The sequence below is a fragment of the Ambystoma mexicanum genome, chromosome 4q (assembly GCF_040938575.1).
Source record: "Ambystoma mexicanum isolate Mex_15411 chromosome 4q, UKY_AmexF1_1, whole genome shotgun sequence".
Taxonomy (NCBI): Eukaryota; Metazoa; Chordata; class Amphibia; order Caudata; family Ambystomatidae; genus Ambystoma; species Ambystoma mexicanum.
In genome coordinates this window covers 1233603714-1233852732 of record NC_090928.1, presented here as the reverse complement: position 1 = coordinate 1233852732, position 249019 = coordinate 1233603714, and the positions used below count along the sequence as shown (strand labels likewise).

Genomic DNA, 249019 nt, shown 5'->3' with positions numbered 1-249019 from the left:
TCAGCAAGTTCATGGCAGCAGTTGCGGCTTACCTCAGGAGATCCGGCGTCCAGGTGTTCCCATACCTGGATGACTGGCTGATCCAAGGGAAGTTGACGGTTTTCGTCCCATCTCCAGGACACCTGCTCTCTACTCCACAGGCTGGGCTAATCCCATACGACACCGGCACAAAGGCTCTAGTTCATCGGAGCAGTCCTAGACATTCGGCTGGGGAAGGCTTTTCCTCTCGAGCATAGAGTCCCCAGTGTCAGACAGATGGTCCAGCTCTTTCAGAACCACACCGCCCTGCCAGCAGCTTCCTTCATCCACCTCTTGGGTCTCATGGCCTCCTGCATTTGTCTGCTGCCAGAGGCCAGACTGCGGATGCGGTCTCTGCAATGGGTCCTGTAGGGTCAGTGGTCCCAGTACTTTGGCACTTTAAGGGATGTTCCCTAAGTGTCCAGGTCGGTGGCCAACAATCTCTCTTGGCAGGCCAGCAGCAACAGCATGTTGGTGGGGGAACCTTTCTGGCTCCAGTGGTCCCAGGCCAGGGTGGTCACAGATCACTATGAGGATTTGCAGGTGAGCGGCCTTTGGTCTGGAGGCCCAGTGGCAAATCAATAGGCTGAGATCCAGCCATCAGGTTGGCCCTGAAGGCGTTTGCACCCTCTCTGAAAAGGAAGCATGTCCTGATCATGACGGACAATATGATGGCCAGGCATTACCTGAGCAAGCAGGGTGGCGTGCGCTCCTTTGCCCTTTGCAGAGAGACGATGCAGCTGTTGTTCGGGCTTTTGGAGAATCAGATCTTGGTCTTGTTACATCTGGCAGGGACTGAGAACTTATCGGCCGGATCTCCTATCCAAGTCGGAAGGTCGGGTGCTCCACCCGAACCCGGAATTCCTCAACCTACATGCGTGGCTCCTGAGAGGATGAGATATGATGACTGGGACCTCTCTGAGGTGTTTTTTGAGTTGCTGCACGCAGGTCATCAACAAGATTGCTGTTCGTGTGCAGGTGAAGATTTGAGGCATGCTTCAAGGAACGTGAGATTGACCCCATCTCCTGTCCCACCACTACAGTGATGGAGTTCCTTCTGTTACTTGCCTCGTCAGGCCTTCAAGTCACCACAGTCAAAGGATACTTGGTGGCTTTGTCTGTGTTCAAGAGGTCCCCAGATCAAGGCTCTTTACTTACGATCCCAGTGATGGCCCAATTCTTAGAGGGCCTTGTGAATAAGTTCTTGACTGACCCTCTGTTCATCTAGAATTGGACCTTCATTTGATTGTCACCTTCCTTATGGCAGCCTCCTTTGAGCCTTTACACTCATGTTCTTTTCCTTTGCTCACCTTGAAGACCACATTCTTAGTGGCAATCACATCGGCCAAACGGGTCAGCGAACTGCAGGCTTTGTCTTGCAAGCTGCCTTTCCTTCGCTTTTTTCAGGAGAAAGTTTGCCTGAAGGTGTGACCCGGATTTCTGTCTACGGTGGTATCAGAATTTAACCTATCCCAGGCCATTGACCTTCCTGTCTTTAACCCGCCTCTTCACCCCTCCAGGAGGAATGGTTCCACAGGCTTTACGTTGCCAGAACGGCAGAATTCAGGAAGGTGGATCAGCTGTTTGTTGCCTTCTCCGTGGCTAAGAAAGGTTTCGATGTTTCAAAGCATGCCATCTTGCAGTGGATCACGCTTTGCATTTCTGAATGTTACCACAATGCGGGGAAAGAACTGCCCCGGGTCTCAGGGCCCACTCCACTAGAGGGGTGTCTACTTACAGTGCTGAAAAGAAGTGTGCTGGTGAGGGACATTTGCCAGGCAGCAACCTTGTCCTCGCTGACACTTTTACCAAACTCAACAGCCCGGATGTGGCCCGTGGATGTGCAGTTATTTAGGCTTGGGATGAGAGAGAGCTTGGATCTGGATGTGTAGCTATTTAGGCCCAGGATACGACAGAGCTTGGATCTGGATGTGTGGCTATCTGGGCCCAGGATATGAGAGAGCTTGGATCTGGATGTGTGGCTATTTAGGTCCGGGATGAGAGAGCGCTTGATCTGGATGTGTAGCTATTTGTCCCAGGATATAAGAGAGCGTGGTTCTGGATGTGTGGCTATTTAGGCCCAGGATACAACAGAGCTTGCATCTGGATGTGTGGCTTTCTGGGCCCAGGATATGAGAGAGCTTGGATCTGGATGTGTGGCTATTTAGGTCCGGGATGAGAGAGCGCTTGATCTGGATGTGTAGCTATTTGTCCCAGGATATAAGAGAGCGTGGTTCTGGATGTGTGGCTATTTAGGCCCAGGATATGAGAGAGCTTGGATCTGGATGTGTGGCTATCTAGGCCCAGGATATGAGAGAGCTTGGATCTGGATGTGTCGCTATCTGGGCCCAAGATATGAGAGAGCTTGGATCTGGATGTGTGGCTATTTAGGTCCGGGATGAGAGAGCGCTTGATCTGGATGTGTAGCTATTTGTCCCAGGATATAAGAGAGTGTGGTTCTGGATGTGTGGCTATTTAGGCCCAGGATATGAGAGAGCTTGGATCTGGATGTGTGGCTATCTAGGCCCAGGATATGAGAGAGCTTGGATCTAGATGTGTGGCTATCTGGGCCCAGGATATGAGAGAGCTTGGATCTGGATGTGTGGCTATTTAGGACCAGGATATGAAAGAGCTTGGATCTGGATGTGTGGCTATGTAGGCCCAGGATATGGGAGAGCTTGGATCTGGATGTGTGGCTATTTAGGCCCAGGATATGAGAGAGGTTGGATCTGGATGTGTGGCTATTTAGGCCCAGGATATGAGAGAGGTTGGATCTGGATGTGTGGCTATTTAGGCCCAGGATATGAGAGCTCTTGGATCTGGATGTGTGGCTATGTAGGCCCAGGATATGAGAGCTTGGATCTGGATGCATGGCTATTTAGGCCCAGGATATGAGAGAGCTTGGATCTGGATGTGTGGCTATGTAGGCCCAGGATATGAGAGAGCTTGGATCTGGATGCGTGGCTATTTAGGCCCAGGATATGAGAGAGCTTGGATCTGGATGTGTGGCTATTTAGGCCCAGGATATAAAAGAGCTTGGATCTGTATGTGTAGCTATTTAGGCCCATAATGGGAGAGAGCTTGGATCTGATCTGAGAATGCAGTTAGTGTAGCCCAGCATTGGGCGATATAAGCAGAACGTGAGAATGGTATTGAGGTCCAGGATGTAGAGTTATAAGAATGACCTGCGGTGCAGTTGCCCTTTATAGGTTGAACCAATATGGCTATGTCTCCAGTCTGGGGGAGACTTCGCTGTAATGAGAGGTTATTGAGTCCCCAAATTGAGCCACATAAATACGACTTGCGAGTGCAATTAGTATCACTCCTCTCCTGTGTGGTCAGAATAGCTGGCTCAAATCCAGCGCTATGGTTGTCATTGACTAATGCTCTATTTGGGGTCAAAGTGAAACGAGGGCACGTTTCTGGGCACACTTCCCACCGGGCATTCCTTGGGGGTAGTGTGGGCAGAGGTGGCTCTTTGTGAATATGTTGCATATATATCAGCAATAACAAAATACTGCCAGCAATAATTCCAATTTTAAACAATATTTGTGTACATGGCTGTACCTCTTGAGCCTCATTTGCTACTCTGCAATCCTCTACATTACACCAATGTATGGGGCGGGGGAGGTACGTGGGGGGGTGCCTGGAAAGTCTGCTTAACATAAAATTACTGACATAAGCACTTGAAACGACCGAGGTAGTCATTAAGAAAGCCACCGGAAATGCACTGAACAGTCTTTAGCAAAGGTGTAACTAATGCCTCATTGAAAGCACAGAACTCATGTCTCTGAAAATGCAAACCGCAAACATTCAAAAATAAAAGCTTTAGTTTAGGTGACGTTCGAGTTAGGACCCTAAGCCTCAAAACAAATGCAATTGTACAGTTAGTAGTTTGTTGCCATTTTTCTTTGCCACATTAACTCTCTCCTAATGCGCCTAGACACCTTTTGAACTATAATGTGCCATAGTGTTTCTGCTCATCAGTCAAGCAGCCACGCGTTGCTATGCTTAGTAATTTTCCTACAGTGTAGACACTGCACCTTGCTGCTGGGGGCTCATTGGGAGTGCATGCAGTGATTCACCAGTGTGGGATAGTGTCAAAGTGTGATGCAGATCAAAGGAAGGGGGCTCTGCTCTCCAGCTAGCCCTACAGAAGGCCCCCACCTGCAGCTAATGGATTACATCCAGTAGCAGCATGTAAGAAAGAGGTGCATACACTGTGACATGCGGGTTGCGGGTTGGGGCTCCCTTCGCGTAAAGAGTGCTAGCAGGGTCTTTTAAGGCAATTTTCCAACTACACAAATGCCATCAGACATCACACAAGGAATAAAAACACACCAAGCATGCCTTGTTTCATATTAACACTTTATATTTGCAAGAAGGTGGCCGTTTCGACCCCAAACACGTTTTCATTTTTACTATAAAATACACTATAGACACATATGCAGGAAAAGCTATTTTAATTGTTTTTTAATGTGCAAAAGTTTGAATATAAACTATATGCATACATAAAAAATAAAAATAGGCACATATGGATTAAAATATATTGTGGTATGTTTTCCATGTTCCCATTCTTCTTTTATTCATGTTCCTCTTGTTCTCATCCCTATTCTCCTCCATGTGCTCTACTCCTTGTGCTCAGCCCGCCTTCCTCCATGTGCTCTACTCCGTGTTCTCATCCCTCCTTTCCTCCATGTGCTGTACTCCTTGTGCTCAGCCCACCTTCCACCATGTGCTCTACTCCTTGTTCTCATCCCACCTTCCTCCATGTGCTCTACTCCGTGTTCTCATCCCTCCTTTCCTCCATGTGCTGTACTCCTTGTGCTCAGCCCACCTTCCTCCATGTGCTCTACTCCTTGTTCTCATCCCACCTTCCTCCATGTGCTCTACTCCGTGTTCTCATCCCTCCTTTCCTCCATGTGCTGTACTCCTTGTGCTCAGCCCACCTTCCACCATGTGCTCTACTCCTTGTTCTCAGCCCACCTTCCTCCATGTGCTCTACTCCGTGTTCTCATCCCTCCTTTCCTCTATGTGCTGTACTCCTTGTGCTCAGCCCGCCTTCCTCCATGTGCTCTACTCCTTTGTTCTCAGCCTCCCCCTTCCTCCATGTTCCTCCTCTTGTTCTCAGCCCGCCTTCCTCATGTGCACTACTCCTTGTTCTCATCCCTCCTTTTCTCTATTTGCTCTACTCCTTTTTTTCTCAGCCTCCCCCTTCCTCCATGTTCCTCCCCTTTTTCTCAGCCTGCCTTCCTTCATGGGTTCTACTCCTTGTTATCAGTCCCCCTTGCTCTATGTTCTTCCTATTGTTCTCAGCCTGCCTTACTCCATGCGCTCTACTCCTTGTCATGATCCCTCCTTTCCTCCATGTGGTCTACTCATTGTTCTCAGCCCACATTCCTCCATGTGCTCTACTCCTTGTTCTCAGCCCCCTTCCTCCGTGTTCTTCCTCTTGTTCTCATCCCACCCTTCCTCCATGTGCTACACTCCTTGTTCTCAGCCCTCTTCCTCCATTTTCTTCCTCTTGTTCTCATCCCGCCCTACCTCCATGTGCTCTACTCCTTGTTCTCAGCCCACCTTCATCCGTGTGCTCTATTCCTTGTTCTCAGCCTGCCTTCCTCCATGTGCTCTACTCTGTTCTCAGCCTCCCTTCCACCATGTGCTCTACTCCTTGTTCTTATCACTCCTTTCCTCCATGTGCTCTACTCTGTTCTCAGCCCGCCTTCCTCCATGTGCTCTACTCCTTATTCTCATCCCTCCTTTCTCCGTGTGCTTTGCTCCTTGTTCTCATCCCTCCTTTCCTCCATATGCTCTACTCCTTGTTATCTCCATGTGCTCTACTCCTTCTCAGCCCACCTTCCTCCATGTTCTCTACTCCTTGTTCTCAGCCAGCCTTCCTCCATGTTCTTCCTCTTGTTCTCAGCCCACCCCCTCTCCATGTGCTCTACTCCTTGTTCTCAGCCCGCCTTCCTCCATGTTCTTCCTCTTGTTCTTGAGCCGCCCAACCTCCATGTGCTCTACTCCTTGTTCTCAGCCCACCTTCATCCATGTGCTCTACCCCTTGTTCTCAGCCTGCCTTCCTCCATGTGCTCTACTCTGTTCTCAGCCTCCCTTACTCCATGTGCTCTACTCCTTGTTCTTATCACTCCTTTCCTCCATGTGCTCTACTCTGTGTTCTCAGCCCGCCTTCCTCCATGTGCTCTACTCCTTGTTCTGATTCCTCCTTTCTCCATGTGCTCTACTCCTTGTTCTTATCTCCATGTGCTCTACTCCTTCTCAGCCCACCTTTCTCCATGTGCTCTACTCCTTGTTCTCAGCCCACCTTCCTCCATGTTCTTCCTCTTGTTCTCAGCCCGCCCTCCCTCCAGGTGCTCTATTCCTTGTTCTCAGCCCGCCTTCCTCCATGTTCTTCCTCTTGTTCTCAGCCGCCCTTCCTCCATGTGCTCTACTCCTTGTTCTTATATCCATGTGCTTTCCTCCTTCTCAGCCCACCTTCCTCCATGTTCTTCCTCTTGTTCTCAGCCCACCTTCTGCCATGTGGTCTACTCTTTGTACTCTGCCCCCCTTCCTTCATGTTCTTCCTCTTGTTCTCAGCCCGCCTTCTTATATGTGCTCTATTCCTTGTTCTCAGCCTGCCTTCCTCCATGTTCTTCCTCTTGTTCTCAGCCCGTCCTTCCTCCATGTGCTCTACTCCTTGTTCTCAGCCCGCCATCCTCCATGTGCTCTACTCCTTGTTCTCAGCCCGCCTTCGTCCATGTGCTCTATTCCTTGTTCTCTGCCACCCTTCCTTCATGTTCTTCCTCTTGTTCTCAGCCCGCCTTCCTCCATGTGCTGTACTCCTTGTTCTCAGCCCGCCTTCCTCCATGTGCTCTACTCCTTGTTCTCAGCCCACCTTCCTCCATGTGCTCTATTCCTTGTTCTCAGCCCGCCATCCTCCATGTGCTCTACTCCTTGTTCTCAGCCCGCCTTCCTCCATGTGCTCTATTCCTTGTTCTCAGCCCGCCATCCTCCATGTGCTCTACTCCTTGTTCTCAGCCCGCCTTCCTCCATGTGCTCTATTCCTTGTTCTCTGTCACCCTTCCTTCATGTTCTTCCTCTTGTTCTCAGCCTGCCTTCCTCCATGTGCTCTACTCCTTGTTCTCAGCCCTCCTTCCTCCATGTGCTCTACTCCTTGTTCTCAGCCTGCCCTCCCTCCATGTGCTCTACTCCCTGTTCTCAGCCCACCTTCCTCCAGGTGCTCTATTCCTTGTTCTCAGCCCGCCTTCCTCCGTGTTCTTCCTCTTGTTCTCAGCCGCCCTTCCTCCATGTGCTCTACTCCTTGTTCTTATATCCATGTGCTTTCCTCCTTCTCAGCCCACCTTCCTCCATGTGCTCTACTCCTTGTTCTCAGCCCGCCTTCCTCCATGTTCTTCCTCTTGTTCTCAGCCCACCTTCCGCCATGTGGTCTACTCTTTGTTCTCTGCCCCCCTTCCTTCATGTTCTTCCTCTTGTTCTCAGCCCGCTTTCCTGCATGTGCTCTATTCTTTGTTCTCAGCCTGCCTTCCTCCATGTTCTTCCTCTTGTTCTCAGCCCGTCTTTCCTCCATGTGCTCTACTCCTTGTTCTCAGCCCGCCTTCCTCCATGTGCTCTACTCCTTGTTCTCAGCCAGCCTTCGTCCATGTGCTCTATTCCTTGTTCTCTGCCACCCTTCCTTCATGTTCTTCCTCTTGTTCTCAGCCCGCCTTCCTCCATGTGCTCTACTCCTTGTTCTCAGCCCGCCTTCCTCCATGTGCTCTATTCCTTGTTCTCAGCCCGCCATCCTCAATGTGCTCTACTCCTTGTTCTCAGCCCGCCTTCCTCCATGTGCTCTATTCCTTGTTCTCTCCCACCTTTCCTTCATGTTCTTCCTCTTGTTCTCAGCCCGTCCTTCCTCCATGTGCTCTACTCCTTGTTCTCAGCCCGCCTTCCTCCATGTGCTCTATTCCTTGTTCTCAGCCCGCCTTCCTCCATGTGCTCTATTCCTTGTTCTCTGCCACCCTTCCTTCATGTTCTTCCTCTTGTTCTCAGCCCGCCTTCCTCCATGTGCTCTACTCCTTGTTCTCAGCCCACCTTCCTCCATGTGCTCTATTCCTTGTTCTCAGCCCGCCATCCTCCATGTGCTCTACTCCTTGTTCTCAGCCCGCCTTCCTCCATGTGCTCTATTCCTTGTTCTCTCCCACCCTTCCTTCATGTTCTTCCTCTTGTTCTCAGCCCGCCTTCCTCCATGTGCTCTACTCCTTGTTCTCAGCCCGCCTTCCTCCATGTGCTCTACTCCGTGTTCTCAGCCCGCCTTCCTCCATGTGCTCTACTCCTTGTTGTCAGCCCGCCTTCCTCCATGTGCTCTACTCCTTGTTCTCAGCCCGCCTTCCTCCATGTGCTCTACTCCTTGTTCTCAGCCCGCCTTCCTCCATGTGCTCTATTCCATGTTCTCAGCCCGCCTTCCTCCTTGTGCTCTACTCCTTGTTCTCAGCCCACCTTCCTCCATGTGCTCTATTCCTTGTTCTTTGCCACCCTTCCTTCATGTTCTTCCTCTTGTTCTCAGCCCGCCTTCCTCCATGTGCTCTACTCCTTGTTCTCAGCCCGCCTTCCTCCATGTGCTGTACTCCTTGTGCTCAGCCCACCTTCCACCATGTGCTCTACTCCTTGTTCTTAGCCCGCCTTCCTACATGTGCTCTACTCCTTGTTCTCAGCCCGCCTTCCTCCATGTGCTCTATTCCTTGTTCTCTGCCACCCTTCCTTCATGTTCTTCCTCTTGTTCTCAGCCCGCCTTCCTCCATGTGCTCTACTCCTTGTTCTCAGCCCGCCTTCCTCCATGTGCTCTACTCCTTGTTTGCAGCCCGCCTTCCTCCATGTGCTCTACTCCTTGTTCTCAGCCTGCCTTCCTCCATGTGCTCTACTCCTTGTTCTCAGCCCGCCTTCCTCTATGTGCTCCATTCCTTGTTCTCTGCCACCCTTCCTTCGTGTTCTTCCTCTTGTTCTCAGCCCGCCTTCCTCCATGTGCTCTACTCCTTGTTTAAGGCCTGTCTTCTTCATTGTACTCCACTGTTTCCAACCTCTCCCAAATCCATGTGTTCTTACCAATGTGTTGCCCACCTTCCTCCATGTGCTCTACTCCTTGTTCTCAGCCCGTCTTTCCTCCATGTGCTCTACTCCTTGTTCTCAGCCCGCCTTCCTCCATGTGCTCTACTCCTTGTTCTCAGCCAGCCTTCGTCCATGTGCTCTATTCCTTGTTCTCTGCCACCCTTCCTTCATGTTCTTCCTCTTGTTCTCAGCCCGCCTTCCTCCATGTGCTCTACTCCTTGTTCTCAGCCCGCCTTCCTCCATGTGCTCTACTCCTTGTTCTCAGCCCGCCTTCCTCCATGTGCTCTATTCCTTGTTCTCTGCCACCCTTCCTTCATGTTCTTCCTCTTGTTCTCAGCCCGCCTTCCTCCATGTGCTCTACTCCTTGTTCTCAGCCCACCTTCCTCCATGTGCTCTATTCCTTGTTCTCAGCCCGCCATCCTCCATGTGCTCTACTCCTTGTTCTCAGCCCGCCTTCCTCCATGTGCTCTATTCCTTGTTCTCTCCCACCCTTCCTTCATGTTCTTCCTCTTGTTCTCAGCCCGCCTTCCTCCATGTGCTCTACTCCTTGTTCTCAGCCCGCCTTCCTCCATGTGCTCTACTCCTTGTTCTCAGCCCGCCTTCCTCCATGTGCTCTACTCCTTGTTCTCAGCCCGCCTTCCTCCATGTGCTCTACTCCTTGTTCTCAGCCCGCCTTCCTCCATGTGCTCTACTCCTTGTTCTCAGCCCGCCTTCCTCCATGTGCTCTATTCCTTGTTCTCAGCCCGCCTTCCTCCTTGTGCTCTACTCCTTGTTCTCAGCCCACCTTCCTCCATGTGCTCTATTCCTTGTTCTTTGCCACCCTTCCTTCATGTTCTTCCTCTTGTTCTCATCCCGCCTTCCTCCATGTGCTCTACTCCTTGTTCTCAGCCCGCCTTCCTCCATGTGCTGTACTCCTTGTGCTCAGCCCACCTTCCACCATGTTCTCTACTCCTTGTTCTTAGCCCGCCTTCCTCCATGTGCTCTATTCCTTGTTCTCTGCCACCCTTCCTTCATGTTCTTCCTCTTGTTCTCAGCCCGCCTTCCTCCATGTGCTCTACTCCTTGTTCTCAGCCCGCCTTCCTCCATGTGCTCTACTCCTTGTTCTCAGCCCGCCTTCCTCCATGTGCTCTACTCCTTGTTCTCAGCCTGCCTTCCTCCATGTGCTCTACTCCTTGTTCTCAGTCCGCCTTCCTCCATGTGCTCTACTCCTTGTTCTCAGCCCGCCTTCCTCTATGTGCTCCATTCCTTGTTCTCTGCCACCCTTCCTTCGTGTTCTTCCTCTTGTTCTCAGCCCGCCTTCCTCCATGTGCTCTACTCCTTGTTTAAGGCCTGTCTTCTTCATTGTACTCCACTGTTTCCAACCTCTCCCAAATCCATGTGTTCTTAACAATGTGTTGCCCACCTTCCTCCATGTGCTCTACTCCTTGTTCTCAGCCCGCCTTCCTCCATGTTCTTACTCTTGTTCTCAGCCCACCTTCCACCATGTGGTCTACTCTTTGTTCTCTGCCCCCCTTCCTTCATGTTCTTCCTCTTGTTCTCAGCCCACCTTCCGCCATGTGGTCTACTCTTTGTTCTCTGCCCCCCTTCCCTCATGTTCTTCCTCTTGTTCTCAGCCCACCTTCCTGTATGTGCTCTATTCCTTGTTCTCAGCCCGCCTTCCTCCATGTGCTCTACTCCTTGTTCTCAGCCTGCCCTCCCGCCATGTGCTCTACTCCCTGTTCTCAGCCCACCTTCCTCCAGGTGCTCTATTCCTTGTTCTCAGCCCGCCTTCCTCCATGTTCTTCCTCTTGTTCTCAGCCGCCCTTCCTCCCTGTGCTCTACTCCTTGTTCTTATATCCATGTGCTTTCCTCCTTCTCAGCCCACCTTCCTCCATGTGCTCTACTCCTTGTTCTCAGCCCGCCTTCCTCCATGTTCTTCCTCTTGTTCTCAGCCCACCTTCCGCCATGTGGTCTACTCTTTGTTCTCTGCCCCCCTTCTTCATGTTCTTCCTCTTGTTCTCAGCCCGCCTTCCTGTATGTGCTCTATTCCTTGGTCTCAGCCTGCCTTCCTCCATGTTCTTCCTCTTGTTCTCAGCCGTCCTTCCTCCATGTGCTCTACTCCTTGTTCTCAGCCCGTCCTTCCTCCATGTGCTCTACTCCTTGTTCTCAGCCCGCCTTCGTCCATGTGCTCTATTCCTTGTTCTCTGACACCCTTCCTTCATGTTCTTCCTCTTGTTCTCAGCCCGACTTCCTCCATGTGCTCTACTCCTTGTTCTCAGCCCGCCTTCCTCCATGTGCTCTACTCCTTGTTCTCAGCCCCCCTTTCTCCATGTGCTCTACTCCTTGTTCTCAGCCCGCCTTCCTCCATGTGCTCTACTCCTTGTTCTTAGCCCGCCTTCCTCCATGTGCTCTACTCCTTGTTCTCAGCCCGCCTTCCTCCATGTGCTCTATTCCTTGTTCTCTGCCACCCTTCCTTCATGTTCTTCCTCTTGTTCTCAGCCCGCCTTCCTCCATGTGCTCTACTCCTTGTTCTCAGCCCGCCTTCCTCCATGTGCTCTACTCCTTGTTCTCAGCCCGCCTTCCTCCATGTGCTCTACTCCTTGTTCTTAGCCCGCCTTCCTCCATGTGCTCTACTCCTTGTTCTCAGCCCGCCTTCCTCCATGTGCTCTATTCCTTGTTCTCTGCCACCCTTCCTTCATGTTCTTCCTCTTGTTCTCAGCCCGCCTTCCTCCATGTGCTCTACTCCTTGTTCTCAGTCCGCCTTCCTCCATGTGCTCTACTCCTTGTTCTCAGCCCGCCTTCCTCTATGTGCTCCATTCCTTGTTCTCTGCCACCCTTCCTTCATGTGCTCTATTCCTTGTTCTCTGCCACCCTTCCTTCGTGTTCTTCCTCTTGTTCTCAGCCCGCCTTCCTCCATGTGCTCTACTCCTTGTTTAAGGCCTGTCTTCTTCATTGTACTCCACTGTTTCCAACCTCTCCCAAATCCATGTGTTCTTACCAATGTGTTGCCCACCTTCCTCCATGTGCTCTACTCCTTGTTCTCAGCCCGCCTTCCTCCATGTGCCCTACTCCTTGTTCTCAGCCCGCCTTCCTCCATGTGCTCTACTCCTTGTTCTCAGCCCGTCCTTCCTCCATGTGCTCTACTCCTTGTTCTCAGTCCGCCTTCCTCCATGTGCTCTACTCCTTGTTCTCAGTCCGCCTTCCTCCATGTGCTCTACTCCTTGTTCTCAGCCCACCTTCCTCCATGTGCTCTATTCCTTGTTCTCAGCCCGCCATCCTCCATGTGCTCTACTCCTTGTTCTCAGCCCGCCTTCCTCCATGTGCTCTACTCCTTGTTTAAGGCCTGTCTTCTCCATTGTACTCCACTGTTTCCAACCTCTCCCAACTCCATGTGTTCTTACCAATGTGTTGCCCGCACTTACTCCATGTATACTCCTGTTTACCACTTGTGCTTAGCCCACCATCCATTGCTCGCTCTCTCTCGTCTGTCTAGGGCGGCCGATCTACCATTCCGGACTTGTCGCCTAACCCTTTGAAACAGAACATATGCTTCCCCTGCATTTTGGAAATTGTACAACATGGCGACAAGCTTTTCTTGCAAGATGTTCTATAAGTGTACAGGAATATGCCTATTAGACTTAGTTTGTATAGCAGCATTATGCTCAAAGCAACTCGCATCTACCCACAATGTTTCTGCCCCACTTAGTACATTTCTGAGGTCTGCAACTGCACACAATGCATGGGTTTTCCTATTCACTGAGGGCCCGATTCCGAGGTTGTAATTAAACTAGTGAAGAAAACCCTACATTCTTCCCTCCAGTTTCCAGCACCCCCATTCTGAGGTGGGTGGAAGGACTAGAGGTGAGATGTCGTGCTTTCCAGCAGCACAAGATGCTCAAATCTCTTTGTGGGAAAAACATGTGCACTACTGGCAGAGTGAGCATTGCTTTAAAGACTGTCGCTTTGCTAATTTGCAAAAGTGTCATTAAGCTTTCAGCAAATTAGAAAAGTGTTTCTGCAGTCTGGGAAATGCTATTTTTCATAAATGGTAAACGTGTGCAGTAGACTTGAATGGCACCTGACATGCAAGAGCAGGGCTTTGCCCCTTTGCAGTGCCTGCATTGCCTTCCTGATGGTTACCAGGGCCGATGTCAGGTTGTAAATCAGGCACATGAAAAAGCATAGGCTTTCATGTCTGTAGACCACATTCTTTCTTTGAATACCGCACATTTAAGAAAAGTGTTCCATCTTCATTGAAGAACGCTTTTCTATTTTTGCATGCACCTCAGTATCTGGCCCTGAATGTTGTAATTGTTAATATTTTATTTTTATTTATTGGTTATTTATAATGCGTCTATACACAAGTGTTTCTTGTAGTGGTTCGGGGGAAAAAAGGCAGCGATCTTACCAGGCTTTGTGACATTCAGATCGTGCAAGTGCAGTAACGAGAAGTGCAAGGGGGAGGGGATGTGGTGGGAAGGGCAGAAACAGGGCAGAACGACCAGTGAGAAGGATAGTGTCAAGGGAGGCCAGGTGGACAGGGCCAGATGGGAGCAGAGGATGCAGGAGAAGGTGGGGGGGGGCAACAAGCGCTAAGTGCGAGGTAGGGAGCTGCAATGGCTCCAAAGGTGCAGGCCAGCTAGACATGTGCAGGCGGGGGGCCCGTAAGGGCAAGTGCAGAATGATGGGTGGTGGGGGGTCAGAAGAGGCCAAGTGCAGGAGTAGACTGGACGGGGGGGGGCAGCTGGTGCCGTGTATGACTCTGAAGGAACCAGGCTGCCAGTCTAGGGCAGAAGAGGACATTAGCAGGGCATGGGGAGAGGGAAGGCAGAAGAGAAAAGGAAGGTCTTGAGGAGATTCCGGAAATTAAGGAGATCCGGCTCAAGTCTGAGAGGTGCAGGGCAGCCATTCCAGAGGGAGGCACCCGTGGAGGAGAGAGACCTACCCCACACTCTCTGCTTGTAAATCGTCTGATCTGCAGAGAGTTGGAGCTAGATGACCGAAGGGCTCTAGCAGGGAGGTATTTGGAGAGAAAGAGTTGAATGTAGTGGAGTCCCAGGCCCCAGAAAGCCTTGTGGATGATGCAGAGGGTCTTCAACTTAATCCTTGCAGCAACCGGGAGCTAAGGGCTGGAGAGATGCAGTCCCTGGGCTTGAGGCCAAGGATACGTCTCGCAGTCCTATTCTGGATTAATTGAAGGGGGCGAAGGGAGGAGTTAGGCAGGTTGAGGAAGAGGTTGTTGCAGTAGTCCGGCTGGGAAAGAACCAAAGCTCTGGAGAGATTGAGTTTCTGGGGGAAGGTGAGGAAAGGGAGAATACCTCTGAGGAGGTGCAGCTGAAAGTGGGCCTTCTTGGCCAGGTCCGAGAGAGGAGTCAAAGATGACACCAAGGTTTTTTGCTTCACAGGAGGGTGAGGTAAGGGGACCCATGGAGGGTGGCCAGAGTGAGCAGAGGTCCAGATGAGAATGATATCTCTCTTAACGGCATTAAGGCAGAGATCATGAGTAGTGCACCATGCCTGAATAACAGAAAGGCAGTCAGGAATGAGCGAAGAAGAGGGGGAGGCAGAGGACGGTAGCTTGAAGGAGAGCTGCGTGTCATCTGCATAACACTGGAAGTTAGGAGAGAAGGTGGAGATCAAATGGGCTAGAGAGGCTAGGTAGATATTGCAAAGCCAGGGCAGGATGATAGAGCCCTGAGGGATGCCACAGGTGGAGAGTGAGATGGTGGAGCAAAAAAGGCCCAGTTGAACCAAGGGAGGTCGGTCCTAGAGGAAGGAGGTCAACCAATCCAGATCCAGGTCTGTGATGCTAAGGGTGTCACAGAGTCGCTTTATCAGGGTGGCATGATTGACTGTATCGAAGGCATGGACGAGAACGGAAGGAGAGATAGAATCGAGATTAGTGAGCAAGTCTTCACAGGTGTTCAGGAGAGCAGTTTCCGTGCCTCTGGCAGCTCTGAAGCTAGACTGGTGGTCGGTGGATAACCTGGCGATGGCCAGCTTCTCCAAGAGTTTGCCCAGGAAGGGGCTAGTGGAGATAGGGCAGTAGCTAGCCAGACAGGAAGTGTCAGTGGAGTGCTTGAGGTGTGTGGAGAAGGATCCAGTGGCAAAGGAGTGATCGCAGAAATCGGCCAAGACTGGAGCAAGGGAGACAATGTCGTCCTTGATCATTCTGGAGGAGCAGGGGAGCCCCTATTTGGATGAGGCTTTCATAGAGCAGATTTGTCTAGAAACCTCATCAGATGTTATGGGAGAAAAAGAGGGGAGTAGGCGGGGAGTGAAAGGGGCCAAGGGAGGCCTGAGAGAAGGTGAGGGAGAAGGGTGTGGAGTAAAGGAGAGTGAGGAGAGTGTAAGGGAGAGGTGGTTTTCCCCACCTCCTTGACATTCTTGCACCAAATTGAATCTACTAAAGGTGAGAGACGTCCCCCCAGTTTGTTTACTTACTTGATTCGAACCTAGAAACTTAAATTATAATTGAAAGCAAGAAACAAAACCTTTGCACTCAGACTCCATTTTGTGCCGCCCTGAACACCATGTTCTGTTAGGCCCAGAAATTATCTCTAAAAAGCCTGTCTCTCCCTCTTCCCAGCACCACGCACGGCACGCCCTGGCCCCCCCTTGCACCTCCTGTCAACTCCGCACAAACCCTGTTCTCACAGAAGTCTGGCCATGTAGTGTTGGAAATGTGTAGTATCCATCCCAGTGTCCGCTGAGATAATTGCCCTGTGTGTGACCGGAGCCGGTCTTGGCCTGCTTGCCCATTTGTCTCCACAAACCTGCCATTGCTTCCCCTCTCCCACGCCCGGCCAAGCCGCAGCTTACTAAGTCTATGCCCCCATGCTATTTGATGCAGATACACATCTGACCCCCTCACAGTGACCAAGTCTGAACACCCACCAAAGCCTTAATCCTATGTTTGCATTCCCCAATTAAACGACAGTATGTGTCTACCTGAATCATGGGACATCCAGTAGATCAAAAAAACCCTATCGTGGTTTTTTTGATCTACTGGATCTACAGGGGTCTAGAGGTGTGGTGTTTTATAGACCCTTTTGTGTAAAATGTATCGTACCCATATAACGGTCAGTGAACTACTCTAAAGCACCTCTCATTCCATTCTATTGTTTATTAGTGTAAGGGTCTTATGTTTTCATCTGTTGTGATTAGAGGTAGTTGAAACCCATCAAAGTGCAAGAGCAAACATATGGACTGTGCTTTTACAGTGAGGGCCGAACAGCAGTGGGATCAAATACACACTGCAATAGAATAATAATTCTTCCGGATCTCATAAAAGGAACAGCTGCTCATATGGACTACTACTGGGTATGTGGAAAATAGGCACACATGCACCATCCGTCCTCATGGAGAGGCTACTGTGCGCTTGTGACCCTGCATTCCGTGCTGCTGGTGATACCAGAAGAACACTTGAAAGGGGGGGGGGGCCCTGCAGCCTGATGATCCACTCTCAACTCATCAAACGCAGTTGGCAAGGCGTGCAATGGCCTTCACTGAAGATCCCCCTTTTTTCCCGCATCCTGCCTGAGCAAAAGCGAAATGACCATCTGTTCCGGAAAAGACGCTCCAACTACATCTCCCAAGACTCCTCCGACCTCCTTGCACAGATACCAGACCAGTACAAACTATTTAACTCTGCTGAGACATTTTTTGCAGCACTGGTTCCAAGCATTCAAGCAAGAGCAAATGCCAAATGGCTCCAAATAGTGAGATGGGAGCTCATCCAATTGGCCAACGACACTGAAGAAGGTTTTAATGTTATCAAGCTGGAACTCAGAGTACTGCGGTTGATGACGATGCAAAACGGGTATGTCCTCGACCTCTTCATGGCAATGGAGGGCGGGGTCTGCCAAAAATTCGGGAGTGCATGTTGCACTTTCACACCTTCTTCTGATGCTGATAACGGGACACGCTCACACGTGATCGCTGCAGTACATGACCTGGGCGAACGCATGAAGAAGGAAGGCGGAGTCCAACCATCAGACTAGTTTACCATAGCTTTCAACTGGGAGCCCTCATGACTTGCAACTGCAATGAAAATGCTGGTCTCAATCATTGTTTTCTTTTTGCTGATTTCTTGTGTGTGCCAATTAGGGCTGCGATGCTGCACAGACGCGGTGCCCCAAAGTACAAGAATGATGGTAACGGTTACCACGAAAAATGAGATTGATAGACAAGTTAAGGATGCACAAGTACAAACAGGGGAGAGTGATAAACCTAAATACCGTATGATAGCATTGTACCATATGGGGGATGTAGTAGACTATTATGAGGAGGTGTGGGTCGATCTGGCGGGGGATGGAGGATGCATTTACATGACCTACACTCCTAATGAATATGCACGACAGGGGGAAAGCCTAAGGAGTGTGCGTCGTGCATGGATGCCAATAAAAGGTACACCGTCATGGGATGAAGCAGTGAAAAGGGAATGTTGAAGGCGGATATTCGTTACTGTAGAAGTAACGAAAGTGGGAATGTAAGGGAGAGGTGGTTTTCCCAACCCGCCTTGACATTCTCGCACCAAATGAAATCTACTAAAGGTGGGAGACATCCCCCCCTTAGTTTGTTTACTTGCTTGATTCGAACCTTAAAACTTAAATTATAATTGAAAGCAAGAAACAAAACCTTTGCACTCAGACTCCATTTTGTGCCGCCATGTTTTGTTTGGCCCAGAAATGATCTCTAAAAAGCCTGTCTCGCCCTCTCCCCAGTACCGCAAGCCCTGGCTCCCCCTTCCACCAACTGTCAACTCCACACAAACCCTGTTCTCACGGAAGTTTTGCCATGTATTGTTGCGAATGTGTAGTATCCATCCCAGTGTCCGCTGAGATCATTGCCCTGTTGTGACCAGAGCCGGTCCTGGCCTGCTTCCCCTCTCCCCCCCGCCTGGCCATGCAGCAGCTTACTAAATCAATGCCCCCATGCTCTTTGATGCAGATACACATCTGACCCCCTCACAGTGACCAAGTCAGAACACCCACCAAAGCCTTAATCCTATGCTTGCATTCCCCAATTTAACGACATTATGTGTCTACCTAAATCATGGGACATCCAGTAGATCAAACACCCCCTATCGCGGACATCTCAGCCCAGGGGTCTATGGGTGTGGTGGTTTATAGACTCTTGGGTGTAGTGTATTGTACCCATATAACTGTCAGTGAACTCTAAAGCACCCCTCATTCCAGTCTATTGTTTATTAGTGGTAGGGTCTTATGTTTTCATCTGTTGTGATTAGAGGTAGTTAGATAGAATAACTGCACTGTCATCTGCAAGCCTGACCTTCATGCTGCAGAGATGAGCCCAGCTGACCACGTGCATCACAGGTGGAGGAGACAACGCCAGCCAATGGGACCCAGGCATCCCGTATGCAGCTTGGTCCAATATATGTATGCAGGCAATCCACCTGTCTTCAAAGGTTACCTATATGTGACATCATCTATGACGCTATGTGTCTTCATAATGTGCTGCCAGTGTATTGTTGGGCAGAGCGCTCTTGGGCAGCAGAGTTCTCTGCGTGCATAGTTTACCTGATATAAACTTTGTTCAACTTGCAATCTATCTCCTGGTCCATTCCCTATTGGGGCGTGTCCATTATTCAGAGTTTTGTATGCTGTGTTTGTGGATGGGTCCTTTCAAGAGGATACCCTGAGTTTTGTAAATGAAGTGAGAGGCCAGAGAAGTACAGAGGGATAGGGAGGGCAGGGGATAAGTGGAGACTGCAATAGGATTGGTCAGTTCCTTGCAGATTTGGAAAGGTTCTGCGTGTTTTTAGTGGCCGCAGAGATGCAAGCTTGGATGTGTAGGCTCTCTTCTTAGAACAGATGGACTTGTCTCAAAACTGAAAGTCAAAATTTATGCCAACTTTTTTTTTAATGCCATTTTTGCCAATGATTATCTTTTCATGTGCCTAGTTCGTTTCCATCTTGCAAGTTCACCTTTATTTTTTTCCAACAGCACATTTTAGGTCCCACAGCACACTAAAAAAACCTTCTAGGGGCTTTTGCATCATATTCTTGTTGGGCTTGAGGGCAGTAAACTGCAGGAAGGTCACATTTCAAAAGCATTTTGAAGAACATTTGAGTCCATTTCATCTCACATCATGGGATGGAAGGTAGAAGATGACAGTTCAGGGAGAAGCCACAGGTTCTTACAATGAAATGGCTTTTATTCTGCATTACAAGTTCTTTATTCAAAAACAGTTATAAGAAGTTGGCAAAACAAGGGAGGAGCCTTGAACTTAGATTGAGATCCTGAGTGGTGGTGCACCCTGACATCTAGCAACCAGGACACGTCCATCCACTCAGGCAAGATCCTCAGTGGTGGTGCACCCTGACATCCAGCAACCAGGACACGTCCATCCACTCAGGCAAGATCCTGAGTGGTGGTGCACCCGGACATCCAGCAACCAGGACACGTCCATCCACTCAGGCAAGATCCTGAGTGGTGGTGCACCCGGACATCCAGCAACCAGGACACGTCCATCCACTCAGGCAAGATCCTGAGTGGTGGTGCACCCGGACATCCAGCAACCAGGACACGTCCATCCACTCAGGCAAGATCCTGAGTGGTGGTGCACCCGGACATCCAGCAACCAGGAGGACACGTCCATCCAATCAGGCACTCCCGTACCTGGGCTGCCTGCTGTTTTCTTTCACCTCCACGCCATGCTCGGGGTGCCAAAGCACCTGCAGTTTCCAAAGAATGATTTCCTGTAGAGGAGCAGAATGAGAAGATCAGGGGTCAATAAGTAAAGCTAATGTGAACAAATGTCTGGTGGGGTGCTGAAGAACCCAATGGTGGCTAGTCATGTCCCACCCATGCAGGGGCAAGAGAGGCACGGCTGAGTGACCCTGATGTTACTCCCATCGATGCTGGGGCAAGACAGGAAAGGCAAGTGACCAAGATTCTAGGCCCATCCATGCAGTGACATGACAGGAGGGGTACTCTGAATCTAGGCCCATTTGTGCAGGGGCAAGACGAAGGGTGAGGGACCCTGAGTCGATGCAAGACAGGAAGGATGAGCAACCATGAGTCTATGCACATCCGTGCAGGGGCAAGACAGGAAAGGTGAGGGGCCTGTGTTTAGGACTTCTGTCAGCCACTACTGCACACTCTGCTGATACTGCTATACAGGCGTGGGAATAATAGATGGATAAATATAACAACCTGAGAACAGATAAAAAAGCAGCCGCGTGCCAATTAGCACCACTGTGCATCCTACCACCTACCTACCTGCCTGCACCTCTATAAATATGCTTCCTTAGCTGCACACAGCCTTACCATGCTCTTTTATACACCAATCAAAATAAGGTCCTCCATTGAGTTCTATGCCCCTTGGCGAACAATAGCATGGTTGGGTCCTGGGAGACAAGGCAACACAATGCCACTCTAAGCAGAGCCTGCTTCTGCCATCCCATGCAGGGCTCATAATGCGGGGATGTCTTTCTTTGACTATATTACCCCGATAATGTGTCAAATTCAAGGTGGTAGAAAGAGAATTTCATCCTTTGCAAGGTGTTAGGCCTCTGTTTTTGCAGAGCACACATTTGGGTCAGTTAATACAGCTTGATAGCTTGGAAGGCCCCTGGCCAGATCACTGGTATTCTCTCCAACGTTTCCAGACATTGCTGATCTCAGATGCCCTCCCAGTCCCAGGTAAACAGAAGCATGCCCTTTTATTTCTTGCCTCGCCCTCTTGGCTGTTCCCATTCCATCTCAACCTCTGCTTATTACGCTGTAAAGAATGTTGATTCTTCAACAAGCAGAAAGGGACCGATCACTGTAGTGATAAACTGTTGATGAACACTTGCATATTGTCACAAGTGCAACCCACACTCTCTACCTAACCACGGATGATATGGGACACCCCAGTGCATCAGGGTACCACCATTGTGTTCAGTGACCTTCATTCCTAGATATTGTTGGGGGGGGGGGGGGTCTGCAAACTTTTGGCTCTTGATGTTTTGGACTACAAATTCCATCAAGTCTACTGAACCTGGCCGATAGTGAGGAATCTTAGATGTAGTAATCCAAAACACCTGGAGAGACCCAGGTTGCAGACCCTTGCGTGTGCTTCGAGGTATGGGGTCAATGGCACACTTACCTGCGATACCATGTCGTGAAAGAAAACAAAGTAGTTGAATTCAAGAGACTCGTCATCTCGTTTCTAGGGCAAAGAAAAAGAAAATATTCAGAACATTTTACTATTGGTTTCCGAAACTACTGCGTTCTCTTCTCTTTCTCTCCGTATACCTCTCTCCGACCACACCTAACATAAGGGTCTATTTCCTGTCTCCATTCTCCTTTCCTGCTGTCCGCTCTCCTAGCCATACCCAACATTAGGACCTACTTCCCTTGTCCCTTATCTCTTGACCACCCCCAACATCTGGCTCGATTTCCTTTCTCCCTTCTCCTTTCCTCCCTGATCACGCCCAACATCTATTTCCCTTCTCCTCTCTGTATGCCTCTCTCCGACCACACCCAACATCAGCGTCTATTTCTCTTTTCCTCTCTGTATATCTCTCTCTCAACACAAACAACATCAGCGTCTATTTCCCTTTTCCTCTCCGTATGCCTCTCTCCGACCACACCCAACATCAGCATCTATTTCTCTTTTCCTCTCTGTATATCTCTCTCTCAACACAAACAACATAAGCATCTATTTCCCTTCTCCTCTCCGTATGCCTCTTGACACAATCTGACCGACACAGGTAAGAGTAATTAACTAGCTTTATTGGCGAGACCCCACAGCCACAAGCTACGGCTCCCCTCGCTCAACGGCCACTGTGGAATGTTGACTGCTGAACGTGCATCAACATTCCACCAGTGTGCCTATGCACGAGCCCGTGCATATTACAACATATCCTCTTCCCTTGGATAAAAATGTTGGCACCACAAACAATTTTTTTTTTTTTTCCCCGAACAATGGAAAACGAAACAAACATCACATGACATGTCATATTTCAACTTACTTTAACAGCTGTATCCATGCAGGTAGCATGGGTAATATTAAATGTACTTCACTCTTAACAAACATAATCCCTGAATCTTATGGGCCGTCCACAGCTCCTACCCACACGACCCCTTTGTTGAACTGCATCAGGTTGCTGATCCATAGCAGACTGAAATTCCACATTGACCTGTGGATCAACAGGACCTGGAAGTGGTACCCCCTCTTGCTGTTCACCCCCGATGGGTTGCGACACCACAGGATTATAATCCAGTGCATTTTCCTGTGATTCCTCCTCATATTCCACACCATCCCTGACCACACGTCTGCATCCATCCACCACCACTCGCCTCTTACTCCACACAGAGCCATCCTCCAAGTGCACATGCCCTTTTCCAACTTTAACAACCTTCCTTAAGGGCAGAAAAGTGCTGTATCCTTTATGAACTAACCTAGGATTCTTTATGTACACCTGATCCCCAGGCTTTACGTTCAACTCCTTCCTACTCATTTGTGAGGACCCCATGGTCTGCTGGCGCTCTAAAATGCTGCGATGAATTGCTCGCAAATCCATATCGCATGGACCACCACCCCCCATATCCAGGGTTCTCAACATTGTGCCTGCCTTCCTGCCCCTCATTAATTCAAATGGAGATCTTCCCGTAAGCATGGCAGGTGTTCTCCGATATGCAGCCAGGTATTGTGACACAACTTCTTGCCAGTTCAAACCATTGGCCAAAGCCAATTGTATGGCTGACTTAATAGTGCCATTGGCCCTTTCAACCAGACCATTTGCCGAAGGATTATACAGAGCTGTCCTATAGTGAGAAATGGCATGCTTTTCCAAGAATTCTCTCATGGCTCTAGAAGTGAACTGCACACCATTATCCGTAACTAAACTTGCTGGTAAACCCTCACGGTCAAATACTTTCCTCAGAAAATCAATTACGGTATTGGTCGTAACATCTGAACACGCCGCCACCTCAATCCACCTGGACGTGTAATCCACCAACACCAACATATATCTGGACTCAGGCTCTAAACAGTCAAACGGACCCATAATATCCAAAGCCAATTTCGACCATACCTCCTCTGGAACCTCAACAGGATGCACCGGTTGTGGATGCAGTACCTTGCTCTTATCACTAACAGAACACGCTTGACACTCTTTCACCACTTGTTCCACATCCTTGTCCATTGACGGCCACCAATACTCCTCTCTCAATCTCTTTTTGGTCAAAGATCGGCCCAAATGACCTTCATGTGCCAATTCCACCATTCTTCCCCTCAACCTTATCGGGGGTATCAATCTGCTGCCCCTAGACACACCCCAGGGACCTTCTGCTAATTCCTGGAGAACCTGGGCATATCCTTTCCCTTCCGGCCTTTCCTTCACGGTGTGCCACCCCTTCACCAGACCTTCCCTAATCCACTTTAACTCAATATCATCCTCAGACTCCTGATCCCACACCGACTTCTCCACAGCAGACGTGACCAATGCAACCTGACACTCCTGCAAATCATCCTCCTTAACTACTCCCCCCTCACTGTCCTCCTCTACCCCTGGCAAGCGGGACAAACAATCCGCAACAACATTAAACTTCCCCGGAAAATACTGCAAGGAAAAATTGTAATCTTGTAACTGTACTGACCACCTCGCAATCCTCGGGGATACTGCCATGACTCCCTTGGAAGAAAATACCTGTACCAACGGTTTATGGTCCATTCTCACTACATGGGGTATGCCCCACACAAATGTCCTAAAATGTTTTGAAGCCCACAGCACTGCCAAAGTCTCTTTCTCAATTACAGAGTACCTGGTTTCCACATCTCTCAATGTCCTTGAAGCAAAAGCCACCGGGACCCATTCACCATTAATGTATTGCTCTAGGACTGCCCCTAGGCCCACCTCACTTGCATCCACCGTTAACGCAGTTCTATTTTTTGGGTCAAATGATTTGCGACAGGGAGCCTTCTCCACCTCCCTCTTAACCAACTCAAATTCTGCCGCACACTCCGCAGACCATACAAATCTTACACACTTCCTCATGAGAGCTCTCATGGCCACTGTCTTTTCAGCGTAATTTGAAACAAATTTAACATAATACTCTCGCAAGACCCAGAAAAGCCCTTAGCTGATCCTTATTAACCGGAGCTGGCGTATCCCTCAACACTTGTACCAACTCCCTTTTTGGACTTACACCTTGTGAACTCAACGTGTGTCCCAAATATGTGACCTCCTCCACCCCCACTTGACACTTTGTTAATTTTACAGTCAAACCTCTCTCTTTAAGAATCTGCATGACCTTCCTCACCCTTGCATCATGTTGCTCCTTGCTGCTGCCCCAAACCAAAATGTCATCTTGAAAGTAGCTGACACCCACCACCCCTTCAAACAACTGATGCATCAGCCTCTGAAATACTGCCGAAGCCGAAGCCAAACCAAAAGGCATGCGACAAAATCTGAACGCCCCAAACGGAGTCACAAATGACGTAAGAGGTCTAGATTCAACATGCAGGTCAATTTGGTGATACGCCGTTGACAAATCAAAAGTTGAAAAATATTTAGCTTCACCCAACGTCAATAGCAACTCATTAATATTAGGCAAAGGATGCCGATCCACCCATATGCTGGCATTTAATTCCCGGAGATCCACACACATTCTGATGCTGCCATCACTCTTCTTCACTAAAACCACAGGAAACAACCATTCCGAAGCCTCAATGGGTTCTATTATTCCTGCCGACTGCAACTTAGACAATTCCGCCTTAAATGCCTCCCTCACTGAAACTGGCACCCCCCTCACCTTGTGAACTTTAGGCACTGCACCCTTCTTCAACACAATGCGATGCATAAAGCCCCTAAGCTTACCCAGGATGTCAGAAAATACTTCAGGAAACTCACGCATAAGCACTGTAGGGGTAACTCTTACATCCTTCTCTTTCATTCCCTCCCTGACACTGAGAACCGGTTCTTTTTCACCTGGATGAATTTGTATCTTTAGTGCAGCCTGCTCATCCCAACCCAACACACTTGTCCCTTTTTTTTTGAGCCACCTACAATTTACCCAAGGTCTGCCTTCCTTTGAATGAAAAATTTGACCAATCATAACCAAGTAGATCAATGGAACTTTGCCCGTATGCATACGGTCTGATGTCTGGTGCCAACAGCGTAGAGATCGGCTTACCCAAAACCTCTTGATACACTTCCGGAGACACCAGGGTATAAGGTGACCCAGAATCCACCAGCATATCCACAGGGTGCTGGTCCACCAACACCGACACCCATGGAGCCTTTCGCCCACCACCCTCCACATGTAATAGGACACTCTGTTTGGGACCCCACCTGATGCTCCCTCCAGCCCCGTGGTAAACTCTTCTGCAGTTACATTTGCGACCACCTGCCCTTTACACATTCGTGCAAAATGGCCCACCCGTTTACATTTCCTGCACTCTACATTGCTAGCAGGACATGATTTCGAATCCACTGTGTGACTTGACCACCCACAATTTTTGCACACCTCTTTACCTTTAGGTGCTCTGTTCCCTTGTACAACCCCTTTGTCCAAACCCTTCTTGCTCCTTGACACCACCGCATGCACCGTTTCCCTATTTCCATCCCTTTCAGTAACAATTTGTACACTCGCCTTGGAGGCTTCAATTGCTCTAGCAATCTCCAAAACCTTATCAAGAGAAGGATCGCTCTCAATCCACAATCTCTCTCTAATTTTTTGATTAGACGTTTTCATCATAATCTGATCCCTTATATGTTCCTCTCCGTTACCCGGGAACCCACATGTAGCCATGAGCCCACGTAAGGCAGTAACGTATGAATCTATACTTTCCGCGGAACCTTGTGCCCTAGAGAAAAACTTATACCGCTCTAAAACCACATTAACTCTTTTTCCAAAACGTACTTGCAGTTTCTTCAAAGCCGTCTCATAGGCACTTACAACCATTTCCCCTTCGCCTCCCCCTTGAACCATTACATTCTCTGCAGGCAGGTGACTAAAAACTCTCAAGCCTTCAGTACCAATACAATTAAGCAAAGCAGCCTCCTTTTCATCATCGTTGAACTTTGCCCCACCCGCAGCCCGCAAATATACCTTAAAGGCATCTACCCACTGCTCCCAAGGCGCAACCGGCTCTCCTGGGTTAGGCAAAAATGCTGGTGGAGGCCTAGCAGCTGTATGCAACATGGCCGAAATTTACTGCCCAAGACCTTGTGCCCACCAAAGTAACCAAAACAAAACTGTTCTTTTGCGTGCCCCCTTATAATCCAAGAATTTTCCTCTCTGTCACTTAAAGTCAGTGGTCACCACACCAACCAAGGTGACCGCACATGAATATCTTCCCTTGTAGCCTTGTGAGCATGCACCCTCACGCATATGCAGTACAACAGGTACTGGAACAGGGTGAGTCACAACCAATGATGTATTTTTTCCAGCACAGGGTAATCACAACACCAACCAGAATGACCGCACACGCATATCTTCCCCTGTAGCCTTGTGAGCGTGCACCCCCACGCATATGCAGTACCGCCAGGACCTGGCACAGGGTGAGTCACAACCAATGATGTACCCAACGATGTGTACAATCCCAGCCCCAGACAAGCTGCAACCTTAACTTGTCTGGGCCTAATGGAATAGGGTGTTCCAACCTTACCAGCAACACCCCTTCATATCCACCTTAAATCTGCACTGTGGCTCCGCACTTGCCACGTATTTAACGGTGTTCTCCTCCTGTCTTCACTCATCCGGCAGCCTCCGCAGTGAGATGCTGTGAAAGCACACTGCGCACTGCCACCTCAGCCCCTCCTGCTTCCCTGGAGCGACCACAGGCAGCGCAGAGCGGCGCAGGCGTCACCACGGCCCCTCCTCGTTGGACTCAGCCCACGCTAAGCCGGATAGCGTAAACACGCTGTCGGGGGAGGAGCCAACCGCCGCGCACAGGCCTCCGATCCACCTGGAGCAGGACCCCGACTGGGGCACACGCAGACTCCGCCGCGACCAGGGGAACCGAAAGCTGCCCACGGCAACAGCACAGCACCTCGTCCTCCGCTCCTCCACGGGACAATCGCCCGCTAGGCCCACGTTGGATCAGGCCTGCAGCGACAGCCCCACCGAATCCAGGCAAACTAACGGCCTCCGCTCCTCCACAGAACAGCCGCCCGCCCGGCGCCCCAACAAATCCAGGCACCGGCGGCGAGCCGGCAGCAGCCAACAGCTCCTCGCCCTCCGCTCCTGCACAGGGCAGCCACCCGCCCGGCCCTGCACCGGTTCAGGCCCGCAGGAGCCACTGCAACAGATCCAGCGCCGGTCGGCCCCCGTCCACGCCGACTGCGCCCGAGACGATGGGGAGCCCCGCAGCCGATCCGCACACACGTGGGACAGGGTCTCGTCAAGATCCCGATCCTCGTCGCCAATGACACAATCTGACCGACACAGATAAGAGTAATTAACTATCTTTATTGGCGAGACCCCACAGCCACAAGCTACGGCTCCCCTCGCTCAACGGCCACTGTGGAATGTTGATTGCTGAACGTGCATCAACATTCCACCAGTGTGCCTATGCACGAGCCCGTGCATATTACAACACCTCTCTCTGACCACACCCAACATCAGCGTCTATTCCCCTTTTCCTCTCTGTATGTCTCTCTCTGACCACAAACAACATCAGCGTCTATTTCCCTTCTCCTCTCCGTATGCCTCTCTCACCACACCCAACATCAGCATCTATTTCCTTTCTCCTCTTGGTATGCCTCTCTCTGACCACACCCAACATCAGCATCTATTTCCCTTCTCCTCTTCGTATGCCTCTCTCTGACCACACCCAACATCAGGGTCTATTTCCTGTCCCTTCACTTCTCTCTAGACCACACCCAGCATTAGGGTCTACTTCTACTCTCCCTTCCCTTCTCTCTTGATTCGATCAAACATTAGGGTCTACTTTCCTCATCTTTTCGCTTCTCTCTTGACCACACCAAACATTAGAGTCTACTTCCCATCTCCCTTCACTTCTCTCTTGACCACACCCAACATTAGAGTCTACTTTCCATCACACTTCCCTTCTCTCTTGATCACATCAAACATTAGGGTCTACTTTCATCCTCTTTTCGCTTCTCTCTTGACCACACTTAACTTTATGGTGTAATTCCCTTTTCCATTCACTTCTCTTGACCACACCTAACATCAGGCTCTATTTCCTTTCTCCCTTGTCCTTGCCTCCCTTTGCCTCTCTCCCAACCACACCCAATATCAGGGTCTATTTTCCTTCTCCTTCCCGCCCTTTGCCTCTATCCCAACCAACCCGAACCTCAGGTTCTACTGTCTTCTCCCTACCTCCCTCCCTTTGCTTTTCTCCTGATCACTGCCAACATCAGAGTCGCCCTCTCTTCTCTTTCTCTCCCTTTGGTTCTCTCCCAACCATACCCAACATCAAAATATGTTTTCCTCCCCTCCCTTTGCCTCTTTCCCAACCACGCCCAACATCAGGGTCTTTCGTCTCTTCCATTCTCCTTCTCTCCCTTTGCTTTTCTCTTGATCACACCCAACACTGGGGTCTATTTACCTTCTCACTCCTTCTCCCCTCCATTTGCCTCTTTATCATCCAAACCCAACACCAGGGTCTACTTTCTTTTCCTTTCCTACCTTTGCCTCTTTCCCAACCACAACCAAAATCAGGGTCTGCTTCCCTGCTCCCTTCCCCTTTCTCTTTCCCTCTCGTTCTCTTCACTCCTGATCTCATCCATTTTCTTTCTCCCTCCCCCTTCAGATATCCATTTTCCCTTAGCCTACAGGTCTCAAACACATATCTGAAGTGTAAAATGGCTTAAGTGAACTAAAAAGGTACCACAGGATTCTCTCGCCCCAATTAATATTGAACTAAAGTTTTGTTTGAATCCAGTCTTTATTCTTAAACTATCCAAAAGAAAAGGATGGGACACACAGCCTCCTCTACCGTACACTTATTATCGTGCCTGGAAAACATTTTGCCTTCATTCCTAATGTTTCTCGCCACGTTCTCACCAAATGTAACTTTTATTGTCATTGTATTGGTTATCTTTGTGTCCAAAACCTCTAAACCCACTCCCCAGTTCTAAGAGAGGGAGTTAGGCTAGGGAAGAAAAATAAGGAAGCGAGACCAACCTGTATAGCACTTAACCGCCATGCTCATATTACCAAAACGTCTAGATATACGGTTTTAGACATTTAGTTGTGAGGTTGCAATCTTTTGTCTGTTGACTGCTGGTCAGTACCTTAGGAGGGTCAGAATTTCTGTTTGCTCTGGAAAAACCTGGTTTCCCCTACCTTTAAGCACTAGGTCCAACTGGAAGGACATCATCCACATGTATTTGAGATGGAGACTGCATTGAGGTCCTAGAACAGATGGTGGTCCTTTCACCACCTCTGCTAGAATCGGGCAGTGCCCAGTAGGCAAGGCTGTCGCATGCAAATAACAGAGGGAATGTAAACCCACTTTCACAGTGAAAGTGGGTACCGGCACTTAACCGGACCGCCCCATTACAGGATTGCCGTGGGGAACCAGCTAAATGCTGTAGGTAAACCAGGCGCCCTACCGGCCAAAAAAGCCTGTGTTACCATAATGATGGAAAATCCCCTCATGGAGTCCTACTGGAATGGGGATTTACACCGTACTGCCAGCACTCGTTATCTGGCGGGTGCTGGTAAAGGTAAGTACCAGATTCCGGTATCCTGGCGGGTCTACCGCCAGGATACCGGCATATTCGGAATGAGGTCCAGTGTACCCTAAAATGAGGGTCCGCTGCTGCTCTCTTCACACTCCCAAAATAGGGTCTGAATAATCCTTTGCTATCAATAAACAGATAGAAGTACCTCCCAAAACGGAACCAAATATATCCGTCCATAGGGTGCCATATATCATGAGTACTATGTTGTGCCTGATCTGATGGGGGAATTGCACAGTTCCTGTTATCTGCCCCAATGGACACGTGCTGGCATTGTCAGCTATAATACATTAACAAACCCTGTGGTTGATGATATGTGCGGTAGAGGGAAATTAAAAGATCATAGGGTGGGTTTCGATCAGGGCCTCTCATATTCCTTCTAATAAGTGGCACCACACAAGTAGCCTACTCTACCATCATCCTCTCTCTCCATCTCCCACATTAGTCACACTAATGCTGACATGCTACCTCCACTGATGAAGGCAAACCCGTCTTGTGCCCCATCAGACCCTCTTGCAACTCGGCACCGGTTGGTAGGGTTCGAATGGGGGCAGGAACCTAGTAGCTATGGTGTTGAATAAAGGTAGGTGAGTAGCCATAGTTAATGTTACTTTATGTAGGGGTGCCATATGTGTCAGAGGACGGGTAGCACAAGGCTATGGTCATGTTGGGAGATCTGCTAGTAGGTGGGCAGAGTAGTGGGCTCAGTGCTTTCTAGGTAATGTGCCGCTAAGGCTCTGGGAGTTGTAGTATATACACTGCACTAGCAGACCCGCTAGGCTGATCTCAGGTAGTAATCACAGTGTGGTGCAAAACAGGCTAGGCAAGGAGCACTGACTCTAGCAGCGCTACAATAGTTAGGTGCAACTTAAAGGGGCGAAAGGGACAGCTAAATATAGCAACTGAATATACAAACAATAAGCAGGGCGCACGACACCGTAGCACAATGGTAGTATAACAATTATCTGGTGACATGTGTAGGGAGAAAACCTAGATTAACATGCCGTACTGCAGAGGCGGGTTATTAACAGTTCATGGTATGCATACAAGATAGGAGCCGTGAGTATGTGGCTCTAAGAGGTAAGTTAAATAAACATTCCTCTAGCAGACCCAATAGGCTAATCTCAAGTAGTAGTCCCAGAGTAGGGCAATTCAAGCTAAGCAAGGAACAGCGACTAATGCAGCACTGCAATGGAGAGGTGCAGCAGAAAAGGGCGACGGGACAGCTAAATCTACCAGCTGCGTATGCAATCTAAAGTTACGGTGAGCACCAGCTGAGTATGCAAGCAATAAAAGCGGCGAACAGCAAAGAAACACAACAGTATTATAGCAGTTGTCAGGTGACAGGGTGAGGGGAAACCTCCAGCCAAGCGGCAGAGACGCATTATTAACAGTGGATAAAGTACATACAGCGTGGCCGGCAAGGCCCGTTTATAGGTGGCACAACAATCACAATGGAGACGACATAATCATCTAGTGGCAGTAATCGCAGGATTATGCTTTTCTAATGCACAGGCAACCCTGGTGCAGTAAGAGGACTGGATGTATGCTTACCCCTGCAGTGTAATCTGGTACAGTTGAATTAATAGACAGCAGTGGTAATAGACCAAGACGAGGGGAGAAAGTTCAGGCGATCTGAGAATAGTCAGGATGGATGATGTTGTTGAGGCTGAAAGGGAGCGGGCAGCGTTTTGGGGCCTTGTCCTGCGGCACGGACAGGCACAGACCGGGGGCCTTGTGCAAGGGGCCTTAGGTGAGGAGACCGGCTTCCGGAGCCCTGTGAGCCTAGAGGCGTTGTGAGGACTGGTTGCTAGGCAACCTTGCATAAACAAAAGGAGCACTTCGGTGCAGTAGCCATTTTTTGAACTATATTTGGAATGGGACCACAACGTTACCGATCCACGTGTTCTTGGGAGATTGGGCACAGGGCGCAGTGGCAGTCTCATGCTGGGTAGTGGCTTCAAATGAGGAACTATTGTGAGCATAAGTTTGCTGAAATCAATGCAGCGGCGGCGGCTTCTGGCTGGTCGAACGCAGCAGAGCTGAAGTATAGCTGCTCCTGCAGCTCCAGCTCCCGCAGTGTCAGAGCAGATGACGAGTAGCTGCTCCTGCAGCTACTGTGAAGTTGGGGTTCCAGCCCTTAGAGCAAATGAAATCTACTCTAACAATTGGGAAAAGGGCGCAATAATGTCCTATTACATGGACTCACCCCTTGATCATATGTGAAAAGAATTGCCCCAATATCGCAATAAGATATTAAAATATAGGTAGAGGGTACTGGCCTTTAAAGGAAGACTCTGGGGTTGAGAAGACTCGAGAATCACAGAAGAAGGATATGTGAGTGTACCCATGCATGAACGTGCAGGGGGTGCAGGATTAGTTTGATGGTGTATAGGACACACCCTCAAGAGGTAGAGGGCGATTGGCCATATAGTCGTAGATTTTAGGTCCACGTACCCGATAGAGAGTGAGTGGGCAGTGGCACATCTGCGTTAGAGCAGAGGGTTGCGTAATAAGTGGCAGACCTTGTTAGATGAGAGTTGCGCATAGTGCAGGCAATTGGTATAGTTGCATCATCTTTTATTTACGAGTTAAGGAGTATTGAAGTTGTGGAGAGAAGGAGAAGAATCATGTGCATCAGTGTTTTGGTGAAACAGTAGTAGTTTGTTGTGATAAAGTGAAGTTATTGGAGGTCATTACGAGGTAGGGGGTAACCATGCCGCTATTAGCCGCATGGCTACCCCCTTACCGGGTACCGTGTCTGGGTTCCTTGAATGAGGATTTACCTGGCCATTCCGACCTTGGAGAGCCTGGTAATTCCTCATTGAAGGAACCCGGACCTGGTACATCCCCATTCCAATTCGAGCCCCCATAGGGCTCAATGGGAATGGGGAGCATGCTAACAACGGACCCATTAATAACGGGCCCGTTGTTAGCATGCTGGGCTGCTCGCTGGACCCGCTAAGGCCGCCTGGTAAAACCAGGCGTCTTTAGCGGGTCCCGCAAGCAGAACTCGTAATGAGGCGGTAAGAGGTTGACGGCTCCGGCACCTTTACTGGCACCATTAACCCCTTACTGCCAGGGTCGGAATGACCCCCATTGTGTTTTATTTTTTATTGTGGCTGTGGAAATTGTGTAAGGGCCAGAGCCAAACAAATATGTTAATATCAGAGGAGCTGTGTAGCATGTGCAGGGGGCACAGTTGAACAGAGGGAGGATCATCCAAACCCTCAGCACATTAACACATAGTTGATGGTGGTGTGCCTGTGGAGAGGGACATTTGTGTATTAACTCAAATGAACTGGACAGGCCTGTTGAGAGGGCCATTGTGTGCAAGTGGTGTGAAAGGGCAGGCCTGAGGAGAAGGCCAGTGAGAATGAAATAGGGTGAACGAGTTAGATGGTAAGTAGAAGAGTGAGTGAGTGTGAGCGAGGAAGGGGGTAAAGGTGTTTTGTGATATAAGTGAGAGGGGTCAAGAATAAAAAGGGGGAAGTGCACTCTAATAATTAGGAAAAGGGCGCAATAATGTCCTATTCTATGGACTCACCCCTTGATCATATGTGCAAAGACTTGCCCCAATATCGCGATAAGATATTAAAATATAGCTTCCAGTGGATGAATGATACAGTGCAAAAGTGTTATCAGGAATGTGCCAGAGAGGGAACATTTCAAAAGGATATAATAGACAGTATGTATTCATATCTGTTAGCAATATATAAAGGTGCAAGACAGGACATTTTAGGTCTCTGGAAACTTTAAGAAGAAATTAAAGTAGAGAAAAAAGAAGGGAGAAGGGGAAAAGGAGAAAGCAAGTGCTCCACCCGCTCCCTAGGGATCAATTCCATTATTAAAGCCTGCTGCAGGATTTATAAATCCTAGGCGGGCATCTCCAGACGGGGAGAAGGTGGAGCATAATAAGGCAGAGCAATAACTTCATTCTAAGGATAAGACAGCAAAAGGGAATGAGAAATATTTAGCGGACATTAAGGAAAGCACACAACAGCAACTGGACTCAATGTTTAGAGAAGTAGAAAAGGTAATGGAGAGGGAGATAGAGAAAATAGGGAAGGAACAGGTAAAGGGAGAGGACCAGCAGGGATGGACAGCAGGACCTATACAATTTAAAATTGATGACTGGGGACAGGACTTGGAAGAGGACGAGTTAGACACGACAGAAGGTAATAATACTGCATCAGACTGGGAGGACAGCAGTGACAATAACAATCGGGACGACAAATTTGACGCTTGCGATTTAACAAGTGTAGGTAGAAAAGAAGGGTAAGAAGAGGAAAGAGAGGAACAAACAGGGAACTGGGGAACTAGATATCGAAGCAGGAAAGCAAGGATGGCACTAGCAAAATGAACGCAACTGGGGGTTAAGCACAGAGCACGAACTCTGTTGCCCCTTCTACAGAAGGCAAAAGGAGAAGTATATTACGTACCCTGGCATACAATGGACAGGGATAATTTGGTCTACAGTTTACCTTCACTAATGTCAGGGGCCAGCAAGTGGATATATGTATTCGAGAAGGAGACATCACGGATTCCACTGGCCATAGGGGACATTAGTAGCTTATTGGCAGTTTTGGTAGGGGAACAAAGTGACAGGATTTAGCACCAAGCAGGGCATACAGGGGTAAAATGAAGCAGCAACATACATGACGGGACACCTTTTAACATTTACTGAGCACACGTGTGGAAAGCTCTGAGAGAGCTGTATCCAAACATGTCAGATATGGGATCTACATTAGCGTGTAAAATGAAGCCACATGAGGACCCTGCAGAATACATACGATCAATACACGAGATGTTCAAGCAAGAGAATAAACAATCATGGGATGATAAAGTACCTTTGTTCTATCACATTCTTGTGAGCCTCTCCCCACAGATGTACAGGCTTCCCTAGACAAAGTAGTAGGGATAGAAGCAAAAGGTTGGCCCGAGATACAGGCGACTATCGTACACTGTTGTAAAAGAAAACAGGAGAAAGACAAGGAGGCAGTAGACAACGTGGTAAAAGTGGAAAATAAACTTGTACAGAAGAAACTGGCCAAAATAAGCATGGAAGGGGCAGTGCTCATGGGACCAGGTAGCATTCCACCTGCCCCACAGAGGGGGCTTCCGGTAACAGCAGTAGCACAGCAAGGGGGATATACACAAACACCATATAAGCCACAATGGGGAGTAAATCAGATGCAACAGCAGCATGGATTTAGAAATGCACAACAGCCTGGATTTGCATATGCAGGAGGAGTAAACCAGACCATGAGATAATATCAGACAGGAAGGGGATATTATTCAAGGGGAAGGAGATTTGGATATAGGGGTATGGGGCCCGGTTTGGAGGACAGTGTTTTGTTTGCTGACATTTTTGTGACCATGTCCACATATGCCCACTCATTCAACAAACAGGACAGCAAGTAGGAGTGCAGCCACAGCAGCAATACATACAGACATCCACACACAAACGCAAATGATACCACAGCAACAGATGCAACTGCAGCCTATACAGACACAGGCCGTACCAACACAGGGACAAGTATCAGCTCAATGGGGAATGATAGCTGGATCACAGGGTGCCATAAGCATATTGCAGGCACCAGCGCAGACACACGCACAATAGAAGGTGACAATACTGAGACAGAATTAGGTGCCTCATTACACCGGGGGCGCATTGGTGGGTGGAAAACCATTCACATCTTCAATCAATACATTTTCCCAATAGGGCTGCCCACGGGAAGTACGAGTGTATCCTGTCCTAGCAGTAACTGTAGACCCTGAAAAGGAGCCAGAGGTAGCAGTTCAAATAGGATGGAGGGACATTTCCTTTCTAATAGATACTGGGGCAACCATATAAAAGAACGGGGATTCCCATTATGAAACAAGTATTGGGCATGCAAGTCTTTTTGGGGACCATCCACTGACAATAGGGACACAACACATTGTAGCACTATTATTGTATTCAAAAGACACACCTATCAACGTATTAGGAAAAGATTTGTTAAGCAAATTGAAGGCCACAATTTCATTTTCAGAGAAAGGGATGTTGTGCACCACACCTGGGATGTACCCAGCCTGGGTAGCAGTGTTGATACAAGCATACTATGCACACAGCACATTGAGTGGGATGCCCACGCACACAGAGATGTTCTCATGCGTAAAGGAGAAAATACCACTTAAAGCATTGATGAAAACAACTAAAGAACAAAATGCACTGCCAGAACACTTTAATGACACACCAATAGTGCAGATAATAGAATTACAGTGAGAAGCACTGAATGAGGAAAAAGAGTTTTGGAAGGAAAGGGTGTGCTCTCTGACTCAGATTTGATTTGGCGGCAAGACAGCACCGGCAAGGTGGTAATGCCAAGGAAGTTGTTGAATGTGGCCCTGGAACAGTTTCACTGCTGTCATGATGCCTACCCCCGGGGACCCAGACCATGTCCAGCAACCCCAGAAGCAGGCATCAAGTTATCCTAAGCAAGCCCAACAACCCCTGCTAGGGGCTATTTGGGTCCAGTCCTTGCGCCTATGGCGCCAGGCTCATATGGAGAGTCAGTCTCATAGATTAAAACTTACCTGATGCAGACCTTGCTGCAAAACCTACCTGAGGCAGACCATGCTGCAAGAGCTCCAAGCCAAAAGAGGCTTGGAAGGGACTACTTTACCTAGGGACTATTTTTTTACTCAGGTGGGGCTGGGGAGGAATACTTACCTGGGACTACTTTGGAGGCTATTTAAACCACGCCCGAAGAGCAGCACACGCTTCGCGTTATTCTGCATCCAGCAGCGTAACACTCACCGTGCCTGCAAATCTGCATCCAGTCTTTTGCCACGCCCGCCTCGAGCCTGGAGCTCCTAGAAAAAGGGAGAAAGAAGAAGAAAAGGTTAGAACAAGCAATACCTTTGATCCTTACCTGAATTCCCGATCCATCGCGCCTTCGAGCTGGAAGAAAGAAGTAATTTTATGCGCGTCGCCTCCCCTGCTGCAGCGCCGCGCTGAACTCACCGGCCTTCGCAGCATCTTCACATTCCACCGCATCCTTCTGCATGTTCCCGCAGCACTCCGGCACCTAAGGGGAAGACGAGAACAGCAAGGTGAGCCAAGGGAATACACAGAGGCAATATAGTTACCCCCCATAGACTTACCTGATTTTACCACCGGGGGTACTATTCCTCTTCACGGGTCGGCGCAGCTTCCACTGCATCCTCGCCGAACCCTAAGGGGTAACAAAAGGACAGCAAGGTGAAACAAAGTGAAACCTCCTCACCACAATAGACTTACCTGATTTTACCGCCGGAGGCATTATTCCCCTAGACTTCATACTTTCTCTCAGCGCCTGAATAAGGGAGAAAGCAACAGGTTACATATTGACATTATTTTATCGAACTGTGTTGGGTAATACAAATCCTTACCTGAATATTACCGGTTGCCACGAGGAACTCTTTGCTAGGGTCAAGTTGCAACCTACAAGGAATCGGACAAGAGTGAAAGTCAGATATTTGAACTCTTACGAACTACATACTTACTGCGTCTTTCTGGGAATCTCCAGAGTCAATATTGTTCTGGAACTCACCAATTCCTTCGAGCCAGTGAAGCAACTGGTTATCTACGCACTACTGCGCTCAATGCAGGATGGAGAGCTCATCTTTCCAAACCATCAGAAGAATATTCCTACGGGCCACGCAAACGAAGCTCGGTGGGCCAGTCCAGTCTGTCATCTCGGCCCTACGCGTCACATTGGTGGAGACCGCAGCTGTCCAGTTCAGACCGACGCCCCTGTGGGAGCCAGGTGAGTGTAACAACTACCCTACCCATGTATCGAAAGAGCATGTGGCTGCAGGGATAAGTGAGGATTGATTTATTGATTACATGAATGTGTGTCTGAATTTGTGAACAATTGTATAGTTTGTCAAAGGTTTTTATCTGGCCACACTTTGAGAGTCACACAAGGAACATTTCTGTGACTGGAAGGGCCCTTGCAGCACTTGCATATAGACTATGTTGATTTGCAAGACAAATGTACCTCTTATATATACATGCTTACTGTTGTATGTCCGTTTTCACGTTGGCTTGAGGCTGGTCCCTGTACCCCTAATGACGCCCCCTGGGCGGAAACATTTTTGGTGAGGGAGGTGTTTTCGAGGTGGGGATACCGATGATATTTGCTTTGACAATGGTCAGCATTTTGCAAATGATTTGATTGGGGAAATAACTGCCCTTCTGGGAATACGGCACAAGCTATGTACCATTTACTGCCAACAGTGTGGCTGAGAGAATGAATGCATTACCGAAACAGCACTTGACTAAGCTAACACTGACGCTTGGTAAGACATGGTTGCACTGCTTACCTCTTGCTCTCTTTGCTTTGCACAATTGGCCTGGAGGAGACCATCACCTCACTTCTCATGAAAGAGAATGCATGCGCCTATCTCTCCGGCACGTATAATTTCAGATGCTAACTCTTCTTCTAACATCTTGGGGGAGGAGTTTCACATGTACCTCACAGAATTTACAGGATCGCTTGCCCATATAGCCCAAGAGACAAATCAAAAAATACGTACTGAACAAACAGTGGCAAGCAGGCAAAATAATTTCTGCAAGCAGCACTTCTCTGCCCAGGAGACAACATTTTCATAAAAAAACATTAGAAAGTGGAAAGAAGAATGTTTTACCGGTCTACACAAAGTGAAATACTCAACACCGACAGCAGTGAAGGTTGAAGGTTGCCAAGGATGGGTTCACATCACTGACGTGTGCAGGCACAAGAGCACTAGCTCCCCCAGAGAAGAGGGGCAGAGCGCAACAGGATGGGGAGTATACATCAACTTTCAATTACTTTATTTTCAGCAATAAGGTTTTTTAGAAGACCAACCAGGCAAGAAGAAGGTGTTTTGCAGGACAATGTCATTATAAACAGACAACAAGAAAATGTCTGTTCTATGGAGTGTAATAATATTAATATGCATTGGTATAGGATTAATATTGTTATTGTTTTCTTTTTAAAGAAAAAAGTGTTACATGTTCAAATATTAGTATGAATAGAGGAAAAATAAATGTGTTAAATGAAGAGGAGTTCCAAACACTTGTCTATAGGTGCATTATAAATGCCATATCAGATCATACCATATCATATCATGACACTGAAAAGGGGCAGGTTATATCATCTGGAAACATCTGGTAACATCTGGTATGATAAAAATGTTATGTGTTGGAAGAGAAAGGGTGAACGGCACATGTTACGTCTGCTCACTCATCCCACACGTAATAGGCACCCAAGCATTTCCTACCTCAGGCGGTATCATATGAAGAAGCAGGATGCCTAAGGCACCTATCCCTCTACGAAACAAGGGGTCTATTCATAGGAACAAGTGTTTCGGTCCAGTGAGTGGATGCAGGGGAAGAGGTGTACACAGATTATTACGTGCAACTTGACTGGATGGCCTAAAAAAGTGAAACCAAAAAGATGATAGTAGAATATATACCAGAAGGCTCTAAAAGGGGGAGCAGATGATTAGTGAACACAAACGACTGCGGTGTGTAGATAAAGAGGGACGTAGCATTCCCAGGTGTGACACAAGACCATTATATGAGAATAAAATGAGCAGTGTGTTATGGTGGCTAATGGGAGTGGGGAATAATGCAATAAAAAATAAAAGTTTGTAATAATATATGTTACAATAAAGAAAAATGCAATTTCATGCTGAAGGTTTAGTGGGATTTGAACAAAATGTGGTTTCCAAAGTAAACAATAGCTGCAAGGCAGTTTGGGGGAAATATGTACATGTATTAACTTGGATAGGTGAAACTCATCAACCAGTGTACATAAAGAGCTTTACACAATTCCCTCTGTGCTTCAGGTCCAGTGGGTACATCCATTTGGGAACTAACAACGGCTGTGCCAAGGTGATGAGGAGTGCAGCGTTGACGCATGGGCTAGCTGCACTGGTGGTGCCCCGAAGCAACAACAACAACATGTGGCTTTCGTTAAAGGAGCAGTCAATTGTGCTGAAGGAAAATTTTATGCAGCAAAGCAAGGAGCAAACAATGCGAGGAGTACTAAACAAAAAGAAGAGAGCAAACAACTATTGGTCTGAGAAGAGTGTAGAAAATCTGGCAGCAATTCCAGCTGAGTTTCAACTGTTTCCGAGGCAACCACTTTTTTCGTATCTTTACTGCTTCCAGGAGTGCAAACTGCAGCTAATGCTAAGTGGCTGCAGCTCACCAGATACGAGTTACTGCGACTGGCCAACTTAACAGCAAAGGGCCTAAATGCAGTAAAGGAATAGCTGAGGGCACTATGCTTCTTGCTACTCTAGAGTAGGTACGTGTTGGACCTTCTCACTGCCATAAAGGGAGGAGTTTGTGCCAAGATAGGGAGCAGCTGTTGTACTGTAGTGCCTGAGAAGCATCGAATGGAACATTGAGAGCAGCTATTAATGAAATACAGATACTCCATGAGAAGATGACAAATGAAGCTAATGGAGTGTAATCGAACAATTGGTTGGGCACCCTGTTCGCCTGGGGCCCGCTTGGCTCTCGGAGTATTTAAAGTGACTGTCCCTGCGCTGATCCTCATGCTCATCACCTTCTGCATTGGCAAAACTATTTTGAGTATCTATACGAACAAAATGAGAGAAAAGTTTATGTTGCACCTGAATGTTGACGGGTAAATGATAAAAATAAGCCCATTAAAAAACTAACCAAGAGTAAAAAAGTTGATGATGATGTTGACTGAGTTACAGTATTGCCAGAAGATATAGAAAACTATGATGCCTATTGGATTTAATGCGATAAGGATGGACAGGGGTGTGTGATGATAGAGGGACCATTGGAAGACTGGGAAGACGATGGAGGTGACATGAGTAGTATAAAAAGTGTATGGATCACTAAAAAGAGAGCAGCAGAGTGGGGACTGGGGGAAGGAAAAGAGTTTGTTATTGATAACTTAATAAAAGGGGGGAATAATGTGGTAAAAATGCAAGCTCAGCGTGGTAAAAAGGTGCAAACTTATCAGCTGTGTGGTTAGCCCACTAAAAGGGGAGGGGGCTTCATTGATAGCCACACAGTTCTATGCATTAGGCTGGAGGATGCCCTAAATAATTGTGTTTAAAGCAAATAACATATAGGCGATAAAGTGGTTACACATAAGTATACAGGGTTTAACATTAGACAGAGGCGCTGTAAACAGGCTCAAAGCCTGCTTTTTCACTAGAAACAAATTCACATTTTATTAACTTGCTCAGTGCCCGCAGAGGCTGGCAGCACATTGCAAACTACACGTCCCCAGGATCATACGGTAAGAAAGGAACACCCTTTGATACTTTCGAGGTCAGGAAGCAAAGCTCATGGGTGCCGGGGAAAGGCAGTGAATGCACAATAATTTTATAATTCGGCATATTAGTTTATGAAACTGGTCGACTGACGGTTTCAAAATGTCACATGGTGGTTTCAAATTGCCCCTTTTCACATCTTAGCCTGGGAAGAGTTTCAACGAGTTCCTAAGATGAAACATCAAAACAGTAACTTGTCAATGGTTCACGGCTCTTGTAGTGTCATGATTAGTTATATTCCCATGAGAAACGGATGTAGATGACCGGCGGCAGATGAATAAAGATCTGCTGGTCATCTCAAATGTCTCAATGTTTTGGCACTATGATGTGGAAATTGTGGGTTGGACTGTGACGTCACAGAGGTGGCCGAGGGTGGTGTGTCAAGGTTTGTAGGAGTCAATCATTTCAGTATAACGTATGTATGTCTCACTATAGGGCAATGACGTTGCTCTACCTTTCAGCTTCACATGGAGGACTATCCTAATATTGCAATGTGTTTTAATGCTAATTAGTTCTCTTCTGCATTCTGTATGAATCTTGTTTTCCCAGCTTCTACTGGATCCAGAATAAATTGTGTTATGTCTTGCTTGGTGTACACTCCTTTTTGGATTACATTTGTAATTTATTTATTTGTGCGTTCCAAGACAACCCGCAGTTCACTAACAAGAGGGCACAAATGGCCTCTCACTCACAGTCCAATGAAACATTACATTGTCAGTCAGCTTTAAAATCCAATCAATTGCTTGTTCTATGCTCTCCCTTCTCCTGCCAGCAGTTCCTCATGCAAGTCCACTTTTAGCTTTAGATCATCCGTTGCCTGTATGGCTTGCCAATGGTCCTCTTCCAGTTTTGCACAATCGCCCTTATAGCTACAATCAGGGCTACAGATCACCATTTCCTCTGTTTCCTTTTCAGCCAATTGCCTCCTGGAGAAACTCTCATGTGGTTCAGCTGCACTGTCTCCCACAGACGACTTCTCAACATAGCCTGTTATCCGGCTGTAAGATCACAGTGTGCACACCAATGTTCCTAGCCAACCTTGGGCAGCCACATCTGCACCACCATAGAACCCAGCATGAAGCATACGTTCTGGAAAATCCCTAAGCAGACCAAGAGCTAGAGTAACTATGATTAGAACACCAACTGCTTGGGGACAGCTAGACTCGTCCACTGTGTTTACAGCCAATCAAAGGTCTCAAAGGCTCACTAATGGAGATAAACTGGAGGACTCAACATAGGTGAAGCAAAAGTGGATAAACTGTATTTGTTAAGCCTGTGGGTAGTAAGCCAGAATGGCGAAGACGCGGCAGAGTTCCAACCAGGAACAACTTTCAAAACTTAACAAATATGTGGAATTTGTAATATGGAAAAAGCAATGGCGAGGTTATTTGAAAATTGACCAGTACTAAGGAATCGGCAGAAGGCTATTCAAGGCGATAGATATTTGGAATGGCTCGCTCCAGCATGCTATCTGCAACTCAAGCCTCACACGCTTCAACTATTCAAATGACAAGCAAATTGTTTACAAACTGACCAACAATGGACACGACGCCTGATTTCAATAAATGTCTTCCACACATGTATTCTTTGATGACCACCAACAGACGTAACTCCAACCCATCCAAGACAGAACTAATGAGCTGCACTGTGATACCAGCAAACATGTAGCAATTTCCTGACCAAATGCGATGGGCGCTTACCCACAGACCACTTCTACTTTTAGGCCTCTTGAAATCGAAATGGACAGAAACCTTAAACTAGAAACACATGTTAAAGGCATCGAAACAGCTGCTTCTTCCAACTCTGCACCTTCCGTTGCATCATGCCCCTAACTTACCTTCATAACCATGGCAGTTATCTCATCCATACTATGAAGACTCGGCTACACCAATAGCCTTTACCCTGCCCTCCCAAAATATCTACTTAATAGACACAAAGAATCCAAAATGCAGCACCCAAGTCACTGTTAAGATTGAAAACATACTGTTAGGCAGAAACCTGTGCAGTTCCCTTAAGGACCACTGCAAAAGATTTAGGACTACAGGTAGTTGGCAGTAAACCCAATTGGTAGCAGTCTGTACCACCCAGATTTACCTGGTAGCTGTGGCTGAGCAGTCAGACTTCTCTCAAGATGAGTTAAGCAGTATATAGAGTATACATAATAGGTACAGAGATACAGTAGCACAAGCAAACACTGACCAGAGCTTTGGTGTAAAGTATATAATTATTTATTTAAAGACACACTTGTAAATTACACTAGCACAAAGAGGTAAGTAAATTCAACACACAGTCACTATTATATATATACAACCCTAATTACTTATTAGACAAGTCTTAATGAGAAACACCACTTATTTTCAGACAGAGGTGAGCACTTAACATAAGATGGCACTCTAATAAGTTATTAAAAAGGGAGGGAAAAAAGCAGAGTTATGAAAGCACACAAATTTCAATACTTTTCAAAGAACCACAGTGAGGCAGGTTAGGCAAAGTCTACTGCAGAGCAAGGAATTTCAAGTGCCAGGCCCACTCTTAGAGAGAGCAAGCAAAATGTGTCCAGGATCACACAGTGGGGTTATGCCCAAAGAGTGTTTGTAGAAAGTTCACAAAAAATTGAGATCAAGTCAGGAAAAGTTAGTTAACAGGTCCCAGGCTAACCCAGGTTAGAAAGTCGAGGATTTACTGTCACCCCGAACGATCTGTCGCAAGGGAAGCCAGGTGGGACACAGTACCTGAAAGTGGGAAGAACGCTGGCAGCGGGTGCAAGTCGGTGTTCCGTCCAGAGGAAGAGGAGGTCTCGACGTGGAGGAAAGCTGAAGGTCGTTGCACTGCCAGGGAACAAAACAGCCGCGGAGGTTCCCAGTTACAAGGTACCACCCTTTTCTTCGCGGCAGTGGTAAACCGTGGTATTCTGGTTGCCGGGGTGGTTGGCACGGGCAAGGCGGCCACGAGATGGTCCAGGAAGGCGAAAAGACGGGCAAACTGGTTATCCCCACCAGTCAAAGGAAGAAGACTCTCCGGACTGGAGATCTCCTTTGTTGTCAGGAAAAGTGGTGAGACGGTTCAGCAGGGCTCCACCGGTGGTGTCGTTGTTGCAGGTTGGCTCGGCTTCTCCCTCCTCGGATTCTTTAGGTTCTGTGGCGACTTCTGAAGTTCCAGTCCCCAAAGCCCTGCTTTTATGCAGAAAACCCCCATTCATTGAGCCTAGCTGTCAATCAAACATGCTAAGTGGTGAGCCGGGCGGCTCACCACTTGGGCCAATCACACAAGAGTGCGACTTGAGTTGCCGAGGCAACTCAGTCCAGGGTGCCTAAACCCCCTCGGACACCCCCTGTGGTACCCAGACAGAGTGGACCCACTTCTGGAGGCTTCTGTGGAGAAACCCGCCAAAAAGTGGAACAAAGGGCTCGACTTGGGTTGGAGTCACAGTAGCGAACACAAACGCCATCTTGGAACCATGTTTCGGCAAAAATTACCAACCGGTGAATACATATTAATTTAATAAACCAGCGGTGTGTTCGAGGCTATATTAAAAAGTGGTAGCCTCGAACAATGGGAAAATCCCATAGGAATATATTTGCGGTCGAATATAAAAAGTAGTATCCACCGCCACCAGCCAAAACTCAGTCGGGGGGGACTGGACAGTGCCCCCACAAACAGACCCCGAGGCAATCGAATTGCCTCGACCAGTACGTCCACAATATGATGGTTTGTACTAGTTCTGTTCACAATTTAAGACTAGTAAAGCCAATGGTGACTTTACATGCCCTGGGAGACAGTAGTCAGTGCCAGTATGGAGTCTATGTTTGGGGGTCGCTACGACACCCCTGGGTTACAGCACGGAGGGTGCTGTGTAACCCACATACCAAAAACACATGAAGCCCTATGGGGTAAAGGACCCCATAGCCCATAAAACACATACAAAGTCAAAGGAACACCTCAAATCATGTCTAAGAGTGGGAGGAAAAGAGTCTCACTCTTAGCAGGAGAAAAAAATAAACCCCAAAAATCCAGCAAAGCTGCTGGGGGGCTCACTAGGTTTGGGAAATTAGCCTTTACAGAGAATTCTCCCTAACACATACAAATAAATTATGCCAGCACTTTACCCACTTAACTGGCTCCAAATAAAAAAAAGGATCCACTTCAAGATTCCATTCATCACTCACCACTTATGCGACGGTCTGGGGATCATCACACGGACGTTCTCACTAGTCCATACCATCAAGAATACTGCAGTCCAGCAAGAACAAACTAGTAACCGTAAAATGCTGCAAACTTAATGGCGGCTCCACAAACTCGCTCTTTGCAACCAAACTCTGTAATTCCAAACCCAAACATGCCCGTACAGAAGAAGATGGAAAACCACCTAACCTTCAGAAAACAGCTGACACCGGGATTTTGAACTATCTTCTTCATGAACCCCATCTAATTATACAATGACTTAACTCAACTCCACCCTAAGGGCGCCTTCCAAACAGTCGAAATGGACAGGAACCCATATGCATCCTGCCAATTAACCCATCAGAAACGGGTTTGCTTGGTCAAATTCCACATGACTGAAACGGAGTCGATCAATTCTATGACAAGACCGGAGGCGAGCATTATGCTTATTCTTCTTTAATTACTGCTAACCACAGCTTTTAAAATCTTCTTTTGTTTTCATGTATAACATTTTTTTTTTTTTTTTTTAACTTGAATAACAAAGAAAAAGGAAAATATGAAAACATCATCTTTCCAAAACATCACAAAACTACTCTTCCCATGAGGCTTCTCTGTCTAGTAGTCCCCAGCCTCTTTTTCAATGTCCAATCAGTCCATCTTCCTCACTATAAACCCCTGAAACTGCGGGTCCCTTCCTCTTCTTTTTTGCTGCGGAGCCACAGATAAGTACACGCAGGAATAGTCAATAATGCTATTGTTTCTGTGTTGACATAGACGGTTTTAATGTGTTAGGAGAGCGCGCGCATTAATGGCATAGCGTCGTAGCGTTCGTGCGCTTTAAATCTTAATTGACGAGACGCGAATTCGCGTTCGTTTCGCCCCAGGGTGTTTCTTTGTTCGAGCGGCCGCCTGCCGAGCCCGCGAGTGATCTAGCACTCGCTGCAGGGCGCAGGCAGCGGCCGCACGGCATCGCGTTTCGGGTGGTTGGGCTCGCGTAGTATGCGAAGCAAGCCCAACCAACCCTAAAAACAAACACGGAGCGCGCATGCGCAGGAGCGCGAGTTCGCGTTCAAAATTCCGTTCCGAACAGGAGGACTGCAGACCCTTTTCCCCCACTCTATTCTAACCCAGATATACGCGAATTTCGCTATTTAACTAGCGTTTCGCCTGGGATCAGCAGAGGCATTTCTCATCCGGAGAAGTTATAAAAAAAAAAAAAAAGGGAAAGAAGGAGAAAGCATTTATTTGACTTTCTACATACCCTTGGTGTCTTTACTTGGGAAGGCTGAGTGTCTCACCCACGAGCCTTCATTGCGGCACAGACAATTCCATGGCTTATAACATGGAGAAGGAGGCTTGGAGTGAGGGGAGTGAAGGAGGTCTGGAGGAAGGTATGGAAGAGGACATTGACCTTTCCCAGAGTTTCAAAAGAGTGCTGGGCGACTCATTGGTGCAAGCCATAGCACTGGGAGTTAAGCCTCTGCAAGACAGGCTATTAGTCCTGGAAGAGATGCTGGGCAAGAAGGCTGACACGCTCGATGATCACGGAGAAGGGACCTCCACACAAGATCCTCTGCGAAAAGGTGAGAAGGGGAAGAAAGTGGCCCGGAAGAGAAAACTCTCTTCTACTCCCCCGGGCGAAAGTACAGGGAAGAACAAATCCCTAGAGATGGCTGATGCTTTCCACAGGCTTAAAAGTGCCTTCCTTACGAAGACAGCCCTGCCCAACCTCGTACCCCCTACCCCAGGGGCGAAAAACATAGGGGACGCCTATTCGTCATCCTCGGAGTTCTCAGATCAAGAACAGCCAGAGGAGGATGTGCGCAGCATAGGCAAAGCGAGCGTGGTCTCGCAAAAGAGCGTGGACAAACTCAAAGCCAGCAGTGTGGAGGCCCTTCCGGAGGAGGAAGACATATCGGATATGTTCGACACCGATACCATAAGGCACCCCAGATCGACAGACTGGACACCTTCTCCACGCGTAGCCCTATATATGTCCCATAAGATGAGGAAGCCTATGGAAAATGACATTAGGTTCAGACTCAAAGCCGAATGTCCAAGGCCAGAGCTGAGCGGAAAAGTGGCAGATACGCCAGAGCTCGATGCAAAAATGTTGACCTTCATTACTAAGGCGGGAAAGGATACTAGGAAAGGCATGGACAGGGCATGGAAAACATGTCAAGATAAACTGCTCGACATTGCTGGCCCTATAGCCAAAATAATGGATCTGGCCGAGAGAGCCAGAGATACGGGAGAACCGGTCGACCCGTCTACCTTAGCGAGCTGGGCCCAGAGAGCAGTCTGCATGCTGGGCAACGCAAACTGCGCCATATCTTCGGAGCGCCGTAGGTCAGCTTTATTGAAGATCGATAACAAGCTGGGGGACTTGGCCTCCTATGAAGCTGGGGAAAGCGCCCAAGGCCTTCTTTTCGGGGATACATTCGTCAAGGAGATGAATAGGTTCGTTGGAACATACACAGCGCTGGAAAAGGCGCAGGCCTCCATCAGGAAAGTGTTCCCGGGGAGAGTTTTTTCAGGGGCCGGTCGATATAGAGGCCGCTCGACCGGCCGCTTCAATAATAGAAGAGCACAAGGCCCCAGAGCCCAGTATTGGGAGACCCGGCAGCAAGACGCCTTCTTCCCGAACAGAGGCCGAGGCTCGCGAGGGCGCCGAGGGCGCGGATTCTACCGACATCAAAACAATAACTCAGGTGAGAGAACACGCAATGACCTACCCCCCAGTAGGGGGCAGGACAGCGCTTTATTTGCACAGCTGGCGCGAGCTATCATCAGACGCGTGGGTCCATCAGACAGTACAAGGCTTTGTACTAGATTTTCTAGATCATCCAGTTCAGAGTCGGGCCCCTCTCAGAATTCAGATGACGCAAGCGGAAGAATCTCTTTTAGATGCGGAGATTCGGACCTTAGCGCAAAAAGACGCTATAGAGAGAGCGATAGGAAGCGATCCTTCCTTCCTGAGCAATATTTTCCTAGTGCACCGCAAGGACAAAATTCGTCCAGTGATCAATCTGAAGGAGCTCAACAGCTGGCTAGTTTACAAACACTTCAAGATGGAGGGGATCCATCTACTAGGAGATCTGCTCAGGAAGGGGGACTGGCTTGCGCGCCTAGATCTAAAAGACGCTTATCTTACCGTGCCCATAGCGGCACCGTTTCGACGCTTCCTAAGGTTCAGATGGAGAGGCGAACTCTGGCAATTCAAATGCCTGCCATTCGGCCTAGCATCCGCCCCATGGGAATTCACCAAGCTTATGAGGCCCGTAGCAACAGCACTCAGAGAACAAGGGTGCCGGATGATTGTATATTTAGACGACATTCTATTCATGGCCGAAGACAAAGACCGTTTAAGGCAACAGATCCTATGGGCGATAGAGCTGATCTCCAATCTGGGATTCCTGGTAAACAGGAGCAAGTCGGAGCTAACGCCCACCAGACGTCTAGAATTCTTAGGCTTCACCATAGATACGAAGAAGGCTACGTTAGAGTTGCCGACTCAGAAGATGAGAGCTATCAAGAAGGATCTGAAGGCAGCGCTCAAAAGACTGCTGATCTCTCTTTGTTACCTGGCCAGGATAGTGGGACTGCTTGCAGCTTCCATTCAGGCAGTTTTTCCCGGCCCATTACACTATCGAGCCCTTCAGAGGTTAAAGATCAAATATTTGAGGAAAGGCTGGAGATACCATCGGCTAGTGCCCCTAGACGAAGAAAGCAAGGCCGAGCTAAACTGGTGGCTACGCAATATGGAAGCCTGGAACGGCAGAGCCATTTTCGGCGACGTGCCAGAGCTAATCATAGAGTCAGACGCCAGCAGGTCCGGCTGGGGAGCGCGATGTGGTACGCTAGAAACAGGGGGAAGATGGTCAGCAGGAGAATTAGAACTACATATCAATTGTCTAGAGCTTCTAGCAGGGTCTTTTGCAGTAAAAGCGTTTACCAGAGCGCACTGCAGCATTCTCCTCAGAATGGACAATATATCTGCAGTGAGGTATATCAACAAACTGGGGGGCACCAAATCCAAAATGTTAGCGGAATTAGCGAAGAATTTCTGGCCTGCAAAGACATATCGCAGTGACGGCGGAATATCTACCAGGAGCCCTGAACGAAGTGGCAGACTGGAACTCGCGTCACCTAGTGGACTACAGCGATTGGAGACTACACAGGGACGTCTTCAAGAAACTGGAAGCGAAATGGGGTCCCCTACACGTGGACCTGTTCGCATCGAGACTGAATTCTCAGCTACCAAATTACTTCAGCTGGAGACTAGACCCGGAAGCCCAGGGCACCGATGCATTTCTGCACCACTGGGGGTCACAGAGACATTATGCGTTCCCCCCCTTCGCGATGCTGGCGAGGGTACTAGCAAAAGTGCGCAGGGACAAAGCTCAGATAGTGATAGTGACGCCAGAGTGGAAGTCGCAAGCCTGGTTTCCAGTTCTGATGGAACTTTCTACGGATTTTCCACAGAGGATTGCATTCAGACCAGACTTGCTGGTGGATCCGGCAGGAGTTCCCCATCCTCTGATAGAGGATCGATCCTTATATCTGATAGCGTGCAGAATTTCAGGCACAGATGGCGATTGCCGGGCCTTTCAGAAGACGCTACAAGACTTATCAATATGTCATGGGCTCCATCTACAATCAGGAGCTATAATTCCGCATGGCAAGCCTGGGACTTATGGTGCAGGAGGAGGAGTATATCTCCCATTTCAGCACCTGTAGTACAGGTAGTGAATTTCCTAGCCACCCTTCCTGTAGCAGGTAGAGCTTTCAGGACAGTAGGGGTTTATAGATCTGCAATTTCGGCAGGGCACGAGTTAGTAGACGGCGCTCCGGTGGGGGAGCACCCAGCAGTATCCACATTGCTGAAGGGTGTGAAGATGTCCAAACCCCCCGGAGCAAAGTATTCATCACTGTGGGATGTGCAGAAGGTGATACAGCTGTTTCAGATATGGCCGGATAATAATTTTTTATCAGGGAAACAGCTTTCGGGCAAACTGGCTACGCTTCTTTGCTTAGTTTCTTGCAGAAGAGTTTCAGATGTCAAAGCGCTTGAGATAGACAGGAAAATGTATTACCCAGATGGGATAGCGTTTACCATAGCGCAGCGTACTAAATCTAATTCTAAGGTGATATTATATCCATATTGGCCAAATAATGAGAGATTGTGCGTAGCGAATTGCATTAAGTGTTATGAAGCAGCGACAGCAGACGTTAGACCGCATGGAGTGAAGCAATTGCTTATAGCACGTATAAAGCCATACAAAGCAGTCAAATCAGCTACTATAGCCAGATGGGTGAAGGAAATTATGGAACTGGCGGGCATAGACACGTCTAAATTTGGAGCTCATTCTACCAGGGGAGCAATGGCTTCACGAGCTTTTGCAGTAGGAGTTCCGCTGCAGGAGATCATGAAGGCAGCAGACTGGTCAAGCGAGTCAATCTTTAAGACTTTTTACTTCAAACCAGTATCCAATATAGCTGCTGCCGTGGTGGAAAGCTTTGAACAAGCATAATGCTCGCCTCCGGTCTTGTCATAGAATAAAGATTGCCCATGCGACTAACGCAGGAAGTCTTGATTCTATTAAAGACACGGAGGCGAGCATTATCCCACCCTATGAAATACAGTGTTATGTTACGTTGTGGTCTGTATTGATTCAAATAGATTATGTATAAGTTTCATTATGATATATGATGACTGTATTTCCCTTCCCTAACATGTGTTTTCTTTTTGCATAGGAGAAGAGCAAAAGAATAGCAGAGATTAGAGTATGGAAGGAGTCAGTTCAGCGAATTTAGAGCACAGCCAGTTGTCGAGGATAAAAAAAAAAAAATTAAAAAAAAAAAAAAAGACTTTTCGGTTGGAGTTTTGAGAATTTAATTGGAGTTGGTCTTTGTTCAGTTATTGGATACGCTGCAAAAGAAGAGGAAGGGACCCCGAGTTTCAGGGGTTTATAGTGAGGAAGATGGACTGATTGGACATTGAAAAAGAGGCTGGGGACTACTAGACAGAGAAGCCTCATGGGAAGAGTAGTTTTGTGATGTTTTGGAAAGATGATGTTTTCATATTTTCCTTTTTCTTTGTTATTCAAGTTAAAAAAAAAATAAAAAAAATGTTATACATGAAAACAAAAGAAGATTTTAAAAGCTGTGGTTAGCAGTAATTAAAGAAGAATAAGCATAATGCTCGCCTCCGTGTCTTTAATAGAATCAAGACTTCCTGCGTTAGTCGCATGGGCAATCTTTATTATCATCGCAAATATCTGACCAAACACCTCATTCATATCGGCAACAGGCATATGCTATATCAATTATGGGGGTACCCAAAGATTTGTTCTCGTCCCCCGCGTCTTGTCCCTCCGTTTGTGTACACCGTTTGGCTAACCTCCCCTCCAAAATCTCTTACCACCTTACACCACATGCGCACCGCCCAAGCCCCAGACAGGTGCCGCGGGTGAACCTGAACGTTAATGACCACTATTGAATGTACTCGCCTCAGTCCTACTACACTTCGCACCATCATCAGATATCAGTACCCAAAGCATGCATACCCACGCAGATCTATCCTCAAAACCTCCATTGAAGCATACCGGCAGACAGGACCTAGGCACTTCCAACCTGCACCTACCAACACCACACCATTCATATCTTTCTTTCCTGCGATCCCACTGACAACACTTCTCTCTCATTACAGAGTGCCATGCAACCAGGCTAACAACAAGTGGCAGTAGGGTGCTATTCAAGAACACTTTACTTACTAACAATGTTAATAGATTCAGGAACGGAATATTATCAAATACTGAGATTCAGAAAGGTGGGCAGGTATTGGTGGAGCAAAGAATGACAGTGATGAGAGAAGGTGGGGGAGCATCAGGCGTGACAGGCGAACTCTTAGATGAATTGAGACGAGTTAGAAAAGAGGAAAGCTTGTGCCCAATAATTATGATTTAACAAAAGTATTGAGTGCTTAATTTGACAAAGAAAAGTCTTGATTAAATTACGCCTGTTAAGACTGAGCAGAAGGATAGAGAGGGAGGGGGCAGATGAGAAACATTAAAGCTGCAGGATGAAAGGAAGATGATCAAGAGCAGCAAATAAATGTCCTTCATCCTTTTAAAGCAGGTGGGACTCGTACACCTTCATGCATGATCAGCCCGCGGGGCAAGGAAACACACACAGAGGAGTGGAACAAAGTCATATGGGGAGCAGAAGGGACATCACCTGACCTTGAACCCCAATGACCGGTCAGTGTGTGTTTTTAACAGCCAAGTCATAACTCGAGGCGGTTTCATGAGAATAAATAGGCACTGATACTAGGCACATACGTGCAGCTCCTACAATCTGTAGACGCAGAAGGCTTTCAAAAGACCAGTATTGAGATTGAGAAAATCACATGTAATGCAAAGCACCCACGGGGTCAGCGATAAAGAACATATGAGTTAGCAGTTTCTACGGCTAGCTACGCTCAAATGACACCCAGACCCAATCCCCAAGAACGGCTGCTGGGTAGGTACGAGTTAAAAGTAAGGTCTGGCAATGTAAGTTAGGCCGAGAGTTAAAGAAGAAAGGGACTGAAAAGGAAAGATGTGAAGGAGATCAGAAGGAAGCTGTTTCACATCATAGGAAAGCTTGCATTTATGTTGCCTACATGAAGCCAGGCAAGCCAGAAATGGCTGTGACAGGAAGTAGGCTCTTGGCCGGCAAAGAACAATCACTAGGACTCGATCCCTGAAATGGCTCTAGATCCCTATTCCTGGATGTCAACACCCTAGTCTCAAATGGACAATTAGAATGTTTCTGATTCCTCCCTGGTGTGTCTCTTTCCTATTGCAAAGGCCAAGCCACTGAGGGCAAAGCCTGCCTGTACCCCTCTCGCTGCCTAGATGGGAGCAGGTCAAGGCCATGCTAACAGGGAAACCCACATGTGGCCAAGACACCTACAGAAAGGGGCTGTTCGTAATTAGTCAAGAGCATGCAAGAGAGCGTCTAGGTGTGTGCCCCTTATCACCAGCACACATTCTACACAACATATTTCAGAAGAACCAAAAATAGAGACAGAGAAACTAGTGCTTCGATTCATTCACACAGCACAGTGACACAATGCAGGATGAATAAAAAGCTGAAACGTCCCAGCGGGTTGGGCACTTTTCAGCAGTACTTACCACTTGCTGGACACTTTGAACCTGGATCATGTTATACTTTGTTTCCTCGGTCGCGTTCTGCCAAACGATATAACCGCAGGCTACCTGGGCGAGATGTCGAACAGGCTCCATCTCCGGGGACATGTTGCCTAAGTCATCTAGAGAAATAAAACACAAAATGTCACTAGCGCTGTGTACAATAGAGATGCTCCCATGTTCAACATCTACTCAGAGAAAATTCTGCCAAAATTGAGGTATTCTGCTAAATAATGTAGGATTACCTGGCTGAAACTGGATAGTTAAGGCTGACATTTGTACAATGCTGATAAAGATTGATAAAATTGCTTTAATTAGAAATTGTCACTTTGTGAATGGAACTCGTACTGATGTTTGCAGGTAACATACTATTTCCAGGCTCCAATACTCTCAGTTATGTTATTAAAATGCAAGAGAAAAAAACGAAACTGAATAGTTTTGGCACAAGAGTAAGTTAATTGCATTAACAGGGTACTTTTAACGTTCTCTCTAGGCTTGACTACTGTAGTAGCCTCCTCCTGAATCTACCATCCTCCACTCTACGACCCCTCCAGCTAATACAGAATAGGGCAGCGAGATTTATCCTTGGCCTTAAACCCAGGGATGGAATCTCTCCTGCACTAAAAAGTCTTCACTGGCTCCCGGTTGCTGCACGGATTAAATTCAAATCCCTCTGCATCATCCACAAGGTTGTCTGTGCCCGGAGACCACACTATCTACTACATTCCTCTGGCACCAACTCTTTGGGGGTCATTACGACCCTGGCGGTAGGGGATTAACGGGGCCAGTAGAGCTGCCGGCCCTGTTAACTCCCTACCGCCTCATTACAAGGTCTCCTCGCGGGACCCGCTAAGGACGCCTGTTTTTATCACGAGCAGTCCAAGATGCGAACAAACGGCCCGTCATTAACGGGCCCGTGGTTTGCATCCTCCCCATTCCCATTGAGCCCTAAGAGAGCTCGAATGGGAATGGGGATGTACCAGGTCTGGGTTCCTGGAATGGGGAAATACTGGGCCCTCCAAGGTCGGAATGGCCCGGTATTTCCCCATTCCAGGAACCCAGACCCGGTACCTGGAATGGGGGTAGCCATGCCGCAAACAGCAGCATGGCTACCCCCAGGGTCATAATAACCCCCTTTGTGTGTAAAGCATTTTGCTAAACAGAGAGCCGGTGGTTGTTCACTTTCCTCAGCAGGCTCCATCCTATGAAATAGCCTCCCCCTGCACCTTGAGCAGGATCTTCTCAAATTCCGGAACCTCCTTGCAACTTTCCTCTTTTCCTCCTCCTTCCCTTCTTCTCTCCTCTGCTAATCCCACAGTTGCTGAATCGGTGTCCTGGGTCTTTATGCATCCACGTGGCCATGGCCTCCCTCACCAATTCTCCCCAGCTCCTGTCTATCCACAGCACTTGCATCTGCACACCCCCCGCCCTGGAGATTCGCACTTACACCTCCTGCAGCCCCCGTCCGTACAACACTCAACATTCCTAGCACTTCATCTGTGGCTCACCCATGAGCTCGGAATCCTCAGCACCTACCCCCTCTTCCCTCTTCCTTGCTGCACTTGCACGTTCTGAATACTCACGAGATATAGTAGGTTCGTCCCTTCTATCTTTTTCCCCCACACTGCTTTTAAATTTTGTGGTTTTAATGTACTTCCCACCCTTGCTCCCTCCCTGCCCTATGGGTGCTTTGAAACAGTATTTTCTTAATGTATAAGCGCCTCACAAGCAAACAATAAATACATAAATGGCTACAAAATACAATGTACAATTGAAACACAATTGCTGGTTGTACAAGCGCCTTACAAATGCACAATAATTACATTCATATTCTGTTTCCTCTTCTTTCTTCCCAAACCCAAATACGAATAAGTAGTGGCACTGTAAAGAACAGATAACATGTTCCTTCAGGATGGTTGTGATTAGGGTGAGGGGGCATAGAATAGACACTCTGGTGGTGATATGACCATGCCACCTCTGCTTTACATCTGTGTGTGCAATACATATTGGAAAAGGAAAAACCTCAATAGCGTGTCTTGAATTGTGCCATGTGGTTGGAAGGTCAGTGTTTGGGGTGTCTTCGATTGTGCTGTTTGTTTAGAAGGTCATTCCTATGACTTGTCTACAAGGACATAGTGAAACCCCTTGAGGTAGACATCCTTGGATGTAATGTCGGTGGCCACAGAACCAATGGCAACTGGATAGTTTATTGTGACACTTATGGAGGAAGTGGCCAATTAGGAGACGAGTAGACATTTTCCAAATGTCCTGATTCGCCCTGATATCCTTTATCATCTTGCTTTAAATATGAAACAGAGCTTAACCCAGTGTATTTGCATCTCAATTAATTTTGCTAAATTTGATGGCAACCCTATTTTTCCTGTCTCTTTTTATGTTGTTTTTTTGGGAAACCAGATAACGGACAAACAGTCCATTATGGACAGTGTTAAAAGTGTATTCAGACTTCCACGTGTGTCTTCCTCCAAATTGTGCCTAGAACAAAAAACTTTTATACAACGACCTTTCTGTAGGTATTAAAATAAATGAGACGTGTGGCCTAGTCGGCAAGTTATAGCCTAAATTCCTCAGACAATTGGAATCTGTCCAAATTCTTTTATATCTTTGTTTCCAAGTTTTCTCATTTACAGAAATTAGAGGTGTTCAGAAGCAGGATAACAGCACGATAAAATCATTGACATCGCTATATAATACCTAAATAAGATACTGCACCCATGACCATGAGTCTAGGTATTCAGATGTGGTCACCTGAGTGGCCAGTCTCCCAAGAAAGATGTTTGCTTACCTGGGATCTTCCCTGCCTCAAGTGGCATCTTCAGGTTCCTCATTTTGGTGTACCAGGCCTTATCGGCATCTTGCGTGTCTTTTTGGAGTTCTTTGTCGAGTTTGTAATTTATTTCCGGAGCACCTTGTGGGTTCAGATGATAAATTATTTCAGCAGTGCAGTTTGCAACAGAGATGTTTCCCTGGTGAAAAGGGAAGAAGATACATGAGGATGGGACCAAGATGCTGAGGAGAACTTCAAGGCACATGAACAGAAATACAGGATTTCCACTTGTTCATTTAAGACAGCGGAAGGTTTTTAATGTAATGGGGCCTTTGGAGTTACAGACTACATTTCAGTTTTATTTCTTTTGGATGTGGGATAAGAACAGATGAAATTAGCAATGTATAATATTATTGAACTGAGTTGTTGGGCTTTCACAAGGGGTTGGTAATGCAACATTTGCAGGTAGAATCAGTCCCCGGCAGCCTGGAAATCCATTAGTCACGAAGGACATTGAAATAGTTGATGGACAACAACTTACACTTTGTAAAGGTTCAATGCTCAAAACTTTGGAGCATCTCTGTACAAGCACAACCAGCTTGATCGAATAAGCCAAATAATTCCCAGCAGGTAGATGCAGGTGTAGTTATCAAGACCTTTGTAATTCCAATATGGCCGGTTGAAAACACACCAATTAAAAGGAAAATATAAAAAAGAAACCCCACTTCCTTATGATTTACCAAATATACCTACGACAAAGGCATACAAGAAATTAAGTCTCATCAAATATTGATAGTGGGTAAAAGAAGAATTCTAAGACACTGGCTAAAGGTTGTTCGCCCCAATATAGTTGGCGTGATAGCGGAACTGCCCAAACCAGCCATTCATGAGAAACATTGATGGTCAACAAGCACTTTGACAGCTCCACCACCACTCACTTGCCAAGTGTCTAGTCTTTGTGTTTATCAAAGACCCCCAAAGCTTCAGTTAAAGAGTGTGTTAAAATAGATCTAAGCCGGGCTGGTACCAAATGAGGTTCACCTTCACGATCAAACCTTTACCTACCTGAGGTAAATCCGCTCCAATGTACAAGATCATATGCTTTCTCTGCTCACCGTCCCTCTGCACTTCTCTCTGCTCACCGTCCCTCTGAACTTCACGTTAGAAACTGTCTTTCACGCTGCAGCATAAATGACTTGGGTCAACGTAGACATGTCCTTGCCACATTCAAAGACTCGCCCCGGCTTCCTCTTACATATAGCATCAAGTTTACATCATTTATAAGCACCAATACGACAGACTGTATGGCTGAGAAACTCTGCCTCCGCGGAACACTCCATAAACATGTTGAGGTTCATGTGTGCTTATTAAGCCCCACAACTCTTGGCACGTAAATCCCACACCTATGTGAGCGATCCAGTGCCCAGCTACCTGCGGGGGTCGGGCAAGATTTCATCTATACAAATACCCTTTCTCACCCCAAGAAATGAAAAAGGTTTTGCTCTTAAATGGGACACCTTTTTATATGGCTCTTGTAAGAAACTTCTCAAGCCATGATCCTGGAAAGTGAAAACAGAACTCTTCCCATAACTATACGTTTGGTGGTGTGGTTTAATGCAGGTGAAGCATTGTATGAGGGATACACTGATAAGCAAAGCAAGATTACAACGCGCCTTCAAAAAACGTGTGTATAAGCGTGTTATAAATGCCATATCATATCGATGTGCACAGGCAGGCAATAGTATTCTATTAGGTTGCCTTGCGATATCATAGGTTTCATATGTACTACTTGAATGAATCCCTGTGGAAACCTCAGTGATGGCTGGGTACTGGAGCGGCTGTTCCCGGTCCCGGCTGGAACCTTTAACAGCTTTGCTTGCTCCAAACCTGTGTAACCTCTTCCCATCAGCCCTGAACCTGATTAAGTTGAAATGTTCATTAGCCCCACTACTACATTATAGGACCACAGCCTCGCACCCACATCAAGTGTGCCCTACGATGCCCTTAGAATGGGTCCGACAAACAGCATTGGAAACATGTTTGCCTGTAGATCTGGAACCATAGGTCATTCTCCCTCGCCTGCACTATTGTAACTCTCTTCAGGGTGACGCTAGCAAGGAAGATATCCTTAGGCTGTAGAAAATTCAAAATGCCGCTGTACGTATTGTCCACGGAATAACATGAAATGAACCGACTTCTGCATCCAGGACGGAATTGCATTGGCTGCCTGTGTCAGCTAGGATTTCTTTCAAGCTGTTAACACTTGGACACAAATGTATCTTTGGACTCGTGCCCAGGTATCTCAAGGAAAAGGTGATTGTACATCAGCCAACCAGGGTCCTGTGATCCGCCACTGCCCACCTCCTCAGCGTGGACCGTGTAAGAGAGCTTGTGGAAATGGACGCTCCTTTCCAGTGCTGGTGGCATGTGCCTAGAATGAGCTACCTCAAGCACTAAGAAGGGAGGAAAACCACCTGGTCTTTAGAAAATCTTTAAAGACCAGACTGTTCATGTAAAGTCTTGGTCTGTAGGTCTGTACTTTTTCCTGTTTCAGCACCTGGATGACCTAGGGCTTTGGCACTATACACATCCAATAACATAACATAGGTGCTTCCTACCACTTCCTGTACTGCCAAACAGTGCCCCCAGTTTAAACACTTTTGCACCTGTTTTCACGCCTAGTTTTAGCATGTGCCACCAACCAAAGTTGACCATCTAGTCTAGGAAGAAAAATCTATTTTTTAGCACCCCAGGTTCCCGCTTTGGGAACCAGGGGTACTAATGGCCTTTATCCCCCATTGCACGGTCTGCAATACAGGATAATGGTCCGGAGCCCTCGTTATTTATTTATTTATAATGCGCCGAAGCCCGCGGGCATTAGGGCACACACAGACACACTTCACTTTATTTTTTGACAAGTGTTATAATGTAGGTACAAAAAATAGTGATATACCTTTGGTGACTGAGGTATAGCCTGTAGCCATGGGCAGTGGCCAGATTGTCCGGGTCATGGTATAAGGTTATGACCCGGGCAATCTGGCTACTGGCCTTGACCGCGAGAGATGAAAAATTGTGTTAAAGTGGCCATGTCCACCTGGGACCGGCTATGTGATAAAGTTATTCGAAGGTAGGATAGGTTTGAAAGGGGAAAAACATGTGCTTGTGGTAATATAGTCATAGGGTTCTGACTACGCCTTCTGTAGGCTGCCATGGAAAGGGAAGAGGGGATCTGTACTGAGCCCCACCTTATCCTCCCATGGTGGCAATCATGGAAAAGGATTTTCCTTCCTACAGGAAGACAAATCTATTTTGTAGCACCCCGGGTTATCGCTTTGGGAACCAGGAGTGCTAATGGCCTTTATCCGCCATTGCAGGGGCTGCAATGGAGGATAATGGTCCGGAGCCCTCTTTATTTATTTATTTATAACGTGCTGAAGCCCGCAGGCATCAGGGCGCACACAGACACACTTCGCTTGGGCCGATAACTTGGGCTGCCGGGCCGTTATCCCCCGTTCCAGTCCCTGGAACAGGGGATGAACGCCACAATATTCCCATTAGCATAACACAAAATGCTAATGGAAATGTTGGAAAAACGTTTTGAGTCTATGTATGGTCACGTGGCACTGTCCGGAAGGTCTACAGTGAAGTCAGATGTTCACGGATGTTGACGAAAGCAAAAACTGTTGAAAAAGTATAGAAGTGTTAAAAATGATGCTAGAAGGTGGGAAATGGCAGAGTTTTAAGGTGAAATGTTGTAGATTGGACACAAATGTTGCTATATTGGGGTAAGTATGATATTAGTAAGTTGTAGGAAAATAGCATGCACTGGTAAAAACCCATGGAATTCTCTGAAAAAAACTTTGTTAAAAGAGACGTTATGTTTAAGTTGCACCAATAAAAACCTATACAATTCAATGAAAACACTTTGTTAAAGGGACGTTATGTTTAAGTTGCACCAATAAAAACCTATACAATTCAATGAAAACACTTTGTTAAAGGGACGTTATGGTTAAGTTGCACCAGTAAAAACCTATGAAATTCAATGGAAAAACGTTGGTACAGGGATGTTATGGTTACAGGTAAAACTGAAAAAAACTCGCCAGTTATGGTAAGCTAAGCAACCATAACTCACGCCACCACCAGGCACTGCTAAGACTAACAGCCAGGACATCAAAAATGACATCACTGATGACATCACATGTGAAATTAATGTTGATGAAAAGTCCCTACAAGGGGTTGTGTTTATAATGGTAAACACGTTGTACCATGTTTTTCTCTTTTTTTAAAAATAAATTCTGGTCATTAAATAAAACTGGATACTATAAGGACTTGCTGACTGTCTGGCTGGTTTCCTTATCTTGAGGAGCTACATGCTGGCGTGTGTTCGACTGGAGTGCAATCCCCCTAAGGAATCCATCAATGGCTTCCTGGTTTTTCAAATATATATATATATTTATTGAAGACACACCCCTAAATGCTCACATCAGGAAAAAATAAAACCCGCTTGGGAAAAAAGACCAAGAGATTCTTGCAAGGATAACAAGACAAAAAATAGGTGTGTAAAAAGGGTGCAGGCGGGACACTGCGTCATTCATATACAATAATAACCTGTGCAGCTGCTTGGTGAAACCCCATACATGGTCGGCCTACTCCATCGGTGATGCGAGGCCATTGGTCCCAGCCCTGTCCGTTCATCTTCCATTATGTGGGGTCAGCTGGGCTCAAAAATACAATTAGCTACATTATACTAACAGTGCTACTCTATCATTATACAGGGCACCTGGCATGAGCATAGGCTGGTACATGGGTAGTCCCGAGGTCACTCTGACCAGCACACATTTCACTCATCCCAGTCGCGTCTTCCGGCTTCCAAGGCTTCCACCCTCGCTTTTGGATTATAATGTATCCCTTCCTGTATCTCGCTTTACAAATCATGTCATTATGAAGTAAAGATAGGGTGACCATTCTCTTAGATCTTTTATGGTTGACTGGTTTATGGTCGTGGCCTGGGTTCAGCTGGTATCTTGTGAACGACCACAAAATTATCGACCAATAGCTCTATTAGATGTGCCAGGAAAGATATTTGCCCGACTCTTACTAAAGGACTTTACCAAATTGGTAAATAATATTCAACTTGCAGATAAATATCAAACAGGCTTCGTACCTGGTCTAGGAACTTTAATCAACCAATTAGCTTTATCATTAATCAAAATAAGAGGACAGAACACAGGCCAATCAATATACATGGCCATTATTGATTTTAAAATGGCCTTTCATTCTCAAGGGACCTCCTCTTTGATCAATTAGGAAAAGCCAAATGGCCACAATATATTCAAACACTAATTAAACAATTCTATTCTGAAACTTCAATACAAGTTCGCTTCACTCAAGGAGGCCTGTTATCTAGGTCATTTCAAACCACTAGGGGGCCAAAACAGGGTTGCATATTAGCAGCAAAGCTATTTAATTTTTTTAGATCTGATATTGGTAAATTCCTAACGTCAGTGCCCTTTGATTCATCAAAAATAGGCTGTGCACAAATATCCTGGATTTTATATGCCGACGACCCAGTGCTAATATCGAAAAATCCAATAGGGCTGCAAAAATCACTCCAGGCTCTGGAAACCTGTGCCGCAGGCAACTACCTTTAATTTAATTTAGATAAAACAAAAGTGCTAACATGCTACAACAAACGTTGGTGAAAATTCAAATAGATGCTTAATAGCAAACCTTTAATTACTACTGACGAATACATATATCTAGGATTAAACACCAATAATAATATACTTGATTTACCTTGTCATACAACCTTGCAAAATAAAATCCAGACAGCTATTTCAGAAGCTAGAATAATACATAACAAATGTGGCACATTTTCATTCGGACCAGTTACTTATTACAAGCAAGAAGTAATGCCTGTTATTACCTTTGTAGCCGAAGCAAGACAATATAAAGGGACCATATATTGGACGAAGCTCGAAGGAGTCTTCTGGAAGAAAATGCTCAAGCTCCCCTTATCGACGCCTATGGAGCTTATTAGGCATGAGTTAGGACTGCTCTCCTTGAATATAATTGTAATCTGGAAAATAATACCCCTTTACAGGAGATGTCTATTAGCCCCAAATACAAATTATTTGTTATCAATTATCGCCAATGCATGCATCTCAAAGTCTGATAGCATACCAAAGCCATGGATCCAGAAAGCACTGGATTTCATGACCTGTGCAGATATTAGTAAAGATTGGCCAATCCTAACAAAGCCAAACAAAAGCTCTGGGCCTACGACTTGGGATAAAATAAAAAAATATGACTGTTTCAAAAATGGCCATTTCAATCTTAAATCCTTGAATATGACAGAAACCTATCTATTGAAATTCCTGTCAACAGAATATCGTACAATGTTCTTAAGATTCCGATTTAACATATGGCCTACCAAGAACCAAGTAGGATTAGGGACAAATGCCAGCCCGATGGATAGAGCATGTAGACGCTGCTTTGATATTACCACTCCAGAACTCCAAAGCATATCCTAATATACTGTCCAGCCTTGACTGATTTACGGAAATATTATTTTTATACATTATTTACTGAATTCGATATAATGACCTCAGAGATATTATGGAAAGAACTTTTAAGTGACCAAAGTATTTCTTTGATGCTAGCAATAATGACCTTCTTACTATTTCCAAGACTAGGACTGGGATCTATAGAACCAAGACAAGAGTAAGAAACATTAAATCTCTAATCTAGCGACTGGAAAAATAATTATTGTTTGCCAAGTCATCTGGAACTAACTGCACCTTTGAATACGTTTACCCCTTTTTTTTTACCTACTGTAGAGAATCGTACCAGATTAACTGATTTTACACATTGCAATACCTTTTGTAACATTTTTAGACATGTATGGACTGCATTTTAGCGAACCTTTATCAATTGTATAAGTACTTTTCTAACTGTGCTTTTTATCTGTATGTTTATTAAATGTCAAATGTATTGTATATTGAAAAGTTGATTTAAATTAACCGAACCAATAAAAATAAAATTAAAACAAGAATAAACTCTACCGTCTTGTGTCACAAGCTACTCTATCCCTCAAACTATAACTAAAGGATAAACTAACAGAAAGTTCCTTTTTCAGGAGAATGGCTCCCTTCTCCTGTTGCCTGGATAGAGTCCAAAAGAATGTTCTCTTGCAATGAAAATACCCAGGGTACTGTCGCCCTTGCCCTGGCTTGTGGGTTTTACTCAGCCCTTCTCCTGGTATTGCTTGGTACAGTTCACAACAGACCTGCTCTCAGACCTTGACACTAACACTCCCTCTGTCCTCAATCTTCTTGACCTCTCCTCTGCCTATGACATGGTAAACCACAACATCCTGATCACATGTCTCTGTGACATCCTGTGAATCACAGGTCAGGCTCTGACATGGTTAACTTCCTTCCTTGCCAACTACTCATCCTAGGTGGAACTTGAGTCCTTTCTCCCTACTATCACTCTTTCAACCTGCGGCTTTCCTCAGGGTTCTAACCTATTCCCATGGTTCTTCAATGTCTACATGGCTCCCCTGGCACATGTGATTGCCATTTGCATCTCTAACCTCCGGTGTTATGCAGATGACACGCAACTCTCCTTCAAGCTACCCTCAGCCACCTCCTCTACCTCGCTCATATCTGACTGTCTGTCTGCAATTCAGTCATGGTGTGCTTCAAACGACCTCTGTCTCAACTCCAGTAAGACTCCTGCTCCTGCTTTGCCACTCTCACTCTGGCCACCTCCCTTGGCCCTGCGCCCGCACCCACCTGCAAGGCAAAAAACCCTGGGGTCTTCTTCGACTCCACTCTCTCCTTCTCCACTCACATTTTGGACATCAGAGGTACTCTTCCTTTTCTCACCTTCCTCCAGCGGCTCACTGTCTCCAGAGCCCTGGTTCTCTCTAGGCTGAATTACTTCAACAGCCTCTTTCTCAACCTCCCTGCCGCTGCTTTGCACCCTCTGCAACTCATCCAGAACAGAACAGTGAGACTTATCCTTGGCTTCAAGCCCAGGGACTGCATCTCACTGGTGCTGAAATACCTCCATTGGCTCCCCTTGGCTGCAAGGATCAAGTTCAAGACCCTCTGCATTGTCCACAAGGCTTTCTGGGGCCTGGACCTACCTATCTGCAACAATGCCTACCTAAATACTGTCCCTCCCGAGCCCTCTGCTCATTTACATCCAACCTTCTGTGTGTGAGCCGGTTCTCCAAGCAGATGTGGAGGGAGATCTTTATCCTCAGCAGGGGCCTCCCTCTGGAATAGTCTCCCTGCTGTCCTCCATCTTGAGCCCGATTTCCTTAAATTCTGGAAACTCCTTAAGACATTCCTCTTCTCCTCTTCCTTCTCTCTCCCTTTACCCTGCTAACCTCTCTCTCCACTCTATCCCTTCTTCCCTCCTTTTCTACACAGCTTGCCGACTGGCCGCCGGGTGTACCTCAGAGTCTCACTCACCAGTCCTCTCGCACTTGCCTCCGGGCCTGCACTTGACTCACTGCCACTGCACTTGGTCAATGACCCATGAGAATGGAATCTCGCAGCACTTACCCAGTTTATGACTAACTGGGCACACATGGATTCCTCACCTCCTCCCCTCTCCTGACTAACTGGGTGCACATGGATTCCTCACCCCTCCCCACTCCTGTCCCATCTATGCACTTGCACAATCTGAACATACCATACCTTGAAGATCGTCTATCTATCTTCCCTGTCTCTCCTCCTTGCATGGTGGCACCTCAATGCACTTGGAAAAACTGCAGAATCGTAGTCAGACCTTTTGGCTGTTATCTACACTGTTAATTGTATTATATGCACTTACTCTGCCTGTGCAGACTTGTATCGTTCAGTAATTCAAGTGCTCTGAATAATTGTTGTCTTTTCCCTTTGTTCTCTCCTTCTTTGAGCACTTTGAAACACTTGCCTTGTGTATAGGCGCTTTACAAATAAACATTATCATACCATACCATAACGAGGTCAGAGGGAATTAATTCCTTCCCCTGGCATTTTTAACACAACTCCTGGTTTGGTACCTGGGGAATGACTCCTGGTATTGATTGGAACAGTTATTTCTCACTGCTTTCAGCTTGATGTACACTTTGCCACTTTTCTTTGTTGTTAAAAAAGTCCCAAATCTTTTTGGGGTCCAAGACCCTTCTCTGGTGGTCAGTGGTTTTCTCTTTCCCACTGTGGCAAGGAGGATTTCCTCTAATGCTCTCTGTATCTGCTTTAGGGTCCCAGACCCTTCTCTGGTTATACCAAGGTAGCAGGCTTCCCACTACTGAGGCGAGAGGGAGCTTTGTGAACCAGCCTCCCTTTTACCTGTGAGTACCCTCCGGGTCTCCCGTACCTCACGTTACCTTGTGTGGGATTGTGGTATGTCACCAGAAATTCCTGGGGCCGCAGGTCTTCTCTCTGGCTCTGCTGGTTCACTGCTGTGGCTCCGCCGACTGCTCTGTACTTCTTTCGTCTGTCCTGTGGCTACGCTCTCTTGCCTGCTGTGCTGCCCGGCGTCACTCCTGCAGAACCCATGGAGGACTCCCAATGCACTTCACTGGCCTCTTCTTACCGCCGGTCATTCAGCAGCTCCTGGATCTCTGGCACTGGTTCGTCTCCATAACTGCTGCCAGACCCGGCTGGGTTTGACATGGCCGTGCTTGACACGGCTGGGCTTCACACATTTGATAGTCCTTTGTTCCTTTTTATACATTGTATTGAGTTCCTGCCATATGGATTGTAAAAGTCCTTTGTCTCTGTTAACAACTGACTACTTATGCCTCCTTGTACCAGTACAAGCACAGTCAATTACCTTCATGTCTCCTGTGTTCTTCTTCATTCTAGTACTTAGATAAGGTGAGATGTCAGATATTACTGAAGGGAGGGAAGGGCTATTATAATAACAAACCTTAGCATTCTCAAGGGGTATCTCAAGGGTCATGGGGATAGTGAGTGGAGTCATGTTCCGGGAGTCCTTGTCCCCATGAGGGGAGTCTCTTCCTGTGAGGTCCTCCCGCTGTGTACCACGCCTAGGGTGAATATCAGGTAACAGCCTCACCCACCTAGGCTCAGAGGGAAGGGGTCCCCCCTGGGGAGAAGTGATGGTATCCCTAACTCGGCACACTATGCAAATTGACTTCTAAATGCAAGTCCACTCTGTGTTAGATCAGCCACAGGCTGTCCAAGACACCTTTCTAATGGCAATGCATGGCAAAAGCAGTCCTCTTTATAGCTGTCGCCTATGATCTTGAACCGTCCGTGTACTCATTCTTTCAGCAGCTTGGCAGATGACCCCATGCTTGTGTGTAGGGTAGCTTCTGTGCACTGGAAAGTTACCTTGCCATACCCCTTGTGGTTCGGCAGCCATACCTGTCCACGTGCTGTAGGTGGCCATAAAGGAAGGGCACTGGGTTTGCCTTTAGGGTCTGGCACCAGGGCCCCGGGGGTCCAGTTTCATATAGGTACCTGTCCACATGCTGTAGGTGGCCATAAAGGAAGGGCACTGGGTTGGCCTTTAAGGGTCTGGCACCAGGGCTCCGGGGCTCGCGTTTCATACAGGTACTTGTCCACAAGCTGTAGGTGGCCATTAAGGAAGGGCACTGGGTTGGCCTTTAAGGGGCTGGCGCCAGGGCTCCGGGGCTCGTGGTTCATACAGGTACCTTAGGTAACGGTCTATTGCACAAGCTCCCAGGAGGTCTTGTGACGCAGGAAACACATGGATTGAATAGGCTTCTGATTACCACAGCCACTGAGACTGGAGCCAAGGGCTACACCCAGAGTCCTGCACAGGCATACACAGATATGTCAGCTGCTGGCCAAACAAGAGCTCTTAGGACTGAGATCACAAAATGTCCAGGGGATGAGCTTTGGACCTTGAGAAGTGCATCAAGCAGGTATTTTGGCATAGGCCAATGGGGAGAGGGTCTCCAATGGGTACAACGTCCTTTCATCGTGAGGGGGGTTTGGAAAAATATATATATATTGGGTGTGGGTGTTTGAAAATATATTTAAAAGTAAAGGGGATGGGGGTTAGGGGAGACGCCACCAAAATAAAAAATAAAAAAATTAAATTCTTTTTTTCGTTAAAAAATCTGCGGTAAAAAAAGCCCGCGAAAAAACATCCCACGATGAAATGACATGGAACCCTCCAATATGGCACAGGCAAGTCCTGTAATGCACCCAAAGGTCTCATAAAGAGGATCAGGGTCTGCATGGCAAGGAAAAGAAGAGAGTGGGTTGCCTATACCGTGCCCTCTGCGGCTGGCTCGATTCCACCTAACATTGTTGCAGCCTCAAAAAGTGCACCTGGTGACTCTACTTTGCGCACAGAGGCCCTGCAGCGGAAGTGTCCTTGCAATGTGGAATGAGGTGGAGTGGGAGCTGAGACAAAATAGCACAGCATGAAGGGTAGTGTAAGCCCAAAGGTCATCAGGTGAATGTTAAATGGTATGTAATCCTTTATTCATTTTACAGTTTCATATTGTGCCAAACTGCTCCAAGGGTATCGGAGCACAGAACATTTATAAAATAAAAATCCCTAGCTACTGCAACTGCAAAGCACGAAAAGGGAAACACGTCATTGTTGTTTTGGAAATAGGAAGGCTGCCCGTGTGTTACGCAAACAGATAGCCAGATGCAAATTAGGAGGAAGAGAGTTTCCAAATCAGCAGAGAGCCACAGAGAAAGATTGTGAGCTGGTCCTGTTTGTCTCACTGGCCATGAATGTATGCATACAGAATGTTGGTGTATGGATGCCAGATCAGGGGAATGTTGAGTGAGTGTGATGCATGAGTGTTCCATGAATGTCAGTTGGGAGCCTGAGCTGGATTTATGAGGATGGCCGGTGGGTGTCTCCTGTGTCACCAGATGTCTACCTTAATATACTTCCCATGAACTATGTAAATACCCCACAAGTAGCTGGAGTTCTGTACATATGTACTTATGTACAATAAAGCCACCTGGAATACATCATGGCTCCACAGCTGGTCTGTGAGTGGACTGTCACATCAATGGAGGGTATTTCCAACAAAGTCCTGGGTTGGAAACTTTGGGAATATTCTGACGCAGGAGGTCTTAACTTCTAGTGGGTCTTGACTCTTTTGCGACCTGCAGTTTATCTACAGCGCTTTATATGCTAAACAGCACCGTCTGATTTTAATATGGGCTATCAACGGGAGTCAATGGGGGTCATTACGAGTACGGCGGTAGGGGGTTAACGGCACCGGTAACGATGCCGATGCCGTTAACCCCCTACTGCCGCATTCCAAGGTCCCTTAGCAGGTCCCGCTAAGGTCAGCTGGTAAAACCAGCCATCCTTAGCGGAAGCTGCTACGGGACCAGGGAGCTAATAACGGGCTCGTAACTTACGGGCCCGTTATTGGCTCCTTCTCCATTCCCATTGAGCCCTATGGGGGCTCGAATGGAAATGGGGAATGGTTTTCAGAATGGGGCCTTACCGGGTCCTCCAAGGTTGGAATTACCCGGTAAGTCCCCATTCTGAGAACCCGGACATGGGTTTGGAAGCAGTCATGGTGCTAAATAAGACTAATGTGGTCGAACTTCCTTTATACAAAGTGAGGTCAACACCTCATGCCAAGAGCAGAGTCGGCCCTGTTGAGCCGACCGATGGCTTGCACACAGATCTCTGCCGGAGGTGCTTAACCACCTGAGCTGGATTACCCGCTTATTTTGAATGCACCCTGATACAAGTATTCTAAGACAGAAGAAATATTCAGTCAGGTCCCGTCCTGGACTTTCATGACTAAATATGGCGTTCTGATTTAAAAACCTAAGAACTTACATTCTTGAGGCCATCCAGCAGTGAAAAGGTTAACTTGTACTTGTGCTTCTTCGCTCCAGAAGCTTCTTCAATGTCCTGAAAAAAGAAGAGAACTAAAAATGAGCTTCCTTTGCATGGGTGTCAGCTTAAATAGATCAAGCACAGTAAAACAGCATTTCACAACATCATTTATGAATATTTTAAGGAAAATCCTAAAAAGGATCTAAGTAATTCTGGAAGTCCATTCTCACAGTTGAGTCCTAGGTCATTACTTGCCGGTTAGATCATGTGTCCATGAAGTACTGACCTAAAACAAGCATGTGCCTGGAAAGTTGTCCAATGCTAGTGCCATATGTTGATCACAGGGAATTTTACATTCTGGAAATGAAGGAAATATTTTTGCCATTGTTGTGGAAAAAGCCATGACATTTCTCCCTTCTGCATGCACCCCTCAAACTCTGAACTAAACACAACCAGACCTCTACAGCACAACAATCTGCAGGCTCTTCGCAACAGCACAACGAAACACACCACACATAGTATCGCCCCAACACCCCATGGAGGCTACCAACCGAAAAACACACCTACGCTCAGTGAACGGTTTCATCGAACAAAAACTGCCAACGGCACCTCACAGCTCTCTTGCTCTTTTTCCCGCTCAGCCCTACTAACGTACCTTGCATCCCACCATGCTTTACAGATCTGCCAGAGTGCCAAGAGACCAAGCAGGTGGCAACAGTGCGCGTATAAGAACTGTTAACATATTTCTCGGGAATATAGCACAGGGGCAACGTGCTCGTCTTGGAAGCAAGACGACACGGAGCACCACAGGCTCGAGCCCCAGGTCCACGCTTAGAAACCTCTGGGTATTAAGCGCGTTATAAATAACATAACATATTTATGTATTATTTATTTCTTTGCATTCGTTCATAGAACTTTCACAAATACACAAAACACACAATTATACAACCATAAATAGAATAAATATAAAACACTAAAAGAAGAAAAGGAAAGAACCTTGACAATCTTCTTATACATCTCCGATCCTTACTTGTTAAAATCTTCTCAATTTGGCACCATAGCCCATTAAGTGCAATGTGCAAGGTTTCAGAGTCAGTGTTTATACAATAATTCCAACACTCTGGGGTTTTGATGGCATCATACCTACTCACATAGGCTCCCAAAGTACACATGCACATAGTACCAAGGTTCACGCTTTGAGTAAGAACGTGCCTAGCCATGTGCAGTTGGCTAGTCAGGCCGCCTATGCGACAGAATCGTCTTTCAATCTGGAGGTTGCAGTATACACCCTGTGTCACCAGCAATGGAAGCTGGTTTATCCAGAGTCGAAGCATCAACTGTCACACCGCAGGACTTGAGCTCAAAAGTAAATATGACTGTGCTTAAGGTAACTATGCGTAACATTGGCTACGTATTTATAATTATGCAATGTGGACAAATGGGTGTAATTCTTTATCCAATCTGATCGCTGCACTTGTCAGTCCGTGCCCCTTTCAGAATTAGGGAACTAGTCTATCCTCCTAAAACCGTAAATATTTAACTCTGCATAGTTATATCCCTTCCCTCTTGTGTCCGGCTCAGATGCATAACCACTTCCAATCAGATTCAATAACAGGCATTTTGGTTTTGATTCAGAATGTACAAAGCCCCACTCCTGATCAACACCTGCCTACTTAGTGATACTAAGCCTAGTTCAAGTCTGAGATACTCCATGGAGGTGGAAGAAGATAAATTCAACAGGCTACGCCAAAAGAAACCCTCCGATACGTTAAGTCACGTCAAATCCTGCATAGTCAAGGCCTCTGATGCATATAAAATTGCAGGGCAAAAGCATTGCTTGTACAGCATGATAATTCCTTCCATGGAGTATCCAGCTGTGTGCTTTGCAAATTTGCTTATGAGGTACGTCAATTGGCAGACCTTCTGTTTTTTCACATCCTTGACGTTAGAATAGTCAAAGCAGGCAGCCATATCCATCCCCTGATAGAGGTAGCTGGCCACATAGGCAATAGTGCCAGCCAAGGGACTCAGTGCCACATGGTTTACTCGTTTCCCCGAGGCCAACATGCATTTGGTTATACTCATATTTATCGGTAGGCCATTTTCGGACAAATACTTAAGGAGTTTGTTGCACATATCTTTCACCCCCCCCCCCCCAATAGTGTGGTCAAATACAACCAAATCATCGGCATACAGCATGCTGGAGAATGGTGAATTTCAAATTTTTGGTGAACAATGTGCTTTTAGCGATAATCAAAGGGGGAAGACCTGCCAAATAAAGGTTAAACAACATGGAGGCCAGCACACACCCTTGCTTGACTGCCAAGTTAACCAACACTGCGGCAGATAGCATTCTCTCCTCTTTCAACTTCACTCTCACTCCAGTATTCAGATGTAGTTGCCTTAATATGGACAGTAACCACGCCGAGCACTCCTGTCCCTCCAATTTATGCCAGTGTGTTACGAACCACTGTATCGAAGGCAGCACAAAGGTCCACGTAAACTACATATAACACCAGACTCCCCCCCTAGTGACTGCCCCTTGTATGAGTCTTTCTAGCAGTCTAATATTATGGGCGCTAGATGAACCAGGACGAAAGTCAGTCTGGAGAGTGTACAATATGTTGTTCTCCGCCACCCATGCTTGAAGCACAGTTAAGGCAAACGAGGCAAATTATTTGCCGGTAACGTCTAATAGAGAGAGGAGTCTGTAGTTCTCGGGAGATGGCCTATCCCCTTCTTTATATACTGAGATGAGAATGGCCCGTTTCTATGATACCGGCCCCACTCCGGTCATAGACACTTTATCGAATAGAATGTTTAGGATCCCTGCCCAACCACTAGGATTACTTTTCAGGACCATACTCAAAATGCCGGTGGGCCCAGGTGCTCTAAAGTTTTTTAGGTTTATTATAGATACCTCTATCTCATTCAAGGAAGCCATCAAATACCAAATCTCACCTCCATAGTCCACTTCATGTGGTACCTGATCGACTACGTCTCTAGCTTTGAAATAATTTAGCCATTCACCTCCACTAATGGGGTTGACTATTTTTGTTGTCTTATTACCTTTCACCGTTGGTAGCGTTTGCCATATGGTACAAGATTCCCCTCTCCTCAGGGCTCTGACCCTCTGTTGCCACTGTGCGTTTTTTACCTACCACTGCCATCTTCTCAACCAATTCCTATAGTTTTGCTTTACCTTTTTACTGAGCTACCCCCAAAGACCCTGGCTTTATGTATCTGCCTTAGCTTCCTCCTCATATGCCTTTTTGTGTCCCATATAGCAATATCAAAGACGCATGAGTGCTTTTTTGCATCTATGGCCAAAGGTCTCTGTGACACTGTGCCAGACTCGGATGCTAACTGTTTCAGCCATGCTTCGATATCGTTCACAAGACCGAGGGTTAAAAAAGTAAAATCACTACCAGCTAAATACGAGGAGACGACAGTGATTTTGTTAATGCTGGCAGGTGTCCAACATAGTCGATTTTCCGAATGGTTTATATCAATTCCGCTAACTCTCCTGGGACAACTAGCACCCTCATGCCCTTTCATCGTTAGAACTAGTAATCTATGATCAATAAACTCCATTGGAAGAGCGTGCATTTTGACCACTTCCAAAGAAATAGTCCAACGTTGCCCTCTTAGGGGCCATATTCCAGGTGAATTGTCACCCATAGTTCTACCATTCAATAGCGTTAAGTCCCAAACCTTCAGAAAAGATACCCAACATAACATGCACAATGCTGTAGCAGCCTGCTGGTGCCAAAATCCACATGTAGTTCACCATAAATGGATTGGTGAAAATGCTTAAACCAATGCTGCTTAACCACTGGATACGAGGTATGGAAATGGTCCCTGATGGTGGTTCTTGACATCCTACAGATCCCGCCGGATTTACAAATAGCATCACCAAAGTCCTCCTAAATCTATCTGTAGCCTTCGATATGGTGCACTATTTTACATTATTAAATAGACTTGAGTCCCTGGGTGTAACAGGCTACAGTAGAATGCCTCCTTTCTGAGGGACAGGTCTTCAGCCATCCCTTTCCCTCCCTTTAAATGAGAGGTCTGACCTCTGACATGCAGATTTCCACAGGGGTCAGCTCGGCACACCCTACTTTTTAACACATACATTTTTCCTTTGATGGCACTAATCAGGATGCCATAGAACCGTATGACTAATCAATTTCATCGAACATGTAGTTAAACTCCCTTAACACAAATCATTAATCTCATCAACTGCAGCCTTACTTATTGGCCATCAAATGTGGGATGAACTGAATTGCCTTAAATTTAACGCACAAAACCTGAATTTTCGGTGTTGGGCTCTGACCCTAATGCAAGGTATTCCTCTGTTTGTCCCACAGAGTTGGGTACACATTTCATCCTTTCTAAACAGTCAGGGAACTAAGAAGTCATGTTCCACAACAATTTGTCACTACATCTTCAGATGTCCCCATTGGTACAATCTAGTTTTTGGAACCTTCGAGGATTAACGATGATCCTCCCTTTTCTTGAGCAAAAACAAATAATATTGGTAATAGCAGTTATCACTATTTTCGAGATTTGACTATGCCAACAGTCTATATTTAGGTACGTCTACCTTTTCCTTTGGCCTCAATAGTCACAGAATGTGACAGCCCGATTAATCGCTGGTACAATGTAAAGAGTGCTATTACTCCCATGCTTTGCACTCTACATTGGTTCAAGGGTCAACATTAAAATCTTGTGTATGACACACCATGCTTACTATGGAGCCGGACCAACTACATCTGTACCCTCCAAACAGAACTCCCAGGTCTGCAAAAGATCTTAGAATAATCACAGCAAGATGCAACAAAACTCGAATTGGAGACAGACTCTTCGGCTTCCTGGCCCTTTGTCTTTGGAATTCAATTCCCACATCACTCAGGGAGATGTATTTCACTGGGCAGACTCAAAAGGAAACTCAAAACATCTATTCATCCTGCTATTTGGCTTCTAAACTATAATTTCTAAATGCTGTAACATGCTGCTCTTTCAGGCAACCCAACTTCCAGTGCTGAGAAGCCACTCACCCGAGGAAGTGCGCTGAGCCAATCGGGTGGCTGAAAAATGTGGGCAGTACACTGTGTGTTCTTGCCTGTATTTCCAGCCACCCAAGGCCCTTTCCTTGGTGGTGCCATTTTGATTGTGAGGAGGCAACAGGGGGCCTCTCACTGTTGCCTCCCGATACCTCTACCCTCCACGCACCGCTCCGAGACATCACGCACCCTTCCCCCACCCTGCTCTTTCCTTCCCCACTTACCTCTTTATTTATTCATTTATTTACATTTTTATAATAACGCGCCACACACCCGTAGGTCTCAGAGCGCACACAAATCACAGACAAAAAGCTGGATCAGAATGAGAGCAAGGAGGAGAAGTTCAGTTTATGCAACATTGAAAAGGTGAGTCTTAACTTTTTTCTTGAAGTCCGACAGAGAAACTGTCTTTCTCAAGTCGGGTGGGAGTGCATTCCAAAGGGGCCTAGACATTGATTGAGATACTGCAAAACCCTTTCAGTTTGAATTTAGGTTGTTGGAGGCTTGTCTGATCAGCTCATCGAAGCGAGCGGCCGTGTTGGTAGACCCTGGTGCGTTCACAAAGATAAGAAGGGGCCTGAAGATTCAGGCATTTGTGAATCAGCATTAGAGCCTTGTGAGCAACACGATGTTTCAGAGGAAGCCAATGGAGCTCCCTCCTAGTATGAGTGATGTGAACCCGTCTCGCTAGACACTTCACGGCCCGGACTGGCTCATTCTGAATCACCTGGAATGCTTTGCCTGGGAAGTACCCATAAACTATTACAATAATCCAGGTGTGAGTTGACCAATGCTGATGCAAGGAGGGACATATTCCCAGGAGTCAGGAATGGACAGATGTGGCTGAGAAGTTTATTAATATAGCCACAAGATGTCCAGGAGGAGGTAAACTCGACATCGAGCATAACCCCTAGGGTCTTAACACTTTTTGCCACTGGTATGATGGAGCCAGCTATGTTAAAACTTTGGAAGGCTGCGGGTCGTTTTTTCAGCCGAGGCCCCGTGGCAACAATCAGGTGCTCAGTCTTGTCTTTGTTCAAAACCAGCGCATTGGTTGCCACCCAGGTCTGGATGGTGCCATAGACCATATTGCTGGTTGCTGTGTCTTGTGTGGATACCCGAGAGCTTCAGGACAACCTGGGTGTCGTCAGCATAGTTAGCATACTGTACATCCAGGTCACCGAGAAGTGCCAGGAAAGGCAGGATATAAATGTTAAAAAGAGTCGGGTAGATACAGGATCCCTGTGGTATACCACAGGAGTTAGCCTCCGTGGTGGATCCTGCATCGCCCACCACGATCCTAGCATTGCGGGGTCCCAAAAAGGATGCAACCCATCGAACAGCCACATTGGAGCATCATGCCACCTCTTGCAGCCTAGTAACAAGGAGAGAGTGATCCACGAGATCAAAGGCAGCGGAGAGGTGAAGCAGCATGAGGAGGGCAGCGTGGCATTTGTCCACAATGAGGGAGAGGGTGGATTTCATATCGAGAAGAGAGGTCTCAGTGCCATGTCTTGCTCGGAAGCCAGACTGGTGTGAGCCGAGAATATTGTTTATCTCAATATGGCTCTGGAATTGTAAAACGGCTGCTCAGTCCAACACTTTAAGCAAAAAGGGAACATTTGTGATGGGGCGATAATTCACAGCTTTGAATGGATCCAAGCTGCTCTTCTTGAGAAGTGGCGTAATCGAGGCCTCCTTCAAAAACGGAGGTACCTGGCCTTCGGAGAAAGATAGGTTCATCAACTTGATAACCCAAGGGACTAAGATGTCTGAGCAGTCTTTAAACACCCTTGAGGGACAGATGTCCCCATGACAGACGGTAGGTTTCAAAGAATTTATAATCTGAGAAACGTCATTCTCAGAACAAGGGGAGAAGGTGAACTCATTGATTTTAAGGGCTCGGGTGGGCCTAGGATTAGACCCGGAGATGGGCATGTCCACCCCCGTAAGTGGAATAGCCTTCCTATCAGCACAGGTAGCCTCCTGATGTTTAAGAATGTTTTGCTTAAAATCCTTGTGGATGGCCTGACACCACTTTGAATGCTTAGTAGGGGTTGGTCCCACGACTGTCTTGCCATCGAATTCCTTCAGGATTGTAAAAAGCACTTTAGAGCTAGACTTAGCCTGAGAAATCCTGTTATTGAAGGTAGTGGTTTTAGCAGCCATGATACCTGCCTTTGGCTGTTGTGCTGCTTGTTTGTACAAGGCCAATGTAGAAAGCAAAGGAGATTTACGGCATTTTCTTTCTGCTACCCTTTTAGAGTGTTTCCAATCAAGAATATCCGGTTTCAACCAGGAGTTCTTGATGGAAGCTGGTTGAATTACTCTGGTATGAAGCTGGGCGAGAAGATTGACGGCTTTGTTCAAAGTAACCACAAGAAAAAAGGCCAGGTCATAGGCCTTATCAAATTGTTCGAGCCCAGTGAGCTTGCTTTTAAGGATGGGTGATACATTCTCAGGAACAACTTTTTTTTAGGTTTCTTGAGGTCATTGTAAAATTAGGAATGGCATTAATCCTCAGAGGGGGGCAGGAGGGTGAACAAGTGAGGGCACAGGGAAGTGATCAGACCAAGGACATGCTCGAACAGAGATGTCAGACATCGACAAGCAGTGTGAGAGGATCCAATAAAGAGTGTGTCCAGAGATGTGCGTTGATTTGCTCACCGCTTGTGAGTACCCTATGAAGCCTAAAGCTGTTAACAAAGAAGAGGCCGTATTTGTCCGAGGGATCATCTGCCCAAAGGTTGCAATCGCCAAGGACAATAATGAGGGTACTGGCTTTAGTGAGATTGTTTAAAAAGCTGATGAATTGTTCCTCAAAAGAGGACCTAGCTCTAGGTGGTCGATACAGCGCAAGTATAGTAAGGGATACTTTATGGTTCATTTGAACTTTTATCACCAAACACTCACAATTGTCGGGCGCCATGCAACAGGTCACGTGACAGTCCGGGAGTCTGTTACAAAAAATGTCAACTCCCCCACCATTTTTGCCTTGCCGGTCGCTCCACAGTAGGTTATACTGTGATGAGGATGCCAGGGTGGCCTCTGAGGGGATGGACTCATTGAGCCAGTATTAGTTAATCAACAGAAAGTCAGGTGCCTCATGGGACAGAAGATCCTCTATTTTGACTCTGTGTAGCAGGAGGGATCTGGTGTTAACAAAGGAAAAGCGTAGCAAGCCGTCCTGTGAAAACTGTCCTGGCTTGTCTGCTGTGAATGGAGAGTGACCAGTAGCATGCACCCAATGGGGCTGTCCTCCCGGGCTGCTAGTCATATTAAGTGCGCGGGATGCAAGGGGAGAAACCACCAGTGTGAATCGTGTATAGGCATGGGGCCATTAGTACAGGTACTCATGTAAGCCTAGTTTAACAGGAATGGTACAAAGAAAAGAGTAGTACCTGTACGGATGACCAGCGAGCCCCCGCAGCCCGAGCTCCCGCAGCCCGAGCTCCTGCAGCCCGGGCTCCTGGAGCCCCAGAGCTCCCCAGATGCTAACTGGCAAAAACCGGCCTGGCTAACGTGCCGCCAAAGGAGTTAAGTTGCAGCTAAGCCACTTGGGCAGCTCGCGATTGGCAGAGAGCAGCTAAGGATATAACAAAACCGGCTGCAAGGATACAAATTTCCAAAAAAGCATCTGACTAAGCTGACTACGAAGTTCAATCTAGCTGTGCTAACTGAAATATTTCAATATATGCCTGCTGGATTGAAGCTTTGAGCTCTGGTCCCGGCAATCCATTCTGCCTGCATGGCGGCGTCCATCTTTTCTTTTTTTTTTAACAGGAGATAGGGCCTCTCCTGAAAGATAAAATATGACCCCAGATCACTGACCAGGACACCAGCCATGGCAGGCGTCATACAGGAGTTCGAGGTTCTGCCCTGTGCCTCATGTTTAGGTCCAGAATGGTCACTGTGTATCAAACAACCACTTTTCTGATTGTCTTGCTACACTGTGGGTTGAACACCTTGAAATGTTCTTTGCCATCATCAAAGAGATGGATGATGATGCAAAGAAATATTCCTTACTGTTCTAAGCGGGGATCAACGCACATAAGCTCGTCAAAGCGTTCACGCCCTTAGACAATGCATATAATGCCACAAAGCGCATTCTGGTAGACGAGTTCAATCCTCAAGCCAAAGCAGACTGAGAAACGGCATAGAGCCTACAGACGCCCGCCACACCCAGCTACAACACCATGCCTCGATAGGCACACGGCTAGATGAGATGGACGAAACAAGTTCAGCAGGCAAATACTGTGAGAATCGGGCCTTCAATTCCAGTGCATCCTAGAGCTGGCCCACTCCTACAACAGAGAAACAAGCCTTGGAGGGATAAAGGAGGGATCAGAGGTGAATGCATAAGGGAACTGGTGATGGAGGTTTAGAAGGAAAGTGGAGGGATGAATACAGTAGAAGGTTTGCTGTCAGAGGGGCATGAACTGTGCATATCCCAACACCTCATTAACAACAGTAAGGACCTGCATACAGGCTGGATTTTTGTCTTAAGCAGTGCACAGAGCCTATTCCTGAGGTGCACTTCAACACAACTTCAATGCGCTTTTCTAGTTATGCAAACAAGCAAAAGAGACGGAATGTTATGGGGATGACAGCCTTCCCTTTGCCTTCTCTGCTTCCTCGCTCATTCCCGACTGTCTATACGCGATTCAGGATTGGTGCACCTCCAACGATCTCTGCCCTAATGTCAGTAAGACTGAGATCCTTCTCATTGGGACCCCTGCTCCCACTTTCACTCTCTCACTCTGGCTGCCCTCCTTGGGCCCTCTACCCTCGCGTTCCTGTAAGGCAAAAAGCCTTGGTGTCATCTTCCACTCCACCCTCTTCTTCTCTCCTCACATCTCGGACCTTGCTAAGAAGGCCCATTTCCAGCTGCACCTCCTCAGAGGTATTCCACCTTTTCTCACCTTCCCCCAGAAGCTCGCTGGCTACAGAGCCATGGTTCTCTCCAGGTCGGACTACTGCAGCAGCCTCTTTCTCAGTTTGCCTAACTCTACTCTTCGCCCCCTGCAACTAATCCAGAACAGGACTGCAAGATTTTTTCTTGGCCTCAAGCCCAGGGACCGCATCTCTCCAGCCAGGAAATCTCACCACTGGCTCCTGGTGGCTGCAAGGATCAAGTCCAAGACCCTCTGCATCGTCCACAAGGCTTTCTGGGGCCTGGGCCCTCATTATATCCAACTCTCTCTACCTAAATATCTCCCTTATGGAGCCCTTTGCTCAGCTACTGATAACTCTCTGAGGTTCAGATGCTTCCCCAAGAAGAGAGTGGGGGGTAGATCTCTCTCCTCTGCAGGTGTCTCCCTCTGTAACGGCCTCCCAGTCCCTCTCAGACTTGAGTCGGACCACCTGAAGTTCTGGAAGCGTCTCAAGACCTGCCTTTTCTCCTCTGCCCTCTCTCTCTCTCTCGCTTCATTGATAACTTACCTGTCTGCTGCACTGACTGGCTGCTTGGTACCCTCAGATTCTCACTGGGTACCAGGCTCCTCCATGACCAGTCCTCCTTGCACTGCCTCCTTAGGGGCTGTAACTGTAACCCCTACAGCCTCCCTGCCTCCTTGCACTTACCCAGGGCCACGCTGCCCAGGCTGCACTTACTCAAAGCCATGTTGCCCTGATCGCATTTCCCCCCTCGGTTCCCCCTGCACTTCTCGTCACACTTGCACGATCTAAATGTCACAAGGCCTAGTAGGATCGGTTGTCTTGTCTTCCCTCTGTCTCCCCCTTCCTTGTCTTGTGGAGCCTAGAAACACATGTGTACAGGCGCATTATGAATATTATATCATATCATCCATTGAAATTCTGATCTTCATCCTAGACGATCTACATCAGGCGACCACATGTAAAGTTGCGGAGTTCCTTCAGGAAGCATGGACTCTGAGAAAGATGATGGTGTTGGAGAATTAGCCAGCCCCACGGAAAGTCAAGGAATCGGGACTGCAGAGGACGGAAAGCTGGCGCTGACCACACGGAAGATAAGAAGTCCCGATAGAAACAGGAGGTGGGAGGGTGAGGCAGAAGCCTCATTCCGTCGTACGATATGGCACTGTCTGCGATTGCAGCAATTATTGGAATGCCGTAGTGATTAAGATTAAAGGATAGAGGGGGCACCATTGCTGTGCCTATTGGGACAATTCCCTGGCGTAAAACAATGAAATAACTAAATAACATGGTTGACTTGTCCCTAATATTGTCAAAGGACGCATAGCTATGGGTTGGTATAACCTGATAGGTCCCACTTTACTAGACTGGTTGAGGAATTTCCTAAATCGGCAAGAGCGGAGTAAGCAGAGTTGATCAGAATCTATGCTATGTACATACATGTTGAACAGAACGGAATGGCCGATATTATTAGATGGACTGTTGTAACCTTCGGATGACAAGACCCTATGAGGTTCTCTTCATGACATTGTTTGTAGCCAGCCAAGTTATTAGATGAAGCAGCTAGGATAACCGCTAAGGGGTTTGATAAACATGCTCATTTAGTGCGGTCTGGGTATACCGTATACATGTATGACCTGCAGGTCTATTTGGGTGGGTGGGGGTAGTAATGTGTTGTGAGGAGTTGGGAGGGAATTCAACACGTTTTGGCTCTTTTTGGGGTTTCTTATGAGAAAATGATCGGACAATTGATAAGAATACAGATGTCATTGATGTTTAAAACAGGAGATAGTTGACCAGCTATATTCTTGCCTGAATACTCTGACTTTTCTTTCCCGCTTTTGCTCAGTTTCTCTCTCTGATTCCTTGCTCTATCGTTGCCCCACAGATGTAAACTTCCAGTATTTCGGCCTAGGGACCTGTTTTAAATTTTAGTTTTTGCCTTTTACATTTTTATATCTTTTTTATCTATCTGTAAAGATCAGGTCTGAGAGGCGTTTTCAGAAAATGCCTAATGAATAAAAGAATGAGTACAGCTGTATCAAAATGCCAGTGGCATCCATGCAATATCAATGGGGTAAATTCCTGCTTCTCAGTGGACCCTCAGGTTATCTTACAGTTTTGATGATCTTAAGACACATGATTCCCACAATGCTGTTCTGTGATTGTAGCTGTTCTACCTCTGTCTCAAAGTGCTGTGCATTATAATATGGGGGAGGGGCTTTCCCACTTCATGGTAGTAAAGACTTCAGTGCAGTGGTTGATGGACGTGAGGGGACCTCCTCCATATGTGCCCTTAGGGGGCAGGCAAAGAAACATGTGTTTCCCTAGGAAATTAACAAGCATGAGCTTCAACTCTGAAGCCAAGTCCCTCAAACTCAGGGCGGCAAACCATAGAGTCTCATTTCGAGGAGGGCGGTAAGGGTATAACAGCGCTGGTAAAGGTGCAGGATCCTTTAACCCCTTACCACCCTATTACGAGGTCTGCTCGCGGGACCCGCTAAGGACGCCTGGTTTTACCAGGCGTCCTTAGCGGGTCCCGCGAGCAGCCCAGCATGCTAACAACGGGCCCGTCATTAACAGACCCATTGTTAGCATGCTCCCCATTCCCATTGAGCCCTATGGGGGCTCAAATGGGGATGTACCGGGTTCGGGTTCCCTGAATGGGGAAATACCGGGCCCTCCAAGGTTGGAATGGCCCGGTACTTCCCCATTCAGGGAACCTGGACCCGGTACCCGGAACGGAGGTAGCCATGCCGCAAAAAGCGGCATGGTTACCTCCTTCCTCGTAATGAGGCCCATAGTCTCTGTGTTCTATGCAGCCACTCTAGGTCTGGCTCTCTGATTCTGCCTCTTTTCCACAATTATCTGGGTGCAGCTTGGCTCTCTCTCTTCTATTTCTGCGGGCTGGCTTAGGCTCTTGATCATACCATCTCTTCTTCTGCCTAGATGAGCGTGCCAGCTTCCCACACATTGCAATAATCCAGGTCTGTGGCATGGGGGACAAATGCCTACACTGCAGGGATCTGTGTTTGACCTCATGATCAACGACCCCCAGCAGGTCCTCTCGGCTCCGTATTCCTCCTGAGGTTGATCAAATCAGCCCCATTGAGTTGGTTAACAATACAATATGCCCTATGACTCCACAAAATGGCTGCTGGCAGAATCAGAACAGCAACATTCCCAGTAGCTTTCCATGATGTCATTCCAAAGCCACTGCCGGTGCTTCGTAGGAAGCACTTTTCTCAAGGCCTTAATGGAAAAAGACAAAGACTAAATGCTTTACCAGCATTCAAATAATTACAGCTTTATGGCCCCTATTCTAGGTGCATGTAATAGGTATTATGAATTCAATGTATGATACCTTTTACATTAATAGCATTATTCATTGTACAGTTAAGATTGCACAATGGAAAACACTGAATAGACGGCAACTCAATCCCCCTAAAATGGAAATCATATTGCTAGGCCCATAAACGAATGAAAAACCAGAGGCAGTATACCCACGGCCCCACCTGTCTGGCCTACCATCTTCTATGCTTCCAACGTAAAGGATCTTGGCTGTTATTGGCAGTCCGATCTGGGCTGTAATTCCGGAATCAACACCATGGCGCAATCTATGTATTATACCCTTCGAACATTACGACTAGCACTTCCATACCTGGCCCCTATGGATGTCCCAGGAGTGGGTGGCCCTTTGGTGAACTTTAAGCTGGACTATGTAAAGTTGCTAAATATCAGATTCAACGACTACAAGTAGCCCAAAACGCGGCAGTCACGGTCTCGCGGCTTACCCCAGTGTCGAATGATCGAATCTCACTGCACTGGCTATCAGGGACCAACACATTGATATTAAAGTCCTTTGCCTAATGTATAAATATGTAAATGGACTAGCCCCCTCTTATGTTGGTAACAGGATCTCTCTCTCTACCAGCCCACGAGATCCCTTAGATCCAAGGATAATGAATTGGTTAAGATACCTTCATCCCGCTATCATCAAAGAGGGGACAGATGGTTCTCTGTCTACGGACCCAAATTATGGAACTCATTGCCGCAGGAATTGAGGAATATCTCCTCCCTATTGCTGTTTCGTAAAGCATTAAAACCCCACCTTTTCCAATAATCCACCCAGGGCTGCTTTAGTCTAATCCGTGTCATGCCTAGCTTTTAAGATCAACGCCAAAATGCAGTTGAGTCTGCTCAGTGTGTCGTACAAATAACCAATATACAATACAATTTAGGCAACACACAAAGCCTTGTGTATGGATCCCCAGCGCGAAGGAGCCAAGTACATGGGGCAGAGGGGGCAGTTGCCCCAGTATACGGACAGGTGTGTAATTTTGCCGCTGTGGTTAATCTGCATGTAATTGTATGAGGGTGACCAAAAACGAAAGCAAAAAAAAGGATTGGGTGCTGTGCGCTTTTAAATCGCTCTGTGTGACAGGATTTCTGGCTCGTCTCCTCGTGCGCTGAGGCTCAGTGAGGTTTTACAATGATGCCTCTTGCAAAATGAGCAAGTGCGTCTCACTTCAGAGCAGGAAGGCCGCCTCATCAATGGACCACCTGAGCCTTCATTGGGGGGGGTGAAGGGGAAAGGAGAGGGGTGACCAGGCCAAAGCTGTTTGGCAGGTGCAGAAGAAGTAAGGGGGAGGTGGAGATCCAAAAGAAGGATTCTAAGGAAAGACAGCTCAGCAGGTTAGATGACTGTTGCAGAAATGTTATATGTTTAGGCCTGCCTTTGGCTTTTTTCCAATTCTTGCTGCAAAATGTGCTGTAAAATTAGTTGTTTGGACCTGGGCATGGGTACGGCTCCCTCGCTTTGCTTGGTGTGGGAATGTCTGCCCCCCGTAGCAAAAATCAAAAGTTGACACCCAAGCCCCAGCACATGACATTTCAGATAGCACTGAGAGGTATCTCTACAGAACTCAAAGGAACATGGCATTTCTATCCAGCATATGGACTAGGAATGCACCCCAAATGGCTGTGGAGACCACTTCTTAGCATTGTTGTTGTCAGAGAAACACAGACATTGCACTTGGAGACCCGATAAAGATGTCATTTTGGTTACAGCTGGATAAATTCACGTTTTTAAACAAGACACTTGACAATTAGCAAGTTGCTGGTACGTGCCTTGCACCTGCTACCATGAACAAACGTCACTCCTGCGCCTGATTCACATCCATTCACATGAGCATTCAGTGTTCCTTCTCCAGCATGGGATCTTACATGGATTCACATGCTCATGAATACGATTACACAGCAGTACATATACACAACCACAGGAGGTGGCACAGGATCAACAAAGGCAGTACAATAACTCACCTCTGAAACACACTCACTTCAATTAAACAGGTTGCAAAGCACTGCCTGGGCGATACGGGACTCAACCCTGTAATCCCTGTTAATGCAGTAGGATCTGGTGAAGGTGTGAATCGACCTCCACATAGCAGCCATGCAAATGTCCAGCAGGGGAACACCAAACAGGAACGCCGTAGTAGCAGACATGGCTCTGGTGGAATGGGCTCTCAGTCTTCCTGGGAACGTCCTATTTGCAAGCCGGTGGCAATACGTAACACAGCCAGAGAGCCACATGGAAATTGAAGCACTGGAGAGGGCTTTCCCTTGGCCCCAGGCGCAAATATCATAAACAAATGAGAAGTTGTGAGAAAGGTCTTAGTGCGTTGGACAAAGAACTTCAAAGCGCACGCCACATCCAGTGAATGTAAACTCCGTTCTGCAAGAGAGTCAGGATTGGGGAAGAAGACAGGCAGAACTAAAGGCTCATTTAAATGAAAGTCTGACGGAACCTTCATCATAAAGGATAGATTACACAAACGTATCCAAGTTATTTACCCTCCTTGTCTGTAGGGACCATGCATGGAGAGGATGGATTAAGGGACCTTTTCCTCGCAGTAGCAGAAACAACAGAGTCGGGCGAAGGCTGGGAACAGAGACACTTCGAGGCAGAATCCGGGATCCTGTATTTTCTCTCTAGGTAAACTTCATTGGATGAGCTAATAAAGGCGTCTTCATGAACAATAAGCTATCGTCCCATATGTCGTCGAGCAGAGGGATGGATACAACTGATTTCCGAGAGGACTCTAGACTTTGGAAAAGGAAACCCTCCTTCGTCGCTTCAGGGCCAGATTGAACAGTGTTGCTGCACGGTCAACAGTGCATGAAATAAGCCAACCAAATCTGGTGGAGAGTCTCTGGAGGGGAAATCCACATCAGGGGGCTTGCTGTCAGCTGGAATCAGGTCATCAAACTCATCTGTACCTTGGTTACCTTATGAGGTGTCAGTCTCAGGATAAGTGCTCGAGTTTGTGAGGGTAGCCACAGGGATGGAAAACAGCTGAGGCAGAGGTGTAGGCAGATGAGGAGGCACTAAATGTGTCCTCGCTCCTGATGGCTATGGTGGACCTCTAGAGATAGCTGGCCTTGAAGGCAAAGGTGGACTACGAGAGGGAGCAGCCTGGGGAGCTGCTGGAGGCAGACACGTTTGCAGCTCGGACCCCAAGGTGTTTAGGGTAAATATGATGTCCAAGGACTAGTCCCTAGGTGCTGTTCCCATGGGCACCACAGGCAAGGGCCCAGCTGGTTGAGGAGGCCCAGCTGGTTGAGGAGCAGCAGGCAAGGTCACAGCTGGTAAGGTGGTCCGTGGATGCAGAGAGCGATGAGGCAGTTGTGGCTGCGGAGAGCAATGGAGCCTAGGAAGAATGGGGTGAGGAGAATCCTCGATCTCTACCAGGTCAGAGGAGAGAGCCTCTTGGAGCTTGTCATCTGAAAGAGTGCCTGGATACAAAGGTTGTGCAGGTGGTAACACTCTGGGTGAACCCACTGATGACAGGGTGAAGAGCGGGTTTGCTTTGTTTGGCCTTGGGAGACAGGAGAGAGCTGGCGGCATCTCCTTGTCCACACTCACAACCCAGGGGAAGGAGGCGATGACAGGGGCCGGTGGTGTCGTCGACGGAGCCAAAGATGGGCTGGCTCAGGGCAGCCGTGGAGGAAGAGCAACTTTGTGGACTGTTACTGTAGTTGTCGATGATGTCGTTGTTGAGGTTGTTGTTGCTGCCGTCAACGGGACAGCCATTGATGCAGTGGAGGCCGTCGACGGGACGGTAGACGGAGGAGCCAGACAAAGATTTTGGTCGATGAGCTGGTGACGATGACCTGGTCGGTAATTCTGAAGGAGACTTCAGCTTCGATCACGAAATGTGAACATAGACGTGACCCTTGGGATGGCTGACCATAGACAGTCCTCTGACCTGTCGCCAGTGCACAACTCGTTGGTGGAGAGGTTGTTGATGTGCACCATTTTTCCAATGATGAGGCAGCAAATTTGTGGAGGTGGACCCTGCCGTCGTAGACAGAACTTTGGGAGCCGTCAATGGTGACAAAACTGGAGAGCAGGACTTCTTGTCCTTTTTAGGTCTCTTACCTCACGAAGTGTCCTCAGCTGATCTCAACCTCTTAAAAGAGGGAGAGCGCTCAATGGATCTACTGACCCAGGCAGAGACATGACTTTGCACTGAGGCTGTATGAGAGGCCTTGGCAACTTCCTCCAGCCAAGTCTCCAACTTTGTGTGACGATCCCGCCGAGGTTTGAACGAGAAGGACTGGCAGATGAAACAGCTGTCCCCATCATGGCCCAGGTGCAAGCAGTAGAGACATTTCCCATGCTGATCATCGACAAAGACTTTCTTCAGGTTGCACTTGGAGCAGGCCCTGAAGAGGCTTTTCTTGCTGGCGCCTGCTATGTCGAGTGGTTAAGGCCCAAATCCAAGTAGAAGGCCTCACTTGAAGAAAAAAGATCCGATGAAGGAATGGATCTTTACCACCTCTGAGTCCATGCCACCAGAGGTCCCACTGCGACCGGTGAGAAAAACGATGGAAAACATTCTAAAAAAAATAGAACAAGAATCGAGATTTTCATGGAGTGAAACCCAAGGACTCTCAACACGAAAACGTGCGATAAAAATCTGAGGAGGACCTCTAGGGGTGGAGCCTTGGAGGACGAATGCCAATGGCTTGGGCAGTATGACCCACAACGACAGCAATAGACTCTATTAGCGAGAAGCAGTGTTTGACTTTAAAGCTAAACTGCTTTTAATATTACAGAGGATTCTCAGCCTGACCGATGGGGAATATTCATGAGCATGTGAATCCAAGTAAGAGCCCATGCTGGAGAAGTTTATGATTTACCAATACATAATTTTAGTAACCTAGGAAATTTTATTTTGATACAAATTAACCATCATTGAAAGCCGATGACGAATGTTACAATTCACCATATTTTGCAGATTTACATTTAATTATCTTCTAACTAATTTAGCATCCCTGCTCTAGCAGTCCATAAAATATAACACTTTGGCATACTTTCCAGAATCTTCTTTGCCTAATCAATAAATCAAAAAAACTGATTATCTGTGGCCCTGCATTGCACTGCACTCTTATTTCAAAGTGCCTTATGCAGAAAACCAGGTCTTATTAATCGACAAGGAACTAAAGTAGCCCACTGATGCTTCACGAGACGTTTGCACCCTGGGAGGGGGTGCTGATCAATCAGGTTGCTAGCAGAGTGGGCTGTATCTGTATTCTAAGGTACAAGCCTGCATTCCGAGCACCATAGTTAGATACAATATAATATGATATTTTATTTATAGCGTGACTATACACAAGTGTTTCAAGGCGCAGCGAGGCAAGGGAGGGGAACAACGTGAGGACAAGACAGCGATCTTACTAGGCCAAGTGACACTGAGATTGCGCAAGTGCAGGGGAGAGGGAAGGGGAAAGGTGCCAGGGCAGGAGGAGAAGTGCAAGACATAGAAAAAAGAAGTGCACCCAGCAGGTGGCAGTGCAGGGGTTAAGTGCAGATACATGTTAGATAAGTGCAGGTAGGGGGACTGTAGGGTTGCAGATACAGCCCCAAGTCCAGGGTTGCCAGGAGGCAGTGCAGGTGTGAAATTGGGAGGGCAGGGCCCTGGAACTGTGGTTCAGAGGGTAGCCAGGTAACCAGTGCAGTATCAGACAGGAGATCAGCAGGCAAGTGGAAGATAGAAGGCAGAAGCAAAGAGGAAAGTCTTGAGCTGCTTCCGGAACCAGAGATGGTTCTGCTCAGGTTTCAGAGAGGCAGGGAGGCTGTTCCAGAGGGAGGCATCAGCCAAAGAGAGAGATCTGCCTTCAACTCGTTGCTTAGAAAAGCAATTGACCCTCCTGGGGTTGGAGGTGGAGGAGCGAAGAGCTTGAGAAGGAAGATACTTCTGAAGAGAAAGCTGGAGATATTTTGGTCCCAGGCCCAGGAAGTCCTTGTGCACAATATAAAGGGTCTGGAATTTGATCCTTGCAGCCACTGGGAGCCAATGGAGAGATTTCAGTGCTGGATCTGGGCTTGAGGCCAAGGACAAGTCTCGCAGTCCTGTTCTTGATGAGTTGCAGAGTACAGAGAGTAGAGGCAGGTAGATTTTAAAAGAGGCTGTTACAGTAGTGAAGCCTAGCCAGAGCTCTGGAGACAGTGAGCTTCTGGGGGAAGGAGAGGAAGGGAAGAATACCTCTGAGGAGGTGCAGTTGGTAGTTTGACTTCTTAGAAACGTCGGAAATGTGAGGAGAGAATGAGAGTGTGGAGTCGAAGATAACCCAGAGGCTTTTACCCTCACAGGTGGGTGCAGGAAGAGGACCATGGATTACCAGACAGAGAGTGGCAGGAAAGAGGGGTACAGGTGTGCCGATGAGGAGGATCTCTGTCTTACTGACATTCAGACAGAGATCATTGGCGGTGCACCATTCCTGGATTGTAGACAGCCAGTCTGGGATGAGAGAAGGAGACGAGGCAGCAGAGGGGAGCCTGAAGGCGAGCTGGGTGCCATCTGCATAGCACTGGAAGTTGGAGCAGAGTGCAGCAATGCGGTGGGCGAGAGGTGGTAGGTATTGGTTGAACAACCTGGGAGAACGGTTAGACCCCTGGGGAACACCACAGGTGGAGAGAGAGATAGAGGAGAGGAAGGACCCAAGTTGGACCTGGGAGGGTCGGTTAGAGAGGAAAGAAGTGAGCCAGGCCAGAGCCTGATCAGTGATACCGAGATTATCACAGAGCCGGTGTAGCAGGATGGCATGGTTGACCGTGTCAAAGGCAGAAGAGAGATCAAGTAGGATGAGGACAGAGGGAAGGTTAGAATCAAGGTTAGAGAGCAGGTCTTCACGGATGTTCAGGAGAGCAGTTTCCGTGCTTCTGGCTGCTCTGAAGGCAGACTGATGGTCATGGAGACAACCAACAGATTCAGTGGGAAGATTAAGCTCGGAGATGGGCAGCTTTTCCAGGAGTTTGCTCAGGAAAGGAGTGATTGAGTTTGGGCAATAATTAGCCAGAAGGAAGGGGTCGGCTGAGGGTTTTTTGAGAAAAGGGTGCACAAGAGAGTGCTTCAGTGGTGAGGGGATGGTTCCAGTGGCGAAAGAGTGGTTGCAGAAGTCAGCCAAGGCTGGAGCGAGGATGTCAATGTGGTCCTTCATGGTTTTGGAAGAACAGGCAAGAACCTGTTTAGGTGAGGTTTTCATAGATCGGACCTGCCTAGAAACCTTGTCAGGGGAGAAGCGAGGAAAGGCAGAGAAGGGAGGGGGGGTGGCCGCAACAGGGCCAGTGGAAGAGGAGAGAGTGAAGGCAGAAGCAGGAGAAGCTGAGAGGATGGACAGGATGTCCTGGGTTTTAGAGATGAAGTGAGAAGCCAGGGCCGTACAGAGGGCCTAGGAAGGGACATGGGAGGTAGAGCCTTGCGAAGGATTGGCCAGCTCCTTGCAGATTTTAAAGAGTTTGGCTGATTTGTTAGATGCCGCAGAAACGCGGGCTGAATGTGAGCTCTCTTCTTAGTGAGGACAGAGAGTCAGTATTGCCTTTGGAGCAGGTGGCAGGCCAGTTTGTCAGAGGATGTACAAGATGCCAACCATTTCATCTCAGCCACCCTACACTTGCGTTTAAGGGTGATGAGGTCTGAGTGGTACTAGGAGTTGCACTTGATTTTAGGCTTCATGCGGAATCTCATGACAGGGGCAAGTACATCGAGAGTATCAGAGATAGAAGAGTGAAGCATGGAGAGGGCTTTGTCAGGGTGTGAGTCAGCCAGAGGTGCAAGTGGGGGAGAGTAAGATGCAGCGAAAACCTCAACTGACACATGCTTCATGGGTCGAATGACTGAGAAGGTGGGTGGCAGTGTGGGGGTAGGATTGGCCTGTGGGGTAGTGAGAGAGAGATGAAAAGAGAGGAGAAAGTGGTCACTCCAGGAGAGAGGAGTGGTGAGAGGGTTAGAGAGTGGGAGGTCTGAGATCAGAACATCAAGAGTGTGCCCTGCAGAGTGAGTCGGGCCAGAGGGAAGAATAGAGAGAGAGAGAAAGAGAGAGAGAAAGAGAGATAGAGAGAGAGAGAGAAAGAGAGAGAGAGAGAGAGAGTTGCAAAGGTCACGAAAGAGTCCCGTGGCATGACAGGAAGCATCCCGATGGATGTTGAAGTCTCCAAGGAGAGGAGTTGAGTGGTTGAGGCAAGGAGGAGGAGGAGAGGTCTGTCCACTCTGAGAGGAAGGAGGTGATCTGACCAGGTGGCCGGTAGATAGTAGCCTTGGTGAGAGAGTGGCCCGGAGAGAGAGAAAGCCTACAAACCAGGCATTCAAAAGAGGGGTAGGCCTGCATAGGAATGATAGAGGCAGGGATCCACTCCGGGAAGATCAAGGCTACACCCTCACTGGAACGGTTGGATCTGGGCGCGGAGAGGATCTTGTAGCAATCAGGAGGGAGAGTGTCAAAGCTTGTGACAGAGCTGGCCGTGAACCCTGTCTCATTTAGACCAAGGACATCAAGGTCAAGTTCTTCCAGGAGACAGCAGATGTCAGAGGATTGTTTGACCACTGAGCGAGAATTAAGAGTGGCGAGGTGGAGAAGGTTGCCATCCTTGAAATACTTCCGGGGAGGGGTACAAATCAGAGGTACTCCCTGCAAAGGTGCAGAAGGAGACCGAGGGAGGGCAGAGGAGGTAAGAGGAGAGGGCAAGGTAGCCGATGAGGAGGAAGAGGGTGCCAGAGAAGTGGCAGAGGGTGGAGGCAAGGAAGCCGAAAAAGGGAGAGCGGGACAGGAAAGGAAATTGATAAGGCGCGGGAAGCGCCTTTCAAGGAGGAGGAGGTTGGCCTGAGGGCCTTGGACCAAGACGTTGTCATTAAGGTAAACATTAGTGATGACCTTGGAGGAGTGGAAGGAAGCCAGGTGGGCCTCCCAGCAGGTGCCACCATTAACAGGAGGGGAAGAGAAAGGAGAGAGCACAGAGACCATATGAAGAGTCCATAGGTCTGGCAAAGGAACGACAAAGAGGATGTCAGTGAGGGACTGTCTGGAGGTAGCGCTGGTGTAGGTGTCGGTGATAGGAAGACCAGGGTTGGAGACCAGGATATCCTTTTTGAACTTCTTCCTACCAGACTTAGAGAGAAAGGTAGGATAGTCATTGGTGAAACTGTTGGAGAAGATAGGAGAAACAAAGAGCACAATAGGTGACGTGCAGGAGGGGGAAGAGGAGAAAGAGGGGGTGAGTGGGGAATGAGAGAAGAGTGGAAGGGGTGGTGGAGACACATTCTGTACGCATTATATTCACAACAGCTAGTCTACCTGGATCTAGCCCAGTTCTACATTAGATGTTGTGCCCTATTGAAAGGATGTTGAGCGACAAAACTTCTGCATAGTGTAATTCCTCACAATGTGAACCCACTTTCCATTGAACCCCATGCAACATCACTTGTGGAGTACCACAAAGATCGCGCTTCTGTCGTCTCCAGTATCAACATGGCTCCACGGTTGAAACACTTCAGTTGTAACCATAACCACCAAACGTAGGAAGTCGTTGACCACCATACCTTCAAGAAAGCTTTAAATGAGGCTTTTCACCAGACCCTAGAAAGTCAGGCACCCTTCAGAAATTGCAATGATCTGACTGTAGATCCAGGACTCCTCGCACTGGAACTCCATAAAGCAGCAGAAATAGCATCGCTCCTGAGAAGGCAAACGCCTCAGAACATACCTTAACGAGCCTCGACTCAACAAGCATGATGCAGATTATCCAAGCACACAGCTGACACATGCAGGCCTAACAATAAATTGATATGATACCCAGTTATCCAGTGGAAGCATTAACACACCAGTAGTCCCCCCAATCGACCCAATTGACCCAATAGCTGGAAGACACCCGTGGTATTGCTTTACTCTAAACAACTGAGCAAATCTTTGGTGCCAATAAACCTTCCAGCGTCCCACAGTAACCACCACCACATCATAATAACACTGAAACTCTCTATGCCATCCACATTTGGCCACTATCTCAAAGCACAAAACCTTCTTGAATGACTGGGCCACCACAGTAACTGACACTTGGCACAAAACGCCTCTACTCCAGGGTACACCCAAGCCAGGTCCCATAGGACAGCACACCCCAAAGCACCTCGAAGCTTATCCGCACACAAAGCCTAGTTCCTTCCGATCTGCATGCCTCTGCACAGCAGCAATGGCCAAGCTTGTGCTGCCCCCTCACCTTATAACTTCCTACCCCAACCACCACATAGCATTCCCTTGCAGGTCCTGAAGCACCAAAGGGCTAGCAAAATGCAAAACGTCTCACTATACAAGTCCCAATAGCAACAGAAAAACAGGGTCTGATGGTATTTGTTGTGTACGTGTTACACAAAAGACGCATGCGCGGCTTGCAAGCCGCGCATGCGTAGTTAATAATAAAGGCGGCGCCCGGCAGTTGGAGCCGGAGCGCCGGAACGAGCAGACGCCTCTGTGTCTGTTCTTGCGCGGTGAACGCGCGTGGGCCGCATACACCGGAGGGGCCTTCCGGACCATCACACTGGCGACGAGGACGAGCCACGGCCCACTCCCGTGCCCGGCCACGAAACGTCAGTTAAGCCCGCCGCGTCTTATACTGACGACGCACCGGCGGCCATTTTTTTTTCCTTTGATCCGCTCGCCGTCACACGCGGCGACCGTGGTTGCGGCCCATCAGGGTGCTCGTGCGCCACTCGCCGACAGCGCCGACGGCGCCAGAGAAAAAAAAAATACTATTACAATTTTTGGAACCCCCACAGTCTTGCTGGTGCAAGGCTGTGGCAATCAAGAAGAAAGAAGAGGATTTGGAATCCCCACAGTCTTGCTGGTGCCGGGCTGTGGCAAACAAGAAGAAAGAAGGGGATTTCGCTCCCACCACTACCACAAGGCCACATCTACCACCTGTGAGTACCTAGCAGGAAGAAATGGGTGACGGCGCAGACGATGAGGGTGCCGCAGCCCCAGTTCCCCGCAGAGCCCGCAGCTCCCTAGCCCCCATGCCGGAGTTCGATGCCACTGGGCCCCCTTCCAAGCTAGGACCGAAGTGGCTGCTATGGGTCAAAAGACTAGACATGTTCTTCAGGGCAGCAGGGGTTGACGACGATGATGAAAAGATTGCGACTATGATCTATTCAGCAGGCGCAGAAGTCCACAAGATCTATGACTCCCTGACCATCCCTGTGGTCAATTACGACGCCGTCAAGCAGGCACTCAAAGACCATTTCTTACCCATGGCCAATGTGGACTTCGATAGGTTCGTCATGGGCGCTGAGAAGCAGTTAGACGATGAACCCCTAGACAAATTCTGCGCCCGCCTGAGACACCTGGCGTCCTCGTGCAGATGGGCCGACGAAGAGGAGATGGTCCGCAACCAACTGCTACAAGGGTGCAGCTCCGGCAAACTTCGGAGGCAGGTGTTGAGAGAGCCTGGCCTAACGCTCCAGCAGATTCTAGACCTGGGCAGAGCACACGAACTAGCTGAGGCCAGAGGCGCGAAAATGGACGCTGCCTCGCGACCAGGACACAACGAAGATGCATTTGCAGTAGGGCGGTCATCTGCGAACAGGCCAAGATGGACGCCGAGAAAGTCTGACACCGCGTCCACTCCAAGCACCGCACCATCGTGCTCGAACTGTGGGTATGACCTCCCCCACAGCGGTGACTGCCCAGCCAAGTTAAGAACATGCGCCCGATGCGGCATACCAGGCCACTTTGCCAGGACGTGCCGCGCAGCTGCCCCTGTCACAACAACGAGAGGACCAGAGAGAGCGGGGCGAAGCAATTCCCGCAGAGTGAGAGGAATTTCCTCCATTGATCAAGGCCTGCAAGATCTGGATCTCGCAGAAGAAGAGGAGGAGGAAGAGGAAGAAGTCTTCTTCATCTCCAGCATTGCGAGAGGTCCCAGCACGAAACGCCAGCCCAAGTGCACCGTCGACATCAAGGGCGTACCCACCCCCATCCTCATTGACACCGGGGCCTCCGTCTGCGTGCTAGCCACCAAACATTACGTAGCACTGCCAGGCCCACCAGAACTGGCGACGTCAACAGCGAGGATATATGCATTCGGTGGTGACACCCCCTTACCCATCCAAGGTGCATTCATCGCCCCAGTATCGCACGGACAGAACTCCATCAAGGCAAGGTTCTTCGTCACCGACGTCAGCCCCCACTCACTACTGAGCTGCGCTGCGTCAGAAGCGCTTGACATCGTGCATTTCACTTTCGGGGTATACCATGCAGATCTAAAAGGCATGTTACACAAGTTCGCGAGCCTCTTCAAGGGCATTGGCAAACTGAACGCTGACCCCATCCGACTGCACATCGACAAATCCGTAAGGCCAACAGCCCTCAAACACCGCCGAATTCCATTTCACCTGAGAGCACAAGTAGAGGCGGAATTGCAGCAGCTAATGGACCGAGACATCATCGAACGGGTAAAGGGCCCACCCCGTGGGTTTCACCCATCGTAGTGGCCCCGAAGCCGAAACAACCAGGGGCTGTGCGCATCTGTGTGGACATGAGGCTACCTAATGCGGCCATCAAAAGAGAACGCCACCTCACGCCCACCCTGGACGACATCGTCGGCGAACTCCAAGGCGCCAAGGTCTTCTCCAAACTAGACCTCAGATCAGGCTACCATCAACTGGAACTGCACCCCGAGTCGAGGTACATCACCACGTTCACGACACACGAAGGGCTGTACCAATACAAGAGACTCAACTTCGGGATCTCATCCGCGGCTGAGGTCTTCCAGAACGCAATAAGAGGAGCGTTGTCTGGCTTGAGGGGTGTCATTAACATGTCCGACGACATTCTGGTCTTCGCCAGATCTGAGAGCGAACACCTTAAAAGACTAGAACGCACGCAAGTGTAGCAGGCCAGAAATAACCAACAGCTGTCACGTGGGGGAAAAGGTGTTACAGGTGTGGCAGGCCAGAATACAAGAAGAGCCGAATTTGCAAGAAACGGAACAGGAACGTGGGACAGCCTAACACTTTGTACCACACTCTTTGCCCTTTTAATTCCCCTCCTCTTCCCCTTGTTGCTGCTTTGCGTATTTGAGATCATATCATGTTTTCTTTGTCTTTTAGTTGATTAAAGAACAATAGTAATCTTTGGCTCTGGGCTTCCAGTGGTAATATTTTGCGTGGCGTGTGGCATCGATTCACCACCGCAACAACGAACCTGCATTCAGAGGCGGCTCTATTTCACTCCTTTCCTTTGGATCCGCAGGCAGACTTAGGGGGAAAAGGCGATACAGATACAGGCCCAAGACACCAAACCTCTTGCACCCTAAAGGGTTAAGGGACACATCTGCAGGGGAAGGAAGAGGAGGAGCCTCAGGGAGGAAGAGGCAGTTAGAATACAGTTGGAGTTAAGTGTCTGTGTCTCTCTGTTCCCTGTGCCCGCTATGGCATAACAAAGCCTCCTTCCCTTTTAGGGATTACTTCAGACCAGGTCTCTCAGGCATTAGTGAGGACCAAAGCTTGCAGTACAACACCACAGAAATAACACACCTAGCACCTAGCAGTGCTGCACATTTGTCACCGGCATGTGGGCAATATTTCCCATCAACCCTCAATTTCACCATCCAAATCTGACTTGGAGGGGGATGGGGGGATTTCAAGCTGACTTTTGGGCACCTTAACTTCAAGTAAGGTTCCATGTCCTCTTTAATAGTGTATTGTAAATGAATGGTACATGACCTGCAACTTTAATTCGTCAACATCATTTTTTCTGGCAGTTACTATAGGACTCAAACTTAATTTTGTTTTTGAGGCAACTGCTCCTTCTGGGTTCAAGAAATGTAGCCCACATAACTCTGCCGAGAACCTTGCCATCTCCAGAGGGTCAGACTCCAGAGCCATCCAGAGCAGATCTTGACTCTGATTCAAAGTCCCAACCCTAGGTCAATCTGTGTCCACTAATTGCAACTTGTTGATTCCTGCTTCCCTTCCCCATGCAACCAGGGTGGCACCGTGATCTGGTACCAGTGACTGTGGTGGCCATTTCACTGCATTTTGTGCAGCATTTGTTATGGGGGAACACCCCTTCCTCCCTTGTATGCCCACCCAACACCACCCTCACCCACCGAAATCCCAATATAAATATCCCCGTACCCTGCACCACCCTCAAAATGCCACGACAAATATGGTAAAATGGTCCTTCATTAAATGGGTTGAAATAGCCGCGGTGAGTGGGGCAGTTGTTGTCACCAGTCTTTCCACAGTTCCAAATGTAGTTAAAACCCCACCTCTTTATGTTGGCCTTCCCCCCACGTGTGACAATACCACTATGCTTTCTCTCTTTTGGAGACAGCGTTAATGTTTGTTTCTTTCTTTAGACTTTTACATTTTGTTTTATTTGTATCTATGTTTATTATTTTCTTGTAAATGCTTTGGGGTGTCGTTTCATTTGATTACAAACGTGTAATCATGTGCGTGTAGCTCCTTGAAGCTGGTCTAATGAGCACTACACTGAGAACACTAAAAAAACTAAAGCATATGTACAAGTTTGCAATTGATTACAAATACTATCCTTTCACGTTTTCAAGCTATCCCTAAAAGGCATATTTGATTTTCAGACAAGTAATACGTCCCTTGTTATTTAAGACCGGAATTCGATTATTATTTAACGGATAATAATCAACTGTTGTGTTTATATTGCGCTGAATCACCACCAATGTGGTCCAAAAGTGCCTATCCTTATCCGAGACTTTAGCATGCACTCAGTGCTTTAAGTGGGGGCGTGGCTTGTCTGATGGGCGTGGCCTAAAACGTGAAGGCGTGGCCTAAAGAAGAGCATGTAAAAATAAATAGGTGGGGTGGTCTCGTCTACATAACTAAGCACATACTGCAACACTGATGGTACAACCAAAACATGTGGTCCTGGACAAATCATTTAATTGCACTGTGTTTTATCTGCAGCACTTAAAGTCCTGGTGTAGTAAATAGTGACAGAGTGCGATATAATGCTACAGTATGCAGCAGTGCAGCCCCACAGCGTACGCTTCTTTGATGACACTGTCCTTCTTCAGTGAAATAAGAAAACACATATTATATGATATTTCAGACCTATGACCATGTATGCTGCATGAGCGAGGCTTTCCTTAACAGCACACTTTGGTGATTCACTTTTAGGAGCTCACAAGTGTCTGAAAGGGCTCCGCAAAATTAAATGATTCGCCGAAGCGTCATACAATTTGGTTACGTGCTTCAGTGGGACCCGCGATTTACATGTTCCCAGGGGAAATGTTTGACTCAATATTCATACCCATTACTTGAGATAGTGCAGAGTGCACAGATAATCTGACAATATGAAATCTGCACAGATAATCACACAATATAAAATCTGCACAGATAATCTGACAAAATCAAATCTGCACAGATAATCCCATAAAATAAAATCTGCACAGATAATCTGAAAAAATAAAATCTGCACAGATAATCTGACAAAATAAAATCTGCCAGATAATCCCACAAAATAAAATCTGCACAGATAATCTGAGAAAATAAAATCTGCACAGATAATCCCACAATATAAAATCTGCACAGATAATCTGACAAAATAAAATCTGCACAGATAATCCCACAATATAAAATCTGCACAGATAATCCCACAATATAAAATCGCTTAATACAAAACAGGACCCGCTCCTCACAACCCAATGCATAAAACGTTCTGCAGGGGTTCCCCAACACGATTTATTATGGCCAGTGCTCCCTTGCTAGCAGAAGATTGGGGTGGCAACTAGGACAGCACTTGAAAGAAAACAGTGGTCATTTTAGTATAGCGCTAAGCGCCCACCCTTTGAATTAGGACTAGAGCTTTTAAAAATAATAACAAGTCAAGTAATAAAGATTTGGCCTTCCATCACCTCTTTCCTTTTGCAAATGACCATTGCTATTCATACGATATTTGCAAAAGGTAGAGGTGCTGGCTGGGAGGTAACGGCCTTTCCCCCTGAAGTGAAGGCTTTCAGACTCAAATGTCTCAGCCATGGGGTTAATGGGTCAAACATTAACACCCTTTTGTTTCCACTCCTGTTGTGCCTGTTCCAGGGCACAACAGGGAGTGGAGACTCTGTGCATTTCCTGAGCTGTGACTAACAAGTACCAGACAGCCGCCTGTCCTGCACGTCTGTCGGTCACAGCTGCCGGACTTGTTGACGGCGGGCTCATCTCCCGTCGTGGCTGCGGCTGTGGCGGGACAATGACCCTCCGTGAAGTGCCGGGGCCCAGCCCAGGCTGGCCCCGGCCCACTTAAAGCACTCGGTGCACTGTGTCCCCACACAGGGATCGCAAGACATTAGTCTACGTATATAGTGCTTGTATTTTTTCACAGCACTGCAAGTCACCACTGTATTGTTTCCGAGTTCCATAGTACTGGCTGACTCGCCATTTGAGGGATAGGAGGCCGAGTCAGCAGCTGACTGCAGGCACACCCAGAGGGTGGCCAGGATTGCCTGAACAATGGGGCCTAAAGCTAGTGTAGTTGGGCCCTCCGCAGTGACATCGCCATCTGTAAATTGCCACACATCGCTGCTGAGCGGGCATTTACCGATTTTGGGAGGGCCTTGCCCACACAGGCCCGCCCTACCCTGTCTAGGCCTCTGTGCACACCTGCGACGTGCATGCGGGCCTACAGTAAGTGTGTCACTCGCTCAGCCACCGGATTCGTTTTGGCTAGGTGGGTTGTAGCGTTTGGGGAAACAATAAACCTTGTCTTCATGGTTGTTTGCAGAGGTAAAGATGGCGCACCCGCTGCTGTCGACGCCCCCATTCCCTTGTGTGTTTGTTTAAGGAGCGGCCTTGCTGCCTGAACGGCCCTGGCGCCTCCTCACCCTGACTCCCAGGTTAATCCGTCCATTGTTCAGCAGGATTGGATTTTGCTGCTAGTTCCCTATCCCGCCCACTGTTTTACAACATTGGATTTGCAGGCGAGTTTAGTTTTCTGCTCTGAGAACCTACTTGCATACTTGCCAACATTCTGTGACCAAAAAGATGTAGGATTTTTCAAGTTTCAAAAATAATACTTAGCATAACAATGACATCACAGGAAATGACAAAACATGTATTGTTGGCACCACCGGAGCATTCTAGAATCTACAACCCATCAAACAGCACAACATGCTGCTCAAATGTTTAAAATGTATAATTGTGAATGGTAAGTTAACACCAAATTCAATTGCCTAACTTCACAGAAGTTAATCACAACATTTGCCAGAGCTCTGTAGAAGCACTGCCTGGGCAGTACATATTTATTCCTGCAGTGCAGGTTGAACACTGAACACCATGGAGACTGATACCCCCCTCAGTCTGATAGGCAGATGCTGTGTGATGGTGGCACACTCTGCTATGACACACCTGATATGCCGAAACTCAGGCGCTTGTACCTCCTCAGACCTAGGTGGGTTGAGAACGTGGTGATATAGCGCGACTCTCTGTGTAGCTTCAGCTGGTGGTACCCCGCCTTTAGGTCTACCTTTGAGAACACACACGATCCAGTGAGGTCAGTGATGATTTCATCAATTGTGGGTGTTATGTGTCGCTCTCTTTTTATGGCTGCATTGGGCAGGCGCATGTCAATGCAGATCCGAACTTTTCCTGGTTGTTTGGGCTTCCGGGTGACTACCATCGGGGAAACCCACGGTGTTGGTCCCGTGACTTCTTCAATAATACCAGCGGCTTCGAGTGACCTTAACTCCTTCTCAACTTGTTCCTTCATGTGGAAGGGTGTCCTTCGGTGTCTTACCGCGCGTGGTTGCACTGATTGATCAATATGCAGTTTGATGGTCTTTCCTTTGAGACAGCCTATCCCCCTCTGTAGCTTGGGGTGTTGCCTGAGGAAGTTCTCGACCTCGGATGTGTCGTCAATGTGGCATATGAATTTGACCACGCCCAGGTCTTCAGCCGCATCTCCGCTCAGCAGGCTTTCAATTCCCGCCTTGACAACATAGATCTTCGACCACAACTTCTGTTCGCCATGCTCAAGAGTGGTGCGGAACCTCCCGATGACTGGTAGAGGTTTCCGACTGCCGTAGGCAAATAGCCGAGTGTCTGTGGATTTTAGCTCAGGTCGTGGTGCGAGGGTTTGGAAAACGGTGGTTGGCATGACGTTTACCGAGGCCCCCGTGTCAATGGTCATCTGTATGTCCTGGCCTTGTATGTTGACCATGCATTTTCGTCGCCTGGCGGTTCTTTTCGACGGTGCTGGCCCTTGGTTTAGTGTAGATACTAGGTACACCTTTCGGCCCTTTCCTTCGTTTTCCGTGCCTGCTGTTTGTCGTAGGGCTGAGAGGTCATCTCCCTCTTCTTCCGTCGAGGAGTTGACTACAGCAACCCTCCTCGCGCTGGCTTGTTTCTTTTTTTTCGATGACCCTTTTTCCTGGGATCCTTGTGGAGGCTGTAGTGGCGTGTTCACTGATCTGCACACTTTCGCGTAGTGGTCCTTCCTGCCACATGCTCCGCACGTGGTGCCTTGCGCCGGGAAGTTTCGCCTTCCGTGCCTTTGACCACCACACCATCCACATTCAGCTGGTCCTGGTGCTCGAGGCTGCCACCTGTTCTGGGTATAACCGCTGCCACTTTCACTTCTCGCGGATTGTCTGTCTGAGATTTGAGCAACCATCGCTGTAGAAAGTGACGGCTGAAGTTTTTGTAGGGTCACTTCCATGTTGGCGGCCCTGGAGTGGGCGAGCTCCCTCTGTCGACCCAGTTCCAGGATGCGTTGTAGGGGGATGCCCTTTTCACTGAGCACGAGACGCCTCAGCTTCTCCGAGTGAATTCCATTTATGATTTGCCTCCTTATTTCCCTTTCAGTGTTCGTAAACTCACACGACATGGCCAGCTTCCTCAGCCTCGTGTGGTAGGCGTCAAGAGTCTCATCGGTGGCCTGGATGGTCGTGCAAAAGATAAAGGTTTCATAGTCTGGATTTAGTTGCGGGAGAAAATGTGCTGTTAGCGCGTCCTTCGCACTCCGGTATGCGTCTTGGCCGTCATCGACATCCAGGGAGTTAAAGATGCGCAGCACCTCGTCGCCCACACTGAGGAGTAGATGAGCTTTCATCTTTCTGGAAGACGTGACGTCCTTACATTCCATGGCCATCTCAAACTTCTGTAGCCATAGCTGCCATCTGGGCCCACTGGACGATGGGTCTGTGAATGGGTTGAATGGTTGGATCAACGTCGACGAACTCCCCTGCGTGCGAGGCGGCGGTGACGCCATAGACAGGTTTGCCGCCATCCTGGACGGTGTTGAGGGTCCAGGGGTAGATGACCCAGTCGCCATGGTGTAGCGTGCGCTTGGTCAACGATACTCCGCCCTCTGGGTTCGTGCGCGCCCTGTGGTGAGGCAGTGTCCTACCGGCACTTGTGCTCCGATGGATTGGCGCTTCGTGACCCGTGTGCCATGTGAGGGGCGTTGTGCAGGTGATGACCGTGATGACACGAGACGAGAGAAAAAAAAAAAATTTTCACCCCCTTGAAGACGATGTGTGGGAGGGGAAGTGAAAAAAAAAATGTTTTTTTTTTTTTTTGGGGGTGGGGGTCACGTGATCGTGGGGGCCCCCACCGGGTGTCCAAAAATTAACACGGAGCGTCCGTGTGGCATCCGCGTGTGAAAGATGGTGGTGGAGCGCGTGGATGCTCGCTCACTTCCTTGTCGCCATTGTTAGATGCTGGCTTTCCGGAGGCCCAGCACGAGGAGCTGGCTCCGGTCCAGTAGGCCGCGTGGCCTGGAACGCGGCCAAGGCAGGAGCGCTGAAATGATCACACACACACACACGCTGGCATGTATTCGCCCGGAACTGCCTCCCTCTCCAGGGGGCGGGGCTTTTATTAAGCTGCCCTACGTCACCGCGTTGCGGGACGTAGGGCGGATGTAACAGCCCATATGACTCAATCTTCATGTCTTCAATTCCTAATCTTCCTTCTCACCATCCTCACGTGACGAGGAGCGCACAGTTCCGAAACAGGCCCCTAGTGCAACCTCTCATAAACATGGAACACAGAAGAGGGCCTGCTTGCAGTTAGTCGTTAGTTCATTATTCTGTAGTACATATTTCAAGCCTCTGCCTTTCCTATTGATAAACGCCTGGTTTCCTGTCATCTCGTTCAGTCTTATTCCTCAGTTGTGGTGGGAGTGATTCAAGGACTGTGACGAGGAATACTAAGAATCCAGGGATTAGTATTTATTATTATTTCTTGGTCATTCTTCTTCGTCACAGTCCTTATTCATATGCCAATAACTCGTGCGAAAAAGTGAAAAATGCGCTGGAATTAATCTGACCCAGCAGACAAAAGTACCTGTATAAAATGTCAAAGGTGCGCTGTACCCATCATTGCCGTATTGCGTGCATGAGGGATCCTCATGGAGTCGCTGTTAGGAAAGATTTATCTTTACTGCACCTCTCCTTCCATCTTTATGGAACCCCCAAACCTTTTGCTTTTATTTTCTAATCTGACCTGTAATTTTTACAGTACAGTGAAGGCTTAAGCTTCACTGCACTGGCTTTTGCTCACATGTCATGGGGAACAGACATGACCTTCGGGCTGTCAGTACTGGGAAACATTGTTTCCCTTAGTCGTGTTACTGTGTTACTACTTTTGGTTACTTTTGTATCACTTGTTTTAACTTTTTATCATTGTGCAATGCAGCTTACACTGCAGTACAATGGGTACATTTTTGTTTTGCCCTAGACTAACACTCAAAGGATTTTTGGTTACTCTAGGTGTGCTAAAAGGATAAGCTGATGGCAGCAGTGACTTTTTCCCACTTTTTGGGGATTTTCATTTTAGCCTTACCGCATTTACCACTTTGGCTTCTAACTGTGGCTACTGGTCAAAAATGGGTGTGCCACGAGAATTTTTGCTTGTCCTTTTACCATCTTGTTCTTTAGCCTTCTTCGTGGCCTGAGAGGCCACGAAAATCCCTATAAGGACTTCTAGTCCCCAGGAAAGCAGAAGCCTTTGGCGGGCTACTGGAGGGCTGTGTGTGTTTGCTGGCAGAACGTGGGTTGGGACTGTCTGGTCCCAATCCACAAACTGGTTTCAGTGCGTCTGAGTGGTATGCATAAAAATTCCCACCAGTGGTCCTGATTGGACCACTGCTGGGGTGTGTGTGTGGGCTAGTCATGCTATTGGCTAGTGAGGGCAGCAGCTCTTACCTGGCTTTTCAAATAGGAAGAGGACCCGTGCACCCATTCTTCAGAGATCCTGGAGAAACCTGAAGGAGCTAAGTGTCCTGTCCAGCTGTGAGACCCATGAAGAAACCTGAGACCTGACTGAAGGAGGCCTGGCGACCAACCTCTGCTGCTGTCCTGGAGGAGCCCTGTCTTGCTCGTGATCTTTACCAGGTGTGCGAAGGAGCTGCGACCCTTGGAGTGGAGGGACCATCCATTTCGATGTCTGCTCGGTGTCCTGCCAAGGGAAGCCTTCATAAGTGCCCTGGAACCGTCCTCTGGCTGACCAACTTCGATTTTGGGCTGCCGTACTTACGGAATCACCGTTCCGAGTTTTGGCCTGAAACTTTGGGGATCGTCAGATGGCCCTACAAGGCTAACCTCATGACATTTCAGCATCCTCGCATCAAGGGGACCTGAGATAGAAGGGAAAGTTCGACCGTGACTGCTGAGACCCTTTGCGTCGCCGTGCTGTGGTGACCACCGTCCAAAAACTCTTACCTGATCCGAGTCCAGTCCCGAGAGGGGTCTTGCATCAAGTTTTGCTGCATTCTTCAATCGAAAGTCCTTGAAACAGTGAAAGACACCAACCAGAGATCAGCTCGGACCTGCAACCCATGGCAATCAAGGACTGCGACTTTCAGCGGGAAAAGCAACATCGGACACCCTTCCATTCCTTTGTCCTGCCAAGTCTGGGGAAGAATCAGAGTATGGCGGTAAGTTACAGAGTTTCTAACCTACCTCTATACTTCCATTATAAGCCAAAGGGCTTATAATAAAACTTAATTATAACACCTTTGGCTTTGCCATTGCTTGCTTGCGCAAGACATCTGACTGTTGGGGCTACTTTTGGGCATTAGCCTAACTTGAACCCTAACTTTAGGAACCCTTCACTGGACCCCACAGACCCTAACTGCATTTTGTCCTGCTTCATAACTTCTGTGGAAAGTTTTCCTGAACAATTGGGCAAACAACCCCAGTCAATTTAGGGCTGGATAATTTAAGTTAGGGATCATCTCTGTGACCATACGTGCATAATACTATTCTAATATTTACTTTGCAGGAGTTTCTGATGTGTATCATGCCCTATAACAAAGTGAATGTATATATGTATTTAGTTTAATAGTCGTGTGATAACTCGACCTGCTAGTAGTCATTTTTCATAGTGTGGTTTTGGCCATAAATAAATAACTGTATTTTTTTACATCCTGTCTAAGTGTAATCTGTGACTCCTATTGTGGGACCTCGTTGTGGACCCCTTACAAGCTCACCACCTCTGAAGTATTTAGCCTAGACCCCCTGTCACTGCTACCTAAACTGGTTTGGCTACAGCTTCCCAGCTCAGTCCAGGATGTCTCTCTTGAACTTCTTCCTTCCAGACTTAGTGAGAGGGATAGGATAGGAGATAGAGTAGCAGTTAGAGAAGATGGGAGAAAGAGAGCACCATAGAGGGTGCGAGGGAGGTAGGTGGGAGGATAAGAGCTAGAGAGAGAGACGCACATTCCTGTGCCACACAACTCAGGATGTGCAGTGAGGGCTGGGGGCCGGGGAAACAACAAAGGAAGACATAGCGGGAGAACAAGTAAAGTAGCTCACAACAGTGAACGGCACGCTTTGCCGGGGGATCTAGGGTGGGAGAGAGCCTAATGGGACCCAGAACAGACCCTCAGGTACCAGAATGCAAAACACCCAGATTCCACTTTCCTAGAAGCAGGAAGAAAGGCCAAGTTATTCTGAACACAGCACAATGCAAAACATTATGGGAGATTATGTGCCGAATGTGGTTCGGAGAGAATTGTTTTGTCTTGCGTTTGCCTGCTTTACACCTCTCCTGAAGCGCCGATTAGGGTGAGCAGAATCTCTTCCCTGACCTTTCCCCTGGGGCGGTGCATGAGGCAGGGGCGCACCCTGTCCCCGCTACTGTACACGTTAGCCATGGAGCTGCTTGCGATACAACTCAGAAGAAACCCGGAATGCGCTGGATTTAAATGGCCCTGGAGTGGAGAGGACAGGGTCTCACTCTATGCAGACGATCTACTGATCTATATGAGTGATCAAGCGGTATTGTGTCCAGTTGGGACCCATATACTAAAGGAATACCAGGGTTTCAGCGGGCTTAAAAAAATTTGGCAAAAATTAGTCCTTTTTCCGATGCAGGGGGGTGAAGATGCAATCCTGCGTGGCTGCCCATATGCAATTGCGGTTTCTGGCTTCAAATACTTGGGTATTCACCTGAGATGGAGCATATCAGATTTCTCCCGGCTTACTCTCTCCCCAGTGGTGGATAGGTTCTCACTAGACATAACGCACTGGCAATCTCTCCCACTGACCCTACCGGGCAAGGCGGCTCTCTTTAAAATGATGACGCTTCCCAAGTTTCTTTATGTTCTGCAGAATGCCCCACTCCCAATTCCCAAGCAGGTTTTTGCAGATTTCGAGGGATCCTTGTGGGGATTGCTGTGAGGAGGGAAGCATCCACGGGGGGCTTGAAGATACTGCAAAAGTTGGTGTGGGAGGGGGGCATAGGCCTACCTAAACTCCAACGGTACTACTGGGCTGCCTATCTGGCATAATATACACCTGCCTGAATTTCTTAAAATTGGGTTCTTCGGGAGTTGGGAAGCGAATGGCATATTTGCCCTGGCAGATGTGATACAAGAGGGCCGTGCTCATTCGGGACATTACAAGAAAAACAACGTCTTCCGGGTAGGGAGCAGTTTAGATATGTGCAATTTGCACACACTATGCAGGCTAAGTTCCCCTCTCTGGAAGAGATCCCGAAGTGCTCACCCCTAGAGGCAAGCCTACTCCCAGCAGGTATCCCTTCCAAGGTAACCGCCACACGTTATCAGGTGATAACTGCCTTTAACCCACCAGAAGGATAGATGGGCGCAGGATGTGGGGCGGATGGAACCAGAAGAATAGGTGGAGGCTCTCATGTTTCCAAGGTTAGTTGGAATCATGGTCAGACTTTGGCTGATACAATTTAAGATCCTCCACAGGGTGTACTACTCTCGAACGGCACTTACCCAGTGGGACGTCGTAAGTAATGATGTATGTTTGAGATGCAGAAGAGAAGGGGGCACGTTGTATCACATATTGTGAGCATGCATTCAGGTTCAAGTTTTCTGGGGGAGATGCATAAGTAAAATGTCAACTGTAAAGGGTGCTCTAGTGTCTCTTGATTTGAAATTAGCCCTACTTCGGATTTGGGGAGAAGCAGGGTTCACGAAATACTAGAACATGTTTCTGGCAGTAACAATGGGGCTGGCTAAGAGGGTTATTGCAGCGCTGTGGGGCTCTGCGGAGCGCCCGAGCCTGAGCCAATGGACTGCGGAAGTGGACCGATGTGTATCCTTGGAGAGGAGGGTGTATAGAGCGAGTGGGGGGGTACACATATTCATGAGGATATGGGGCAGATGGGAGGGGGAAGGCTGAGGGGAAAGTATGGTTTGCATTTGTTTTCATCCCGTCCTGTATGATGTTGCAATATCACCCGCTGTGGTCCTCTTTTATTTACCAGGTTACTAGAAATTATGTTATCCTGTGGATGCTGTTCTATCAAGCTCGACACAGTTATGTTTGTTTTCTTTCTCTGTTATTGCAAACCTAAAAAAACATTGTGATAAAAAAAGACTCAATACTGGAGAAACCACCCCAAAACCTTTGATCTCTTGGACCGCTGTCCATTGCAGACAAAGGCCACTGTGATGAATCCAATGGTGTCATCACACCTTTCCCAGCAATGACCTCTCCCTATGTGGCCAGGGAACGGCAACCGCTACCTGATCCTGACCCTGGGTGCGGCTGTATGGGGGAGGATCACATGAGGGAGGCAACCCTCAAGGGAGTGGAACAACATCATCAGACAAGACATGGTACCCCCCTTTTCCTTTTAGGGATATCCCTCCCATTCCCCATGCCTAAATGGCATTTTGTCATGATGGAAGCTACTAAGAATACCTTCCATACTCCGTCTATAAGTCACCAAGAACTGACATCCCTTTCCATTAATGTAAAAGTATTGTGGCAAGAATGCTGAATGGACTAATGACGATTGATAAAGTCCAGAAGCACAAGCTGTGGTCTAGTGGTTGCAATCGCATAATTGATGCTGGGACAATTAAAAAACCAAACCAACTGACAGAAGAAAGACGCTGGCTGGGAGAATCTCATCCTCTAAGTACTGACCGAGGGACCGCTGTGCTGCTTGGAAGACTGACTCATTGAGAAGGCTAAGAAAAGAAGACTTCTGAGCTGGTCCGCTGTGGGGACGTCACGAGAGGAAGACAAGGGAAGACTTCCTGGCTTTCGGTGAGCAGCATCCACGCTGCCAGGACTCAGAGTATCACATAGCAGGCAAACTGGACGCGCACATAGGGCACGGAAACAAGAAAGCGAGGTCAGTGAACCTGGGGAGAAGGAACGGGACGCAAAATAGATGCTGCATGCTTACCGCAGATGAACCAAAGCGTGCCACAGAAAGCCGGTGAGTCCAAGAAAGAGAATCTGGGACACAGGGGCACTTTGGCAACCCTACTGAAAGTAAATAAGAATAAATGGAGCATATAAGACAGAATCGATATTTCCAAAAGCGAAATAATGGAATGAATACAAAATATTGTCAAGTTTGCAAGTGTGTCAAGTAAAGCATATGAGAACGCCCTGGCAGGAGAGTAGACCAGGCAGATTCTAGTTTGCAAGTGTGTCAAGTGAAGCACATGAGAAAACCCTGGCAGGAGAGTATACCAGGCAGATTTAAGTTTGCAAATGTGTCAAGTGAAGCAAATGAGAAAGCCCTGGCATGAATGTATACTAGCCAGATTCAAGTTTGCAAGTGTGTCAAGTAAAGCACACGACAGAGCCTTGGCAGGCGAGTATACCATGCAGATTCAAGTGTGCAAGTGTCTCAAGTGAAGCACATGAGAAAGCCCTGGCAGGATAGTATAACAGGCAGATTCAAGTTTGCAAGTGTGTCAAGTAAAGGATAATAGGAAGCTCTGGCAGGAGAGTATACCAGGCAAAGTCAAGTTGGCAAGTGTGTAAAGTAGATCACATGAGGAAGTCCTGATATGAGGATATATCAGGTATAGCCAAAGACTGTGTTGGCATTACATTAAAGAGGAGAAGAAACCTGGCAAGGGAATACACCAGCTATCCTACGATCTTAAGACTAACAGCCAAGTTGTTTAACATATAAACCATTTTTGCTGAAAAGAAAAGTCTAAGGAACACTCCACCCCTTCGGAGCTTGAACATCTATACGAGGAAAACTTGGGGAACGTAACAATCCCCTGGAACTGTGAAAGTCATCCAATTGGAAACTTCTTGTGTCAGAATTACCTCTTTCCTTTTGAATTGGAACATTTTTGTATACTTTTCAAGGCCAATACATTCCCCTACCAGCAGGAGCTCTATCTTATCATCATTAAGACAGAGTTTGTGTTGTGCCATCCAGTTCTGGAGGAATTGGTAGATTGCATTGAGAGTTGCAGAGTCAGTGTTGTAGTCGCCAGAGATAGACAGAAGGATCTGCGTATCGTCTGCATTGTTGGTGTAGATCACGGGTGCACAACATACGGCCCGCGGGCCAGTTGTTGCCCGCCATGCTGTTTTGTCCAGCCCGCGAGGTACAAAGACTTTCCTAATGGAGTGCCGCCCCCAAACAGCACCGGCCGCCCTCCATTAGGAAAGTCTTTGAAACTCTTCCAGGCAGGACAAAACACTGGCCCTCATTGGCTCAGCACACACGCAACACGTAGCTCCTACCAGCCACGTAGTGCGTGTGTGCTGCACCAATGGAGGGCCAGCACTACAGCTAGCATGGTCAGTAAGGCTTGATGCCGGAAGGCATTTCAGCCTTGCCACGCCCACGCCAGCCGTAGTGCCAGAGACCTCGCCAGCGTTCCAGCTAGCCTGCCTTCCAGCACGTCCGGTAAGTGGTCTGTTTGTTTGTGTTTGTGTGTCGGGTCTGTTCTGCCTGTATGTTTGTGCGGTGTATGTTGAGGTGCGGGGGGGTGTCGGGTCTGCAAGTCAATTTGGCAAGTGTGTAAAGTAGATCACATGAGGAAGTCCTGATATGAGGATATATCAGGTATAGCCAAAGACTGTGTTGGCATTACATTAAAGAGGAGAAGAAACCTGGCAAGGGAATACACCAGCTATCCTACGATCTTAAGACTAGCAGCCAAGTTGTTTAACATATAAACCATTTTTGCTGAAAAGAAAAGTCTAAGGAACACTCCACCCCTTCGGAGCTTGAACATCTATACGAGGAAAACTTGGGGAACGTAACAATCCCCTGGAACTGTGAAAGTCATCCAATTGGAAACTTCTTGTGTCAGAATTACCTATTTCCTTTTGAATTGGAACATTTTTGTATACTTTTCAAGGCCAATACATGCTCCTACCAGTAGGAGCTCTATCTTATCATCATTAAGACAGAGTTTGTGTTGTGCCATCCAGTTCTGGATGAATTGGTAGATTGTATTGAGAGTTGCAGAGTCAGTGTTGTAGTCGCCAGAGATAGACAGAAGGATCTGCGTATCGTCTGCATTGTTGGTGTAGATCACGGGTGCACAACATACGGCCTGCGGGCCAGTTGTGGCCCGCCATGCTGTTTTGTCCGGCCCGCGAGGTACAAAGACTTTCCTAATGGAGTGCGGCCCGCAAACAGCACCGGCCGCCCTCCATTAGGAAAGTCTTTGAAACTCTTCCAGGCAGGACAAAACACTGGCCCTCATTGGCTCAGCACACATGCAACACGTAGCTCCTACCAGCTACGTAGTGCGTGTGTGCTGCACCAATGGAGAGCCAGCACTACAGCTAGCATGGTCAGTAAGGCTTGATGCCGGAAGGCATTTCAGCCTGTCACGCCCACGCCAGCCGTAGTGCCAGAGACCTCGCCAGCGTTCCAGCTAGCCTGCCTTCCAGCACGTCCGGTAAGTGGTCTGTTTATTTGTGTTTGTGTGTCGGGTCTGTTCTGCCTGTATGTTTGTGCGGTGTATGTTGAGATGCGGAGGTGGTGTCGGGTCTGCATGAATGTTTGTTTTTGTATGGTTGTGCGGTATATGTTGAGATGCGGGGCTGAGGGGGTCTCGGGTCTGCATGAATGTTTGTTTTTAAGTGTGAGTGTGGTGTATGTTGAGATGCCGGGGTGGGGGGTGTTGGGTCTGCATGAATGTTTGTTTTTAAGTGTGAGTGTGGTGTATGTTGAGATGCGGGGGTGGGGGGGTGTCGGGCCTGCCTGAATGTTTGTTTTGGAGTGTAAGTGCGGTGTGTGGTGAGATGCAGGGGTGTGGGGTTCGGGTCTGTATGGGTGCATGCTTGAGAGTTTGTGCGCAGAGTTGGGAGGTTGAGGGGGTTCAGGTCTGTATGGGTGCATGCTTGAGAGTTTGTATGCTGAGTTGGGGGGTGGGGGCTTTGAGTCTGTATGGGTGCATGCTTGAGAGTTTGTGTGCTGAGTTGGGGGTGGGGGTTTGGGTCTGTATGGGCGCATGCTTGAGAGTTTGTATGCTGAGTTGGGGGTGGGGGCTTTGGGTCTGTATGGGTGCATGCTTGAGAGTTTGTGTGCTGAGTTGGGGTATAGGGGTATGGATCTGTATGGGTGCATGCTTGAGAGTGTGTGTGCTGAGTTGGGGGGTGGGGGGTATGGGTCTGTATGGGTGCATGCTTGAGGGTTTGTGTGCTGAGTTGGGGCGTGGGGGGTACGGTTTTGTATGGGTGCATGCTTGAGAGTTTGTGTGCTGAGTTGAGACCCGCCCTGCCTGCGCCCCTCCCACATTTAATTTTTGGGCATAGTGTTTGCTTGAGGGGTGGGGGCCATGGGGCATAGTGTTTGGTTGGGGGTGAGGGGGCCTTGGGGCATAGTGTTTGGTTGGGAGTGGGAGCCATGGGGCATAGTGTTTGGTTGGGGTGGGAGCCCTGGGGCATAATGTTTGGTTGGGGGTAAGGGACATGGGGCATAGTGTTTGGCTGAGGGTGGGAGCCATGGGGCATAGTGTTTGGTTGGGGGTGGGAGCCATGGGGCATAGTGTTTGCTTGAGGGGTGGGGACCATGGGGCATAGTGTTTGGTTGGGGGTGAGGGGGCCATGGGGCATAGTGTTTGGTTGGGAGTGGGAGCCTTGGGGCATAGTGTTTGGTTGGGAGTGGGAGCCATGGGGAATAGTGTTTGGTTGGGGGTGGGAGCCATGGGGCATAGTGTTTGGTTGAGGGGTGGGAGCCATGGGGCATAGTGTTTGGTTGAGGGGTGGGAGCCTGGGGCATAGTGTTTGGTTGAGGGGTGGGAGCCATGGGGCATAGTGTTTGGTTGGGGGTGGGAGCCATGGGGCATAGTGTTTGCTTGAGTGGTGGGGGCCATGGGGCATAGTGTTTCGCAGAGGCGTTGCTAGGGGGTGCCTGAGGGGGCTGTAGCCCCTGATCGTTTGGTTGTAGCCCTGGATAGAAGCTCAGGGGCTACATCCAAAAGGTTAGCTAGCCCCGAGTCCCGACAGTCCCGACATAAGCTTAGCCCCTGATCTTTTCCAGACCTAGCAACACCACAGGTGTTTCGTTGAGGGGTGGGCGCCATGGGGCATTGTGTTTGGTTGGGGGTGGGAGCCATGGGGCATAGTGTTTGCTTGAGGGGTGGGGCCATGGGGCATAGTGTTTGGTTGGGGGTGGGAGCCATGGGGCGCAGTGTTTGGTTGGGGGCGGGAGCCATGGGGCATAGTGTTTGGTTGGAGGTGGGAGCCATGGGGCATAGTATTTGGTTGAGGGGTGGGAGCCATGGGGCACAGTGGTTGGTTGAGGGGTGGGAGCCATGGGGCATAGTGTTTGGTTGGGGGTGGGAGCCATCGGGCATAATGTTTGCTTGAGGGTTGGGGGCCATGGGGCATAGTGTTTTCTTGAGGGGTGGGAGCCATGGGGCATAGTGTTTGGTTGAGCGGTGGGAGCCATGGGGCATACTGTTTAGTTGGGGGTGGGAGCCATGGGGCATAGTGTTTGCTTGAGGGGTGGGGGCCATGGGGCATAGTGTTTGGTTGGGGTTGAGGGGCCATGGGGCATAGTGTTTGGTTGGGAATGGGAGCCATTGGGCATAGTGTTTGGTTGGGGGTGGGACGCATGGGGCATAGGGTTTGGTTGGGGGTGGGAGCCATGGGGCATAGTGTTTGTTTGAGCGGTGGGAGCCATGGGGCATACTGTTTAGTTGGGGGTGGGAGCCATGGGGCATAGTGTTTGCTTGAGGGGTGGGGACCATGGGGCATAGTGTTTGGTTGGGGTTGAGGGGCCATGGGGCATAGTGTTTGGTTGGGAGTGGAAGCCATGGGGCATAGTGTTTGGTTGGGGGTGGGAGCCATGGGGCATAGTGTTTGGTTGGGGGTGAGGGACATGGGGCATAGTGTTTGGTTGAGGGTGGGAGCCCTGGGGCATAGTGTTTGGTTGGGGGTGGGAGCCATGGGGCATAGTGTTTGCTTGAGGGGTGGGGGCATGGGGAATAGTGTTGCACTCCAAGAGTGAACCCAATAATAAAGCTAAAACAGGCACAGTTACGAGATGTACATCCTTTGCTTTTTGTGGAAACCTGACTCAACGAAGGCCAGACTCCTCTTGGGCAACCCAAACAGCAAAGTGTAGCAGTCCAAAATAACGGAATGTCCAATCAAGGGTCAATAAAATATATATAATTTAATTAAACAGACCATATACAATAACTAAATAGAAATAAATTATAACAATGGAAAATGTGTAGTACAAAATGTAAGTTTGAAATACAAATAAAAATCGTTACACCTCAAAAATGTATTCTTTTTCTATGTGTTTAATACAAATTGGGAGTTGAAAAAGCCTGCTGCCACGCCCTGCCTTCCGCCCCACTCACATTTACTTTTCAGCCCACTATAGCCATCATGTAAGGTACTTTCGGACCTCTGTCAAAATCAGTTGTGCACCCCTGGTGTAGATGATGCCTAGTTTGTCCAGGTAGTCGAAAAGAAGCTTTGTTAATATATTGTAAAGTGTTGGTGATACACACCAGACTTGGGGCACTCAACAAAGGACTGGTGCAGGTGCAGTAATGGCTATGTTACAGAAGACTCTCATAGTGCGGTTGGAAAGGAATTACTTAATCCAGGTGATGGCTTTGGGGGAAAATTGGGCAGCGGCTGAGAGTTGTTGGCATAAGATTCTGTAGTTTACCAGATCAAAGGCTGCTGAGAGGTTGAGTAGTAATAGTAGGATGGCTAGGTTTCCTTTGTCTATGATCTCATCCATTTGGATTTTGAGCTCTAGCAGTGCTGTTTCTGTACTGTGTTTAGGTCGGAATCCGGATTGGCGGAGACCGAGTAGGCTGTGATTATACAAAGGAGTTGAGCTGGGAGTATGCAGTCCGGTCAATGAGTTTCACGAATAATCTGGTGTTGGAGATCGGTCTGTAATTCTTGGGGTCAAATGGGTCAAGGGATGTCTTTTTTAGAAGTGGCTTGACATGCGCTATTTTGAAGGCATATGGGAAGATGCCAGAGGTGAGGGATTCATTTAGAATGGCTCTTGCATGTTCTCCTGCAAAGGTAGATGAGACTATTTCTTTCAGGACAGAGGCTGGGCAGGGGACGAGGGGCAACCCAGAGGGTTTACTGGCTGTTAGTAGGTCAAGGAACTCGCCTCTGTAGTTGGGTTTGAAGGAGTCGAAGGTAGGGAAACTCGGCATCAGGGCAATGGGATCAGGGGGGTCAGTGATGGGGAGGTGAGGCAATTTGGTGTTAAGGGATGTCGTCCTGTCAAGAGCGGTGTTGTAGAAGTGTAGGGAGGGGGAGTCACAGAGTGATTGTATGGGGGTGGATTGGGTAGAGAAGCAAGTGGGTTTGATGAATTCTGATATGATCATGTGGAGTTCTTTGCTGCGGTTGCCACAGTTGAGAATTTGTTTATTGTAGTATGCTTTTTTGGCCTTTCGGATTTCAGCTTTGTAGTTACGGTGGTGCAGGGCGAACATGGATCTGCTGAGATCGGATTTAGATGCTCGCGATTTCCGTTCAAGAGAGTGGACCATTTGGGATATGGTCTATTGCGTGAGGAAGCGGGGTGCGAGGAATTAGTGAGTCATTGAGCCAGGAATCAAAGGACTCGATGGTTAAAGGCTCTATCGGGGGGAGCGTTGTAGGTGGGTGAAGAAGCAGGGCTTCGGCTGGGTCGGGAAGGATCTTGACTTTGTTCTAGCATTTGAGATTCTGGGAGGGGCGGGGGTGTGGATAGAGAAAGGGATGGCATAGTGGTCGGTCCAGATGAGTGGTTTGGGCTGGGATAAGTAAACCAGGTCATGAGAGCTGAAAATTGTATCAAGGGTGTGCCCACCTGAGTGGGTTGGACCAGTCGTATGATAGGAGAGGTTGAGCAATTCAAGGCTGTCAACCAGCGGATGAGTCATGGGGTTATTGGGGATATAGAACCAGATATTAAAGTTTCCTAGGAGTGTAAGGGTTGCATGATTTACTTGAATAGTAGCTATTGAATCACAGAGGTTGTTGGCGAAATGTCTGTCGTATCCAGGGGGTCTGTAGATGAGGAGGAAGCTGTGGGTGAAGGTCGGTGGTAGAGATAGTTTAACTAGAAGGGATTTACAGGAGGCAGTGCATGTCTGGGATTCAACGAGTGAGACAGAGAAATGACGATTTTAGAGGACTGCCACTCCACCACCTGTGGAGGGTCTACTGTGGGCGATGAGCGAGTAGCCAGGGGGGAAGGCTTTGTGTGCTACAGGGGCAAAGTCATCAGAGAACCAGGTTTCTGTGATAAAAATGAGGTCTGGCTTGTCAGAGGATAGGAGGTCAAAAATGCAGTGTCTGTTTCTTGCTACTGAGCGGGCGTTAAAGATGATGCAAGTGACTTTGTGAGGGGATGTGGGTTTTGTGGTGCTCATCGGAGTGGGGGCTTGAGGGACATGGTTGCACGGTGGGGTGGTGGGTGTGGTAGGAAAATTCAGGGGTTTTGAGACAGGTTGAGGAGGGGTACGGGAGGGGCTGGGTGCCTGAGTGTCTGCTGAGAGGGTTACATCGATGGGGGGCGAGAAGAGTGGGTGGGCAGTGGTAGGAATGTGAGAGACAAGGGGTGGGTCAGGGGGGTTGGGAGGGTGGTGAATGGGTTGGATGGTGTGAGGGGGTTTAGGTGGGCAGATTTTGGAATGAGTCGGGGGAAGGGGGTTTAGGTGTACAGGGTGAGAAGTCAAGAGAAAGGGGGTGGAAGCTGGCGGAGGGGGAGATAGAGAGGGGCATGCAGGGTGGTAGGGGAGGGAGAGGATGGGAGGGTAGGCTGAGGCAGAAGTGGTGAGGAGTAGAGGGTCGAGGGAGCGGACCAGTCACGTTTTCTGCATTTCGTGGATTTTGGTGCCATAGGGGAGTGAGAGAGGCTGGGGGGTTAGAGGGAGGGGGAGATGAGGCTACCGTTCTAGGAAGCGTGAGACACGCTACATTTAGAGAGGGGAAGGGAGATGAATGGGGTAGTTTGTTGGCAGGGATCGAGTAGGGATTATGGGGGTTGGAGGGGGTGATAGGGGAGGTTGGTAAAGGGGGTGGTGTGTTCCCCAGTGGGCTAAGGGGGCGGGAGTGGGCAGCATGGGAGGGTGGTAGAGAGGGAGGGGAGTTCCTCAGAGGGCACAAGGGTGGAGTGGAAGTGGAGGTGGGTTTGCGCTGTTTGGAGCGCCAGAGGGCCACCCTTGCTTGGGAGTTCGATTGAGGGGGTGGTGTATGGGTGGGGGTATTAGGGTGTTCTCAATAGATGTCAGAGGCAGAGTAGGAGTCGATGTGTTAGGGTGGGATGGGGAGAGGGGGTTAAGCACTTGCAGGGGCAGTTGTTTGGCGCACCAGTGTGCTCCTCTGATCTTAGAGTTGGATGAGGGATGATGGCAGGAGCGTGGGTGAGCGGCATCTGAGTGTATTGATGTACGGGGGGAGTGGATGGGGTTTGCGATCAGGTGGGGAATAGAGGGGGGGATCGTTAAGTTGGGTGCAAGAGCACAGGCCATGCGCCGCGAGGGAGATGGGATGGGGGTAGGTATGGTGCAAGGAGGCTAGGGACCGGGACTGGTCGGAGAGGGGGTATATCAAGAGATGGGATCTCTATCCTGGGAGAGGTCAGTGAAGTACCTAGAGGTTGATGAACTCGTAACAGTAGATTTATAGGCGCAAGATGTACAATCTGCGTCTAGATTCTGGTCGCCGGGCAGTGGGAGAGGGCCAAAGCGGGTGGCGGTAGGGGGTTCCAAGTGAGCGGTCGAGGCAATTAAATGACAGAAATATCACAGTGTGCACTTTCTAGAAGTGCATCAGTCACAGTGGGCACTTTCTAGGTGCAGATTAAGCTGACAGGAGCAATTTTAAGTGAGCAGCGCAGGAAAATGGATTACAGTATTATTTATGGGGGCACCCTCTAGATGTGAATCAAGCTACCAGGAACAATTTCTAAGTTACAGGGGGTACTTTTGAGATGAGAATCAATGCAGCAAGGGTACATTTCTAAATGTGTGGTACAAATAAATCAGGAGTTCTAGGTGAGTGATAGAGGCAACTAAATCACAGAAATATCACAATGTGCACTTTCTAGATGCGGACTGGGTCAACAGGAGCAATTCCAAGTGCGCAGCGCAGGCAAATAGATTATAGTACTACTTAAGGGGGCACCCTCCAGATGTGAAGCTACTAGGAACAATTTCTAAGTCCCCGAGGGTACTTTCTAGGTGAGAGTCAATGCAGCAACAGCAATTTCTAAGTGTGTGGAACAAATAAATCACAGTAATATCTCGGAGGGCACTTCTAGGTGTGAATCAAGGTAACATTAACCAATCTAGGTGTGTGGGACAGGCAGAATAAAACACAGTAAATATCTCAGGTGGCACTTTCTAGATGCAAATTAGGCTAACAGGAACAATTCTAAGTCACAGAGGGCGCTTTCTAGATGAGAATCAATGCAGCAAGAGAACATTTCTAAGTGCGTGGAACAAATAAATCACAGTAAATATCACCTGCTTAGAACAATTTCTAAGAGTGTGCGACAGGCAGAATAAAACACAGTATAACTCCGGGGGCACTTTCTAGGTGTGAAACAGGCTAACAGGATCACTTTCTAAGTGTGTGGGACAGGCAGAATATGACACAGTAATATCTCAGGGTACTTTCTAGATACGAATCAGGCTAACAGGATCAATTTCTAAGTGTGTGGGACAGGCTGAGTAAAACACAGTAATATTTCAGGGGACTTTCTAGATGCGGGTTAAGCTAGCAGCAGCAATTCTAAGTGAGCAAGTATTTTCGCAGTGGGCACTGTTTGGATGTGAATCAATGTAACTTTCAAGGAGTGGGAATCAAACGAGGACAGAATTTTAGCGTGTGACAGGGACGGTTTTTCGAACTATCACAGTGGGAACTGTCTACATGAGAATCGATGTAGCGGGAACAAATTCTAGGTGAGTAGCCTAGGCAGGCAAATCACCTACAGTAACTCACAGTAATAGCACAGTGTGTACTTTCCAGAGGTAAAACAGTGTTGCAAGAACAGTTTCTAAGTGAGCGGTACAGGCAATTAACTTACAGTACTACCATAGTAGGCACTTTCTAGATATGAATCAATGCAGCGAGAGTGGATTTATTAGAAGTCAGTCTGAACACTTCCTTAGGGAGTGAAGTAGGCTAACATTTACAGTGTTTGGGTAGTTTGCAAAGTGGTAGGGCTTCCAGGGTAGAGTGATTGGTCTTACCCCAGCCTAGCCCCGCCTACCTTGGTAGTCGCTGCTGGTTGATGGCTGGCCGCTGGCCTCCCCTGCTGATACCTGCAGACACGATATGGAGCTGCCTCAGTAGGAGCCGCCCTTTGCCTTGGGGCCCTTAGCCGTAGGGGCTGCATAGGCAGAGGCTGCCCTGGGAAGCTCAGTTATGACCATCAAATACACCAATCAGGGACAGTGGGTGGGCTGGGAGGCGGGAGGAACAGGGAAGTGAAAGCGGGCTCGGGAGGGAGTGGAGAGGGTGCACGGCGGGGCTGGGGGCCTCAAAATCAAATGAAATACAAGGCAAAGGCCCAGAAGGGTCTTCTTGGCCAAACACTCACCTGATGGCAAATTTGGAAAAGAGCTTAGTGGTGCAGTTTTGTCCATGGCGAGTAGAAGGGTGTTGTTATAAAGTTACAATAGGGTACTCAGGTCACAAGAGGTGCGGGAGTAGTTGGTGATTGGCCTAGGAGTGGAATCATGTTATCTGGAGTGATCTTTCTGGTATTTCTGGAGTGTGTTGCTAGGGCTAGTTGTGTGGTAATGTTGGGGGTGGGGCGTTGGGTAGGGTAAAGGTGATTTGTTTGTTTGTTTATTCATTTATATTGCGTGCCAGGTCCGAAGTTATAAGGTGATGACGTTGTAGTCAGACAATGGGCATGGGTTGTTGGATGTGATATGCGTGTTCAGATCTGCGAGCCAGTCGAGAGTCCGCCCTTCTCATGTGTTGGGAGGCAGATGCATTGGGTGAAGCCGAGCGATGTAATTGTATTGTTAATGGCTGTGGCGTTGTGGTCTGTATGGTCATGGAAGCCGAGGTTAAAGTCTCCTAAGATGATTATTCTGAATGAAGGTTTGGTGTTGTTAGCTAGGATGGTGGCTATGTCCCCGTCAAATGAAAAGAGTGGGCCAGGGGGGCTGTAGATGACATGAAAAATTATAGCTGATGTCTTTGCGAGGAATAGTTTGAGTGAGAGTGTTTCACCTGATAGGAAGGTTTGGTTGGATAGTTCTTTGAAGGTGAGAAGCTCACTAGATACGAGTGCGATGCCACCTCATTTCAAGTGTTGTTGTTCTTTCCTGTAGATGGTATAGCCCTCTGGGATGGCTAGGGAGAAAGATAGGCCAGCGGCTGCATGGAGCCAGGTTTCAGTGATGAAGAATAAATCTAGTTTATTGGAGGTAATGAGGTCGGAAATATCCAGAGCATGGGCTGGGAGGGACCTAGCGTTGATTAAGGCTCCTATAATGTGGTCAGGAGGGGGCAGATGGTAGTCTAGTTGGGCAGTGGTGATGGGGGTGACATCAATCGCAGAATCAGCATATGTACATCCATTATCATCAGCACTGGCAGTAGGCGGCCTTATGCTGCATTCAGATGGCCTAGGTATAGGTGTTGCATATATGCACACATTATCATCAACAATGGCAGTAGGCGGGGTTGCGCTGCATTCAGATGGCCTAGGTATAAGTGTGCCATATATGCATACATTATCATCAACAATGGCAGTAGGCGGCGTTGCGCAGCATTCAGATGGACTAGGTATAGGTGCGGCACTGATCATGGGGTCAGCAAATATGCATACATTATCATCAACAATGGCAGTAGGCGGCGTTGCGCTGCATACAGATGGACTAGGTACAGGTGCGAACCTAGTCATGGGGTCAGCATAAATGCATGTATTATTATTAGTAAATGTTGTTAACTGAGTTACCCTGGGATCGTTTGGAGAGGGTACAGGTGCCGCCCTGTTCAGAAGCAAGTCGATATGCATACGGTTGTTAGCAGGTGCTATTAAGTTTGTATTATAAGCGTTATTCGTAGTACGGTTTGTTGGCAATGTTGTACTGGCATCATTTGCGCGTCGAACCACTGTGGCGGTAACTGCCGGTTCGGCATGCAGCATGCTGGCCTTTGTAATTGGGGTGGAAGAGGCGGACTGTAGGGAAGCGCTAGGTTCTTTTAGATAGGATGCAGCTGTGTTCCAATGTTCCATTATCATATCAGGGAGGACGGAGGTTGAGGGGACCGCATCGTTCACGATGCTGGGCGTGTCAGCTGGAGCAGGTGCTGCGCACCATTCGGCTGGGCGCTACTTCTGTGACACAGACGCAAGGACGTTATCGTGCAAGCATGCTGGAGACTGTGCTATGGTACGGTGAGCGGGGCCTGCTTGGTCAGGTTTGTTAGGTATGGTGGTCCAGGTTGTTGCTTGACAGCTTTGTGGGCGGGACTTGAGCGTTGTAGCTTTCGGATCGCTTGTCCTAATGTCGGGGCTGTGGCTGTGTGTTACATTTGCCTTGGAGGCATTTATGGATGCCAGGGGTAACTGGGCATCTGCAAATGTAGGTGAGGATAGGATGGCAACGGTCTCATGAGTTATAGCAAATGAAGGACGAAAACCGGGGCGATGACTCAAGTGGTATGTGGAGATGCGGCCAGATAGCCGGGATAGAGGGGACATTGCTGGTGGGCTCGAGCTTGTGGTTCTGGCCGTGAGTCGGTCATTCTGTTTTTCATGGTGTTAGATAGTTGCTGGATGCTGGATCGGGGCCTACTGCTTTTAGCGTGTTGTGTGGCAGGAAGGGTGAAGGCGAGATTTCTGAAGAGTCGGGTAGCCTTGGACTTTCTTTGCTTGTTGAGTTGTTAGTCAGACAGGTTGTCGGATTGGGTGTTGCCCACCAGTGGCCTGACAGGGACAGACAGGAAGCAGCCTTGTGAGTGGGCCTTTGGAAAGGGGCAGCTTCGCCTACCGGCTCTCCTCCATTGGTGCACTTACAGGCTGTAGGGGCCAATTGCAGACGATGTAGGAAGGCGGTAGGACTGGTACACTTGCCTTGGAAATGGCGGCGGCCATTTTGGTGTGGCTTCCTGCCATTTCGGGCGCAATGGATTTTAATTTGGTGGGGTCCTTGCTGGAGGGCTCAGGGGGAGGTGGGCTCAGCGGGCACATGGGCACAGCAGTGCTTCTCATATGCGCAAGCCCAGGCATCGATTCCCAGGTGGTGTGATCTCCAGGGATGTGGTTTTGAAATGAAGCTGTCCATGAGGTTGCTCCTGGATGGAGGTGAGGCCGACAGGGCCAGAGAGAAAGCAGCCTTGTGAGTGGGCCTTTTGAGGGGGCCGGCTTCGCCTTCCGGCTCTCCTTCATTGGTGCACTTACAGGCTGTAGGGGCCAATTACAGACAATGTAGGAAGGCAGCAGGGCTGGTACACTTGCCTTGGAAATTGCGGTGGCCACTTTGATGTGGCTTCCGGTCGTTTCGGGCGCAATGGATTTTAGTATGGGGGGGGTCCTTGCTGCAGGGCTCAGGGGGAGATGGGCTCAATGGGCACATGGACACAGCAGTGCTTCTCAGGTGCGTGAGCCCGGGCATCGATTCCCAGGTGGTGTGCTCTCTGGGGCTGTGGTTTTGAAATGAAGCTGTCCATGAGGTTGCTCCTGGCTGGAGGTGTGGCCGACAGGGCCAGACAGGAAGCAGCCTTGTGAGTGGGCCTTTGGAGGGGGCCGGCTTCGCCTGCCGGCTCTCCTCCATTGGTGCACTTACAGGCTCCTGGGGTCAATTGCAGACAATGTAGGAAGGCAACAGAACTGGTACACTTGCCTTGGAAATGGTGGCAACCATTTTGGTGTGGCTTCCGGTCGTTTTGGGCGCAATGGATTTTTAGTATGGTGGGGTCCTTGCTGCAGGGCTCAGGGGGAGGTGGGCTCAGCGGGCACATGGGCACAGCAGTGCTTCTCATGTGCGTAAGCCTGGGCATCGATTCCCAGGTGGTGTGCTCTCCGGGGCTATGGTTTTTAAAAGAAGCTGTCCATGAGGTTGCTCCTGGTTGGAGGTGTGGCCGTCAGGGCCAGATAGGAAGCAGCTTTGTGAGTGGGCCTTTGGAGGGGGCCGGCTCTCCTCCATTTGGTGTACTTACAGGCTCTTGGGGTCAATTGCAGACGATGTAGGAAGGCAACATAACTGGTACACTTGCCTTGGAAATGGGGGAAACCATTTTGGTGTGTGTGGCTTCCGGTCATTTCGGGCGCAATGGATTGTAGTATGGTGGGGTCCTTGCTGGAGGACTCAGGGGGAGGTGGTCTCAGCTGGCACATGGGCACAGCAGTGCTTCTCATGTGCGTGAGCCCAGGCATCGATTCCCAGGTGGTGTGCTTGCCAGGGATGTGGTCTGGAATCTGGGTAGTAATTACGATTAGCATACCTATCCTGCGGGCACGCTTAAGGAGTTACATATGAAAAGCCTGCCTTTTGTCACTCAGATGAAAATAATTGAGACCAAGTACAGAAAATATTTAATCCTACCTCTTCTTAAATACTATAACGGTAAAATAGTCCCCTGCCTGACATATTAAGCTTAACACAAAACAGCAAAGATTTAGTGGGATATAATAGAAGGTATGTTATGGGAAGCCATCTTAAATCTGCCGAAAGGGGTGCCAATTGTATGTGTATGCTACAAACCGGAGATACAATCTTTAGAGGCAGTGGAAATCCCTACTTCTATTTAACAAGGTGCTCATGCCCCCGGTAGGCTCTGTGTTCTTAATATTACAAGAGATAATGATTAGACAGTCGTACCCAGTTATTTTTTTTTAAAAAGGTGGAAGAGATGCAGAACATACTGGAGAATATTCATAGTAGTGCAAATGAACTGAGGGATATCCCTTTGTGGGTCCAAAAAAAGTTCCAACTGAAGGGCTGGATCAAAACTGGAGCTCGCTCTGTGAATGATAAATTGTGTAGATTTACACACATAATTGAGAAAGGTGGAGGCTTTGTGCCAACTTATCCCAATAAGTAAGGAAGAATTTACAATAGCACAATCGCGCAAACCCCACATTTACAAGAAGTCGCTGAATAGAAAATGGAGATATGACTCTCTGTGCCTAATGTTCAATTTATATCGTACTCGCGAAATAACCAGCATTTGTGCCAAATTTACAGATGCCCCTAGTATGTGTAGGTATTGTACAAAATACTCACAACTTGCGAAACTCTAAAACACCTTTTTGTGATCTGGCCTTGGTTAAAACCAATATGCACTGTGTACTTTTCTAAGTTTGTTGAGAGATTCAAAAATCCCAATGACACCCCAGATACACAGGCCACAGCCCTCCCTGCCACTCTACAAGAGATGAGCTTTGCTCAAGCAGTTAGCTCCCCCACGCACTTCACAGGCCAGACCCTTGACTGGATCATGTACCTCAACCTGCCCATCATGATCACAACCATTAAGCCTGTCCCCTGGACTGACCATTCCCTGATTCAAATATTCCTCCCTTTGGAGTCCTCATGTGCTTGCAAAGAAATCATTTGCCTCCCCATAACCTCTAGACAGTCCCGCAAACTCATAGCGGAGCAGTAGGAACCCACCATCTCCTCCCACCTTGCCACACTGCCTGACTCTAACGACCCCGATTCTATTCTCGCTCCCTACAACACCCTGCTACTACACACACTTGGCCTCCACACACCTTTCAAAATGACACTCCAAAAGAAATCCTCTATTCACAACTGATTCACTGACAAACTAATCCCCTTGCACAAACAGAAACGAGCTCAAGAACACCCCTGGAGGAAGAACCCCTCCAATGATCACAAAGAAGCTGTCCTCTCCTTGGCTACAACATAAAAATATGCCATCATAACCACAAAATCCAGCATCTACAACACCAGAATCAGTGAGGCCAATTCCAACACTAAGGAGCTCTTCAAAATGTTTAAAGCAATCGATTCCCCAGCACACCCTATTGTTAGTTTCCCAATGGACAAAGCCTGGTGCACAACTGTCCAAAAAGCAGTGACAAGCAAAACCCGGGGTCTGGGGTCTAAAGCGTTCGGACCACATCTCGAAAACTAGATGGGATGTCCAGTGGTTGCCAATCAAAGGCTGCATCAAATTCAAGATTCTATCCATAACACACAGATGCGTCCACAACGTTTCGCCTGCTTTCCTCAACCAGCGTATCTCCAAAAGATTGAACCCTCGCTGCCTGCACTCCTCCTCCACTTTGACGCTAGATATTCCTAGATTCACTAGGAAAAAGAGCAGGGGGATCTCGTTTCACTTCCATAGCTCCCACCTTATGGAATGCCAGCCCCCTCTACATCCAAGAAGAACCCTCCTACCTAATCTTCAGAAAAAGACTAAAAACATAGCTATTCCACAAATAAGACTATACTGACTAGGGTAGACATCTCTGATCTTGCCTGTCCTTGCCTGATTTCTGTATATGTGTTCTGAACTTTGTATGTTTCCCTTCATTAAATTGTATCAGCGCTGTGATACTTGCAGGTTTGTGCGCTGTTAATAAATGCAATAAATAAATAAATAAATAACTGTGCGCCCTGAGGCCCATGGGCATGTTGCGTGTAACAAGAAATAAAATAATAGAACAAATAAATGATATTTAGAATTATGTTATGAGTGGGAACCAGATTCCTATATGAATATGGGCTGTTTTAGAAATGAACAAGTAAATACATATTTTAAGTACATGAAAGAAATATCATATAGGATAATTTTAGGATTGTACATAGGGTAATTGTATTCAGATGTATTATGGCGACACATGTGAAAGGTTTATTGGAAAACCAAACACATAAATTATGTATTTATGAAGTGTTCCTGTAAGGTGCTCACAGGGCTGCGAGTTCAATAAAAAGTCCCTCTTTTAAAGTGTATTGGTATGTGTGTTTAAGCAGAATTATTTCCACGCCTGACAGTTTACATCCATAACAAGCCAGGTAATGGCGCCGCCTGTCACCCAAACCACGCCCCGCCCACTCTGGCCAAAGCCCCGCCCTCGGGATCTGCGTAGCTTAAAAGCGGCGCCTGGCGGCCATTTTGTAGGTGCGGTTCTGCCTTCCTAACCCTAAGTCGTGCCGCAGCGCTGGCTCTTGAGGCGGCTGCCCGCTGTTTTACTGACTGACTTTCAGCGGGCACGAGAGCGCAGTATGGGTGTCCGCAGCGAGCAGCAACCGAAAAAAACGTCAGTCGGAACCGTCACCGAAGAGCTATCCAACCCCCCGGCCCGGGCCTTTCGAGAACGCCCCGGTCTCCTTTCCTGGGCCGCAGTCAACCCGATGTTGCTGCGAAGAGTTCGTCTCTGTCAGCCTGTGGAGCCGGGGCGGAGGGCGTCCCGGAGCGGGCCCGGGCAGGGTTTAAACGGGGTCCCGTGTCGCTTCCTTCTGTCAACCCTGCTTATTTGCATTGTGGCATTTATGTGTAACGCGCCACGCAAAAAAAAACAAGCTTGACTGAATGTTTTGTTTCTCGTCACTGGACTTTTTAAGCGCTCTGCAGAGCATAATGTGAACCTTGCTGTCCTGCGTACTCGAGAAGTGGTCCGCAGTCGGCGCCCGGTTCAGACATTCCCTTATTTTATTTTTTATTGTATTAACTGTCTGGCCTCTTGGCCCACCCAGGGAGGCTTCTGTGTGGTAACGCGTGGGTTAACGCTGAAGTTGCTGGCTTCCCGAGGGGACCTCGCTGGTGCTGGCCCCTGCCCGCGTATGCTGCGGTGCGCACCTGCCTCCCTGAGCGGACCTCCAAGGGCAAGTATGCCTGGCTCGTAACCGGCAACCAGGGGTCTCGGCCGCCTCGCTTCTGCTGCTCTCGCTGTAACCCTTGTTTAGGGGCTGCCATCTGTTGGCTTCTCTGTGAGGGTCCCTTCTCTCACCCCTGCGAGTGACACTCACCTCCCGGCTGGCCTGGGCCACGCTGCCTGCACTGTACACCCGGTGGGGTCCCCCGTGCTGATGGTTGATGTAGCTGGCCACCAGGGAGGCTGCCCGAGTAGCCGGGTAGTGGGTCGGCGGGATCTCCATCGTTGCACTAGGAAAGTGCTCGGATCCCGGAAGGCTGGGTGTAGCGAGGGCAGCCCCGCCTGCTGCAAGGGAGTTGGTCGGATGCTGCTTGCACGCCCCGCTCCTCCCATGCCAACGGTCATTACATTGCACATGCCCCTACAGCCATTGTGCAATAGCCATGCATAGGACTACTGTTCATACAACAACCATTTCCTCACTTCTGCTCGACAACCGATTTACTGCTACTCTTTCACTTAAGAATACGTTAAAAGCCCGTCCCAGTTCTGCATCAAGAGCATGCACCCGCCATTAAGACTGGAAACTGGTCAGACTGCACGCGGCGCACTAGGGCAAGAAGAGTTAAACGCCCAATTTTGTCATGTGCCTGCATGCACTTTTACAGTTAAATCTTCGCTCTTCTAAAGTCGGTAAATTGCATGACATTATGTAGTTGTAATCCCTATTGGAGTGGAGTTTAGGTGCGGCTCATTTGCCTTGGAGTGATGTCCCAAAAAAAAGTACGGTGCACACTGGACTACTGGCCAAGAGAGACTCGTGCGAGGCCGGCGTCCCTCTTGGTCCTCCCTAACCACAACACTGGTTTGCAGGCCATTCTTACATGTTTCGCGGATTTTCCCCTTAGGCTCGTGAATTACTACACCCATTCCTTAGCAATCGTCAACTATAAGGATTCCATGTTGTCCTTTTTTGTTGGTACATTGTATTGCATTTTTTTCTTCAAATTTCACCCAACAAATCGATCTTAAACTGTCATTAATCGAACATCATACTTAAGTCCTGTTGTAAATTGACCTCGCCTCCACAGCCCTAATTACATTACCCATGTACGTTGTTAAAGAGAGCGTAAAATACAACTTGGCATGGGTAGTATAGCTCAGCGGCAACGTCTTGGAAGCAAGACGACGCAGTGGAACACATATTCGTATCTCGGGTCCGCGCTTAGAAATATCTTTGGTATTAATATTAAGTGCATTATACACGCAAACGTTAAGGACAAATATCTCCGATTTCCATATTGCTCTATGAATGGAAGCCACATTCCTGCTTTGCATAAATCGTCCATACTTTGTGAAGCCATTCACACGTGGTAGGTTTTCAGGTATTTTCCAATGCGCTGCAGCACAAGTTCTTGCTGCCATTAGCTGGCTTTGTGGCATATGTCCCAAGTATACCTGCCCTCCTTCATTTATCCCAATACAGGGTCTCCGACATCGTGTACTGACTATTGGATGCATCTTGAATAAATTGACTGTCACTTGAATGCGCAGAGATGGATGCATGATGTGCTTTAGGGCACATTAAGCTCCAGCTCTCATGGGAGATATTCTCACTCTTAGACTGTCTTTAGGTTCAGCCAACAATATTACACGATGAATACAGGCTATTGCACGCCATGTACCCCTCTCGGTGCTCAGATAAGATTTTGAAGTGGGAGGTTTTTTATACTACTGATTTTATTACAGTTGAGTAAAATGGTTTCTTGGGTAGTAAAATATATATTTTTTAAACTAATACTGTTTTGTAATGCATTTTTGCACCAAGTTATTCATGCACATTAAAAGATCAAAAGGCAACAAAAAATGCGAGTAGTGTATTCATTGTTATATCATTTTAACCTAGTCATTCACGATGAATGCAATTTCTCCTATCTGTCTGCATCCTTGCATATTTTATCCCAGAGTGGTAACTTTTTCTGTACAAATCCTGTAAGCCCTTGGAATAAAACCCTGCCCACCGGAAGAGGGAGATTTGTCCAGGTTTACCTTGACAGCAGGGTAAAAGCCAGAATACCCTCCATTGTTTGGGATAGAGTTCTGTGGATCTGTCACATATGACAATGTCATCCGTAATTTAAATCCCTTTCTAGAACATCTATCCCTCTGATTAGGTCACTCGTAATAGTTATTTCCCATGGTTGCATAACACAGAACAATGTGGACAGTGGGTACTTCTGCCCGTCCCCCCCTTGCACAACCTAAAATGCACCCATGTAAACCCGTTTACCAAGACCTTTACCCCTAGGTTGGACTATAAATCCTGGCAATAGCACTGGATTTGTGCTGCTACATAGTTTTACAAAGGTTCTGTCCACTGCACAAAACCCACTTCCCAGTTTAGGGACCACTGTCTTCAATCTTGATGCTGGTATCCTCTTAAGGTTTAATGGTGATATTGGCTTATACAAGGGGCTTGGTGTCAAGTCTTGACCTTTGTAGGAATACCGTAATTAACTCCTCATGGAAATATGCTGGACTAAATCGCTTCTCTTAAATATTATTGAATACTTCAGTTAAGGCTGCCACCGTTTTCACAAAACGGTGATGTGCAACCATCCTCTACTGGGAATTTCCCAGGCTACGTATGACTAGTAGTGTCCAAAGCCTCTTCTGTGGTTATTGCCATTTGACAAGTGACTTTTCTATGACTGGCTACTAGCTTGCAACTTGAATTTCTGTCCCCTGCCAACAACATAGTAAATCCTGGTTACTATGTTGTGGGTGCTGAAAAGGAGAACCCGCTCTTGGTAAACTTTTCCCCAGACCTCTACATAAATACCCCTAAATATTTGCAGCAATTGTTTTCTCTTGTTTTCTAAAGTCTTTTGTTACACTCCTACTCCTTTTTCTTTTGTTGCCACTCATCTCATAGTACAAGGCTGTATTTGCCAATACATATATCCCCTTCCCCTCAAACCTTTTGGCCATTTGTAAAATCGGTGAACATTAACAGTGAGACACACAGTGGCTTGTCATTGCAGTCCAGCCCCCTATGTTCTTATCTGTTATTGCTTTGCACCTTGCTCTGCTATTCTTCGTTCTTATCTTGTATGACTCCATTATTTATCTTTTGATCCTTTCCATGAACCTTAGGCTGCGGCCCTTTTAACCTATACACTGAGCAACTTCTTGCCAATACTTCAGTCATTAGGGTTTTTTTCTTAGTTTGTCTTACTGAATTTTCGGGCTCCTTTCGTTTGTTCCTTCAAGCTCAAGTGGGAAAATGCTTTTTGAAATTTCTGTTCACAGCTGTGGGCATTCAGTTTCTGTCATCTCCTCCTTGTTTTCTTGGAAGTACTGGGGCAATCATGTCTGTATCATTGCGCTTAATTTCAAAGGAGAATGAATATCCCCACCCATAGTGGGTGCCTTCTGATGCCAGCCAAGTTGTTGGTGGTTTCCATTGACTTCACTGATCAAGGGTAAATGTTGAGAGCATAAACAATTTTTTTTGGTGGTGGTTCCTTCCTACTCAATTATTGCTTTGTCTCTAAAATAATTGCTTTCGGCTACCACAGGTCTGGGAACAGTTGGAGGACCTCTGTGTGAAAGGATTGTGTTGCCTGCCTCGACTCCTACGAGGTCTCCAATTATTGTCTTCACTTTTTTACTTCAATTTTATTAGCATTTTTAAACCATCACCACGTAAGCACTGTGTAAAAACTTGGAAGCTGAAGAACACCCGAACCAGCAGATAAGTTATTAAGTAGGTTTATTGTATTTCAATTGCCAGGAACAAAACATTGGCATGTCCTTTCCAAGTCAGCATACCTCCAACTGCCAAGCATAGAATCCCCTTCAGATCACAACACACCAACACTCCACTCACACTGACTTCACTACATTCCATGTACAGTGATGTCATCTCCTCAGCTAGCAAGATACATTACAACACTTCTCCCTCCCTTCCTTTATTGAAATCAGAAATTACACACCAAAACCACCACCAGACAAAACCCCCACATATACGTGTGGCCAGGACGTAATGCACCAACTAGTAACACCACTGGCGACAAGAACTGCCCCCAGAGAACACCAAAACCCCGGACACTACAAGTTAGGTCTAGGAAACGGGAAAGTGCTCCACCAAAAGAATAAGAACCTAACAATACCTACATGGCACCCCCAGAATACTAACAACTGTGCCAATTGGGAAATGTGACACCCCATGTCTACCAACACCAGTCCTCCCTCCATAAACAAACCGTGAGGCCCAACGCAATCTACTAAGTGCTCTCCTAGAACACAACTGGACAACCTCAGAGAACAAAAATAAAAAAACTAAGCACCGCCACCTGTTCCAAGCTGACCCTTGGAACCTAGGTCCTGCCACGACCCAGCGTCCACATGAAAAACTACCTAACAATCCTCATCCCTAAGTGCACAAACCTCCTTCCGTCCTAGTCTGCCCCTTAGGACACCAGGGTGCCACCCCTGGGCATGAACCCCACAGCTCAACAGAGGAACAACAAGCACAACAACGCAAACAGTTCACCACAGCACCCAAAGGTACCCAACACCACAAAATCAAGATCATCTGAGAAACACAACCACCTCAACCAGACACACACCAACCACCACGGACCCCTGGTCCAGCTGACTGCACTAGCAGCACACCTACCACATACCATGGACCCCAGGTCCAGCCTACTGCCACCCGCAGCACACCCACTACATACCTTGGACCCCAGGTCCAGCCTACTACAGAACGCAGCACACCTACACGCCTAGGACCCCCGGTCCAGCCTACTGCGCAGCACCCCTACCCCTGACCTCGGACCCCAGGTCCAGCCACACTGCACCAAGGCAGCACACACACCCAAGACCCCAGGTCCAGCCAACTGCGCGAATGCAGGACACCACAACTGAGAACACAAGTCCCCCCTCCCCCCCCACCTGCACCAATGTGGAACGCACAACAATAAATGACCCCAGTTCCACACACTGCAATGCTTACCTCACGCACCACATGCGCACATCCAAACCACAATAGAAGGGCATACATGCAAAACACTGCATAAATGTGGCATAATATGTAAAACATAATTTAAGCAGTTAGTAAGAGATAACTGTAAGTGCAGCAATTTACAACAACAAGAGCCAAGATACAACGCAGTTCTTAAAAAGAGGGATATGAAACCGTAAGTACCCCCACCCACGAGTCCATCCAAACCCAATGGTGGGAACCCGACCTGTAAGAAAACATTGTTAAACATCTGACAGCTCCAGTTGGTACACATTAAGATCAGACCAATGCCCCTGGTCTGTGCAGGAGAGTACCCCTACCCACGAGTCTAGAGTCCCTTAAGTACCAACACCTGCAAGAAGTTGTTAGACAAAATACAATGCAATTTATGGTAAATAATGCAAAACACAATGTAATTACTGGCACAGTAATACACACATACACAACCAACCTCACTCGCACAGCCAATGAAATCAAAATGAACCCACGCAACCACACCATCCAGACACTCGCACAACATACAGCGCGCGCATCCCTCTCACCCACATGGGCCCATGCACACACTACACAATACTAAAATCTCACTAGTGAAACAGGTTCACCAAACACAGGAACGTCCTCTGCATCAAAACAAACCGCTGCGGCATAGGACCGAACACCTCCAAGGCCCTCGCAGCACAACTCGGGTCGCAGGCTGCAGGCAAGTCTTGTCTTGCGCCCAACGTGATAAAACTGCAGTGTAAACAGTCCACGTCACTGCGTCTTCCCGACACGGGTTCACCACTCCATGTGAAGTCCCTTTGGGTGTCCGCTAACACCCTTTCCATCAGGACACCCAAATCCACATTGTTGCCATGTTTCAAATTCCTTCCGGCAACACGTAAAAGAAAGGAAGTACTAGTCCAGAGCTCTGTACGAGCAACGCAACGAAGCACTTCCTTGCGTTCCAGCCCAACACGTTGGAACGCACACCCAGACCAGGCCGACGTCACTCTGAATGCCGCTCGGCCTTCCAGTGAGCGACACAACCACGTTCCAGCTCCTGGTGCTGGAACGCGTGCCCAGAGAAAGGCAAAGTCACCATTAGGCTTGACCTGCAGCCACATCTCCGCAGCTCAACGTCCGCAGCGCCGGGGCAACGCTTCCCCAACACCCTCCTTGAAACACAAAGCGGACCGCCATGCTCACCCAGGCAAACACTCGATTGAAATTCAGCGGTTAAAGTGCATGTCGGCACTGCTCTCCTTTAGCACCTCGCCAAAACAGACCTCTGCCTGAGAGTCAAGTGGCGGCAACCACCTCCTAGTGCGCCGCTCCTCAGCAGAGCCGCCAAAGATGCCACGGTCAGCGTACAGGCACACCGTGTTCTCACTGCTGCACATACACCGCAGGTACGCAGGGGAAGGACTGCTGTCCTTGCGGGATACCGGCTCAGCGGGGCCTTCTCACCTCAACGCAGCCTGGCAGGATGTTACTATGCGCCCCGTAAACATCAGGACACGCACTGTCCAAGTGTTCAGCACAAAACCACGAGACCACCAGGTCCCCGACACTGATACACTAGACCAGCGCCGCTCCTGTTGTCGCTTGTCCGGACAAAAACGCTGCTTACAGCCCCGCTCCCGGGACTGTTGCGCTGAGGCTCACCCGGCCTGCTGAGACCGCATCCCATCCTCGTCGCCAGTGTAATAACTTGGAAACTGAAGAACACCCGAACCAGCAGGTAAGTTATTAAGTAGGTTTATTGTAGTTCAATTGCCAGGAACAAAACATTGGCATGTCTTTTCCAAGGACACACTGCTTCAATCTTCCCTCCCCACCTCCCAAAGGCTGACCAGTGCCTACCACTTGTCAACCAGGCCTGCACTAGGTCTTCTGGGCCTCGGGCCCAGAAACACTACCACATCACACCTCCTCCCCACATACCCTGGATTGACTTCCGCCTCCTCCAACCACATGTTCCCTTGGCTTCACTTTCCCGAGCTGCCAGTTCCTTCCTTCCTCTGAGGAATGCCCCACGTTTAAATTTTATTCCTGCATTCCCCGTTTTCAATATTGTCAAATTTGATACACTGCACATTTTTCCTAACCTTTTCCCCAATTTTAACTTCTAAGACCTCAGTGGAAAGTTGATTGCGCTTTAATCTGGTCTATTTTATATTTTTTATCTCAATTGACGGATCTGAATCTGTTGCGATGTTCGGCACATCTCTGTATATGGAAGCCATGTTCTAGACCCGAGCTTAGCCTTGTACAATGCCTTCTTGTGTACACCCGAGTGGCATACCTCCCAATAGTATTTCTTATTACTAGTTTTTGCACTTGGTATCCTTGTGTGAAAACCATCTCTAGCTTTCTCTTTTTGATGTATGGTCCTCTCTTCCTGTTGTTAAGGTGCCACTGTGTGGAGCACTGCTCTTTCTTAGACCACCAGACGTGCACCCATCTTCCAAGTGTTTGTGGTTTGTGAATAGCACCTGCAGTGGACACTTTTCCCCTTTAATGCTTCTGACTTAGCTCTTCCGTAAGACCTTCTTTTGATCAGTGTATATGATTCTTCTTATCCGAAAATGTCTTACCTCTGCTTAGCAGTTGTCTGCCATGCCCGAATTCGAGCGTCTACATTTGGACTCTCTTGTCGATTATTCCAAACTGCTCTGTGCATGCGATCTGCTACGGCCACTCTTGTGGATTCTGTGTCATTGGGCAGTCCCCCCCCCCAATCAGCGAGTGCCTTGTTCATGTTACCTCATGCCTCTCCATTTGGTTATGTCATGACTGGTCTATGCCAACTGCACTTTCAGGTTTGTACTTGTTGCTTCATCGGAAAGGATCCTCTGCCCTTTCCAGTCCAAAAGGCTATATATGATGGCAAAAGGCTATATGATGCCACTAGGAAGTGCAACGGCTGTAAACAGTGGTACAGTGCAATGTATTTCTTGATAGGTGATTTCACTATATATCCTGCCCCAAAGATGTCTGTTTTGCAGGGTGGTTGGGGAAAGAAGTAGTTGGCCTCAACAATGGCCGCCTTCCTTCTCCTGTCAACCGCGAAATGGCAGCCTTTGACCTCAATTCACTCAAGGATTTGCAGCTGGTTAACAGGTGTTTGTCTCGATTTTGGTTATCGTCACAGTCAGCAGAAGCAGAGAAACCTGGGAGTGTTGTTCCAGGCACCCGTAATTTCTAGGGTCTTTACTGAATTCGACTTAAGCTTGAGGTAATCCCAGACCAGGCAATTGCCCACAAACTGCCTAAAGTATTGGGGGGAGTGTTTCTGAGTGACTAAGTAACAGCCCACTATTTGCTTTGGAGGCGAGATCCACTATAGCCTGCATGCAATAACCTGTACAATAACCTGTATAAGCTGTATAACTGCCTATTCATCACTTTGCCTTCAGTGAAACTAAGACTCCAGGAGATGAGTGCTTCACTGATACTTTTGACGTGTGAAAAGGAATATTGTCACACTGAAGGTGAAATACCATTGGACATTTAATAAAGAGTAACAGCACATGATCAATAATATACCATTTTCATTTTTTTAAATATGATTTTATTCAAAATGTTCATTTTAATTTGTACAGCATAAAAGAAAATCTGCAGAACATCTGGCACCACTGTTGTGAAGGTGGGTTTAGCGTCACTTGAGAGTGACATATGGTTGAAAGGTGTGTAGCGAGGCAAGAGAGGAGTTGTGTATTCTTCTGTTCTTGCTTTGTATGGTGATGCGAGAGTGCTATATCTGGAAATATCCTGAATTAGACATCCCAGTGTATGTGTTGGTTGTCTAAGGTTTGATGTGCTTTTTGGTTCTAACACACTGTGCATGATTTGGCCGCTATACTGCTGAAAGCGCTGTGCGCCATCTTGGCTTGATTGATGAATGAGATGCTGATGGTATAGAATGCCCTTAAACTTTTCTAGCAATTCTTTATTGTCCTGACAGCAGCTTTGGATGGAGCATACCACTTCGGAGAACAGGATGGTTTGCACTTAGTTTGAGAGCGCTGCCTTGATGATGACCCTCAAAGCTTTGAGTGCTCCTTGCTGGACGTCACGGTTGGGGTCATTTCGAAGAGCATGGAGCGCTGCAAAAAGAGTGATATCGCATTGGGTTAGTATATACATGAACTCAAAAACAACTGTTAAATAGATACTTGCACTCAAGCGATAATTTCTCTAAACTAAAGTTAAACCAAAACCTTAGTAAAAAATGTTTAATTTTACATTTGTATATACCTGTCTGGATGCATGTGTGAGATTTCTAAAGCACAAATCTAGCTGGGAGACCGGGAATATGGAGCACTGTACAAAGGGGGCACATTCAAGGCAATGGGTTAAAGGAGTGGGGAGTGAAGGGGGAGGAACGGGATTCAATGGAGCGATTGGTGAGGTGTTCTTTGAAGAGGGGCCTGCAGGTACATCTTGAAGTGGTGGATGAAGGACAAAGGGCCCATTCCCATTATGCCCTATGGGGCAAAAATGGGAATGGAGAAGGGCAATGGGGGAAGGGGTTAGCCCCTTGGTCCATGCCGGTAAAATACCGGCAATGCCTTGGTGGAAAGGGGAATTACCGCCCTATTCCAAGGTTGATGGGGTGGTAATTCCCCCTTCCCCCTTCTCCATTCCCATTTTTGCCCCATAGGGCATAATGGGAATGGGGAAGGTGCTAATTACGGCACCGCAAATTGCGGTACCGTAATTAGCTCCCTGGTCCCTTTGCGGGTTGGTTTTTAATGCCTGCAAAAAGCAGGCGTTAAATTCCCCACCCGCAAAGGGACCTCGTAGTAAGGCGGTAAGGGTTTACCGGTACTGGTAAACCCTTACCGCCTACCGTGTAATGAGGCCCATAGTCTTATGTGCATGAAATAATAGGGGAGAATGATTAAAGGATAGTTCCGGGACTTTTTTTTTATTGTCCCTACGGGTCGGCCATGTGTTTGTAAGCATAAATCGGTAGATCGTAGGAAACTTTCCTATGGACCTTACCCGACTTTTCGCCCATTATCGCACTCGAAATCAGCCTCCATTTTGTGATAATCCTATCATTCCGCCGCATCGACCTGGCTCACCTGCCTTTGCGGCACTAAATCAAATCCCCCGCCCCTGAGCCTGACATCAGCAGACGCGTACTGCCCATTTCAAGCACGTCTCGTGTCAACAATCGCTGCGCCTCAGCTATTGACGTGTTGCCATGGAAATGGCAGGACGCCTCTTTCCCCAATAAGTATAAACAGACCGTTTCACAACACACAGCAGCAGATTTTCGATTCCATTCCTCTCTCTGTGTTACTTTGAGTATTCTGTGACTCGTTTCAGTGCTCTGGTCAGCTACCTTCGCCGCTTGTAGCCCGTGTGAACACCTGTACCATCTCTGTAAATTATTTTACTATCTTTACCGCACAATGGCCACAATAATGCCGTATATGTACGAGCCCGAGTACACCGAGGAAGAACTACTGGAAAGTCAAGCACGCGAAAACGATGGGGATTCGGACGGCAGTTGGGAGGACCAGTCAACGGATGAAGAGCCTGGACCATGTCGCATGGACGGCGTCTCCACCTGGTGCACGTGCAATCGGTGCGAGCTAATGCCAACTGAGGAGGAGAACTGCTGCTGCCGTGAAAATTCCGGGTGCTTGGCCTACATTTCGGAAAGCGAGCAAAGTCTGCAGGAAGGCGAGCAAAGTCCGCAATGCATCACCGAGCTGCCAGAGTTCAGGGAAGCCTGCCTCTCACGGACCGTGTTGAGGATGATGATGGTGCTTATGCACGAACTTCGCGGCACTGTTCGTCCGCGTAATCCGAGTAACGAGTAAGTATACTCTGTTTGTGATGTCAGTGATGCCACCACTATTTCATGGTCGTCTCCCACATATAAAATTACATTTACATATCATTTGAACGCATGTAAATTTGTTCCATATAGTGCATTTTCTAGATATAATTTTTTTCTAAGAAAAATGACATGTGTTACCTGAATCGACATTGATAAGAAAGTTTGGTCAGTTTAATACAGTTTGCATCTTTTTTTTTCACAGGTGGTACAGGCTGGTGGCCTATCGTTGCTTCACTTGGTGGCTTCACGGGAGGCTCGGACACCGCGTTCGGAGAGTAATACCTGCCTGTGCGGTACTTGCCATTAGACAACATTTCCCCAGTGACAGTGGACAATACCGCGGATTTTCCCTCGATGTGCTGCAACCTCAACTTTACAATGTGTAATGTTTATTATTTATGTTTAATTAAAATCTAAAATAAAGCCCAACATATATTTTAACAATGGTTGTTTTGATTTTTTAAATGAATCTAGTGTATATTCTCCTGGGAGGGTGAGGTATTTATAAACTCACCCCCCTGCATTCCATGTAGTAGATCCTGCAGCCATCCTCTTACATTCAGTTAGAGGGCCTCTCCTTGGTGAGGCCCTGCGGCAAACGGGTCTTGTCTGCACGACCACCGCCCCGATCCACCCCCGCCCTATCAAAGGCAGTTCGCACCGGGGTACTTGTGCTGGCAAGTGGAGCTGTCAGGGAGCGATAAAGGCCAAGAGGTGCCAAAGACCATGTACACTTCAAAGTGGTCTATAGAGCATGGGTTGTTGTTCCCATGTCTACCTCCAGACCCCGTGTCTCCTGCCAAGCATCCCCCCTCACGCTGGACGGCCCCCTGCAATCCACATAAGTGTGTCTCCATTCACGAGTCTTCCTGTGTCTTGTCTGCACGACCACCGCCCCGATCCACCCCCCGCCCTATCAAAGGCAGTTCGCACCGGGGTACTTGTGCTGGCAAGTGGAGCTGTCAGGGAGCGATAAAGGCCAAGAGGTGCCAAAGACCATGTACACTTCAAAGTGGTCTATAGAGCATGGGTTGTTGTTCCCATGTCTACCTCCAGACCCCGTGTCTCCTGCCAAGCATCCCCCCTCACGCTGGACGGCCCCCTGCAATCCACATAAGTGTGTCTCCATTCACGAGTCTTCCTGTGTCTTGTCTGCACGACCACCGCCCCGATCCACCCCCCGCCCTATCAAAGGCAGTTCGCACCGGGGTACTTGTGCTGGCAAGTGGAGCTGTCAGGGAGCGATAAAGGCCAAGAGGTGCCAAAGACCATGTACACTTCAAAGTGGTCTATAGAGCATGGGTTGTTGTTCCCATGTCTACCTCCAGACCCCGTGTCTCCTGCCAAGCATCCCCCCTCACGCTGGACGGCCCCCTGCAATCCACATAAGTGTGTCTCCATTCACGAGTCTTCCTGTGTCTTGTCTGCACGACCACCGCCCCGATCCACCCCCCGCCCTATCAAAGGCAGTTCGCACCGGGGTACTTGTGCTGGCAAGTGGAGCTGTCAGGGAGCGATAAAGGCCAAGAGGTGCCAAAGACCATGTACACTTCAAAGTGGTCTATAGAGCATGGGTTGTTGTTCCCATGTCTACCTCCAGACCCCGTGTCTCCTGCCAAGCATCCCCCCTCACGCTGGACGGCCCCCTGCAGACCGCATAATGCCACGACATATACACGTCATTCATTCACAAACACACCCCTGTTTCGAATTCTTTATAACCCACTTCATATTTCTAATGAGAACTTCTTTGCGCTTTGCTAGTCAACCCGTGAAGGTGCTGGTTATCTGCTCTTCGTCTCTGTGAACTTCCGTGACCACTTTGAGCAAACTCGTCAGTTTGCAACCTGTGAACTGCTCCCTGTTCTACGACAAGAAACTACTCTGATCCCTGCATCTAACTGTTTGTTCGTCAAGGTAAGTCCATGTACCATAATCATTTTGCGTCCAATTTTTTAATTTATATCTATTTGCTAGTAGTCATCAAATTGCATCCATGTTTTCTTTTCGTTCACGACAGTACATGCAAGGAACTAGTCACATGTTCTGAGTTTAGTCAAATTACTTTTTCTATTTTTTGAAAGTTATTGAAATACTTATCCGCATGTGAATAACATGTATAGTTCCAAGAACCAAAACGGACCTTGCATTGAACCTTTTATGTGTCATTTAATGTTTTAACACATTGGTATTCATAGAGAATTGTTGATCTTTACTTTTCAGAACTTTCCATAATGCCTGCCTGTTCCATTGGCGGTTGCCCTTCGAAGACCCATAACAAATCTGAAGGTACTATAATGCATGTTTTCCCTAAGACAATAGATCAGATAAGAGAATGGGTCCGATATTGCGGATATCCAGCCTCTGAGATAGAAAGTAGAGTCCTAGAAGTCTTTGCGGACAAGAGGGGTGATCGATACCGCATCTGCAGCAGGCACTTTAGCCCAGACATGTACTCCACATCATTGCTAATAAGGACGAAAACACCGCGAGCGAGGCGAAAATTGCTCTCAACCGCTATTCCCACTCTATTCGTCCACATCCCTCCACTGGTGAGTCAAGTTTACGTATTTATCTCTCGGCATTGCGGTAGTGTGTAGCATTAGCTAACAATAATTTCCCCATTTATGTATCCACTCAATATGAAGGCTGAAGATTCTCCATCCGTGTCGTTATTGCAGTCATCAGCCACTTCAAGCGCCTATCGGGTAATCTTACTTAGCTATTCTGACACTGACTTGTTTTAGGCATGTAAATCAATAGTTTTAATTGATCGTGTAATTATTTTACCTAATGGTACACCACAGTACTCGTCCTCTAGTCTTTGTTTTCAGTTATAATTATTGTTATCCAAAATAATGCAAGTACTGTCTTTCAGGGAGATGCTGAGGAGTCCAACGCATTGACGACAACCGTAGATGTCACTCAGATGCTCGAGGTACGTTTCCGGACAGTTCCATCGATGGAGATCATCAGATCTTGCATTCTTGTAGCGTGATTGTTACACACAATGTTTCTTTCGTTTTTAGCCATTGGTATGTCCTTCTGTCGTCGCCCTCCTATGTGTCTTCTTTTTTCAATATTGTGTTCATTACTAATGAAAGTCCTATGTTTCAGGGAGTCGATGGAGCATTAGTCCAAGAGGAAGGGGGAGCATGCAGTTACGGGTCGGCGCAACAGCTTGCAGAAGTGTGCACCGCAGTTACAGCGTCCCTTGATGTTCTTATGCATTTCGAGGTATGGATACTGACAGATCAATCATGCGAGATCAAATGACGTGATTACATCCGCTATACTTCCTTCTTTATTAACGCAAGTACTATGTTTCAGGGAGCTGACGGAGCTTCTTCAACAAGAACATCACCCCTAGTAGTTGATGCAGATCTCTGGGTGGTGACACTTCCAACGATGGAGCAAATCGAATCATATTTGGATATCCATTATTTATTTTAGACAACTGATCATTTGTGCAGGTCTATTTAGATGAGCCGTTGACGCCTGCAGAAAGTTTATGTTCTTTTAAACAAAATAGAAAACCATACTAATGCAATTACTGTGTTTCAGGGAGTTGCTGAAGCGTCATCTTCAATAATATCATCAATGGAAGTCTATGCGGAGCCCGAGGTATGGATCTTGACAGTTCAATCTAACTAGATCAACAATGCGTGAACTATTGTCGTTTGAATGTTCTACACAATGCGTTCATTCGTGTTTTGCTATTGAGATGTACGTATGGGTATTGGTCCCCAAGTACATTTTGTGTTTTCAATATTATTATACATTCTAATGAAAGTTCTATGTTTCAGCGAGTCGATGGAGCCTCAGTGAGTGATGGATGTGCTTATCATGAAAGTATAGTCGTTGCAGCGCGAGAGGAAGTGGAGACATGCACACACGAGTCGGAGCAACAGCGTCCAGATGTTGAAGTTCGAGGAAAGAAAGTTTCAAAGAAAAGAAAGCAAAAGAAGGTTAGTGTCCTGTTCACTATATTATGTTGTCTTTCACTGTCAATAGTTCAATACTGTAAGTTGTGTTTAAACTGAACATCCCTTTTCTAATCTGTCCTCTAGTTGCGAGTGGGTGTAAGAACTAGATCTACACAGACAGTGAAGCGAACGAGAGATGTTGCTTGTCAAACCTTTTGGCAGGGACTTGAGACTGGAGATGCATCGTGCCAATGGGAAGAATATGAAGTGATTGACAACGGAGCTATACCACCACCAGCCATTGATAGTGAATGTCCTCCTGGTAGTTTGGATGCAGTCGTAGATCAATTCACAGAATCCACACCCGCAAAAAATAAGAGCACGCGAAAGTTGAAGACATTGTTTTTTTCTCCCATCTCCGGACAAGGAACAGATGTTGCAATGGAAGAGAATGAAGTGGACGACAATGAAACACCATCAATATCACTCAGCATAGCGGAAGACGATATCAGAGATTGTACCTTTCATGCGAGTGACATGTCCTCAACGTTACAGGCCGAACCAGCTGGGATGCAGAGTGACAGTATAAGGAAAGAGGCCAAATTCATTGTATTCGATAGCTGTTTGATGGATATTATTATGATGATGAAATGTGGGCATTGGGTTGGTGGGGAAGTATGTGGGGAGCCATTGATTAATGTGACTCGTGCAATTCGAGGCACTAACCTTAAAATACATGCCACCTGTACACAATATCATCCGTTCGCATGGTCTGCACAACCCATGCTGGGGCAACTGCCAGCAGGCAATCTACTTTGTGCAGCGGCCGCACTTTTTAGTGGTTCAAGTTTTAAAAAGTTACAGTATTTCTTTCAGTTTGTGGGAATCCATTTCATTGCGAAAAGTCAGTTCTACAAATACCAAACCGATTATCTATTTCCAGCCATCAGCGAAGCTTGAAGAATGGAAAAAATGTCAATGGAAAGTACATTCGCGGGCAAACGCTTCAGGCTAGCCGGTGATGGACAATGCGACAGTCCAGGATTTTCAGCCAAGTACTGCACCTACCACTTTCAGGACATGGAAAGTAAGAAAATTGTGAGTTCGGTGGTCGTGCAGGTGTCACAAAGTACATCCTCAGTGGCCATGGAGAAAGTTGGCTTTGTAGCATCATTGCAAGAACTACAATCGCGGGGAATGGTGATCGACCTGATAGCCACGGACAGACACGTTTCAATTGCCAAGACAATGAGAGAACAGTACAAAAATATAAATCACCAATTTGACGTATGGCATCTTGCAAAAACAATCAATAAAAAATTGTCGGCTGCAGGAAAAAAAAAAGGTATTTCACAGTGGTCCAAGTCAATCAGCAACCATCTTTGGTGGAGCTCAAAAACATGTGAAGGGTCGTTGGAAATTCTACTGGAAAAATGGCGGTCAGTAATGTTGCACTGTAGCAACGTACATCAATGGTCGACAAATGAGCATTTCCACAAATGTGAACATGGCCATTTGTCCACAGAGGAGGCACGGAAGAAGAAGTGGTTGATTCCTTCATCACCCACTCACAAGGCCATTGAAAAGATTGTATTTGATAAAACTATAACAAGAGATTTGAGGGGACTCACGGAATTCTGCCACACAGGAGATTTGGAGGTGTTCCACAATATGTGCCTAAAGTACAGGCCCAAAAGATTGCATTTTGGCATGGAAGGCATGATAAATCGGACTCTTCTAGCGGTCTTGGCACATAACCATAATGTTGGCCGTCAACAAAGTAGGACGACCGGAACTTTAGGGACGCTTCGCTACAATAAGGCCTTCACTAAAAGAAGTAAACAATGGGTGATCAAACCAGTGTTTGAGGATATGCAATATGAGTTTATTGAGAGACTTATCGTAGATGTCCTCGATAGGCACATACATGGAGTGGTGAACGAACCTATGCAGGGGACAACTGCATTGCCACCCAACATTGCCTCTGTTCCATGTCCACCTAAAGCAGAGCTCATTGAGAAATACACATCACGGTTTAAATGATTGTAATTCGATTGTCTGTTCTCTCGAGTCTCCTCATGTTGCAGGCCCATTGCAATTAAACCAAACAGTAATATAAATCATTTTTACAAAAATTATAGAATGTTTCCGTATTACAAACACATGGCCGACCCATAGGGACAATAAAAAAAAAGGCACGCAGACAAGATGCCCTTACACTAACTGGAGCTAACTAGAAATGTGTGCTCGCTCAAAGTGAAGGTCAGCTGCTTTGATGTTTTGCTCGGGTGGCGGAAAGGCCCACGACCCAATATAAGGTTCTATTGTGATTTGACCTTGACAGGCCGGGACCATCCTGAAAGACTAAGAAAAGATAATGAATAAAATTTCAGAAACGAAACGATGAGCCACGTTCATTAGAAGAAGTAACGTCGGCAAAGAAGGAGTGGTGTTTCGGGTCTGCCCTACACAGAGACACAATGGAAAATGCAAATATAATGTAAGTAACTTTTGATGAGTTTATACCGCAATTTCATTACTATACAGTGGCTTTAAAGACGGGTTCAGTTGTACTTGTTCGTTCTATGTGGCATAGTGTTTTCTACCGCGCACTATCTGGAGGAGAACCATCTTCTTTTACTGAAGCACCTCAAAACCTTCCTCTTTGCTTCTGCTTTCTCTCTCCCTCTCCCCTGCTACAACTGGTCCACTGTCTGCGACCTCGGTCCTGGGCCCTTCCACTCTCCACCTGCACTGCCTCCCTGTCAACCCCTGCACTGGGGGACTGTCTCAGTATCCTACAGCCCCCCCTTCCCAGCACTTGTTCTGCACTTACCTTGCACTTGCCACCAGCTGGCCCTATTTATTTATTATTTTATGCTACTTACCTTGTACTCCACTCCCCCCCCTCCATGCCTCGCCACGCCTTTAAACACTTGTGTACACCCAGTAGCGCTGTCCTCGCTATGAAATGAATAATTTTAATAAGGATCTGATGGTGAGACTAATTTCATTTTTTATGTTTTTAGGTACATCATTCACTACTGTCTGTGTCACGAGTACCAGACACCGGCGGACGGCTTCTACAGCCGCCAGTTGCTTCTCCGCGTGAACAACGTTACCACCCTGACCATTTTATGGGACGATCGCCAAGTACAAGTATGCCCTTACGCGGTACTAACGGTTAGATGCAACATACCTACCGTTGTGGTGGCCTAGTGCCTCGTTGTTGGAACAGCCATGCGATTATCAGTGCGACAGAAGAGCTTATTTTTATCGTAAACCAACACCCTGTGTACTGCACACGAACATCGCTTCCCTCAAGACGAACTAATTTGGATCGAGAGCAAAGAAAAATGCAAATCGCTGAATATTCTCTAAACATTTGATGTCCAATAAACGTACTTTGCCAAATGTACAATCTTGCCGTTTGCTTTTAAACCACGGTTTCACATTCCGAATTGTGGTGCTGTATTGTGAGATGCTCTAAGACCCTGTGTACAGCAAAGGACCATCGCGTTCCTCAATACGAACTTTTTGGAACATGAGCAAATAAAAATGCAAATCGCTGAATATTCTCTAAACATTTGATGTCAAATAAATGTACTTTACCACATTTACAATCTTGCGGTTTGATTTCAAAGTACAGTTTCATATTCCGAATTGTGGTGCGCTGTATTGTGAGCTGATCTGTGTTGATTTCCGGGGTCTGTGTGGAGTCGCGTAGAAGACGCCTGGGCGCGTTTGCCTACGCAGCACAGTCACGTCACGGATAGAGGCGGGGAATATGAATGTTTTGATAAAGTCTGTTTCAGGGGCGGGGGATTTGATTTAGTGCCGCAAAGGCAGGTGAGCCAGGTCGATGCGGCGGAATGATAGGATTATCACAAAATGGAGGCTGATTTCGAGTGCGATAATGGGCGAAAAGTCGGGTAAGGTCCATAGGAAAGTTTCCTACGATCTACCGATTTATGCTTACAAACACATGGCCGACCCGTAGGGACAATAAAAAAAAAGTCCCGGAACTATCCTTTAAAGACAAGTAGTGGGATGCCATACCCTAAATATTAGCATTGTGGCTATGTCACTGCAGTATAGGGCATTACCCCAAGTCCCTATTCCTAGTCTCAGTACTTAGTATTGAGTGGGTCTGACCACCAGACAGGAGACAGTAAACATTTTGTTTGCCCTTCTCTCTGGAGGACAAGGGTATAACTCCTCCTTAGACCCCTGACAGCTTATCTTTCCTTTTCACAGACAGAGCAAAGGACTTGGCTGGCCTCATAATTATTTCAATGGCTTTGAGCAGTGACAACAGCTGCTGAACAAGATCATGGCAGAGTGAGGATGACGCATTGGGTAAGGCCCTGTGTGGGTCTGCAGGCTGGAACCAGCGCTTGCAGGAGACTGACTTGGTGGTTCAGGACGTGTCAAAAGAACTTAAAAGATATCAATGGCCGCCTTAATGCCCAGGCAAAGAGTACCACGGATAATGAACAACTGATTAGGGTGTAGAGGATGACTAACGGGATATATGGCCCTGGAGCTGAATGCAGCAGTCAAGGACATACAACGTCTAGGGGCAAAGCTGGACGATCAAGAAAATTGGTCCCGCCATGACAATGTACACCTGGTGGGAGTTCCGGAGGGTATGGAAGGGAACGCCCTGGGCGGCTTCCTATACCCATTATGGCAGTCAGCGCTCCATCTCAGTAACCCTAAGGAGTTTGTTATCGAAAGAGCCCACATAGTGCTGATCCCAAAGTCCCCTAAGGATGCCCGCCTGCGGGTGATCACTATTCGATTTCTGAATTTCTAGCATAAATTGGCCGTCCTGAAGGCCTACCGGCAGCATGGTCCCATCGGGCTGGGCAGAGGGTAGATCCAATTGTTCAATGACTTCTCGATGGAGGTATCTAGGCGGCATAAGGAGTTCAACCCGTTCTTCGACGCTCTGAAGGGCTCCTCACATCGATAATATCTGAAATTCCTGGTGTGTGGTGCTTCCAACTGGGCAAAAAGTGGCACTCTTTTGACTCCCCCCGCTGAAGCCTGGCAGTTTCTGGACCGGCATGACAACCTGGGCCCTGATGCTATCCCCATCCTGGACTCTCAGGCTACTACTTTTAAGGAGTGTTTGAAAGCAACCACCCTGAATTGAGATCAACATGGCAGACGACCAAGGTGCCCAAAGCGATCAACTGGGGGTAGATGGTGCACAGGATATCTTACATGGAGTGCCTGCTGGGGTGGCTGTAAGGCTATCTGACTCTTAAGTTTCTCTGATTTTGCTGTTACGAGCCAGGGCAGAAATTGCTCTTCTGTTTTGTTCTCCTAATGCCATACTGCAGTTGCAACGGCATCACTGTTCCTCAGTACCACATCACTGGTTTGGTTTAAACCTTGTTGCACCTTTCTGACCTTGAAATAATGTCACCCACCAATGTTCCTTTGAATCGTTTATTGCACCATTCTGCCATTCTCAACACCCCCTTTTCCCCTTGCCGTACCCTCGTAGCGGCGTCCTCCTTGTCCTTTTTGTTCTTTCATGCCATTGTGCTGCATCACTCTGTCAAACCCTTATATCTACATCCCAAATGCCTCTAATGTCTCCCTGATATCCATATATATAGAAACGATATAGCAACGAGTAGGTGGTAGATCTCTTTCCTTTGGCTGAGGCCTTCCTCTGGAACAGCCTCCCTGCCTCCCTGAAACTTGAGGAGAATCATCTCCGGTTCCGGAAGCACCTCAAAACCTTTCTCTTTGCTTCTGCCTTTCCCCCTCCTCCTCTCCCCTGCGGACTTCCTGGCCTATACTGAAACTGCACTGGTCACCTGGCCACCCCCCTCCATTCACACACCTGCACTGCCTTCCTGGCAACCCCCGCACATAGGGACTTTTTCTGTACCCCTACAGTTTCACCACTAGCACTTGACACCTGATGTCTGCACTACCCTTGCACTTGCCACCAGCTTGGCGTACACTAATGTTATTTATTTTATTCTCCCATGTACTGCATTGTCCCCTCCCCCCGCTCTTTCCTCCTTCCAATGCACTTGCGCGATCTGAATGACACCTGGCCTAGTATGATCTGTCTTCCCTCTGTTCCCCCTCCCTTGCTTGTCGCGGCTTGAAACACTTGTGTATAGGTGCGTTATAAATGCCACATCATATAATTCTCATCTACCTCCGACAAGTGAACGATGTTCGTTGCAAGTAGCGCAGAGTCTGCTGCAGAGTCTTTTTGTCTGCAAGAGAGGAGGTTCTCTTGTTTGTTGCTGCTGCTACTCCAATCTTTTGGACCAGTCCACTTTCTATTGTTACCACCTACAGCCTAAAAACCCCAGAACACCGCGGAGCGGCCGCAGAGTCTTTTTGTCTTTGTGCTCTGCATGCTCCATGGCCCGCGGTGCACCGACGCAGAAACCATTGAACAAGACTCTGCCAAGCTTAGGCTGCTCTGGCTCTTATCCCTACCCCTGCACGTGACTCGCAAATTGTCTGCCGGCACAGCTTCCACCCACTACCACTGCCTACCCTCCCTTCCCTTTATCGGCCCCCCGCCACCCTCTCTGAGACGCCCGGACTCCTCATCCAATCCTGAACTTCTGACATCCAGAGGACACTCCAGTGCATATCGCTGCACTGTTGTTGGACCACTGTGGCAACCTTTGCCTTGCGGACACGTACTCGAATTTAGGGCACTCGACCTTAGCAACCTTGTCCCACTACACCTCAAACCAGCATCTCCCGATCACAACCCACACTCACCCCTCCCCGCATGGGCTGAGGTGGACTGCAGAGACTCCCAGCACCGTCCCCTCTCCCCCTCCCTCCCTCTCCTTGAAGAACATACCTTCTTCCGAACCAGCAGCTGTGGTTTTTAGCGTGCCCGCCTCTCAACACTCTTCCAATTCCCCCACCTGCACACACTCTGTCCACCCTAACTTAGCCTCCACGCCGAGAGCCCGAGACATTCGGGACCGCCAACGTCGGCGAGCCGGGCGAGGGCTCCCTGTGCCGAGCCCCTCTGCCTCAGCTTCCACGCCTGCGCCTTGCCGAGAGTCTGAGACCTCCGGGTCCGCCCACACCCTCGGCAACGACGAGCCCCTCTGCCTCAGCTTCCACACCTGCCGCTCTGCCGAGAGCCTGAGACCTCCGGGTCAGCCCACGTCCTCACTCACTCTCCCTCCTGGCTCCCCTCGTGGACTCGATCCCTTGCGCAGGCCGAGCCTAGCCACGCGACTGCACCAGCGAGAGTCGGCTTGGGTCCTGCACGGCACAGCCGCACTGCGAGCTACTGGAGTGCCTTCCATCAACACAGAGCTGCCCGCATTTCAAAGGATTCCTTCCACGATCTGTCTGCGCCAAGCCTCAGCGCTCCTCGAACAATCCTGTAACCGCTTGAGCGCCAACAAGTGGCTGTGACTCCTCACCAACTGTGAGATCACACCACTACAAGACTCCCAGCGACCTCCTCCTCTAAAAAAACAGAAAATCGCATTTTCCGGATCACACGCCTGTGCTCTGTGTCTTAATCACCTAAAAAACAGCATCTGACTTTACAATAAGTCCATCGCCTTGATTCGCCCTCCCTGTACCTAAAACTAACCACTGCCACATCTTCCACGCAAGCTTTCGGAACCTCTTGTTCTATCAACCACCAACGATCTGATCATTGTGCGTGCAGCTTGAAACGACTCCCCTCATAGGAAAGTTTGGATCTCGCAGTCTAACCAACTCACCACGCACCGATTACCCCTGCTAGGAGACCGAAAGGGCTTGTCCCTTGGATCCTAATAGAGCTTCTACAACACCCTCCACTCAAAGACCCTGACAAAGCTTGCCCCTCGGTTTCCGTTCCTGGAGCCTGCTGCGCAACCAACTATCAACGAACGGATCATTGTGCCTGCAGCCGGAAAGGGCTCGCTCTACACAAGAATTTGGACCAAGTAGCCTTACTAACTTGCCACGTCCTGAATACCTCTGCTAGGAGACCGAAAGGGCCCGTCCCTTGGATCTTAGCAGAGCTTCCATAACATCCTCTGATCAGAAACCTGATTGAGCTTCCCCCTTGGATCCTGCACCCATCAACTACAACATCGCAGCTTTTCTTTGCTAAGAGACCGAAATGGCTCGTCCCTTGGATCTTAACAGAGCTGCAACAACACCCCTTGCTCAGGAAACCGAAAGGGCTACCTCCTTGGATCCTGCAACCTATAGCTACAACATTGCACTCTCTTCTCTGTTAGGAGACCGAAAGGGCTCGGCCCTTGGATCCTAACACAGACAACTATGATGTCAGCACAGCCCGTGCGTCATCTCGACGAAAACAGCGGAAAGTACCTACCACTCGGATTCTGGATAATAACATCAATACGGCTCTTCCCATCTTATCAGGAGATCACTAGGAATTTGTACAACATCCTCAATAGATCTATCGTGACCGGCAACGACCGAAAGAGCCTGCCCTTCGGACACTAACAGTGGATACACCTTCGACCCCATCACAGGTCCTTCAACAACCTAAGGAAAAATGTTGACTACTCGACCAAAACAGCAACCCGCTGTGCGCCCCAAAAGAAGGCTAAGAACAAAACTCAACACAGCAGCCCTGTCTGCTTTAGATTCCTTGCAATTAACCCTCGAACAATCACTTTCGAGAGCCTACCCGCCAAAACCTGACTCGAACCACCAACAGCAGCATGCAGATCCGGGCATCGACTGTGCCCCCAATACAGATGATCGTTCAAACCCAGAACTTAATCGACACTTAAACGAACAAATAGAGATATCGAATCAGATTAACACACAAGCCCAAATTCACATCACCAATATCTCACCTGAACACCACGAAATCCAAACCATCACTACCTACACTGATCTCGAATCACCACCAGTTGATCAAAGAAGCCTTTTCACTCAGTTACCAGCCGATACTCAACCAACAGATGCCAACCACGAAGCGACATTAACCACGAAGAATCAGTATCACTGACGCCTCGAAACCAACAATCTCTCCAGCAGCAAAATATTACTGAAACCATAGAAAAAAGAAAAACGGAAAACACTGCTCCTGAGTCTCTGAACAAGTCTAACTTAAAACGGACTGCAACAGGAAGGATCTGACCCCACAAGAACAACTTGCACCACTACTAAGAGCCACCCTGGCTCCCAACTCTGATTCTCCAACAACAGATGAAACAGAAAAACCAGATGTCAATCCTCCTACTCGCACACACCAAGGACCCTCTGTCTTATTTTCCGAATCACATAAACAGGAGAATGCAACTCATACAACCATTAAACTAACAAAGGAACATCATACTCATACACCCAAGACTGAGTCTCCTATCCACGAAGAACCATGTGCGATCATGAACGATCTTAACAACCATGAACTTGACAAATCTCATTCAGATCAACCAAGACTTACCACCACCTTCCAAAAACCACCATCTAGTATAACTCAACAAAGAAAGAAAAAGCATGATTAGCCAAACTTGCTTGGCTCCACAAGCATAATTCTATCAAACTTGCTCAAGTCCCAAAAAACTGATGCTAACCAAACTATAACCAAGGCAAGAAGACCTCAATGGACATCACAGAAATCGAATCAATCATGCTAAGTCTCGACAAACAAAAAGAAATATTTGGCAGCACAACAGGAAATCATCAATTGCATTTTACTTCAACCCCATGCATGACACAAGGAACCGGCCAAAGACTCATCAAAAGAGAAATTGAAACGAACCCAGCAACAAATCAACCAATTCCAACTCTATTCAACTATGACACAGATGAATCCTACTACACGCCTGATCCCACGAACAAGAACCAACAGCCTACTCCCCGACCGAGCGCACCGGAAACCAATACCACTAGCACGACACCCAATAACCATGATCACGAGGACTACACTAATCCTAGGATTCCGACTACTGTGCTGGACGTACAAAACATGCTTATTGCAGTGCTATCCCAGTCAATGATCCCCTTTATGAAGTTACACGAATCCATGAACGACAATATAAAGGATCAAGCAACTCTACTAGCACTAATACACTCTAAGCAGACCTATATAGAGAACTTTATAACCACAATTGAATACCGTTTGAATCTGGAAGCAGAACAATCCAACCGATGGCAACAACGCCTGTCAGAAATAGCAAGAAGCGATCGCCAAGAAAAAACAAAACTAAACACAGAAGTATTAGCTCTCCTCAAAGCCAAACAGCGCAGCAAATAACCATAACAAAGGAGCAAACTACACTAGCTCCTCCTGCTACCGATACCTCAATTCAGCAAAGTGGAGGAGATCAAATCACTGCTGTATCTCAGACACACCGAAACATGGAACAAGCTATAAGCCAACAACCAAACACTCAGGATTCTAACCACTCAACTACGAATACCACAGAGCAATACCAGATCTTCTCTAAGGACAAACAACCAACTGCCAGCAAACCAACAAAGCCAAAATGTAATAAAAAACTACAAACAGGCTCAAGAGCATTCTTGAGAACAGTGAAGATGACAGATCAAACACCTACATTGCCTACAGAGAAGTCGATGAACCAGTTTAAGCCACTACCAACAGAGAAGACACGCTACTCCCACACAACAGATTCCAATAACCAAAACCAGCAGCGACACACGGGGCCCCTACAGACCTGCGTCCCGACAGAGCTATTATCTAAACATTCCACCCAAGTTGAAGACCTCCTCAATCTATCAACCCACGGAGATCAGCTAGCAGACGATACATCACCTTCCAGGCTACCCACAGTACCTTCAAGCTTCATAATAATAGATGAGTATACTCCTAACCACAACCACTGAACACGTACGAAGAAAGCTCTGACGACTCATTACAAGACACCTCAGATATAGCTTACATACCTGACTCTTTCATTTCATCAGCATCAGAATCATACGATCAAATTTCAAATGAGTCTTTCAATTCACGAGCATCAAGCAATACTGATTGCACACTTCCATCATTTGTCAATCCGTTACACCAAAATCAAATCTACGAAATCCATATTGAAAGCAAAAGCAACAGATCTGAACCAGTAATACTCAATAGAACTAACACCCTCTGCCTCTTTGGAGCGATTCCGCAATTACAAAAAATAACAACAAAAAAAATAGATCTAATTACTTTCAAAGATGACAAACATCTAGATAAGATCATCGCTGAACTCTCCGACCCAAACGACCAGGAACTGATTCTATCAAAGCGCGCCCAGCTCCTCAAACTTGATTTTAACTGCTGGGCATCTACATCAACAAGAAAGTTTCAACCAAGAATGAAGATAAACAACCACACCCACGATCATACAAGAACTGCGGCTACTCGGACTCATGCCCAACAATCGGAAGAATGGAACAGAACAGACTGACCATTCAAAAGAATTTATGACTTGGAAACTTCAATTACAGAAACCGTTTCTTCAAGAATCTCACTTAACTCTCAATCATAACAATCACTGAAACCAGAGCTCAACTGGTCACTTTGCTCATGGAATACTAGAGGACATTTGCATTTGTTTACCCATCCCTCAGCTGATCTAGAAAACTATCAAATCATATGTCTACAAGAGACTTGGATCAGCGATACACCAGCATGCGACGGATTTCTCACATTTCGCAACCCTGCAATAGTCAAAAAAACAAGGAAGACCAGCATCCGGACTACTCACCCTAATCAAAATAAACCCTTAATGGGCAGTACTGACCAGCAAAAACATCAATCCCTGGATTCAACTAACAATAATAAAGATGACGGAGATTCAACAGACAAAAAAACCTGATGAAACAAGAATTGCAATACTAAATCTGTACTGGAACTCCGCAGCTATAACAACCGAAGCATTCATCGATGGAGTGTTTATCACAATTGACAAATTAGCTGGAACACACTACCATCTAGAAATAATACTCTGTGGGGAGACCTTAACATCAATTTATTCACACAGAATTGTACTCCCCGAACTCAAACTCAACTCTCATCAAAAGCATCCAGATGGATGAACGAAATTCTCACCCGGGATCTCATCCTCTTAAACCATGCAAGAGACAACTCCACTTTGTACGTGCCAACATGGGCCAGAGGATCCTCATCTGCAATCATCGACTATATATTCCTGTCACAAACCTTGCACGAATCAGTTAAGTCAGCACAAACATTAATCTCAGACAAAAGTTACCACAATAAACTAACAGTCCACTCACATCCCATCATCAAGCAAGATCCAACCCTGCCAGTATGTGCACTAGAACTCGACGGAACATCTTCAAGGCTCCGCATTCCACAAGCAGCGATAGTCCATCTACCGACGAAACATTGTGCCTCAAATAAGACAGACATCGAAAAGTTGAACTATGAGTGGATCCTTCTTCCTTTCCAACAAACAATCAAAAACCGACCACACAAAACCCACCTCCACGCATGCAACCAGGAAATAGCTGAAAAGAAAAAAGCTCTGGCGAAATCGGTAAGACAGCTGAAGAAAACAAAATCCACAGAAAATACTCTACAGATCTCAAAATTGAAGCAATCATACAACAACTGGAAAAAATCTCAACAGAAAATCCTTCTCCAAATGGATGCAGAAACTATAATGAAGACATATAACTCAAACAACACAAGAGAGCTTTGGAATCTCCTGAACGATAACTCTCAAAAACAGCACAAACTAACGGCTAACGTGCCACAACAAACGTGGATTACAAATTTTTCAAACATCTATGCAGCTCGACCATTCTAACTTGAAAAAGAAATAAACAATGTCAAAAACAAAGTGGACATTAAGAGGCCGATTCATGGAATAATTAGCGCGGCGCAAGTGGGCAAAAACGTGCGAATCGCAGTGGAATATCGAAAATCGCAGTGAACGTGCGAAAATCGCACGAAAAGCAGCGCACGTCGATTCATGGAAGGCCGTGCGCGAGAAAACCAGCGGATGTGCGAAAAAAAAGTGCGCGGCGCACGTTGGCGCACGTTGGCGCACAGGCCATCTAACAGCGTGCGCCAGGTCACAGCGAAAATCGCACAGGCCACAGCGAAATTCGCACATAGCGCGGCGCACGCAATAAAAGTAGGCGGAACACGGGCGTAACACTCGGAATGGGGAACAACTTGCCAAAACGTGGGCGTCACGGGGGAAGTACAGGGCACAAGTGCGCGGAACGCCCACACGCTCGCCTACAACACGTATTCATGGAATAGAATAGGGGAAAAAAGCGCACGCTCAAACCAGCGCACAGGCACAAACACGACCGCCACAAGAAAGGAGGCGGTAGCGTCTCTGCGGCTGTAAGAAATGTGCGCCAAAAGGTGCGCCAACAAATAGCACCTATATACTGCCATGATGAATGTCCCATACTGTGGCCCTCCAGGAAAAATGACGTGCAAAGGGGTACCCACAAACACGGACACCCGCTGACAAAAAATACGTGTGCATGTATACCGGGGTGCGCGGGAAGTGTCACACGCGATTTGCAGGGTACGTGCATCACAGGGGTTCGCGTGAAGTTATTCACGCGATCGGGCCTGGGGGAGCGGGCTACGTGTATTACAGGGGTTCCCGTGAAGTTCCTCACGCGATCGGGCCTGGGGGAGCGGGCTACGTGTATTACAGGGGTTCGCGTGAAGTTCCTCACGCGATCAGGCCTGGGGGAGCGGGCTACGTGTATTTCAGGGGTTCGCGTGAAGTTCCACACGCGATCGGGCCTGGGGGAGCGGGCTACGTGTATTACAGGGGTTCGCGTGAAGTTCCTCACGCGATCGGGCCTGGGGGAGCGGGCTACGTGTATTACAGGGGTTCGCGTGAAGTTCCTCACGCGATCGGGCCTGGGGGAGCGGGCTACGTGTATTTCAGGGGTTCGCGTGAAGTTCCACACGCGATCGGGCCTGGGGGAGCGGGCTACGTGTATTACAGGGGTTCGCGTGAAGTTCCACACGCGATCGGGCCTGGGGGAGCGGGCTACGTGTATTACAGGGGTTCGCGTGAAGTTCCTCACGCGATCGGGCCTGGGGGAGCGTGCTACGTGTATTTCAGGGGTTCGCGTGAAGTTTCACACGCGAATAGCCTGGGCGCGTGTATTTCAGGGGTGCGCGGAAAGTTTTACACGCGATTTCTGCACGGTACGTGTATTTCAGGGGTTCGCGTGAAGTTTCACACGCGAATAGACTGGGCGCATGTATTTCAGGGGTGCGCGGGAAGTTTTACACGCGATTTCTGCACGGTACGTGTATTTCAGGGGTTCGCGTGAAGTTTCACACGCGAATAGCCTGGGCGCGTGAATTTGAGGGGTGCGCGGGAAGTTCCTCACGCGATCGGGCCTGGGGGAGCGGGCTACGTGTATTACAGGGGTTCGCGGGAAGTTCCACACGCGAATAGCCTGGGCGCGTGTATTTCAGGGGTTCGCGGGAAGTTCCACACGCAAATAGCCTGGGCGCGTGTATTTCAGGGGTGCGCGGGAAGTTCCACACGCGAATAGGCTGGGCGCGTGTATTTCAGGGGTGCGCGGGAAGTTCCACACGCGAATAGCCTGGGCGCGTGAATTTGAGGGGTGCGCGGGAAGTTCCTCACGCGATCGGGCCTGGGGGAGCGGGCTACGTGTATTACAGGGGTTCGCGGAAAGTTCCACACGCGAATAGCCTGGGCGCGTGTATTTCAGGGGTTCGCGGGAAGTTCCACACGCGAATAGCCTGGGCGCGTGTATTTCAGGGGTGCGCGGGAAGTTCCACACGCGAATAGGCTGGGCGCGTGTATTTCAGGGGTGCGCGGGAAGTTCCACACGCGATTAGCCTGGGCGCGTGAATTTGAGGGGTGCGCGGGAAGTTCCTCACGCGATCGGGCCTGGGGGAGCGGGCTACGTGTATTACAGGGGTTCGCGGGAAGTTCCACACGCGAATAGCCTGGGCGCGTGTATTTCAGGGGTTCGCGGGAAGTTCCACACGCGAATAGCCTGGGCGCGTGTATTTCAGGGGTGCGCGGGAAGTTCCACACGCGAATAGGCTGGGCGCGTGTATTTCAGGGGTGCGCGGGAAGTTCCACACGCGAATAGCCTGGGCGCGTGTATTTCAGGGGTTCGCGGGAAGTTCCACACGCGAATAGCCTGGGCGCGTGAATTTGAGGGGTGCGCGGGAAGTTCCACACGCGAATAGCCTGGGCGCGTGTATTTCAGGGGTGCGCGGGGAGTTCCACACGCGAATAGCCTGGGCCCGTGTATTTCAGGGGTGCGCGGGAAGTTCCACACGCGAATAGCCTGGGCGCGTGTATATCAGGGGTGCGCGGGAAGTTTTACACGCGAATAGCCTGGGCGCATGTATTTCAGGGGTGCGCGGGAAGTTTTACACGCGAATAGCCTGGGCGCGTGTATTTCAGGGGTGCGCGGGAAGTTTTACACGCGAATAGCCTGGGCGCGTGTATTTCAGGGGTGCGCGGGAAGTTTTACACGCGATTTCTGCACGGTACGTGTATTTCAGGGGTGCCGGGGAGTCCCACATGTGATTTGACAGTGTGGGTCCTCCCAGGTGTACCCTGTACACCCTCCACGGCCCCTGCAGGCAGCCCACACCACAGGGGACTACCCTGCATCCCTGGTCATGTCCCGCAGGCAGCCCACCCAACATGGGCATGCCCCCCAGCAAAGGCACATGTCTCCTTGAACTAATGAACACCAACACATGTCCCCTTGCACCCCCACCCCCCAGCACTGTGGGGCACATGCCAGCAGTCCCCCACCCATGTCCAACTCATGTCCCCCACCACCCCCACCCCCCAGCACTGTGGGGCACCTGCCAGTAGGCCCCCACCCATGTCCAACTCATGTCTCCCACCACCCCCACCCCCCAGCCACCAGGGTCACCCTCCACCAGGGCCCCACTCATGTCTCCGACCACCCCCACCACCCAGCACTGTAGGGCACCTGCCAGCAGGCCCCCACCCATGTCCAACTCATGTCTCCCACCACCCCCACCCCCCAGCACTGTGGGGCACCTGCCAGTAGGCCCCCACCCATGTCCAACTCATGTCTCCCACCACCCCCACCCCCCAGCACTGTGGGGCACCTGCCAGCAGGCCCCCACCCATGTCCAACTCATGTCTCCCACCACCCCCACACCCCAGCACTGTGGGGCACCTGCCAGCAGGCCCCCACCCATGTCCAACTCATGTCTCCCACCACCCCCACCCCCCAGCCACCAGGGTCACCCTCCACCAGGGCCCCACTCATGTCTCCCACCACCCCCACCCCCCAGCAGTGCAGGGTCACCCTCCACCAGGGCCCCACTCATGTCTCCCACCACCCCCACCCCCCAGCACTGTGGGGCACCTGCCAGTAGGCCCCCACCCATGTCCAACTCATGTCTCCCACCACCCCCACCCCCCAGCACTGTGGGGCACCTGCCAGCAGGCCCCCACCCATGTCCAACTCATGTCTCCCACCACCCCCACACCCCAGCACTGTGGGGCACCTGCCAGCAGGCCCCCACCCATGTCCAACTCATGTCTCCCACCACCCCCACCCCCCAGCCACCAGGGTCACCCTCCACCAGGGCCCCACTCATGTCTCCCACCACCCCCACCCCCCAGCAGTGCAGGGTCACCCTCCACCAGGGCCCCACTCATGTCTCCCACCACCCCCACCCCCCAGCACTGTGGGGCACCTGCCAGCAGGCCCCCACCCATGTCCAACTCATGTCTCCCACCACCCCCACACCCCAGCACTGTGGGGCACCTGCCAGCAGGCCCCCACCCATGTCCAACTCATGTCTCCCACCACCCCCACCCCCCAGCCACCAGGGTCACCCTCCACCAGGGCCCCACTCATGTCTCCCACCACCCCCACCCCCCAGCAGTGCAGGGTCACCCTCCACCAGGGCCCCACTCATGTCTCCCACCACCCCCACCCCCCAGCACTGTGGGGCACCTGCCAGCAGGCCCCCACCCATGTCCAACTCATGTCTCCCACCACCCCCACACCCCAGCACTGTGGGGCACCTGCCAGCAGGCCCCCACCCATGTCCAACTCATGTCTCCCACCACCCCCACACCCCAGCACTGTGGGGCACCCTCCACCAGGGCCCCACTCATGTCTCCCACCACCCCCACACCCCAGCAGTGCAGGGTCACCCTCCACCAGGCCCCCACTCATGTCTCCCACCACCCCCACCCCCCAGCAGTGCAGGCTCAACCTCCACCAGGCCCCCACTCATGTCCCCCTGCACCCCCACCCCCCTGCCACCATGTGCAGCCCCCACCAGGTCCTCACAATCCCCAATCATGTGCGTAATGGTCAGCCTCCACAGCCAAAAAGACCTACCAAGTAACCCATTCACCCACATGGAAATGGAAATCACATGTTACACCCCCAATGTACATGAAGCAAATGAACCCATGTCCGTCACACACATATTTTCAAATTGAATGGGAAAACACACAACATGACATGCATGAAACCAATGACATGAAACCACACAGTGAACAATGTAAAAAAAAATGTATTGAAAAAAATACAAATGCCAAAGAAAGAAAACTAACTACAATGTAAATGTGAAAAAATAAGCTGCATGTCCGCATAAAAACACAAAACTAGAAAATCAAATCAAAAAAATTATGTCCAAAGTGAAATGTAAAAACTCTCCATGCAACAAAGAACTATGTACAAAAATAACAAGGGTCCATCATCACAACTGAACTAAGGAAACCTCCTAAAAAACCTACCTAAATATCAACTATATACAAAAAGTGGAGCAGTGTCCGTCGACTCCAAATAATAATAAGAACGAAAGGAAACCTAAAACTAAAGAACTATATACAAAGGCGGCGGACAAGTCCAGCGGCTCACTCTGTGGTGTTCCGGGCCAGGGCATCATCGAACTCCTGTTCGATGTCCCGGAGGCGGTCCAGTTCCATGGCCCCGAGGGTCCGCAGGGACGACGCTGTGTCCTCCTCCAACCCCCTGCGGATTGCCTCGAGGCACTCGGCCCGCCTCAGGGCCCTCCGCATGGAGTTCTCCGCCCTGACCATTGTGAGCCGCGCCTCTTCCGCCCGCCGCCGCTCCGCACCTATGGCGTGGCCCAACCGCTGCCACACGGAAGACACTCTCTGTCCTGGGTCCTCCTGCCCTCCGGCCGATGCCTGCCCCTCCGATGTCGAAGGCCCCGAGCCTTCATGGCTCCCACCATCTTGCTGCTGCTGCTGCTCTGCCTCTGCCCGTGCACTGCCTCCTGCTGCCTGCACATCCTCCGCCGGCTGGGGTGCACCTGTTGATGTGGCCACCCCTGCTGGACGTCCGACTCCCGACTGTGGCAGGGATGCCTCCTCCACCAGCCTGGCCGCACTGTCAGAGGCAGCTCCACAGGGCACCCAGGTGACTGATGGGTGGGAAGATGGCACAGAGGACGACTGGCGCGTAGGGGGTCCAGTTGAGGAGGGGGTCGGAGCAAGCCCCATCAGACAGCGGAATCCGGCCTGGGTGACCTGTCCCAGCAGGCTGACGTGGTCAACGAGCCATTCGAGATGACGTGCAGTCTCTCCATGAAAAGACTGCAGGTCACCTCGCATGGCCCGTTGACGCAACGCCACACCAGCCAGGACAGGCTCAACCCGGTCCTGGATGGCCACGTCCGCAGGCAGAGGAAGGCCAGTTGACGTCAGCTCATCCCCTGCCTGAAAACGGGTCTGGACGTAGGCATCCCTGCTGGTGCAAGATGATGCAGGGACAGGATCGGGGACAGGATTGCACACAGGCACCTCCGCGGCCGCCTGTGCTGCCTCCTGTCCCTGGTCCTGCACTGCACCACTAGCACCAGTGGGATCCCCACCTCCAGACCCTGTCTCTGGTGCTTGCGCGGCCCCCTCCTCCACCAAACCCCCCACCAACCTGGATGACTCTGTGCCATCTTCCCCTGTTGGGCCCTGTGGGGTCCCAGCTGCCCCTTCTGCTGCCGAGGAGTCCAACTGCAACCTCCGCCTCTTGGACCTCCCCCCGGCAGCTGCGGCCTGGGACGCGGCACCGGACTCCTCACTCCCCGACGAGATGACAACACGGGAGGGGAGCCGGGCCTTGCGTCTCCGGCTGGCGGTCGGATCCCCGCCGCTGTGCTCCACAGCACCTTCTCCGCCCTCTTCATCAGTTGACGCTGCAGACAGGGAGAAACAAAACACAGGCATCAGGGCACTGTACAATGGACACATACACGCATGACAGTTGCACATGAGTGGCATTGGCAAACCTCAGACATGTCATCACAATCCCCAACAGACATGTCATTGCAACTGGCACACATGAGCCATACCACAGCCATATCGCAACTGCCACCACCATCCCCACACATACAACAGCATCAGCAGCCAAAGGGGAGCCATACATCACATGCAACACAGGAAGTGCACCACACATGTACACACACCACCACACTTGCATGCATGTCTACACCTCTGCCAAGTGTCGCACTGTTCAGACGGGCATCCATGTCACATCTGCCAATCAGGCTTCCACATACCGCTGTCACATGCATCCATGTAGCATCACTGTTGCACCTTTGACAAATACACACACATGCACATGTACACAGTGCTCATACATGCAGCCGAAAACAACATACATGCCTGACATCACGGACATGTCTACTTACATACACATTCATCCAAACATGTGTGCACGCACAACTGCATTTGCCATGCAAGCCCACACACACAAGCACCATCCATGTCTCACACATTACAGCCCTCGCATGTGTCAGCCCCACGGCCCTGTACACCCCCACCCATACTCCACCCCATACAAACAGATGTGCAACTGGCACAATGGGGAATGATCACCACACGCCCTGCTCACAACCAGGATGCATGTACACTCACCGCTCGACTCCAGACGGCTCTGCTTCTCTAGGACCTGGACGTGGAGCGCTGGGGATATGCGTTCCAGGACCCCCATCTGTTCTTCCGACAAGTGGCCCCGGCGCCCCTTGGCATCCGCTGCCTTCAAGAGGCGCCGGGCCTTGTTCAGGGTCCTGGACCTGAAGTCCTCCCAGCGCTTCCTGACATGTTGTAAGTCCCGGACTGCCACCCCCTCCGCGTTGATGGCAGTCACGATGTCTGTCCAGATCCGAGTCCGTCCTTCCTTGTCGGCGCGGGAACTTCCAAAGAGGGCATCATACTGCCCCAGGACTTGCTCCACCAGGACACCAACTTCGGTGGCACTGAAGCTGGTGCCCCTCTGCCTCTCTGGCCGGGGGTTGTCAGTGGTCACAGATGGTGTTAGCCCCGACATGACAACCCCAGAGGCAGGAGTGGGTGGGCAACTGGGTCCTGGGGCTGGGCTGTGGAGCGATGGAATTCCAGTCGGGAGTCTTCTGTTCCAGCAGGGGTGGTCACAGCAACAGCACCCCTGGCTGATGTGCAGGCAGCAAATGGCAGTGCACGTGGGCAGCAGGCAGTCAGGCAGCAGCAGATAGCAGGTGGGAGCGTGCTCGGGGCTCTGGGGGGCAGTAATTCGGCCTTCTGGGCAGGAGCGTGGTCTCCCGTGTGCTCACGCGTGGCCAGCTTGGTACGGAGTGAATTGGCACGTGAAAATCCTGCACGTCAGCGTGAAAACCGAGGAAAGGCCCTTAGCGCGTAAGCGCGTCAGCACGCATACGCGATTCCATTGGACCAAAGGCCCTCAGCGCGTAAGCGCGTCTGTGACGTGACCCGCACGGGTGTTTCCCACACAGCACGTGATGACAGAGCACACGTGGAAAGACTGCACGTCAGAGTCTCATCGCGTGTAATTGGACAAAAGTGCGTGTACACGCGATTGGCCTATGTACGTGTATATGAGGTGTGCGCGGACACTTACACACGCAAGTACGTCAGCGCACCTGTATCCCGGTGTACGGCCATTTCCACCAATCACACGCAATGAGACTCTGACGTGCAGTCTTTCCACGTGTGCTCTGTCATCACGTGCTGTGTGGGAAACACCCGTGCGGGTCACGTCACAGACGCGCTTACGCGCTGAGGGCCTTTGGTCCAATGGAATCGCGTATGCGTGCTGACGCGCTTACGCGCTAAGGGCCTTTCCTCGGTTTTCACGCTGACGTGCAGGATTTTCACGTGCCAATTCACTCCGTACCAAGCTGGCCACGCGTGAGCACACGGGAGACCACGCTCCTGCCCAGAAGGCCGAATTACTGCCCCCCAGAGCCCCGAGCACGCTCCCACCTGCTATCTGCTGCTGCCTGACTGCCTGCTGCCCACGTGCACTGCCATTTGCTGCCTGCACATCAGCCAGGGGTGCTGTTGCTGTGACCACCCCTGCTGGAACAGAAGACTCCCGACTGGAATTCCATCGCTCCACAGCCCAGCCCCAGGACCCAGTTGCCCACCCACTCCTGCCTCTGGGGTTGTCATGTCGGGGCTAACACCATCTGTGACCACTGACAACCCCCGGCCAGAGAGGCAGAGGGGCACCAGCTTCAGTGCCACCGAAGTTGGTGTCCTGGTGGAGCAAGTCCTGGGGCAGTATGATGCCCTCTTTGGAAGTTCCCGCGCCGACAAGGAAGGACGGACTCGGATCTGGACAGACATCGTGACTGCCATCAACGCGGAGGGGGTGGCAGTCCGGGACTTACAACATGTCAGGAAGCGCTGGGAGGACTTCAGGTCCAGGACCCTGAACAAGGCCCGGCGCCTCTTGAAGGCAGTGGATGCCAAGGGGCGCCGGGGCCACTTGTCGGAAGAACAGATGGGGGTCCTGGAACGCATATCCCCAGCGCTCCACGTCCAGGTCCTAGAGAAGCAGAGCCGTCTGGAGTCGAGCGGTGAGTGTACATGCATCCTGGTTGTGAGCAGGGCGTGTGGTGATCATTCCCCATTGTGCCAGTTGCACATCTGTTTGTATGGGGTGGAGTATGGGTGGGGGTGTACAGGGCCGTGGGGCTGACACATGCGAGGGCTGTAATGTGTGAGACATGGATGGTGCTTGTGTGTGTGGGCTTGCATGGCAAATGCAGTTGTGCGTGCACACATGTTTGGATGAATGTGTATGTAAGTAGACATGTCCGTGATGTCAGGCATGTATGTTGTTTTCGGCTGCATGTATGAGCACTGTGTACATGTGCATGTGTGTGTATTTGTCAAAGGTGCAACAGTGATGCTACATGGATGCATGTGACAGCGGTATGTGGAAGCCTGATTGGCAGATGTGACATGGATGCCCGTCTGAACAGTGCGACACTTGGCAGAGGTGTAGACATGCATGCAAGTGTGGTGGTGTGTGTACATGTGTGGTGCACTTCCTGTGTTGCATGTGATGTATGGCTCCCCTTTGGCTGCTGATGCTGTTGTATGTGTGGGGATGGTGGTGGCAGTTGCGATATGGCTGTGGTATGGCTCATGTGTGCCAGTTGCAATGACATGTCTGTTGGGGATTGTGATGACATGTCTGAGGTTTGCCAATGCCACTCATGTGCAACTGTCATGCGTGTATGTGTCCATTGTACAGTGCCCTGATGCCTGTGTTTTGTTTCTCCCTGTCTGCAGCGTCAACTGATGAAGAGGGCGGAGAAGGTGCTGTGGAGCACAGCGGCGGGGATCCGACCGCCAGCCGGAGATGCAAGGCCCGGCTCCCCTCCCGTGTTGTCATCTCGTCGGGGAGTGAGGAGTCCGGTGCCGCGTCCCAGGCCGCAGCTGCCGGGGGGAGGTCCAAGAGGCGGAGGTTGCAGTTGGACTCCTCGGCAGCAGAAGGGGCAGCTGGGACCCCACAGGGCCCAACAGGGGAAGATGGCACAGAGTCATCCAGGTTGGTGGGGGGTCTGGTGGAGGAGGAGGCCGTGCAAGCACCAGAGACGGGGTCTGGAGGTGGGGATCCCACTGGTGCTAGTGGTGCAGTGCAGGACCAGGGACAGGAGGCAGCACAGGCGGCCGCGGAGGTGCCTGTGTGCAATCCTGTCCCCGATCCTGTCCCTGCATCATCTTGCACCAGCAGGGATGCCTACGTCCAGACCCGTTTTCAGGCAGGGGATGAGCTGACGTCAACTGGCCTTCCTCTGCCTGCGGACGTGGCTATCCAGGTCCGGGTTGAGCCTGTCCTGGCTGGTGTGGCGTTGCGTCAACGGGCCATGCGAGGTGACCTGCAGTCTTTTCATGGAGAGACTGCACGTCATCTCGAATGGCTCGTTGACCACGTCAGCCTGCTGGGACAGGTCACCCAGACCGGATTCCTCCGTCTGATGGGGCTTGTTCCGACCCCCTCCTCAACTGGACCCCCTACGCGCCAGTCGTCCTCTGTGCCATCTTCCCACCCATCAGTCACCTGGGTGCCCTGTGGAGCTGCCTCTGACAGTGCGGCCAGGCTGGTGGAGGAGGCATCTCTGCCACAGTCGGGAGTCGGACGTCCAGCAGGGGTGGCCACATCAACAACTGCACCCCAGCCGGCGGAGGATGTGCAGGCAGCAGGAGGCAGTGCACGGGCAGAGGCAGAGCAGCAGCAGCAGCAAGATGGTGGGAGCCATGAAGGCTCGGGGCCTTCGACATCGGAGGGGCAGGCATCGGCCGGAGGGCAGGAGGACCCAGGACAGAGAGTGTCTTCCGTGTGGCAGCGGTTGGGCCACGCCATAGGTGCGGAGCGGCGGCGGGCGGAAGAGGCGCGGCTCACAATGGTCAGGGCGGAGAACTCCATGCGGAGGGCCCTGAGGCGGGCCGAGTGCCTCGAGGCAATCCGCAGGGGGTTGGAGGAGGACACGGCGTCGTCCCTGCGGACCCTCGGGGCCATGGAACTGGACCGCCTCCGGGACATCGAACAGGAGTTCGATGATGCCCTGGCCCGGAACACCACAGAGTGAGCCGCTGGACTTGCCCACCGCCTTTGTACATAGTTCTTTAGTTTTAGGTTTCCTTTGTTTTTTCTTATGATTTGGAGTCGACGGACACTGCTCCACTTTTTGTATATAGTTGATATTTAGGTAGGTTTTTTAGGAGGTTTCCTTAGTTCTGTTGTGATGATGGACACTTGTTATTTTTGTACATAGTTCTTTGTTGCACGGAGAGTTTTGACATTTCACTTTGGACAACATTTTTTGGATTAGATTTTCTAGTTTTGTGTTTTTATGCGGACATGCAGCTTCTTTTTTCACATTTACATTGTAGTTAGTTTTCTTTCTTTAGCATTTGTATTTTTTTCTAATACTTTTTTTTTACATTGTTCACTGTGTGGTTTCATCTCATTGGTTTCATGCATGTCATGTTGTGTGTTTTCCCATTCAATTGGAAAATATGTGTGTGACGGACATGGGTTCATTTGCTTCATGAACATTGGGGGGGTAACATGTGATTTCCATTTCCATGTGGGTGAATGGGTTACTTGGTAGGGCTTTTTGGCTGTGGAGGCTGACCAATACGCACATTGTGAGGACCTGGTGGGGGCTGCACATGGTGGCAGGGGGGTGGGGGTGGTGGGAGACATGAGTGGGGGCCTGGTGGAGGGTGCCCCTGCACTGCTGGGGGGTGGGGGTGGTGGGAGACATGAGTGGGGGCCTGGTGGAGGGTGACCCTGCACTGCTGGGGGGTGGGGGTGGTGGGAGACATGAGTGGGGGCCTGGTGGAGGGTGCCCCTGGTGGCTGGGGGGTGGGGGTGGTGGGAGACATGAGTGGGGGCCTGGTGGAGGGTGCCCCTGGTGGCGGGGGGGTGGGGGTGATAGGGGACATGAGTGGGGGCCTGGTGGAGGCTGCCCCTGCACTGCTGGGTGGTGGGGGTGGTGGGAGACATGAGTGGGGGCCTGGTGGAGGGTGACCCTGGTGGCTGGGGGGTGGGGGTGGTGGGAGACATGAGTGGGGGCCTGGTGGAGGGTGCCCCTGCACTGCTGGGGGGTGGGGTGGTGGGAGACATGAGTGGGGGCCTGGTGGAGGGTGCCCCTGCACTGCTGGGGGGTGAGGGTGGTGGGAGACATGAGTGGGGGCCTGGTGGAGGGTGCCCCTGGTGGCTGGGGGGTGGGGGTGGTGGGAGACATGAGTGGGGGCCTGGTGGAGGGTGCCCCAGCACTGCTGGGGGGTGGGGGTGGTGGGAGACATGAGTGGGGGCCTGGTGGAGGGTGCCCCTGGTGGCTGGGGGGTGGGGGTGGTGGGAGACATGAGTGGGGGCCTGGTGGAGGGTGCCCCTGCACTGCTGGGGGGTGGGGGTGGTGGGAGACATATGTGGGGGCCTGGTGGAGGGTGCCCCTGGTGGCGGGGGGGTGGGGGTGATAGGGGACATGAGTGGGGGCCTGGTGGAGGCTGCCCCTGCACTGCTGGGTGGTGGGGGTGGTGGGAGACATGAGTGGGGGCCTGGTGGAGGGTGCCCCTGGTGGCTGGGGGGTGGGGGTGGCGGGAGACATGAGTGGGGGCCTGGTGGAGGGTGCCCCTGCACTGCTGGGGGGTGTGGGTGGTGGGAGACATATGTGGGGGCCTGGTGGAGGGTGCCCCTGGTGGCGGGGGGGTGGGGGTGATAGGCGACATGAGTGGGGGCCTGGTGGAGGCTGCCCCTGCACTGCTGGGTGGTGGGGGTGGTGGGAGACATGAGTGGGGGCCTGGTGGAGGGTGACCCTGGTGGCTGGGGGGTGGGGGTGGTGGGAGACATGAGTGGGGGCCTGGTGGAGGGTGCCCCTGCACTGCTGGGGGGTGGGGGTGGTGGGAGACATGAGTGGGGGCCTGGTGGAGGGTGCCCCTGCACTGCTGGGGGGTGGGGGTGGTGGGAGACATGAGTGGGGGCCTGGTGGAGGGTGACCCTGGTGGCTGGGGGGTGGGGGTGGTGGGAGACATGAGTGGGGGCCTGGTGGAGGGTGCCCCTGCACTGCTGGGGGGTGTGGGTGGTGGGAGACATATGTGGGGGCCTGGTGGAGGGTGCCCCTGGTGGCGGGGGGGTGGGGGTGATAGGGGACATGAGTGGGGGCCTGGTGGAGGCTGCCCCTGCACTGCTGGGTGGTGGGGGTGGTGGGAGACATGAGTGGGGGCCTGGTGGAGGGTGACCCTGGTGGCTGGGGGGTGGGGGTGGTGGGAGACATGAGTGGGGGCCTGGTGGAGGGTGCCCCTGCACTGCTGGGGGGTGGGGGTGGTGGGAGACATGAGTGGGGGCCTGGTGGAGGGTGCCCCTGCACTGCTGGGGGGTGGGGGTGGTGGGAGACATGAGTGGGGGCCTGGTGGAGGGTGACCCTGGTGGCTGGGGGGTGGGGGTGGTGGGAGACATGAGTGGGGGCCTGGTGGAGGGTGCCCCTGCACTGCTGGGGGGTGGGGGTGGTGGGAGACATGAGTGGGGGCCTGGTGGAGGGTGCCCCTGCACTGCTGGGGGGTGGGGGTGGTGGGAGACATGAGTGGGGGCCTGGTGGAGGGTGCCCCTGGTGGCTGGGGGGTGGGGGTGGTGGGAGACATGAGTGGGGGCCTGGTGGAGGGTGCCCCAGCACTGCTGGGGGGTGGGGGTGGTGGGAGACATGAGTGGGGGCCTGGTGGAGGGTGCCCCTGGTGGCTGGGGGGTGGGGGTGGTGGGAGACATGAGTGGGGGCCTGGTGGAGGGTGCCCCTGCACTGCTGGGGGGTGGGGGTGGTGGGAGACATGAGTGGGGGCCTGGTGGAGGGTGCCCCTGCACTGCTGGGGGGTGGGGGTGGTGGGAGACATGAGTGGGGGCCTGGTGGAGGGTGCCCCTGGTGGCTGGGGGGTGGGGGTGGTGGGAGACATGAGTGGGGGCCTGGTGGAGGGTGCCCCAGCACTGCTGGGGGGTGGGGGTGGTGGGAGACATGAGTGGGGGCCTGGTGGAGGGTGCCCCTGGTGGCTGGGGGGTGGGGGTGGTGGGAGACATGAGTGGGGGCCTGGTGGAGGGTGCCCCTGGTGGCTGGGGGGTGGGGGTGGTGGGAGACATGAGTGGGGGCCTGGTGGAGGGTGCCCCTGCACTGCTGGGGGGTGGGGGTGGTGGGAGACATATGTGGGGGCCTGGTGGAGGGTGCCCCTGGTGGCGGGGGGGTGGGGGTGATAGGGGACATGAGTGGGGGCCTGGTGGAGGGTGCCCCTGGTGGCGGGTGCCCCTGGTGGCTGGGGGGTGGGGGTGGTGGGAGACATGAGTGGGGGCCTGGTGGAGGGTGCCCCTGCACTGCTGGGGGGTGGGGGTGCAGGGGGACATGAGCAGGTGTGCAGGGTAGTCCCCTGTTTTGTGGGCTGCCTGCAGGGGCTGTGGAGGGTGTACAGGGAACACCTGTGAGGACCCACCCAGCCTAATTGCGTGTGATAATTCCCGCACACCCCTGTAATACACGTACCAAGCCAAATCGCGTGTGATAATTCCCACGCACCCCTGTAATACACGTACCTGGCCAAATCGCATGTGAAACTTCCCGCATACCCCTGTAATACACGTACCCTGGCCAATCGCGTGTTGAACTTCCCGCGTACCCCTGTAATACACGTACCCTGGCCAATCGCGTGTTAAACTTCCCGCGTACCCCTGTAATATACGTACCCTGGCTAATCGCGTGTATAACTTCACGCGTACCCCTGTAATACACGTACCCTGGCCAATCGCGTGTTAAACTTCCCGCGTACCCCTGTAATACACGTACCCTGGCCAATCGCGTGTTAAACTTCCCGCGTACCCCTGTAATACACGTACCCTGGCTAATCGCGTGTTAAACTTCCCGCGTACCCCTGTAATACACTTACCCTGGCTAATCGCGTGTTAAACTTCCCGCGTACCCCTGTAATACACGTACCCTGGCCAATCGCGTGTTAAACTTCCCGCGTACCCCTGTAATACACGTACCCTGGCTAATCGCGTGTATGACTTCACGTGTACCCCTGTAATACACTTACACTGGCTAATCGCGTGTTAAACTTCCCGCGTACCCCTTTGATACACGTACCCTGGCCAATCGCGTGTTAAACTTCCCGCGTACCCCTGTAATACACGTACCCTGGCCAATCGCGTGTTAAACTTCCCGCGTACCCCTGTAATACACGTACCCTGGCTAATCGCGTGTATTACTTCACGTGTACCCTGTAATACACTTACCCTGGCTAATCGCGTGTTAAACTTCCCGCGTACCCCTGTAATACACGTACCCTGGCCAATCGCGTGTTAAACTTCCCGCATACCCCTGTAATACACGTACCCTGGCCAATCGCGTGTTGAACTTCCCGCGTACCCCTGTAATACACGTACCCTGGCTAATCGCGTGTATGACTTCACGTGTACCCCTGTAATACACTTACCCTGGCTAATCGCGTGTATGACTTCACGTGTACCCCTGATATGCACGTTACCCGCTTTGCGTTCCTTGTTTGGCTGCCCTGTAAACTGGTCCAGGGTTAGCGCAGCCCTTTGCGATGATTTAGCGATTTTGCTGGCTTTTCCTTGCGCGAGGGCGTTCTTGGGGGCGTTACTGGCGCTGCTGCAGGGTCGCTGCGATACTCTGCGCCACGGCTGGTTTGGGAGCATGAAATCCATGAATACGCTGTGCGCGGAAATCGGTTTTAGCGCACGTGCCTGGCGCAGTCAATCGCACGCGGACACTCTGCGCCAGCCGCTTGCGACACTTTTCTGCGAAATTCTATGAATTACCCTGTAAATGTCACATACGACGACCTGATCTCTATGATTCAAAACCTAAACACATCTAGAGCACCTGCCCCTGACGGACTTTCAAATGCCGTACTCAAGCAAGACCCTCCTGCATGGGCAAACTTCATGTGCCAGATAATATCTATCATAAATACACTCAATCAAATCCCAACCTCCTGGAGATCAGCTACAATTGTCCCTATCCACAAACAAGGACCGCGTGACCATCCACAGAATTTTTGCCCAATTGCCTTGCTAGATCCACTTGGAAAACTCTTTGCAACTACATTATTGAAACGACTAACCACTTGGGCCATAAACAACGGCCGATTCTCAACACGGCAAACAGGTTTCACTGCCAACGTCGGAACCAATATTAATCTGATACTACTGCACCTAATCAAGCATGAAGCCATCAACACCAAGACTACCATATACGCTGCATTCATCGACCTAAAAATGGCCTTCGATGCCATATCACGACAAAAGCTATGGGCGAAACTTAAAACTTGGAATTGCCCTCCGAACATTCTCGAACCCATAATCCTACTCTACTCCGTAACTTCAATAAAAGTGAGACTCACAAAACAAGGCGCAATTACCAAACAGATTACCACATCAAATGGTCTAAAGCAAGGATGCCCTCTAGCAGCAACTCTCTACAATCTCTTCACATCAGACATTGAACAGCACCTTATCAGCACTCAAACCAATCCGCCCAAAATAAATTCAACACCTGTTCCTGTCATGGCATATACCGATGATATTATTTTGCTCGACAAAACCCCTTCTGGACAACAAGCAGCTTTAACATCACTGAACAACTACATGAATATCAACGAGCTAACAATTAACATCTCAAAAACAAAGACTATGGGCCTCATTACACGGAAGGCGGTAATCCAGGGTGCTATTAGCACCCTGGACCATGCCGGTAAATTACCGGCACCGCCTTGGCGGAAAGGGGATTTACCGCCCCATTCCAAGGTTGGAGGGGCGGTAAATCCCCTTTCCGCCATTGCCCTTCCCCATTCCCATTTCTGCCCCATAGGGCTCTATGGGAATGGGGAAGGCGCTAATTACGGCACCGCAATTTTGCGGTGCCGTAATTAGCTCCGAGGTCCCTTAGCGGGTTGGTACTTAACGCCTGCAAGAAGCAGGCGTTAATTCCTCCAACCCGCAAAGGGACCTCGTAGTACGGCGGTAAGGGTTAACGGTCACCGTTGCCATTAACGGTGACCGTTAACCCTTACCGCCGTCCGTGTAATGAGGCCCCATGACTCTAACTAAACCACAATCAACTGAAAGACATCAACCAACATTCAACATCAGCGGAACTCGGTTAGAAAATGTGACAACATTCAAATATCTCGTCATACTAATCAACCAATCCAAGACTGGAGAGCAATGGCTGGATAAAGCTGAACAAAAAGCCCAATCACTGGCATGCCAAGGGTGCATAATCCACAGAAAATATGGAAAATTTTCATTCAGACCCATCATTGCATATTACAGACACAAATTTATTCCGATAATAACCTACGGAACAGAAGCAATGATGAATACCGAAAAAGTAAACTGGACGAAATTTGAGTCAACCTTTTGGCGCAAGATTCCCCACCTACCACCCTCGTATCCTATGCCGAGCATATGGTATGAACTTGCAACCCAATCAATTGCACGCTGGAAAAGATTAAACGTCTATCAAAAAATACTAGATGACGAGAAAACTCCTGCAATTCAAATACTGAAAACTCAAACAAATACCTATAACAACACAGTGCTAGAAAAATGGAAAAAATCTTTCACCAATGAAATGGAAACAGAAGAGATATCACAGGAACTCCTAATCATGCGTCCCCAATATGCCAAAATCAAAGTTTTACAGAATGATTGGATCAAAACCATCCAAAAGAAAAATACCTACAAACAGACCCTTCAATGTAACCAAGACAATAGGAAGATACACCAACCACCAGCATATCTTCTATTATTTCCAGACCAAAACATTAGGACAACATTTCTTAGAATCTGTTTGAACATTTTACCAACAAAATCGCATCTTGCAATAACACAACAGATTCACAAATTACAAAATTACTGCCGATTCTGTAAAGTTGAAACAACACCGGAAACCATCTTCCATTTGGTTATGGAATGTCACTCCCTCGCACCGCAACAAAAACAATTCGGCTCCTACTTTGACCTCGCATCGCAACAAATGGATACAGAAGAAAGATGGGCTGCCATCCTCAGTGGGAAAAACAACAAATCCATATACACAATTTCCTTGTTCCTGTCCAGCATTCTTGAACTTAACGGAAGATTCGCCTGAACCGCGCCCGAAGACTCTTGGGGCCTCATTACACGGATGGCAGTAAGGATTTACCGGTACCGGTAAATCCTTACCGCCTTACTACGAGGTCCCTTTGCGGGTTGGGGGATTTAACGCCTGCTTTTTGCAGGCGTTAAAATCCAACCCGCAAAGGGACCTCGGAGCTAATTACGGCACCGCAAAATTGCGGTGCCATAATTAGCGCCTTCCCCATTCCCATAGAGCCCTATGGGGCAGAAATGGGAATGGGGAAGGACAATGGTGGAAGGGGGATTTACCGCCCCTCCAACCTTGGAATGGGGCGGTAAATCCCCTTTCCACCAAGGCGGTGCCGGTATTTTACCGGCATGAGCCATGGCGCTAATAGCGCCATGGCTCACCGCCTACCGTGTAATGAGGCCCTTTGTCTTTTTTTTCTTTTCTCTTTCCTCTTTTCTTTCTCTTTTCTTCCACCTCTCGATCACAATGAACACAGCACAATGATGAAAAAGTTTGAAACCAAACTAAAACATCAACAAAAAAAAAAGAAAAGTAGCCAGGCATCCTCAGGGTGATTAATGTGTGCATTATCTAACCTATGCCCATTCCTCCTGAGTTCCACCACTCTATCTAACCTATGCCCATTCCTCCTGCGTTCCACCACTCTATCTAACCTATGCCCATTCCTCCTGAGTTCCACCACTCTATCTAACCTATGCCCATTCCTCCTGGGTTCCACCACTCTATCTAACCTATGCCCATTCCTCCTGGGTTCCACCACTCTATCTAACCTATGCCCATTCCTCCTGAGTTCCACCACTCTATCTAACCTATGCCCATTCCTCCTGCGTTCCACCACTCTATCTAACCTATGCCCATTCCTCCTGCGTTCCACCACTCTTTTCTGGCTGCGAGCCCCTTTCCAAATCTGTCTAGATATGATTTCGGATCATAGTAACTTGGTGGAGTGCAGCATATTGCCCAATTGCACCATTGTTCCCTGCATCCTTTGAAGCAACACCTTCCTCCCTTCCTTTACTAAATCCTTGCCACCCAGGTGTATCACCAGTATGTCTGGTGCTCTGTACAGTTGCCCTTCTAACTGCCTCCAAAGCATACCTCCATTCACAAATCGATACAATTCCGTATTTTCAGGGCCCAAGTTACGCCTCTAATCTCTCCTTTTCCTGCTCCTCCTGCCGCTCTTGTAATAAAAGAGTGGCCCATAACCCACGCCTCTCTTGATCCTGAGGTCATCGCACCCTCTGCCTGAGGCCAAGCCTGTCTGAACCTTATCTGTGAATGAGAAAGTGCGTCAGCCGCCAGGTTCAATAACCCTGGTACATGTCTGGCCTTCAGTTCTGTGTTCAGCTTCATCCCCACCCTCACCCGGCATCTGGGGACCCGGCATCTGACCAGTCCCATCATTGTCATACATTTTGCTGATTGGTTGTTGATCGCCTGCACCACGCCCATGTTATCGGACTGTACCGTTAGCCGTTTATTCGCCAATTTGTCTGGCCACGTATATAAGGCCACCAATAATGGGAAGAGTTCCAACATGCATGTCTTTACACCAACCCTTTTTATCCCATTTGTTTTCTCTGCCCATTGATTGCTGAATAATTCAGTATTTACAATTTCTAATTGCTTTCCCTGTTGCTGTGTTCACTACTCCCTGGCAAGGAATTGCTTTGAGAACAGTCTCTCTTAAATTGTATTCACTTCAGATGCTTTGGATGGTCTCTCACAGATAGGCCTGAAAAGACATTTGGGTGTAAGCCGCTACTCAGCTTTCAGTTTTCAAGGCTCCTTCTCAGATTTCCCCTTTGTTTGGGAAAAGGGGGTAGCGACCCATGAGTGTGCATGATTTCTACTCTCCTGAAACCCCCAAGCTGGAATAGCGCCTGCTACTGGAGCTGCACAGGAGCAAGCTGGAGGACTTCCCCTGCAGTGGTGTGACGAGGATAAGAAATTCTCTTGAGTCCTTGGGGTATATACATTAACAAGCTTGGGCCAATCACTTTAATCAAGTGCTGAAGAACTACCAAGCACGAATGACTATTCCATCTCAGGAAAGAAATCAAGTCCCCCAGCTGAACAGCAGTCAGTTCCCACCGTGTACACGTTGCCTCTGTTCCAGGCTGGGTCTTTCACGTCAGGATTTCCTTAATCACTTATTCATATCAAGGCAGAACTCCTCCCAACCAAGTAAAAAGTGTGTGCTTTTTAATTTGTGCATGTTGAGCACAGTGGGAGCTGTGCATGTGAAACATACATGAGGGATGCAGACTGCAGGTTGCAGTCTGCGTTATTTTGGCATCCTGTTGTACACTTACGCATACTGTATGGCACACCTTTCAGTACATATACATGAATTCCCGTGCACTGCACATATTTTGCGCATTACATTTTTGATTATTATCAAAAGCTGATGAATTTGGCTGCTTTTTAACTTTGATTGTTAATTAACCCCTTAGTGTCTCTAGCGTGATGTAATGCTGTTTGGCCTGAAGTGCCCTGACACTGACAGGTTGTCAGAAAAGTAGTCTTAATGGCATACCTTTTGAATGAAAACCATCTTTTGGCTCCTTTAGGTAGGCTGCAATAGTAGGGAGGAGAACTCAATGGGCATACCACCTGCATCTACACTATGTGTTGATGGCACCACAAGTGCTCCTGGCTCAGTGCAACCTGAGTAATGTGGTTGCTGCGCAGGCTGGCGAGAAAAAGCACCCCATACCAATACAGCAACACTCTGCATCTAGGGCACTACAGGTGTTTCTAGTTCCACAACAGGCCTTCTGCATGCACCATGCTTGTTGCGTTGCAAAGGTGGTGATCTCAATACATCAGCACTCTGCATCTAGGGCACTACATGTGTTTCTAGTTCCACAACAGGCCTTCTGCATGCACCATGCTTGTTGCGTTGCAAAGGTGGTGATCTCAATACAGCATCACTCTGCATCTAGGGCACTACAGGTGTTTCTAGTTCCACAACAGGCCTTCTGCATGCACCATGCTTGTTGCGTTGCAAAGGTGGTGATCTCAATACATCAGCACTCTGCATCTAGGGCACTACATGTGTTTCTAGTTCCACAACAGGCCTTCTGCATGCACCATGCTTGTTGCGTTGCAAAGGTGGTGATCTCAATACAGCATCACTCTGCATCTAGGGCACTACAGGTGTTTCTAGTTCCACAACAGGCCTTCTGCATGCACCATGCTTGTTGCGTTGCAAAGGTGGTGATCTCAATACAGCATCACTCTGCATCTAGGGCACTACAGGTGTTTCTAATTCCACAACAGGCCTTTTGCATGCACCATGCTTGTTGCGTTGCAAAGGTGGTGATCTCAATACATCAGCACTCTGCATCTAGGGCACTACAGGTGTTTCTAGTTCCACAACAGGCCTTCTGCATGCACCATGCTTGTTGCGTTGCAAAGGTGGTGATCTCAATACATCAGCACTCTGCATCTAGGGCACTACAGGTGTTTCTAGTTCCACAACAGGCCTTCTGCATGCACCATGCTTGTTGCGTTGCAAAGGTGGTGATCTCAATACATCAGCACTCTGCACATATTCTATGTATAGATGGCTCCACAGTCGCTTCTGTCTCAGTTCCACACTGTGCCTGTGATCTGCAAGCGTGATTTTTTAGCACTGGGCAAACAAACACCCTACGGTTCCTTCCTTTAAAAAAAAAATCCTTTCGAGTGCAGCAATTGTTTCATCTACTTTGCAACTTCAAGACCCCACGCCTTCTCATTCATGCCCTCTATTGTGCCTTCTACCTTTTTAAAGTGTAGTGTGAATGACTGCTATGGAATTCCGGCAGCTCCTACAGTAGAATGGGTGGAGCAGCTTCTGCATATGGAAATAATCAAGCTGCGTTGAGAAGAGCAGGACCACGGGTTAATCCATTATGTAAACCAACCATGAACTGTGACCTCCCCTATGCTTCTTTAAACCTAACACACTGGCCTTCACGTGCACTGCACGTAAGAGCTCCAGCCATGGACTGGGACCTCCCCTATGCTTCCTTAGACCCAACACACTGACCTTCACGTGTACTGCACGTAAGAGCTCCAGCCATGGACTGGGACCTCCCCTATGCTTCCTTAGACCCAACACACTGACCTTCACGTGCACTGCACGTAAGAGCTCCAGCCATGGACTGGGACCTCCCCTATGCTTCCTTAGACCCAACACACTGACCTTCACGTGCACTGCACGTAAGAGCTCCAGTCATGGACTGACCTCCTCTTGCTTCCTTAAACCTAACAAACTGACCTTCACATGTACTGTACACGAGAGTTCCCGCCATGCTTCAGAAGCCGCAAACAATAGTCCACGGTGTTGCTCTGATGCAACATGCCCAACTCGTCAAATGAACATTTTGGGGTGCTTGAAACCCGATTGAATTCTGCTTCTTCAACATGTGAGTGCTACTTACAATGTTATTTGGGATCGACTGGTTTCTACTTACATCGAAAGAGAAGTTTGAGGTCCAGCTTGTTCAGGTCTCGGACTCCCATGGACTGCACCGCGTGCGCTGAAGAGAGAAATTGCGGTTCAGTCTTCAGTGAATTTGTGCTCTTTACACACAAGTGCATCTTTCTCTCCAGTTATTCCTCATACAGAATCAGTTCCCATCCAAATGCAATCTCACAAAATTGTACAATAAATCATATACTAAAAAATAAATCGTGTACTAAAAAGTAATAATGACATTAGAAATTAAGTGAAATAAAATGAACTGATTAGACACAATCGCCCCTTTCTACGACTATACATATACGCTCTTTGCATGCCTGAGAAAAGACTTGCAATACCGGTCTATTGTAATCTTAGAATGAGTGTTTGGCCACAGACCCAATCATGTGATTAATTAGATTAATGATCACGTCCAGTTGCTAGAGGGCAAAGCCCCATAGGTTGCTGCAATCCCATGAAGCCATTTGACCAGACATGTACCTCTATGCAGCCATTCAAAGACAATGAGTAACCCCAAAAGAAAGCAGGATATAGAGGAAATTGAGTCATTCTGCTCCCTGTCCCCCAAAAAAGTGGCCGTGCCCCCCCAACCAAGAACACAAGTAAAGTATCAAAATGCATGTTTAGTCTGAGCACTGTACAGACCTTCAACAGAGATCATGTCAAATCAAACATTTCATTAAGAACTTGAAAAGCTCAATACTATCATTGCTGATCAGTATTGTAACATTATTCATTTGCATTTACTTATTGTGCATTTGTAAGGCGCTTATGCAGCAAGTAAATTGCGTTTCAAAGCGACCACAGGGCAGCAGGGAGGGAACATGGGAATGAAAATCAGATACAAAAATGAAAGATAGAGGCAGACCACTTAGCCCTTGTGAGCATTCAGAACGTGCAAGTGCAGTGAGAGAGAGAAGGGATGAGGAGTTGGGGATAAGTGCAAGGTGTGTCAGGAGGGACGTGCTAGGAAGTGAGCAGCTCTAAGTGCCTAGGTAAGTGGTCAGCTGCAAATAGGTAAGTGCAGGCCTGTGGAGGAATGGCCAGTGGGTGAAGGCAAGTGCTCGGAGCGCCGGGGGCTGAAGGCAATTGAGTATGAGAGGCCAGGGCCCAGGTGCAATCTCAGCGACTGTGGGGTTTTAGCAAAGGAGGGATGAAGGAAAGGAGGAAGTGAAAAGGAAAGTCTTGCCGAGCTTCCGGAACTTGAGAAGATCCGGCTCAACACGAAGAGAAAGTGGGAGGCTGCTCCATAGGAGGAAGCCTGCTGAGGAAAGAGATCGGCCACCAGCTTGCTGTTTAGAGAAGCGCTTAACACACCGGACGTTGGTGCCGGAGGAACGTAGAGATCTGGAGGGAGTGTATTTTTTTATTATTTCTTTTCTTTTTTTTACAAAACCTTTTAAAATGAATAAACACCAAACAATCAATCTTTAACGAACAAACAAAATCCTTCCTCCCCCTTCATACTCCTTCAGACTCGCTCCAGGGCTCATAATTATTAGTTCATTTAGGCGGTGCTAAATCTGCTTTCAACAGACTTTCAATCTCTGCTAACAGGAAAGTTAAAGAAATTAGCAGTTTCATGTCCGTGCCATTGAACATTTTCTGCCACCATTCATCAGCACACAAGGACGGATATTTTTCACTCCATGGTCTTAAATGGGTTGTTCTCAAGAGCCGCCATTTGCCACAAAACAACACCAGATCTTTAAGGGTCTCTAGTTCTAATGTACAGCATCTACAAGAGGTGTTTGTGCCTGGCGCTCTTTGGTCTTAAAGGCATTCAGTCGAAAAAGCATAAACAGTCTCCTTGCGTTGGGGTCCGGAAACAAATGTACGTATCTTTGGAGTTCATTAAAGCGCCTAGCTTCAACTGGTGTATTGACCATCAGTTTATTTGGAGCTCTCTATATACAGGTCTCTTCCCAGTCCGCCCGCCAGATTTTAAGCTTAGCGGCATTAGGGTTTTCATTTAACATTTCCCACTTGATGTCAAATTCCACCAGCAAGTTTTCACATCCATTGACCCACATCGAGAAAATGTCGTTTCTTTCTGAAGTGATGTCATGAAAAATTTGGAATTGCAGAATTTGCGCACAAGCTTTTGTTTTACGGTATAGAGACAGCAAGTTCCAACTAATTCTGGCGTGTAGCGATATTCGTGCTAGCTCGTATCTTATACATGCCGTTGACAGGCCTTTTGGTGGACCCAGAACTTTTGACCAATAGATGTTTTCTAGTGTTGGCCAGAGTGCATGTAAACAGCCTAGTGCATTTTCGGCTCCATATAATAGAATTAGAGCCACCTTTTGTTGGTAGAAATTCAGCACCGGCTTCAAGGAGAACTTTCCAAATCTTTTGTTTAGGACAAGCGCTTGACTATCCAGTTGTGGACACTTCCTCTTAGTTTCTAGTGTCCATGGGCCGTCATGTATGCAAGCGCTTATCAGCATACCCAAATATTTTACGCTGCTTGATGTACGCAGTGATTCCTGCCCGAGCTTCCAGACAGCCTTTTTATCTACATTGCTTCTTACAGTTTTTAAGTTCTTCAACAGCAAGATCTCACATTTCGTGGTGTTGATCTTCAAGTGATTCAGATTCACGTATTTTTGAACAGCATCAAGCTTTCTCTGCAGGCCTATTGGTGTTACATCCAGCAGGATTAGGTTGGCTGCATATAGAAGCCAGCTGACACGTGATGTCTGTAGCTTTGGAGGGAACGATCGCACTGCGTCTAAAGCAATTCCAATGTCTGATATAAATAGACTGAATATTGCAGCGGTCAAGGGGCATCCTTGTTTCACTCCTTTTGTAGGTTTTAATTTCTGCAGACAAAGTGCCAGTCTGGTCGAGACGGATTCTGAGCGAGGTCTCCGTGTGTAGTTCTCGGATTGCGTTTAACAAACCCTTGGGACAACCCCAGGATTGCAGCTTTTGCCATAAAATTTAGCGATCAATTATGTCAAAGGCATAAGAGAAATCAATAAACGCAAGATAAACTTTTATGCTTGTCCATAGGGCCTCCATTTTTATCAGGTCGAGAATCAAAAGGTTTAATGAGCATCTTACGTTTTTGACAAAACCAGCTTGTCTAACGTCCACGTGGTTTGTTTTTATAGACCATTCGACCAATTTCTTTTGTGGCATCTTGCTTATATCTTACCAAGAACATCTAGTAATGCTACAGGGTGGTAGTTTTTAAGACATGCTCTGTTACCTTTTTTGAAGATTGGTACGATTACTGCGGTTTTCCATGACTTTGGTGTCTGACATTGTGTATTTATCCTTTCGAATAGTTACAAACACACTTCAGCACAGAGTTCTGGTTGTTTAATGGAGGGAGTGTATTTAGTGAGAGCAAGTTTGTAGGTAGCATAGTCCCCGGCCCCAGACAGCCTAATGGATGATGCAAAGGGATTTGAATTTGATCCTTGCAACAAAACCGGGAGCCAGTGGAGAGTTTTTAGGGCTGGAGAGATGCAGTCCCTGGGCTTGAGGCCAAGGATATGTCTTGCAGCCCTGTTTTGGATTTGCTGGAGGGGTCGTAGAGATGAAGAGGGTAGATTAAGGAAAAGGCTATTGCAGGAGTCTAGACTGTAGAGAACCAGAGCTCTGGAGACATTGAGCTTTTGGTGGGAAAGTGAGGAAAGGAAGAATTCCTTTGAGGAGGTAGAGTTGAAAGTGGGCCTTCTTGACAAGGTCCAGAATGTGAGGGAGGAAGGAAAGAGAGAAGTCGAAGATGACTCCCAGGTTTCTGGCTTCAGATGAAGGAAAAGGTGGAAAGCCCATATAAGATGGCCAGAGTGAAGGGTAGAAAATGGGAGTTGGAGTCTCAATAGGCAGGATCTCAGTCTTGCTGGCATTGAGGCAGATATCATTGGAAGTACACCAGGACTGGATGGCAGATAGGTAGTCAGGAATGATGGAGGAATAAAGGAGAGGGCCAGAGGGAAGTTTGAAAAAGAATTGTGTGTCATCAACGTAACACTGGAAGTTAGGGGAGAAGGTGGAGATGAGGTAAGCAAGTAGGGCAAGGTAGATGTTAAAGAGCCAGGGAGAGAGGTTGGAGCCCTGGGGAACACCGCAGGTGGAGACAGAGGTGGGGAGGAGAAAGAGCCCAGGATAACCTGGGATGGACCGTCATTGAGGAAGGAGGTCAGCCAGTCCAGTGCCCGCTCCGAGGTACTTAGGGTGTCGTGGAGCCATTTTATGAGGATGGAATGGTTGACCATATCAAATGCAGAGGAGAGATCAAGTAGAACGAGAACAGCTAGAGAGTTGGCATCAAGAGATGTGAGCAGTTCCTCACGGGTGTTCAGAAGAGCAGTTCCTGTGCCCCTGGTTGCTCAGAATCCAGATTGATGGTCGTGGAGGCAACCAACAAGTTCAGTGTGCTGAGTAAGTTGGGGGGGGGGCAGCTTCTCCAAGAGTTTCCCAAGGAAGGGGTTGATAGAAATGGGGCGGTAGTTGGCTGGGCAGGAGGGGTCTGCATTATTCTTTTTCAGGAGGGGGCGCACAAGGGAGTGCTTGAGGGAGGAGGGGAAAGAGCCAGTAGCAAAAGAGTGGTTGCAGAAATCAGAAAGTGCAGGGGCAAGAGAGCCAATATTGTCCTTAAAGGTTCTGGAAGAGCAGAAGGAAACCTGTTTGGAGGAGACCTTCATGGAGTGGAAAACTCTTGTGACCTCATCAGGTGTGATAAGAGAGAAGGAGGGAAAGCAGAGGGGGGAGGATTGGAAGCCCTAGGAGGCAGTGGTGGGGTAAGGGGGGGAGGGGAGATGGATGCAAGGGAGCTTAGGATGTCCTAATTTTTACCAGTTGAAGTGTGTGGCCAATGCGTTGCAGAGGCCCTGGGAAGGAAGAGGTGAAGAGGAGACTGCGCCAGGGTTGGCTAGTTCCCTGCAGATTTTAAAGAGTTCAGCCGTGCTGTTGGATGCGCCAGAGACACAAGCCTGGATGTGTCTTTGAAGCAAGTGACAGGCCAGTTTGTCAGAGGGTGAGCCTGAGGTCTGCAGCTCTGCACTTGCGTTTCAAGGCTGCAAGTTCAGAGTCGTACCAGGTGTTATGCTTGGAGGCATGTTTCAGGTGGATCATGACTGGGGCAAGAATCTCAAGGGTATTAGTAATGGCAAGATGGAGGTTGCTGAGAGCAGAGTCGGAAGTAGAGTCTGTAGAAGGAGAGGAGGATGAAGGTAAAGGACGTTCGTGAATGAGGTTGGCAGGGCTGGGGGAGGTGCTGTCAGAGGGCCGAGAGGACCCAGGTGCGAAGAGAGGAGGGAGTGGTCTGACCAGGAGAGTGGAAGAGCAGTGTGGATGAAGGTGTCAAGAGTGTGTCCAGCCATGTGGGTGGGACCAGAAGGTAGAATGGAGATGGAGAGCGGGGAGCAGAGGTCACGTTAGGGAGTGGATGCTGTGATTGAAGAGTCGAGGTGGATGTTGAAGTCACCCACCAAAAGGACTTTAGAGGTGGCTGTGAGAAGAGAGGAGTAGGCATCAGCCCATTCTGAGACAAACAGGGTGGTAGAGCTGGGTGGCCTGTATATGATGGCAATGGTCAGAGAAGAGGTGGAAGAGACGACCAGCTTGCAGATCAGGATCTCGAAGTAGGAGTAAGGCTGGGTGGCTATGAGGGAAGCAGGGACCCACTCAGGTCAGATCAGAGCAACCCCACCGCCAGCACGGTTAGGACGAGGCCTGGAGATCTTGTAGCCATGAGGGAGAAGGGAGTCAAAAGCAGTGACTGAGCTGGCCTTGAACCACATCTCGGTAAGAACAAGCATGTCGAGGTCAAGGTCTTCAAGGAGGAGGCAGATGTTGGCCGAGTGTTTGATGGCAGAGCGAGTGTTAAGTGTGGCTAGATGCAAGAGGTCTCCACCATTGAAGGTTTTCCGAGGAGGATTACAGGGGCATGGTACACCAGGCAGAGGAGGGGGGACAGAGAGAGTGGAAGGAGGAGTAACAGGTGTGGGAAGTTAAAGAGGGGCGGCAGGCGCCGGTTGAGGACCCTGAACCAAGATGGTCGCAGTCTGATAGACATTCATGATACATCTGGATAATGCGAAGCCCGCCAAGAGGACTTCCCATTTAGTGCCACCATTAATGGGTGATGATGTGAGAGGAGAGAGAGTAGAGATGAGGAGTCCATAGATCAGAAGAAGGGACAGAAAAGAGGATATCAGTGAAGATTTGTATAGAGGATGCCCTGACAAAGCTGTCTGCGATAGGTTGTCCAGGGTTAGTGGTCAGGACATCTTTTTTTTCTCCAACTTTGTTTATTAATGACCATGTCAATAATCACACATTACAACAAGATTCATTCATAGTGCATATCATTTCCAACAGAATATAACCATTTAGGAATCAAAATGTCATAGCGTAGGGGCAGCGGAAAAGTCACTGTCGGATATTATCTCACATAAATAGCTTCTAAAGGGGGCCCAAATGTCTTTAGGGTGATTAGTAACAGGCATGGATAATACAAACTATTCTTCACAGTCGTTCACAAATGTTAATTCCTGGAGGAAATCGTCAGTTTGGAGTGCATATGTGGTCTTCCAGCATTTCAGTATACATCTCTTGGTAACGGCACATGCCACATTGAAAAGCCTTCTTGTGGTTTCGGCAACTTTACCAATGTCTCCAAACATATATTTCAGTGAGAGAGGACGGGATTTGTGTTAGTTCCTCAATAATTCCAACAACACTACTCCAAAACACAGCGATCACGGGACATGCCCAATACATGTGAAACGCATCCGCGTGTGGGCCCCCACATTTCAAACATTCCCCAGAACAGTTCTATGTAAATTTGGTAATTTTTACAGGGGTGTAATGTAATTGATTGAGGATTTTGAACTGAATCGGGCGCAGGCCGGCGTTCAGAGACACTGTTCTCGTCAGTTGGCAGTATTTGTGCCAATGTTCTTCACCTATTGTCGTACCCACATTTGACTACCATGTCGCTTTAATGGTGTTCTGGGATCGGGTATGTGATTGTATTAAGCCATACAGTTTGGATATGCCCGTCTTTGCGCCATCCCCGGATGTTATAACTCGTATACACTCAGGTGTGGCAGGTTCCTCTGGGAACATCGCCCATCTCACACCAAAAGCGGCCCTCATGCATGTAGTAATGTCAGCTGCACTCCCCCGATGCTATCCACAAAATCATCTAGACTTACATATCTGCCTTCCGGGTACATGTTCTGCATTTTCAACTATTTGTCTGGTTCCCAGGTTTTATGTAAGGCCTTGTTGAAGGTGGGGGAGATTCCAGGGAGGCGCCAAAGCAGAGCCTCAGGGTGGTAAGGTGCCTATACGTTGATTCTTTTATAGATCTTTGACCAAGCATGAACAGTGACACTGACAGGGTCAAATCTACAGGAATATTTATGGCGTGTACTGAACATGACAGAGCAGAGTTCAGTGGGGGGCGCTGCATATCTCTCTAGTGGGATATGTGTGACGGTGTCATCTTGATCGTACCAATGTTTAGCAAACTGGGCTTGTGCTGTTAAATAATAAAGCTCGAAATCAGGTGCAGCAATGCCACCGTTCGCATATGGTTCAGCCAATTTTTCCCATTTCATCCTTGCAACCCCAGATCCCAAAACAAACAAGGTTGCCAAGGGTTGGATTCTGGTAAAGAATACCCTGCCTGGCGACAGGGGGACATTGCCAAAGTAGCATAGGCGTTTGGGAAGGACCACCATTTTCAGGAGTGCTATCCATCAGTAGAGGGAGATGGGAAGTTTGGCCCACAGTTGTAGCTTCACAGCCAACAGCTGTAGGAGAATTTCATGATTGTCAGCATACAATGTTTGCCGTTCCCTTGACACTATGATGCCCAGATAGCGAACCCGGACTGGTGCCCATTTGAATCACTAAAATTTGGTGGGCATTCGGTAGCAGGTGTGAGTGGGAATAGTTCTGATTTAGAGTTATTCATTTTATATCCTGAATATCCTGCACATTTGTGAATGTCTTCCATAATGGGCTCTAGATTTACTTCAGGGTCTCGGACATAAAGGAGAGTGTTCTCCGCATAGACATGCAATATTATTTGCGTTGGGGCTGTCAACCTGATACCCATGTGTCCATGATTTTCTAGTACAAAAGTGGCCATTGCATGAGGGCTGCAAGTGTTAGGGAGAAGGGACAACCCTGCCTAGTACCCCTACCAAGGAGAAATAGTGCAGATAAGGTCTGGTTTGTGAGGACTCTTGCTCCTGGGCTGGTGTATGGGAGCCAAACACATTGTATGAAATCTGAACCCAACCCAAGCACTAGGAATAGATATTCCCAGGATACAGAATCAAATGCCTTTTCGGCGTCTAAAGCAGCTGCCGCAGCCTTCACCTTTGGGCATATCTGCGCCATTACCCCAAATAGACAGCGGAGATTAAGGGCAGTGGACCTCATTGGAAGCAGATTGGTCCGGGTGCACCAATTTGGGCATGTTGGGGAGAAGCCTAGTTGCAAGGATTTTGGCGAATATCTTTGCATCTGTATTGATTAAGGAAAGGGGTCTGTATGAGGCCATGTCATGTGAGGGACGGTGTGGGTTCAGCAATACAGTTATTATGGCTTCTGGCATCGAGCCAGGAAGTATGCCTCATTCCATAGCCTCATCCCACACATTCAACAGGATAGGGGCCAGTTCCCTTTGGCATTCTTTATATAATTCAATTCCCAGGCCATCAGATCCTGGGGTTTTCCCTGATGCCAGATCCTTAATGGAGTCTACAATTTCCTCCTGGGTGATTGGTAAATCCAGAGAGGATTTGGCCTTGGGTGGGAGCATGGGGTGTCCCAGTGTACGTAGGTATTTCGAAGTCTCCTCCACTGTCCTCTCATCTCGATTCGAGTATAACTCCGAGTAGAACTGTGTAAATTCGTCATTTATATCTTTTCCTTGAGTCACCACCATGCTGCTTGCTGCTTGGATACCAGCGATGGGGTTATGGTCATTTTCTGCTTTCAACATGTCTGCCAGGGACTCCCTGTTATGTCTAATACTGTAGTTCTTCTCATGTTCCCGTACCTGGGATTCTACCTGGCTCAATTCCTTCCTAACAGTTTTAACTAAGCTGGTGGTTTTGGCCATGAGAATACCCCCTCACCCAGACCATGAAGGTTTCCCAGAGTGTTGCACGGGTGCTAACAGAGCCTTTGTTGATGTCAAAGAACTCTGCAATCTCTGTATGCAGGGATTCAGACACATTGGGATCTCTAAGGATAGTAGAGGGCATCCTCCAACGCCTAGTGTGTGGAGGAATGTCATACAGTTCGAGACACAATGCAACCAGGGGAATGATCAGAGTGTGTGCACGGATGGATATCACAACTCAGCACCATGTTCGAAAGTGAAGTAGTCAGGAGACAATAGTCGATTCGAGACTCTGAATCATGTACCGTGGAGTATTTTGTGTATTGTTTGTCTTGTGGGTGGAGGGTTCGCGAAGCATCAGTTAAAGGTAACTGTAGTAGTATCTGGTGCAGGGTATTAGCAGCTTTCGTGAGCTTCCAGGGGGCATCAGATGACCGATCCAGAGCTGTGTTGAGAATTGTGTTAAAGTCCCCTCCCCAAAACACCCATGTCTCGTCCAGTGCAATGAGCATATTTAACACTGTCTGATAGAATTCTGGGTTGTCTATATTGGGTCTGTACTGGATGACCAGCCATTTCCCCCATACCAGCACGTAGCGTCCCAATGGATCTATTTTGCTTTCCGTGTATCGGAAGCCTAATCATGGGTGGTGAATAAGTGTGAGGATTCCTCTGGCCTTTGTGGAATACTCAGTATAATATCGGAGTGGGCCCTAACTGGTGATGAAGTCAGTATTCACTTTATTTAGTGCATGGGTCTATTGGAGCATAGGTATCTGTGGGCTGTGTCGTGCCACGTATGTGCCGACTTTTTGTGCCTTCCCCGGGTTGTTGAAGCCCATGATATTCCAAGTTAATAGCTTAATTTTCAGCCCTTTGCCCATAGGTGTGTTGTGTTCCATTTACAATGACCATACGTGTCGCTATTTTTACTTGCACACATATTTATTATACTGTTCTTAGCAACATGACCATTGCTTTTCAAACATTTAATGCCCCCAAATCGGTCTGCCTCTCTCACTCGCACCTCCCTTCCTACAGGTGCATCAGGGATTGACCATTGCACACCCGTCCCGCTCCCCTCACCCGCCCCATCAAACCCAACACAATGATGTTTCCCCCTTAACTTTTGGAACCTTCCTGAGGTGCGTATGCTGCAGCTTCATGACTGCCAAAACTGGATGCCACTGAACGGGCATTAAATTACATTTATGCATCGGTGCCACCCATTGACATTACTTCCCATCAAATATAAATGATATGACGGTCTACAACTTTGAGTCTGTTGGGTCTCCTCTCATCATTGGGTCGCGGGCTCATGTTCTGATCAGCTCCACGATCACAGGATGGTAATGGAATAGAATTTTAAATGCAGTCCATGGCCGCTGTAGGGTTCTCAAAGAAATGTGCTCTGCCTCCATGCTGTATCCGCATTTTGTCCGGGAAGATCAGAGCATATGGGATTCGACATAGCCGGAATTGCCTCTTCATTTGTTCTTAGGATCTCCTTTGGGCCTGTACACCTGCGGAGAAGTTGGGGTAAATATGGATGCTGTTTCCCTCGTAGTGCATGGTTCCCTTCTCTCTGGCCATTCTCACAATCGAGTCTATGTCCCTATATTTGAGCAGCCTAGCGATGATGGTCCGGGGCCTGGCCCCGGGTTTGGGCATCGGGCCAGGGTGCGATGGGCTCTTTCCACCAAAAAGTGATCAGAGAACAATGCAGCACCAAAGAGGGACTTTAGTAGGGCTTCGACATTAACATCCATTGGACCTTTGCATGAGGTTTCTGCAACTACGACAATTCGGATATTGTTCCTTCTAGATCTGGACTCTAGATCCTCATACTTGCCCCGCATCTTAGAGAGTTCCCTTTCAGTTGAGTAATGTCACGGTCGTGCTGGCCGAATGTATCTTCGTTCGCACTTATGCTGGCCTCAGTTTCGGTTATACGGGCACTTCCTTTATCCAATTTCACCTTGAGCGACCCAATGTTGGCCACAATATCGTCTAATTTAACATTTGTGGCTAGGAATCCATTTTTGCATAGTGGCGACTAGGTGTTCGTCCCTGGGGTTCGCTGCAGATGTTGTTGGGGTGTCTCTGGTCGATCACAACGTTGCTGCTGCTGTCGGGGTCTGGGAATTCGCAACAAGTCCATCGGGCCCTTCTTCTTAGCACCAGTGCCCTTTATCATTATCATTGAGCTTCTGTGTATCCGACGCCCTGTAGGCCGCGTGATATGAACCGCAGAACTATTTTAGTGGTGGGATAGTTTCCAAGGACCAGCTGCTCTGTAAACAGGGGGATATCCTTTCGTAGTTTCATGTTTGCAGTGCTCACTGTGTTATATTGGGCTCAATGTTCTGCCGATGTGTATCCCCGTCGATGGTCACGCTCTCCAGAGCAGTTTAACAAAGGATATTGTGTCCTGTGTGCATCCGACCCACAGCACGACGGGGAGATCCCCTCCACAAACCAAATCTATCAGTATCTGCTTTGTTATGGAAGGATCTGTAGCGGAGTTCAGGCTGGTTCGTACAGGTCAATAGTGCTCTGTTATCTACCTTGACTAAGTTGCATTGAGTAGTGAGCACAATCAGAGGCTCCCATCTCGCTTGACGCAACGGGGTGACCCAACTCTAATAGCTTTGCGGCATGTAGTCTGGGGTAGGACTCGATGACTCCCGTGCTGATCTCACTATGCCCCACGCACAACCAGCCACGCACCAGTGTTTACAGATCGATTGGCAGTGCTTCATCTCGCTGGGATTGTCCCAGGTATCCACACTACAGTTTTGGATAGGAGTTCTGTGTACACTTCGCTCCGTATAGAGGGATGGATTGTGCTCTCCCACGTTATCGGGGGAATTATTGCTATTAGACAGGATCAAGCGGTAAACGTTTTGTGGCACGTTTCCACTGTTAGGTCAATTTGCATTGTTCACTTGTTGTAGGATCCTGCAGTGTTGCGCAGCCCCCCGGCCATTCCCTACATCAATGACCTCCTCCCACACAGGGTGGGCGCGCACTAGGTCGCATGTACCAGGATTTATAGTTTAATCAGGACAGTCGGCGTCTGTTGCAGGCACGATACAGGGCACACACGGGGGTGCTAAACGTTGCCCCTTTTTATTACCTGGATGTGTACCAATTGCGTTTCGTGGCAAAGTCAAGGAGTAGGCAGGGGAGGGGGTCTATGCCTTGCCCGCTGTGTTCTCTGCAGTTCTCCGGATGATGTTCGCAGAGGGTTTCAACAAGTAGTTGTCCGGCCCGCTCCACACTGTCTGCCGCCTCCGAGCTCGATGGCGTGGCTCAAGGGGGCGGAGCGGGAGAGCCAGCAACTCTAGCTGGGCCTGGTGAGTGTCGTCGCTGATGTCCTCGCTGGCCCACGTGCTACTCCGGTGCCGGCTGTGTCACCACGCCGAGCCGCACAGCAGTCAGATCTGCTCTTATAAGGGCAGGTAACACTGCTCTCCGCGGGGTCCGATATGCACGCCTATCATCTGGATCTGAGCTTCGCGGCTGTGGGTTGAGGGGACGACGTGAGCCGCGGGCGGTCATGTTGTGGAGTATCCAAGGGATAGTTGTGCCAAGAGAGCCAGCCGGTTCGCACTTCACAAAAGGGTTTCGATACTGTGATCCACGGCTGCTGAGTCTCACATCGCAGGGAAGCACCCGGTGCTGTACCACGCGGCGTGCCTGTGGTCTTGCTTGGCTGCTCCCCCTCGCGTGCTTCTCTTAATCGGCTGTCACACCAGTGTCCCCGCTCACCCTGCCCGGATAGATTTCTTAGCCGATTCAAGTCAGATGTTTCTTAAAATTGCGCCAGGCGTTCTCCGAACAAGGAACAAGAGTTACAGCAGTTCTTATTGCCGGGTGGCTCCGAACTGATTTAATTTGATTCAGGATATGGCCCAGATCAGAGCTCTGCAATCAGGCAGCCATTGTGTGCTTGCGCAACAGCGCCCCCATCAGGATATCTTTGTTAAGCTTTTTTCTTCCATACTTCGAGAGAGAAGGTGGATATGTGATGGTATAGCAATTAAAAAAGATAAAGGGAGATGGTGAGTGCCATAGGGGTGGTGGAATATAGGAGGAAGATAGAGGAGGGGCTGCACAGCACAGTACGAGCACAAACTCACCAGGCTGCCTAGTAGCCAAAGGAAGTGAGAAGCAGATGCACTGGGAATAGCAATCGAAGCACATGAAAAATGAAAATGGCATTACAGATGTAATGGGAGCTAAGTGCGATTTTTAGGTCCAGGCATTCTGAACACACGAAAATGAAAATGGCTAAGCAGATGAAAGGTGCATTTAAAGAAACGTTATGGTTAGGCAGGTCTTTAGAGGCATGAGGTGGTGATGACTCATTCTATAGGGAGTAGAGAAGATAGTGCGTGAGGGAAAACGCTCAAAGGGTTTAGAGTAGGTACTGTCACCGAGAGGGGAAAGAGCATGTCTCATGGTAGTTACCAGGGTTGGCAGCAGATCTTTGCACTTTTGTGGGGCCGTGAAGTCACAAGAGATTGCAGGGAGAGGTGCCCCTGAAACGGGTCTTGGGAGGCGGGCTGGCCTTCGCCTGCTTGCTTGCCTGTCTGGGCATTAGATGGAAGGGGCCCAATCACTGCTAAGCTTCCCACAGCAGGGCATGCATTCCAGTAATGTCAGCCTGTGTTTGCTTAGGCACTTAAAGGGAGACAATAATAATGAGGCCGGAATGCAATGAATCGCGGAGCCGTATAATGTAGCTGATACCTCTTCAATGGTCAGGCGCGAACTGGACTCCTCCGGCGGTAACCCCGCCTAGATACTTAACACGTGGGTGGCAACCCCCACAACACAACAATGGAAAGGGGACACGGCTCCCTTTCAATTAACGATAGAAAAAGGACATTACAAGTAACTGCAAATGCAGCGGCGGCCATGATGTAAAGATTGACCAATACTGGAACACAATGAAAGTTAAAGGCACACAGCAACAATGGAGCACTGCAGCAGGCATTTTGTAGTCAAAAGTCTTTAAAAATTAATATTTTGTTTTACTGATGAGTCGGAACAAAAAAAGGATGTGCGCCCAGTTCCCTGCATTTAAGGTGTTGAGATTATGCCAGAACTTGTATTGTCTATCACTGTAATACAAACATGGTATTCCATGTTCCACACACTCGTCCTCATCACCCACGGCTTGATGATCCAATTTGGGTTCGAACAAATCAGTGATGACTGTTTCTTGGATGTCCGGGGCAGAGAATTCCATGCAAGTGGAGCAAGAAGAGAGAAAGAGCGGAAGCGAGAGGAAGCACAGCACAGCGAGGGCGAGGCGCCACAAGGGTAGTCGAGGAGGCAGAGCGGAGATTACGAAAGGCTTGTAGAGTTGGATAGAGGATACAGTGTTGCTTTACTGTGGATAGATTTGTGAACCAGGAGAAGACATTTAAATGGTACAACGTCCTTTTATCGCGGGATGTTTTTTCACAGGGTTTTTTGCCGCAAATTATTTTTCGAAAATACCCATTGAATTTTTGGGGGGGGTTAGTAAATTATATATATGGGGTGTGGGTGTTTGGGAATAAATACAAATTAAAGAAAATGCCACCCCCCCAAAATAATTGTAAAAAAATGTGATGGGTTTTTCTGGAAAAAAATTGCAGTAAAAAACCCTGCAAAAAAACATCCTGCGATGAAATTACATGGAACCATTTAAATCGGGCCTTGTTTTGCATCATCAGCCATACTGCCTGTGATGGTAAGAGGACGTAGGTGTGAAGTGAGACAGGTCAAAGAGAATCCTGCTAGCGAAGGTGATGATCTTGTCGTGAGAATAGAAAGCATAGTTGGGAAGACCAAAGAGGATGCTGGCACAGTAGTCTAGTTTAGAGAAGATAAGAGTTGTTAAGAGAGGCGTGACAGTGTTGAAAGGAAGGAGGTGCCTGATTTTCCTAATATTTTGAAAGTTGAGGCGACCCGCCGTTGAGGTTTTGGAGAGGAAAGTAGAGATTGGTGTGAGAGGAGTCATAGATGCTGCTGAGGTTTCTAGATGAAGAGGAGTAGGGGAGAGTGTTGCGTGGGAACTGCATAGGCAGGGGAGGAGATTAGAGAAAGCATTTGGCTGGGAAGAAGAGCACTTCTGTTTTGGAAGAGTTTAACGTCAGAGAGTGCAAAGCCATCCAATATTTAATGGCAGAGAGACAGTTGGACAATTTGATGGAGAGTTCAGGAAAAGAGAAGAGAATTTGGGTGTCGTCCGCAAGGAGTTGGTATGAGAACCAAAAGGAGGAGATTAGCACCCCAAAAGCATAGGTCTAGATGGGAGATGCCATTTTACATGTGAGCGGCACGGCTACCATCGGGTCCGATCTTCAGGCTGCAGGCACCATGAGGGCACAGATAAACGCTCATCAGTAGCTCCAGCTGACAAGGGAGTCACATCCATGGTTCAATATTTGGGGCGCCAGGAGAGGGGAACCATGCACTTCTCACCCTCACTTCGTCGGAGGGTCTTCGAAAGCCATCTTGATGTTGACGTGCTAACCATGCCCCCATTCTGCCTTCAGTACTGCTTGATTTATTTTTAGAAGGCTGTAGGTTTGTTTGCTGACCTGTTAGGAAGGTTTTGGTGGTCAAAAGCTTCTGCTAATCTTGAGACCAGGTTTGGCCACACTGGCTGGCCTTACATTTAATTACTGAAGGTATTTTATTTATTTGTATTTATTGTTCACTTGTTAGGGGCTTATACAGAAAGTCAACAGGGAGGGAACATGGGATTGAAACATTAAATACAGTGTACGGAAAAAAGGATGAACCTACTATGCCTTGTGAGTATTCAGAACTTGCAAGTGCAGCAAGGAATAGGGGAGTGGGGTAGGTGCTGGGGTGTCCGTGCTCGTGGGTGAGCAGCAGATGAAGTGCATGGTATGATGAGTGCTAAACGGCCTGGAGCCGCCTTGGGTGGAAAAAGTGCAAGCCTCCAGAACGGAGGCCGGAGGGTGCCTAGGCAAGTTCTGAAAGGTAGACAGAAGCTGGGGCGATTGAGTGTGGAAGGTCAAGGACCTGAGGATGCATAAGGGCCCTGGACACCAATCACAGCAACTGTGAGATTAGCAGAGAAGGGAAGGGGGAGGTAAAGAGGAAAGTCTTGAGGAGCTTCCAGAATTTGAGAAAGCCCTGCTCAAGACACAGAGGGAGGGGGAGGCTGTTCCATACGAGGGAGCCTGCTGAGGAAAGAGATCGGCCTCCTGCCCCCTGTTTAGCAAAATGCTTTGCACACAAAGAGTTGGTGCCAGAGGAACGTAGAGGTCTAGAAGGAGAGTATTTAGTAAGAGAGTGTTGCAGATAGCATGGTTCCCCGCCCCAGACCGCCTTGTGGGTGATGCAGAGGTATTTGAATTTAATCAGTGCAGCAACCGGGAGCCAGTGAAGACTTTTTAGGGCATAGAGATGCTGTCCCTGGTCTTAAGGCCAAGGATAAATCACACTGCACTATTCTGGATTTAGCTGGAGGGGTTGCAGAGTGGAAGATGGTAGATTCAAGAGGAGGTTATTGCACTAGCCAAGCCTAGAGAGAACCAGGGCTCGGGTAACATTGAGTTTCTGGGGGAAAGTGAGAAAAGGGAGAATTCCTTTGAGAAGGAAGAGTTGAAAGTGGGGCTTCTTGGCAATGTCCTGAGTGTGAGGGAGGAAGGAGAGAGAGGAGTCGAAGATGACTCCAAGGTTTCAGGGTTCAGATGAAGGAGCAGGGGGAGAGCCCATATAGGAAGGCCAGAGTGAGGGGAAGAGGGATGGAGCAGGGGTCCCAATAGGGAGGATCTCAGTTTTGCTGGCATTGAGGCAGAGATTGTTGGAGTTGCACCAGGACTGGATGGCAGATAGGCAGTCAAGGATGATGGAAAGTGCAAGAGAGTCAGCAGGAAGTTTGAAAAAGAGTTGTGTGCTGTCTGCATGTATGTTCAAGAGCAAAGTCAAAGAGCGGCTTCTGGAGCAAGAATTAAACAATCTACCTCCACTTCCCTGCTAACTCCGCACACTACTCCTTAGAATTGTATATCCTCTTGTATATATTGTAGAATATTCTTAAATTTTTATCCTGAAGTGTTATGTTATGATATATCTGTCAATCCTAACCTTATGCGTGTAACATGCCTGCATCTCACCTGTATTTTGTGCTAATCAATTTATCTGCCTTACAACTGATTATCTATGTCTCATAAGATTACCCTGTACATACTTGCTGTCATCCTTCTGTGCCGCATAACTGTTTTGTCTGTATTAACTTGTGTTAGGTAAGATACGTGCCCAGATGCCTTATGGCCAGGTGCGCTATATAAATAAAGAAATACAAATACAAATGCATAACACTGGAAGTTGGAAGAGAAGGAGGAGATGAGGAGTGCCAGCTGAGCAACGTAAGTGTTAAAGAGCCATGGGGAGAGGTTAGAGCCCTAGGTCACACCACAGGTGGAGAAGGAAGTAGGAGAGGAGAAGGTGCCCAAGATGACTATGACTTGGGAAGAGTGGTCAGTTAGGAAGGAGGTCAGCCAGTACAGTGCCCGATCCGAGATACCAAGGGTATCGTGGAGCCTTTGTATGAGGATGGAATGGTTGACCGTGTCAAAGGCACAGGAGAGATCGAGTAGGATGAGGACAGCTGGGGAGTTGGAGTCCAGAGATGTGAGCAGTTCTTTACGGGTGTTCAGAAGAGCAGTTTCTGTGCCTCTGGATGCTCGTAATCCATATTGATGGTTGTGGAAACCACCAACAAGTTCAGTAGGTGAGGTAGGGCAGTAGTGGGCTGGACAGGCAGGGTCTGTAGTAGGTTATTCCAGGAGGGGGCGCAGATAGGATTGCTTGAGGAAGGTGGGGAAAGATCCAGTGGCAAAAGAGTGGTTGCAATAATCAGCGAGTGCAGGGGCAAGAGAGCTAATGTAGTCCTTGATGGTTCTGGAGGAGCAAGGATCTATTCACCTAAGCTTCGAGCTTGATTATTTGCTGCTGCGTATCGTTTCTGGGCTGCCCTCTTCCACCTCCTCCTGGTGTCCTAGATAGGGGCTTCTATGCTGGGAGCGTCTCTGGGCCGTTTTACTGCTATCTTTCCATTTTACTGCCTTTGTTGTCCATCTTGGTGTACGAAGCTGCCTTCGCCCAGACGGTTGTTGGGAACATTATTTTGTTCTTCTTTTCTTGCGCCTTGGTATTGGTCCGCGGTTCAAATCATTGGGTGACTACATCCTGTAAAACGCATCTGAAAAGAAGAAAAAAAGCGCTGTACTCACGGTGGTGTTTCTTACTTCGTGTACCGTCTTTTCGGGAAACCACGACTGCGGGTACATATCTCTGAGCCCAGGCTTGGGGTATTATTTGTTATACTTACCCTGAGGGGTTCCCTTAGTCTATAGTCGAAGATGTCTGCAGGTGTCATTCAACTACATTTAACATAGATAACTATTGGCGTCAATCATGCTTGGCTGCATCTCTTCCTGGGGCTGATGGGTCTCGAACCTGGTACTGGACTCCTTCCTGAGCCATCTTTACATCTGTGGGGTACAACCTGGACCTTACCTTTCTTTTCCCCATAACCACAGCTCTGCATATTGACTGTGTCCTCTTTAATCCAATGCCAAACGTTTGAATTAACTGGAACTTTTCCAAACTCACCGTTTTTTTTTGATAAAGCATTTTATTGGTTTTAAAACATTGAAAACAAAGCGTACGCATTCGACAACATAGTAAACAAGTAACATATAGCCACCATAGTTATTAGTGCGAGACAATGCATCATGATGTTAGTCCGTTTCGGCCACCTCGTACGGCACAGTGGCTCGAGTCCGCTCAATTGGCGTTCTCCCATTTCTGCCAAATCTTATCTGCTTTCCTGCGGCATCCTCTAGCGTTATATCTGCGCCGTTCCATCAATATACAAATGTTCATGTCTGCTACCCATTGTGCAAAGAGCAGGGTTACACTGGATCCCCACAGTTTCGCAATGTTGCATTTTATTAACCAAGTAGTCGTGGAGAGGAGCAGTTTCTCAAAGCGTGTAGCGTCTCCCTCCCCTATATGACGCCCAGTAGTAACAATTTGGGATCTCTTGCGACAGTGCGCCCCAAGACTTCCGTCAGTTTATTGCAGCATTGCTGCCAGTATTCCTGGATCTGGGGGAAGTCCCATAGGATGTGAAAGAACGTACCTTCTGCCTATAGGCAACGTAGACAATTGGGGTCAGTGGCACGATACCATCTGTGCAGTGCGACTCTTGGATAGTAAACTCTATGTAGGATTTTAAGCTGTATCAGTCGGATCTTTGCCGAAATTGCAGTCTCTCAAGGGTGCAGTAGTGCAGTTATCCAGTCCTCGGGTTGTATCTGTCTGACCTCCTCTTCCCATTTGTGCTTCAAGTTATTTAGTTCAGGTGTTGCAAAATATGATATCACGTTATACATGACTGAGGTGATCCTGCTCGGATGCTGTCCATTACTATGTTCCTTTCTAGTGGTGTGCACTCAGGCATGTCCGACAGCGTGGGGAGGCGAGTATGTATTGCATGTGCTAGTTGGAGGTAGTGATAACGTTCGGTAGTGGGGAGGCTGTGTCGTTCCACCAAATTCTCAAACGAGGTGAGTGTGCCTTGAGTAATTATGTTTCCCACTTTTGTTATTCCTGCCATCGTCCAACTATGCCATGTTGGTAGTTTGAATAGTTCGGGCAGGTTACCGTTTCTCCATAGTGGTTGGATCGATGTGATCTTTAGATGCCAGTCGATGTGTTTGTGTGCGCCTTTCCATATGAATGTGATGTCAGCTGTCATCGTGGAAGCGGGAGGGTTCGGTAGTTTCTGGTATAGGCACATGAGCGGGGATATGCCCTGCATCGTGTTAATTTCAGCTCGTATATGGGGTAGTTCTGCGCCACCATGTAGGACGTCATTGATCACTGCCAACTGGCTGGCCGAGTAATAGGATTGCAGGTGTGGTAGCCCAATTCCACCCTCCTCGATGGAGCGTTGCAGTGTCTGTAGTGCGATTCACGCTTGTCCTCCGCCCCATAGCAGTTGCCTGAGGGTGCTGTCAATCTTGTGGACTTCCAGGTTCGGTATCAGGAGTGGGGCGTTTTGAAGAATGTATAGGAAGCGTGGTAAGGCAAGCATCTTTAAGAGCGCCGCTCTTCCCAACAGTGTTAGGGGGAGTGACACCCAGTGCCGGACATCAGCTCGGAATCTCTCTGTGATTGGGTGTAGGTTCCTAGGTAAGTATTCCGAGAGGTCTGCTGTAATGCAGATTCACAGGTATCTGAATTGTTCCTTTTCAATGCGGTACGGGCAGTGTGTGGGGAGTGCTTGTGATGTAATTGTTATCGGGAATATGATGGATTTGCCCCAGTTTACTTTCAGTCTGCTAACGGACCCGTACCGTTCTCTAGCCTAGTGACTTCTGGGCAGGAGCGAATCGGATCTCCCAGGTAAACAAGGAGATCATCAGTGTACAGGGAGACTTTGTCTTCTACGCCTTCAGGCCAGCAAAAGTCCCTCCGCGAGCCAGTTTGGCATAGCGGTATGGCTAAGGGTTTGATTATCAGTGCAAAGATTAGGGAGGAAAGGGGGCATCCTTGTCGCGTTCCCTTCCCCAACCGAAAGATCCGCGAAAGCCAACCGTTTACCCTAACCTCTGCCATTGGTGCCTCGTACAGGAGCCGGACCAATCCAATAAAGGATTCCCCAAATCCCATTCATGACATGATCACCCAGAGAGCAACATACCCATTACTGCAGAGTCAAAAGCCTTCTCAAAGTCAATAGCTGACAGTGCCAGGGGTTCTTGCAGGGTGGAGGCCTTTTCTAGTATGAGATGGAGTTTGCAAATGTTCATTCTTGTGGATCTTTGTGGCATGAGACCACATTGGTCGGGGTGGACCAGTGAGGAGATTACCCTCTGTAACCTGTTCGCCAGGACTTTGGCCAAGATCTTTGTTTCTCTGTTTATAAGAGATATCGGCCTGTATGAACTGCACAGATCTGGCGGTTTACCTACTTCCGGAATGACAATTATGCTGGCTTTGCGTAGGTCGGGGGATAGAGTCCCTAGCTCCCCGTAATGCTGGCACATGTTAAGGAGGTGTGGGGCCATCTCGGTGCCCGCTAGTTTTTTCCATACTTCAGTAGGGAATCTGTTAGGTCCTGGCGTTCTCCCTGATTGTAGGTGGGATATTGCTGACACAATCTCATATTCTGTGAAATCAGCTTCTAGGAGTGCCGTCTGGGGCAGGTCCAGACAAGGGAGTGTGATGCTTTCAAGTATGGTGGTGTCTATGGGTGCGTTGGGGCTTTGTATAGTTCCTCGCAGTAGTCAGCGAAGCCCTCCGCAATAATCATGATCAGCTTGCAGTAAGCCAGGTTGGGTTGTACAAAGTTCTCTGACATGTCGGTGGCTAGTGTCTCTTTGTTTCAGCCAAGCTAGGATTTTGCCAGCCTTTTCCCCGGATTCGTACAGCCTAGTGCGCATCTCCGAATGGGCCTGTTTGGCGTTGTCCATGGGCACATTATGGAGGCTTTCCGTGGCCACCAGCAAGGCTCGGTGTGTGTCGAGTGACCCAGTGGCTATGTGCTCCGCCTCTTTTTGTATTACTTCCTGCTCTGCTTCCACAACAGCTTGTCGATGGGTTTTCCTGTGAGCTGAGTTCCAGGAGAGGATTTCACCGCAGAGGACAGTTTTGTAGGCCTCCGACAACATCGCAGGATTGTCCACTGATCCTGTATTCAATTCAAAGTATGTATAAATTGTCTGTCGGATGTGTTCAACGAGGTCTGGGAGGCCTAGGTAGTAGCTGTTTAGACGCCACGATGGAGGGGAGCGTGGTCTATTCATTGAAAGCACCAATGTCAGGGGCGAGTGGTCAGATATGCCACGTGGGAGCAGGGTCGCATTGAGTGCTCTATGTGCATCCGTTTTTGGGAGAAAGAAATAATCCAGCCTCAAGAGAGAGGTGTGGACTCCTGAGTGATAACGTGTTCTGTCGGATGAAGTTCTCTCCATATATCCTTTAATCCGAGGGCTGACGTGAACGAGGAGAGTTTAGTGTTCATTCTGGGGTGTCTCCCTTGTAGGTGTGTGCGGTCCATTGTTATGTTCATGACATCATTGAAGTCTACCCCATCACCCATATACCAGCTGCATGGGCTGTGATTACGGGGGTGATGTTATGGATCAATTCCATGATTAGAGATGGTGGGGCGTACACCGCCAGAATGGCAAGGGTTTCGTTCCAGAGTGTGCCCTGTAATAGTACAAATCTGCCATTAGTATCCTGTATCACCTTGGATAGTTTGAGGGGGAGTCTCTTATGTAGTAATATCAGAACTCCCCTGGAGCCCATGGAGAAGCCTGCATGTAATTCTGTCCGGTAGTTTGTATGTCGGAATAGGTTGCAGGTAGTACCTGCCAGATGAGTTTCCGTGAGGAGAGCGATGTCTGGGGTGTGTCTGTTGAGGAATTGGGTAAACAGGTGTCGTTTTATTACAGTACCCAGACCATTGACGTTCCATGTCAAGAGTTTCAGCTTTTTTACGCTATCCTCTGCCATTGTTGTTTAGTGACCTGTGTGTGCACATTTTTGAGGGCCGCGTGGGGGGGGCTGATGTGTAGTAGTAGGTCAGCTCAGCAGGTTCGCAGACATGATGCAGGTGTACACTGTGGTTAGTGGGTTTGTAAACAAAAACGTAGACAAAGTTAACAACTTCCCCTTCCCCCCTCCCTATACTCCATCCTAACTTGAAGCATCTATCGCCTGAACGTAATGGTAGGCGAGATATTTGACTACCAGATAAAGAAACAACAGTTATGTGAACAGGTCGCGTGCCAGTCTTCAAAAATCGGGTAAGACTGGCTAGGTTGATCAAGAGGTGTTTTAGGGGGTTAGTCCATCAGGCCGCACGTCTGAAAGTGTCATCGTAGTTAATGTTGGCGTTTCCCAGCATGGGCCATGGAGGTTCTCTTCTTGTTTGCATCTGGTTATCGCGTGCAAGTCCATATTTGGAGGTTGTGCGTCAATCGTTCACAGCAGTCAATTGTGGGTGAGGGTCTTGTTCCCGTGGTGGGTGGTTTGATGGTGCGCGTGGGGGTCGAGGACGGGGTATTCTGTTTTTGTTAGCATTTTCGGGCCACCAGTCTCCTTCAATATGTTGGTCGGCCCATCTCGATGCATCTTTGGAGTACGTGAAATGCACTTTTGTGCCTTTATGATATATTTTGAGTTGTACAGGGAATAGGAGACTGTATTTCACATTCATGGATTATAGCTGTTTTTTGAGTTGGTCGAAGGATTGTCTGGCCCTTTGTACTTCTCTCGTGTAATCCAGGAAAAAGGTAATTTGAAAGCCGTTGTATGTTATAGTCCCTCTGGCGCGGGCCAGCCATCTGAAGCAGTGCGTCGCAATCTCTGTGGTTAAGCAGCTTTGCGATCATGGTGCATGGGGTAGGGCCAGGTGTTGGACGTCCCGTGGGCATGCGATGGGCACGCTAAATCGAGAAGAATTTGGAGAACGTTTTGGGTTCAAACATGTCTGACAGCCACTGTTCCATGTTCGGACCTTCGGATTTCTCTGGCAAGCCGAATATGCGCACGTTGTTGCGTTGCAATCATTCTTCCCCTTCATCCACCCTCTCTTCCATTGGCTTTAGGCGTGCGAGGACTCTGGACATCTGTTGCTCCATACCGCTGATTCCATCTTCCGCCCCACAGATGCGTTGTTGCGCCTCATCCGCGCAGGAAGTCAGTTTTTGCAGGTCGTGTCGAAGGAGCGAAACATCTGCGCTAATGCCGTCCATCTTTTTTTCCATGGAGGCGCGGGAGTTGGCAATTGTGTTCATAACGTCTTTCAGAGAGATAGCTTCGCCTGCCTCTGCTATGCTGGCAGATGGTTCCTGCTCATCTGGGGGGGTTCGCCGAGGATCTGGCATATTGGTCTTTTTGTGGACATTTTCTTTGTCTTGTCTTCGACCATGGTAAAGTGCGGTAATGGGTATGTTGTCACTTATCGTCTCGTCGCTCAGAGTGGGTTGTAGTTGGGTGTGGCAGGGGCAGTGTATTTCGGTGTGGGAGCGCTTCGGGTTGCCAGAGTGTTGTTTTTTATTTCCACATGTGGTTATCAGTGTGTTGGCTATTGATTGACACAGAGATACCAGGCTGGATTGGCTGGGTACCAATGTTCCTCGGTAGGATGTGACCACTGCTGTAGGCCTGAAGCATTTCCGGCGGGACAGGCGCCACTTCTTGTTGGGTTTGTTGCTCTCGTGTCGTATCACCCAGGTCCAGGGCTGCACTGTCGTTGTAGGTCTTGCTATCCCAGTGTGGTGTATATATTGTTGTGTGCCCAAATGGTTTGTATTCTTTTCTCTCTCATCCGGGGTGGCACAATTCAGGTGGGACAAGCCTGAGTCAGAGTGTAATGGAGTGGCTCTGGCAGGAACAGCTGGGTCGTGTAATGGACGGGTCCGCAGAGTCACTCCTGTGTGTTTTCCCCACTACGGACTTCCGTGCGTATCTGTTGTTGCTTCGCTTTTTCCCAGGGGTGGTTGGGGTGTCTTGTGGCAGTATTCAGTGTTTCAGTGCTTAGGTGCAGTATCATGTGGGTCTGCTGCTGCAGTTTTGCCAGTGTGACTGTGGTGCTACACCAGCCACTCCTCCGCAGGGACCTGCACCTCCATGATGATTCAGTTGGGGCGTATAGTCTCACAGTGGGGGTGTTGGGTACCTGCGAGCAGTGCAGTTGTCCACCAAATTCGTTGCTGTTCCGTGAGGTGCAGTCATTGCCGGCTTCAGCTCGGGTTGGCACTCAGGTGCAGTTTGCTATAGTGGGATTAATGTGTGAGTGGGACCTTCCAATGGGCACATATGTGGCGTACCTGTGGGCGTACGTGGGACCATCAGTTAGTGGGAACATGGCTTATCTCCGCACGTTATTGCATTCAGTATGCGGTCCTCCAAGGCTTACATGAGGAGCCGCAGAATGCGTTTGCTGGGTTGTTGGGGAGCAGTCTCCTGCCGGGGAGCAGCCGGAGTGTGATGCGTGTCGTCCGCCAGAGCAATGCTGAGGGGGTCGGCTTTGCAGTACGTGCACTCCTTGCGGACCCCTTTGTTGGTGCTGCCTTGCCGGCTGCGGGTAGGACTTGGTTGCCGGAGCCCTCTCTCCTGGGCAAGGCATAGGGAGTGCCCATGATGTGCCAGGCGGGCCGGCGGGCACCTTGCCCAGGATGTTCGGTTCTGCTTGCAGGTTGCAGCATCGGTTCCGCGCAGGGCAGTTTCAGATGCCTTCGGGCACTGGGTGTGTGGTGCCCGCCGCTGCCTGCTCGCCACGGACCTCCAGGCGCGCACAGCCTTGTGACTGCCTGCACGGGCTGCAAGCCGGGTACAGGCAGGTTCGGGCCCGCTTGCCAGCCGTCAGGCCCAGTGTGTTCTAGGCTGTGTCGGGTCACGGCACCGGCGCTGCTGTTGGTTATGTGCGTGCAGTGGCCGATGCATGCGGCCCTGGTGCCCAGTTTGGCAGAGGGCACCCGCGCCCTCGAAACGTCCCGTTTCGGGTTGCGTTTCTCGGGTGCTATGTAGCGCTTCGTGACCACAATTCATTATCGAGCCCCTCACCTCACTGTGGGGTGCTGGTTGTTGTCAGCCTGCTTGTAGTGCCGCTAGATCAGGATTGTGAGCTCAGGATGTTTGGCGGCCGCGGGAGCTCAGAAGGTTCACATCCTCATACCTCGCTTGCTGCCCACGCCCCCCAAACTCACTCTTAAGGTAGGTACTAACCTACCTCTGGACATTTTTCGTGTCCGACCCCCACCCACCTTGTGCCCCTGCAGTTCTAGGTCAAAGACTAGAATTTGAGCTTGTGTCAGTGATTTTATATGTCTTTTTAGAGTCTTGCATCACACTCCTGCCCATAATACATGGCTTTATATAATGTATTACTGCAACGTGTGAACTGTATTTATCTTTCTTAGGAGTGTAACGAGTCGGTGCTGTAATCCTTAATGTATTCTGACTTTTTGGATGCTTCTGGCTTTATGTTCTTAAGCGTGCTACCCCCCCCCTAGGTCATACATTTACTGTATTGTTCATGTTTGTATTCTTTTTACCACTATGGCCCCTATTTACGAGTTAGCCAGTAAAATGCTGGTGATTCTGTTGTGCCGGTAGTACTGTTTCCAGCTACCTGACCGGCAGAATCACTGGCATACTCCAGGTCTGCGAGCCGGAAACGGTACTACCGTTGTGCCGGAATTACCGTCAAGAATCACAAAATGCTGATGATTCTGGCAAATACATGTAACGACGATAGCGGCACATGTACTGTCGGAATCACAGACACCTGTGTTTCCGATGCCGGAAACACTGGCCCCAGAATTACTAACACCGGAAACAGGATCATCACCAGAACTGGAAGCTCGCCGGTGGCCATTTTGGAAAATCAATCCATTTAAAATCAGCCACTTCCTGTTGCCATTCACCCACAAAAACATTGCCATCATGCCTGGGAGTGAAAAGTCACGCCTACCAGAAGTCCTCACTACGCCAACAGATAATGGGCCTCATCACGACTTTGGCGGTAACCCTTAAATCCGGCAGTCGTGCTATTACCGCCGGATTTAAGGGTCCGCCAAATCAGGACTTTGGCGGATTTCGCCCCAGCTCTTGGCTGGGGGGAAATCTGCTGAAAATTCGCGCTATTACCGCCGGCGGGAAATCCGCCGGCGGTAAGAGCGTGAATTTTCCCCATTGAGCCCAATGGGGAATGGGGCATTCCCGAATGGGCTCAATGGGGAATGGGGAATTACATTACCGCCGAACTCGTGATCCAGCGCTATTAGCGCCGGGGAGTTCGGCGGTAGGGCTAATACCGCCTGCGGTAATACCGCCGGCATTACCGCCAAAGTCGTGATCAGGCCCAATGACGTGAAAAATGCAGATGCGCTTTTTGGATCTGATTATAGGTGCCCAAGCCAAAGGCGCAAGTCTGCCTAATAGCAGGAGGGGGCGGAGAAGGCCTCCACAGTGTGTCGGTCCCCTGCATGCCCCGCGACTGCCACAAGAGGTGGGACGACCTGCATTTGCGTGTGCACAACATCCTGGCAGCCCATCACAGGGAATCTCTGGCCTCACCCCCGATCCTGATGCCCTGGGAGGAAACATGCCGTTGGATACTGCACATTGAGGGCATTTAGGGAGTGGGTGCAACAGAGGACGGAGCCAGGACACAAGGAGATGGCAGTAAGTGCACCATGCCTCATGTAAATGTCAACCATGTGTACACAGAAACAATTCCCAGGCAGATCAGGAATACATGGCCAAGGGAATGGTTACAACACATGACGACCACAGCAAAATGGCCCAATCACACACACAAATGCCAGGGGTTGTGGTCAGAGGAAGCCATGCACAAGCACCGTAGATAATATCCTGGTTTCATCCAGGATATTCTACTGAGACAGCTCTTCTTCTGTTCTGGACTCTTTACATTCTGCACGTCATGATAAACAGTCTTCCCTTCTTATACTTCTTGATCGCTCTGCCGCGTTCGACACTGTTGATCACACACTTTTACTGTCAGCTCTTTCTTCCTTTGGTTTTTCTGGTTCTATTTCAGCTTGGTTTGAATCATATCTATCCCAGAGAACATTCTCAGTCTCTTGGTCGGGGGTTTCCTCTGAAACATACTCACTTACCTGTGGTGTTCCTCAAGGCTCCGTCCTTGGCCCTTTTATTTTCTTTCTCTACACCTCTTCGTTAGCTGGGGTTATTTCTTCTTTCGGGTTCTTGCATCACTTCTATGCTGATGACACACAGCTTTTTCTTTCATTCCCCCATTTCACTGACGATATTCATCATAAAATTAGTGCTCGTTTACTGGCTATCCAATCATGGATGTCAGACCATTTCTTAGTTCTCAATGCTGCAAAAACAGAGGTTATTTTCTTCCCCTCTACTTCTATTACTTCATCTTCTTTACCTTCTTTTATTTAATTTCCTCCGGCTCAACTAGTCATCCTATTTCACTATCTGCCCCTTCATGTTGATTTCATCTGTACAACATCCGGAAAGCCCGTCTGTTTATGGCTAATGCTAATGGTGTCTGCTTTCATCTTTTCACAACTCTTTTACTGTTCTTCTGCACTCTTTGGACTTCCTATATCTCGTTTAGCTCTGCTGAAACCTGTATTTCACGCCTCTATTTGTGTCCTTTTGTCAACTTGCTCCTCGTGATTCCATTTCTTCTCCTTTGGTTCAACTTGGATGGCTCTCTTTTCATCACTGCTTAAAGTTTAATTTGTTATTTCTGGTTTTCAATGCTCTTTATGGTCTTGCTCCTTCTTATCTTTCTTCACTTGTCTCTTTTTATGTTCTCTCTCGTTGCCTTCCGTCTGCTTCTCACTACCGTCTTGAAGTTCCCTCTCCTCCTTTTGCTCAATCTCATTTTCAGTCTTTTTCTCTCCTGGCACCTTTGAATTGGAATGCTCTCCCTCTCTCTTTCCGTTCTATCACTGTCTATTCATCCTTTCCGATCTATCTACGATCCCATCTTCTCTTATCTCGTTAATGAGGATTTATTGCAATTACTGAAATACTTTGTGTTTTAAGTACTGACTTCATTATTTGTACTGTTTCTGTTCTTATGTACAGCGCTTTGGCTTAAGGTGCTACATAAATTTAAAATAAATACAAAATACAAATATGGAGTGCCCCACACATGGACACATGAGTACTGGGCATGTGCACAAAGAGAGTACAGGACCATAAGCATAGCCCCAATGCACTCACAACTACAAGCCACTGTGGCAGACCAACAATCAATGTGCGCACCCACCAACGACATGTACATGCACGCATCAGAGCAAACCGCACGGTCAAACAGCATGACAAGTGCAGGACACACACGATGTAGCATCTGTGTAATGCAAGCCCGCAGACGTGAACCACAGAAGACTAACTGCATGATCATCTCACCCTAACAGGCACATCCTCAAACTCATCTCACCCTAACAGGCACATCCTCAGACAGCGACATAGCTGGACCATCAGCAGGCCGGGGAAGTGCAGGCAGGACGGACGCAGCACCACCAGCACCCACAGCCCAGCCACCACCAACACCCACCCAACCTGCAGCCTAGCCACCACCACCAACGCACACTCCCTACCTGATGCCAACATTTAGCCCTTCCACCATGTACAGCCCCCCTCCACTACCCAACTCTTTTTATGGCCTGTTTTTTTTTAAATTGTCTGTTTTATGTGTATTATGTCTATATATTTTTATTTATACCACACCTTGATACTGCTCACGCCATGATACGTTTGCACGTTTTAAATACATTTTACTACTACTACTACTACTACTACTACTTCTACTACAGAGTGTGAAAGCAGGAGCCTAAGAAAGGAAGGTAATCAGGCCATCTTAAGCTTCTCTGCGGTAACTCGGACAAGAAACCCCTGGTGGATTTGTTGTTCAGTGAACCATCTTTAACTTGTCGCTGTGACACAGGCCTAAGGGACCTGCAACGAGACGGTTATAGGTCAAAGTATCGACTCAAAAGGGTCGAATGACAAAAGGGTCGAGTCAAGAGTCAATTCAACCGAAAAAAAGGATTAGAGAGAGAGAGAGAGAGAGAGAGAGCATCAAGACCGTTCCAATGAGGCCACTCCTACTTTTGGTTTACTGTTAATCATTTTGAAGGATCTGCTTAAAGGAATCTCAGAAGAAGGCAGAAAGGGCGAGCCTAAGAAGTTGGACGCATGACAACTGAACCCACCTTGCGCAAAATCAATGCTTCTCCGGGGCCCCGTGTGTGTCCCTGGGCGATAGAATAGGTCAAAGACACAGAAAGAGCGACTTGGTTGGCAAAGCCACAAGCTGACAGATGAAAATCAGAGAACTGATGGCATGACTATCAGGCCTCATATACTACCCATTGGCACGAGATTTGGCATAGCACTTTGTGACATTATTCCAAACTAAATATACTTCACCTAAGAAATGACTCATGCTTATGGCAAAAGAGATGGGTATGAAAGTAGAGGAGACTGAAGACATTTGTAATAGCACCGTGAGGATATCTTACCGACCAGCAGAGTCGCCGCACAGCGGATCTCATCCACCCCCCAGTGAATCTGGAAATGCAAGATGCTCTCCGCCACAATCTCTGGCACCAGCTCTGGAAGGTCCTTGACCTGGAAGAGAATGTGGTGCACACATGAGTACTGGATATCGAAAGGAGTGCCTACTGCAATAGACGTAACACATTGAACTACACTGAGAACATTACATCTACAGTTTTCTGCTATTGGCATGAAAATCCCAGTGTGCAGACGTGGAACATGGCATGTGTAGGGAGTGGGTATACTTAAGAGAGAAAGTAAATGTAGGACTGTCAGCTGCTATTCACCAACATGGGTGCTCAGGCTTTTAATCACCATTGCAAAGGCCATGGATGCTGGTTCACCTGGAAGGCATTACCTCTATCGTAAAACATTCTGGGAGTCACTTTACTTAAAGGGTAAATTGCACAAAGGGAACCTGTTGCGTTTGCACTTATTTGCAAACACTTCCCCTCTGTTCAGTGTTTGTCATTTGCACTACAAAGTGCAAAAAGGAGTGCAAAGCAGGTGCAATCAGCTTTACGCTGTTATTTTACACTTCATGGTGCAACTTGTGTAAATGCAGCCAGAATCCACCTGCCATGAATGCACGTGCATTTGTATGACAGAGAGGGTGGAGTCCACAGAAACAGCAATTCCCTTCCACGAGCCAGCTCCGCCATACCAAGCAGGGTAGAAAGCATGCACACACGTTTTACGCATGGATTTTACTCTACTCCATGATGAACGGGAGCCCCTTGCAATGGCAACACTCTCTCTTTCCAGCACTCCCTTAGTTTAACAGCATGGCAGGTATTTCTTCCCAGTATAAGTAACCGCCTCACAATTGGCAGCTCACAGGCATATCATGTGTGTGACAGCCTCTCATTTTGGTACATCACAATATTTGCAACAAATTCACATGCAAAGGTCTAGCCCCATTTTATCACCCTTTCATTCAGTTTTAAACTAAAGGCCTTACACCATTGGTACAGCCTTGTATTAACATGTGCACAGCTGGGTCTAGCTTATTATGGTATAGACTAACATTATGGTACAAGACTCCTTGCTCAGAAATGTAGGGTTCATACCTCCCCAGTAAAAGACACATTCAAAGAAACCCAAAAGGACTTTGCTTCTCTTCCACACAGGTCCCCCCGGTGTGCAGTCATTTTTTCAAATGCAATATTTTCGAAAGTCAAAATGTCGAAAATAATTAGTCGAAAAAAATAATGTCGAAAATAAAACATGTCGAATATTAATTAATGCAAAATATTAATGCATGCAATGTTAAGGTAAGCATATGTGTATTTTTTAAATGGTTAACTTTACAATGTATAATAACATTTAAAATGTATATCATTCAATGCACCTTTTTATTTAACTTTAAATGTAATATTAAATATATAACATTTAAAATATAACATACCATTTTCAAATTGAACATCTAATATGTATCTAGTCCATTAGATGGCGCTCTTGTATAACAAATGTTCAAAAAGATGTTTTAGTCTTATTTGTTTTTGTTTATGTACGTACGTTACGTGTGCGTACGTATACGTAGGCACAATTTTTAAAGTTGATTTCCAAACCGTTTCTTTAGCGTACGCATCTCTGTTGCTCCGTTCATGGATTTTTGGGATTTCCTTTTTTTTACTGGATTTTTTCGGACCTATCAAATTGTTTTCCATTGGATTACGTGGATTTTATGTTTTTTTCATGGTTTTATTTCCGATGCATCTTGGATTCTGTTTTTTTTCTTCTGGTTTCTTTGGAGTTGCACTTTTTCTTCCATGTTGGATTTTACTGTTCCATTTTCATGTTTGGATTTTTCCTTGCGTTTCTTTTTTTTGCATTTTTCCATGGATTGTTTTTTGTACTTTTGGATTTATGGAGTTTCCGTTTGGCGTTTTTGGATACTTCTCGCATGTGCCACATTGGATTGTAGATGCTTCGGAAACGTAAGTTTTTTAAACATTTTAAATTAAATGCAATCAAATTGATGAAGTTTTCTTTATTCTGCTCGTCAAATTCTCGTATTAGTTGTTCTAGTTTTTGTTCATAATCTCTGTATTTTTTTCTTTTTGGTTCCTGGTTTGCCAATGACAGTGTTTGAGATATGCAAAATTCTTGGTGTTGTTCTTCATTCTTTCATTCTTTTAAAAAATGCCACAAATTTGGGTTGTTTATATTGAGATTTTTATTTAATCTGCTGTGCCGTCCTTCTAATGCATTATTGGTACGTGGCTTACCTTCTAACGTTGCTTGGTAGCAATTCCACAACGTTACAGGGAATTTTGGCCTTCGTCTTGCTCCACTACATGTCAATTGTCCTATCCAAGTGTTCTCTATATAGTACAATAAGTGTGAATTTTCCTCCTCATGATTCTTATAGTACTCACTTTCAATCAAATGTTCGTAAAATTGTACAACATGATCCTCTTTTAGAAAAGCCAAAGCAAAACTTTTTTTTATGTTGTATTGGTAAGAACTGTCCTCTGTATATTTTGTGCTTAATCCTAGTTTTTGTAATTTTCTCCATATGCTCTGTGTAAAATGAAAAAAACACTCTTGTACTCTTGTTTCTTTGTACACTGATGAAAATGCTGTCATGATGCCTACCCCCTGGCATCAGGACCAAGGCCCTCAGCTCCGGGAGCAGGCATCCAGACATTTGTTTAAACCTCAGCAGCCCCGGCTAGGGGCTGTCTGGGTTCAGTCCTGGCGCCTTAGGCGCCAGGCTCATCGTAGAAATCAGTCCTGGCGCCATAGGCGCCAGGCTCATAGACTTTACCTACCTGATGCAGACCATGCTGCAAAAGAGTCCAAGCCTACATGAGGCCTGGATGGGACTATTTTGTTACAGGAACTATTTTGTACTTGTGCGTGGCTCAAGGGAACTTCTTACCTGGAACTACTTTGGAGGCTATTTAAACCACAACCGAACAGCAGCACATGCTTCGCGTTATTCTGCATCCAGCAGCGTGACGCTCACCATGCCTGCAGCCAGCATCCAGTCTTCTGCCCCGCCCGTGTGCCTGCAGCCAGCATCCAGTCTTCTGCCACGCCCGTCTCGAATCCGGAGCTCCTAGAGAAAGAAGAAGAAAAGGACAAGGTTAGAAAACAAACTTATTTCGAATTCCTCACCTAATTCCGGAACCATTTCATCCTCGGACCTGAAAAGTACATCAGTCCTGCACGCGTCGCTCACCAGCTCCAGCACGGCACCATACTCACCAGTTCTCACAGCATCTTTCGATCCGGCACTGTCTCCATCATTTCTTCGCCGTAATCTGGCACCTAGGGGACACAAGAAAAAACAAGGTGAGCCAAGGGAATCAACAAATACAACCTCTTACCACCATAGACTTACCTGATTTACCACCGGCGGTATTCTTCCATAACTCTCCACATTTTCATATGCCGCATCTGTAAAGAGGGAGAAAAAACAACACGTTAACGCATGCAATAGTTACCGGACAGCGTTGGGTAACACAGACTCTTACCTGAACGCCAGCAGCAGCTACGAGACCTTCTTCTCACGAACCCAGTTGCAACTTAAGGAAGGAAGGGGCAAGAGTGAACATTGGGCACATTGAACTCTTTGAACTTCATACTTACCAATCCCGCCAGGGACTTCAGAGTCAATACTTACCGGAACTCTCCCAACGCCTTCAAACCAATGAAGTAACTGGTATATACGCGCCCCTGCAAGACATGCAGGATGGAGAACTCATCTTTTACGAACATAAGGTGATATCGGAGGTGATTAGTGTGGGAGAGCGAGAACAGTTGGGAGGCCATCACTAAAACCCACAGGTGGTTAATCCCTGTCTCCACTTGCAGGAAAATACTTCTTCGGGTCCAGCAGACAAGACTAGGTGGGCCAGTCCAGACAGTCATCTCTGCGCTATGCATCACAATGAAGGAGACCGCAGTTGTCCGGGTCGGATCAACACCCCTGTGGGGTCCAGGTGAGCGTAACAAATGCCTTAATTTGTGCAATTTCGTAGTGCATGATTATTGTAATTGGATGTGAATCAGGTGCAGTCTCTTTAATTTTACTGAACACGATTTTATAGGTTTCCTCATTTTTTCCCAGCATCAAAACATATACAAGTGGTATGATTTTGTTATTAATTGTTCAATGAACTGTGAAAAACTGTTGAAATGGTTGCGGGCACACTTTAAATGTTGCGTCACTTTGCCAATGTTGACTTTGACTTAGATGTACAAAGTTGGCAGCAGTCGGAAATATCATGATTTTTTTATTGTTTATTTCCATTATGGCATGGTGGAAACTTTTTCCTTTTGCGGTCATTTTAAACACTTCTGGTATTGTTATATCTGAATACACCATTGGTGCCGGTGGCAGATTCTCTTTTTGTTGTTTGGTTTGTTATCGTACGTTGCATTAGTTTTTCTCCTGGTAATTGTGCAGATATATGCATTGGTAACTTATCACAAACACTTGAAATCACTGACCCATTTGCTTCACCTTGACTTTCTACTGCTTTTCGTTTCAGTTTGCAAGTTGTTTTTTTAATGATAATGTTTGTTTGATCTGGTAGATGGTTGTGCTCATTTTTGGTTTTTACATTCGAAGCTTCAGTAATTGCTCTTGCACTGCATTTTGTTTTACCGTACTCTGCACACTTCCAATAAGTGCATTCCTTTTTTTCAGCTTCCTTCTAGAAAATATAACCATTTAAAACCATCTGTTTTCCTCCTTTTTGTGTGATGATGTACTCCACCTTGTTCTCCATTGTTTACTCTAAAAATAACGGAGAAAATAAACAGTTTTATCATTCCTGTCACACATTTTTTTATGGTAAGATACCTTAACGTTTAGTTACATGTTAGTTATGCCAATATTACCTGTTTTATTTTGAAGTAACTCTATTCAAGTCCCTGCAGTTCGATCTCAAGTGTGGTTCTGTCAGGTAATGACGGTTTTCCACAACTGTTATTCGTTCCTTGGTACTTAGACAAGGTTCTTTACTTGTGGTTGTCACCTATGTGCTTAACCCTTTCTACCTTTTTGTGTTGTGTATGAGGGGTGAGAGGGTGGTTCGGGGTCACGGGGGTGTGGTGGGGGGGTTGGGTGGTGGGTGGCTGCGGGGTGTCGGTTTAGAGGGGATTGGGGGGGACCCCCCCCTATTAAATGGTACTATTGATGATATTTTACATTGGTACATTACTATTTTTTTCGACAATTTTTTCCGACATTTATTTTTCGAAAAATTGACTCTTTCTATTATATGTATATTTTTTCAACGTTTTTTTTTCAACATTTTTGTAGTTCGACATTATTTTTTCGATATTATTACTATAAACCGTCCTCCCCCCATCAAACAATAACCCCCTACCAGGATCTGAAGTTGAGTATGCCACTGAATGAATATCTATCAATCCTTACAAAAGCTTCCCACTGGGGGGCCTAACAGGTCCCCCGTTGTGACAGTGTTCCCGCCTGGTGCTTACTATAGGAATTTCCTATTGTGACAGTTTCATATTGTGGTGTTGCACAGGGGCATTTCCACATCGTTGCAGCTTCACATTTGCTTCTCGCTGCCAGAATTCCTCATTTAATTGACTCACATTACGCTGCATGCCGCAAGCATTCCTGCTCTCCAGCAGACCCAGCTGTCCCATCCACTGTCTGAGAAGTGGGGAGGGACTGGAGGTAATTGACTCACATTACGCTGCTTGCCGCAAGCATTCCTGCTCTCCAGCAGATCCAGCTGTCCCATCCACTGACTGAGAAGTGGAGAGGGACTGGAGGTAATTGACTCACATTACGGTGCTTGCCGCAAGCATTCCTGCCCTCCAGCAGATCCAGCTCCCATTCACTGACTGAGAAGTGGGAGGGACTGGAGGTAATTGACTCACATTACGCTGCTTGCCGCAAGCATTCCTGCTCTCCAGCAGATCCAGCTGTCCCATCCACTGACTGAGAAGTGGGGAGGGACTGGAGGTAATTGACTCACGTTACGATGCTTGCCACAAGCATTCCTGCTCTACAGCAGATCCAGCTGTCCCATCCACTGACTGAGAAGTGGGGAGGGACTGGAGGTAATTGACTCACGTTACGCTGCTTGCCGCAAGCATTCCTGCTCTCCAGCAGACCCAGCTGTCCCATCCACTGACTGAGAAGTGAGGAGGGACTGGAGGTAATTGACTCACGTTACGGTGCTTGCCGCAAGCATTCCTGCTCTCCAGCAGATCCAGCTCCCATCCACTGACTGAGAAATGGGGAGGGACTGGAGGTAATTGACTCACGTTACGGTGCTTGCCGCAAACATTCCTGCTCTCCAGCAGACCCAGCTGTCCCATCCACTGACTGAGAACTGGGGAGGGACTGGAGGTAATTGACTCACGTTACGATGCTTGCCACAAGCATTCCTGCTCTCCAGCAGACCCAGCTCCCGTCCACTGACTGAGAAATGGGGAGGGACTGGAGGTAATTGACTCACATTATGCTGCTTGCCGCAAGCATTCCTGCTCTCCAGCAGATCCAGCTGTCCCATCCACTGACTGAGAAGTGAGGAGGGACTGGAGGTAAATGACACACATTACACTGCTTGCCACAAGCATTCCTGCTCTCCAGCAGATCCAGCTGTCCCATCCACTGACTGAGAAGTGGGGAGGGACTGGAGGTAATTGACTCACATTACGGTGCTTGCCGCAAGCATTCCTGCTCTCCAGCAGACCCAGCTCCCATCCACTGACTATCTGTTTACACAAACTGAGCCCCACTCCGGGAACTGACATCAATGGAAAAACAAACATACCTCCCACAGATTCCTTATCTTGGATATATTCCTGCAGCTTTAGCAGAATCGCAGAAAATATTTTGTCCCGGATGAGGCACTGTGTGACTTAAACACCTGGATCCCTTGGCACGACTTGTCCTCTCCACGGGAGATGATGGCATCTGTCCATGTATAGCTCACAACTCACCCCTAACCTCAGTTCCCTCCTTTTTTCACCCCGCATACTCAGCCGTATTTGGTAAATGTTCTCAGGCCGTGCCTAGGGCCAGTCTGTACTTTACACCGCGTTTGAGGTCAAGGACTTTTCAAGCGATTCATTTGCCTGAGAGCCAAATAGATGTGTTCCATAAAAGGCATATCTAGCAGTCCTGTTGGGCCTCTGGATTGAACCGCAATGTACTCAACCACCTTATCACAACTAGTGCCCATGAATCTGGCTACACAGTCTGCAGCATCTAAGCCCGCCTGTAATATTTGGCATCATCAATCAGATCACTAAATCCATCTTTCCCACCCCTTTGGGTGGGTGAGAAGCAGCTACTGGCACTACCGCCCATGAAATATGCAAATATTTCCCAAGGGCACATGGTACATTGAAGGCTTTTAGAGCCACCTTGCCTTAGACAAAGACATTTTTGGCCATATCGTCATCTTTTTCCTATCCCTAACTGCAGGGAGGGTTTGGAATATTGCAGAGTTTCTGTTTGCAAAAGCCACCTAAACTACAAGGCTCTCTGCCATATGGTGACTCAACAGAAAGTCTGGATCCTGGTTTATATTTCTTTCACAAGCTCTTTATTCACTGCCGGCACTGAGCAGGGGGTTTTCGAAAGCCCCATGGGTGGCTCCTTGAGGGCTATGTTGAATGGAATTTACAGTTCCGCTGGGGCAGCCTTGTTTAGGATGTCCATCAGGTCATACAGGGTGACCAGCCTTGCCGGGACATTCCAACCTAAAGACTCTAGCACCTTCGACATTGTATACTGAAAGGTTGCGTTTGGATGAATACAAGGGATTCAATGCACAACATCAAGGTTGATGGATGAATCCAGCCTTCTCACACTTAAATCAGGTGAGCATGCGTAACGCTTTGAAGGTGATTCCTTACAGAACGCTTCAAGTGAAAACACTGATAATGTATCAAGAATCTATTGGCCTTGAAATAGACATTGTGTCGAAACAGGTGTTGGCTGGTTTTTTGCACAAGAAAATAAATGTGACTAAACAGCCCACCTTATACTCTTGGACTTTATACTTTACTAAAAGATTTTGTCAAGCACATTGTAGAACTGCATTGGCCAAGCGCAAAGTGCAAGAGTTTTTTAAGTGGCATAAGGGTTACCATATATCACTTGCAACGCAGCTCGCACCTTATTCACCTAGGAACCCAGTGCAATTGGACACCGTTTACCCTTGCTTAATTGTGTCTGACACCTTAAATCAGTAGCTAACTCTGACATAACGGCCTCCTCTAGGAAACTGGTTTGAGAACTGTACTTTGACTCGAATATTGTATGCACCGATCTGAGGAAGTCACTCCTAAATTCCGCGGTATACCTTCACCGGTCTTTCAAACGGCAATGGGCCCTTCAAGAGGATGGTAATCTTGGCACTGATCACCTATAAGAGGACCTCCTTGATGGAATGCGTCAAATTAATTCGAGTTGGTCTTATGCTCAACGCTGTACCCCAGTTCTTGGACATGCAAATGGCCGCCTTAGAGGAATCCATGCCTGCATTGGAGGATGCAAGGGGTTTCGACTGTTTACTCAGTGACAATACAGTTGAAGCTTTGTTAGGATACATTATAAGGATTTGTATCTGTTAAAATGCACCTTCTTCAGACTTCTTTAGCGGTTATAGGTCAATTGGTCGAAAACATTTGGTCGACTGGACAACTGGTCGAATCAATTTGGTCGAAAACCAAATGGTCGAATGTTTTTTTATTTTTATTTTTACCCCTTTTTTGGGTTTTTTTGGGGGGTCCACCCCCCAGCCCCCTTTTTTTTCTTTTTTTTTTCCCACACGAAAACCCACAAAACATATATAAATTAAAAAAAAAAAATTCGACCATTTGGTTTTCGACCAAATGGTGTCGACCAAATTGCAGTCGACCAGTTTGCAGTCGACCAAATGACTGGACACCTTCTTTAGCTTCTTAGATATACTTTAATGCTTAGTTACATGAAGTTACATGAAAGGCAACCACTGGGTCCCATCACCCAGGCTTAACTGACCTCAGGTAGAACACTCTTACAGCATTCACACATCAACATTGCAACATGACATCATAGGGTCTCACATTCACAAGCAAGCACTTCACAACACATCTCCTTCCTTTCCAATGACGCACATCCACTTGACATTCACCAACAAGCACTTTGCAACACATCTCTTTCCTTTCCCACACACACACCGACAAACACATCACAACAGTATCACACACCCCTGCCATTTGCGTGGTCTCCAAACGTTCTGACGGATGTGTAAGAGAGTGGGTGGGTTATGTTAGTTGGGAGGAAAGGGAAAGGTAAGATTGCAGTGCTTTGTGTTGAGGTTACGGATTGGAAGTACCCTCAGCTCTGCGTGCTGGTAAGCTTTCTAGGTGAGATGTGTAGGAGGCATAGAAGGATTTGTATCCACAGAGGTGGCTTTGTCCTTATAGTGTGCGTTTGTGTTGGCCAGGGGCTGAATATGCTGGTTGTAGTTAGAGGTGTAAGTTTGTGATGTTCAAAGTTTGAGAAGAGTTTTTTCTTTTTTCTTTTTTACAAAAGCCTTGTGCAAGTGGCTGATTTATGTTTCTGTGTGGCAAGTAACCTGGAGAGAGATTAGTAGTATAGGATGATACCTTCCATCAGCATACACATTTGACCGGTGGCCACACCCCTTTAACCCCGAGGTCCCGCCCTACCGGAAGTCCCACCCCGGAAGTGACATTGTGCAGGTGACCCAGAAGTCCCGCCCTAGCGAAAAGCCTAACCCGGAAGTGATGTAGTGGTGTTTAACCGGAACCCAGGCCCTAGCGGTTGTGTTGCCCCAGGATGTGACATCATAGGTGCTAGCTGTGAGGTCCCCACAAAGCCTGGAGTCCCTAAAGCCCCCACTGGGTTCCCCGGAAGTGCAAACATGATGGGTAACCTATTCCGGAAGTATCCTAGTGGGGTTCACCTGAAAAATTCACCTCTTCTAGGTTGTGGGAATGTGTGTTGACCATTATGACCCAGATGTCCCCCCCTCAATGACCCGGAAGTGTGTCACAGTTTTTGCACGGTGGGGCGCCTGGAGAAGATGTCTGCGCGGGGCCACCTTTAGGGGTGTGTCGTGAAGGTTGTATATATACATCTGATGTTTGGGAGGAAGGTACACGCCACTCCTGAAGCCTGGGGAAAACCCTCTTGCACAGCGCCCTGCGATACCAGCAGTTATGGGGAGGTATACACAATGTTGAAGCTTTGGGTATCTTGCAGGCCAGGTTGTTAAACCATGTCTGAAGGTGTAGCTGTTCAAATGTTGAATAGATTTATAATGTTTTCTAACCGTTTGGGTCTGGAGTGTACTAAAGAGGGTGTTTAGTATTAAGTGGAGGTGTGTGTTTCTTTATAATAAGAACAGTGAAAAGAAAAGCATAGCATGTATACTAAGATTTGCCAAAAGAAAAAGAAAATCTCTGAAAATAAATAATTAATAAATAATCTAAATATGAGCACAACAGATTTCTGAAGCAATGCATGTGTTCTTTGAAAAGGCTAGGCTGTGGTGCCCTGAGGGTATAGCAGGGCTGTGGACGGTGTGGAGATTCTGCTCACACCATCTAATACAGGGCTCTGGCCTGTGCAAAATGTGTAAACCACGTGCTGCTGGTATTTATAGCTACGGCTGGCCCCATCTGTGAAACAAGGCCATGCTGTAATTGCTCAGGTTACAGTGAGTGCTGGAAAAAAACAGCTCTTAGCAAAACATGTGTGTCCCTGGAAATATACATGGAAGCATTCCTTGAGCTCAAAGTGAAACCCCAGTATGGGAAGCCGTTCAGGTCAAAATTACACCTTTAAGAATGTGACATATTGAAATGCATACAACATGCAATGAAATGAGTAAGGCATACATTGAGATGACTATAATACGTATCGAAATGAGTATAACATGTATTGAAATGAGCATGACATGTATTGAAATGAGTAAGACATACACTGAAATTCATTGAATAAGACATGCATTGAAATTAATATGACATGTTGAAGTGAATACGATATGCAATGGAATGAATATGACACGCATTGAAATGAATATGACTCACATTAAAGTGAATATAACATGCATTGAAATTAATATACCATGCATTGGAATGAATAAGGCATGCATTGAAATAAATATGACACCGATTGAAATGAATATGACACACGTTAAAGTGAATATAACATGCATTGAAATTAATATACCATGCATTGGAATGAATAAGGCATGCATTGAAATAAATATGACACCGATTGAAATAAATATGACACCGATTGAAATGAATATGACACACTTTGAAGTGTATTGGGCATGCAATCGAATTAATATGACACTGATTGAAATGAATATGACACACGTTGGAGTGAATATAATATGCATTGGAATGAATATGACACCCATTGAAATTAATATGACACAAGTTGAAGTGACTATAACATGCATTGGAATGAATATGACACCCATTGAAAAGAATATAACATGCAGTGGAATGAATAGGACATGCATTGAAATAAATATGACACCCATTGAAATGAATATGACGCATGTTGAGGTGAATAGGACATGCATTGAAATAAATATGACACCCATTGAAATGAATATGACGCATGTTGAGGTGAATAGGACATGCAATGGAATGAATATGACACACATTGACATGAATATGACGCATGTTGAGGTGAATGTAATATATATTCACTCCAAAAAAAACTTTGTTAAGGGGACGTTATGATTAGGATGCCCTAACTAAAAACCTGTACACTTCAATGAAAAAACTTTTCACACATGCCATTATGGTTGAAAGTAAAACTGAAAAACCCCTGAAATTCGCCAGTTATGGTCGCCTAAGGACTGTTGGGGAGGATTGGTCCAAAAGACCCCCCTTGCCTACATCCCCGCCTCAGGTGAGGGCCATGGCTCATCGGGTGTCCCCTCCTTACCACCAGGGCCCAGGTGGTGGATGGCTCACCTGCTGAAGACATTGCCCCCACGTATTGAATTCAGCTAGGCCTCAGAAACCATTTTGTCTAATAAAGATGGTGTGAGCTCAGCGCACTGTAGTGCGGCCCCCACCCTCGGAGAGTTTCAATTATCCCTGTTGCCGCAGCACCCTGGCAGATCCGCTGTGAGCCCGTTCCCACGAGCAAGCCGGACATGAGCTAGCGTAAGATACTAACACTGTAACATTTCACCTTCCGCAGTGTATCACTGCTCCCAGCATGACCCGGCCAGCGAGGCCTGGGTGATGGAAAGAACTGTAAAATGGTCATTGGATGAAAGCAGAAAAGTCCCCAAATACTAATGCCAAAACTACTTGTAAAACGCGCATTCTCTTCACAAAACTTCTTCTATTAAAGAAACCTGTAAAAATGTGTAATTATGGTAGAACGCATGTTCACATGACACCAGCAATGAAGGACCCACACCCCTGCAGTTGTGTGCAAATAATAAAAAGCTTTCCGGGGGACTATCCGTTATATGTATCATTGAAAAGTTTACACTCCACGGTCCCGCGCGATAACCGAATTAATGCTGCTAGAGTACAAGGGAAGACAAGTGTAATCATACAGAGGGCTCATGTGAAGGACACGCGAGATTGCACCCGTCATGTGTGTATGTCTAAGCCCTTATGTGCCACTACCGCCACGCACGGTGGTGGGTCTCTTTCTTTGTGCTCCACCAACCACACTACTACCTCACTTATTGCAAATGTATATGCATATAACTAAATGCTGTAGTTGTTAAAACATAGTGCACGGATAAGGTGCTCAGACTGGCTATATTTGAGACACATTTAGCAAAGTTGAACTGTATGTTCTCGAGTGATTCAAATGAGTATTATAGAGTGTTTCAAATGTTTGTGATGTTTTCACCTAAAGTCGGCAACACACGAGGAAGATACCTTTGTGAATATGTGCAAGGCCATGCCCCCTCCCACCCTGTGAAGACTGCCAAACAAGAGAGCAGAGGCCCGCGCCGCGCTGCTCCACCTCCCCCAACCAGACTGGAGCCGCTTCAAAGATTTGTAGTCCCCTCTGCAGCACCCAAGGCCACGGCCCGCCACCTGCATAATTTACAGCACAGCAGTAAACCTCTGCCTGAATACACAAATCCAAAGGCGTCCCCTCGTAAACCCCACAACCCACCGGATCACATTAGACTTATAGCCCTGTGCAATTAGGACACCCAATACTGTGGCAACGTACAGCAGCACATTCATAACAACTTCTAACAAGACAGAAAGACATGTACCGCCCGTCCCATGCCCTGAAACTTAGCCCCTCGACCTATGGTACCGGTCAACAGGACACTGGTAACCATGCCCTGACGAATGACCATCAGACCCCTCACAAGGTGCATTCCTCCTGTGTTGCATTAACCTGTAGAATAACCTATTGAAAGATTTACTAAAGAAGATAATATTGCAATAGCTGAATGACTGCGGTGTGCATGGCCTAGGGCAAATAAGTGAGGAAAAGACATTCATCTCTGACACGGGCCACAATGGCACAACAACACCGCCCGGATGAACTCAGCCGACCCGCCAGGCCCAGCCCGACCCACGAGGCTGACCAGTGACGTCCTCCAGCCAAGGCCAACCACATCGCAGCAACGCCTATAGCTAGTCATCACCTGTAACGCTCACCTGATTCCCACGGAGGCGCAGGTCTGGCTTCGAGTGCTGATGCTTCTTCAATGGGGAAGCGCAGGACTCTGAAGATGGACAGGAAGGGCCCTCTACTCTGGCTTCTCCGGCTCGCAGGATTATTCCCCTGTGAGTGAAAAGGGAGTATTACCTACTGACTGAGTTATGCTCAAGCCTCCCACTCTCTTCCAACCCTCCACGATACCCTTCCACGATTCCCCGTGAAGTCTCACCTTAGGGTCTGAAAGGACGAGCTCTCCATCCTGCTTCTGACGCAGGGGCGCGTTGAACCCAGTTACTTCACTGGATTGAGGTTGGATGGGAGTTCAGGTAAGCTTGATTATACTGGTAAGGCGCTGTAAAAGTTCTGTTGCAAGTTCAAAAGTTCAAGCTTTAAATAATAATGTTCATTGTCTTTTTTCAGGTGATGAATGAAGATTCCTTTGGAGACTTCTTGCAACAAAGCGCTGATGTTGATGTCTTTTCCCCATAGGGGCAGGGGTTCGGAATGCCGGAGATATGGCGCCGACCCGAAGTGAAACGTGCAGTTCCAGTAAAGATCTGGTAAGTCCTAGATGAGCGCTCAGGTAATGTTTTTGCATTCGCTCATCTAATGTCTTTGTCTTTTTTCCCCATAGGGGCCGGGGTCCTGCTTGGAAGCAGCAAGACCCGAAATGAAATGGGAATGACCCAACAGGTAAGTATTAGAAGGAAACTGAGCTTTTCCTATTCCCTTCCTTCTCTCACCTCTTATTCTTGTCTTTTTCTCTAGGCTCTGGGAAGTGGCTGTGTATCCGGATGATCGCTGCTGAAGATGGAGGAACCCAGGAAAGGTGATTGACATGCAGCGCTGCAGCGATCGTATCGAAATGCTTTTAAAAATGATGTCTTCCCTTTCAGGATCGTCGGTGATGTCTCCGTGGTGCAGATTAGCTGGTAGGTCTCTTGTCTCCCTTTGCAGGTGATCCAGGATGCTGACAGGCGTGGCTGAAGTCCAGATGCAGGAGCTGACACGGTGAGCGTCCAGCTGCGAGGAGCAGAACAACGCGAAGCGTGAGTTGCTGATCGGGTGTGGTTTAAATAGCTTTGGAAGAAGTTCCAAGTGTGTATCCTTCCTCCGATCAGGTATGTATCCTTCCCCGACCACACCCGGGTGGAAAGTAGTCCCACAGGTAAAGTAGTTCCTATTCAGGCCTCAAGAGGGCCTGGATGTGGCAGCATGGTCTGCATCAGGTAAGTGCACATTAAAACACTTGAACACATGTCTAGCTTTATGAGCCTGGCGCCTAAGGTGCCAGGACTGCGTCCAAAGGGCCCAAGCTTGGGCCCGCTGGCACTCCCCTGGGGGAAATGATGCCTGCCTCTGGGGTTGCTGGGTCGGACCTGGCTCCTTGGAGGTAGGCATCATGACAGTACCCCCCACCCCCTCAAGGCCCCTGCCAAGGTTCTTCCCTCCGGGGGTTTGGGCTTGTTCGGAAATCTCCGGTGAAACCTTTGTACTAATCGAGGTGCGTGGACATGGTTACTAGGCTCCCACGATCTCTCCTGAGGTCCATATCCCTTCCAGTCAACAAGATAGAAGAGTTTCGACTTTACCACCTTGGAGTCTAAAATGTCTTTAACTTCGAATTCTAATTCCCCTTCAATTTGAACTGGATCTGGAGGCTTGGACAATCAGGTTCCTGGTTGTACTGGCTTCAAAAGTGATGCATGAAAAACTGGATGAATACGCATGTTGGACGGTAGATCCAGTTTAAAGGCCACTGGGTTGATTATAGCTTTGATGGGATAAGGTCCTATGAATCTGGGATTGAAGGTTCGCGGGCCCTTGAGGGGTAAATGTTTAGTTGCTAGCCATACCTGGTCTCCTACTTGGTAAGGAGGAGTTTTACTTCGGTGCAAATCAGCGTTTTCTTTATACTTTTTCTTGGCTTGCTGTAAATGAGTTGCAGCTTCTTTGAAGGCTCGGGTTATTGTGGAATGCAGATGATTTACTGCGGGCATTTCCAGGGTCAGAGGTGGATCTAGATCAGGATGGTGACCATACAAAGTATAAAAGGGGGTTTGTCCGGTTCCAGAATGCACTGAATTGTTGTATGCATATTCTGCGATTCAAAGGATGTCTTTCCAATTTAACTCGGATTGGTGTAACATGCACCGAAGATATTGCTCGAGAGTCTGATTGGTTCTCTCGGTTTGTCCGTCGGTCTGGGGGTGGTGGCTGGTGGATAACCGCACATCTATTTGTGCTAGTTGGCAACACTTCTTCCAAAAATGTGAGATAAATTGACTTCCACGATCCGAGACTAAAATGGAAGGGAAACCATGTATGCAAACTATATTCTCCAGGAATTCCTTGGCCAAGGTGGAAGCTGAAGGCAAACCCTTTAAAGGGATAAAGTGGGCCATTTTGGAGAATAGGTCCACAATTACAAGGATTGTGTTGTAACCAGCACAAGGAGGCAGATCTGTTATAAAGTCCATTGACAGGGTGTGCCATGGTGCCGGTGGAATATCCAAGGGTTGAAGTAGGCCGGCTGGCCTTTTCTTTTGAGCCTTGTTTTGGGCGCAAATTCCACAAGACAGTACAAAAGACTTTATGTCTTTTCTCCAAGAAGGCCACCAGAAGTGGCGTTTGATTTTTTCCTCCGTTTTAGCGATACCAGGGTGTCCTTCCATTAAAGATTCATGATGATGGGCAATAACAAGTTCTTGCAATTCTTTACTTGGCAGAAACAACCGCTCCTGGAAGTAGGGTAAGTCATCCTTAACGGTGTAATGAGGACCCTTTTGACTCCATTCCAGTAAGGTTGAAGAGTCTAGAAGTTGTTTTACTTGCGTTTGGATATCCTCAATAGATTGCAATGAAGTTAAGCCTAAGATTCTTTGCTCAGGTATGATGGGCACAGGTTCTAAGCTCGAATTAGGTTCTTCCATGCCAATCCGGGATAAGGCGTCTGCTTTTCCATTCTTGCAGCCAGGGCGATAGGTAATTACAAAATCAAATTCCGCAAAGAATAGAGCCCATCGGAGTTGTCGTGAAGATTGAGCTTTGGCCGTCTTTAAATACTGTAAGTTTCTGTGGTCCGTAATTACGGTGATGGTGTGTCTTGCCCCGAGAAGGTAGTGACGCCAAGCCTTGAAAGCAGATTTGATGGCCAGTAACTCTTTATCGGTAATTGCGTAGTTGATTTCAGGAGGAGAATATTTTCTGGACCAAAAGGCCACTGGGTGTAGTTGGTTAGTTTTTGGGTCTCTTTGCGACAGGACAGCTCCCATGGCCGAACTGGAAGCATCGGTTTCCACTATGTACGGGAGATCTGGGTGCGGGTGGTTCAATACAGGTGCAGAGGTGAATTTGGTTTTCAGGTCCTGGAAGGCTTGTTCGGCCTCAAGAGTCCATTCGAAGCGTTTGTTTTTCTTTAGGAGAGCGGTGATGGGTTGGACTGTTCGGGAAAATTCCGGGATGAATCTTCGATAGAAATTGGCAAAGCCAAGCATGCTCTGAACTCCCTTCACCGAGCTTGGAGATGGCCATTTGAGGATGGCGTCCACCTTTCGCGAGTCCATTCGGACTCCTTGAGGTGTCAGGATGAATCCGAGAAACTCAACTTCTGTGGTATGAAAAACGCATTTTTCGAGTTTTGCAAATAGTCTGTGCTGGCGCAGTTTCTCAAGAACTGCCCTAACATGTTTTCTGTGATCAGATTCTGAAGAAGAGTACACCAGGATGTCGTCAATGTAAACAATGACGCAGACATCAATAAGTTCCCGAAGAACATCATTCATAAAGTACTGAAAGGCGGCAGGTGCATTGCACAAACCGAAGGGCATCACCCGATATTCGAAGAGCCCAAATTTGGTGCGGAATGCAGTCTTCCATTCGTCGCCTTCTTTTATGCGCACCAGGTGATAAGCTCCTCGGAGATCTAACTTGGTGTACACACAAGCGTCTTTCACCTGGTCGATAAGCTCAGGGATCAAGGGCAGAGGATAACGATTCTTAATCGTTATTTGATTTAGGGCGCGATAGTCTATACACGTTCTAAGGTCGCCTTCTTTTTTTGGCACGAAGAACAGAGCTGAAGAGACAGGAGACTTGGACGGGCGAATAAAACCATTGGCTAGGTACTGATCTAAATACTGACGCAAATGCAGGTTCTCAGGTTCCGTAAGAGCATAAATCCTACTACAAGGTAGTTGAGCATCGGGTACCAGATCGATCTGGCAATCATAAGACCGATGGGGAGGTAACGTGTTAGCCTGTTCTTTCTGAAAAACGTCTTGGAATTCTTGGTATTCTGACGGTAGCTGTACAGGGATGGAAGTTGCTGTGGCTAGACCCATAGCTGGATTTCTTGGATAACAAGTTGGTTCACAATCAGGAAAACTTATCTTCTTTGCTCGCCAGTCAATTCTGGGATTATGTGTTTCGAACCAAGGAATTCCAAGAATTACTTGAAATTGTGGGGCCCTGATCACATCAAACACGATTGCTTCCCGATGTCCATCCTGACCCACCAGTGTCACTTCAACAGTGGAATGCGTTACAGGCCCTGAGGCTATTTCGGTTCCATCTACTGTAGTAATGACATCTTGGGTTACTTTCGGGCGGAGAGGAAGCGTAATCCTGGAAGCCAATTCACGGTCTATGTAATTTCCAATAGCTCCACTGTCGATGTATGCTTTTATAGCATGCAACTGCTGAGGCTGTTTTGGGTCCATGAGCACCATTGGCATGACGAAATGCGAGGTCAAAGAGTTAGTTTTCAAGCTCGGCAAGCGGACCCCTATGCTTGCCGGGCTAGGTCGTTTCCCAAATCAGGTGTCACTAATTCGTTATCAGTAGCTCCAACCACCTTCTTAAGTGGTTTAACTGGACAATTTCGAAGAAAGTGACCGGAAGTCCCACAATACAGACAAAGTTGCATTTGCCGCCTTCTCTCTCGTTCTTTCTGCGTTAATGGTCCTTTAACACCACCGATTTGCATAGGTTCAGATACGTCGGTACTCGTGGAGGTAGCGTGGGTTTTGATCGCTGCTCGGTTTTCATACTTGAACCGATCTGCTTTTCTATTTTGAAGTCTGTGATCAAGTTGAACCACCAAGTCAATGTAGTCTGCGCAGACCTGGGGTGGGTTTACTATCTGAGCTAGAACATCCTTAAGCTCTCCGCGCAGGCCTCGATGAAACAATGTGATCCTTTTGCTTTCTGGCCATCCAGTTTCCACAACCAGTCTGTTAAAGGTGGCTATGTAGGACAGAAGATCCTGATTACCTTGTCGTAATGATAGCAGTTCGTTATCAAGGGCCTGTCCTTGAGAGTGTCGAGCGAACAATCTTTCCATGCTGGCCTGGAAGCCCTGAAAATTCTGGAGAATGGGATCATCCTGATTTACCAATGGAATAGACCAATCGGCAGCACTGCCACTGAGGTAAGATAGTATAAAGGCTACCTTGGTCTGGTCGTTAGGGAAGGCTCAGGGTCTGCATAGAAAGTGTAAACGACATTGGTTCATAAAGACGGCATATTTCTTGGGATCCCCCGCAAAACGTTCAGGCGGGGCCAAAGGCATGTGTCCAGGTAGATTAATTTGTACCGGGTTACTCAAACCCATTGATGTGGAAATGTCTCCGGAATTAGGTAAAGGAGTGTGCCCTGCCTGGGCCTGTAATAACCTTTTGGCTAGGTCATCAGTTGTTTCCTTAGATAAGATCAGTTCTCTTTTGAGAGCTGAGTGCACCTCTGCCCGTAATTCCCCCAAAAGCTGGGCCAGCTGGTCAGTCTCGGAAGTCTCCATAGCGCCCGGGTGGGAAATTGTGGGTAGGCTTCGCGTTCTGTAACGCTCACCTGATTCCCACGGAGGCGCAGGTCTGGCTTCGAGTGCTGATGCTTCTTCAATGGTGAAGCGCAGGACTCTGAAGATGGACAGGAAGGGCCCTCTACTCTGGCTTCTCCGGCTCGCAGGATTATTCCCCTGTGCGTGAAAAGGGAGTATTACCTACTGACTGAGTTATGCTCAAGCCTCCCACTCTCTTCCAACCCTCCACGATACCCTTCCACGATTCCCCGTGAAGTCTCACCTTAGGGTCTGAAAGGACGAGCTCTCCATCCTGCTTCTGACGCAGGGGCGCGTTGAACCCAGTTACTTCACTGGATTGAGGTTGGATGGGAGTTCAGGTAAGCTTGATTATACTGGTAAGGCGCTGTAAAAGTTCTGTTGCAAGTTCAAAAGTTCAAGCTTTAAATAATAATGTTCATTGTCTTTTTTCAGGTGATGAATGAAGATTCCTTTGGAGACTTCTTGCAACAAAGCGCTGATGTTGATGTCTTTTCCCCATAGGGGCCGGGGTTCGGAATGCCGGAGATATGGCGCCGACCCGAAGTGAAACGTGCAGTTCCAGTAAAGATCTGGTAAGTCCTAGATGAGCGCTCAGGTAATGTTTTTGCATTCGCTCATCTAATGTCTTTGTCTTTTTTCCCCATAGAGGCCGGGGTCCTGCTTGGAAGCAGCAAGACCCGAAATGAAATGGGAATGACCCAACAGGTAAGTCTTAGAAGGAAACTGAGCTTTTCCTATTTCCTTCCTTCTCTCACCTCTTATTCTTGTCTTTTTCTCTAGGCTCTAGGAAGTGGCTGTGTATCCGGATGATCGCTGCTGAAGATGGAGGAACCCAGGAAAGGTGAGTGAAATGCAGCGCTGCAGCGATCGTAACGAAATGCTTTTAAAAATGATGTCTTCCCTTTCAGGATCGTCGGTGATGTCTCCGTGGTGCAGATTAGCTGGTAGGTCTCTTGTCTCCCTTTGCAGGTGACCCAGGATGCTGACAGGCGTGGCTGAAGTCCAGATGCAGGAGCTGACACGGTGAGCGTCCAGCTGCGAGGAGCAGAACAACGCGAAGCGTGAGTTGCTGATCGGGTTTGGTTTAAATAGCTTTGGAAGAAGTTCCAAGTGTGTATCCTTCCTTCGATCAGGTATGTATCCTTCCCCGACCACACCCGGGTGGAAAGTAGTCCCACAGGTAAAGTAGTTCCTATTCAGGCCTCAAGAGGGCCTGGATGTGGCAGCATGGTCTGCATCAGGTAAGTGCACATTAAAACAATTGAACACATGTCTAGCTTTATGAGCCTGGCGCCTAAGGCGCCAGGACAGAGGTCCAACATGAGCCTGGCGCCTAAGGCGCCAGGACTGCGTCCAAAGGGCCCAAGCTTGGGCCCGCTGGCACTCCCCTGGGGGAAATGATGCCTGCCTCTGGGGTTGCTGGGTCGGACCTGGCTCCTTGGAGGTAGGCATCATGACATCACCACCCAATCCCATTGAACTTGTGCCCCCTATAGTATGTAGGTTCTTATGACGTTTTTTGTAAATATATACGCCTGTCTTTGCTATTGTCAGACAGAGCGCTCTCGGAGTTTGCAGAGTTCTTTGCATGCCCTATTCTAATTGATAAACTCCCATTTGAGCTCACCCGCACTCTGTCTTGGCTTTATTCCCAACGTGGGAGAGTCCTTCATTGTCTCTCACTGCGGGGAGGATCGTGCTGGTTGGGGACGCTTGCCTTCAGTGGTGACCCCGAAAGCGTGATTATTATTATTTTTTCCCAACCTATCACTACCGTCCCCTTTTGGCACGAGAATCTCCGGTCGAAAAGGGATACGCAACGGTGCGCCGGCTCCGGGAGGCTGCCTGCCAACGGCGACCGGTACGCTCAGAAGTGCGTACTCAACAGAGAGAGGGTACGGGATCCCGGTTGAAAAATCCCCTTTGAGTACCGCTCGCCGGAGCCGGGGCTGACTGTTGAGCGGACGGCAACACTGCCTGGACGGACCCAGTTTCGGAGACTATCGGTTCAAGACGGGCACGTGAGTATTGAGTGCGAGTGATCATAAAGGGAGTGGAGGAGGAAATTTAGGACAGGGAACGAGGAGGGATAGAAGGGGGGGGCACGTAGGTCTACTAAGGACCATCTTAGACTTTCTTTGCTTTTTCTTTGCATATGGCCATTAGGATTAAGAGGTGAATAAGAGACAAAAGTGACGGGAACCTAGCTCCGAGAGGGGGTGGAAGGCGGCGCTGCATAGTTCTATCTTGACTAGTACTGGGAATATATGAAGAAGTGGATAATAAGATAAAAGTGTCTGGCAAAGGGGGACACGGAGAATATATTAGTGACTGCTATTCTTTCTATTCTTTTCTTTAGGGTTGGGGGAAAAAATAAAAGTGAGATCAGTACAAAACGTTAGAGATAAAGTAAGAGACAGAGAGTCCTACTGTAAGAGGGAAGATCAGACCAACAAATATATATATATATGCGCATACATATATCTGAATAAGACGGACAGGGACAGCCGGCCAGGGAGGAAAGGGAGGGCAGATTGAATTGTGAATAGAGTGTTACAGAGAGGTGTGTGCCCCTCGTATGCGTCAGGAGATAATTTGGTGCTGTGGGTGTGTAAAAATGGTCATAAATGTATAGTAATTGAATGGTCATGGTAAGTGTGGCCGGATAAAGCTTCATGAAGACAAAAATGACAAGGTGAAGTGAGTGTGTACCTTTTTGATTTCCGGGTTAACATTGTCGAGATCACTGATGGTTTGCTCTTGTATGTGCCCCCCAAAGAAAATAGAATAGAGACTGTGTACAGCCTTTCTAATATTGTGCAGGTAGGGGGAAGAACATAAAGGCGCCCATTATTGAATGTGAAATAGAAGACGAAAACTCATATTGGTGATACGTTTACATTGTAATTTTAGGACACACAGAGACACACAAGTACCTGGAGGGCACAAAGTATGGGGGCAGAAACACCCTTATCACATATTTGTAAGAACCTACCGGGGTATGCGGAGCGAATTAAGAAATATCATGACCAATGGATAACAGAGCTGAAGGGAGAGGGGTTACCCCAGATATGGCCCGAGGGGGGTCATTTGACAAAAGTGTTCTGGATATGGTGGCCACATGCATTTGTTTGAAATACAAGGGGAAGCAGTTGCATAATAGGAGGGAAATATTAGATCTCTGGAGGTTATTTGAAGAGATACCACCGCCTAAAACACCAGCATTAAATCCTGACCTACCATCCACCACTGACAATCCACTAATGATACAGAGAGATGCTAAAGAATTGCCAAATGTAGAGCCACCAATAGAGGTAATAAGCTTGTACCCGATATTAAACAAGCCTGTGCCCGCAGAAGGGTACAGTGACCCCACTTATGTGCCTCCCCCGACAACTACTACACCCCAACGGCCAACGGCACCCCCGCCATACGAGAGTACAAGGGAGCGAGCCCAGGCAAGTACACAAAGGGTGGACATAGAAAAACTAACAGATGATTTAGAGTCAAGACTCTCAATAGCCAAAGATGAGCTCTCAAGGTTAAAAGACATATGTGAACGAACAGCACTTAATGCAGCGAGATCAGAGCGCACGTCTAGAGCGCCTAGTGAGAATAGAACACTTGAAGACGGGTGGAAAAAAGGTGAGATACTGTTCAGAATTGAGGAAGAACCGACACGAATAATTGAAGTAGGGACAAGAGAGGGATGTACTGATAATGAAGAAAGGCCTATAGGGGACAGAGAAGAACTACTATGTGATATAAGGGACGATTTGGAGGAAAGCGACAGGTTGAGCATGGCAATAGGAGGGGGAAGCGAAGGGTTAGATGGTGCATGTTCAATGAGAACACTGGACGATGAGTGGACGGGACGATTGAGAAACAGGGTGGGGAAAATGGCATCATTGGGAACATCAGGAGTGAAGACGGGTACAGATACCACGATGAAAGGAAGGTTACAGCTCCCACTGATACATAGGGGAGGAGGGAGGCCGAATTATATCCCATGGGCTCAGATGGATAAGGCCAATTTATTAAAGTTATTGCCCCCGTTATCGGGAGGGGCAAGTAAGTGGATATACGCCTTTGAGAAACACACTGCCGGTGTACCCCTAGCAATAGGAGATGTGAAGAGCTTGCTTGTATCAGCAGTGGGGGATCAGGCCGACAGAGTATGGGTAAAGGCTGGTTTCCCGGGAGTAACATTAGACTGCGACCGCCATGATGGGGCCTCCTTTAACACAGTACGTGAGAGGGTGTGGGATGCCTTGCGGGAAACTTTTCCAGATACACCAGACTTGCAGTCAGTAATGCAGTGTACAATGAATGACGGGGAAGATGCTATGGATTACATTTTTCGGGTCCAAGAGATGTGGAGAGCAGAAACGGGGACGCCCTGGTATCAATCGACATCTTTGTTTTACTTCATTATAAAAAGAGGACTCCCAAAAGAGGTGCAAAAGGCGCTCGACAAGATAGCAGGTATTGAAGCGAATGGATGGCCTGAGATTCAAAGCATAATAGTGCACCACTGTAAGAGGATAAAAGAAAGGGAGAAGGAGGTGCCGCAGAAAAGATTGGCAGACGAAGCAAAACTAGTGCAGACAAAGTTGGTGAAGGTCGCAGCAGCAGTAGCCGCGCTCCCACACAGCAGGGAGGGAGATGAGGAGGAGGAGGGGCTGATAGCAATACAAGGAAGGATGGCAACTAATTGGGCCGGAGCAGGACAGCGGCAGTGGAACGAGCAGGAGCAAGGCGGAGGCCCGCAGTGGCAAGAGTGGGCCCCTCGAGGGGGACGAGGTGGGTACAGGGGCCGAAGAGGAGGTGGACCGGGATACGGGGGAATGGGAGGAAATGGATGGCAGGGTCCTAGAGGTGCACTAGGGAGTTGTTGGAACTGCGGAAGATGGGGGCATTACTCTAGGGAGTGCAGAAGCAGACCCAACAACGGGTTCCAAGAGGCAGAACATTATGGCCATCCCCATCCGGGGAGCCCATATGGTCTCCCAATGGGACAACAACAACAAAGATACCCAGGCCAGGGGCACAATGAGCAACAACAGGGGCATCAGTATAGAACACAGAACCACCCACATAACAATGACAATATGCAGTACACGCCAGGCAACCCTTTTGTGACAACAGCAAACGGGGCCCCCGCACCTGCGCCCTATAGTGGCGTGTCAGTGGTTTCAGGGAGTGTGTTCAATCAGGGGGGGCAATGAGACACCCCGCATAGGACAGCCCACAGAGAACACTTGCGTGTCCAGTTCTATCTACCACCTACGATGCATCAGAGGAACCATTGGTAGGGGCGCAGATAGGAGACAAGCAGTTCATATTCATGGTGTATTCGGGAGCGGAGAAATCATGCATTAGAGAGGGCCGGTTCCCGTTATCTAACCGAAAGTTAGAGACGCAGGGGTTCTCTGGGGCTGTAATTGAAGTTCCTTACACAGAAGCATTGGATGTAACAGTGGGGGGCAAAACTGTAAAGACACCCTTACTGTATTATGAACACTCACCAATAAATTTGTTAGGGAGGGATCTCCTGAGTAAACTCAACATGACCATATCCTTCACTGAGAGAGGTATAGTGTGTTCAACACCCGGAATATGCCCATTACGTGTAATGTTGGTAGTACAGGCCCACACAACCACACAAGAAATACGAGGTTTGCCGGAAAACGAGGACATGTTTATTGAAGGGCTAAAGACATTGGCCCTCATAATTCCAGAGCTGAGAAGAATGGATTGGAGGATTCCAGCGGAGTTCCTCTTCCGCCCCATAGTGTGCCCCGACACAGCACCAGGATCCGTGGTATCATTAGATTTGCATGCTGTACAGGTATCAGCAAAAAGGATTTCTGTGATTGGAATAGATATGGAAGGATGTGAGTGGCGTACAGTGCTGTGTACAAATGCCAATATCGCCCTAAGAGACTTAACAGATGAGGATCTCTTTTCAGATGCAGAGGGGGATGGTGAAATAGTAATGGAAATAGCGATGCCCTGTGACATTTTGATTCAAGCAAGGGAAATCCCCGTTCAGCTGATGGCAGTGGTAGGAGCACCGCTGTCATTCTTCGATGACGACATGAGGCTCGTACCAAATAATCTGTGGACAACAGGTCCCCATGATGTAGGGCTATTGCATGGAGTACAACCAGTGATAATAAAACTAAAACAAGGAGCAATTCTACCCCGAGTGAAACAGTATCCATTGTCCCGTGAAGCTGAAGAAGGGATAAAAGAGACAATAAATGCACTACTAGCACAAGGGATAATAGTGCCTTCAAACTCCCCATGTAACACATGTATTTATCCAATCAAAAAAGCAAAGGGAGGGTCTTGGAGAATGATACAGGATTTACGCCCCCTAAATGATGTAATTCAGAAAGAGTTCCCTTTGGTCCCGAACCCTGCATCAATATTATGCAGCATCCCAAAAACGGCATCACATTTCACGGTGGTCGACTTGAAAAACGCGTTTTTCTCAATCCCCCTGGCTGAAGAGAGTAGATACCTGACAGCATTCACACTAGGGGGAAAGAGATATGAACACTGCAGATTACCGCAGGGATACTGTGAGAGCCCGAGCATATTCAACCGCATATTACATGAAGACTTGGGAAACCTATCAGTTGAGAGTACAATAATTCAGTACGTAGACGATTTACTCGTCTGTGCACAAGACGAAGAAACATGCAGAAAAGATTCAACAACACTCCTGACTCTATTGGCCAATAACGGGTACAAGGTAGACAAGGGAAAGCTACAGTACTGTCTGACAGAGGTTCTATACCTGGGACAGCTAATATCAAAAGATGGAAAAAGAATAATCCCCGACAGGGTAGAAGCGATAAGATCAGTAGGAGAACTCACAACAGTGAAAGACATGCAGAAATTCCTGGGAATGTGCAACTAATGCCGAGCATGGATATTAGATTATGCAGCATACACGAGACCCCTACTACAAGCACTCAAGGAAGCACAACAGGAGAAAAAAAAAATAGAATGGTCAGAAGAAATGAGTGCCTCCTTTAAATCATTAAAAGAGTTAATTTCAAGCGCTCCAGTACTCGCAAATCCTGATTATGGACGCAAGTTTTACCTGTTCTCACACTGCAAGGGAACACTCATGACAGCTGTACTGACACAGAAGACGTCCCTAGGACACAAGCCTTTGGCTTACTATAGTGGTACTTTAGATGCTGTGATGCAAGGACATTTCGCGTGCGAGCAATCACTCGCTGCAGCCGCGTTCGCAATTGAGAAGAGTGCCACAATAGTAATGGGATGCCCTGTGACATTGTTTGTGGAACATTCATTATTTGCAATACTTGAGAGGTCAAAAAGCACACTGACAACACAGCAGGCAACCGCCTATGAGATAATATTGTCCAGCGCCAATATCCATGTGGTGAGATGCAAGACAGTGAATCCAGCAACATTCATTACAGAAGCGTGCACACTAGAGGACATGCAGGAACACGATTGTGCAACTTACACAGGAGAAAGAGGGGAGGACACAGTGGTGTGTGAGAACGCTCTAAGCGAGGGGGAAGTATACTTCGTAGATGGGTCAGCATCAATTGGCGTGGACACAGGAGAGAAACATGTGGGCATGGCAGTGGTGAGGTTAGAAGACGGTGAGTATGAAACACTAGTGCAGTACCGCCTCCCATCACATTACTCCGCACAAGCAGCAGAACTGATTGCACTCATAGAAGCACTACATGCAGCTAAAGGCTGTGCAGTGACAATATACACAGACTCAGCTTACATGACGACAACAGTACATGGGGGTCTAGCAAGATGGGGGCGGAGGGGGTTTCGACGAGCAGATGGAACTCCAGTGCAACATGCAGAATTGCTGAAGGAGTTGATTGAGGCCCTACAAGATCCCACAGCGGTAGCAATAGTGAAGTGCCAAGCACATACATCCAACACAGATGTTGTGTCTTTGGGAAACGCGGCAGCGGACGCTGCCGCCAAGGAAGCTTCCTACTTTCAGAAATATGAAGCAAGTGAGTACATGCTGCAGCACAAGACAAACGCAGAGCTCCCAGAAGGCTACAATATGATGCCTATATCACAAATACTAGAATTACAGGAAGGAGCTAGTGCAGATGAAAAATTGATGTGGACAAAACGAGGGTGCAGCAAATCGGCGACAGACTTACTGTGGCGACAAAATAACTCAGGAAAAGTGGTAATGCCAGTAAAATTATTAGAAATTGCGTTTCAACAACTACACTTCCCTGCACACAATACGAAACAACACATTGCAGCAGAGATACAGGAAGAATGGTTCGTGCCCTGTCTCCAGAAGCACATATCCCGATTGACACTGGAATGCACAACATGTCAGATATACAATTCAGGAATGACATTACGTACGCTCCGGGGAACGATTCCAAAACCCATTGGGCCATTCAGAGAGCTACATATCGACTACGCGGACATGGGAGAAAGGTGTAATGGGGCACGTTACATGATCGTGGTTGTATGCCCATTCTCAAGGTGGGTAGAAGCAGGCCCATGTGCACGACTTGATGCCAAAAGCGCTGCAAAGCTCCTAGTGAGGGAAGTGTTCCCGCGCTGGGGAATTTGTGACGTGATTCGCTCGGATAACGGCACTCAATTTGTAAATGAGCTCTTCAAGGAAGTGACTACATTGTTGGGGATAAAGCATAAATTGTGCTCGATTTATCATCCTCAAAGTAATGGCGTAGTGGAAAAGATGAACGGACTGTTAAAAGGCAGGTTATCAAAACTATGTTTTTCATTAAAAAAGAACTGGATTTACTGTTTGCCCCTTGCGCTATTTGAGCTAAGAAATCAGCCAAGCAAAGACCACCATTTGTCCCCGCACGAGATCGTGACTGGGAGACGAATGTACACAGCACAGTCCCCACTGCGCGAACACTCAGATGCACACAGGAGCGCCGCGATATTGGGAGACGAATTCACAGACTATTTGAAGAAATTAACAAGGGCAGCGCGCGCGATATCAAAGCAGCTCTCTCCACCATTCACGCGAGAGGAACGAAACACAACAGGGTCTGTCACTGAACCTGAACGACAGCTACAGCTGATGCCGGGTGAATTCATATATGTCAGGAGTTTTGTGCGTCGGTGGAATGCACCACGGTTCCATGGCCCATACGAAGTGGTGTTTTGCACGCCCACAGCAGTCAAAGTAAAGGGCCTGAAGTATTGTGTGCATTTGACCGACGTACGAAGGGCATATAGTAACGTGCAGGAAGAGGTGGATGAGGAGGCACAGACAACAGCAAACGATGCAACTGAGCAGAATGTCTGAATATAAACTTGTGTGTGTGACAGAAATACAGAAGAATGAAAAAATGGCTGACAAGTATACTTGCATTTTTTTTAAAAACTGCAACAAAAAAAAACATTTTCCACTTGTGAACGTATATGTAACCAATGATATGATAAATTTATGAAGTGTTTACACCCTTGTCTGTGCATCCCCATCCCTGCAACCCTACCCGCTTCCACTCCCTGTCAATATATATTGGCACTCATAGTGCCAACAAAATGTTTACATTCATGCACTTAATGCACTTTTATATCTCAAACAGGAGCTACCATGGCATCTAACGGGCAGCCTGCAACGGATAGATTTATTAGATTGAGAGAATTATTAACTGAGAGATGTAGATATTCGTATGAGTGTGGATTATCTGTGTGTATTACGTTGTTTTTTACAATAATGTTTGGCCTGGTTACATATTGCTTCATAGCGTTCATCTCTATCGAGATGAACGAGGGGGGAGGGATTAACAGCACTACTGGGACCAATACAACTGCAAGTGTCAATACTAAGGAAGGTGATTTTTTGGTATGGGACGGAACTAAACTTGTATGGGGTTATTATACCACACCACCCAATGCTGTCATCTCAAAAAATGAAGGGCTACAGGGTGAAATGCAAAATAACACAGTGTCTCCGCCAAAGATATCTAATTACAATGCTCGCAGTTTAAATGACCGAAACCCGTCTGCCATATCGTGGTTGTATAACACCCCCACCAGCCAACCTGCCCCCATAGTAAAAAACAACCTGCAAGATAACGTCAAGGACGAAAAGGAAAAGATGCTAGCAACACACGAAATATTATATGATGACTGTGCAAAGGGGGGCGGGAATGAGAAAGGGGGGCCCATTTTGTCCATCGCCCAGGAGGCTGGGAAGTACATGAGGAACAAGAATAACAGACGAAAAAGGGAAGCAGGGAGGAGGAAGTATGATGAGTACTATGGGTTAGGACTAGATAAAATGGAAGACCCACGACACCCCCACCAAACAAATAAATGGTATGCGGATATGAGTGCCACAGCTAAACAAACAACAAATGAGAGCTGTTATGTCTGCTCCCTCATTCCTCATGCTTCAGGTACACCCAAAGTATTGTTACCCAAAGAGTTGCCAAGTATAGATGCCCAATGTCTCCTTCATCTCACGTTATGCAGGATTAAGAACACCTTCCAGGCACATGAAGTTACTTTTAGAATGCTGCAGAACGAGAAAACTTGCTACCCAAAGACGGTAGGAGTGGTATGTCTGGAGGAACCATTTTTTGTGATACAAGGGACACTTTTTTCGGACAACAAGTGGAAGGATGAAGAAGTAATGTGTAAAGCTGAAGCACTGAGGGGTGTGGCACCAGAGAAATTGCAATGGATAGAAGAAACGTGCACACCAGTATGGAAGGAACACATTTCAAAACTAACTTGGGTAACAGCCATTGAAAAACCCTTTAAACTGCAGAACGAAATAGACTTTGAACTATGTTTTAAAGGAGAAGGGAAAACCTCCATGGGGACAAACAAGAACTGTAACAAGACCCTCACCATCCCAGATCTGAGAAAAGGGACAGCGGCCCTGATGGACACGTATTGGGTATGCGGTAACCAGGCATACCTGCACCTCCCCCAGTCATGGAGTGGCAGCTGCTCAATGGCCACTCTGCACTCAGCCCTAATGGTAATCCCAGAAAGCCACATTGATGGGAGCAAAAAGACACAAGAAAGCATACAACAGAGTGCGGCCCAGCCGACTGCAGAGTCACAAATCTATGTCCTGTCTTCCGGGAGCAAGGAAGAGGTGCTGTCCCAAAACAGACGAGCATCAAACTACATATCAAAGGCATCATCGGAATTGTTGGCACAGATCCCAGACAGATATCGATTATTCAGCTCCGCAGAAACATTCTTTGCCTCACTCATCTCAAGTGTCCAAGCCAGAGCAAACGCAAAATGGCTCCAGATAACACGCTGGGAACTGATTCAGCTGGCAAACGACACTGAAGAAGGGTTCAACGTAATAAAAGTGGAATTAAGAGCTTTACGGCTGATGACCATGCAAAACAGGTATGTCTTGCACCTGTTGACGGCGATGGACGGAGGTGTTTGCCGAAAAATCGGAAGTGCCTGCTGCACTTTCGTACCTTCTGAAGACGCAGAAAACGGCTCCCTGTCCCATGTGATCGAAGCAGTACACAACCTAGGAGAAAGAATGAAAATGGAAGGTGGAGCAGAAGACAGCACATGGTTTGACAATATCTTCTCCTGGGTTCCCTCATGGCTTGGAATGACTGTGAAATTTTTGATGCCAGCTGTGGTGTTCCTCTTCTTCATTTTTTGCCTGTGCCAGGTGGGTCTTCGATGTTGTGCTAACGCAGTACCGAATGGTGCAATGATGATGGTGACAATGGGCAACACCCGTGGTACAATACAAACCATGCAGGAAGTGCAGGTACAAACAGGAACAGATGACACACCAAGATATCAGCTAGTGCCTATGTATCACAACAAGGATATCGTAGATAAATTATGGCACACCACCATTAAAGAGCCCCGTGTACTAGAATGGTACCATGAGGTGTGGGTAGACTTGGCAGGAGAAGACGGATGTATATTCTTGACTTGTACCCCAGATGAGTATGCTAGGAGAGGTGAGAGCTTAAGGGGGGTGTGCAGAGCGTGGATGCCCATAAAAGGCACACCTGCATGGGATGACGCAATGATTGACGAAGCAGAGTGCAGAAGATTGGAGGATTTAAAGTATTCGTTACTTAAGTAACGAAAGGGGGGAAATGTAGGGGAGGATTGGTCCAAAAGACCCCCCTTGCCTACATCCCCGCCCCAGGTGAGGGCCATGGCTCATCAGGTGTCCCCTCCTTACCACCAGGGACCAGGTGGTGGATGGCTCACCTGCTGAAGACATTGCCCCCACGTATTGAATTCAGCTAGGCCTCAGAAACCATTTTGTCTAATAAAGATGGTGTGAGCTCAGCGCACTGTAGTGCGGCCCCCACCCTCGGAGAGTTTCAATTATCCCTGTTGCCGCAGCACCCTGGCAGATCCGCTGTGAGCCCGTTCCCACGAGCAAGACGGACATGAGCTAGCGTAAGATACTAACACTGTAACATTTCACCTTCCGCAGTGTATCACTGCTCCCAGCATGACCCGGCCAGCGAGGCCTGGGTGATGGAGAGAACTGTAAAATGGTCATTGGATGAAAGCAGAAAAGTCCCCAAATACTAATGCCAAAACTACTTGTAAAACGCGCATTCTCTTCACAAAACTTCTTCTATTAAAGAAACCTCTACAAATGTGTAATTATGGTAGAACGCATGTTCACATGACACCAGCAATGAAGGACCCACACCCCTGCAGTTGTGTGCAAATAATAAAAAGCGTTCCGGGGGACTATTCGTTATATGTATCATTGAAAAGTTTACACTCCACGGTCCCGCGCCATAACCGAATTAATGCTGCTAGAGTACAAGGGAAGACAAGTGTAATCATACAGAGGGCTCATGTGAAGGACGCGCGAGATTGCACCCGTCATGTGTGTATGTCTAAGCCCTTATGTGCCACTACCGCCACGCACGGTGGCGGGTCTCTTTCTTTGTGCTCCACCAACCACACTACTACCCCACTTATTGCAAATGTATATGCATATAACTAAATGCTGTAGTTGTTAAAATATAGTGCACGGATAAGGTGCTCAGACTGGCTATATTTGAGACACATTTAGCAAAGTTGAACTGTATGTTCTCTAGTGATTCAAATGAGTATTATAGAGTGTTTCAAATGTTTGTGATGTTTTCACCTAAAGTCGGCAACACACGAGGAAGATACCTTTGTGAATATGTGCAAGGCCATGCCCCCTCCCACCCTGTGAAGACTGCCAAACAAGAGAGCAGAGGCCCGCGCCGCTGCTCCACCTCCCCCAACCAGACTGGAGCCGCTTCAAAGATTTGTAGTCCCCTCTGCAGCACCCAAGGCCACGGCCCGCCACCTGCATAATTTACAGCACAGCAGTAAACCTCTGCCTGAATACACAAATCCAAAGGCGCCCCCTCGTAAACTCCACAACCCACCGGATCACATTAGACTTATAGCCCTGTGCAATTAGGACACCCAATACTGTGGCAACACACAGCAGCACATTCATAACAACTTCTAACAAGACAGAAAGACATGTACCGCCCGTCCCATGCCCTGAAACTTAGCCCCTCGACCTATGGTACCGGTCAACAGGACACTGGTAACCATGCCCTGACGAATGACCATCAGACCCCTCACAAGGTGCATTCCTCCTGTGTTGCATTAACCTGTAGAATACCCTATTGAAAGATTTACTAAAGAAGATAATATTGCAATAGCTGAATGACTGCGGTGTGCATGGGCTAGGGCAAATAAGTCAGGAAAAGACATTCATCTCTGACACGGGCCACAATGGCACAACAACACCGCCCGGATGAACTCAGCCGACCCGCCAGGCCGAGCCCGACCCACGAGGCTGACCAGTGACGTCCTCCAGCCAAGGCCAACCACATCGCAGCAACGCCTATAGCTAGTCATCACCACCCAATCCCATTGAACTTGTGCCCCCTATAGTATGTAGGTTCTTATGATGTTTTTTGTAAATATATACGCCTGTCTTTGCTATTGTCAGACAGAGCGCTCTCGGAGTTTGCAGAGTTCTTTGCATGCCCTATTCTAATTGATAAACTCCCATTTGAGCTCACCCCCACTCTGTCTTGGCTTTATTCCCAACTTGGGAGAGTCCTTCATTGTCTCTCACTGCGGGGAGGATCGTGCTGGTTGGGGACGCTTGCCTTCAGCACCATACCTGCCATCACCTCTCTCCACTGCTAACACTAACACCCAGGACATTGAAGATGGCATCACAAATGTCATTGATGCCATCACATGTTTAAGCCCTTTGTTTTTGATCACTGCCATATATATATGTGTATATTCAGTAACACACCTTTCTTAAAGGAACCCTATACTTGACATTCGCTAATTATGGTAAGCTAAGCAACCATAACTCGCGCCACCACTGTGCACTGCTAAGACTAACACCCAGGAAATCAAAGATGACATCACAAATGTCATTGATGACATCACTGGAGGCAACCAGCAGATTCAGTGTTGAGGGTGAGCTGAGAGATAGCCAGCTTCTCTAAGAGTTTGTCCTGGATTTGGGGTGATAGAGATAGGGTGGTAGTTTGCCAGAATGGAAGGATTGGCAGAGGTTTTCTTAAGCAGAGGGTGCACAATGGAGTGCTTAAGAGAAGATGGGAAAATTCCAGTGGCAAAAGAGAGATTGCAGAGATCAGCCAAGGCTGGAGCAAGAGAGTCAATGTTGTATACATGTTTTTGGAGGGGCAGGGGTCCACCTGCTTGGATGAGGCGTTCATAGATCAGACTTGTCTGGTGACCTCATCAGGTGTAATGGGATTGAGAGAAGAGAGGAGAAGTGGTAGAGTGGCAAAGGGAGGCTCCAGAAGTGTTGGTGTGTGATGTGGTGTGGAAGTGAGAGAGAAAATGATATATTGGGTTTTTTCAGTGAAGTGTGCAGCCACGGCCGAGCAAAGGTCCTCGGTGGGTGTGACAGAGGAGGAGGAGGAGTGAAGAGGGGGAATATTGAAGATTACCAGTAAGTAATCTGAGTATTACATCCACGTCCCTCTTTCTCGTCCAGGTACTTACCTTTGAGTTGTACCAAAGCAGAAACAGGAAGGACTCCCATGCCCACCACAAAAGACACAGACACCAAGGGTAATGCGAAACCCACCCAACACCAATTTATTCAAGATACTGCAAAAAGCCAAAGGCATGCTGACCACGACTCCTATCACCACCTCAACCAGACACAGCCTCCAGAACACCCACACCAAAGGAAGTAGACTGGAGGCCCTCCACGTTGAGTTGATAATGCAGAATTAATGTATTAGGTGTAGCCCATGTGGCAGCTCGGCAAATATCCAACAAAGGAACCACCCGCAGCCATGCCCAGGAGACGGTCACCCCTCCTGTGGACCAACCCTGGACCCACCCTGCAGTACAGAGGCACACAGACTTATGGAATCAAAGATTTAATCCACCAGCTAATCGTTGGAATGGAAGCCTGGTGACCACAGCCCCCTGCCGCCTGATCAGTGAGACAAAAGGACTCTCTCTGGGACAAATAAAGTAAGACCGCCTGCTTGGCATCCAGACAATGCCAAGCCTCCTCCTTAGGAGAGGACGGAGCAAGAAAGAAAGCCGAGAGAACCACTTCCTGAGACCGATGGAATCAAGAGGTGACCTTGGGCATAAACGAGGGGTCACAGCCCAGCACCAAAGCCTCCTCCTGGACCACTAGAAACAGTGGCCTACGCAAGAGGGCCCTGATTTCCCCCAAATGCTGAGCCATAGTAATGGCAATCAGGAAGGTATTTCATCCCACCTCCTCCTGGGGCTAAAATGGAGGCTTCTGCAATATGGACAGGACCAAAGGAAGGTCCCACAGGGAACCCGAACTGGCCCAAAGGATGAGTACCTGCTACCCCTTTCAAGAGTGTTGAGACCAGTGCCTCGCCCCCTACCAGAGAGGACCAGGAAACCTGGAAAACCCGAATGGTAGACCACTGAGAACAGAAAGTAGAGACCACCAACCCCTTCTCCGCCCCTTCATGAAGAAATTGCAAAATGTCTGGGAGGCCACACTCCAGTGCCAGGACACACTTCAGGTAACACCAAGCCAGAAAATTATCCCAATGACGGTCAGAGGACTTAAGTGTAGAGGACTGACGTGCCCTCTGAACCATCCCAGCCATTGCAGCTGAAAGGCCTAATGCCAGGAGATCCCTCCTCTTCGTTTCCAGAACCCAAATTTCACTTTGAACTTAGTTCTTCTCTATAGACCTCCTGAAGTTTCCGATAGTTTTAATGAAGACATTGTTGATATTATTACACTCATGATGACCACCAATACGGGTTTGGTCGTTGTGGGAGATTTTAATCGTTGGAAAGGTGACAAAAGGGATAAAAAAGCTTTGGCTTTAGAAAAAATGCTAAGCAACCACCAAGTCATAATCAATAATGTGGACCCTACACATAATAAGGGCCACATACTGGATTGGATCGGTTGTAATAACATACAAGTTGGAGACATCGTCACCAGACCATGTATTTGGTCTGATCACTTTTTTATTTCGCGTACTTTGCAGCTTCCCGCTGTAGCACGTAGAGTGCATGTACCCATAAACACAGTCAAAGCCCGTAATTTTAAAAATATGACCTCGCCCATCCTGGTTAAGCATATGCAAACCTTGATGACTAAAACAACTGACTCCGATGATCCGGAGATGCTCATACATAATTATAATCATGAGAATACTGAAATGCTCGATAAATGTGCACCCATGAAAGATAAACTAGTTAGAGATCTACCAAATCACCACAAATGGTTCTCCTCTTCCCTGGCAGAACTTAGAGCGAGCAAAAGGCAGGCCGAACATACCTGGCAGAAGGATAGATCTATTGCTAATTTGTCAGTTTGGAAATGCAAAGAGAAACAGTATAAAGCAGAAATTGTTGAGGCTAAGAAAACCTTTTACAACAATCAAATTAGTTCAGCTTGTTGTCCTCCTATAAAACCGACAGATGATGATTGCGATAGGATACAGAATGCTTTTGCAGATAAACTATCAAAAGCCCAAGATAAAATCAAATTAGAAGACCCTAGCAGCCCCGTCGCATATACTAACACCTACTCCAGTACCCTTTGAGACAAATCATACTTGTACAAAGACGTCACAAACCCAGCCAGCTTCCATATCAAGTAGTGATACTCTACCAGGTTCTGTAGCAGGTTTTACTTTCCGAGCATCTACTACTGCTGACATTTTGAAAATTCTCAAGTCTATGCATCCTACTAATTGTCCGGGCGAACTGCTTCCATCCAAACTTATTTTGGAACATAAGGAACTCTTTGCGCCTTTTCTTTGTAGATTTGCCAATGCTTCCTTTCGAACAGGTGTAATTCCTCAATCAATAAAGAATGTAGCAGTTTCACCGCTACTAAAAAAAGTGGGCCTTGATCCCACTGATGCAGCAAACCTTAGACCAATCACCAACACCTTGTTCTTCCTCAAGCTCATAGATAAGATAGCAACTATCCAGCTTCAGGTCCGCCCCTTCATGAAGAAATTGCAAAATGTCTGGGAGGCCACCCTCGCGTGCCAGGACACACTTCAGGTAACACCATGCCAGATAATTGGCCCAATGACGGTCAGAGGACTTAAGTGTAGAGGACTGATGCGCCCTCTGAACCATCCCAGCCATTGCAGCTGAAAGGCCTAATGCCAGGAGATCCCTCCTCTCTGTTTCCAGAACCCACAACGGATGAGAGACGAGAAGGGGGACATTGACCACCCGCAATGGAGATGGACACCTGAGCAACACCCAAGGAGAAGCCAACTGCATCTCCAGAAGGCCCGGGAACCACCCCCTCTGAGGCCAGTAAGGGACCACCAGGAGGAACACGCACAGGGCGATTATCTGACTGTGCTGATGACCTGCAGAATCAGGGGATTTGGAGGAAAGACATAAAGAAGCTCAGGGGGCCAAGTCAAAGGACGAGCGTTCCCCTCCCCCCCAAGTCCTGGGGGGCAGAGTTCTCAAGCAAAACCAGGAAAGTTGAGAGTTGCAGGGAGATGCAAATAGGTCTATCCAGGGAGGCCCGAACAACCGACACACCTCCTGAAAAACCTTGGGACGAAGAGACATCTTCCTTGAGACCAGAAACACCCTGCTGAGCTGTTCCGCAGTCACATTGTCCACCCCCTGGATATGGACTGCTCTCAAGGAGACCTGTTGTGCCGCGGCCCAGGTCTGAATGGGCAAAGCCAGATCCTCCAGAGAGCGGAACCCTGTACCCCCTAATGGTTGATGTAAGCCAAAGCTGAGGGGTTGTCGGTCTGTTCCAGAACATCCTTCCCCTGGATCGAAGACCTGAAGACCACCAAAGTCCTTATAACACCTGGCAATTCCTTCCAATTGGAGGAGGCCAGCTTGAAAAGAAAAGAGTTTAAGTGAGCACGGAACGTACTCAAAGGTAAGTACTGGGAAGAGGAAGAGGGACATGGAGGTAATCTCTTATTCATTCAATTGGATGTTAAATTAATTTTAATATATATCACATTCACTTTAATATGTGTCATATTCATTTCAATGGGTTCCATATTCATTCTATTGCATGTCCTATTCACTTCAATGTGTCATATTCATTTGAATGTGTGTCATATTCATTTCAATGGGTTTCATATTCATTCCATTGCATGTCCTATCCACTTCAACATGCCTCATATTCATGTCAATGGGTGTCATATTTATTTCAATGCATGTCTTATTCATTCCAATGCGTGGTATATTCATTCCAATGCATGTCTTATTCATTCCATTCCATGTCCTATTCACTTCAACGTGTGTCATCTTCACTTCAACGTGTGTCATATTCATTCCAATGCATGTCTTATTCATTCCATTCCATGTCCTATTCACTTCAACGTGTGTCCTCTTCACTTCAACGTTTGTCATATTCATTTCAATGGGTGTCATATTTATTTCAATTAATGTCCTATTCATTTCACTGCATGTCTTATTCATTCCAATGCATGTTATATTCACTTCAATGTGTGTCATATTCATTCCAATGCATGTTATATTCACTTCAGCGTGTGTCATATTCATTTCAATCAGTGTCATATTAATTCCATTGCATGCCCAATACTCTTCAACGTGTGTCATATTCATTTCAATCGGTGTCATATTCATTTCAATGCATGCCTTATTCATTCCACTGGATGGTATATTAATTTCAATGCATGTTATATTCACTTCAATGTGAGTCATATTCATTTCAATGGGTGTCATATTCCTTCCATTGCATGTCCTATTCACTTCAAAGTGTGTCATATTCACTTCAACGTGTGTCATATTCATTTCAATGGGTGTCATTCATTCCATTGCATGTCCTATTCACTAAACGTGTGTCATATTCATGTCAATGGGTGTCATATTTGTTTGTTTGTTTATTTATTTGATAATGCGCGCCAAACCCATTAGGTAGCCGGGCGCAGTAGAAGTCAAGACAGCTTAAGCTTGGTCACATAATGTGTACAAAGAAGCATATAATGGTTACATAATGTGTACAAAGAAGCATATAATATACAAAACAGTTAGAAGGATATGCTGCCAGGATAGTTACAGTGGCATGCAAAGGAAAAGCAAGTTAAAAAACAAGCAGCAGAGACAAGAGTAGGTGGTGCTTGGAAGGTGAGTTAACAGTCATTTGTTCGTAGCCATTTAATTATATTGAGTCTAAATTTCGGATATGGTTGTTCCTTTCTAAGGTCGTGCGGTAGAGCGTTCCACGTTTGTGCTGCAATGACTGGGAAGCTAGATCCTCCTGCTGTGGCACGTTTAAATCTAGGCGTTTCCAGAGTGTGGGCATTGGCTGTTCTCGTTGGACGTATGGACGATCTTCTATTTATCCTTTCAGCAAGGTAGGGTGGGGCCAAGTTGTTTAAGCATTTGGAGGTGAGGGTGGCTGTTTTTAGAAGTATTCTGTCAGATATTTTTAGCTAATGAACTTCTCTTCTAGCGTCAGAGATGTGTTCTCTCCTAGGGATATTCAGTGCAGCTCTTAGGGCATTATTTTGCATTATTTGTAATTTGTCAGTGATATTTTTGTTGGCACCTGAGTAGAGAGCGTTACAATAGTCTAATCTAGACATTACAAGGGCATTGGCGAGGGTGGTGCAACTCAAGGTAGAGAGGAATGGTCTGCAAGCTCGGATAAGCTTACAGGTATAGGCTGTGGAGGCTGAGAGTGAGTTGACTTGTTTATTCAGTGAGAGAGTGGCATCAAGATAGAAGCCTAGTGTTTTGACCACTGGCATCACTTTGATGAGATTATTGTCGATATTGAAGGCGGTATAGTTCGGGCTAAGTTTTTTTATGTTAGTTTCGGAGCCTAGGATCAGTATCTCAGTTTTTTCGTCATTCAGGCAGAGGCCATGTGATGCCATCCATGCCTGAATGAGGAGGTATACTCTGTTTACTAAGGCTGTGTCCTCCAAAAAGTTGCCCGAAAGGGGAATGAGGATCTGGGTATCATCTGCATAATTTGTGTAAGTGATACCCAATCTGTCCAATTTGTCGAACAAAGGCTTATTAAAGATATTATACATAGTGGGAGAGACACAGGATCCTTGGGGTACTCCGCAGGAGATTTGAGTTGGGTCAGCAGCAGTTAGTGGGGAGAAGACTCGCATTGTCCTGTTGGCCAGGAAGGACTGGACCCAAGCTATGGCTTCCCCTGAAAAGTGCGCCGCCGACCTAAGATGGTTACATAGGACTACATGATCCACTAGGTCGAACGCTGCAGAGAGGTCTAGGAGAAGTAGCATAGCTGTTTGTCCCTTGTCCTTCAACTCGTCAATTTGAGTGTTAAGGTCTAGCAAGGCAGTTTCTGTGCCGTGGAGTGGGCGGAAGCCAGACTGTCGAGATCCTAGTAGATGATTGGCTTCCAGGTATTCCTGAATTTGAATATAGGCCACTCTAGCAATAATTTTAACTAGAAAAGGGACAGTGGTAATGGGTCTATAGTTGGTGGGGATGGTAGGGTCTGGGGATTGTTTTTTAAGCAGGGGGAGGACCCAGGATTCTTTGAGGTTATTAGGTACAGTATTGGTTTTAAAGGAAGCGTTTATGAGCTTAGAGATAAATGGGGCAAGGTCTCTAGCCGCATCCTTTATAATTTGTGCCGGGCAACTGTCGCCCTTGCAGTTTGAAGGTTTTAGGGAAAGAATTATTTTTTCAGTGTTGAGAATAGAAATTTCTTTAAAGGTAAATGGAGTAGTTGTGTTACAACCTGTTTCAGGGGGTGGTTGTTGCTCAGAGGGTGGCAGAGAAGCTTTTTTTCATAGCAATGTTCATGTTGGAGTCTAGTGATTTTGTTTAGGAGGGCTTTTTGAATTGCCATGCACCATGGCTTGTCCTTCGGGACAGTGTCTGCAGGTGGAATTGGGGCTTCCATTTCGCAGAGGATGGAAAACAGTTCCTTAGTATTGGAACTGGCTTTTGCAATTCTATTATTGAATATATATTTTTTTTTAGTTGGTTATTTCTTTTTTGTAGTATTTGGAAAGTTCTGTTAGTTTAGCCTTATTCACAGTAGTCGGGGAATGGCGCCAGATTGTTTGCAATTTTCTTTTCTCTAATCTTAACTCTTTAAATTGAGGTGTGAACCATGCATTGAGGTGGGATTTTTGTCTGGCTTTGCGGATTTTTAGTGGGGCGGTAGAATCCAGGGCATGGGACATGGCTGTGTTGAAGATTTCCACTAAGGATTTAGGGTCAGCATTATTGTTAACATTATTCAAAGAAGGGAGGAGGTGCGGGAGTAGTTTTTCTGCTGTGATGTCCTTTTTGCTTCTAGTAGGGAGTGGGGGTGCCATCTCGATGGTTTTAGGACTAAGGAGGTCGAGTGTAGCTGAGAATGTAATAAGGTGATGGTCGGACCATAATTGTGGTACATTATCAGTAATAATAATGTTACAGTTCAAGTCAGCCACCCAATCCAAGATTCTACCTTTGATGTGGGTGGGGGATAGGAGTTTTTGTACTAGTCCATGATCTTTTAGAAGTGCAGCTATAGCTTGGGAGTGTTTGTTTCCAGCCTCATCGAAGTCGAGGTTGAAATCCCCCAGTATCAAGGATTGTGAGTGGTTTTTAGTGTTGCTAGTTATGATATCTGTAAGGTCCTCCTCAAAGGTTTCTAAAGGGCCGGGAGGTCTGTATATCAAGTGGATTGTTAAAGTGCGATTGTTAGATAGGGGAAGTTTAGCCGTAAGGATTTCGCATGAGTGGCATGTAGTTGGAGTGGCAAGTCTGATGGAGAGGCTAGTTTTGGCGATAATGGCTAGGCCGCCACCGCGAGAGTTAGGCCTATCCACTCTGATAATCTGGCAGCGCTCGGGTATTGCTATCATGAGGGCAGGACCTGCCGCGTCATGGAGCCAAGTTTCAGTTACGGCTACTAGGTCTAGATTCTCATTGTGTAATGTGTCTGCAATTTCAGAGGCATGGGCTACTAGGGATCTGGCATTGATAAGTGATCCCGATAGGGATACTGTGCCTTTATTTTCAGGGTAGGGGGGGAGTTTAATTTTAGGTGTATTGGGACTGGCAACATTACTTTTAACTATATTGGCCATAGTTTGGTTATTAGGCATAGTTAACACTGTTCGGTTGTTGGTATTTTTAGGATCATAGAGTCGGGATAGTCTAGATCTAAGTCTCATGTTTCTGTCCGGAGGAGGGCATGTTAGGAGGGTGGCTAGAGCCATAGTCACTAGGATGCTAAGTGTAAGTACTAAAGGTAGGGTTTTTAGGTTGTCAAGCATGTTCAGGGCTTGCCGTGGGGTCTCAGATGGTGTATTGAGTCGGGAGACTATCGCCCAGGTTTGTGTTGATTGTGCAACAATTGCACTAGGTAAAAAGTAGCACAAGTAGGCTAGTATCAGTTGCACAAGTCGGCTAATATCAGTTGCACAAGTCGGCTAATATCAATTGCAAAGGTAGGCTAGTATCAATTGCACAGGTAGGCCAGTATCAGTTGCACAAGTCGGCTAATATCAGTTGAATAGGTAGGCTAATATCAATTGCACAAGTAGGCCAGTATCGATAGCATAGGTAGGCTAATATCAATTGCACAAATAGGCCAGTATCAATAGCATAGGTAGGCTAATATCAATTGCATAGGTAGGCTAACATCAATTGCATAGGTAGGCTAATAGCAATTGCCCAAGTAGGCCAGTATCAATAGCATAGGTAGGCTAATATCAATTGCACAAATAGGCCAGTATCA

General features: G+C 48.2%; 1 protein-coding gene and 1 long non-coding RNA gene across 2 annotated transcripts; both read right to left on the bottom strand.

The window, feature by feature from the left end:
• Window positions 1-19255: 19255 nt before the first annotated feature.
• On the bottom strand, window positions 19256-126185 carry LXN (latexin). The gene is made up of 6 exons (XM_069608796.1): window positions 126005-126185; window positions 69069-69143; window positions 56262-56442; window positions 53444-53580; window positions 21215-21277; window positions 19256-19820 (listed from the first exon to the last, which is right to left on the bottom strand). The coding sequence occupies exons 1-6, from the start codon at window positions 126131-126133 to the stop codon at window positions 19725-19727; spliced, it is 681 nt and encodes a 226-aa protein (XP_069464897.1). The 5' UTR covers window positions 126134-126185; the 3' UTR covers window positions 19256-19724.
• An 8129-nt stretch (window positions 126186-134314) lies between these two features.
• LOC138467171 (uncharacterized) lies at window positions 134315-206350 on the bottom strand. The gene is made up of 3 exons (XR_011268093.1): window positions 206251-206350; window positions 176033-176098; window positions 134315-134970 (listed from the first exon to the last, which is right to left on the bottom strand). It is a non-coding gene; the product is annotated as an uncharacterized lncRNA (long non-coding RNA).
• Window positions 206351-249019: the final 42669 nt, after the last annotated feature.

Bases quoted from the DNA above. Each gene is read 5' to 3' on its own strand.
- LXN (XM_069608796.1), bottom strand. From the start codon at position 126,133: ATGGAGATCCCGCCGACCCACTACCCGGCTACTCGGGCAGCCTCCCTG. The intron at 69,144-126,004 runs GTGAGTGTCACT...TTCTTTTTTCAG, and splicing joins TGGCCCAGGCCAGCCGGGAG to GACATTGAAGAAGCTTCTGG. The intron at 56,443-69,068 runs GTAAGTTCTTAG...CCTTTTCACCAG, and splicing joins TGCTGGATGGCCTCAAGAAT to GGAAACATCTCTGTTGCAAA.